Raw genomic sequence first — 288358 nt, 5'->3', positions numbered from 1 at the left:
AGCGCATTTTGTCAATACGCTCCACCCGAAAATGCCGTCCGCGCGACCACGCTGCACTATATATTTTGTACTGCACATTGAAACACTCAAATTAGATGTAGCAAGCAAATTTAGATACGACACATTCTAAACCCCTCATTACCTTTGGACTACATCCCCTCGAGAACTCCCACTCCTCCATTGAGACCTTTGTCCCTTCGCTGGATGCTGCGGTCAAGGCTCCATGCAACCATCGTGTTGACATAAACCGCGGCATCTCCTCCATGCCTTCGGGATCTCGAATCGGTCGGTGACGCGTACTGCGTCGGAATTCGGCTCGTGCTTCCTCTCGATCTTGCCTTGCAATCTGGTACTTGGCGAGCCAATTCTCCATGGAGGCATGGTGCAACATACAAAAGCGATTCACCTTCTCTTCCATTGAGGCATCCATTCTTTTTTCTACCCCATTTCCAACCACCACATCTCCAGTCAGCCTGTCATCGTCCTTCAGCGTCCATAGCATTTCATTGTCTGGTTCCACCGTTGGTAGCCATTGTGAGATATGCACTAACGCCTCTGACACTAGCCAACCTTCCGCCATGCTACCTTCCGAACGAGCTCGTTGTCGCACAAAGCCTTTTAGGGTTTTCATGAAGCGCTCCAGGAAGAACATCCATCGCGTATGGACAGGTCCAGCAATCTCCACTTCATCCACAAGATGCACAAGAAGGTGAACTTGTATCGTGAGCATGCTAGTGGGCAGGTATTTCTCAAAGAGACAGACCGTCTCAACTGCTCCCCGCCTTGCAGATTCAATAGAGGACGTCTTAATCTCTTTCTGTGAGATCCATTGCACCAAAGTCGACAGCTTGTAAATGGCCCCGCGAATTTCTGGAGTTAGGCATCCCGCGATCGCGATCGGTAGGACAAACTGCCAAAAATGAGAAAGCATTAAGAATAATGGTCACTTTTCAAATTTCAAAATGTCCATGCTAATTAAAATCCATTCTGTTCACAAACCTGACATATCTTATGCCAATCATGGGATTTTAGCCCAAAAATCTGGTCATCTTTAGAAAATGTGGACCTGAGAGAACGCATCATACCCGTCGGAGTGCGGATAGACTTGATTACTTGCTTCACAATGCGCTCTTCTTTGGTAGACAAAACCCAGGGAGCGCGAGGAAGATGCACTCCCCCTTCAGCACTCGACTGCGGCCAAAGCGCCTCCATCTTACCTACCTCCTTTAAATCCATTCGTGCCCCTGTAGTGTCTCTCTTTCCTGTGATGTGGTCCCATAGCAAGCTGCCCACATTTTTGAAAATATGCATGGGATCCAACAAGTGGTTGACCTGTAAGTGGGTCCAGTATGGCAACTCGTAGAAAACTGAGAACCGCCGCATTCCATTTGGATGTGAATCCGGGTTTACTATTTTCAGCTCGTACCAGCTTGCAGCGTTCATACGTGCTGGAGGTCGTCCAAGAAAACCTTCCCTGATATCATGATCCTCCGGCAAGAAAGCGGCGTGTCCTTGGTATACCATCTTCTTCATGGTTCGTGACCTTCGGGAGTCTAACTGTGGCCCACACAATGGACATGCATGATAACCTGAGGTAACGAGACCTGCAAGGCGATCCACGACCTAGTGAATACTTGATTGAATGAAATAAAATATAGATATTACCGGTGAGAACAATTCGGTCTGCTCACCTGAGCACTCTCCCAATCCCGGAAAGTCATGCATCGTCCACATGAGAATGGCTCGAATGTTGGCTGACTGCCGACCATCGCGCCTGCTCATATCTTGCACCGTGACCCCCTCCTCCCACAAAATCTTAAGCTCATCGACTAATGGACAAAGATACACGTCCATATTTTTTACTTTGTAGCGGCCCGGGACGAGCAAGCTAAGGATGAGATGTCCTTTCTTCGTAGAAAGCCATGGAGGAATGTTGTAGTTGACAAGCACTATAGGCCACACACTGTAAGAAGTCGAGCGCAGACCGAATGGGTTCACACCATCCATGGCGAGACCGAGCCGAAGATTCCTTGGCTCTCGCGCAAAGCCTGGGAAGGTAGAGTCAATGTGGCTCCATGCGCGCGAATCTGCTGATATTCGTTGAACTCCATCCGTGGACCTATTCTGCACATGCCACGTTGTCAAGCTTGCCATGGCAGACGTGCGAAACATGTGGTTTATGCAGGGGATGAGCGGAAAGTGTCTGAGGACTTTTTGAGGGATGGTTTGCCCTTGCAAGTCCTGTCGATACCTATGAGCACCACACTTTGGGCATGTCTCCATACTCTCGTATTCATCTTGAAACAATATGCAGTCGTTGATACATGCATGGATGTTATTGTAGTCCATGCCAAGCTTCCATAAAACATGTCGCGCATCATCATGAGACTCAGGCATGGTGTTTGCAGGTGGCAATATATGATATTTCAATAACCTGAAAAAATCATAAAACACCTTGAAAAATCTATCCATGTTTGCAATAATACTGTTTTTTAAAAAAAACAATGAAGTCTGTGTGCAAGGTACCTGAATAACTCAGTCACACTCGTATCGCTCCAACCGTATTTTGCTTGCACACTTAAGAGTGCAAGCAATGTCTTCAACCGAGATACTCGGCACCCATCATATAATGGTATGGATGCTTCCTCTCTGAGCGGGTCAGATGTCTCAACATCCATGGGAATCAATGCATCGATCATTGCCTCCATCTCAGGCTCCAAGATTGTAGGCAAGTCGGGAAGGTTGTCTGTCTCCTCTGGCATTGACGGTATAGATGGGCCTTGCGAGTGGTCGATTGGCTCCTGCAATCCATCCATCGCACATCCACAAACTCTTCTAATTGGCCGCAAAGGGTGCACTCCCCCTTGGGTCGAGACATCACCCCCCTGGATACAAAATTTACCAACAAGACCCAATCTTATTGTGTATGGGTTTCAATTAGCTTGAGAGTACAATGCATGAAAAATGCTAACTTCAAATTACCGTTTGCTGAAAGTCTACAATCGCCTGATCAATGATCTCAGATTGAAACTCGCCAAATCGTCGTACGTGTTCTAACGACAATCGGCGTTTTCGTCTAATTGCCAACTTGCATTGAGAGCAAGGACATGGGACACGCTGATTAAGATACGACTCGCGGTCTTGAACAATAGAACCTTCTTCGTTTGCCATCTTATCTACATTACAGCAAACAAGGTTTAAATGGATAGCTTTATGGAGATGTACGTCAAGTTGCAAGTTGACCATAAACCTTGCATTGTATATAGTAGTCGAGAGATTTTCCGATGTTATATCTCGGCCTTGTATCATGCTCAACGATTTGTTTGTCCCGGTAGATAATTTTTTGTTATGTCTCGGCTTTGAGTATAAGTAATCCATTTTAAAATTAATGCGCGCCATCTATGAAATTTTATAACTATAGTAATAAAATTTATTTCAATCAATTCTACTCATAGTCATAAGACCTGAGAGAAATTATCCTATACTCAATTTAAGGGTTTCTTTTTCTATAACAATAATTTTGGGTTCATTTTGATGAAGTACGTGGCCGTATGCAAAGCACATTGCATACCATTATCAATACGTATATTATCTTAAATTTTCTTCCCTTCCCTCTCCCTCTCTTTCTCTCCCTCTCCCTCTCTTCCTCTCTTTCTCTCACCCTCACCCTCTCCCTCTCCCTCTCGTTCTCTTTCTCTCCCTCTCTCATTTCCTCCCTCCCCCTCCCTCTCCCTCTCCCTCCCTCTCCCTCTCCCTCTCCCTCCCTCATTTCCTTCCCCTCCCCCTCCCTCTCCCTCTTCCTCTCCCTCTCCCTCTCTTTCTCTTTTTTTCCCTCTCCCTCTCTATCTCTCTTTCTCTCTCATTTCCTAAACAAGCAAAAAATAAAGTGATTTAAACATCCTCCAAGCAAAAGGGAGAGGGAGAGATACAATGCACTCTCCCTCTCTTTCTCTTTCTATCCCTCTCTCATTTCCTTTCCCTTCCTCTCCCTCTCACTCTCTTTCTCTCTCATTTCCTCTCCTAAACAAGTATCTCTTGCCTCACACAAGGCATGGGGGAGATTGAACCCAATTTGTCTCTTGCCTCTTGTCGTGCATGCTTTTACATTGTTTTTTGTGCAAAAAGGTAGAGTTCATTGTTCTTGGGGACCTTCAGGGATTCACTACGTGAGCTATCTGCGACCGATCTGCGCACCAGTGGTATCAAAGTGGAGCAGAGATCAAGAGCTTCCAATCGCTACCAATCTCGGGCGAAGGCGGAGCTCCAGGAACAAACGGGCTCTACAGTCAATCTCATCGCGAACCGTCGATACAGGTAGACTTCTGGCGATCAAGAACCCCTGTTTCCACTGTCAGATCGCGAAGGACCAGGCTGTGTAGGCGGAGGACCACGCATCCATCTCCTTCATCAAGTCCTCAAAAACCAGAGCTAAGTTTCAATTACAAGCTTAAAAGCTTTAAAAAAATCAAAAGTCTTAAAGCTTAGTTAAGCTTTAATAAAGCTTAACCCACGAAAAATCGTTTTGGCGGCGTCAGTATAAACTCGCCACAATTGAATCCGTCGCCAACATACTCGGATACACGAAAATCAAATTTGGCTTGGTAAGCCATAAGTCCCATAAGCTTAAGACTCTAAGCTTCTGTAAGTCACACAGGATAATCAAGTTCAGCAACTCCAGGTCTCGCACTTTTGAAGCCAAGTTCAGCAAGTCAATTGACATCAAGTTCTGCAAGTTCTGCAAGTCGGCCTAAGTTCAGCAAGTCAACAACTCTGCAAGTCTGCTAAGTCTGCAACTCTGCAAGTCAGACTAAATCAGAACTTACTAGTGCTTAAAACTCCTAGAAGACTTGTTCGTATGCAAAAACTCTGAACTGGAAAGTTGTTCGCAGCAAGCTTTTCTACCTATCTACAAGTTCGTTGAAGTACTTTCACCAAACGGAGATATAAATATTGCAAAATTTCTGAAAATTGAAGAAGAAATACCCAAAAATACATAGCCTTGTAACCCCGAATTTGAGCTACGCTCATCCCGCTAACCTGATTTTGAGTGAGAAAGGTTTGTTGAGTTTTACAGGATGACTACCCCACATATGGATGATCCTATGACTGAAGACGACCTACCTGAGCCTACCATGGAATAAAAGCTGGATCTAATCATGCTACAATTGGAAAAAGAGCGAAGGGCTAGGCAAGCATTGCAAGCGCAATTGACAAAACTACAAAGAGCGTCCACCGATAAAGAAGAACCTCAAGCTGAAGATTTGATTCGCCGTACCATCGACGCCACTCTTGAAGCACAAACCATTCGCAAGGAATCCACGATAAGTAAACGAAGTTTCAAGTTTCGCACTTTCAATGACATAAGAGAAGGAAAGACTGTTTTATCTTTCATTAGCCAGTTTGATGACTATTTCCATGAGGAAACTTATCCCGAAAAAGATAAAATCAAGTGTGTTACTAATCATCTGATAGACAGAGCATCACTTTGGTGGACCGTAGTCCGCAAGAGCATAGAATGTCCTACTACTTGGGAAGATTTCAAGAAGAAGTTCATGCAAAATTTCCTTCCACCGCAATTTCATAAGAAGGCTATCAAGCAATGGGATTTACTTCAACAGCGAGATCGTGAGCCTATTCCAGAGTATACAGAGTGTTTTTGGAATGCACTCCTACAGTTACGCATGCTTGAAGACGTACCAGAGACGACACATAAGCGGTGGTATATGTCTGGACTTCTTGGACATTACTACGCTGAAGTGAACATGTTCAAGCCTGCTACCCTTGAAGATGCCATCTCCTTAGCTCACGACACTGAAGATAAGTTACGCGGAAGAGACAGACGACCACAGCAATTCCAAGCCAACGGTGTCAAAGAGATCGTGCAAGGGCTGCAGAACACGGGGTTCAAGGTACAGCAAGAAATAAAGACTAACAAGAATATCTCAAATATTGGAAGTCAAAGTTCACTATATTCCTTGTCATAATCATAGAGTTACATCAAAGAAACTGAACAAACCCATGTTCTAGATATGCTGTCATGAACAGTTTTGGTATTTCAACAAGTGATCCTCTCTTTGGTAACCAAAGATCCTTATATTTTATTTCAATTTCCACTCATCCTTAGGTTTTTAAACAGTTTAGAGTGTTCTGTAAGCAAGCTGGACAGAATGGTTCTCCTTCTACAAGCTCTGGTTCATCCACATCAACAATTGCAGCAGCATGTTTAAAATTACAGTCGAGCATCTTCAGCATGTAACATGACTTTTTTCACTACCAGTTACTCTGATACATGTATTCAACTCCAACCTCAGTACAATAGAAAAAAAAATGTCCAATCAACCTTACAGCTGCAACAATAGTGGCAAAGATGCCTTCACTGACAAACGGGCAAATCAGCACAACACCATCATCTCAACTTATTTGCAAAACACAATGGACAAGGATGTTTATGTAAACAACGTGCCATTCTGCTGTCTCAGCTGCTGATCATCAGATGCATGGCACTGCTGCAGAAAGTTCTTGTAGAATGAAGAAGAGTAAAACAAAGCTGCAGCAGTCGTACCCAAGGTTTCAGTTAAAAACACCCAAAACACCTTCTGCTGCCTTTGTGACTGCATCATCCCTGTGTTCATCTGCAGCAATGCTTTCAATGAACTGCAAAATATGGCCCGCATATGGTAACATCAGCTCCAGCATTGTGTTCTTGAATCCTTGGGAAATTCCTGAATAAGCTTCCAACATTCCATTTCGCAACTGATTGTAGTAATCAATGGGCTCATCATCTTGATTGAAGATAAGGCACACATATGTAGTTAGTTTGAGAGCCACGGACATGCTAGGACATATGGCTATACCCTAGGTGGAGGCCATGGATACAGCTTGCTGAACACTTCAGAGGACATGGATGATAACAAGCGCTAGACAGCTGCTAAAGACTCACCAGACTCTGAGGATGCTCGTACAGGAGCTGCCCCAGCACTGTTACTTTGAGAAACATTCTCATTGATCCCAAAATGCTTTCTTTGTTTTTCCCAACAGCAGCAGTTGTACACCCTAGGCAATCAAGCTCGATAGAAGCTTCAGGATGCTTGTAAAGTAGGACAATCTTGAAAGGCGACTTATTCTCAAATTTGGCCTCCAGTAACTTCTCAAGAGGGTCAATTAATGAGCACTTCAAAGCGTCTTTTAATGGCACAACATGATTACTAGCATGTCTCCCATGCAGCCAGTCCTCCGACCCATACTTTTTATGAAGATACTGCCACAATGCGTGTTCATGAATCAACACAACTCCTGGAATTGTGACCTCGACGGAAAATGTGCTGAAGTCGTGGCCCTCACGTTTAACAGCTTGTACAATCAGAGCTTTTGTTGAAATGGTTGCATCAATTTTCCCTGCAGCTTCGTCTCCAGTTTCAGGATCATCGATCGTTTCGAGAATCCCAAGGCAGACAATACATGGACTTTTCGAAGACACTGCTAAGTTCTGCGTGGCAGGCGCAAGCTGAAAGCGACTGATGGAGCCACAGAAGACGTTCTTTGCATCAGAAGATCCCAAAAAAACGGCAGACACAACGCGGGCAGACCCCGATGCACCGCAGGTCATCTACAGGCCTTGAATGGTCATCATCAACATATGAAGTTCCAATAGTTGCTCTATGTGTTGTGGATGACTGACAGCAGTGTCGTATCCTTTTTTCCACACCTGCAATGCTTCTTGAGTCTTTCCTAATCCAAACAGAGCATGACCTTTCTGGATAAATGCTCGAAAAGCTGTAGGAGAAAGCTTTAATGCTTTGTCACAATCCTTTATTGCATGCTTGTGCAAGTCCAGCTTATTGTGACAAAATGCTCGATTGCATAGCAGGTTGACAGAATCGGGCTGCTGAGAGAGTAAAGTTGTGAGGATTTTGATGGCCTTCGACCACTCCTTTACGATGCAAGCCCACGCGAGCTGCTGCTGCGGGGAATTGGAAGAAGACGACGTCCCCGCAGAAAACCATGGCGGACGACAAAGTAAGCGTATCATGCGTGCTTGTGTAAAGGCTCTCGTCTCTCCCTCCAATCCAGGCGCAGCCCGCCATTTTTGCCTTTTCAAAAATATACCCCTATCTCCCCAGAATAGGCTAGCTTTTTCTGCTGCAGGAATAGCTGCCTCTGCACTATTTCACCTAACTTTTTACCCCCTTTTAGCTATAGCGTACCTCTTCAGACTTTAGTTCATCCTTAAGTTCAGGTAATAAATGAGGCTCATGAACATCCAAATCTTAGATGCTGATTTGCCTTGAAAGCAAACTTGATGTCCATCATATGTTCTCCAACAATCCATTGCTCTAGCCTTAAGAGCTTTCATTACTAGTTGCAACTGTTTTGCTGAGTACTTTGATGCCTTCAAAATAATGCCACCTGTCCTATCACATTTATGACCCCCATACATGTACCAATAGGCAAGAGTGCGTGGCGTCAACCACCTAATAATAATCCCGGTAATTTCTCTCGGTGCTCCATTGTAAGTTTCAGCTTTTCCTTTTCTGACATAAGTTTATTTACACCAATCATGGATTGTATGTGGACCTTGACATTAGAATCCACAAGGCATCCTCTTGCTAGCCAACCACATTTAGCATACATATCAATTAATGCAATGCCCACATCCACATTTGTCTTCAATAGCCCTATCTTACCAATCTCAGCATGTATTCCTTAGCCCTTGTTTATAGCTCCAGCCATGCCACAAGCTTTTAAGGTGCAGACAATTGTGATACTATCCAAAGAGATACCCTCCTCATGCATTTGTTTGAATAATTGTAATGTCTTGTCTCCTTGATCCTGCCTGAAGCAACCCTTCATGCTCGCCACTATACTCATACGCAGAAAATAAATGTAATCACAACAACTAAATATGTACAAAGTACCAAATCCCATGCACAACTTTTGGGTGGTTTACACACCTCGAATGCGCAGCAATACGACAACGGTAATTATGGATCTAAACAATTCAATTCCAACTTTAGAAGGTTTAATCCAGGTCGTTTCTCATCACCATCTTTCCGCAAGAATTGGCCTAAACCACCTGCATTACCATCCACTGTCAATCCAAATCCAAAGCCTATTCCACAAGCAAATCTAAATGTACCCAGACTTCCAGCCATAACAAATAATGTAACCAAAGCCAAGCCAATAGTATGCTACAAGTGTCACCAGCCAGGGCATCTCGCAGCAAATTGTCATTCAAAGAAGCCACTAGCACATATCAACTACCTTGGAGCCATGGATGAAGACGAGCATGAGGATATGCCGGATTTCACTGAAGATGAGGATGATCCTACTACTACTTCCGACACTTTACCAGGTATGCCTACTCCACATTCATTGTTAACTATGAAATGTATGGTGCATGGAAAAGAAAGAACTATCTTGCATGATGACGGTAGTACCCATGATTTTATTTCAGCAAAATTGGTAAAGGAATTGAAATTACATACTGTACCTACGCATTATCGCATAAAAGCTGCATTTTTAGGCACTAGGTACAATGGCACACAAGAAGTACAAGATTTAGAAATTCAAATTGGTCCATATATTGAAAGAAGAAATTTCTTAGTTGTCCCATTACAGTCAAGCGACATTATTTTAGGAATGCCATGGAGACACCAGCATAATCCAAATATAGATTATTCCACACACACAACGAATATTAATTTTCAAGGAAAATCTATTACATTATATGGTATGCATGCATCTCATATTTTTCCACTGCTTTCGCATACTCAAGCAAAACGTGCACTACGCAAGAATACTAAATCATATCTCATTTGGGTGAATGAACTGCACGCAAAGGAAAATCATATGCACCCTAGGCATGAGGAATTTCTTGCATATTTTAAGGATTGTTTTGCAGAAGACCTACCACCAGGTTTACCACCATCACGTCCAGAAGACCATAAGATTGATCTAGTACCTGGCACACAACCACCTTGCAAAGCACCATGTAGGCACAATTAAATAGAGCAAAAAGAAATCCAGAGTCAAGTTGAAGAATTACTAAATAGAGGCTTAATTCGACCTAGCAGTTCCCCATTCGGTGCACCTGTACTCTTAGTCAAGAAAAAGAATAATGCCTATCGTATGTGTATTGACTACCGAGCATTAAATAAGATCACTGTTAAGAATAGGTATCCTATACCTAGAGTTGATGACCTTATGGACAAACTGCAAGGATCTTATATATTTAGTAAAATTGACCTTAAGTCTGGATATCATCAGGTGAGGCTAGATAGATCCGACATATTTAAGACTGCATTCAGGACATAGTTTGGCCATTACGAATTCTTAGTCATGCCATTCGGATTAACTAATGCACCTGCTACTTTCAGTAGAATGATGAACCGTATTTTTTTGAAATATCAATATTGTGTGATTGTTTTCTTTGATGATATTTTGGTGTTTAGTCAAAGTGAAAAAGAGCATTATGAACATTTATCATTAGTTTTTCAATTACTGAAAGAAAATCAATTGTTTGCAAATCCCGACAAGAGTGAATTCTTTAAGACGGAAATAGAATATTTAGGTCATGTTGTATCAAAAGAAGGAATTAAAGTTGATCCTAAGAAAATTGATGCAATATTGCATTGGCCTGTTCCTAAAAATGTACATGAATTACGCTCATTCCTTGGTCTTGCTAGTTTCTATAGGAAGTTTGTACGTAATTTCTCATTACTTGCTTTACCATTAACAAAACTTCTTAAGAAAGGAATTGTTTATCAATGGACTGAAACTCAGCAGAAATCCTTTGACTTACTTAAACGTGCATTAACTAATGCCCCTGTTCTACAATTGCCTGACTTTAATAGACCATTCTTTCTAGTTGTGACCGATGCTAGCGGATCAGGAATAGGAGCCGTATTAATGCAAGACAACCATCCAATAGCATATTCTAGTTCTAAGCTGAAACCCTCTGAGCTCAAATATTCCACTTATGACAAAGAACTATTAGCAGTTGTACAAGCATTAAAACAATGGAAGCATTATTTAATGGGTTCAGAATTCATGATAAAGACCGACCAGCAAAGCATTAGACATCTACTTAGCCAACCCCAAATTTCTGACCGTCATATCAAATGGGCTTCCTTTATTCAAAGTTTTCATCCTATCATTCAATACGAACCTGGAAAAGAAAATGTAGTTGCTCATGCATTGAGTAGAAGACCTGCAATTCATAATATATCTATCATATCTTTTAATTCTTTGATTGTTATGAAAGACACATATCACCAGGATATTACTTTTCATTCTGATTGGCAAAAATTAGTTCAAAATAATTTCATTCCTATTGATTCATTATCATATAATGATGGATTTATGTTTTTTGAAAAGAGACTGTGTTACTATTCCATTCTGATCTTTTATTTTGAATGAAATTCATTGTCCCCCATATCAAGGTCATAGAGGTATCATATCTACATTACGCATGTTAACTGAAGATTTTTATTGGTCGCATTTGAATGCAGATGTATCTAATTTCGTTTCTGAATGTTTAATTTGTCAAAGAATAAAGAGACATCATGGTAAACAGTATGGGTTATTAATGCCTTTGTCTATTCCATCTAAACCTTGGGAACATATATCTATGGATTTCATTACTGGTTTACCAAATACTAAATCTAACCATGACATGATTTGGACAATTGTAGATAGATTTAGTAAGCAAGCATATTTCATTGCATGTAAGAAAACTTTAATAGCATCACAAGCAGCACAGTTATTTTTGAAAACTGTTTTTACTAACCATGGATTGCCGAAAGTGATTATTTCAGATCGTGATTCTAGATTTTGTAATAATTTTTGGATTACACTGTTTGCAAATCTAGGCTCAAAGATTGATTTCTCATCTGCATTTCATCCAGAAACAAATGCACAAACAGAAGCCACAAATAGCACCATTTTAGATCTTTTACGTGCATATACTATCTCTAAACCTCAGACATGGGATACTCATTTACATTTATTACAGTTTGCATACAACAATACACCGCACACATCTACAAAGAAAGCACCTTTTGAAGTCATTTATGGATATAGATTATCTACACCTGTTGCATCTTTGTCTAATAGAATTCAGAGTGCTGATGATATCGCTACTATGCACAACAGTATTTTTGATAAAGTTAAGGATATGATTGCTAAAGCCCAACAATCATATACCAAACAAGCCAACAAGAAAAGACAAGCCATGAATTTCAAAGTTGATGATTATGTTTGGCTTAGAATAGAAAAGTGTAGACTACAAAGTGTAGATAGACACCCAGTTGTAAAATTAGCTCCTAGATTCTATGGACCATTTAGAATCATTCATAAGATTAATGACAATGCCTTCAAGTTAGAATTGCCATCTCATTGGAAAATTCATAATACATTTCACATTAGTTTATTGAGACCATTTAGAGGCCAATTACCTATCCACCCTGTTTATGAAAACCCACCTTTACTAGAAGAAGAAACTGAAATACTTGAACCAGAAGCCATCATAGACACTGACTACATGACCACTAGAACTGGCCGAAGGTATTCTAGATATCTAGTAAAATTTAAGAACCATCCTGTAGAGGAAGCACAATGGATGCACGCTAGAGACTTAAATGCTTTCCCCACTCTGTTAGCTCCACATTGAGCTTATAGCAATTGAGGTCAATTGCTATCCCACCCCGGGGGTATGATGCCAGGAGGCATATTCCACGGTGGATTCCGTGAGGTTTTACGGTGGATTCCGTAAACTTAGATGACCGGGGCTCATACACAAAGAGGATTCTTTGTGCGAGAAGTTGATGGGGACGCCTGTCCTTTTTGGGCGTTTCATTAATTTAGTGTGTACATGGGTGATTCCATAGCGGGTGATTCCGCAAAATGCATATTAAATTAATAAACGTTTATGAGTTTAGAGTGCGCACTCGTAATAAATTAAGGTTAGGATTTATTTCTAACCAGTTGATTTATTTATGTAGCTGAAGACTGCTAGGTATTCACTTGTATGAAAAACATAAAAATCCTAAAAGAAGAGATGTGCTAAATAGAAACTACTTCTTGATCAGGCTATAGGAGTCCTCGCCTAGGAGGAGCTCCTAGTTGTGTTGTCCTTAGTTAGGTAGGTAGTTCAGACCACCACTTAGGGCAACCTCTTTGACAGTTCTTTTTAGTTTGGCTGTGTTGGAGCAGTTTGTTAGTGACTACCTTCGGATCTTTTATCAGATTATGCTAGGCCTACTCCTTGTGGATGTCATGCCTTGGTTTTGTCAGGGGGTAGGGTGAGCATTGTGCTGTGATTTAAGTGTTGAGATATCGAGCTCCATTGGTGATACGCCAGGGTGACCGTTGTGTATTTATGTCACCGACTTGTCAGTTTGCAGACGCGGTTGGTACACCGCCCATGAATAATAGCTACATGATAGCTATCCTTATCTACTCTAGTTCGTGGCTCAGTTAGTATGCCACCTTAGTCAGTTGAGTTTGGTTTGAGACCCATATATAGGGTTCTTCTATTTCTTTGTACTAGAGTTTTTTTGGCTTACACAACTAAGAAAAGGAAAACTGTTTTCAGCCTCCACCCTTGTGTGTAGTCCCCCATTGTGCAAGCAAGAAAGCTTCAAGTGAGACTCCTTCCTTCTCTCCCACAATCTTGACATTAAGTTTATGTCTATTTTGTATCAGCTTGATGCTTCCTTTGGTTGTTTTTGTGCAGATTTGGTGTGGGATTCGACGGGCTGAGTCACCCTATCCTTTGGTCGCCAATGAGAGCGGAATTTTGGTGCCAAGAAGTGCTTAAAAATAGCTAAAAATTACGAATATCAAGGGAAAAATATTCAACGTTGGAGGCGGTGGCTCGATCTAGGACGATTTTAAGCGCCAAAGTGCTTTAAAGGTGCCCGATCGACACTTGTTGATTTTTCATAATTTTTTAGACAGTCCTGCGGGTTGACACAAGTTACCGGTCAATGCGGGATGCCAAGCTGGATGCCCATGATTTTTTAGAGCTCAATTCCGAGTCCGGACGGGGAAATGGCCAAGAAACCGGTCAAGATGCGAAGAGGTAGACAAAAGTTTGGCCAAATGAGTGGTGACCTTTGGGCATTGGACAACTTATGCCACATGAAATGTGGCATGCAAATCATGGAGAGAGAGAGGATGAAGCAACGTGAGAAACATGCACCGATTTTTGCCCCCAAATGTTGATCAATGGAGCATGGCTGCTGCACACAACCCATATCAATGATTATGGGGCTTCAATCCCCCCTAGATGCTGACTCTATCGTCGTGCTTCGCTCCTCCATTGATGGTCTCTGTGAAGAATTCTGATTTCATTCTTTCTCTCTCCTCCCTCTCTCTCCCCTAAAGGCAGATTCATGTGGTGAAGAGGAAGAAGAAGAATTGATGATGGATGCTTGTCCAATGAAGACCGGATTGCTCCATGGTGTAAGAAGATTGAAGATTGCTTATTGTGGACTGTCATGAGCATTAATGGTGGCTGGAAATTAGTCCCGAGATGTGGCAAATAAAAACCCGCAACCCGCAAAGAACGGTAATCTCATTTTTACAAAGGAAAATTGTGTTTTTATGCAATTTGCTTCATGAATACTTGTTTCCATGAGATGATTATGCATTATAATGTTGTTTGCAATGTCTTTCAACTGTTTACGCTCAGAAAATCAGAAAATCATAAGTGTTGTGGATGAAATCAATAGTGTAAAACCCGTAAAACATGCAAAATATGGAAAAATTGGGTGTTTTTGAGATATCAATGGAAAATATAATAAGACACACCAACTAAACTTGTGTTTTTGCTGCAAATGAACCTAAGGGACACAGCCCACAACTCATTTTGAATTTTCAGTCATTTAATACTGTAAAAAATACAAGAAAAATAGGAAAAATGGAGAAAAATAGGGGAAAATAGATTTTGAGTGCCGAAAATTAAGGAAAAATAAGATTCATGTTTGTGGATGTATGGGGGGTCTGAAGTATGAGGTTTAGCCTTAGTTCAGCCCTACCTTTATGTTTTAGTGAGTTTTATGGCTTTTTATGCAACAAAAATGTGGAAAATGAACCCTAAACCTATGCACGATGCACAACCTAAACGAGTGAGGGGGTGGAGTGTATGAAAAGTATTTAAATGTTGAATGAAATGATGAAAAGATTGCTGGTTTTTTATGCACACCATTTAGGTTGGTTGATAATTAAAAATTAAGGACCTAGTAGCACGAGGGTTTCTCGGTGCTAGGTTCATGCAATGCAGCATACGAGTGATAGTTAAAATCATTGAAAGAAATGTCTTCCACTTGTGCACCAATGCTGATTTTCTTAATTGTTTGAGCACATGGACATTCACAATTTGCATGAAGCATGAAATTTAAAAGGTATCAGACAATATCTCCTGGATGCATGGCAATTGCTTTCTAGAGATATGACCAACGTTGAGTGAGTAAGGTTGTCCAAGCTGTAGGCTAGGCATTGGGTCTAAGGGGAAAGTAAAGTGAGGAAGCATGGTATATATCCTAGAAATATGCGAATCATAAAAGAGAGAAGTTTGTGTTTGTATGTTATATATGTTTAGCGATGCATCGAGGGGCCAATCCCCAAGGTGTAGGAGAGTTGCAGTGAGGTAGCGGCAATCAGTCGTTGGAGGATCTCCTATGTTTGTACTTCGTGCTATTTGGCAATGTGCTAGGGACTCCCTCTGAGGAGTGTTAATTGGGTTAGAGTTGGACTACGAGACATGATACAAACGCAAGATGTTTAGGAAGATGATGTATGTGTCATCCACGCTCCTTGCCGCGAGGCCGTGGGGTTGTTGAGCGCATGATAGAGGTCCGGCTAGTGCATGAGCGAGTGCCGGCCCATTTCAAGTCCCATCACAAAGAAAGATATTATGCTACTTGTCATTTTTGTTGATGATTTGATTATGACAGGTGATAGTGATGAAGATATCCTTCAGGTGAAAATGCTATTGAAGTAGAAGTTTGAGATGAAGGATTTGGGAGAGCTGCGTTATTTCTTAGGCATTGCGGTGATTAGATCACCAAGTGGGATACGGCTCTTGCAAAGGCAGTATGGATTGGACATGTAGTCCAAATATGGGATGATAGGCTGTAAGCCTATTTCAGTTCCTTTGGAGTAGAATGTGAAGCTGAGCGCGCTGTCGTATTGCTGCGCATTCGAGGTGTAAAAACCACCCAAAAGTTGTGCATGAGATTTGTTACTTTGTACATACTTAGTTGTTATGCTTGCTCTTTCATTCTATGCCGAAGATGGAGAAGAATAAGGTTTTTGATGGGTTGGAAACTCGAGATGCAATCTCATGGGCTACACTTATTTCAAGATATGCCGAATATGGGCTTTGTGAGGAAATACTAAAATAATTCCAAGAGATGCAAGTCGAAGTATATTGGTAGATATGTTTGCCAAATGTGAGAGCATGCTTGATGTTTAGCACACCTCAGAATGGTGCAATACAACTAGTAGGAGCATCAAGTCAGGCTTGATTGTGAGTGTCACTGTATCACAGTGGACTTGGGCAGCTACTATTTTGCAAAGCTCTAATGTTACATGGGAGTATGTTGTCAATGGCCCTTTGTGGTATGCGAGTGAGACGACAATTCAGGTGCTCCTTTTTGGAGTATTTGCCATTGAAATCAAATGGAAGGCATCATCAGTACGTACAATTGGTGAGATTGAGTGTGTGAGGTGGGTTCTTTTTGGTGCACATTGTTGTTGTTGGTGTTTGTTTTGCCCACTTCACCAAGATGGATACGCATAGTGGTAGCATGATTCGACTTCTCAGGCAACAGAGAAAGTGAGGGTGAATTTCAATTTGGCAACTATTCTAAAGAAGTGGAGGACCTTCGTTCTGTGGTAGCTCATTACCATGATGTACATAAAATAGTAAATGCTACCGGTTAAATTAAAAGGAGGGAAATCCGAAAAGGGAGGCAAGCTTCAAAAATGAAGATGAGAAAGCTAATCAGAGGGGCATTAAGCCAAGAAAAGGAGGAAGATAAAAAGAAAAGGAAAAAAGCAACGGAGAGGGATGACGACGACGGAAGGGTCGAATTGGGAGGAAGATGACAACGCAGATGTCCGTGAAGAGGAAGAGCTCTGAAGAGGATTGACGGAGGCTAGCGGAAGAAGTGGCTATGACGAAAGCGCAGAGCAGAAGATGAAGAAGAAAGTGACAAAGTTGCAGTGACAACGAAGAAGAGCTCTGAAGAAAATGTAGAAGGTGATGAAGCAGAGAGACAACGCAGAAGGTCACGACGAGGATGACGTTGCTGTGATGACGGAGGAAGTCTAGAGGGAGATGACAGTAGGAACGTGATGAAGACTGTAAGCATGACGAAAAAGAAGAGAACGAGGCAAAGGAGCTGAAGTCAAAGAGGAGGTCAACAACACAAATTGGTGAGATTGCGATGAAGCATCGGCGAGCTCTGCTGAAGGCGAAGGAAATCGACGGACAAAAACGGCGATCTAGGAGGCTGCTTGGAGAGGGGAGGGGCAACAAAGCTACTGAACGAAGGACGGGCTAACATAAGTTCGTTGACGGATGCTGCTCTGAATGGGGTGACGAAGGCGTGGACGAGAATACGTTTTGGTGATCACCTTCTCTGAGAAGACGAAGCTTCCTTAGGAGTCGACATAAAGCTGCGATAACAAAAAGGCTCTTCAAGAAGAGCGGATGAAGACAAAAGGGAGCATTATTCTCATGACCTATGTTACAACTAGTCGAGCGTTGAGAATCAGAGAAAGCGGGAGCTTCAAATGGATGCACATCCATGACAGATCCGAATATGCCATTTATCCTCGCTTCTCTGAATGGCAAAAGAAACCGTTGCCAGCATCTCTACGTTTAGATACTCAGAGCCTCTCCTTTGATTTCAACAGATATGTCGCCATAGTCTTGAAGAAAATAGAGCCTCTCCTTTGATGTCAACAGCCGCCATAATACTCTTGAAGAAATGATGAAATTCTTGGCATAAAGGAAGTGATCTTTTGGCCAAGATTTCTCGTAAGAAGCAGCACCTGGCTTTCTCGCAATCGGTATGTCACCATAATCTTGACGATACGATGAAATTGATGGCATGAAGGAAGACTTTTGGCCAAGAAATCTTGTATTCTGATTTATAACATAAAGTGGTTTTCTTGCGAGGCTTTTGGTTGCTCCGTCTTGTTACTTGTATTTGAACCAAAAATTGTAATACACTTAAACCCTGGCATCATATTTGTCTTGATTATTTGTTTCGCTTGATCTTTCATCTTGAAATTTCTCAAGAACCTCTGTGGTTGTGAGTTTGCTTTCGCAAACCCTTCGACAGCGCAGATGCAGGTGAGCTTCTTGAAGACCCTACTATGTGCAGACGCATAGTAGGAAGTTTGATTTATATGACTATTACCAGGCCAAATTTGAGCTATGTTGTTGGATTGGTAAGTCAGTTTATGCAGGCTCCAAGGAAACCGCATTTGGATGCGGCTAGACGCATACTCTGGTATGTGAAGTCCACATTGTAGTATGGACTATTTTATGAGACTAGGGTTCAAATACAGTTGCATGGATACACTAATGCTAATTGGCCTGGTAGTATTTCTGATAGACGATCTACCAGTGGATATGTGTTCTCTTTTGGGAGTGCTGCAGTCACTTGGAGCAGCAAGAAACAGCTTACAGTTGCCTTGTCGAGCACAGAGGCTGAGTACAGGGGTACAGCAATGCCTGCATGTGAGGTAGCTTGGTTGCATAAGCTACTTTATGATATGCATCAGCCTACAGATGGGCCAATTGTCATTTATTGTGACAACATGAGCAGTATACACTTGGCAAACAACCCACTCTATCATGCTAGAACAAAGAACATTGAGGTGCATTATCACTATGTGCGGGAGAGGGTTTTACTAGGTCTTATTGATCTAATTTATGTCAGCACAGAGGATCAAGTAACTGACATATTCACAAAGGCGTTGGGCATAGAGAAGCTGTGCAAGTTCAGAGACCTGCTTGGTGTGCAGGAATTGGGATTGAGCTCGAGGGGGAGTGTTGAGATATCGAGCTCCACTCATGATATGCTAGGGTGACCATTGTGCATTTATGTCACCGACTTGTTAGCTGCAGATGCGGTTGGTACACTGCCCATGAATAATAGCTAGATGACAGCTATCCTTATCTACTCTAGTTCGTGGCTCAGTTAGTATGCCACCTTAGTTAGTTGAGTTTAGTTTGAGACCCATATTGATGCCAGGAGGCATATTCCATGGTGGATTCCGTGAGGTTTTACGGTGGATTCCGTAAACTTAGATGACCGGGGCTCATACGCAAAGAGGATTCTTTGTGCGAGAAGTTGATGGGGACGCTGTCCTTTTCGGGCGTTTCATTAATTTAGTGTGTACATGGGTGATTCCATAGCGGGTGATTCCGCAAAATGCATATTAAATTAATAAACGTTTATGAGTTTAGAGTGCGCACTCGTAATAAATTAAGGTTAGGATTTATTTCTAACCAGTTGATTTATTTATGTAGCTGAAGACTGCTAGGTATTCACTTTTGTCGGTTTAATTGTGTTATTTTACTAGCGATTGTGAATGCTTCAGTTGATGTGTAGAGATAGCAGCAGTGGCGGAGGAAAGCATTGGAGTCTAGCAGATTTTCTGATCTTTGGACTATATTTTGATAGGCGCCACGCCTATATTTTGATTATGTCTATAGAGACATCGACTATTTATTATTATTTTGTATGCGCTTATGCACCTGGATATGTTATTTTTATTTGGACATTGAGATCGGACGCAGGTAGCTCACGTAGTGAATTCCCAAAGGTCCCCAAGAACAAAATACTCTACTTTTTAGCACAAAGACCAATGTAAAAGCAAGCACGACATGAGACAAGAGACAAATTGGGTTGAATCTCCCCCATGCCTTGTGTGAGCGCTTCACAAAGCATGTATTTAATGTATATTTCCAATCTTTTTGCTAAAAAATAGCCCAATTACAAAAAATATGACAAGCTTTTAGCTTTTGAGTTGCTTTCTACCAAAAATAGGAAAATAAAGCTAATGGACGGTGCCCATAGTGTCTGGCACGCCCAATCTCAATGTCCAAATAAAAATAACATATCCAGGCGCATAAGCGCATACAAAATAATAATAAATAGTCGATGTCTCTATAGACATAATCAAAATATAGGCGTGGCGCCTATCAAAATATAGTCCAAAGATCAAAAAATCCGCTAGACTCCAATGCTTTCCTCCGCCACTGCTGCTATCTCTACACATCAACTGAAGCATTCACAATCGTTAGTAAAATAACACAATTAAACCGACAAAAGTGAATACCTAGCAGTCTTCAGCTACATAAATAAATCAACTGGTTAGAAATAAATCCTAACCTTAATTTATTACGAGTGCGCACTCTAAACTCATAAACGTTTATTAATTTAATATGCATTTTGCGGAATCACCCGATGATGCCAGGAGGCATATTCCACGGTGGATTCCGTGAGGTTTTACGGTGGATTCCGTAAACTTAGATGACCGGGGCTCATACGCAAAGAGGATTCTTTGTGCGAGAAGTTGATGGGGACGCCTGTCCTTTTCGGGCGTTTCATTAATTTAGTGTGCATTTTGCGGAATCACCCGCTATGGAATCACCCATGTACACACTAAATTAATGAAACGCCCGAAAAGGACAGGCGTCCCCATCAACTTCTCGCACAAAGAATCCTCTTTGCGTATGAGCCCCGGTCATCTAAGTTTACGGAATCCACCGTAAAACCTCACGGAATCCACCGTGGAATATGCCTCCTGGCATCATGCTTTCCCCACTCTGTTAGCTCCACATTGAGCTAATAGCAATTGAGGTCAATTGCTATCCCACCCCGGGGGTATGATGCCAGGAGGCATATTCCACGGTGGATTCTGTGAGGTTTTACGGTGGATTCCGTAAACTTAGATGACCGGGGCTCATACGCAAAGAGGATTCTTTGTGCGAGAAGTTGATGGGGACGCCTGTCCTTTTCGGGCGTTTCATTAATTTAGTGTGTACATGGGTGATTCCATAGCGGGTGATTCCGCAAAATGCATATTAAATTAATAAACGTTTATGAGTTTAGAGTGCGCACTCGTAATAAATTAAGGTTAGGATTTATTTCTAACCAGTTGATTTATTTATGTAGCTGAAGACTGCTAGGTATTCACTTTTGTCGGTTTAATTGTGTTATTTTACTAACGATTGTGAATGCTTCAGTTGATGTGTAGAGATAGCAGCAGTGGCGGAGGAAAGCATTGGAGTCTAGCGGATTTTCTGATCTTTGGACTATATTTTGATAGGCGCCACGCCTATATTTTGATTATGTCTATAGAGACATCGACTATTTATTATTATTTTGTATGCGCTTATGCGCCTGGATATGTTATTTTTATTTGGACATTGAGATTGGGCGTGCCAGACACTATGGGCACCGTCCATTAGCTTTATTTTCCTATTTTTGGTAGAAAGCAACTCAAAAGCTAAAAGCTTGTCATATTTTTTGTAATTGGGCTATTTTTGAGCAAAAAGATTGGAAATATACATTAAATACATGCTTTGTGAAGCGCTCACACAAGGCATGGGGGAGATTCAACCCAATTTGTCTCTTGTCTCATGTCGTGCTTGCTTTTACATTAGTCTTTGTGCTAAAAAGTAGAGTATTTTGTTCTTGGGGACCTTTGGGAATTCACTACGTGAGCTACCTGCGTCCGATCTGCGCACCACATATATAGGGTTCTTCTATTTCTCTATACTAGAGTTCTTTTGGCTTACACAACTAAGAAGAGGAAAACTATTTTCAGCCTCCACCTTTTTGTGTATACCCCCATTGTGTAAGTGAGAAAGCTATAAGTGAGACTCCTTCCTTCTCTCCCACAATCTTGACATCTCTATTCCATCTACTAGAGAGAGTGAGCATTTTTCTCTCCACAAGGCAGGAAGAATCATCCGCAAGGCCTACATTATTGAATCCGACAATATCCATCATCATCATTGAGAGTCTTACACCATATTACTGTCATGCTCTTCTTCTTCTTCTATGAATCATATTTCCATCATGGCCCGAAAGAAAAAAAATTCAAAAGTAAAAATTGCGAATGACCCTACTAATATGGATGCAACAATTGAAGTTGCAAGTATGTGAGTTATTAATGGAATCACGGGTGCGAATAACAACCATTTATCAATCACGATACCACATGTTTTTCTAAAAAAGTTCTATCCAAATTCAATAGAAATAAGATAAGTCTCTTGAGAAATACTAACTTAAGGCCAAGAAGCTTGGTTACAAGAACTGGGAAGTTAGAGACCCCAAAATCTAGATTCCCTAGTTAAATTCCAAGGGGAAGATTTCATTATGTGAAAATCAAGTGTCGATTGCTACTAGAATAAAGCATCACTTGAAAGTTGCATGATTGATTGAAGTCATAACTACTTGCAGACATCAATCTTGTTTGTGATCTTCTAGATTAGATCCTAATTGAATTAAGAATTGGAATAGATAAGAACTAAGGAGCACTATACCTCCCCCAAGGATAGGTGTTGAATCCCCATACTAAGAGGGGATGTTTTTACCACTGCGGAAGCATGGACCGACTCCGATGGTGAGAGGTCTCCCAACAGGGATCGTATTAAGTAGGAGGTGGATAGGGTGCCAGAGGGGCTCTTATTAGTAAATCCCTTTTTGTACCTAGGAACTACTACTGGTCTCTTGTATGGCCCGAGTTCTACTTGGGACACCTATAACGCTAGCTATAGGTGGATTTGATCTTGGTGGTATATAGATGCGCCAGATGAGGCAGCACATGAAATTGTAAATTTTCTCCTATATGGGCGGGAGAACACACATTATTGAATATAATCAAAGTATTTTTTTAATTTTGATTGTATATACGTGAGTAAATTACATAAATGAACGACTATGCATAAATGGATTTTAATTAATGAAGATTTTTTTTATATGTTTCACGTAATGTGGTAGGTAATTAGATAACTAAGAACTTGCATAGAGGGAAGCGGGTGGATGAATTCCTGACAAATCCATCCCTATGGCAGGGTGGTCTCGGTTAGCCGAGAGGTTTCCAAAAAAAAAAACGCTAGAAAGAAATTCTATGAATGGATGATTCGTTGACTTACTTAGGGTTTTGTCTCAGAACCTGAAGTGTAAATTATCTTAGGGGAAAGGTATAGGAGTTGTGCAGTGCACTGTGAAGGATTTCATAAATCCTTAATCTGCTACTGGAAAAAAGCATTGTACTCCATGAACAAAGGGTAAAGGTAGTTGCTCCTTTCAGACAAGAAACCTGTTGAAGGACACCTCCGGATGTGAGATAGTTGTGGATATGGTACTGTTAGATCAATTCGGAACCTTCAGGTCCAGTCCTCCATGGGTAACGATAGGATGCTTCCCCTACCGAGTAGACCTAGGGTTAACCAAATGGAAAAAATTGGATCATTTTGATTCGAGTATAGATGGTGACGACTGGAAGGTAAACTCTGGGAGACATTTAAAACGTTATCCATCAAGAGATCAAGGTGGGTACGCTACAAGTGGTATCAGAGAAAAAAGAAATTTCAAAAAAAAAACTTGGTAGTGTAGCCTGAGATATGAGTTGTTTTTCTTGGCCAAGGTAAAAATTTCGAGGTTGAAGCTGAAATATGGATCGAGTCCATGGAAGGTTATTTCATTGCTATTGGAATTACCCTAGATAATCAAGCAATGATCGACAAGTTAAAGGAAAAAGGAGAAGTCCAACTTTGGTGAAACAATGATATAAAGACTAAAAAATCTCCGAAGTGTTTGTTAGTTGGGATGTATTAAAGGATGTAGTGCAAGACCGGCAACATACCGCACACAAAAGATAAATGAATTCTTTGTTCTAAAGAAACTTGGAATGACACTGGAAGCCTATTACTCGAAGTTTGTAATACTTCTTAAGTATCCATAGTCTATGGACATTGTGCAACAAGTATCTAAGTTTTGCCACGGATTGGATGATCCCCTAAACACACGGCTTAAAGCAATGTGTCCATCTCACCTCCAAGATGCATTGATAAGAGCAAGACCGATTGTACAAGAGCTCCAATCCAAACCAAGAAACAATAAGCCTTGGAATAATAAGTTCCAAAATGGAAATATAACTAGGGGCTATGCAAAAAGAGCCCAAGGTCAATTCAAATATGCTAATAGAAAGAAGACTAAGATGTCAGTGGTGGAGAACTTTAATGGTGGTAATAAGGATACTTTGAGATGCTATTATTGTAATAAACCAAGACACATCCAAAGGGGACGCCCAAAACTCGGATAGAATGAACGCCAAACCAAGTTCTGTAACATTCAGAGCTAGGAGACAACCACCTCTAGAGGAAGAGTTGCCGATGAACCCTCAAGGAAGTAGAAGATGATAAAGGTCCCACCTTAGAAACCGACATGGAGAGAGTGAGAATTCATGCCTCTCTCAAGAAGAAGGGACCAAACCGACAATTCTGAGTGATTCAAACACCATCAACCTATAATGGTAAACCCTTTAAAAATTTGATTGATTGTGGAAGCACACATTCATTCATATCACCAAGGTGTACTAGAAAACTAGGCATAGACACAATGCATGCACCTGGGTTGATAGTTGAGTTAGCTTATAGAAAAGAAGTTTCCTCAACACAACAGACAAGTAAGGTGGAGTTTAGTCTGGGTGGAAATCAGACCAACATGAAATTCAAAGTGATGAACCTAGGAACCTATGAGTGCTTGTTAGGAATGGATTGGTTAATTCTCAATGACGCTCATATTCATTGTGAAAAGGCCCAAGTCACATTCTTGAATCTTGTAGGGCAACAAGTGACAACACAAGGAGAAGTAGGAAAACTGAAGATTCAATTAGCGAAAGATTCTCGAATTGCTAAAGGTTTAAGAAAAGACTCGCCTGTATACCTAATCAAATAAGACTGAACAGGATAAAGAAGCCGAAGATGAACCATCATGGCTTAGGGAACATGCTGACGTATTTCCTAAAGAATTAATTAAACTTCCACCACAAAGAGAAGTCAACCACAAAATCAAGCTAGTACCAGGAGCTGCACCATTTGCAAAATGACCATATCCAATGTCCATTCTGGAAGCCATAGAACTAAAGGAACATCTCTTAGATTAGGGATACATTAGACCCAGTAACTCACCGTGGGGAGCTTTGATGTTATTTCAAAAAAAGAAGGATGGAACTCTCCATCTCTACATTGATTATTGAGGGCTAAATTAGGTAACAACAAAAAACAAAGTATCTGATTCCAAGGATCGACAAAATTCTTGATTGACTACAAGGAGCAAAGATTTTCTCCAAGATTGATCTCAGATCAAGGTATTACTAGATCATAATAAAGTAAGAAGATATCCCAAAAATCGCTTCACAATTGTGAGACAATACATTCTCACAAGCTGTATGCTAAGAAGAAGAAGCGTGCATTCTTCAAGAAGTAAATCGAACATTTAGGGTTTATAGTTTTAACAGAGGGAATTTCAATAGATAGCCAAGGTCAAGGATGTACAAGACTGGCTACCACTTTAAGAAAATTTTGTAGCTTTTTGGGTTTAACATGATGGTATTGGGTCTTTATCAAGAATTATGCCTTGATTGCTGCACTCCTCACCGACCTCTCAAGAAGTAGGTTGCCATTAAATGGACCCAAGTTGAACAGTCTAGCTTTGACACACTCAAGCTAAGTTTAGACACAATCCCAACCCTCAAACTACCTGATCTTAACAAAGAATTCAAAGTGGTGATTAATGCAAGCTCTCTTGCTTTGGGATGTGTACTCATGCAGGAATGACGTCTAGTAGCATATTCCTCTAGAAAATTGAAGACTCACGAGAGAAATTATGCTAGTCATGACTTGGAATTACTTGAAATTATCCATGCTCTTAAGTTATGGAGACATTATCTACTCGGGAAGAAATTCTCACTAGTAACTAACCATAAAACTCTTAAATGGATCTTCAATCAACCAAGTCTAAATATGAGGCAACGTTGATGGATCGAAGTCTTGCAGGAGTATGATTTTGAGATCAAATATAGATTGAGCAAAAAAAAAAGTAATTTCAAATGCTTTAAGACGAAAATCATTTCTCAATGCACTTATCTCAGAATAACCTCTTAGACCTCAAACGCTAACTATAATGATATCAATGCCTAGCAATCCTATCATTGAGCTAGCCAAGGAGAAGGCGAATAATGATTCCAAATATCCACAAATGCTAAAAGAAATTCAGAGTAAAGAACAAAATTCTAAGTTTAAGACAAAGTATCTTAACTTCTTTGTTGACAAAGGGCTTGTCTACTTTAGAACAAGATTATGTATTCCTTCAAGTCAAGATCTTAAGAAGAAGATACTATGGAAAGCTCATGATTCCCCATTTTCAGGACACCCCAGCTATGCCAAAACTCTCAATGCAGTTAGAAAAGCTATCATTGGAAAAAACTCAAAAGTGACATACTTAAATATGTAATCGAATGCTTAAGTTACTGACGAATAATAGCTAAATGAGTTATCTAAGACAAAAGATGGATAAAAATAATGTGATTTATCTAATAAGAATAATGTGATAAGAATAATAGCTGAATGTGTTATCTAATACATGATTTATTTTGAAGGGAGTAAGTCATATAAGACCAAAGATGGATAAAAATAATGTGATTTACGAAAATATCACTCAGAGACATATCTTTCAAAGTCACTGGGCCAAAAGAAATATCTTTCCAATGCTTGAGTAGTGGGTAGATGCCCCTATGTCTAGCATATGGAGATGCATGCGCTTCATCCATTACCTTGTGTTGCAATGATAATGCTACACAAATTGCTTGATGATGATACAAATAACTATCTCGAATCGAGTAAGGTGTAATCGATTGACGTGAGTTAAGCTGATCCCATATGGTTGAGAAGTCGGAATCGGTTGCAGACATTTTGGGTAAATCCATGAACTCATTATGGTAAATATTTGCGATTGCATTCATTCGAGGTCACCGTGATAGAGCATCTGCTACCACATTCTTAGTTCTAGATGTGTGAAGGATTTGAAAATGAAATACATATAAGAAATTTTCCCAAACACATATGTTTCTCTGAGAGCTTCTTCTGAGTGAGGAGGTATATTCCTAGACTTTGGTGATCTATTTTTAATAACAAAATCTGCACCAAGTAAATAGTGTTTCCATATGTGAAGAGCATGCACCACTACCATAAGCTCTTTCTCATATACTGGAGCATGTGACTCATGGTCCTTGAGGCGTCGGCTCTCAAATGCTCTTGCATGATGCTCTTGGTTAAGCACAACTCCAATGCAATCCCTAGAAGCATCGCAATGAAATTCAAAAGGTTTTTGAAGATCCAAAACTATGAGAAATGGTTCTTGAGTCAAAAGAAACTTAATTCTTTCAAAGGCTTGTAGTTGCCTTGATCCTTAGCAAAAAGGCATTCGGTTCTTAGTACGGTCATGTAGAGGAGATGCAACATATACAAAACCTCATATGAACCTCCTATAGTATAAACATAGGCCCAAGAAACTTCTAACTTCATGTATAGAAGTAGGTGTAGGCCATTCAACAATGGCTCAAATCTTCTCAGGATCCATTCTCACCAAATTGTGAGAAACAATATGGTCTAAGTAATGAATTTCCGAAATGACCTGTAGTCTATGCTTGAGAAGCTCTTGAAAAACAATAGATATATGTTTTCTATGCTCTTCTTCAGATGTGAATATATTAGAATGTCATCAAAGAAGACACCTGTGAACTTTGAGTGAGGTCTGAAAATTCTCTCCATCATTTGATTGAATGTGGCGGGTGCATTAGTCAAGACAAATGGCATGACTAAGAACTCGTATAGTCCAAATGTCATACAAAAAGCTGTCTTATGAACATCTTCAGGTGCTATCCGTATTTGGTGATAGCCTCTCTTGAGATCAATGCGACTAAAGATACTAGTCCCTTGCAATTTATCCAAGATATCATATATCCTTGGGATAGGAAAACGATTCTTGATTGTGATCTTGTTCAAAGATATGTATTCTATGCACATACGGAAAGAACCGTCTTTCTTTTGAACAAGTAAACTAGAGAGCAGTATGGAGAAGAGCTAGGTTGAGCTAACCCTTTTTCCAACAATTCATTTACTTTTGTTAGGATCTCCTCTTGCTGACTTGCACTTACTTTGTAAGGTGGTTTTGAATTGCCTGGGATAAGATCAATTGTGTGATCTTCCGAGTGCGTAGGAGGTAACTCTCATGGGAGTAAATCACTAAAAAAATATTCATATTGTTCAACAAAATCATATCTAGCTTGATCAATTAAAGAGAGGGGTTCTTTTAAAGTCTGAGACTTAGAAGCATTAGTTTGTATTGTGTTCATTAGAGGCACCAAGTGCCCTTGAATCATTAGTTTCTTTTGACTCTCACAAAATCATGTACGCAGAAATAGCTTTCTTCATTTCTTTAGAAATGCTAACATGACTAACCATTGGCACATGCCAATCTCCAGCATCAGCAATGCATACTATGTTCCGACCCTTGAATTGAAATGCAAGGGTCTTCTTAACAAAATCGAGAAGAGGTCTAATCTTGTAATGCCAAGGCATGCCTAAGATAACATCATAGTTACCTATTAGTGTAAGTAGAAAATATTCTTGGTCGCGGTAATCCCCAATTCTAAGATTTAACTTCCCTTGAATAGGAGTAGAATTGGTTGTAAGTCCTTTAAATGTTGAACCTAATCCAATTGGTGTTCCCAATCAATCCAGTGGAATTTGTATATGTGGACCCTGGATCATAGAGTTTCAAAACTCATTGATTGTTGAGTGTCCCCCAACCCTTTAAGATTTGTTGTTTCTTCTCATTTGAATGAGTGTTAGCTTGCACATCCAGAACAAAATTTGAGGATGGCAGAGGAGGATCTTTAACCACCTTTTCTTCCTTCCTTTTGTGAGGACAATCAGGCTTCATATGCCCTAACTCACCACAAAGAAAGCACCTTCCTTCCTCTTTGTACTTTTGTATCTCAGAGGGTGAGAGATACTTGCGCTTCTTCTTATTACCCTCTAGATTTGAATATTGGTCATGGGTAAAGGTAGGTCTTCTTCGATTAGTCATGTCTCTTGGTTGATCATAGAGCTAATCTTGTCTAGCTCTATAAGAACTCATCTTCAACTTTCGAGATGTACCAGGTGTATGCAAACTTTCAACTATGATGGCAGACTCCATCATGCGAAATAAGGTTTCATGTGGATACACCTTTATGGTTCTATGTAAATGAGGGAGTAGACCAGCTTCAAACTTCCTTTTCTTCTCTTCATCACTGATCTCCATGAAAGGAGTAACCTTGAGAAGAGTAGACCAAAACTTGTCCACATAACTAGTGACCTTTTCATGCTATTTTTAGCCTAGCCAATCCCACTCCTTCTTGACATCATCAAGATCAGGAGGCAAGAACTGAGGAGAAAAATTCTTCTTGAACTTTTCCCAAGTCATATGTTTCCTTTCCTCCAAAATGAGAGTCAACCACCAATTGCTAGCAGTGTCTTTCAAGTGCATGCCTACATGCCTTAGCTTGGACTTTTCTGAGAAATTACCATAAGAAAAAGTAACTTCAAATTGCCTAACAAAGGCTAAGGCCTTAGCAGGATCTCTCTTACCGGAGTAAGAGTCAAACTTTATATCCTTATCCCCAAACTTGAAAGTCTTAGTCTTCTTAAGATTTCTCTTCTTATGAGTCCTCTTTGTCCGTTTTGTAGATTGCACGAGACTTAGAACCAAGAGAGTAGAAACTAGAAGATGATGAGGAGGAGGAGGAACTTGAGTAAACAGGGGAGTAGTTGGTTGCTGAGGGAGATGACTCCCTCCTTATCCGCCTCACTCAAGGTGAGGTCTTTTTACTCTTCTTGATCGGAGAATCCTTCTTCCTTTTAGGAAGCTTCTCAGCAATTGGATGCTTTGCATCTTTACCATCAATTGGTGCAATGGTGTTTCCTCTAGTATCACCATCTTTTGGAGGATTCGGTTCTTCATAAGTAGCTTCTTCCCTTGCCATTAAGTTGTCAATCAATTGACGTACTTCAGGAATATCCAACAAGCTACAATACTCTGTCAATTGAGCCTGTAATTGCTCACTTGTAGGTGCTTCATTAGTTGCCATCTTTACCTTCTTCTTGCAAGGATCGCCTTTACTTTGGGAAAAGCAAAGAGACCTTCTATGATACTACTGTTATAAAATCTAAGATACACGCTTGACTTTCTTATATAATTAAAATATATATGGTGAATATTATGTTGGCATATAAGGCAGCTTGTAAGACCACATCCCCTACATACCAAGCCAGATCTACATCATCTGCAATTAACAGATCACCTCGTAGATACATATAAGACATCAACATTGTATCCAAAGTCACAGAATCTTCAAAGACCATACTGAAAACTTTTGTTAGCAAATCAAAAGACCAGGCTCCACTCCAACCATCCTCTGGAAGAGGTAGATCCATCGTTAATATAGAAGGCCAACTTCTACAACTGATAGTGAACAAAAAAGGAATGGTCGAGAGGAACATACTCCTGAAATTTCTCAAATGTAAACCATAACAAATCCATCTGGACTACAATCTTTCCACTTTAGCTTGAAACAATCGACATAATGTGGCATGTCGTTGGAGAACTGCCAAGTCTGCAGGGGTCAAAGAAGGAACGGGATGTATAATAGGGCTCTGTGAAGAAGAATATGACTAGACCAATTGCTTGTTAAGAATGATCTTAGTCTGTTGCTCCATTTGGGTACAAAGATCAGAGAAGCATTCATGAGAAGAAGCTAGCTCAACATTTACCTTTTTCAACTTTTCTTTGGTCTGTTGGACTTCATCATAGCAAAAGGAATAAAGCTGCTAGATATATGCAGGTGACTGAGAGCTCAATAGAACGATGAGAACATCTTGACATAGGAAGGGAATTGCATCTCCAACTACCAAGTGTTGTAGTGAAGGGATGGAAATCTCTAGAGTACCCTCACGATGGGCTCCAAAAAGATTCGGCATTGTGAGAAAAGTTGGTATGTGACTACTAGATTGATTAGGAACGAAGACTGGAGGAGAAGCTGGTGCTGATTCAACCACTTGTTTTAAGCATTTCCTTTGAACTACCACAGAAGAGATAGGATCGAGATCCTCAATGGCAACACCAGAGTGTTCAATAGGGGGAGGAGCTTCTGGTTGATCAACTATCAATGTGGGAACTTCCTTCGAAGGGGCGGCATATGCCAAAAAGATAGAAAGGTAGGAACCAAATGTAACATTAGTTACATTACCCCTTGTGGCTCTGACAAAGTGTCGATCCATTTTAGACAGAAGGTATGAACTCCAATCAATCGTTATGCCTTTCAACACCATTCTGGAATATGTAAACAACTCCTTTGAAAGGTAATTAGAGGGTGTCTTGGTAGGCATAAACCTGACCTGAAGGAATAGACATAGCTGCTTCCACACAAGATTGGAGATCATGGAGACACTGATGCTAGAAGTGGTAAGAACCTTCTTAGGATCCAACATATCCTGTGTTTGATTTTGCAACAATTTAAGGATATTCTCATTTGAGAACAGTTGTCTAGCAGTAGGAAAAGAGTCTCCCCGATAGGGTAACGATAGAGCCTTGCCTAAACTTTTAGGCATTAATTGGACAACGATTCCTCTGACAGGACCAGACCTCTTATTGTAATGAGTGCTAATGAGTGTGATGAGCTTGGCTAAGCATGCTTTGCTAATAAGTTTGGACTCCAGCAATAAAGAATAATCATGAGATACCAATGGGACGTACTGGACTGGAGGAGGAGCTTGAAGCACCATTCAGATAGATTACATACACCACACACATAGACAATCACAGTGAATGCTTGCAAAACAACAGAATATTGATCAAAAAAAGATCGACCAGAATAAGCACACACAGACATGGTTGACCAATTGACCACCCCAAATTATCCACATCCTAGAAAAAATTTAGCATGACCACTATACATATGTGATCGAAAGCTTCATGCTATGCAAGACGTACAAACACCTTGAATCCTCGTATCATGAAAAAAATAAAACTACAGACCGCACCTCTAATCATATCATACAATCAAACCATAATACATCAATAACCCACTCATGACATAACTAGAACTTCTAGAAGAAATGACAGCTCGAAAGACTGCATATATCCATCGCACGAAGCGCATTTATTGAAATGGGAAAAAAGTGCAGTAAAGGGAATGATTTTAGTGAAGGGTTTATTTTAATAAGTTATTAAAAATGGGTGGAATTTTATTACGTTGTAAACCTTAATAAGAAAACATCGATTCCTTCTTAAAATGTTAATTACAAATTATTAGGGTGAAACGGTGCTTTAAATAAAACCCAAACTTAGATACCCAGACTCAAGTCTCTAAATGCATATTCATTGATTAAAAATTAAATGTGTGTTTAGCACTTTTTGTGTAGAGGGTGCACTTGTGACTAGGGTTCATTTTTAATAAACTTAGATGTGTCTGTAGAGCATGAAGTGTGTGTTAAGTGAACGGCAGGTTCATTTTATTTGTTTAGAAAAATATGTGTTTGACGCGAGTGCGCATAGAAAAGTGAGTGATTAAAGTTCATTTTAACAATTAACCATGGTTAAGGGATGATCCAAAATAAATAAAGTAGGAAATATAAATACTTAGCAGGGGTGTGTTTGCAAGAGACCAAGGGTGCACAGATGGATCCCAAAATGCAATGAGTCCAACAAAAAAGCAAAAGCCACTACTGAAAAAAAATGAAACACCTTGTTTTAAAAAAAAGAAATATCAAGGCAAGGTAAGTGGGGTAACCCTTGGTTTAGTTAATTCCAATTAGTGTTCGGATGTTGTTATTATTTTTATTGTGATTTATGTATTTTTTTCTCGTTGTTTGTGTTTTTTTAATTTTTTATGTTTGATTTATTATGATTTTTTTAAAACAAATTTAATAACTGGCTTTCGTCAATCAACCCTAAGTGAGAACTAAACCATCAAGCTTCAACAATGGATATGTATTTTCGAGTATTTTTTCAGCCTATTTTTGAAATTTAAAATGAAATTTCTATGAATTTAGGTAAAATTTTAACATTTTGGTCTTACAATAATAGGGTGATCATGTGTCAAGGCATTTTTAGCTTATAAAATATTCCAAAAGTAGTCAAATGCATTGATGGATTTTTTGGTGATTTTTTTGAATTTAATTCTGATTTTTATGGATTTTACTGAATTTTTCTCAATTTTCAATAAGTTTTGAAGGATTTTACGGGTTGTTAATTTTTTCAATTAATTCTCTACATGGTAACCCGCAAAATAAACTAGAAATTTTACCAATTTGATAAGGAAAATTTCCGCTTTGTTTTTGGTTTTTAATTAAATTTTTATGATTTTTTAATGAATGTTTTAAGGGTTTTAAGTGTTATTTTCCAGTGTTAAGAGGGTTTTTAAAAATAAAAAGGAGGTACCCAGGCTCTGTGTGATTAGCAGCTTGTTCTCGGATGGCACACACCACCGCACACGAATAAGACCAGATGCGCGTCCTCGTTTGTGAACACGTACTAACAACTCCCAGACACGATACGAGCACACTAGTGATATGCAACAACACCCTCACAAACACCCGCAAATAGGGTGGTGGGACGAGGGGATGGTCTAGACTCATTGGTGGCATGGAAATGGAGGTATTGTCGTCAGTAGGGTGGCGGCACTTTTCAACGGGTTGTGGCAGGAGAATGGGGGACTAAGAGGGCTCTACGGGTTTCTACGAAGGAACGAGTCTCCGGGTTTCAACAAGGGAACGTGCCTATGGGTTCAACGGGGGAAGGGAACGGGGGCCAAGGGTTTTTTTTTTTTTAAAGGAGGGGTGGGGTTTTGGGCGGGCAAGGGGGTTGGGTAGGAGGGGTGGGCATGCAGGTGAATGGGAGGGGTAGGGTGGTGGAGACAGTGGGCGGGGGCAGAGCCACGGTGGGTGAAGGTGATGGCAGGCGGGGGGTAGGAAGGGACGGGTAAGGGGGTGGGTAGGAGGGTGGCGGTGGTGGTGGCGGTGGCGATGGGAGGGACAGCGGGTGGGGGGGCAGGAAGAGACGGGTAGGGGGGTTGGGTAGGAGGGTGGGGGAGGGGAAGTAGATGAAAGAAAAGGGGGAGAAGGAGGAAGAGGCAAAGGAAGAATAATAATAATTAGAAAAAAAACGAGAGAAGGAAGAAGTAGGGAGAAGAAGGAGAGGAAGAAGAAGAAGAAGGAGGAGGAGAAGGAGGAGGAGGAGGAGGAGGAAGAAGAAGAAGAAAAAAAAAAAGGAAGAGGAGGAAGAAGAAGAGGAAGAAGCAGGGAGCAGAAGGAGAGGAATAATAATAATAATAATAATAAAATAAGAAATAGGAGATCAGGGAGAGAGAAAGAGAGGGAGAGAGAGAAGGAAAGAAAGAGAGAGAGAGGGGAGAAGAGGAGGGGAGGGAAAACCATCGAGAGGAGGGGGGGTTTAAATTGTGGGTTTGTGTTTTAAATGAAAAAAAAGGAAAAAGTTTGAAGATAAATAAATTTAAAAAAACAAGAAACCCCCCCTCGTCTCGTGCATAAGCATGGGACGAGGTACAAAAATTTGCAGTGGTGGGAAGCAACGTGGGCGGGACGGCACCACAGGTGCGAGATAACGCAACAGACACGTCGTCAGGATTAAAAATCGAAAAAACAGGTAGTCACGTGTGACACAACAGGCACGGCAAGCGCAAATTAGCCAAAAATTTTATAAAACCCAAACCATGCACCAGAACGAAAGCTGGGAAAAAGGAAAAGTGTGTCAAAATTCGAGGGGGAGACAGTGGAAGAAGGCAACGGGATGTCCACGAACAATTTAGGGCGTTCTCATTTAAAAAGCACAAAAATTAGGCTCGAAAACACCTATGAAAAATAATATCAAAAAATCCATGGACCAAAATGAAACACAAAAAAGAAGAAGAAAAAATGTGCAAAAAGGTAGGGTAGACATGCCTATCATGGTAGAACACAGTTCTGATGAAAATAAGATCCGTTCACATGGAAAAACCCCAAAAATTGTACCTGAAAAGAGATTCAGAAATTAATATTGAAGGATCCGTGCACCGGAATGGAGGGAGGTCAAAAGGAAAAATATCAAACATAGATGATCTTCAGGGTTATCATATCAAATCTTAGTTCGGATGGGGTTAGGAGACGTTCACATGGAAAAAACAAGAAAATGGAGCTCGAAAATACTTATAAAAATTAATAACAAAAATTTAGAGGGTGAAACAAGGTGGAGGAAAAAGGAGAATTGGGCAAGAAGGGTGGCCAGACAAGGCTATCTAGTCATAACTGAATTCGGGAGAGAATAAGGGAGGTTCACATGGAAAAAGATAAAAAACATACGTGAAAAAGACACGAAGCCATGCAAAACTGAATAACAGACAAACCGTACGTTCGAATGATAGGCGAGGAAAAGGAAAAATGTCCAGGGGAAGGTGTAGGATAGGGCTGGTATATCTGATCAGCATTTCAAAATAATAAAGGATCGTTCACATGAAAAAACATCCAATTGGCAGGCAGTGCTTCAAAAATTAATAATGCAAAAACAAAAAGCCAGAACAGGGGGATGTAAAAGGGAAAAGGAAGCTACGCAAAGGGATGAACATGACTATAAGGTTGGATCAAGAGTGTGGTGAATGTAGGGGGCGATCACATAGAAAAGGAAAAAATTAGCGCAATAAAAGCAACTGCAAGGGAAATGACCTCGATGACAGGGGGTACGAGGGTGGGTGGGTGGGGAAGGGACCCCATCAAGGAAAAACTAGTACGAGGTAGACACACATGATTGGGTAATGATAGATGTAGGGGGTATGCACATCCGACGCGCAGGGATGTGTCCCCACACTTAAGACCTTACCGGTTAGAGTAGATTGATTGACACAGCCTAGGACTTGTCAACTGACTAGACGCTAACATCCCCACACTTAAGACATAACATGCACTTGCAAACAGAAAGGTTTGGTTAGGAAAACTTGGTCCATTTTAGATATAGTTGAACAAAACAGTCGGTGTTGATGCAGGAAGATCGAAGCCATCGTCGGGCGGTAAGAGGGACCTGGGCTCACCACAGAACACATCCAGCATGGCAGGGACGATGCAGCAACACCTAGGGAGGCAACTTTATTGGTAGAGTCCTTTGATTCAAGTGTTGATGATGAAAAATAGAACACTCAACTCACATGCACACAAGAGGATGATAGAATAGTCACTCACCCCATGACGCACATCGCTCAATGAATAAGCATGAAATCCCATAACTCACACTCGATATAGAATGGATAAAGGAGAAAATGATTGGAAGGAAGTATGCTAGTGTGCACAATTGATGGTGCATTTATGCATTCCACCCATCTAGCATAGGTGCAAGCAAGAAGGCTAGGGAGCCTTATCATGTAGTGTACAGAATAGGGTGGTATGGCTTGTGATGGTGGCAGAGACCCATCCCGTGGGTGTATAGGAAAATGAGAACATACCTTACTCCAATGTCATAACGTCCCTCAATTCACACCTCTCAATGATTTTTTGAGGACACACCAGTCACACTCAACCCCCCTCTGATTGACACTCTGTTGGAGAATATAGGAGGGTAGCCTATTCCTTACACCCTTTGATGTAAGCCGTATAGTCATTTATGTAGAATTTTTGTATGCCTTGTGCGCATTTGATGGTGCAACTGTGCATCCCGCCTTGTGTTGGCATACAGTGTGAGAAAGAAGGCCAGGGAGCCTTATAGTGTAGTGCACAATAATAGATTGTGCTTTGTGCATTGAGAGGCCCAACCTATGCATACAACCTTCCATTCACACATCACACCTCTCATTTGAATTGAAGGGAAAGGACTGGTTACTCACCCCACCCTTTGTCTCACACTCATTGATAGATACGGAGGGTAGACCATACTCGCATCCCCATCCGGTTAGGATGAAAGCTCGCAGCACTCAAGGGGTTATCAATGAAGATCTCTTTGCATATTATTATCATCAGGGTGTTGAAGATAAGGCGTACCCAGGGAGGCAACCAACACGTCTAGTACTTCAATTATCTGTATGAAAGATGGTCAATTAAAGAGGGTTATATGGATTGATGAAATCACAGGAACAGCACACCAAGGGGGGTTGCTTGAAATTGTATCTGAAGAAGTTCTACTAGTGAGTCAGCTATCATGAACTGCGGGGTATTACCACCTTTTCCACAACCATCTTCTCGCCCAAGGGTGTTCTTGGAACGAGGCTTGCTATGACAGGGGATTCCTTCTTTTTCTCCCATAATAGTTTGTTTGTGTGTTTTTTCTTCTTTTTTTCTTTTTTTATTTTCTTTTAATAAAGAGAATGGTAGAAATACCATGTGGCAGGACAATCCTCATCACCACTATTGGATCAGACAAGAGGGGAACATAGTAAGGATGGGAGGTGTTTGGGAGGGATAGCAGAATGAGACTGCCACATGTGGAAGATCATAAGGGCTATTAGGAGCACAAAGAGAAGGACAATGCGATGCCCAAAAGGGAAAGGATGGGTCGACTATGATTTTCAAGATCCCTAGGGAGGAAAGTACTTCTTTAGATGATAGCCATTGATCAGAAAGGGATCCTTAGAAGCATCGACGGCTTGTACTTGGACATAACCATTAGGATTGACATTAAGGACCTTATAGGGACCCATCCAGCATTGTTGAAGCTTGCCAAATCAAGAATCATAAACCAAGACAAGATCACCTTCTTTGAACTTCTTGTGCTTGATGAAGCTGTCATGATAGGCCTTGTGTCGTGCTTGAGTGATTTCCATACACTGCACGGCCATCTACCGAATCTCATCCAAAAATTCCAAATGCAGTAGGCGGCACTGGATAGACTCATCATCTCAGAGGCCTTCTTTAACTGCCACTCACAAAGAGGGCAACTCCAAGTCAACAGGGAAGACAGCTTCTGTGCCATACACCAACTGGAAAGGAGTTTGTCTTGTAGCTACCTTATAAGAGGTTATGTATGCCCAGAGGGCCTCTATAAGTCAATCATGTCAAGAATCGCATGATGGGGGGACTTGCTTGAGCTTTTGTGCGAACCACACACTGTATACACAAGAGGAAGCTCACTCAAAAACACAAGAAGAGAGATGGAGGCCAAAACGTTTTCTTGCTAAATTATTCATCTTCTTCCACACACTATACAATGTGCACAAATTATAGATAAGATACAACATAAAGGAAGGTGACCTACTAAGTCAAACAGTGTCTAGCCAACTAATCGACTGGTGCTATGTCTTGGCCAGCTATAGGTAGATGTAACAAAATAAATATAAATAAGTAATAAGTCAGTGGCCATGTGATTATCATAATGACCACCAACATGCTAAGTGTAGATGTGCGGACCCATCGAGCCAAGTGGTCCATCATCAATGTCCGCATGTGTTGAGATTGCCATCTCAACACTCCCCCTCAAGCTCAACTCTATCTTTGCAACTCCAAGTTAGTTTTGAAACTTTCGAAGCTTCTCTGCACGCAATGCCTTTATGAAAATGTCAGCTATCTGATCCTGTGTGCTGATATATACCAAGTCAATCTCTCCTGCAAGTACCTTCTCTTGCACAAAGTGGTAGTGCACCTCAATGTGTTTTGTCCTAGCATGGAACATTGGATTCCTAGCTAGTTGTATGCTGCTTATGTTGTCACAATCAATGACAACTGACCATCTCTCTGCACGTCCAAATCACCTAATAACTTTTGCACCTATACCACCTCACATGCTGCCATAGCAGCACCTCTGTACTCAGCCTTTGTACTCAATAAAGTAACTGTAGGTTGCTTTTTGCTGCTCCATGTAACTGCTGCACTACCAAGTGAAAACATGAATCTACTTGTAGATCTTTTATCTAGCATGCTACCAGCCCAATCTGCATCTGTGTATCCAAAGACATGTATGTCCTTACTTGCCTCATAAAAAAGTCCATAATGTAAAGTGGAGTTCACATACCTCAATATACGTCTAACTACATCCAAATGAGGCTTTCTAGGCATCTGCATAAACTGACTAACGAGACCAATAGCATAGCTCAAGTCTGGCCTTGTGATAGTCATGTAAATCAAACTCCTAACTATCCTCTTGAATATAGTAGGGTCTTCTATCTCATCCCCAACATCAGCACTCAACCTCACATTTTTCTCCAATGGTACTGAAAGAGGCTTACATGCTGTCATACCATACTTGGATAATATATCCAAGCCATACTGCCTTTGGGATAGCCATATACCATCATCACATCTGATCACCTCAATACCAAGAAAGTATCTCAGCGCACCCAAATCTTTCATCTCAAACTTCTTCTTCAAGAAGTCCATAACTTCAACAATCCGAGTGTCACTGTCACCTATAATAATCAAGTCATCCACATAGATGACTATGATGACCAAAGCTGCATCTTCCTTTTGTCACATAAAGTGAGTGATCAACATCAGAAATACAAAATCCAATATTGACAAGATACTCTCCAATCTTGTCAGACCATGCTCTAGGTGCTTGCTTTAGCCCATAGAGCATCTTCTTTAACCTGCACACATATGTAGGATGCTCTAAATCCTCATGACCTATTGGCTGCTCCATATACACTTCTTCTTGCAATTCATCATGCAAGAAGGCATTCTTAACATCCATTTGCTGCAAAATCCAACCTTTGGCTGCTGCCAAGGCAATCACACGCCTAACAGTTGCCATCCTAGCAACTAGATTGAATGTCTCTTCATAATCTATGCCATATGTTTGAGCATAGCCTTTTGCAACCAGCCTAGCCTTATACCTACTCACTAAACCATTTGCATTATGCTTGACTTTTTAAATCCACTTACAGCCAATATCTTTCTTACCCTTAGGTAAGGGTACCAAATCCCAAGTCTTATTGGCTTCTAATGCAGCCATCTCTTCATCCATTGCTGCATCCCAATGAGCATGACCAACATCATCCTCAAAACAAGTGGGCTCAACATCCTCAACTAGTTTCACCATATAAGCATAATGGTGAGTTGCATAACCTTCAAAACCAAATATTTTAACAAGATATCTGACCTTTCTAGATCTGCGTACCACCAGATCACTCAATGGATCCTTTACATTACTATGAGCTCTCTGTACACCTGGCCTCCTGATTGAAGGAATGCAAAGCTCATCATCCAAACTCTCTGAACCACTAGAATCTCCATCAAATCCCAAATGACTGGTAGATGCATCATTACCATCCAGCATTTTCTTCTTTCCTTTGTCCTTCCCTACAACACTTATAGATCCACCTGAAGGTGTGGGGCTACTCCTTAGTCTCCCAGACCAAGGGCTCACTATAGGTGTAGCACCAGATGATGTTTTTGGTCCACTAAGACTCCGTGATTCTTGTTTATCTTTTTGCACATAGCTATCCTAATCATTATCATCATCCAAAACATCACCAGCAGGTGTATACCAACTTCCCATCTCATCAAAGATAACATCCCTGCTCACTCTAGACTCACCTGTGACAAAGTTATAACAGCGATACCCTTTCTTCTCTAAAGAGTATCCAATAAAAATACATTTTTCTACCTTTAGATCAAGCTTCTTCTGTAGCTCATCTGGCATATGAATGTATGCAACACAGCCAAATACCTTCAAGTGCGATACATCAAGCTTCTTGCCAGTAAAGCATTCTTCAGGAGTCATCCCATGAACTGTAGCTGTGGGAGTTTTGTTCATAATGTAAACAGCAGTATGGATAGCCTTAGACCGAGATAGCCTCAAACCAAAACTGTTTGAGCATATTCTTTTCAGCCATTAATGCCCGTGCAACTTCTGCAATATGCGTTTTCTTTCTTTGTGCAACACCATTTTGCTATGGGTTATGCTTGCAAAATAAGTTGCCTCTTTATCCCATGAGTTCTCAAGAAGCCACTGAACTCATTAGAGATGTACTCTCCCCCTCCATGTGATCTCAAGTAGTTTACTTTTAAGCATGTTTCTGTTTCAACAGCTGCCTTAAATGATTTGAAGTGCTCAAACACATCACTTTTTTCTTTCATGAAGTATACCCATAACTTCCTTGAACAGTCATCAATAATGTGACAAAGTATTTGCTGCCACCAAGAGATACATTTTGTGTAGGCCCCCAAACATATGTATGCACTACATCAACTATTTTTCTACTCACTTCTCTATCATGCGAGAAGGGTTGTCTTACCTGCTTACCAAACTGGCATGCTTCACAGACTTTATGCAATTCTGCAACTCTAAATGAAGGCAACCTTGTAACCAATCCTCTAGATTGCATTAATTTCATCCTTTGCACATTTGCATGTCCAATACGTTTATGCCATATTTCAATATCTGGAACTACTCCTTTTCCTTTAGCATACATAGCAGCATCCATTGCAAGAATTCCAGCATTTAAAGTGAACATTCCACCAACTATACTTACTTTTGCGACCAACCTACACTTATAATTAAAGTCTTCTACAAAACAACCTTTTGCATTGAATCGGACCTGCAAACCCTGCTCTACCATTTGGCCAACAGACACTAGATTCTTTGTAATTGAAGGCACATGTAATACATCTGTCAAACTCTTTGTCTGACCATCATCCAAGGACAAGGGAACCTTTCCAATGTGTGAAATTGGGTGGCATGAATCATCACCCGTCTATATATAACCTGGATTTTGTAAGTCTTGCATATCTCCAAATCATTCAACATGACTGGTCATATGATTAGATGCACTTGAATTGACATACCATACATCATCATGTGTCCCCTTTCATGTAACTACATTCATCATATGCTACATAACAAATATACGCTCATTTTTTTCTTCATTCTATTGTGAAGACAATGCATAGTTTCCTTGCTGCAATTTACCACTGCGAATATCATCCTTCTTAGCATAACAGTTGGTTGCAATATGTCTTGTTTTGTCACAATAATGGCAAGTAATAGCAGAATTTCCAGAGCCTCTGTTCTGCCATCTACCTCTTCCTCTAGAGCTCCCCCTGCCTCTAAAGTTTCCTTTGCCTCTAGAAACTTGCATTTCACCAAACTCTTGATTGAACTTGTTTTGTTGGTTATCGCCAACATTTCCCATACCACGGCCTCTCGAAGAGGATCTACCACGTCCCCTTCCTAAACTCGAGTAAAATGCTTGGACCTGTTCACCATTTCTTTCAAATGAATCACCATTCATATTGATCTCTTCAGTAACCATGAGAGAGATCAGCTCATCAAAATCTAGAAATGGCTTCCGTACATATACTGAAGTAACAAATGATTTCCATGCCTTCTCATTGTTAAGGCCACTCATAGTGGATGAAACCAAATCATCATCATCCGGTATTGCATCGATTGATGCTAAAGCATTTGCAATGCTCCTGACCTTCAACACATACTCATTGACTGATATTTTTTCTTTCTTCAAGGCATTCAACTCTTGCTTGAGTTGAATCTTTCGTGCCGTTGTATTTACTAAAAACATGCTCTCAAAAATTGTCTAAGCTGCATGTGAAGTTTCTGCATTCCTAATATGTCCCAGCATAGTATTATCAATGACTGCAGATAGTGAGTATATCATCTTTTTGTCTTTTTCATTCCACTCTTTCCATGCTTTTAACTTATCTGTAGTTGGAGGGATACCCAGCTCTGGCTCCTTTTCTTCACCTGAGACAAACTCATAAAGGCCCTTTCCATGAGGAAGTTTGACACACGGAACTTCCATGAATGGTAGTTGTTCTTGTCGAGGTTCTCAATAATGGGATTTTCACTATTCTCTACCATTATCACAAACAAGGATACAACACAGCAAGCTAGTCTTCTGCAATCTTTCACAACACGTACACAGCAATACACCAAGCAACCTTTTTCACTGATTGCTCAATAGTATATGTAATCTACAACCTGTTTGAAGATAAACCTTATGTCTGCTTCCTGCAAACACCTCAAAAATTACAGATTCACAATCTGTAACCTGTGCACCCACTTTCGGTCAATACAGCCGAAATCACAATGTACCTTGAAACTGCTATCCGCAACCTTGCGGCTCTAAAACGAGGCCTGAAACGGCCTCAGACTCCCAAAATAATTGCGGAAAAGCCCAAAAGGGCTGAATCTACAAAATATACAGTGATCTACTCGCACACCAAATCTCATAGCAATCTGAGATTTTTGCTCGACCTGCTTCCGATGCCTCCATTGGCACTATCCAAGAGAGAGAGTGGAAGAATGGGAGAGCTTCTTACCCATTTCTTGCTTGCTCAAACCTTTCTTCTTCTCCTTTGCTTCAGCCTTCAAAATCAGCCTCTCTTAGTGGCATGGCTCTGATACCATGTCAAGAATCGCGTGGTGGGGGGACTTGCTTGAGCTGTTGCGTCAAACATACACTGTGTATACACAAGAGGAAGCTCACTCAAGAACACAAGAAGAGAGATAGAGGCCAAAACGTTTTCTTACTAGTTTCTTCTTCTTCTTCTGTACACTATACAATGTACACAAAGTATATATAAGATACAACATAAAGGAAAGTGGCCTACTAAGTCAAACAATGCATAACCAACTACACTAATCGATTGGTGCTATATCTTTGCTAGCGGTAGGTAGGTGTAACAAACTAAATATAATAAGTGATAAGTCAATGGCCACGTGAGTATCATAATGACCACCAATGTGCTAAGTGTAGATGTGCAGACCCATCTAGCCAAGCGTCCCATCATCAATGTCCTCACATGTTGAGCTTTCCATCTCAACAAATCATCCCAACTGCGACTATGTGCGGCAATCGTCCTTGTTAGGATCGAGCAAAGGATGTGATTAGTGGCTTCAACTTGACCGTTGGCTCTAGGGTAACAAGGGATGGACTTGCAATGGCGGATCTTATACAGTTGTGTCAACTCTTCCATAATCTTGTTAAGGAAGGGCATACCTCTATCACTTACAAGCTCTAGGGGACTACCAAAGCGGGTGATGATATTCTCGTACATAACAAGGATATGGTATTTCCATCATCTCGCTTCAAAGCTTTAGCTTCACAGCACTTGGGGACATAATCCGTACATACCAGGATGTATCTGTTTTGCTTCCATCTGGTGGGTGGATCAATGGGACCCATGAAATCAATCCCCCACTTCTCAAATGGTTTTAGGGGAAGGATAGGTTGCAGTGGCATGGCACTGGTCTTGGTGGGTTTTCCCATTTGCTAACAAGCATCACATCTCTTGCAGTAATCATAGGTATCCTTGTGTGGGGTTAGCCACCAGTATCCTATGAGTAGAGCCTTTCTGGCTGTCACTTCTCCTGCAAAGTTTCTACCACATGGTTTGTCATGGCATGATTTCAATATTATGTCGATTTTGTCTCGTGCAATACATCTTCGCAACACTTCTTTTCTTTTCTTGTAGAGTGCATCGTCTAGTAAGGTATAGGGGGTCGATTCCAACAGAAGCTTCTTCTTCTCATGGCTCAAGATGCCAAAGAGATACTGTTGAGTTGCCAGGAGGTTGGCTATGTCCATGTACCATGGGGTAAATGTTTTGAACAGAATCAAGAAAGCATCAGGAAGTTCTGGATCATCCTGTTTCTCTTCTATAGTTTAAGGGATCTGTGTGACAGATGATCGGCTAGGACATGGGAATGGCCAGACTTAGTGATCACTTCAAAATTGAACTCTTGAAACAGGAGCAATCATCACATCATTCATCCTTTCACATCTACTTTGTTCATCAAGAAGGAGAGGGCTTCATGGTCCACATAGAACTTGAAATGCATCGATAGTAGATAGTGTCGAAATTTCTCCAAAGCAAACACCATTGCTAAACACTCAAAATTTGTCATTATATAGTTCTGCTCTCTTTTACTGACCTTTCAGCTTGCATAATTTATTAGTTGATTCAACTTGGAAGAGCCTTTTGGCATAAGACACTGCCTAACCCTTCAACCAATGCATCTGTGTGAAGATGGAACTCCTTTGTCCAGTCAGGAGGTTGTAGGATGGGTGCTCTGATGAGGCACTATTTTAGGGTATTGAGGGCTTCTTTGCAATCATTAGTCCAAAGGAAATCCTCATCTTTCCTTAGGAGATTGTGTAGAAGAGGGGCTGCTTTGGTTGAAAAATGTGAGATAAATCTTCTGTAGTAGACCACATGGCCAAGAAATCTTCTCAATTGCTTGAGATTTGTTGGTGCTATCAAGGTGGAAATCTTCTCAATCTTCGCTGAGTCTATTGCAATCCCTTGTGTAGAGATAATATGGCCCATAAGAACTCCTAATGAGATGCCAAGGACACATTTGTCGGGGTTGAGAGAAATCTCGTACTCTCGGCATTTGTCAAAACATTGCTCTAGGTGTCCCCAACGCTCATGGATTAGGCTATAGACATAGACATCATCGAGATACACCTCAATGAAATCATGCATATAGTATTGGAAGGTAGCCATCACTACTCATTGGAAGGTATCATGAGCATTACAAAGCCCAAATGCATCACTTTGTAAGCATAGGTTCCCCATTCTGTCGTGAAGGTTATTTTGGATTGGTCCTCTTCTGCAATTTGGACTTGGTTGTATCCACTGAATCCATCCAAGAGGGAATAGAGCTCATGGCCTGCCACTGTGTCCAGCAGTTGGTCTGTGAGTGGGATAAAGAAATGGTCCTTCTTTGTCTTGGAGTTCAACTTTTGAAAGTCCAAACATATTCGAAGTTTTCCATTCTTCTTGGGTACGACCACAATGGGAAAAACCCATTCATTGTTAGCCATGGGATAAGTGAACTCTGCTTCAAGGAGCTTTAATAATTCAGCCTTCACTAGAGCTAAATAATTGGGATTCATACGCCTCTGTCTTTGCCCCACATTTTCGGCATCTGGTTCAAGGTCAATGTGATGTTGACAGATTGTAGGGTCAATCCCCTTCAAGTTTTTATATGACCAAGCAAACACGTCTAAGTTCTCCTTTAGTAGGTCTCACAAAACCACTAGTTCTTCTTCTGGAAGATTTAGAACCACTTTCAGGTGATGTTCAGTATCGTAAACTGCCTTTCACCTTCCACTTCATGGATAAAAGTCCCACGGACTGCTTCTAGATAGAGGTCTGGCTCCTTTAAGGGAGTAGTGTCATTGTTTGATGTTCCACTAGAACTAATATCCTCCTTCTGAATAGATAACTCATTTGTATAGTGAGATTGTCGAAAGGATATCAGAGCTTTGTTTGTTTCTATGTGAGTGGTGAGTTCTTCTAGACTTAGGGATTCATCTTCAGATGATGTGTCCAGGAATGTCGCATAACACGGACCTTCTATAAGCCGTGGCTCTGATGGCTTTGGCTTCTGTTTTGACAAGGGGCATCATCATCATATTTTCTCTAGAATGAATGGTCAGGGCAATAGGAGCCATTGGTGAACTTAATTTTTATATATTTGATCCATTGCTTATGAAGATTCTGCATGCTTTATGATCCATTGGTCAACCCAAATGGAACCATGGTTATTACATCCAACACCCTGAGATCCTCGGCCTCTAATGTCTCTATAAGGACATCAACAAGATCTTCCACTATCAAAAGAACTTCTTCAACTGCACTTTCATAACCTGCTTCTTTTTCTTCCACGTCATTTTCATTCTCTTCCTCTGGAGGCTCTGTAGGCTGTTTTTGTAGAGGCTGTGTAGGAGAAGAACATGTTCTCTATCTTTGTGTCAGCTTTTGTCTCTACCTGTGTCTCTGCTTTTGTCTCTGCTTCTGACTTGGTCTCTAACTCTGCGATTGCCATGTAACAGGGAGAATAGTACATCCATGCTTCTATTTCACTGCTAGAGGTGATTTCAAAAGTCAATTCAGGTTGAGGCATGAGGTATTCTCCCATGGACAAAGACTTTGTTTCCTTTGGTAGTTGGCTTATAGTGCCCACTCTAAGGGACTGTGTCTCTATTTTCTTGGGAAAGATATGTTTAATAGCCTCTTCATCTCCTGATGTACCATTTGTTACTTCATTGGAGGTGTCTATTATGACTTCAATGGATGTGGATCCATTGCCTTTTTGAGATCCATACAACTTCAGTACCACTTTATTGGGTCCTCTACCTATGATTAGGGTTCCTTTGAACTAGTCCGTCCTTTCTCTTGCTTCAAAATGCCAAGGTCTTTCCAACAGGAGAGGGTATGAGGCCCCGTAAGAATTTGGTTTGACCATCAAATATGTCAGTCAATAGTCTCTTCCTGCAAGGGTTGTTTTTACGTATGGGAGAATACCCAACGATTTGATTCTGCTTTGATCTGCCATTCTAATAAGCCACTGTGTAGGTTTCATACCTTGTAAGCCTAGATCCTTCATTGTGACATCTTTCATGATGTTACTGATGAGCCTCCATCTATCAGTGCATCAGCAATAAAGCATCCTTCAATCCATACGCCAATCTCTAGGGTTCCATGATAGGAAGGCGTTGGCTACATCTACTTCCTTCACGAGTTCTGAGGCTCTATTGGTCTTGGTTGCTATTGGAGGAGCAATCTTTAATCCACGTATTTGAGTCAATATGCTTTTGAACCTTTTTCAACAATTGGGAGATAGCATTAAAAACTATCAGAATGTTAGGTTTGTTTTAAAGGTGTCTAGGTCTTTGACCAAATCATATACTTTGATAGGGTCCATAGGCTTTTCCAATTGACTAGGAAATGGAGCCACACCCACTTTTATCTTCACTTTTTCTTCTAGGAGTGGCAACATTTGTGCTTCTTCTTCATGTGGAGGGACTTCCGCATCCTCTATTTCCTAGACCTCTAGTCCTATCTATAACGTGTCCACTCATCCACCAGTGGGACACGTCTTAGTAGCCCATCGCGAAGAGAGTCTAGAAAGCGCCACCTGGCACTTGCAAGGAATGTCACTGGGTTTGCGATCTAGGTCTTTATGAGTCTGTCTCGACGAGCAAAAGTGTCCCCGACCATTCCCATTTAGGATCAACGTGAAGTCAGGGTTTCTTTCCTATTAGCAAAGTCTCTAGGAAGTAGCTAGCATCGATCTCCAGATGAACCACTTTGCGTAGGAACAACAGAGTCGAAGTAGATTTATGCTGCACTTGGTTCATGGAGAATGGGAAATAAGAGGGATGCGAAGCTCAACCTCTCTGCCCATAAGGCATAGTCCCATTCCGCTTCCCTAAAACATCATAAATCGCGATTCTAACTCTACCGACTCTAGGTCTTCACAGTATTATTATTTTGTCTTTTGAGAAAAGTTCCCAGCTAACCGGGACCACCCTTTCGTAGGACAGACCCATGTTGTGTCCACCGCACTTTTCTCAGGTTGCTTAGTTATCTAATTACCTACCACATTATGTTTGACATGCAAAAGTAGCTTTCTTAATTAATGAATTTAAACACAAGTTCCTTCACGTAACTTAGGCATTGACACAAAATAATGTCAAGCAAGTTCATTTTTCAAATATCTAATCTTTATTTATCATAGTTCTGGAATACATCAAGTATCATGCCCAAAGGCTATCCCAACAATCAAGTATCATGCCCGGAATACATCAAATATCATGCCCGAAGGCTATCCTAGCAATCAACAGGTTTGTTGCTCCAAGTTTCCGCCCGTAGACTAGTACACGGGCCTCGAGATCCCATCTCGAGTCACGTCAGCCTCTTGTGCGGGATCCAAAGGCAAGGAATTTATAGCCAGAGCCTCCCCTAGCACCCAAGCGTCCTCCCACTCCAAGCAGCACCCACGGAGAGTTCATGGTAGGTTCGGTCCATATACCTGGTACGGCTAACAACCCCCTTGGATAGGGTCAAGAAGACAGTTGGAGGTAACTGAACCTGCCTCTCCCTCTAGGCTTTTAACCTAAAGCATTAAGTGTTTTGCCTTGAATTAGTTTCTTGAGCAAAGAAGTTCAAACAATGTACCTAAGTGTACAATCACGATCATTTCAGAGGTCGTTTGTATGACCAACTGCTAAGGTGTAATTCCTTATTCCCGAATGCTCCCAGCATTCGATCTTGGATCGTTCACGACTTGGCAAGATTCAAAGGGCTTGGCAAGCTAGGTTGTTTTTTTTCCCTTTATCTTTGGGTTAGGATTTGTACCCTACCGATCCTAATTATCCTTACCTTAGGTCTCCTTGTAAAATAGTTCATGGACAACCCCGTCATCCTGGGTTGGTCAACTTGCTAGTTATCTCCTAGATCCCTTGTAGTACCTATGTACCTTTATCTTTGATCTTAATTGATCAAGATTTTCTATCCCCTTGACCATGGTTGGTCAAGATGGTTCTATTTAGAACAATCCTACTCCGTCTTAAGTATAATCTTCTTAAGCCCTCTTAATAATACTCACAGGCACTTAAGCTGTTACCTATCCCTCTTGAAGTTAGCAAGGACTTTGACATGTGACTCATGGATCTTAGTCCCATTTTGTAGATTACAAACAACGTTGAATTTTCGCAATAACTTTAATGCACGCAACGTAATGCCAAGCCTTCATTTCAATGCTTACAATTTTGATATAAACCATATGATATTTTATGCCACACATGCGAAGGTACTTTCTATGCATGCAATCTTAACATTATCCTCTATGTAATTATTTACATGATCTATAACCTTCTTGAATGATCTAACTTTATGTGATCATTGTATGAGTCTATCTGCACTTTCATCTTTTCTACAAATTATTACATGTACCTTAGAATCCTTCTTGCGATACGCATATGCACTTTGTTTCTTTCAATGTCATCTGAAATGCATTTTAAGCAAGAACTTGTGCAAGGAGCAATGCACTTTATGCAAGAATTTATGCAATAATTTTTGGTAATTTACAATGCAATTTCTAATCAATTCCACCTATTATGATGACATCTTATGACGAAAATTATCTTGCTTGTTACATACATCACAACTAAGTTCATACCTAGGAAATTATCAAACATGCTATTAATGTGATGCATGTGAATATGATTTTCACTGTGATAATTGTAACCTATGATTTAATGATAAAGCAACCTCAGTTTGGAGTGAAGCCGTGATTCTAGTGGTATTGATGCCTAATGAACCATTCGCGGTTGCGGTGCCACCTTGTTTCGAACCTCCATCCACACTTGCAAGGTTTCCAGCCATCTTTCTAGAACTACGCTTCGGGGCCATACTCGAAGACGTGTGTACGAGTGATAGAGTTCTCACACTCTCCTATGCAAAATTCTCACCGCCTCTCCTTGAGTGGAGAAAATATAATGAAGGGGAGTGTATTTTCACAAATTCTTCTTCCTCTTCGTCTCCTCTCTCTCTCTCTCTCTTCTTCTTCTTCTTCTTCTCTTCTTCTCCTTCTCTCTCACTCTTCTTCTTCTTCTTCTTCTTCTCTCTCTCTCTCTTCTTCTTCTTCTTCTTCTTCTCTCTTCTCTCTTCTCTCTTCTTCTTCTTCTTCTTCTTCTTCTTCTTCTTCTTCTTCTTCTTCTTCTCACTCTTCTTCTTCTTCTTCTCTTCTTCTCCTTCTCTCTCTCCCTCTTCTTCTTCTTCTTCTTCTTCTTCTTCTCTTCTTCTCCTTCTCTCTCTCCCTCTTCTTCTTCTTCTTCTTCTTCTTCTTCTTCTCTCTCTCTCTCTCTATTCGCCTCTCTTCTCTCTCTCTCTCTCTCTCCCCCTCAGTAATGATCACGGGGGCGGGGGGCGGTTCAGCAGACGAGGGGAGGGGGCTGCCTTTTGTAGAGGGGGAGAAGGAGGTGGCTTATGGGGGGGGGAGATGGCTGCCACCCCTCCCACCTAGGGGGCTGCATGCCCCCCTCTCTATCTTTACTCACACACACTCTCTCTCTCCCCGCCATGCAGTCGGTAGGGGGAGAGAGGGAGGGAGTAAAAATTTTTGAATTGATTTTTAAAAATGTTAAGGGAAGGGGGGTTCGCATGGGCACGGGGGCACGGGGGATATTACACTGCCTTTGCTTCTATCTCTATAACTCTCAGTGGCTTTGTAGTGTTTTGTACTTCCTTATTTTTTATTGCATTGTTCTGCTTTTCCTGAGGGAGGTTGAACTTCACAGTCTTGGCAGAAGGAACATTCTCTTTTGGAACTACAGGTTCTCCTTTTTTTGCTCGCATTATTGCTGCCACTTCCAATTTCACCAAATTGGAAGTAGGTTCTTGGGTCTTTTGTTAGATATCACAAGTAGATTTCACAGGGGTTGGACTTGGACAATCTTTTACAGTGTGGCCTTCTCCTTTGCATTGACTGCATAAGGGCTTATAATCCATAGGTCTTCTAGGGTTTGGACAATTGGGTGAGATATGACTCTTTTCTCCACATCTGTAACATTCCACCTCTGATCTCTGACCACCACCAGATTGTCGTCCTAAAAAACTTTGAGAGGGAAACCTCCTTGGACCGAAATTAGGACTAAACTCCCTAGGCTTTGGTCCAATGTCTTGTGTTGTCATTTTGGATTCCAGCAAATTGAATCTTGCATCTTCATCTTTCTTTCTTTGTTCGTGCATCTCTTTTAGAGAGTATATATCCTATGTATGGTTCTTCCTCAAACAATATGAATAGAATGATCTAGGAATGGTTGGTTTTTGGGTACATTCAATGGCTAGATGTCCCACTTGATGGCACTTTCTGCACCATGTATTAGAATGCATCACATCTCTCCAAGAGTGTATATATTAGCGGTATTCACCTTCAACATCTCTACCTGCTCTATAATCACATCCATTGGCTCTTTCTTGATACTTGTGATTGAATTGGATAGATAGTCCTTTAAATTTTCACCTCCTGAAGTACTTGTTGTAGGGTTTTTGGAAGCTTCTCTGATTACTACATACACTGGCAGGGTTGATCCAGGAGGTTCTGTGTTCTGGTTCTGATTTAGAGCTTGTGTTAAGACTTGGGGTTGTTGATTCTAGTGGGTAGGATTCCACTATTATTGAGTTGCCATTGAAGGAACTATTTGAGGCCACTGCTATTGTGGTTGAATCACCATTTGAGGCATTGTCATTTGCGGCCACTATGGAATAGGCGCATTGTACTATGGCATTGTTTGCATCTAGGGGTAGGGGTAGGAAACTATCCCTGGAACTACATTTGGTGGGTATACCATTTTTGGCATAGGAGGAGGTAAAACTCCTCTTCCCGAGGTTATTGACAACCTTGCTTCAACTTCATCATACAATCTTGCGCCTTCCACTGCAGGTTGCAGATTGATTGGCCTTCTCAATTCCATGATGTTGAGATGACAAGCTCAACACATGCGGACATTAATGGTGGACCGCCTGGTTAGATGGGTTCACACGTCTACACTTAGCACGTCGGTGGTCATTATGACTCTCACATGGCCACTGACTCATTACTTATTATATTCAGGTTGTTACACCTATTTATAACTGGCATACTTATAGCACCAGTCGACTAGTATAGTCAGTTATGCATTGTTTGACTTAGTAGGCCACTTTCCTTTATGTTGTATCTTATCTATACTTTGTGTACATTGTAAATTGAGTGGAAGAAGAAAAAGAAACCAGCAAGAAAACGTTTTGGCCTCCATCTCTCTTCTTGTCTCTTAAGGAGCTTTTCCCTATGCATTCTGTGTGTGTTCGATGCAGCATCTTGAGCAAGTCCCCCCACCACGCGATTCATGACATGGTATCAGAGCTGCACCACTGATTGAGGTTGATTTTTAAGGCTAAATCAAAGGAGAGGAGCCAAGGATTCGAGAAAGCAAGCAACGGGTAAGAAGCTCTTCCATTCTCTACTTCTTCTCTTGGACAGTGCTTGTGGAGGCACCGGAAGCAGGGCAGAGCAAAAATCTCAGATTGTAGTGAGATTTGGTGTGCATGAAGAGCGTTGTGTATTTTGAAAAAAACCACTTTAGAGTTTTTTCCTCTGCTATTTTGGCTATCCGAGGTCATTTCAGGCCCCGTTTTAGACTCGCAAGGTTGCGGAGATCAGTTCGAGGTATCCTGCAATTTCAGCTATGTCTATCGTATACAGGTGCACAGGTTACAAATCTCAGATCTGTAAGTTCAAAGGTGTTTACCAATGAATAAACACAAGGTTTATTTGCAAATTGGTTGTATATTACATGTATTGTTCAGTAGACAGTGAAAAAGGTTGTCTGGTGTATTGCTATGCACTACAGGTCGAGGGTTGCAGAAGATTTGCTTGCTGTTTGGTATTAGTTTTGTGATAATGGCAGAGAATAGTGGAAACCCTATCATTGAGAAGCTCGACAAGAACAATTACCCTTCATGGAAGTTATATATCATGAGCTTCCTTATTGGAAAATGCCTCTATGAGTTTGTTTTAGGTGAAGAAAAGGAGCCGGAGGTGAGTGATCCTCCAACTGCAAAAGAGACAAAGGCACGGAAGGAATGGAATGCAAAAGACAAAAAGGTCATGTATTGGCTATCTGCAATAATGGAAAATAATATGCTGGGACTTATTAGAAATGCAAAGAATTCATATGCAGCTTGGACCATACTTGAAAGTATGTTTTCCGTAAATACAAAGGCATGAAAGATTCAAGTCAAGCAAGAGTTGAATACATTGAAGAAAGGGAAAATGTCTATCAACGAGTATGCATTGAGGTAAGGAGCATTGCAGATGCCTTGGCAGTGATTGATGCAATGCCTGATAATGATGATTTGGGATCGTCTACCTTGGGTAGACTTAACAATGAAAAGGCTTGGAAGTCTTTTGTAACTTTTGTATATGTCAAAAAGCCATTTCCAGATTTTGATGAGTTGGTCTCCCTTATGATCACTGAAGAGATCAACATGCAGAGTGAGACATCTGAAAAAAATGGTGAACAAGTCCAAGCTTTCTACTCCAGTTCAGGAAGGGGACATGGCAGGTTCTCTTCAAGAGGCCGTGGTACAGGACGTGGTAGTGACAACCAGCAAAAGAGATTGAATCAATAATTGGGCGATATGCAAGTTTCAGGAGGTTTGGTAATTTTAGAGGCAGGGGGAGCTTTAGAGGAAGAGGTGGATGGCAGAACAGAGATTCTAACAACTCTGGTATTGTGTGTCATTACTGTGGAAAAAGAGGTCATATTACAACCCAATGTTATGCTAAGAAAGATGGTATTCATAGTGGTAAGTTGCAGCAAGGAAACTATGAATTGTCTTCACGACAGAATGAATACAAAAATGAACGTTTGTTTGTTATGCAACATATACCGAATGCTATTAGAGGAAAGGGAACACATGATGATGTTTGGTATGTTGATTCACGTGCATCCAATCATATGACCAGCCATGCAGAATGGTTTGGAGAGATGTAGGAGTTGAAAAATACAGGTTATGTGCAGACGGGTGATGATTCATGCCACCCAATTTCACAGATTGGAAAAGTTCCCTTGTCCTTGCATGATGGTAAGACAAAGAGTCTTTCAGATGTATTACATATGTCATCTATTACAAAGAACTTGGTGTCAGTTGGTTAGATGGTAGAAGAAGGGCTACAAGTCAGATTTAATGCAAAAGGCTACTTTGTAGAAGACTTCAATGACAAGTGCAGGTTAGTTGCAAAGGGAAGTAGAGTTGGACGTATGTTTACTTTGGATGCTGGAATTCCTACTATGAATGCTGCTATGTATGCTAAAGGAAAAGGTGTCGTTGTAGATATTGAAATTTGGCACAAACGCATTGGACATGCAAATGTACAAAGGCTGAAATTAATGCAGTCCAAAGGGTTGGTTACATGTTTGCCTACATTTAGAATTGCAAAATTTCATAAGTTATGCGAAGCATGTTAGTTTGGTAAGCAGGCAAGACAACCCTTTTCACATGACAGAGATGTAAGCAAAAATATCCTTGATGTTGTGCATACAGATATTTGCGGGCCTACACAAAATGTATCTCTTGGAGCCAGTTCATACTTTGTCACATTCATTGATGATTGTTCTAGAAAGCTGTGGGTATATTTTATGAAGGAAAAGAGTGAAGCATTTGAGCACTTTAAAACTTTCAAGGCTACAGTTGAAAGAGAAACATGCTTGAAAGTAAAGTGCCTGAGGTTAGATGGAGGGGGAGAGTACCTCTCGAATGAGTTTAATGATTTTCTGAGGTCTCATGGGATAAAGAGACAGTTCACATGCAGGTATACCCCACAACAAAATGGGGTTGCAGAAAGGAAAAACAGACATATTGCACAAGTTGCAAGCGCCTTGATGGCTGAAAAGAATATGCCTAAGCATTTTTGGTCTGAGGCTATTCATACTGCTGTTTATATTATGAACAAAACTCCCACAGTTGCAATTCATGGTATGACCCCCGAAGAATGTTTTACAAGTAAGAATCCTGATGTCTCGCACTTAAAAGTATTTGGCTATATTGCATATGTTTATGTGCCAGATGAGTTGAGGAAGAAACTGGATCCAAAGGCTAAAAAGTGTGTCTTTCTTGGTTTTTTTTAGAGCAAAAAGGGTATCGTTGTTATAACCCTGTCACATGTAAGTTCAGAGTGAGCAGGGATGTCATCTTTGATGAAATGAGTAGTTGGTATGCATCTAGTGGTGATGCATTGGATGATGATGATGATGATGATGACACTCATGTGTAGGCTAAAAAGCAAGAATCATGGAATCTTAGTGGACCAAAGACATCATCTAGTAGTCCTTGGTCTGGGATACTAAGGAGTAGCTCTACATCTTCAGGTGCATCTAGTAGCACTATAGGTAAAGAAAAAAGAAAGAATAAAGTGTCAGATGGCATTGATGCAGTTCTTGATGGAGACTCCATTGGCTCAGAGAGCTTGGATGATGAGCTTGGTATTCCTTCTATCAGGACACCAGGTGTATAGAGAGCTCATAGTAATGTAAAGGCTCCATTGAGTGATCCGGTGGTATGCAGATCTAGCAGGGTCAAATACCCTGTTAAAAGATTTGGTTTTGAAGGTTATGCAGCTCACCATTATGCTTATATGGTGAAACTAGTTGAGGATGTTGGGCCCACTTGTTTTGAGGATGTTGTTGGTCATACTCATTGGGATGTAGAAATGGATGAGGAGATGGTGGCATTAGAGGCCAATAAGACTTGGGATTTAGTATCAATTCCGAAGGGCAAGAAAGCTATTGGATGTAAGTGGGTTTATAATATTAAGAACAATGCATATGGTTCTATTAGTAGGTACAAGGCTAGGCTGGTTGCAAAAGGCTATGCCCAGACATATGTCATAGATTATGAAAAACCTTCAGTCCAGTTGCTAGGATGACAATTGTTAGATGTGTGATTACTTTGGCAACAGCCAAAGGTTCGAGGTTGTAGCAAATGGATGTGAAGAATGCCTTCTTGCATGGTGATTTGCATGAACAAGTGTATATGGATTAGCTAGTAGGTTATGAAGATTTAGAGCATCCCACGTATGTGTGCAGGTTCAAGAAGGCGCTATATGGGCTCAAGAAAGCACCTAGAGCATGGCCTGACAAGATTAGAGAGTATCTTGTCAATATTGGCTTTTATGTTTCTGATACTAATCACTCACTTTATGTGAGAAAGGGAGATGCAAATTTGGTCATCATAGTCATCTATGTGGATGACTTGATTATTACAGGTGATAGTAATAGTGGGATTGTTGAAGTCAAGGATTTTTTGAAGAAGAAGTTTGAGATGAAGGATTTAGGTGAGCTAAAATACTTCCTTGGCATTGAGGTGATCAGATGTGATGATGGTATATGGCTATCCCAAAGATAGTATGGCTTGGATATGTTGTCCAAGTATGGTATGAGAGCATGCAAACCATTTTCAGTCCCATTGGAGCAGAATGTAAAGTTGAGTGTTGATGTTGAAAGACCCTACTATGTTCAGGAGGATAGTGGGGAGTTTGATCTACATGACCATTACAAGGCCAGACTTGAGCTACACTATTGGTCTTGTGAGTTAGTTTATGTAAGTACCTAGAAAGCCACATTTGGATGCAGTCAGATATGTGAAGTCCACATTACATTATGGACTTTTCTATGAGGCAAGTACAGATGTACAGGTGTTTGGATACATATATGCAGATTGGACTAGTAGTATGTCTGATAGAAGATCTACCAGTGGATACATGTTCTCTCTTGGTAGTGCAGCAGTTACTTGGAGCAGCAAAAAGAAATCTACAGTTGCTTTGTCGAGTACACAGGCTAAGTATAGAGGTGCTGTCGTTGCAGCATGTGAGGTAGTATGGCTACAAAAGTTATTGGCTGATTTAGATGTGCAGGTGGAAGGTTCAGTTGCCATTTATTGTAACAACATGAGCAGTAAACAATTGGCTAGAAACCCTGTATTCCATGCCAGGACAAAACATATTGAGGTACACTACCACTTTGTGAGAGAGAGGGTACTAGCAGGTGATATTGACTTGGTGTATGTCAACACACAGGATCAGATAGCTGACATCTTCACGAAGGCATTCGGTAAAAAGAAGCTTCAAAAGTTTCGAAGCTTACTTAGAGTTGCAGAGATGTAGTTGAGCTTGAGGGGGAGTGTTGAGATGACAATCTCAACACATGCGGACATTAATGATGGACCACCTAGTTAGATGGGTCCACACGTCTACACTTAACACGTCAGTGGTCATTATGACTCTCACATAGCCATTGACTCATTACTTATTATATTCAGGTTGTTATACCTATTTACAGCTGGCATACTTATAGCGCCAGTCTTCTAGTGTAGTCGGTTATGCATTGTTTGACTTATTAGGCCACTTTCCTTTATGTTGTATCTTATCTATACTTTGTGTACATTGTAAAGTGAGTGGAATAAGAAGAAGAAACTAGTAAGAAAATGTTTTGGCCTCCATCTCTCTTCTTGTCTCTTGAGTGAGCTTCTCCTTGTGCATTTTGTGTGTTCGGCGCATCATCTTGAGCAAGTCCCCCCACCACGCAAGAGCAAGTCCCCCCACCACGCAATTCATGACACATGAACTTGCAAACTTCTGGTTGTAGGCCTCTAAAGGAACAATCCTTTCTAGATGCCATCATCCAAATGATGATTGGTCCATCCCTTCAGGATGGATTCCATTCACAAGACATAAGCTTCTACTCTTTCTCCAGAGGATTGACTTAGGTTCATGAAATCCTCTCGCATCCGCTCTTCAAAACCTTCATGCCTGAATTTAGTGAGGAAAGCCAACTTTATCTCATCCCATGTGAAAACGTTCCTGATGCTTGTATCTCATACCATTGAAATATTGTGCCCTTGAAAGTGGCGGGGAAGATTGCTAACGAATGCTCAGGGGTTCTGGCATTGTTAGCCACACATGCTACCATAAATTCTGCTACATGAAGATTAGGGTCTTCATTGTACTCTTCTTTAAAAATTGGCAATGGGACTATATTTGTTGGCCTTTCATCAATATTTCTAGGACAAATTTGACTAGGAAGGGGACCTTGAGTCGCCATGGGGACTTCTATAAATAGTGTTTTTAAGGCATCAAAGTAGGCTTCTGCTGCAAGCTCATTCTCAGCCTTGATTCTTTCCTTCTCTCTTCTCACGTACCTCTGGACTCAATCTAGCACTTGCCTCTTGATTACGTTATTCATTAATGGGTTGGCTCCAACGAGTTGGTCTATACTCAATAAAATAAAATCAAAGAGGCTTCAGTCTCTAGAGGATTCTTTGGCCAACATTTCTTCTACTTCCTTCTTTTCAACATCTTTGAATTCAACTTTCAAACCACTACAGAGGGGGAGATATTCCGTTCTGAAAGTATCAAAACTCATTCTTCTTAGGATCATTATTGTACCATCACCATAATAATGTCACAAGGGATTCAGTAGTAATAATAAGGATACGTCACTTGCATGCAATAAATATATGAAAATACCCCTTATCTACCCCCTATTTATGGGACCTTACCTTATAAAATGTACCTTCCTTCCCTTAAATAACCCCCTCCCTTACACTCACGTCGTACCATACGATAAACCCTAGTGGACCCCTCGGGAATAATGCCATCCTCTGATGGTTTCAGCAGTGTATGTTGTAAGGAACACTCTGTCTACCAACTTCGAGTGGGTTGCTAATTGGACAAACAGAAGATTATCTGAACACCAAGCATTCCACGTATCTTGCTATTGAGCATCCACGAACATATTCCAACTCTTTTCATTCATGTTTTCGTGAACCTCCACTGACCACGACTCCTGAAGCTTCTTCACGATCTCCCACTTGATGATGTCTGGAAATTTCTCAATGAATATCAAATCTTCCATGGATGGTCATTTTATTTGTTTTTGCACTTCATTTTGTTCCCAAACAATTTTCCACCAAGATACACGTCTTTATTACTTCAACAGGAAGAGGAAAAAGTCCACCACATAGAGCTTGCATCATGATGGTAATATGTTTCCGCCATTGTGGGATGAACTTCTTGTAGAAAGTGGCTTTGGCAATAAGAATCTCCAAATCTTCAATGGAAGAAGAAACTTTGCAAGCATCCATTGAATTATTCTCTTCTTGGCAATGCTATTTCCTTCATTTTCAGCCTCTTCTTATGCTTGTTGATGGAAAATTTCCCTGGCTGCCCCAAGAAAAACACCAAGGAAAAAGAGTTTCTACTACAAGAAAATCTATTTTATAACATCAACAAGCTTTTGTTTCATTCTTTTGAGAACCACAACAAGGAAAATAATAAATCTTCACTCAACATCATAGTAAATATCTCTTACCGATTTGATAGAATCAACCATAATCTTCAATATCTTCATAGAATCCATCAATACAAAAAATAAAGACACCACTTTTTAATGGAAATAATCATATAGTAGTCATCTTCATTGTCTTCATAGTTCTCTCTCACAATCTCTCATAGATAGATACATTATTTTGATAGAATTGGCTATCTTTGACTCTCTCTTTCTCTCTCAATCAATAGTACATCATCTCCTTAATACGATACTCAATAATGGCTCTCAATAATCCTTCTTAGGTCGTGGATGCACCTCCCAAGAGGCACGGGAGGTATGAAAGGGCACCAGAGCCACTACAATGTCTCTTCATAGCTCACTACTCTCACTTCACTTCAGTCTTCTCTTCAGTCTTCAACAGCTGCTTCTTCCATTTGTTTTAGCTATTTTGAAATTAGATTCATCCTTTCCAAAAGTTAGAAAACTTTCCCAAAGTCACACATATATTCCAGAGAACATTGATAGAAGATCTACAGAACCAAACACAAACAGAACAAGAAGAGAAGCTCATTAGAAGGTCTACAAAGTGTTACAAAAGGTCATCAGAGAACATCAGAACCTCATAACTCATACTAAAACCATCCCAAACTATAAAAAACTATTCAATAAGCTTTCAAAAGACCTCAAACTTCATTAATCATCAATCCATACTTCATATAGAAGAAAATCAAAACAAAACAAAAGCTAAACAGAAGGTATTACAACCAATCAGAACGTCAACAAAACCTATAAGAACATTACAGAGCCTTATATCTCTACTAATAATCATCATGAACTTCTAAAACATAATAAATATAATCCAAAAACACTTTCAAACGCTTCCAAATCAACTAATCATCACTCAAAATCCATCAAAAATCAACCATTTAGTTCTCAAAAACAACAAAAATCAACAAAAAATCTAGTCATTTTAGCATTCAACAAATATCACACTTTTATGAAGAAATAAATGAATATAAATAGCAAAAAAATAGAGAATTTTAGGTTTTTGCACAGAAAATGAGAGAAAATCAAGGTTTATGTCTTTGAATACATGACATGGTTGTAGCATGAGGGATAAGACTTATTTTAGCTATGTCCTCATGTTAAAATTCATTTTTGTTGCTTTTTAAAAGAAAAACACATAAAAGACCACTCTTTACACCTATCAACGATGCAAAACCTAAACGGTAGGGGAGAAGAGGGGATTTTATGCTGATTAGTTGTGTTGAAAATATATGAGATCTTGGTCTATTTGGTTGTGCATACCATATAAGACATTTATAAATCAAGTTAAAAGGGGGTTAAGCCGCATGAGAAGGCTCGAGGATAGCCCTTAGCAATGAAGCATGAGGTGTAGACTTAAATCATGGAAATGTATGTTTGTTTCACCACACAATGCTGATTTATAAAATATTTAAGCACTATGGCATTCAGAGTTGCATTGACCATATCACATGGTAACTCCGAGATGCATTGCAATTGGTTTCTGATATACATGGCCCACGCCGAGTCGTGAGGCACCTAAACTGTAGGTCTAGGCGTTTGGGTTCCTTAGGAAATTATCAAGTGAGGAAATTTCTATCTCCTAGATCGTTTAAAACAAGAGTGAAGCTTGTTACGTCTGTGTTATTTGTGTTAGTGGTGCATCAAGGGGCCAATCCTGTTGGTGTAAGAGAGCTACAACGGGGTCACAACATTCAGCCAAGAGGTTGCCTCCTCTCTGTTTGTTTTACATGGTATATTATACCAAGATGTATGGGATCTCTCTCTGAGGAGTAAGGAAGGGCAATCATTGGACTATATTCCATTACAAATGCAATATCTCTAGTAGTGATTCGGGTAGTGTACCCTCGGACGCTCCTAACCGTGAGGCCGTGTGGGATTGTCTTGAGAGTGTTAGAGGCTCGGCTAGTGCCTATAGCCAATGTCGGGCCCATTTTAGGTCCTGACATGGTCAAAAATAGCTCTCTTATTCTTCTTCTTCTTCTTCTAGATTTTGCTTGTGCTTGAGACATAGAGTATGAGGGAGTGAGTGAGTGAAGGTGAGGGACCATGGTGGATATGCCCTCCATCTTCTTCTTCTCTTGTTTTCTTTTATCTCATCTTGTACACAAGAATGGATCTTGGAGCTTGGAGCTTGAGGATTGAGCTTGCTTGAGCTTACACCTTGGATCATGGAGCTACCAGAGAGCTCATGGAAGGAGGCAACTCAATTGGTTATGAAGGTAAGCTCACTACACTCATAGGTGTGAGAGTGCACACGACTATGTGAGAGGTAGTCATTGCACTTGCCTTGAAACACTTGAAAAAATAAGTGGTTCGTTGGTTTTGATGGTCAAGAGAGAGCTCCCACATTTTGGTTCTATTTATCGATACAAATAGATTCAAGCTTTGAGTGCTTGTGTACTTGGAATCGAGCATTGACGTAGGGTTTGCCCCAAACCGATGCTTGAGATAGGTAGGAAGCAAGGGAGTTGAGGGTATTAAATCTCTTTTGCAAGTAATTTTTTTGGTTTTTAAGATTTAGGTGAGTAGATTAGATTAGCTTAAGTCTTTGTTTGTGATTTCAATACATTTGTGGAGGAAAAACTCAAGAAAAATAGGGAAACAAACATTAGGGTTACTACTATAAAATAGGGTAAAACATGGAGAAAAAGGGGATTCAATGCATTAAGAGAGGAAAGAGAGAGAGGGAGGAGTGGAAGACTAAAGGAGAAGGAATTTAAAAGGCAAAAAGAGCAAGGGGGAGATCATTTCTACAATTGGGGTTTTAGAGAGAGAGAGAGAGAGAGAGAGAGAGAGAGCTAGATAGGTTAGGGGGCAAGAAGAGCTTTGATTTGTGTGATTGAGTGCATTTAGAGGCTACAAGTTAGTTATTGTGATTGCTTACACCTTTTTGGTTGATTCAGGAGCTTGCTAGGGATTAGGAGGAAGCATCAAGAGTGTTGCTTGGAATTTCATCAAGTCTATACACGTTTTTGCCATCGTAGTCAGGTAGTCCGGTTCTTGGAATCCCGGTTCCTAGAATCGGTCCATCCGACTATCAAAAGTTGTCTGATTTTCATATTTGGATACATCAGATCATCCAATCAGATAAAACATTTGGCCAACCAAAAATCAAATAAGTGATTTGACCATCCAATTTGAACAAATCAAACTTGGATAGTCCAAAATTAGAGATAGAAATTAGACCAGACTTATGGTTCTGGGGATCATACTGAAACTTGAAAATTGAATAGAAGAATTTAGCATTAATTTTGGTAGTTTCTGGCCTTTCTAGACCCTGTAGGGGCCAAACCATAGCTGTAGGACACCCTAGTAGATCCTAGGAGAGTGGATAGGGCAATTGAGTTGACTGACTCTAGGGTTGAGACTTGATAGTCTAGGAGCAACAGCGATCACTGACCATACCCCAATAGAGGTCCATAGAGATCCAACAATTCACAACTTGAATCCACTATCCCCTTTGGACCATGCATCAACCATGTAGCAAGAACTAGACTAAACCATTATGAGTGATTGCCACTTGTACGGGAGAGCTCTAACTAGGAAAAATTGATTGAAGGGAGTGTGATCTACATTATTTATGATTGGAATCACACACACTCCATCACATAAATACTTGAAGTGCACAAAGAAATATAGAAAGCCTGATATGGCACAAGTCCACTCCATCGCTTGCATGTCTAGTTCAAGTGACATTGCAAATTGATTTGTATAAGAAGGAACACATTAACGGGGTCCAAGTGAGGAACGAAACCGCTAATAGAAGTAAAACCCAAGAATTTGAATACAACCTCAGAACTAGAACCTAAAGCAAATAAGTGAGAGCTGATACAATTAGGGATGCAGCTTTAGCTGATCTGATCAATCTAATTGACACCCTAGTTGCTCAGGAAATCATTGACATGTCAAGAGATAGCACCAATCCTGCGTATGATGAGCTTGACTTGGGAAAATTCAGAGTTGGCATTAAGAAAATGGTAAATCAGTACATCCTACGAACCAAAATGGTGCATCATGGTAGACCATTGAGGATATCATAGTCGATCTCGAGGAAGAGAGAAGATTGGCAAGAATAGCACTGCAAACTATGATGCCCATACAACCAAGAGCAATGATCTCAAAAGTTAAGAAAAGATAGAGAAATGCATGAGGTCTAGCACATCATCTTGGCTCTCACCAATAAAACTAGGGCAGGACCAAATGTTGAGAGAAAGAGAGCACTAGAGTCCAATCTTACACTAAGCGATCTTCTCACGAAGTGACTCTTAGACAATACAACTACAGAGTAGGGCGGAGCAGCGCTAGCAACTATGTTGCTAGTAGGACTAGTAATCACACCAAACTCTAAGAGCTAGACCAAAATACATGTGGTTGCTTAGCAGGTTGACAAGTATCAGTTTGATAATGATCCCTATAGCTTTCTGGAGCAATTTGAGCAAGTATGCGAGGTGGATGGCCTCACAAACCTTGCTTAACGAGCATAAGCTTTTGGACTTTGCCTAGGAGACAAAGGAGGGACATAGTTGACTAGTCTAGATAATGCCAAATGTGATCCTTTTAATAACCTCAAGAGTCTCTCCATCAAGAGGTTACCAAAGTGGAATACTCCAACAACCTCATCGTCAGGTTGATGAATGTTAGCCAAAAGGATAAGGAGGATATCTGAGATTTCTTCACCCATGTGTGGAGTCTCTTTAAGAGGATCCCAATGATAGAATGACTTAACAAAGAAGTAGTCTCTCCACTGTATTTATAAATGGAATCTGAAGTAAAGAGATCTACAAGGCCTTGGTGAGCAACCTGAACTTACAAATGGATGTGCTAGCTAGGGTCTTTGAAGAAGCCATATGCATGGATGAAGTGCTCAAGGAGAGAAGCTCTAGAACCATGACATGAGATGGCACTGCCTCTAGATCCTCAAAAGAGCCATGACCATTAGCAAGAGATCTAGCCAGAGTATACAAGACAAAGGAAAGGGTGTCCTCTAGAGCTCGAGGAGTTGGTAAACATGAAACTAGAGTTGAGTAAGTTTCAAGAGATGATGAGAAGGCCCACATGACCTCACATGCAATGCGTGCATTGTGGAGGAAATCATCTCCTTATCAAGTGCTTGGATCATAGGTCAAGACCATGTACTAATTGCAGTAGGTTTAGCCACAACACTGTAATGTAGAAAAATTTCCCATGTATCTAAGATACCATTACAGCCATGAAATGGCTGACATATGTAAATATACCCTATAATTAGAGGATTAGGGTTAGCTAGGTTAGGCTAGGGTTAAGTATGGAGATGTAACATGTGAAGCATCTTTTTGCCATTTTTCAAACAATACATGTTTTGAGGTTCCTTCCTCCCACCAACTAAGAGGGTGCATGCTCTTAGCCACCAAGATATGGGATGCATACCATGTCCCACCTTGACATGAGGTGAGTATTCATGTTGCAGCTTACATCTATGATTCTCAGTCTTCCATGGCAATATTATTTCAAGCTTAGCTACCTTGGCTATGGCTACCTTGAAAACATGGTGTATTTCTTGTATTTCATTGCTAACATGGTGTATTTCATGAATTTTCAATTATTTGATTTGTTGTGAGAACTCGTTTATTACATTGGTATGAGAGCCTTTCTTTGATCCAATGAAGGATTTAATTCCATGATTTTCATAATTATGATCCAAGGCATGATTTAATTCCATCATTTTCATGATTATGATTTGGATGGGAAGGTCATTTTCATGGAAGGTCTAGTTGCAAGCATTATGTGTAACTAGAGTTGGAGACACAATTACATGGTTTGGTTTCTTCTTGATAGTGACTAGGCAGGTTGTACTACTTCAAACTGTGGTTATTTTAGTGCTTCTTGACAGAGATATGGGAGCAAGATGGAGGTTTATAGCTACTTTAGTAGGTCGTCATCATATTTTGTCTTAGTTTGAAGGACATTTGTTAAAAGAAGAGCTAGGGAGATTAAAGGGGATCAAAGTTACCTGTACTTTTTGAAAATACGGTTCATTTTCTTCTTCCTCATCTCTCTCAAGATTTTCTATGAGCTTCAATGGTGGATTTTGATTCTAATCTCTCTCTCTAAACTCCCAGTGCTACAAAGTTCACTCTAACTTGATGCTATAAGGATCAAGAAGCCTAATGATTACCAATATGGTCAGTGTTCAACATGTTCATACTGCAGGCCTTCCTTCTTTCATAGATTTGCAAGTCTGTGCTAAAAATGTAGAGTCAAAACTTATATGGCTTCATTAGTCTCTTCATCTTTCTTTTATTCATATTATGGAGGGTAAAAGAGGTGCATAAAGCTATAAGGTGTAGTTGTCAATGGTGGCAAGTGAGGAGCCAGTTTATCCAAAAGAATGTATCATATGCGTTGTAGCGGAATCAACCGCTTCAATAAGCAAAGCACACTTCTATTGAGAGTGGACATACAACAATGGGCTACATTTCAAAATAGTACAGCTCCTCATTCTTCCTGTGTTGAGCATCAATTGCTTTTCTCTGAGACACCTACATCAAGAACCTTCTGAGAGAATATTTCCTTTGGGAAAACACTAGCATTGATGCTTCCTTTTGGAGAGGACGACAGTTCCAAAACTTTGAACTCATTGGTTAGAGCTTTGGTATGCACACAAAGAAGCAAGAAGCTCCAAGTTGTCCACCAGATCTTCCTAGGAATCTTGAATAGCTACCAAGCTCTCATCAAAGGACACCTACTTGCTTTTCAACTCGTTGAACTTGGTTTCCAAGCTGTGAATCTCACCTCTCTGATAGTGTGGTTGCTGCGCAAGCTTATGATTCTCATTTGAGGGTCTCCCATGAATGGTAATGGTGGGTGCAAACACGGGGTAGGGCATCATCCATCTACCTCTCAAAGGAGTCAACCACAGGCAGATCCACATCTATTGGAATCAGTTTGCAGAAGCCTCCATAAATACTTCAGCACTTGAAGGCCCTGAGTGCATCGGACTCTCATCACAGCCTCTAAGCCCTGTGATCTTATCAAATTCTATCACAGATCATTGTATAATTTTAGTTGAGTTGGAAGTGAGCTTAGTAAAACTAGAGAGGATCTGCCCTCCTTCGCCTTCATTTAAGCAAGTCGATCTTGTTCTTGACGTCTCATTTGCCACTATTGGTGAAAGACTCCAAGAGCCTGTAGGGGTGATTGAATCTCAAACGGTTCGCATCTTCTTCTAGTTTTCTGAAGATCAACATTTGTTTGTCCATTTATCTGCATTGTCCTCCTCCTCTTCATGTGACACTCAATTCTAGCAATTCAAGGATCATGAGCTTGGACTCTTTGTGATTTTTGCATCCTTTTCAACCTGGCAGCTATGGCGCAATAGGGTTATTTTCTGTTAGAGACAGGGAAAGATTGCAATCCTTCTGTAGAAATCCCATTTTGTAGCTTTGCAAGAATTGTCTTGGCAATCTTTTCATAGACATCGGCTCCTGCACTCTGTGGGCATGTCATTCTGCAAGCATAGTTTCAAGTGAGGTGAGAGCTAGGGCTAAGCAAGCCGCTATGGAGAGGGCCAATGTAGAGGCTTGAGAGAGGGTGACTAAAAGGGCAGCAGTTGAAGCATAGGAAGACGTCAGCTAATGTGTCTCTCCTGACTACCGAAGAAGGCATCTTTACTTGGTGATACACACCTAGGAGGAGAAGACTTTGATAACCGCATGGTAAATCATTATGTTCAAGAATTCAAGAGAAAAGACAACAAAAAGGGGTCATTACAGGCAATATCAGAGCCCTGCAGAGGTTGAGAACAGCCTGTGAAAGGCTATGAGAAATGTTCATGCTATAAATGGACTTGAGTACAATATGTCTTGTTATATGTCTTGGATAGGGAGGATTTCTTTCATCGCAAGAAGCATCGGCAGACAAATGGTATTCCCATCTTCATAGCAGCACTCTACACAGCTCTTATCTTGCACGACGACGGCATTAGCATCATGGCTAAGAAGATTGCAACATTAGTGACGGTTGTTAATGGTCAAGTGGAATCTTACTGGCCTGCATTGTTTGCCAAGTTTCCTAAGAAAAGAAAAAAAAGTATCAGTCATTGGGCATGATCGCCATGATGGAATACTATCTACTCAAGCAGATGGATCGGACATGAGCAATTGATTTGGAAAACTTGACCTTATTGCAATAAAACCAGTGTGACAACTCTGATCCAATGGTAAATATATGAAGAATTTCCAACAAGATGAATTGATGCTCACTAAACCTGTGGCAGCAACATCAGACATCCATGGAAAGATGTATTGCTTTGCATAGGTCACCTTGAGAACTCTCAAAAGCAAACAATTTGGCTGCCAAATTTTTTCCCATGCCTTCAATCACCTAAAAGGCTTGCATATTTTGAATCCTTCCATCAAGATGAGCCTGTTGACAACCCCATTGGCTTGCCATTAGTCCAGATTTTACGCTTATTCATCTCGATATTTGCATTGTTGTTCTTGATTATCTTGATTATGTGGACAGCAAGAAGATGGAGCTATGGGTTCTTAATCATTTGGTAAAGAGTAAACGAAGCGATGACTTGCTAAGGATCTTAAGCAATCTCTGCTTCAAGCAGTCACAAAGGCTTGGACTCTACTGTGAGTTAGTGCATCCTGTGCTATCCTCAGATTTTGAACTATAGCAAATTGCCTTACTAAGGAACAAGTGGAGAGCTTAAGGAAGCTCTAAGAAATGCCTACTCAATCTTATCATGATACCTGATGTTGGATTGATGTCCAATGCTGTAAATAGGCAAGTTTCAAAGGGGAGTATGTGCAAACTTGATTGCACAAATATTGGCTTTGTTTGACTGTTTGGGGTCCACTAGTAGTGGTAATAGAATTATCCTGATGCACTAGATCATGAGCATCAGCTTGAACTCTCACTGTGTCAGACATGACATGCTATGCCAGATCATGAGTATCAACTCAAACTGTCACTATGTTAGACATGACATGCTTTTCGTGTGCAAGTGAATGCCTTATCCAAAGATCTCATACTCAGATTTGTTGTTGGTGTTGAATGTGCATATTCCTTTACTGTAAAAAAATCATGTTTGAAAGTGGTCTGAAGAGCTTAATGAAGCTCTATGAAAGGTTACTTAAGCTTCAGACAAGTTGTTTAGCAACAGGTACAACCATATACACAATAGCCTCCTGCTTATTCACAATAGTCTTTACAATATTCTCATTAAGGTTCAATACAATAGTAGCAAGTTGCAATGCTTGGTGTACAGTAGGCAGAAGTAGCAAATGATACCTCATTCTGCTGTTGTACAATAGAAAAGTGTTCCTACAATTGATCAGTGGTATCAACAACAATATCAAGAGTATTATCAATGGTATGAACAATATCAACAACAGTATGAACAAATGCAAATTCAATAGCAGTATGCTTTCCAGCAACAAATGCCAGGTGATCGATACCATTGTTTGGACTACACTGAAGATTATGAAGAATATGCAAGGTATCATGAGTACAATGAGCATTGGTATGACCAACAACATGCATACGATAGTGATGAGAACTCCATTGAATTGCAGCATGCAAGTGAAAGTCATAATATTTTTGGACAACAACAACATGTTGATCATTATGTTTATGATCAGCTTCAAAAGTGAGAACACCCTTGCATTTATTTTGGACACACTTCTATGAATGGGAATCAAGTGGAAAGGCCACAAGGAATTGAGAAAGGTTTCAACACTTTTGATATGCATTCAAATGGATAGTCATATATGAATGGGCAGCAACATGTATATGATCATGATCTTGGATATGATCAGCATTATGCTAGTGAACATGGGCAGCATGTTGATCAGTACCTCTATGATGATCAGCCATCCCATATTCAATATTATGATGATGATCAACTATTTCTTGGGCATCATTATTATGTTAGAAGAAGAAGAAGGAGAAGGAGGAGGAGGAGAAGGAGGAAGAAGAAGAAGAAGAAAAAAAAAAAGAAAAGAAGAGGAAGAAGCAAGGAGAAGAAGGAGAGGAAGAAGAATAAGAATAAGAAATAGGAGATCGAGGAGAGAAAAAGAGAGGGAGAGAGAGAAGGAAAGAAGGAGAGAGAGAGGGGAGAAGAGGAGGGGAGGGAAAGCCGACGAGGGGGGGGGGGGAGGGGGTTTAAATTGTGGGTTTGTGTTTTAAATGAAAAAAAAGAAAAAAGTTTGAAGATAAATAAATTTAAAAAAACAAGGAAGCCCCCATCATCCTGTGCATAAGTGCGGGGCGAGGTAAAAAAATTTGCAGGTGGTGGGAAGCAATGTGGACGGGACGGTGCCACAGGTGTGAGATGATGCGATGGACACGTCGTCAAGATTAAAAATTGAAAAAAGAGGTAGTCACGCGGAACGCAAGAGGCACAAGAGGCGCAAATTAGCTGAAAATTTTATAAAATCCAAACTGTGCACCGGAACAAAATGTGGGAAAAAAGGGAACGTGTGTCAAAAGTCAAGGGGGAGATAGTGGAAGAAGGCAACGGGGTTTCCATGAACAATTCAGGGCGTTCTCATTGAAAAAACACAAAAATTAGGCTCAGAAACACCTACGAAAACTAATATCGGAAAGTCCATGGACCGAAATGAAATGCAAAAAAAATAAAAAATGTGCAAAAAGATAGACCAGATAGGCCTATCACGGAAGAACACAGTTTCGATAAAGATAAGATCCATTCACATGGAAAAAACCCAAAAATCATACCTGAAAAGAGATTCGAAAATGAATATTGAAGGATCCGTGCACTGGAATGGAGGGAAGTCAAAAGGAAAAATATGAGACAAAGATGATATTCAGGGTTGTCACATCAAATCTTAGTTCGGATGGGGTTAGAAGGCATTCACATGGGAAAAAACAAGAAAATGGAGCTAAAAAATACTAATAAAAATTAATAACAAAAAATCCAAAGGGTGAAATAGGGTTGAGGAAAAAGGAAAATTGGGCAATAAGGGTGGTCGGACAAGGCTATCTAGTCAAAATTAGATTCAGAAGAGAATAGGGCAGGTTCACATGGAAAAAGATTAAAAACATATGTGAAAAAGATACGAAGCCACACAAAAATGAGTAACGGACAAACCGTATGTCCGAATGACAGGCGGGGAAAAGAAAAAATGTCCAGGGGAAGGTGTAAGACAGGGATGCCATATCAGATCAGTGTTCTGAAACAACAAAGGATCGTTCACATGGAAAAACATCCAATTGGTGGGAAGTGCTTCAAAAATTAATAATGCAAAAATAGTAAGCCGGAACAGGGAGATGTAAAAAGGAAAAGGATGCTAGGCAAAGGGACGAACATGACTATAAGGTTGGCTTGGGAGTGTGGTTAATGTAGGGGGTGATCACATAGAAAAGGAAAAAAATAGCACAATAAAAGCAATTGCAAGGGAAACGGCCTCGACGACAAGGGGTATAAGGGTGGGTGAAGGGACTCCATCAGGGCAGAACTAGTACGGGGTAGACACGCATGATTGGGTAATGACAGATATAGGGGGTATGCACATCAGACGCACAAAGGCGCATCCCCACACTTAAGACCTTACCGGTTAGAGTAGATTGATTGACATGGCCTAGGACTTGTCAACCGACTGGACGCTAACATCCCCACACTTAAGGCATAACATGCACTTGCAAACAAAAAGGTCGGGCTAGGAACACTTGGTCCATTTTAGATATGGTTGAAGGGAACCGTTGGTGTTGATGCAGGAAGATCAAAGCCATCGTCGAGTGGTAGGAGGGACCTAGGCGCGGCACAGAACATGTCCAGCATGGTGGGGACCATGCAACAACACCTAGGGAGTAAACTTTATCAGTAGAGTCCTTCGATTCAAGTGTTGATGATGAAGAATAGAACACTCAGCTCATAGGCACGCAGGAGGATGATAGAATACTCGCTCTCCCCACGATGCACATCGCTCAATGAATTAGCATCAAATCCCATAACTCACACTCGGTATAGAATGGAACAATGAGAAAATGATTGGGAGGAAGTATGATAGTGTGCACAATTGATGGTGCATTTGTGCATTCCACCCATCTAGCATAGGTGCAAGTAGGAAGGCCAGGGAGCCTTATCGTGTAGTGTACAAAACAAGGTGGTATGGCTTGTGATGGTGGTAGAGACCCATCCCCTAAGTGTATAGGAGAACGAGAATGTACCTTACTCCAATGTCGTAAAACCCCTCAATTCACACCTCTCAATGATTGTTTTGAGGACACACCAATCACACTCAACCCCCCTTTGATTGATACTCTGTTAGAGAATATAGGAGGGTAGCCTATTCCTTACACCCATTGATCTAAGCCGCACATTCACTTGTGTAGAATTTTTGTATGCCTTGTGCGCATTTGATGGTGCAACTGTGCATCCTGCCCTGTGCCGACATACGGTGCGAGAAGGAAGGCCAGGGAGCCTTATAGTGCAATGCACAGTAATAGATCATGCTTTGTGCTTTGAGAGTCCCAACCTGTGCATGCAACCCTCCATTCACACATCACACCTCTCATTTGAATTGAAGGGAAAGGACTGGTCACTCACTCCACTCTCTGTCTCACACTCATTGATAGATACAAAGGGTAGACCATACTCATATCCCCATCCGGTTAGGATGAAAGCTCACAGTACTCAAGGGGTTATCGACGAAGATCTCTTTGCCTATTATTGTAATCAGGGTGTTGAAGATAAGGCGTACCCAGGGAGGCAACCAACATGTCTAGTACTTCAATGATTTGTATGAAAGATGGTCAGTTAAAGAGGGTCATCAAATGGATTGATGAAGTCACAGGGACACTGCACCAAGGGAGGTGGCTTGAAATTATATCTGAAGAAGTTCTACTGGTGAGTCAGCTATCCTAAACTATGGGGTATTACTACCTTTTCCACAGCCAGCTTCTCGCCCAGGGTGTTTACCACATTTTCTTGGAACGAGGCTTGCTATGGCAGGGAATTGCTTCCTTTTCTCCCATAATAGTTTGTTTGTGTGTTTTTTTCTTTTTTTTTCTTTTTTTTTCTTTTAATAAAGAGAATGGTAGAAAAACCATGTGGCAAGACCATCCTCATCACCACTACTGGATGAGACAAGAGGGGAACATAGTAAGGATGGGAGGTGTTTGGGAGGGACTAACAGAATGAGACTGCCGCATGAGGAAGATCATAAGGGCTATCAGGAGCACAAAGAGAAGGACAATGCGATGCCCAAAAGGGAAAGGGTGGTTCCACTATGATTTTCAAGATCCGTGAGGGAAGTATTTCTTTAGGCAATAGCCATTGATTAGAAAGGGATCCTTAGAAGCGTTGATGGCTTGTACTTAGACATAACCATTAGGATTGATAGTAAGGACTTTATAGGGACCTATCCAGCTTTGTTGAAGCTTGCCAGGAAACTTGTCAAATCAATAATTATAAACCAAGATAGGATCACCTTCTTTGAACTCCTTGTGCTTGATGAAACTGTCATGATAGGCCTTGTGTCACACTTGAGTGGTTTCCATACACTGCAGGGCTATCCGCTGAATTTGATCCAAACATTCCAAATGCAGCAAGCAGCACTGGAGAGACTCATCATCTCCGAGGCGTTCTGTAATTGCCACTCACAAAGAGGGCAACTTCAGCTCAATAGGGAAGATGACGTATGTGCCATACACCAACTGGAAAGGAGTTTGTCTTGTAGCTACCTTATAAGAGGTTTTGTATGCCCAGAGGGCCTCTATAAGTCAATCATCCCAATCGTGATGATGTGCGGCAATCGTCTTTGATAGGATTAAGCAGAGGATGTGATTGATGACTTCAACTTGATCGTTGGTTCAAGGGTAACAGGGAGTGGACTTGCGATGGCGAATCTTATACAGTTCTGTCAACTCTTCCATAATCTTGTTAAGGAAGTGCATACCTCTATCACTTACAAGCTCTAGGGGACTACCAAAATGGGTAATGATATTCTCATACATGAACAGGGCTATGGTATTGCCATCATCTCGCTTCAAAGCTTTAGCTTCACACAACTTGGGGACATAATCCGTACACACCAGGATGTATTTGTTTTTCTTTCATCTGGTGGGCAGATCAATGGGACCCATAAAATAAATTCCCCACTTCTCAAATAGTTTTAGGGGAAGGATAGGTTGCAGTGGCATGGCACTCGTCTTGGTGGGTTTTCCCATTCGCTGACAAGCATCACATCTCTTGCAGTAGTCATAGGTATCCTTGTGGAGGGTCGGCCACCAGTATCCTATGAGCAGAGCCTTTCTGGCTATCACTTCTCCTTCAAAGTGTCTACCACATGGTTTGTCATGACATGCTTTCAATAGTATATCGATTTCGTCTCCTGCAACACATCTTCGCAACACTTTATCTTTTCCTTTTTTGTACAATGCACCGTCTAGCAAGGTATAAGGGGCTGATTCCAACAGAAGCTTCTTCTTCTCACAGCTTGAGATGGCAGAGAGATATTATTGAGTTTCCAGGAGGTTGGCTATGTCTATGTACCATGGGATAACTGTTTCGACTAGAAACAAGGAAGCATCAGGAAGGTGTGGATCATCATATTTCTATTCTACATTTTGAGGGATCTGTGACAGATGATCGGCTAGGACATGGGAACAGTAAGTATTAGTGACCACTTCAAAATCGAACTCCTGAAATAGGAGCAACCATCTCATCATTCATCCTTTCACATCTGCTTTGTTCATCAGGAAGGACAGGGCTTCATGGTCCATGTAGAACTTGAAATGCATCGACAGTAGATAGTGTCGAAACTTCTCCAAAGCAAATACCATTGCTAGACACTCAAGCTCTGTCACTATATAGTTCCATTCTATATTAGTGACCTTTCGGCTTGCATAATATATTAGTTGGTTTAACTTGGAAGAGCCCTTTTGGCATAAGACACCGCCTAGCCCTTCGACCAATTCATCTATGTGAACATGGAACTCCTTTTTCTAGTCAGGAGGTTGTAGGATGGGTGCTTTGATGAGGCACTATTTTAGGGTATTGAGGGCTTCTTTGCAATCATCAGCCCAAAGGAAATCTACATCTTTCCTTAGGAGCTTGTGCAGAGGGGCTACCTTGGTTGCAAAATGTGAAATAAATCTTCTATAGTAGCCCACATGGCCAAGAAATCCTCTCAATTTCTTGAGGTTTGTTGGTGCTGTCAAGGCAGCAATCTTCTCAATCTTTGCCGGGTCTGTTGCAATCCCTTGTGCAGAGATAATATTGCCTAGAAGAACTCCTGATGAGATGACAAAGACACATTTTTTAAGGTTGAGAAAAATACCATACTAGCCCAAACGACATCACTCTGTAAGCATAGGTTCTCGATTCTATGGTGAAGGTTATTTTGGATTGGTCCTCTTCTGCAATTTGAACTTAGTTATATCCATTGAATCCATCCAAGAGGGAATAGAGCTCATGGCCTGCCACTGTGTCCAACAATTGGTCTGTGAATGGGATAGGGAAATGATCCTTCTTTGTCTTGGAGTTTAGCTTCCAAAAGTCCACACATATTCAAAGCTTTCTGTTCTTCTTGCGTACAAACACAATGAGCAAAACCCATTCATTGTTAGCCATGGGATAAATGAACTCTGCTTTAAGGAGCTTCAATAATTCAACCTTCACCAGAGCCAAATAATTGGGATTCATACACCTCTGTCTCTCCCTCACAGGTTTGGATCTAGTTCAAGGTCAATCTGATGTTGACAGATTGTAGGGTCAATCGCCTTTAGGTCTTTGTACGACCAAGCAAACAAGTCTAAGTTCTCCTTTAGTAGGTCTCACAAACCACTAGTTCTTCTTTTGGAATATTTAGACCCACTTTTAGGTGGCGTTCAGTATCGTCAACATCCAAGAATGTCAACTGCCTTTCACCTTCCACTTCGTGGATAAAAGTTCCACGGATTGCTTGTGGATAGAGGTCTGACTCCTTCAAGGGAGTAGTGTCACCATTTGATGTTCCACTAGAACCAGTGTCCTCCTTTTGAATAGATAACTCATTTGTCTGGTGTTCAGTATCGTCAACATCCAAGAACGTCAACTTCCTTTCACCTTCCACTTCGTGGATAAAAGTTCCACGGATTGCTTCTGGATAGAGGTCTGACTCCTTCAATGGAGTAGTGTCATCATTTGATGTTCCACTAGAACCAGTGTCCTCCTTCTGAATAGATAACTCATTTGTCTGGTGAGATTACTAGAAGGGTATCACTGCTTTGTTTGTTTCTATGTGAGTGGTGAGTTCTTCTGGACTTAGGGATTCATCTTTAGAGGATGTGTCCAAGAATGTCACATAGCATAGACCTTCTATTAGCCGTGGATCTGATGTCTTTGGCTTCTGTTGACAAGGGGCATCATCATCATCTTTTCTCTAGAATTAATGGTCAGGGCAATAGGAGCCATTGGTGAACTTAATTTTTATATCTTTGATCCATTGCTTATGCAGATTCTGCATGCTTTGTGATCTATTGGTCAACCCAAATGGAACCATGGTTATTCCATCTAATACCTCGAGATCCTTGGCCTCTAAGGTCTCTGTAGGAACATCAACAAGATCGTCCACTATCAGAGGAATTTCTTCAACTCCACTTTCATAAAATGCTTCTTTTTCTTCCGCATCATTTTCATTCTCTTCCTGTGGAGGCTCTATCCCCGTTTTTTTAGAGGCTCTATAGGAGAAGAATAGGTTCTCCGTCTCTATGTCTGCTTCTGTCTCTACCTCTATCTCTACTTTTGTCTCTGCTTTTGACTTGGTCTATGACTCTACAATTGCCATTTAACAAGCAGAACAATACGTCCATGCTTCTATTTCACTATCAAAGGTCATTTCAAAAGTCAATTTGGGTTGAGGCAGGAGGTATTCTCCCATGGACAAAGACTTTGCTTCCTTCGATAGTTGGCTTATAGTGCTCACTGTTAGGGACTGTGCCTCTATTTTCTTGGGAAAGATATGTTTAATAGCCTCTTCGTCTCCTGATGTACCACTTGTTACTTCATTGGAGGAGTCTGTTATGACTTTAATGGATGTGGATCCATTGCATTTTTGCAATGCATACAACTGCAATACTACTTTATTGGGTCGTCTGCCTAGCTTTAGGGTTCCTTTGAACGAGTCCGGTCCTTGCTCTTGCTTCAAAAAGCCAAGGTATTCCCAACATCAGAGGGTATGTGATGGGATCTGAAATGGGCCCCGGCACTGGCTATAGCACTAGCCAGACCTCATGCTCATAACAAACAAACACACCCTCTCGGCCTCGCGGACCAGGAGCGTCAATCTAATGCTAAAGGACAAACTGCCCTAAAGCCTAATCTATGCGTTTATAGCTTCATTGTTTCGTATTCCAATGTTTCCCTGTCTAATAAACTCCACAAAGGGAGAACCCATACAGATTGGCAATGCCACGATTACATACATGGAGGCAACCTCTCGGTAGAAACACCGCAGCCCCACTGTAGCTCTCCTACATCGTAGGGATTAGCCCCTTGATGCGCTGCTCAACATATAAAACAATCGAACACAAACTCCTCTCTTTTATATTTCTAATCCAGGAGATATACCATGGGTCCTTACTTAACAGTCCCTTAGGAAACCGACCCTTTATACCACGGCAAATGATAACCTTACACTCTCAATCGTGGGTCAAATTCCTAAGAAAAAAATTGCCATACAGTCCAGGAGCTTTTTTGTTGATACCATGAACTATGCATAGTGCATAATGTGAATAATTAGTGCACAAACAGAAGAAAATCAGCATTGTGCATCGTGCGAAATAATTCTTTTCATGATTTCCATGCTAGCATTTATGTAATGAGAATAGACACCGAGCTTACGCTCATGCTGGCTTTCTCGTTATTTTAAAACAACCTCCTATAGGCATGATACAACACATAAAACAGATTTTAATTTGTATTTTCACACTCAACCTCCCCTCTCACCCTACCGTTTAATGTTTTGCATTCATTGATAGGTGAAAGAGTCGTTTTATGTGTATTTCCTTACAAAGAAAGTGATAAACATGAACGGAAACATAGAAACAAGGGTAAATTGAGGCCAACCTCATGCTCTACCTTCATTATACATTGCACAAACACACATGTATTTTTTTGGATTTTTCCTTTTACCGTTTCCTAATTTTCTCCCATTTAAAACCCAATTTTCACCATTTTTTGGTATTTTTCCTCTATTTTCTTCAATAAAAAATGACCAAAAATTAGGATTGATTGTGGGCTTTGGCCCTTAGGTTCCTTGACAGCAAAATTTTAGGTTTTGTAGGTATTATGTCTTATATTTCCCATTTATTTTGCAAAAACCCTATTTTGCCCCTTAAACGCGTGTTTTATGGGTTTTATACCATTAATTTCAGCCATATCACTTATGATTTTTGATTTTCGGATTATAAAATATTGAAAATCATGGAAAACAACATCATAATGCATAATCTGCCCATGGGAACAAAGTTTCATCAATCAAATAACATAAAAACTCATTTTTCTTCATAAAAATTGAATTACCGCTTAGGCTTCATGTCTCGGGATCTCGGTTTTCGTGCGAGACTATGGGTCAGCCCACATTCAATGTCCAACATCTTCACAATTAGCAATCTTCATATCTACATTGACCCGGAAGCAATCCGGTTCCAATCGGACAAGCTTTCCTTCATCATTTTTTATTTTCCTCTTGCACACAAGAGCAGCCCCTTAGGGGAGAGAGAGGGAGGAGAGAGAAAGACTAGATTTCCATCTCTTCATTCAGGCCACCATTTCTCGGGCAAAGACAAGCGAAATGATCAGCAGGGATGGAGAAGATCGGGGATATCATCGATTGGGTAGGTTGTTTGTAGGCAACAATCACCATCTCCATGGCATGAAGCGCAAAAATCAGGCGCAGACAGGGGTCATTTTCTTCATCCTCTCTCTCTCCATGATTTTTTGCAAAGTTTCATGTTGCATAAAATTTTAGGGGGCTCCCGAAAGGCACAACCCATTTGGCCCAAAGTTTGGCCACCCTTTCAAATCTTGACTGATTCTTGGCACCTTCCTCGTCTAGCATCCGAATCGAGCTCTGAAAAATCTTGGGCGTCCAGCTTGACATTCCGCATTGACTGGAAACTCCTGACAACCCACATGGCAATCTGAAAAAGTATCAAAAATCTGCAAATTCGCTCGGGCGCCTTTTAAAATTCATATTTCACTTGGTGCTTAGAATCGTCCTAGCTGGAGCGGCCACCTTCGATGTTGAATATTCTTCCCCTAAATTTTGAATTTTTTGGTAGACGGGATAGGGTGACTCAACCCGTCGAATCCCACAACAGATCTGCACAAAACAACCAAAGGAAGCATCAAGTTGATACCAAATAGATATATACCAAAACACAACACAATGCTCACCCTACCCCTTAACAAAACTAAGGCATGAAAACCACAAGGAGTAGGCCTAGCATAATCTGATGGAAGGTCTGAAGCTAGTCACTAACCAACTGCTCCAACATGGTGAAACTAAAAAGAACTATCAAAGAGGTCGCCCTAAGTGGTGGTCTGAACTACCTACCTAGCTAAGGACAACACAACCAGGAGCTCCTACTAGGCGAGGACTCCTATAGCTTGATCAAGAAGTATTTTCTTTCAGCACATTTCTTCTTTGAGGTGTTTTATTTTTCCATACTCGAGCATGTAAAAAGGAGGGAGCTGAGCGTAGTGACCCAAGGAGAATAGGGCATCGGATTTAGGTCCTGTCTCGGTGCCCAAGAACCTACCAAGCCCTCGCAAGGCGACACTTAATCCTTTTCTGACGCTTAGTTTTATTTTCGCTCCAACCTTCCTTATTTTGTGCTCGTTTCCAGTAAGATGCTACCCCTAGGAAGACAAGGCATCAGCCCCGGGTTTGACTCGTCCCCAGGAACCTACGAGGCCTTCACAAGGCGATGATCAACTGCTTATAAATTTTCCTTTCTTTTCTTTTCTATTTTTATAAGGGTTAGAATCACTTTTTACACACCTTTGTATATATTTATTTCCTTTAACATATTCAAGGTTTTTTCTCTCTATCATCATTATTTTTCCTTCTGGTAGGTTTCTCTAATTGCCTCACAACTAACAAGAACTCTTAGAATGGCTGCCTAGCAGGCTAGCAGAACAGGGTCACTAGAACTCCCTTCTAAAGCAAGTCTTTTGATGCCTGCCAATGTCTTTATAGGAGGCAACGACTACTCAGACCTCCCTCAGATATACCTAACCTAAACTTGGGACTTCATGCCTTAGACGCCGGTCCCCAACAAGAAAAGAAAATCCCCTACAGGAACACAAACACATATAGCATAAAAACACGGTACTCATAAAGGAGAAATATCACCTGGATAGGTCCACGAGAAGCTTCCGCGCAACAAAGTCTCCTTCCAAGCTCTTCTTCGAACCTGTCTAGCACAAGGCTAAAACAAGAAACCATTAACCACACCTGTACTAAACAGACAACTGGCCCTCTTGGCCTAACGAGATAAAATAGAATAGCACCTACACATCCCTCCCTAAAACAGCACAGATATACGAGAATATGCTCCTTTCCAAGGAGGAGAAACAGGCTCACAGCCCTAAACTAAATGCATAAGGTTATGACCCATCCCTCTTGCATATATAGCAAGAGGTGCACGCATAACATGTTGTCTAATCAGCCTATGGGTCCAGGATAACAACGGTAGATTGGTCTCGGCTACTCTTTGCATCACCCATATCAACCATCGTCTGCCATATATTGCATGCTCTGATAACATTCCCCACAAGCCACCGGGTCCTGTCTCATTATTGATAGCAATATCCAAACTAGGACCACAATTAAAGAAAAGGTCTTCTTCATAAGCAAGATTTTCCAATGAATCCACAAACTGATTCCAATGATGTGGAATCAACTAAAAAGACACTCTCTCAAACTCCTCAGGTAGGGTCATCGCAGTTCAATGATACATACAAAGGATGGGATTCTGCACTATGTATGTCCCATCTAGCTGATTCAAAATCAATTGGGAATCCCCTTTTACTAACAACCGATAGATACCACCTTGCTTGGCAATATGTAGTCCCATAATCAAGGCTTTATACTCCGCCATATTGTTAGTGAATCCAACCCCGAGATAAGTAGCTAACTTCATCCTAACTCTATGTCGAGGATCTCAGATTACTACTCCAACACTCCCTTTTTTATTAGGGCCCCTTGATGCTCTGTCAAAATATAATGTGTACGTGCACAATGGGTTTACATAGCCTGCCATCACGAACTCCTCTATTCATAACTATGATAGTCAAAGTTTAGCATGTTTAGAGGATGAACTGACGGCTCCATCCCACCTTCATTGAACTCAACAGGGATACTTGTCAACAATCGTAAGCAGTGATGGAAAAAGACTTTGATCTCCCACACAAAAGTCCCGTCTTCTTGCTCAATCACTTTGTATCCTTTGCTCCACCAGATAAGTTTCCCTTGATGGTATCTCTGCTCCAGATATGGGTGCTCCAAAATAAGGAATTAACCGCCCCATCAACCGGCTTTAAGCTCTTTTGCAGGTCTCAAATCATCCCCAGCATGGACTTGCAATGCATTTCTCTATATTAGCATACTTAGAAATAATAAGGTTTAATCTTTTTAAGATTAACCTTATTTTTAAACTCTATTCCCTGCAGATCAGCTAGTAGAGCCATAGATCTATTTTTCCCTATCCTGACAATCTTGTAGGGGCCATCCTATCTAGGTTCCAGCTTCCCTGGAAAGAGCTCCCTACACGCATCCTAATATAAAACTAATTGCCATTTTTTAAAGGTATACTTCTTTGCTTTCAAGTCGTGCAATTGCTTCATCCAACGTTTAGCTACCTCCTGGTGTAACAAGCTCTGTAATTTCAGTTCATCTAGGCGGCCTATGGTCGTGAAACGTTCAAAAAGTGCATCCTCATCTCCCAAAGTGTGGTTAATTGCAAACCGTATGGTTGGCAACTCGATCTCAAGGGGTAACACACACTCTTTCCCATAAACTAATTTAAATGGAGTATGGCCGGTAGCTCACTTGAACGTTGTATTGTACGCCCATACTGCTACATATAACTTACTGTCCCAGTCTCATTTCTTCTCAAAGACTATTTTAGACACGATACCCACAAGCTGCTTATTAGTACTTTTGACTTGCCCGTTTGCTTGCAGATTATAAGGGGTCATTTTATTGTGCTTGATTTGTGAAGCTTCAGTCAAGCTTTTGATCACTTTATTCAAAAAGTGGGTTCCACGGTCTGACACTAATTCCTTCGATGGACCGAAACGGCAGATAATTTGCTCTAAAAGGAAACTTGTAGTCTCTTTTGCATTGTCCTGCCTCGTCGCTCGCACTTCTGACCATTTTGTGAAATAATCAGTTTTTGCTACTGTAATGTATCTCTTCTGAGTAGTAGATGATGGGGTGATATGACCCACAAAGTCAATGCCTCACTTCTCAAATGGAAGGATAGCCATGATAGGCTTAAGTGGCCATTTCCTATTCTCTATACTGTCATGTCTTTGACATGTATCACATCTCTTAACATACTCAAAAGAATCTTGGAAGATGGATGGCCACCAATATCTAGCTCTTAAAGCTTTCTGTGCCATCAACTGTCCCGCGAAGTGCCCTCCACATGCAAAGTCATGGCTTTCCTCCAAGATGAAAGGAACCTCATCACGCATCACACATCGACGATAGAAATCATCAACACCCTGCCAATATAGTGTTCCTGTGATCAAGGAAAACTTCAAAGCTTGTTGTCTAATTTTCCTCTTTTTTGATTTTGATAAACCAGCTCCAGTCTCTCCTATTGATAGATAATGCGTAATAGCAGCATACCAAGTTGGGATAGAAGCTGTATCAATTTTAAACATTTCTTCAATATCACTTCCTTCAGCCAAAGTCTCTTTTGGCTCCCCAAAATCCACAAGGCATTCCACAATCCCCTGCAACCTCGGTGGCTTACTCTTAATCTCATAATCAAACTCCTCCAAAGTGATTAACCACTTTGCCAAACGATCAGGCGGTTGTAGCTTGTTCATAAGCAATCTAAAACCTTCTGCCTTCGTATAGAATACTACCTTCTCATAGAGGATGTAGTGCCTGAATTTTTTAGTCCCAAAGACCATCCCAAGGCACATCTTCCCCATGTAGGTGTAGTTGATCTCTGATATGCCGGATTTTCGACTAGCAAAAGCTATTGGATGATACGAGTTTTCCTCCCAGATTCAGACTAAACAACATTTGACACTATGCATGGTGGCTGCTGAAAATATATAAAACACCTTGCCTCTTTTAGGTGCTTTTAAAACTTGTGCTTTTACCAGCTCCTCTTTCACATCCTCGAAAGCTACCTTACAAAGGTCGCTCCATTCAAATAGACAGCTAAAGGATAATAAATTTGTTAATGGCAACGTCCTTTCTGCCAAGGCATTTATAAACCTCTGATAGTACCCTATCGATGACAGAAAGCTATGGACCTCTTTCGGAGTGCATGGTGGACTCATAGCAACTATAACCTTGATTTGTTCAGGGTCAGTCTATTCCTACTAAACTAACCACATGGCCTAGCAATAGCCCATAAGGCACTCCAAAAACACACTTTCGTGGGTTAAGAGTGATACAAAATTGTCTACAGCGCTCAAAGCACTTCCTTAAAATAATCAACATCCTTTCCCTTACAGTGGCTGCCCCCAGGTCATCAATAAATACTTTCAACTCATCGGAGGAGATGTCACCAAAGATATTGTCTACTATTCATTGCCATGATCCAAGTGCATTGCACAATCCAAAGGCCATCACATGGTATGCAAAAGTACCAAAGACACTAATAAAAGTTGTTTTCAACTTGTCCTCTTCTGCAATTGCCATCTGGTTGTATCCCACAAAGCAATCCATGAAAGAATATATTTCCCTATTTGCTAATTGATCCAAAATCTGGTCAATAAAAGGCAACGGGTAGTAATCCTTAACCATCTGTTTATTCAGCTCTCTAAAATCTACACATAGTCAGATCCGGTTGTTTTTCTTCTTCCTGATAACAACTGGTCAACACCATTCCGTATGCAACACAAGGAAGATTAAACCAGCTTTCCTTAATTTCTATAACTCCTCAAATAGCCCGTCCCTCAACTCAAAAGGCATACGCCTTACCTTCTGATGCACAGGACGACTACCTTCTTTTATAAGAATAGTATGAACAGTTGGGCTGGGAGGAATGCCTCTCAACTCATCATAACTCCAAGCAAAGATGTTGCGCAATTCTTGAATCAAGGACACATAGTCCTCCCTTTCTGTTGAACTCAGCATGGAACCTAATTTAATTGGCCACGAATCATTCAGCGTGCCAAGGTCCAACTCAGTGTGCCAAGGTCCAAATCTCCTAATTAGACTTTATAAATGGTATGACTAATTTTTAGCCCCTTAAGGAGTCGATGTAATGGTACCCATAAAAAAAGTAAAGTGGATACCATTACCATAATCATGGATATGCTATCATTCCAATATATGTTATCTTTCTCTTTCTCTCCCTCTCCCTCCCTCTCTTTTTCTTTCTCTCGTATTTCCTCTCCCTCTCACAATATATCTTAACACTCTCCAAAAGCAAAAGGCAGAGGGAGAGAGAGAATGCACTCTCCCTCCCTCTCCCTCTCCCTCTCCCTCTCTTTCTCCCCCTCTCCCTCTCTCATTTCCTTCTCCTCCCTCTCCCTCTCTTTCTCTCCCTCTCTCTCCCTCTCCCTCTCTTTCTCTCTTTCTCTCTCATTTCCTCTCCTAAACAAGCAAAAAAGAAAGTGATTCAAACATTAAACAATCAAAAGGGAGAGGGAGAGAGAGAATGCACTCTCCCTCCCTCTCCCTCTCCATCTCCCTCTCTTTCTCTTTCTCTTTCTCTTTCTCTCCCTCTCTCATTTCCTTCCCCTCCCTCTCCCTCTCCCTCTCTTTCTCTCCCTCTCTTTCTCTCTTTCTCTCTCATTTCCTCTCCTAAACAAGCAAAAAATAAAGTGATTAAAACATTAAACAAGCAAAAGGGAGAGGGAGAGAGAGAATGCACTCTCCCTCCCTCTCCCTCTCTCTCTCTCTCTTTCTCTTTCTCTCCCTCTCTCATTTCCTCCCCCTCCCTCTCCCTCTCCCTCTCCCTCTCTTTCTCTTTCTCTCCCTCTCTCTCCCTCTCCCTCTCTTTCTCTCTCATTTCCTCTCCTAAATAAGCAAAAGAGAAAGTGATTTAAACATTAAACAAGCAAAAGAAAGAGAGAGGAAGACTCACCAATGAGATATGGCAAGCGTGGGGAGGCTCCTCTTTGCAATGAAGGCTCCTCCTCTCCTTCGCGAACAACGGCGGCGGCGGCGGCGACGGTGGTGGCAAGTCTTCTTCCTCTCCTTCTCTCACAATGGTTGCTCTCTCCCTCACTCTCGATCTCAAAACTCACAAGCCGCAAACGCGAAATGAAAACCACGCTCGGTTTCACCGCTTTTTTCCCCTGTGGAGCATCGCTATTTGCCTCGCTATTTGCATCGCTATTTGTGTCGCATTTGTGACGCAAATAACGACGCTATTAGCGATGCCAATAGCGATGCCGCTATCCACCGTCGCTAATCGGCATCGCTACTAGCTCAAATCCTTGTAGTGGAAGTGAGACAAATTTAAAGTAGTATGCGTCAAGAGTGAGTCCAAACTGTTTTATCTCGTAGAACTCATTCATTTTCTGTGTGCAATACGCAGGTGGTATCTTCCCTGCATGGCTTTCTTCAGCTTCTCCCAGGTAACAAATCCTTTTGTGATCCCTTGATCTCTACACCATTGCTTCCACCAAAGCCTAGCTTCACCGGTGAGCTTTAGCTTGGCGAGCATAGCCTGATTGGCGGGTGCGGTACCGGCTGCTTCAAAGTAATCCTCCATGGATTCAATCCAAATTTCAGCATCTGCTTGGACGGACCTGCCTCTCCCGTCAAATTCGGGCGACTTAATCTGCTTGAGAAGAAACTTCTTCTCCTGGATTATAGCAGTACTTGATGTAGGAGGCAAATTGGGAATCTGTACCTGGGGTTGTGCGTGGATAAAGGTTACTTAACGTTATTACTCGTTAAACATTATGATTTATATTTCATCTTCATTTTCGCTATCAACCAAGCAATCAAACCACTTAACTTCTTATCAATTCTCATCGACAAAACAGACATTGATAAAAAGAAGTCTTATTGCATTTTATATGGGCATAGCCCTTTCAGAATACAACATTTCTAGGGACGATAGATCAACTGTTTACATTTAGTTTAAGGAGAATAACGTTGTATTACATTTATCTACAGGAATTGGATAGTAGTATGGTTTCGGGTCATGGATCTTCAAGAATCGGTAAGTTATTAGAAGATCATGGTATCCTTTTCTTTGGAACCCATTCTTCTCATGGAGCCCCAACACTTTAATTGTGTCGGCAGGGATTACTGTTGAGATATCGAGCTCCACTCGTGATACGCCAGGGTGACCGTTGTATATTTATGTCACCGACTTGTCAGTTGCAGACGCGGTTGGTACACCGCCCATGAATAATAGCTACATGATAGCTATCCTTATCTATTCTAGTTCGTGGCTCAGTTAGTATGCCACCTTAGTTAGTTGAGTTTGGTTGAGACCCATATATAGGGTTCTTCTATTTCTTTGTACTTGAGTTCTTTTGGCTTACACAACTAAGAAGAGGAAAACTGTTTTCAGCCTCCACCCTTGTGTGTCTTCCCCCATTGTGCAAGCAAGAAAGCTTCAAGCGAGACTCCTTCCTTCTCTCCCACAATCTTGACATGGTATCAGAGCCTTGTTCGTGGTAAGGAGCTCAAGAAAGCAAGCCAAGCTCGCGGTGGTCTGGTAAGAGGAGCAGTGTTGCTTTCATTTCCTGTTTTGGGAGCAGATCTCTGCAGGTAGCACAGCCGGAAATTGCAGGAGTGCATTGTCTCAGGTTGAGACGCCCTTCGCGGTGAAGCAAGAGGGCAGTATATGCTGCAGGAGAGGGCTTTAGCAAGAGGGCAGTATATGCGACCTTGTTTTTTTTATTTGAGGCCATTTCGGGGCCTGTTTTGCAGACGAAAGTTTTCTGCACGCACTCAAGAAAAGGCTCAGTTTTATGCTGTGCGACCACTGTTCTACAGGTCGGTGAAAAGTTACTGTAGAAATTGCATCGTATGCTTGTGCGCAGAGACATTGGGAGTTTCAGAATCATCCTTGGTTCCTGTTTATGCAAAATCGTCACTAGGAAGTGACTGTGTGGTCAAATACCACTTTCGCTAGTTTTGCAGATTTGCCCTTGTGAGGGTGAAGCTGTGTTTTTTGCAGTGACAGAATTTCTTGCAGTATTCTGTAATGGCGTCTGATTCTCTTTCACAGATTGTCACTGAAAAGCTTGACAAGAACAACTTCCAGGCATGGAAGTTTAGAATGACGAATTTCCTTATGGGAAAAGGATATTGGGAATTTGTTGCAGGAAATGAAGAAGAACCAGTTCTTCCTGATGTTCCCAATCAACAACAAATGCAGGCATTCAAAGCATGGCATGAGAGAGCCAGGAAAGTTATGTACTGGCTGTCTATCAGCATTTCAGACTCTATGATTGTGCATATTCAGGATGCAAGTACGCCAAAGGAGGCATGGGATACTCTGTCAAAGATGTATAGCACAAATACGCAAGTCAGGAAAATGCAGCTCAAGCAAGAGTTGCACAATGTGCAAAGAGAAAATATGAGCATCAATGACTACCACATGAAGGTGAAGAAGATTGCAGATGCACTTGCTTCCATTGGGTCGCCAGTGGAAGATGATGATTTAGTTTCCGTGACCTTGAATGGTCTAGGAAAGGATTATGCACAGTTTCGAACATCCATTTCCATTCGTGAAAGATTTCCTGACTTTGAGGAGTTAATTGCTCTTCTGATTTCTGAGGAGCAGAGAAATGGTGGTGCATCTTCTTCAGGAGGAACTTCAAAAGAAGCTGTCTTCTACTCAAATGCTGGAAGAGGTAGAGGCAGAGGTAGAGGAGGCCGATTTGGAGGCCGTGGCAGAAATCAGAATATGCAGCAAACTCAAGAAAACCAGTCCTATGGAGGAGGACGTGGTAACTCTAGAGGCAGGGGGAGCCAAAGAGGTCGTGGTGGATGGCAAAGAGGCCAAAATGCAAACAGAAATGTTGAATGCTACTACTGTGGTAAAATGGGTCATATGGCTAAAGACTGCTATAAAAAGCAGAATGACATCATGAATGGAAAACTGCAACAAGGAAATTATGCATCCTCTAGTAGACAGGGTGATGACAGAAATGAGCATTTGTTCATGCTACAGCACATGAACAATTCTGTGACAAGTGCAGAAGAAAGCAATGATGTATGGTATGTTGACTCAGGTGCATCAAACCACATGACAGGTCATGCAGAATGGATGGAGGATGCAAGGAAAATGAAAAAACCAGGATTTGTGGAGACTGGTGATGATACTGCACATCCTATTGTGCAGATTGGAAAAATTCCATTGTCTATGCAGGATGGGAAAAAGAAATACCTGTCCGATGTATTTCATGTCCCGAATATCACCAAGAATCTGGTTTCTGTTGGTCAAATGGTTGAACAGGGCTTGCAGGTCAGATTTAATCCTCATGGATGCTTTGTTGAGGATATGAAAAATAAAGGTCGCTTGATAGCAAAAGGAAAGAAGAAGGGCAGAATGTTTACATTGGATGCAGACATGTCTGAATTGAGTGCAGCAATGTTTGCACATGGGACCGGTGTAGTTGCAGATATTGATATCTGGCATAAACGCATTGGTCATGTTAATGTACAGCGACTTAAATCAATGCAGGCCCAAAATATTGTTGCAGGATTGCCCAAATTCAAGGTTGCAGAAATGCATAAGGTATGTGAAGCCTGTCAGTTTGGAAAACAGGCAAGGAAACCATTTCCTAGACATGTTCAAGAGAGTAAGAAGCCATTGGAATTAATCCACTCTGATGTGTGGACTACTAAAGCTGCATCTCTTGGAGGCTGTCATTATTTTGTCAGTTTTATTGATGACTATAGCAGAAAAGTTTGGGTGTATTTTATGAAAAAGAAAAGTGAAGTTTTTGGGCATTTCAAAACTCTTAAAGCTATGGTTGAAAAAGAAACAGGCTTGCAGATAAAATGCCTAAGGTCAGATGGAGGGGGAGAGTACCTCTCAAATGAGTTTGCAAAGTTCTTGCAGGAGCATGGCATAAAGCAGCAATATTCATGCAGTTATACCCCACAACAAAATGGAATTGCAGAAAGGAAAAACAGGCATATTGGAGAGGTATCTCGTGCCATGCTCAATGAAAAAGACTTGCCAGATTTTTATTGGGCTGAAGCAGTTGCTACAGCAGTCTACATAATGAACAGGACGCCCACTGCAGCAATACATGGAATGACTCCAGAGGAGAGGTATACTGGTAGGAAACCAGATATTTCTCATTTGAAAATTTTTGGTTGCATTGCCTATGTACATGTGCCAGATGAGCTGAGATCCAAGTTGGATCCAAAAGCTGAGAAGTGCATCTTTATTGGTTACTCTCTGCAGCAAAAAGGGTATAGATGCTATAACCCTTCTACTCGTAAGTTTACAGTGAGCAGAGATGTTGTTTTTGATGAGATGAGTAGCTGGTATAAACCAGTAAATGTGATTGATGATGAAGATGCACAAAATGGTAATGCTACACAGAATTCACAGCAGCAGTCACAAAATATTAGTGGACCTGGAGCGTCCTCTAGCAGTGGTTCACATTCTTCGCCATGGACAGGCAGATTGAGATCAGGAGAATCTTCTCAAAGCAATGCAGATAGTGGTATGCAGGTATCACGAAAAGGAAAAGAGAAGGTTGATCAGCCCATGTTTGATGTGAATGCAGGTCACTCTTATGTGGATGGTGAATCCAGTGGCTCAGAACATAGCATTGATGATGAGTTGGGTATTCCTTCTATTGTTACACCTGGAGTAAGGAAGACCAGGGATGTTTTGAGAGCACCTGGGAGTGAACCTACTTTGCGCAGGTCTACAAGAGCTAGGTATCCTGTGGATAGGCTGAAATATGATGGATTTACAGCCATTCACTATGCATATATGGTCAAAGTGATACAGGAACCAGAACCCACATCTTTTGAGCAAGCCATGGGAAAAGAAAAATGGGAGAAAGCCATGGATGAAGAAATGGATGCCTTGGAAGCAAATGCTACATGGGAGTTAGTACCTTTGCCTAAAGGTAAGAATGCAATTGGCTGTAAGTGGGTTTATAAGGTGAAGCACAATGCTGATGGTTCTGTGAACAGATACAAGGCAAGATTAGTAGTCAAGGGGTATGCACAAACATATGGCATTGACTATGAAGAAACATTTAGTCCGGTTGCAAGGATGGCAACCGTAAGAGCAGTCATTGCTATGGCTGCATCAAAGGGATGGTCTTTACATCAGATGGATGTAAAGAATGCCTTCTTGCATGGTGATTTGCAAGAAGAGGTCTATATGGAGCAGCCACCAGGTTATGTGCATGCTGTTCATCCTGAGTTTGTTTGCAGGTTGAAGAAAGCCTTGTATGGCTTGAAGCAAGCACCTAGAGCATGGTCTGACAAGATAGGACAGTATCTTGTCACTATTGGCTTTCAGATTTCCAAGGCAGATTTCTCACTTTATGTGAGAAAAACAAAGAAAGGTATTATGTTGCTTGTCATTTATGTTGATGATTTGATTATGACAGGTGACAGTGATGAAGATATCCTTCATGTGAAAATGCTATTGAAGCAGAAGTTTGAGATGAAGGATTTGGGAGAGCTGCGTTATTTCTTGGGCATTGAGGTGATTAGATCACCAAGTGGGATACAGCTCTTGCAGAGGCAGTATGGATTGGACATGCTGTCCAAATATGGGATGACAGGTTGTAAGCCTATTTCAGTTCCTTTGGAGCAAAATGTGAAGCTGAGCACAGATGCAGGTGAGCTTCTAGAAGACCCTACTATGTATAGACGCATAGTAGGAAGTTTGATTTATATGACTATTACCAGGCCAGATTTGAGCTATGCTGTTGGATTGGTAAGTCAGTTTATGCAGGCTCCAAGGAAACCACATTTGGATGCGGCTAGACGCATACTTAGGTATGTGAAGTCCACATTGCAGTATGGACTATTTTATGAGATTGGGGTTCAGATACAGTTGCATGGATACACTGATGCTGATTGGGCTGGTAGTATTTCTGATAGACGATCTACCAGTGGATATGTATTCTCTTTTGGGAGTGCTGCAGTCACTTGGAGCAGCAAGAAACAGCCTACAGTTGCCTTGTCGAGCACAGAGGCTGAGTACAGGGGTGCAGCAATGGCTGCATGTGAGGTAGCTTGGTTGCATAAGCTACTTTATGATATGCATCAGTCTACAGATGGGCCAGTTGTCATTTATTGTGACAACATGAGTAGTATACACTTGGCAAATAACCCAGTCTATCATGCTAGAACAAAGCACATTGAGGTGCATTATCACTATGTGCGAGAGAGGGTTTTACTAGGTCTTATTGATCTAGTTTATGTCAGCACAGAGGATCAGGTAGCTGACATATTCACGAAGGCATTGGGCGCAGAGAAGCTGCGCAAGTTCAGAGACCTGCTTGGTGTGCAGGAATTGGGATTGAGCTCGAGGGGGAGTGTTGAGATATCGAGCTCCACTCGTGATACGCCAGGGTGACCGTTGTATATTTATGTCACCGACTTGTCAGTTGCAGACGCGGTTGGTACACCGCCCATGAATAATAGCTACATGATAGCTATCCTTATCTATTCTAGTTCGTGGCTCAGTTAGTATGCCACCTTAGTTAGTTGAGTTTGGTTGAGACCCATATATAGGGTTCTTCTATTTCTTTGTACTTGAGTTCTTTTGGCTTACACAACTAAGAAGAGGAAAACTGTTTTCAGCCTCCACCCTTGTGTGTCTTCCCCCATTGTGCAAGCAAGAAAGCTTCAAGCGAGACTCCTTCCTTCTCTCCCACAATCTTGACAATTACACGGGTCACTTCCTCATATACATATGAGTTCAGTTCAACCCTCCGACCTCGAATATGTAAATTTGAGTTTACGTGAGTCTCCACAAAAATGAATAGCTTCACGACTTTTAGGTCTTCCAACCACTTGATCCTCTTTAGGTTGCTTTGAAGGTATGCAAACTGGTGGGCAGCTATATAGTAGATTCCTAAGGCACCCGTCCATCTTCGTTCCATGTACAAAGGCGATGGATTATAAATACACTTTAGGATGTTCATCATCTCAACCCTTTATTGATAATCTGGGGAATGCATTATAGTCATAAACATGACACAGAACACTAAGAACCTTTTCCATGCTTCATAATTCTGCAAGACAGTATTGAACATCAACATTTGCTTTACTTCATCTTATTAAGATTTCATAAAAATAAATCATTTGTTAGTTCTCTCTGATACCAATTGTAATGTGTCCACCTGTTTTCTTCAGGACATGTCTTAGCAATCCATCGGAAAGGATGTCTAGAAAGCTCCACCCAGCATTCCCATGGAATGTTACGGGGTGTGCGATGTAGGACTTTTCCCATCTGCCATGTAGAAGAAGTATTCTGGCCGTTTCCACTTAGGGCTGACCTGAATCAGGGTTTTTTCTATTGGTCATTTCCTAAATGGCAACTAGCATCCAACCCGAGCGAACTATTTTATGCAGAAATTCTAGGTCCGAAGCAGATTCACGTTGCACTTGGTTCAAGGAGAATGGAAAACGAGAGGGATGCAAGGCTCGACCTCATAGTCTCATTCCATTCCCCTAAAACAACGTAAATCGGGATTATTGTAACTTAGATTTAGGTCAATGCTCTTGCTGTTTGTGTTCTTTGAATGATCTTATTGTTGTCCATCATGATTGAGAAAAGTTCCTAGCCAACTAGGACCACCCATCCGTAGGACGGACCCATGGCCACATCCACCGCACTTTTCTTAGGTTGTTTTAGTTATTTAATTATCTAACACATGTAGTTGTACATGTATCAATCAGCTTCCTTAATTAGCCTGTTGGGCACTGGTTCCTTCACGTAATCATAGCACTTGACATAGAAAAGCAATGTTAAACAAGTTCCTTTTCAACAGGTTATCATATTTATCTTTGAAATACATAAAGTCTAGCCTGTAGGCTTCGCCTGAAGGCTATCCAACAATCCACAGGGATTACTAATCCAATATTTTGCCCATAGACTAGTATGCGGGCCTCAAGATCCAATCCCGAGTCATGTTGACCTCTTGTGCAGGGCTCAGAAGGTGAGGGATTTACAGCCAGAGCCCCCTCTGGCACCGAAGTGTCCTCCTGCTCTAAGTAGCGCTCAACGGGGAGACCTCTCGTGGCAGGTTTGGTCCACCTTCTTGGCACGGTTAACAACCCCCTTGGTTAGGGTCAGGCAAGCAATCGGGGGAAACTAAATCTGCCTCTCCCTTCAGACCTTCAACCTGAAGCATTTAGATATCTTTTCATCCTTTAATTCTTTGAGCAAACAAAGAAAAATAGTGCTCTTAAACTGTTACAAGCACAATCATTTCCATTGGTCGTTATTTGGCCAACTGCTAAGGGGCGAATCCTTCTTTTTGAATGCCTCCAACACTCGATCCAGGATCGATTGAGACTTGGAAAGATCCCCAAGGGTTTGTTTGTTTACTGGTGCTTTGCTTTCAAGCAACTTATCTAATCCCCGTATCTTGGTCACTTTACCCAATGAAATTACTATATCAAGATGATTAATCATCCTCTTGCAAGATAACTGGCGTAAGAATCTGCCAATCTCATTCCGAGGGATTGGCCATTCACTTGTGATCAAATCACCAGATCATACGACTCTCCAACTTTTTACCAAGTGTCGCACCAAATTTAGGGGACTATTCTACCCATTTGGAGTCTTAACAATCCGTTTCTGATTGCATTAGGCCAACATTGTCGGTCCTAGGGTTCCAAGTTCAAACCGAGTTTCATCTTTTTAGCGAGAGATTCTTAGGGTAAAAACCCTAGATCATTTCTCGCAAGTATGTCCTCCTGTCCCTACATTCTGTGAATGTGGGCAAGTCTTTAGGGTATTGGAGTTTCAGCTTTGGCAATAAGAGCGACTAGGTCGCATCCTCAACGTGTTAAATCCTAGTTAATTCTTTGGGATATATTGCATTGAATTAGCCCTTCCTAAATGAGTCTCTCGCGATTTTTTAGGTGTTTTAGGTTTAAACCAATTTAACTTGTTTATTCTTGAAGATAATTACGCTACCATTTCCGCAACCACATGATTCATTGCCTACGTATAAGTTGATTTACAAACCCTAACTTTTCAGTTTAAGATCAAAGCATAGGTTAAGTTATAACATAATTCCAATTGATAATCCTATAACATGCAAACAAGATTCATGCTACTAGGCTTTAGGATTTTATGTTTAAACATGTAGCCTTTTTCTACTTTCATTTCCGAATGAATTTGTCATATGCAGAACTTACAAAACCTTTCATTGATTTGAGTTTTTTAGGCCACTTTCCTAGACTTAAATCTTCTTTATGCAGCCCTAGCAATTTCCTACGATTGCTAGTAACTTTCCTTTAAGAATCATTTTGAAAAAGATGTTCAATAATGTGATATGCGGTTTATTTCTTCCATGCTTAATCGAAGTGTACTATTATAATTCCGTTTTGTAAAAATGGACATTAATTAATCTAAATTCATTTCTTTGCAATGCATAAAAACCACTTGCTAGAAATGCATAGGAATCTTATGCTCACCTTATTTTGTTCGTTTTATTGAAAATAAAATACCAATGACCGAATCCCTCAATTGTGATCTATTAGCCAAAGTATTTTGAATCGAAAAAACATGCATCCTTATTCCTCAAATGATCCATGCATACTTGAAATATTACGACGTTAATCAAAATTAGGAAGAAAAAACCTGGACTTGTGGTGAAAGGTCCACATGGATGTTAGGAGACGATCCTCCTACGGTTGCTCCTTGTGCCTTCTTAGGGGCCATCACGAATTCGGCCTTTCCACCTTGGACATAGATTTATGATGTTGGCTGATCTTCTTCAAACGAGAACTCCCTTTTAACTGCTTGCACCGTCTTTCGGAGTCGGCTTTAAAAGGCTTTATAGGATACCTCCTTAAACTTCTAGAAAGAAGGGGTGTAAAAGATTTGCTTTGTGAAGGCATGGGAATTTTTAAAAGATCCCGGGTTAACAAGAAGCCGCTTGCGAGGCAATAGGGAAGTGCCACGGGAAGAGTTTTATAACTCAGACTAGTGGACTTTGTGGGGAACCCAAGGGGGAAAGAAGGGCTTAACTCCAAGGTTAGATGAGTTTGTAAAGGGCCTTAGGTGAAATGAAAAAGGGGAAAAAAAAGGCGTTTGTGAAGGCCAATAAAAGGGGTTCTAAGGGACCCCAAGATTAAGATAAACCTTTGAGGGACTTTATAATATAAAAAAGGCTTAAAGGATCCTAAAGCAATATGTGGGGGGGAAAAACCCATGGGGAGGTTTTAAATCCCAGGGAGGGTGGAAAAGAGGTTATAAAACCCTTCAAGAGGAAGGCTTAATAAAGCCACGGGAAGAGGAGGCTTTGGATCCCGGGGGGAAAAAAGGGTTATTAAACCCACATGAAGGGCCTTCAAGGACGCCCACAAGAAGGGGGCTTCCAAGGAGGCTTTAGAAGCTTCCTAAGAAGCTTCTGAAGTTTTTGCAAATCATGAAAGCCCCACGTGAATGGAGGATTCGTTGGCGAGACAGAGAAAGCGTTCTGCATGATAGCAACTGGCAATCTTCAGCATCTCAACGGCAGCGTCAGCAAGGTGTCGGCTCCTTTCTCCCAGCTCACCGCAATGCAGCATTGCGCTGTGTCAACTCCTTTCTACAGCAGTGATTAGGCAGTCTGATGGCTTCCTCTCCCTTTCTACTCTCCTCCCTCATGCTTTTATAGCTGAGGCAAGGGGATCCTCCCTCCCCCACGCGGCATCCGGCATGGTTTTGTCCCCTCCATGGCATCCAACGAGGATGCTTAGTCATCTCGCCTTCCCTCTGTAAAATATTACACGGTGCAGTGAACAGAATCTGAGAAAGAGATAGAGAGTACACAATAGATAAGAGGAGAATCAATAAATTCTTTAACTTCAAACAACTGATACAAAGATGGCTCTATCCACCCGTGCGCTTCCACTATGTGAAGCTTAGATGGCGATCTAGACAGAAGATAGGTGAAGAGCTTAAGGCTAGCTGGAACAACAACTCTGACTGGATGAAAGATAAGTGAGAGATGGCTGCGAAGGGGTTTAGATTTTATAGCCCGCGAAGGTCGTTAGGTCGGCCTGCTCACTAGACCTACCATATGAGCCTCCACTAGTCGGCCAGGGAATATTCCAGGGAATATTCCCTTTACCATCGGGCCGGGGGCGCTGCTCTTGGACCCCCGCTAGGGGGGCCGCTGGCCCCCTTGGGACCCCCCAGCCAGGGGCCGCTTCCGCAGCCCGCGGACCCCACAATAGGGGCCCCTTTTAACTCCCTTACACCGCAACTCGATGCAATGCGCCTCGAGTTGCTACCAGCTTAACCACTCCGTCTAGCCCAAAGATTAGACCCACAACAGTCACCTTTTTGCCATCCAGTCACATAGACCTCATCTGATATACAAGTCAGGACTCAACCAATGTCCGGGCTCACATTTGGCTTCTCCTCATAATGGGGGCCTTACAACTTTGAGCACCATGGATCATTGGTGGCACCTAATGAGTGTGGGGCATTGATCATACCTAACACCCCCCCTCAATGTCCACCCATAGGTGAACTATCTCCTCGGCCCAATGCCGAGTCTCTGAAGATGAACTTGAAGTAGATCCTTCGTAAGTGCTTTGGTGAAGATATCTGCTCCATTCTCCTCTGTTGGACAGTAGACCAATTCCACTATCCCATCCTCCATCAAATCACGCACATAGTGATACTGGATCTCTATATGTTTGGTGCGTGCATGAAACACTGGATTTTTGGCAATGGCGATGAAACTCTGATTGTCACATCTCAGCACAGTTGGTTCTTCATCCTGCACTCCCATATGCCATAGAATCCTTCTCAACCATACGGGCTCACATGCAGCAAAACAAGCTACCTTGTACTCTACTTCGGTAGAAGACAATGCCTGTTGGTTGCTTCTTACTAATCCAAGAGAAAATTCCTGGAATCAATGTCTCCTGCCCAATCTGAGTTATAGTTCCCCACAAGAGAAGTTCCAAAACTGTATGTGATACCATAGTCAAGAGTTTTCTTCAAGTATCTGAGCACCCGCATCCCAGCCTTCAAATGACTCTCATGAGGTTTGTTTGAGAACCTGCTCAAAACACCAACAGCAAAACTGATATCTGGTCTGGTGTTACACAAGTAGATCAGACTGCCGACCAACCTCCTATATCTCCCAATGTCTGCTAGTGCTGATGTATCCTCGACAGATAACTTTGCATTCACCTCCATAGGTGTAGCTATCTCCTTGCACTCGGTCATGCCAAATGCCTTCAAGATCTCCCATGCATACTTCTTCTGAGAGATGAAGATCTTTCCTAGCTCTTGCCAGACTTCAATCCCCAAACAATAGTGTAGCAAGCCCAAGTCTGTCATTTCAAACTCAGAACTCAAAGCCTTTCGAGTTTGGTTGATCATATCTTCATAGTCACCTGTAATAAGAAGGTCGTCCACATATAGGACAATCACTACACACTTTTTACCATCCCTGTAAACATACAAGTTAGCATCTGAGGCAACTCTTTTGAAGTTTAGGTTTAAAAAGAACCTATCTATCCGCTGGTACCATGCTCTAGGGGCTTGTTTCAGCCCATACAATGCCTTCTTCAGTTTACACACTTTGTTCTCAGAATGGGGGGCCTCAAACCCTGGTGGCTGAGCCATGTACACCTCCTCCTTGAGGTCACCATTTAAGAACACTGACTTAACATCCATTTGGTACATTGGCCACTTCTTGTGGGCAGCCACTGCAAGTACCATGTGAATAGTGGTCATTCTGGTAGTTGGGGAAAATGACTCTTGAAAATCAAATCCTTCAACTTGTGAAAATCCTTGGGCAACCATTCTAGCTTTGTACTTTTCTAAGGTACCATCAGCCTTGTACTTTACCTTCCAGATCCACTTGGTGCCAATAACCTTCCGCTTTGCTGGTCGATCCACTAGCTCCCAAGTAGCATTCTTCATTATGCTGTCATACTCTGCCTGCATAGCAGCCTTCCATGATGGATCTGCAAGTGCTTCTTTTAAGTCAGTTGGCTCCTTTACTTCTCTCATAATCTCAACCATCAAGGCCATATTGACTATGTGAGCAGAAGCCCTCCTTTGCTCCTCTATTCTCTGAGACCTCCTTGGTCCGTTTGCCTTCTCCTCAACAGATGCAGGCATAGGATTATTGTGGTCATAGAGCTGCTTCACCGAGCACGGCAATGGCTTTTCCGGTGGGGTGATGTCTGGTTGGTGAACTTTTTCCTCATCATCTGAAGATGATGCTTCCTCCTCCTTAAGGATAGGGATAGCTCTCGGGACAGGCTCATAGTGGACTACTTCTTCGCTTGATGATAAAGTGGAAGAACTTGCCTTCTCCTCCTCCACTGTATGCGGCTCCTCCTTGAACACCACATCACGGCTTGCGATGATCTTCTTTGCCTCTTGGTCATATAATTTGTAAGCCTTCTGCTCATCACTATAACCCAAGAAGATACATTTTCTGCTTTTTGGTTGTAACTTGTTTCTCTTCTCATCTGGAGCATGTGCATAACATTCACATCCAAAAATTCTGAAATGTGAGACAGATGGTTTCTTACCAGTATAAGCCTCATGAGGTGTTTTTCCCTTGAGAGCCTTTGTATAGCTCCGATTTAGAATGTAGACTGTAGTATTAACAGCTTTATCCCAAAGCAATCCCTTGCCCTTTAGCATGCATCTTGGCATCTCCACAATGGTGCGATTCCTGCGTTCCACAACACTGTTCTGCTGAGGTGTGTGAGGCGTCGTCAATTGATGCTTGATCCCTTTGCTCTTGCAAAACCCGTCAAACTCCTTTGAGTTGAACTCACCACCACCATCTGTTCTAAATTTCTTTACACTTTTCCCTATTTCATTCTCAACAAGTATTAGCCATTCTTTAAACTTACCAAAAGCTTGAGCCTTATCACGAAGGAAGTACACCCACATCTTCCTACTGTAGTCGTCGACAATCAACATAAAATAAGAAGATACCCCCAAGGCGTGTGTAGGCATCTTACCACACAAGTCAGCATGCATCGACTCTAGAGGAGCGTGTGCTCTATTCTTGCTTTCTTGTGGAAATGCCTTTCTCTGTTGCTTGCCCATCATAAAAGCTTCACATGGTTCCTTCAATTTAGTTATTGTAGGTAGGTGAGCAACCATACCTTGCTTTTGCATCTCCTTCAATACTACAAATCCGATGTGTCCAAACCTTTCGTGCCAAAGCTTACTTGTGCCCACTCCAGCGGTGGCTGTAAGAGCACTTAGCTCATACAGGTTGTTTCTTCTTTCTCCTTTGCCAACAATTGTGCCAACACTATCAATAATTTCTGCACCTGTCTTCTTGAACTTCACTTCATGACCAAGATCAGTTATGGCAGCAACTAATAAGAGATTTCTCCTGATTTCGGGAACATACAATACATTTGAAAGCTTTTTGACTTCACCATTTGCAGCAACAAAAGAAATAGTACATGTGCCCGCAGCAGGGCATTTAGCATCATTTCCAACTGTCATAGTGATGGATTCTTGTAGAGGCTGCATAGAACTGTATAGACCTTTCTTGTTGGTCATGTGATGGGAGGCCCCACTATCCAACACCCATGAGCCAGTGGTAGATTCTTCTTGCGCCGAGGAGCACACTTCCTCAATGATCGCCATGAATAATTCCAAATCTGGTTCAGCCGTATTGGCTGTCTCTTTCCCTTTACTTTTAAGGGTACCATTCTTTTCATCTGCCTTCTTGACACGACAATCTGCAATTACATGTCCTTTCTTCTTGCAGTAGAAGCACTCTCCTTGAAACTTCTTCTTGCCGCTCTTCTTCTTTTTGTCACCATTATTTTTGGGGGAGGAAACACCTTTGCCTTTTGCATTGGCAGATAATGCAGCATCTCCATTGTTGCTTCCTTCTCTGGCTTTCAGCCTCAACTCCTCCTCCATTAATAATGCACAAAACTCCTCAAAAGTCAAAGCTTGAGGTCTCACCTGAGTATTAAGGGCAGTTACTAGTCCATCAAACTTTTGTGGACAAATCCGAAGACACCTCCGAGCTAGCTCTTCGCTAGTCTTTTGTATCCCAGCGCTAGCCATCTGGTCGCGCAGATTCTTAATTTGAGTGATGAATGCTTCAACCGTCTCTCCTTCAGCAAACTTCTCCGCTACTAGTTGATTCTCCAAGTTTTGAATCCTTGTTTGGTTTCGTGTTTCATACTGACTCCTTAGTACGTTCCAAGCCTCTGACACTTTGGTTGTATGCTGAATTAGAGTCAAAACACTGTCAGAATAGCTTGTAACTAAGGCAGACAATGCATTTGCATTCCTTCGTTTCCAAGCTCGTAGAAGTTTTGCATTCGGAGGAATCATCACACTAGGATTTGATGGGTCGGGGGTAGGCTATGGTTCTGCGTAAGTCCCCAACACAGTCTCCAAAAGCTCATAAGAATCAAGGATAGTTGTAATTTTGAACTTCCACAAGGTGTAGTTTGTACCATCTAACTTGCCTTTGCTGAAGGTTGGTGGACGAATCCTCAGTGTTTGAATAGCCGGTACAGCAACACCACCTCCTGCACCGCTTCCGGAAGTTGACATAGTTTCTCTTTGCTGTTGAAGCCTATGCCTCTTGCACGCTCTCGGATCTCTAGAGCCCCTTAGGCTCTGATATCATGTAAAATATTACACGGCGCAGCGAACAGAATCTGACAAAGAGATAGAGAGTATACAACAGATAAGAGGAGAATTAGTAAATTCTATAACTTCAAACAACTGATACAAAGATGGCTCTGTCCACCCGTGCGCTTCCACTGTGTGAAGCTTAGATGGCAATCTAGACAAAAGATAGGTGAAGAGCTTAAGGCTAGCTAGAACAACAACTCTGACTGGGTGAAAGATAAGTGAGAGATGGCTGCGAAGGGTTTTGACTTTTATAGCCTGCGAAGGTCATTAGGTCGGCCTGCTGACCCGACCTACCATATGAGCCTCCACTAGTCGGCCAGGGAATATTCCCTTTACCATCGGGCCGGGGGCGCTGCCCCTGGACCCCCGCAAGGGGGGCCGCTGGCCCCCCTAGGACCAGCCAGGGGGGCCCCTTTTAACTCCCTTACACCACAACTCGATGGAATGCGCCTCGAGTTGCTACCAGGTTAACCACTCCATCTAACCCAAAGATTAGACCCACAACAGTCACCTTTTTTGCCATCCGATCACATAGACCTCACCTGATATACAAGTCAAGACTCAACCAATGTCGGGGCTCACATTTGGCTTCTCCTCATAATGGGGGCCTTACAAATTTGAGCACCATGGATCATTGGTAGCACCTAATGAGGGTGGGGCATTGATCATATCTAACACCCTCCATCTCCCCCAGCACGACAGTCGGCTGGGGGAATCAAAAAAAAATCCATAATACTAACAATTAATCTTTTGGATTTTGTTTGTAAGAGGAGGTTCTCATGAGGGGTGCAGTTTAGAGATTGGAATTGTTACATTATGGAATTGAATATTGCCAATAAAAGTGGTATTTTGTGGTTGTAGTAAAAGGGGATTCCCCGCTGATCTTAAATCAACTAAATGAGACATACACAATCTAGAATCCTATCCTTTGCATGCACCGTCAAACTGCTATGACCCTACTTGATGAATTTGAGTGTGTCTCTCTTCAGCTAATCCCACGCTCTTGGAATCTGTTTGCCGATTCATTAGCCGATTTTGCTTATGAAGAGGATTGCTTCTTCAAATGTGATCCTAGTCCAAATGTTGCTATTGATAATGAGACATGATCTAGTCACTTGTGGGAAATTTTATCAAACCATGCGTTATATGGAAGGAGATTGTTGATATGGGTAATGCGAAGAATGGCCAAGACCCATCTATCACTATTATCTTGGACCCATAGGTTGATCAAATGACATGTTATGCGTACGCCTCTTGCTATAGATGCAGGAGGGATGGGTCACAATTTGATGCATTTAGTTTAGGACAGGAGTCCTATTTCCTCCTTGGACTAGAGCATCTGGTTGCCTATTTATAAAATTTTCTAGGGAGGGATCTATATGAGTTGGTTTGCTTGATTTCATTAGGCCATGAGGGCCACTTACTTTTGCAATGGCATGATTTATTTCATTAGGCCAAGAGGGCCAATTAGTTTGTAGTAAAATGTGCTATTTCTTTAGGCCAAGAGGGCAATATGTGTGTTTGGTGCATGTACGTTTAATGGTTTCTATTTTAGTGATTGCATCATACAAGTTGACGAAGTCACTGGAGGGAGCCTTTGCTGCAGAGGAGCTTCTGGTAGCCATTCCAGGTGGTTTCATCCCCTTTGCGACTCTTTTCCTATTTCCCTTAACTAATTAATGATATATGTGTATGTGAGGGTTAATTTATTTTTGTATGTTGGGGATTGGCAATCAAGGCATGAAGTCCCATGCTTAGATTAGGTATATCTGTGGGAGGTATGAGCAATTGTTGCGTCTTGCAAAGGCATTGTCAGGCACTGAAAGACCTATTTTAGAAGGAAGTTCTGGTGACCCTATTCTGTTGACCTGCTAGGCAGCCATTCTAGGAGTTCCTATTGATGCCATTTAAATTAGAGAAGCCTAACCTTAAATATCATGAGATGAACAAGTTGTGAAGCTATAAAAAAATACATATACGGAGGCATGTAAAAAGGGTATCTAACCCCTATCAAAATGAAAAAGGATACTTGTTCATTGCCTTGTGAAAGCCCGGTAGGTTCCTTCGGAAGAGTCAGAAAACCCAGGGCTGATTCCTTGTCTTCCTGGGGGTGGCATCTAGTTGAAAACTAAGATTCAAGGATGGTTGTGTAGCGAAAATAAAAGTGAGCATTGGAAAAGGATTAAGTATCACATTGCGAGGGCTTGGTAGGTTCTTGGGTAGTGAGACAAGACTGAGGCCGATGCCCTATTCTCCTTAGGTCACTACGCTCATCTCCCTCCTTTTTACATGCCTGAGTATGGAAACATAAAGGCCTAAAAGGAAAAATGTGCTAAAAGAAAATATTTCTTGATCAGGGTATAGGACTCCTCGCCTAGTAGGAGCTCTTGGTTGAGTTGTCCTTAGTTAGGATGATAGTTTACACCACTACTTAGGGCATCCTCTTTGATAGTTCTTTTTGGCTTGGTTGTGTTGGAGCAATCAGTTAGTGACTCACTTTTGGTCTCTCTGTCAGATTATGCTAGACCTACTCCTTGTGGATTTCATGCCTTGGTTTTGACAACGGGTAGGGTGAGAGCTATGGTGTGTTTTATTGAGTATTTTTTTGTATCAGCTTGATGCTCCTTTTGGTTGTGTATGTGCAAATTTGTTTGTGGGATTTGACAGGCTAAGTCGCCCTATCCCATGGTCGTCGATGAGCGGTGGATTTTGGGCCCAGAAAAGTGCTCAAAAATTGCCAAGAATTTCATTTTTGAAGGGAAAAATAAACTCCATTAAAGGCGACATATGCAATTGGGTTGATTTTAAGCATTAGGAGAAATATGGACTCTCTTTTTTGCCCCTTAAGGGGTTTCTCTCACCTCTCTCTCTCTAAAAAGAGATTCCAAAATAATATTATAAAAAGAGATCTTCTACAATCAAGCAAATCTCGTTTTTGTGTTTTCAATAGATTTCGCCTATTATTTTATTCCCAAACTGCAGGATAAGGTCACTTTTTCTCAAAATCCTCATAACTAGAAAAATACAATTCTATTTTTTCTAAAAATGCAGCCAATCATTCTTTAATGCCCTCTTTACTGCCCTCATGACTTTTCAATCATTCTCATTCTTGCTTCTTAAAAGGGCGGAAGTTAAAAAACGATATAAAATGACGTACACATCATATTTTAAGATTATTTTTTACCCAGAGACACCTTTTTGACTCGAGAGTTTCCTTGTAAATTTTCATCTTTTTTGGACAAGTATATACCTATTTCTGGGCATTTTTTCATTCCCTCAGAAATCTCTAGTTTTGTCCCAAATTTTGTGCATTCTTCTCTTTCCCTCCAGAATATGGTTTCTTGCATACGAGTTCTTCTGAAGTAGCATTGAGGAGTAGTTTTGATACCATTTGTTGAAATCAAAGAATCTCTATCTACAACACACTCTACCCTGCTACAAGCCATCTTCCTCTTCAGAAATATGCAGTAAGAAATCTCCGTCTTCAACAGTCTATACTACAAGCAATCCAGTGATAATGGAGGTATCTTTATTTTTTAAATCTTTGTGATGTTATTATTCTTCACAGTTGTTGTTCAGTCCTTAAGCATCAATTCATAGAGAGAGAGAGAGGGGGAGAGAGAGAGAGAGAGAGGAGGGGAGAAGGGGGGGACAGAGAGGACTGTGTGAGATGAACAAAGAAAATAAGTGATAGAGTGACAGATAGTAAATTAGGGTAGAAGATAAGATGATGTTATTGTTTTCCACTAGCCAAGCTTCAGTATGAATGTGTTTAGGGTTTCCTTGATGAATTTTTGTTGAGAGAGAGAGAGAGAGAGAAAGAGAGAGAGAGAGAGAGAGAGAGAGAGAGAGAGAGAGAGAGAGAGAGAGAGAGAGAGAATATTTTGGATAGAATAGAAGATAAGATTTGATGCTAATTAGAGGTAGATTAAAAGCCAAGATTACAGGCTGATTAGGGGTTGATTAGGGTCTATCAAGACTGAAAGCAAGAGAAAGAGACAAGAACCAACTGGGTTTTAAAAAAAACACAGATATAGTGAATCAAAGGGGTGTAGTTCTGCGATTTGAATGTTAATCCAAGTTAACATTTGCATACTTTTTTTTTTGCAGAATGCAGGTGCAGGATGTACCAAGAGAAAGAGAGATATTCACTTTCAATTGGAGGATGAATATGCACCAATGTTCAAAAGAACTGTGGAAAGAGATGATGCAATAAGATGCAAGATGCAACAAGAAAGAAATGCAGGGAAAAAAAATGTGGACCTTTGGGTTGATGGGTGCATTTATCCACCCGATCCACTCACTCGAAGGCCACCACAATTTGAAGGGCTTACATCATTTGTAAAGTTTGCTTGTGAAGGCAATGAAGGATTGTATGGATACACATGCAGACTTGTCACACAAGGATTAGCAGGGGCTCATCAAACCTTGACAAATATGCAGACAAGATTACAAGGGAATATGCAGTCTTTGATGGAAAAGGATAGATTATTGGCTGAGAAGGATAGAGAGAACCAGAACCTACAACAAGCAATGTCTGTCATTGAAGATGCTATGCATGCTACACACGTGCAGAATATGGAGTTACACTCTAAAGTCAATGACTTGGAGAAGGAGAATCGAAACATAGAGAGGAAGCTCACAAAAACTTTGGAGATTGGGCCCACTTTAAAAACCAAAGAGGCACGTCGGTGCATCCGATCCGTTAAACCAATTGGCCAATTAGCCAAAGGAAGTGGACAATATCATAGATGGATATATGCTCAATCTACTACAATGAGAAATATGTTTCCTCATGCAGAGAATGATACTATTGCCAAAGACCTTAGCAAGAATATGGTAAAAAATGCATTGGAAAATCGTAAATTCAGGGACATTGTGGATGGTGTTGCTAGTGAACGTCTTAGGGATGTGAGCAACTTGTTTACTGCTACAGATGCTCAGGGATTATGTGACAAGGTGGGAATGAGTTCTGAGTCATATAGTATGCTCTATCAACAATTGGATACAGGTTTTAAGCAAGTCTTCAATACTAAGCGAGTAATGCCTTTGCCAAAACCATTTCACGTGAAGAAGGCTCGAAAACAACTAAATGAGAAAGTTTTAGAACTAATTGGTGAGCCTACGCATCTGGAACACACACACATATTGAAGTATGGTTCCAAAGAAGTTGCCTTTGTATTGAATGCATCCAAAAACTTTGTATTGGATATATGTAGGGTTCAGATTGCTATGGTCAAGTTTTACAATATGTCTATGGAAGAATGTAGAGGCAAGCTTAAGTTTGTCCTCAAACTTGATGAGAGTGAGATTATCAAGGGGCAAAGACTTGAGCGTGTGAGTATAACACTTATGAATCGAGCATTGGATCCCAACATCGATGAAAAACATCCTTTATACTTCAATGTACAATCGGAGAATGAAATATGGTGGCTTGCAGCATTTGAAGTACCAAAGGAGGACCATGAAGTACTTAAAGTTTTTTTTAACCTCACTAATATACCCAGTGTTATTCAAAAGCAAAATAATGGAGCAGTTTTACACGTTGAGGGGTTTGGGGACTATCAAGTTGAATGGCATCTTGCAGGTGATTTAAAAACATTGAAGTGTATGTTTGGTTTATCAGATGCAACAAATGCAAAATTTTCGTGCATATACTGCATGCAAACTAGGAAGAAAGGGAAAGATGGAAAGAAAGAATGGCTTGCCAAGGCAGGACAACAGGGTACTCCGACACGTGATCAGAAAGTCATGAGAAATGGAATGCTAATTCCAGTGGATCCAAACTGGCGCCCTATTTTGGAAATACCACTAACAAGGGTTCACTTTTGCACATTGCATTGTTTGGTTAGAATAATTGAGAAGCTAGTATATGAATATATATGCTTTGCATACAAGATGCAGCCCGTATCAGAATCTGATGCTACATGCAAGAAGGTAGAACAAGTCCTCTCTGAAGTTGGATTGCACGGAGGCCAAGTAGAAATAAAAAAGGACGAGAAAAAATCAGGGAAGAGTGGAAATGTTCCTTGTAAACCATGCTTTGGCAGACCCAAGGCTAGGAAGTTTTTATCTCCACCTCGAGATGAGGAAGGCAATATACTAGTAAAACAACCAGAGAAGTACGAAGCATGGAAAAAGTTGCACCTTGCTGTTTCAGATTGGAGCAATGGGGGATGAACGAGGATTGCGAAGGCAGAAGTGTGGATACACCTAGATAGATTAGCAGCTCTCTTACAGAAGTTGGGGTTTATGGATGGTGATGCCAATGCATTTAAAGAGACAGCTGCTAAATTTCATAATTCCATGGTGGAGGCATGGACTACAAATAGCATAACACACTACATGGTCAGTATTATCACCATTGCAAAAAAAAATCATCATTTCGAATTACTTTGTGTTTCTAATCTCTTTTCTTGTGCAGCATATACTTGAAGCACATGGTCCATACTTTGCAGATCAAGGAAGTTTGGCAATATGGTCAACTCAAGGCATGGAAAGATCTCACTGGCAAGCTCGCTGTGCTTTTCAAAAGGCAATTGATCATGGAGGTGGCATCAATGATTTCAATTCTATGAGGCAATTATTCCAATGGTGGTATAGGAGACTAGAGATAAGATACGAGGAAAAAGAAAATAAGTCCAAAACATCTCAAGCAGAATCTATAAGTAGGGCAATATATGAAGTGAGAAAAGCAAGATATGAAAACAGCACAGCTAGACAATGGCATGCAGAATGGTTGGCAACCCAAGAGAGAGATGGCAAAAAATGGAGACCTAGATAAAGATAATAATTTTGATGCATTTAGAGTCCACAAGAGAGCACAAGTCCCAAGGATATGACACATCAATACTCATATCTCTAACATGAGATGTCTTATAAAATTTCTTTAAAATTTCAAAGGTTTGTCACTATATTTTTCAAAGTCGATTTCGAACTTTGTTTTTTAATTATGAAAAGTTGATTTTGAAATCCTAAGACAAAGATATGAAAATTCTAAACATTGGAACATTCATTGGCCTAGAGAGAGAGGGGGGGCATGAGGGGGGTGTCAGGAGATAGAGAGAGGTAGGGATGGGGTGGAGAAATGAAATGAAATGATAAATTTAAAATTCATCTACACCACAGTAAGTTTGAAAGTTTCGTATTTAAGTCGTCTCTCCTTTCATTTTTTCCCATTGCTCTCCACTCTACCCTCCATCTTTCTATCCTTCATCATCACAGCCATGGCACGTTCCAAGCTTCCTATCAAAAAGGTGCCTGCGAGAGCAAGAGCTCAACACTCTTCCGAATCTGGTGAGCGTACTGTGAGTGACAAAGATCCCCTGGTGACCGATAACGGTGGCCCTAATGCAGCCAATAATGGTGGCGCTACTGTGGCCAACAATGGTGGCCCTAGTATGGTCAATAATGATGGTTCGCCATTGTCCAGAAATGGTGGTCCACATGCTCCAGCTGCTCCACCTCCCACTACTACTCCAGCTCGTAATACACGCCCTCCAACAAATAAAAAGCGAAGATGGAGACCAGGCACAGCTGCGCTACACGAGATAAGGAAATTCCAGAAGAGTGCCGACTTAATTATTCCTAAGGCACCATTCTCCAGGTTGGTGCGAGAAATACTGCAAGATCTACAGTCAGGGCATCATCACAAGTTCTTTTCAAGGAACCAGGCAAGGAATGTGGGGCGATGGTCAAGCCAAACCTTGCTTGCTCTCCAAGAAGCAGTTGAAAGCTACTTGATTGATCTAATGAGTGATGGTCAACTTTTAGCCATTCATGCCCGACATATCACTATTAAGCCCATAGATCTGGTTCTTGTTCGCAAGATCCGCAATAACAAGGATGCATTTAATCTTAATGTCAACAATATGCTTTGAGAAGCTACCTTGTAATTGGATCTATGTTTTTAGCTCAGGTTTGGTTGTAGATTGTAAGGAGCTTAGTTTTGGGTTATCTTTCCAGTAGACCTTCAAGTATTTGATAGTAGTGGCCTGCAAAATGGAGCTAAATTTTCCCTAGCTCTAGTTGTACTTGGTGCGATGCACTATCTACCGTGTATTTCATAGTTTCGCAATGCTAAATCCAATATGTGATATTCTATTTTCACCACGTTTCGCATTGTGTGAATGTTCAAGTTTCCAATTTTGTAAGTAGTTTTGTTGAGGATAAATTCAATGTGCAACCATGTACACGTCGGTGATCAGTTGTACATGGGCCGATGCACTATATCCTTACTATATTTAGTGGTTTGGCAACAGTATATCCGATGCGATATTCCATTTTACCCATGATTTATTTTTTGTCAATTTTTAAGTTTCCAATGTTTCACATTGCGAGGTTGACAACACATTTAATCTGCAGTTGCGCACACTCATTATCAATACATTTAATCTACAGTTGCGAGGTTGACAATACATTATCAGTGCAGTATAATGCAGTTAACACATTTTCAAAAAAAGATTGAATCGTCAAATTTATAAATCGGAATCTGGTGAAACTTCACCCTCATGCTGGGCATTAGAAAAACTCATTTATATTAAAAATTTGGCCCCATCATAAGCCTCTGGGTCACCTGTCCGGAGGCTCGCGTCTCAGGGCCCTAGACGCGAGCCTCCGGACAGGTGATCCAGAGGCTTTTGTTGGGGCCAAAAAAATTTTGGGTGGTTGATGTGTCATTGAGGAGCCTACAGGTAAAATTTCATGTGAATCGGAGCACTGGTGATATTTTTCCTAAGCGTGGATTCATTAATTGAAATTTTAGGGTTTTTGAAAAGTTTGGCTATAAGTTTAAAGTTTCACCTCATTTTACACATTTCACTTTTGAGTTCTGAGTTCTCTCTCCTAGAAGACATGGTACGCACCAAGCAAGCGGCCCGAAGAAACCCCCCTAGAAATTCCATACGGCAGCCATGTCCTCCAGCTCCACCACCACCACCACCACGCCAGCATCGCAAGCGTCGATGGAAGCCAGGCACAGTGGCTCTTCGCGAGATCCGCCACTACCAAAAGACCACTCACATCCTGATACCGAAGGCTCCATTCCAGAAGTTGGTGCGGGAGATCATGGAGGGCATACTGATCATGAACAATAGGAACCAATTTCCAGATACATCACGTGAGAAACAACCGGATCGCTGGACTGCCCAGGCCCTCCTCACACTACAAGAAGCTGTTGAAGCCTACCTCATTGACTTATTTGGAGACTTAGTCTATGCAACGGTGCATGCAAGGAGGGTCACTATCACCGACAGGGATCTGCGGATAGTTAGGTTCTTTCGGTGATGGAAAGATAGGGATAGAGGTGTACAAACTCAAAAGCACATGGAATGTAGCTTCTGAAGACATTTTGTAAAGCCTTGGTTGTAATGGACCCCATGTAAAATTGTTATTAATACAAATACAAAGTTTTTGGCGCATCTTATTTTTGTTTAGTCACTTGATATTTATTTTATTTACATCATTGAGTTATCGTTACATGCATTCGAACAAATACATGTTGCACACGAATTCGATAAAGCACTATGTATTAAATTTAGGGTATGAATCGTGTTACGTATAAATTCCACAAATAAACATAACACTCAAGTAAAAAAAAACAGTAAATGACATGTATCACAAACTACATTGCACGCGAATCCAACAAACATCAGTTTTCATTACTTGAAGAGAAGATTACAAAGTACAGTACATCAATGATGCGATATCAGTAGGCAATAAGTACATCTATTCTCTCCTAGGCTTCTTGGAGCTAGGCTCCCCATGGTCAGAGCTATTCTTGATCATAGGCAACAATACATTTTGCCCCAATAGTTCCTGTCTAATGACAGTGGGGTCTTCAACACCGGCAACCATGCCACGGGCCACCATGGAAAAAAGTGGGCTAGACCTAGTACTCGTGAATAAGTAGAGAAGCTTCGAACGTCGAAGCAACACTACTTTCTCCAGGCTGGAGTTGGTCGGGATGGTCTTGAAGGGCCCAGCCTTTGTTAGTGCCCTCAACTTCAAGAAGTTCTCTGCAAAAGCAAGGGAGCATGTCTTATGAAATACAATAATGTCATTGACAAGCTGCCCAACGTACTCCTTCAATGCCGAGTCTTGCACCCTTCCTTGGCTACCAGATCGGCCACCTTGCCTAGATGAAAACTCATCTATATAGACAATCTCCTGCAACACACAAGTTCAGTATCAGACTCACTATGCATGGAGTGTGCTGAAGATATATAAATCATATTCATATGAAACTTAACCAGTAGGGCCTCTAGGGCATCGGGAGCACACACATGTGTTTTTGTCGGGATCGGGCCCCTAGATGTGCCCTGGCCGGAGGCTCGCGTCTGGGGGCCTGAATCTGCGGAGGCTCGCGTCTGGGGTCCTGAATCTGCAGATTCAGGCCCCCAGACGCGAGCCTCCGGCCAGGGCACATCTGGGGGCCCGATCCCGACAAAAACACATGTGTGTGCTCCCGATGCCCTAGAGGCCCTACTGGTTAAGTTTCATATGAAACCGAGAACATTACCTTCTCTGCATCATCTATCTGCTGCTGTAATGGAGCATCCAGGTCTGCTCCTGCCACTGGGCTGCCCTCGTCTCTCTCCTGGGTAGGCACTGCATAGTCGGGTTGAGGACTAAAAAGGCTTTCCTGCAACCGCTCGAACTCCTCATCAGAGATCTGATACTGTGGTGCCGCATCCTCAATCTGCTCCTGGATGCTCACAATGGCAGAGATGTCATCGATGCCCGTGCCATCATAACGAGCCACCTCATCAACATGTGGTGGGGCATCCTGTAAATCAAAATCTATGAAATCACTAGGTGCATCACGCACCATGATACAGTATAGTTCTTCTTCCCTAAGCTCCAACAACTCTAGCACATCCTGCATGAGTAGATATTCCACCCCCTCGATGGTGATAGCATGGAGAGAAGAGAGGGGTGGGTCTTCGCTCGTGGGCATCTCATCAGGGCAGGGAGGTGGGTGCACAATGACCAAGCTTTGTGCTACCTCAACACTCAAATAGAGAGTGATCTCCTCAGGCTCCCTCTCAAAGTACTCTAATAGTGGCCGAGAGGGTGCGTCGATGTCCTCGTCACTATCCTCTTGCACCTCAGTGCACATAACATATATGGCAAAGGCGGCATCCCTCTCAATGAGATCCATCGTGACGTGGTCCTGTGACGAGGTGGGCAGTGCTCTAGCGTGGAGATGTTGCCCCACATGCACCAGGGCTCGACTTATCACCTTTGCATGGCTGGATCCGACACACAAACTATACAAAAAATCCATCGGAACCCACCTGAGAGTGGAGTCGGGAATAGAGCAAGTGAGAGGGTTCACTGCATCACAAAACGATGCTAGTATACTAGAGTCAGGGTCTACAGCGGAAAGCGAGCTCTCTAGACTCAAGGTCACACAAAACCTAGGGTATATCTGGTCCCCTATGTGCGCGTAGCATGTGGAACTGATCCATGCGGCGAAGGCGGGAGTGGTAGCCATGGCACACAAAGAGAGAAGGAATGAGAGCACAAGTGTAGGGAAGTGGAGAATGAAAGTGAAAATGAGTTTGGAGTTATAGCTTTTATGTGTCTAGGGTTTTAAATAAAGGTTTTTTATAAAGTTATTAACTCTAAAGTTTCAAATTAAAACTCTTACCTTAGTTTCTTTATTTCAGTACTTTAAAGTCACTGTTAAAATTACTCATACAGACAAACGCTTCGTTCTACATTATTATATCCTCGAATATGTTTGGGTCACTGAGTATATTCAAGTCTAACGAGAGAAAATATATAATTTTTTAAAGAAAATAAATCTAAAAGGCCTTGAAATTCCCTTTGGATCCAATTTAATATTAAAATGTAAGAAACGAGCAGCAGAGATGCGCTACAATATATCATTGTGCAAAGACAATATTCTCTAGATTATAGACCTCTAACCTGCAATTTAATTATGATTTTTAACTGCACGATTGAGTAATTACAGTATGTATTATCGCACACTTAGATCACAGTAAACTAAAATTTAAAGTACTCAGAAGTTCAAAAAAGGTATGTATTCGCTCTTTATAAAGTTTTTTTACAAGGATTCCACTATCTCAAGGATATGTGGAGAAGCACATTGTTTACATGTCATGGATTGCTCACTACGAGTCCTGACTTTTCTATTATCTAACTTGAAATAGAAGTTGTAGAGGGGCTCACTGGACATTAATTGGATTTCTTGTCTCAGAAAATAAATGGGCCAATGACTCTCTGCACTGACTACGAAAGGATTATGACCACTCCACAAGATTACCACATCTACGAGCGCTGTATGTGTGTCATCTCGGATATCTTGATCCAAGCTGATCCACTCCCCTCGCAAAAGTCACCATCTTCTATATCGAAAGCGAACGCACAGAGTTTGTCGAGCAATGAAATACCTGTAATAAAAACAAAAATAATGGTAAGTGATCAATGCGACTAACATAACAATTCATCTAAGCGAGACCTATGTCAATTAAATCAAGGTATGCAAAGTAGTAAAAAAGTTTTACCTGAATGTAATATCAGATTGGTTGACCCTGCACTCAATCGTCTCATCAAAATGTGTTCTTTTGACTTCCCAAGGCTCACCCAATAGCTGACTCATCCATTCCTTGGATGGACACTTGCATTGATAAGTAATCTTTGTTTTCTTCAAAACATCACATGAACCAAACAAATGTGCAAACAATGAGAATGGAATAAACCAATTAAGATGCACATATTTGGAGCCTGTGGTGGGTTTCATAGCACTATTGATGTCAGATTTTAACTTTGACTTGCAAGCTCTTGACAACTCCAAGCTACCAATGAACCATTCACCACTAGACATGGCGGCAATGGGACATGCTGCAATCTCTGGCTTTCTACCACATACAATGAATTATAAAAAAAGATATTTTGAGTGGCAAGTTGACTTGTAGAGGTATTATCATAGATCAAAGAACCTATCTCTTCATGCCAAACATGTATCTTGCCGGTTAAACATTCCACATTCTGCCATTCATGCAAAGTCGATGGATATAGAGCTATCAATCAAACAAGACTGAATTAGAATACTGCAAAGACTTTTAAAAACAACTCTGATACAAAAGAATAATCAATGATAAAATTTAACAACTTACTGTTTTGTTTATAATTTGCAATGTTGTTCTCGTCGTGTACAGAGATTTGTTTATGCGTATAAACATGTTGAATCAACACTTCTGTTACTGCACTTGTGCCATTAAACACTTTTCTAAACTCTAGAATTCTACCTTTCCAATGTTTGCTAGGGTTTGCAACATCCTTGCGCTTGACCTTGAAACTCCCTCGAGTACTTGGGTGCATCAAAATCCAATCCAACTTATAATACTTATCACAAATCCAATTACCGCCATTATCTTTCCTGTTGAAGACCTCCACTGCAAGTATGCTACTGATATTTTTCCTCCATGAAGACATTTGTAACAACCAAATACAAAAGTTACCTATCAACATGTGTATAATTTCCAAATATTCTCTCCAAATGAAATTAAATTTAAATGGATCAATTTAAAAAAGAAACATTGTACCTATAATTTCTTTCACAAAGATCCCTAGATATGTTGAACAAGAAGTTGACTTATAGCAAGACCATTGTTCCTTCACTAACAGATTCCTGTAGTACAAAAACAAAAGAAATATTGGGTCAATGCATACATATAACTTATATAGGCTTTGTCCAAATGCGTTGAAATTTAACCATGGAACAGTAGTAAAAAATGGCAATATACCTGTGGCTTTCTCTGCAAAAAATCCCAAAGATGTTGTAGAAGTTGAGTTCTTAATAAATCATTGTTCTTCACCCTCGGAGATTCTTGGAGTAAAAAAACAAAGGAAAGCTCAGTATGCATGTAACTTGTATACATTTTGTCTAAACGAGATAAAATTTAACAGTGGAGCAACAAAAAAACAAGACAATATACCTGTAACTTTGTTTATAGAGAAACCCTAAGATGTTGAAGAAGAAGTTGAGTGTTCAAAATCCCAAAGATGTTGTAGAAGTTGAGTTCTTAATAAATCATTGTTCTTCACTCTCGGAGATTCTTGGAGTAAAAAAACAAAGGAAAGCTCAGTATGCATGTAACTTGTATACATTTTGTCTAAACGAGATAAAATTTAACAGTGGAGCAAAAAAAAAACAAGACAATATACCTATAACTTTGTTTACAGAGAAACCCTAAGATGTTGAAGAAGAAGTTGAGTATTCAAAATATCACTATTATTGACTGTAAGAGACTCCTAGAGCATCAAAACAAAAGAAATTACATGTCAGAGAATGCACATAACTTGCACAGGTTTTCTCCAAACGAGATAAAACTTTACCATAGAACATCTATGGAAGAGAAAAATATACCTGTAGAGTTTTGTGAAGAGAATCTTAGGGCTTTAGTAAAACAAGCTCTGCTCTCATAAAACACATGAAACTCTCTCTGTGCTTGTGCAAAGCAAATGAATTTTACAGGGTTACAGACAGGGCAAGAAACAGTGAGGCTGTAAAATTTCATCAGGAAAGAAGAAGCGGGGAAAGAGATATGACAAATTTGAGTTCCACCTAAAAAAGAGGGGGAAACTGAAAAGGGGAGAAAAGAAAAGTCAAACATAAAAAATAAGAAAATGAAAATTCGAGGCACAAACTTCCAAGAAGTGACAGCTTTGTACTCCCCTTTTCCCTTATTTTATTGCTGAGGGAAGATTTGGTCCAAGATATGGCTAGAAGATTCATGTTACATGAATCTGGAATCCCAGCTCTCTCATTGGTTAGGCCTATATTTGTTTATTCACTCCTTAAGGGGCAAAAAAGAGAGTCCATATTTCTCCTAATGCAACAACTAGCCGTCGGCTTCCCAAAGTGCTTTAAAGGCCCACCATCTAGCGGTTGCAGATTTTTTAAAAAAAATTTGACTGCCCAATTGGTTCTCAAGAGGTGCTAGGCAGTAGGGGACCTCGAGATGGACATGCCATAATTTTTGGGAGTCGAATCGAAGGCCGGTGGGAGTGCTTGAGGGCTAAGACCAAAAGAAGGCAAGTGTAAAGGGCCTTTTGGGTGAAACAAGGTGCCTTTTGGTAGCACCCCCACCAATTTTTTCATGGAGGACAAGGAGGGCGTTCTTTCATGATCATGTGAGGAAAGAAAATGGACTCCATTGCTGCATGTCACCGATTTCATGAGGGGGGGGAAGAGGGCAATTGTCACTTCAATATAACCCATAAATTGATTGCATCAACGATTTGCTGCTCTTCTTTGCTCTCCATCGCCACCCTTTGCTCCTCCAATGGCTACCTAGATTGAAAGATCCTGTTTTATATTTCTCTCTCCTCCCTCTCTCTCCCCTAAGAGGCAATTCATGTGGAAGAAGCCCGATTGGTGAATGCTCTTGTCTGATAGTGTACTGGATTGCTTCCAAATCAAGTGGGGCTGAAGATGGATGAGTGGAGAATGATTGATCATCAATGTTGGATTTTTTTGCAATCTTGAGTTAGATTTTAAAAACCTGCAACACGTGTATAAGTGGTATGCCTCATTTTTACAAAGGAATTTTACTTCTTTTTTATGTTTAATGGTCTAAATGAAACTCATATGGAACCAAAAATTAATTGGATCTTGTTTACATAATGATTGATGGCTCTGTATAAAAGAAATGAAGAAATATAATAATAAATGGTTGCAATAATTAAATTACAACCCGAAAAGCGCATTTTTAGTGTAAAAATGAAGATTTTGTTGGTTTCGAGTGAGAAAAAGAGATGGGCATGGGATAAAACTCTAATAAAAACCATTTTTTGCTATCATAATCATTCACTGATCATAGATTGGAAAATAACCTATTTTTATGCACAAATAAATAGAGAAAAATAGCTAAAATGTGGAAAAATAGGATTTTTGCATTATTAAAATCTAAAAAATTTGGATTCATGATTGTGGTTGTATGAAAAAGTTGAGGCATGAAGTTAGCCTTTCGTTTGACTTTATTTATGTGTCATAGTTCATGGGTTTTTTCACTTTATGAGAAAAATACATACAAAATGAGGCATCATACCTATGCAACACAACACAACATAAATGTCAGAGGGAAAGGGTGAGGTTAAGAGATTAAGAGGGCTGAGAAGGTGTGAATATTTGAAATATTTGACTGTGCATTCCATTTAGAATTGCGATCTTTTAGTTTAAAGGACTAGTAGCACGAGAAATCAGTGCTAGTCTCCATACATCGAAGTATACGTTTAGTGAAGATCATGAAAGGGCTGTTTTTAGACATCAAAAAATGCTGATTTGATAAATATTGTTTGTGCACTAGGATTGTATGCACTATGCATGATGCATGATGTGATATCAGTCTTGGACTACATAGCCATTCTCTTCTTAGGACATGACTTATACGTGGAGTGAAAAGGAGCCTAAGCTGTAGGCCAGTTGTATGGTTTCCTTGGGACTGTTTGGTAAGGATCTATATACTCCTAGATCGTACAAAGAAAGAAAATAGTGGAGTTTGTGCATTACATTTTATATATTAGGCAACGCATCTTAGGGCCAATCCCCTTGATGTAGGAGAGCTGCAATGGAGCTGTGAGAGTCTGCCAAGAGGTGCTTTCCTATGTTTGTGCTACGAGGTATTATGCCTATATCTTATGGGATATTCCTTTGAGGAGTAGGGGAAGGAGGCTGTTGGATTGGTCTTATTACAAACGCACGATCAATTTCATGGTTTAGTGTAGTGTGATCCTTAGATTCTTCTGGTCACGAGGCCATGTGGGGTGTCTTGTGTATCATAGAGGTCCAACTAATGGTAGAGACCTAGTGTTGGGTCCGTTTTAGATCCCGAAATCGAGTTTAGGGTCTCGAAATACTTTAGCACAGACAAATGGGGGTCATGGGATGCTCATGACTCCTCCTAATGGGAAAGGAAGCATAATTCCAAATATGTCCATGTTGCACCTCCTCCTACTGTGACCATGCCTATGACTAGTCGATATTAGAAGCTCAACTATAAATTCTACCGTTGTTCTATGGAATCAACAGCCAATCCCTAATCAAGTGGTTAGGCAAATGGAATGATAGATAGATGATTACAGCTATGAGTCAAGTTCCTCGAATGTCCTTGGCAAAAGCACTATTCTAGTATGATGTGAGGTGCCTCCTCCAACAGACTCAGAGGAGTCCCCTTAAAAGTCGACTGAAATTCATATTCATGTACATCACCATCCCGTCTCTCCATGGGAATCCTTGGACTTAGTTGAACATGGGAATCTCAATTCTACTTCATAAAGAAAGCATGAACAAGTCACCCCTAACAACAATCTAACTCCCACCTAAGAAAGACCACTTTGTAATTAATCAAACGCAGGAGTGAGGTTAACACTGTATTTGGTTCAAAGAGAGTGAGAAATAAAGGAGAGTGTAGGTGGATCCCCCTACCCATAAGATTAAACATAGTAACTAATCCTACTGATATTGGGAGGGTCATGATTTAATCACCTCTATCTAGTGTCAAAAATTTACACGACTTATCGGGTCCACCCAGCCATTGGCATCCAATCGTGAGGATCGAAGCCTACCACTTTGCTCAATGGGGTTTGCTTAGTTTTGTAATTACCAAAGCATACTATCACAATGTTTGGACATACAAAATTAGTGTCCTTTTATTACTTGATTAAAATAGGCCTGTTAACTCAATCTTCAACACATAACAAACAATTCAAAAAATTAAATACTTTATTTCATAATAACAACTAGAATCATCACTCTGTAGAGTGGTACAAAACCATCTTTTCACATAAAGACACCATCTCGCCTAGGGTAGGACCTTCCAATCCCTCGAGATTGGGTTGTATGTGATCCCACTCCATTCACGGTCAACAAGGCATTTACTGGCTCAAAGCCCCTCCAAGCTTCCCTGAGCCTCCAGAGCCTTCCTACATAACAGGGGCACTTACCACTCAACCCTTTGCCCTCTAAGGTACTTGAGTGATCAAAAACCAAAAACAACTATCTCCCTCGGGAGCATAGGACCCCCACCATAGGTAAGTTATTCCACACTGTGCAGAGTGTTAAGGAGCATTGGTTTGGGGACCCCAATGTCTCGAACCACCATAATCCTCAACTCATCCACTTGCGTAAGCACGAAATCATAAGAACCATAATTCATCATTCACAAATCCAAAAGTACTCATAACCATAAGACATTTTAACATAGTTGTCAATGTGATGCACGGAATCTATCCCCTCCATCAATTTTTGTGTTCCTTCCTAAAAATCAATTGATATTACTAACATGTTTTTATAAATTTAAGTACATTTTAACTTATCGTAATCTATGTAATAGACTATCTTATCCCTCATTAGGAAATTTTAGAATTAATAGCTTAAAAAGTAATCCTTCTTTTATGTACTAAACCTGATTATCTTTGTTTAGTCATCCATCATGATTACAGTTTATGGCCCCATCCTCAATTTTTTGTGGGATGGCAAGTTCTTTGGTTGAATGGGTTTGGGGTTAACCTCCACTTGCACTTCAATATCATGTTGAGTTCCCTCTAGATCGGGCACTTCTTCGTGTTGGGGAGCTCTCTAAGCATGACCTCACTGAGCATCTTGACGTCTCTTGGGAGCCATGGAAGAAGCTGATGGATTTGAGCTATGCTCCTGCATAGGTGTGGAGAGAGAGAGAGAGAGAGAGAGAGAGAGAGAGAGAGAGAGAGAGAGAGAGGTTGGGCTCGTTGTAGTGGAGCTTCGTCGTCTCAACCAGCATAAAGATTTTTGCATGGGTCATTGTTGTGTTTGTCTGTGGTCCTGGCATGACACTCTACCCCTATTTATATAGTAACGTAGGGGGAGTTTAAAAATGACATTTTCTTTTTAGCATTTTTTATGACATCATCAATAATAAATAGGGAATGGCGACCAAGGCATATACCTTGGCATACTTGGCAATGGGCTACAAAGGCTTCGTTTGGCGCCATTGGCTGTGCATGAGAAGCTCCCACTAGCTTTGAGGAAAATCTTCCCAAGAGGTCACCCATCTTGGCAATGTCATTGCCCAAGTGCAGTTAATTGCCAAGTGACTATCCACTAGGCTAGTTCTTTTTGTTGTTCTATACTATAAACATAGTTGTAATAAGCTAGTCTTGGGAGAGTTTTCCAAGTCTTTCTTCCATGAACTGGCATATAATACCTTATTAATAATAACAATTATCTTCATAAGAAGATCTAGTTTCATAAAAATAATTTTAAAAATGTGCAGTATAAATCAATTTTCTTTGAAATGTATATGCACATTAAAATAAACTAATTAATGAGGACATTATATATGATTAGAGAACAATATAGACAAAAAGCCATTGATGTTAATTACCTTAAGAAGTAGCAGAATCTAATAGGGAGTCAACGCCTTGAAGAGGGCGGTCCCTCAAGATTCAGTTGTAAGTGGTGTGGTGGTCAACATTTCCCTAGGAATTGTCCAAACGTTAAGTGTGACATATGTGGGAAGCCCAGCCATTTAGCTAGTACCTGTTGGAGTAAGATTATCTCTCTTTAGTAAGGAAGTAAATAGCTAGATCTAGTTAATCATCAAGCGTAACGGAATAATTTCCAACAAGATGAAGGACCGAAGAAAATATTACAAAGAGGGAAAGCTATGGTAGAGGAACTGCCTAGTGGCAATGGAGTTAGCCTTATAGAAGCTATTTTCATCTATGGCATTGAAGCTTCTAATCAATAGGTTATTAGGAGAAGTCAAAAGTCTAAAGAAGTCGACAAAGCCAAGGCAAAACCTATCGGGGACCCTAAGCAAGATGATAAGGGGATGCAAGCCTTAATTCCTAATATGGAAAATGGAACTCTCAAGGCCATAGATAGTAAAACAAACCCCTAAGGAGTCACCAAAGAAGAAGGCAAAAGCCAATAAAGACGCACCAAAGCTAGTTCAAAGACCAAAAGAGAGAATGTTCTAGTGAGAAAAGCGAGCTCTTGCTAGCTATCATGAATTTGATTTAACAAGTTCTCTTTGCAAAGTTAAAACAGACATAAATCTTCTAGAGTTCATTAACTTGTCTCTAGGAATGCGCAAGGAATTTAAGAAGATCCTACATAGTGGATATATCATTGAGCCCTTGGGAATAGCACTAGTAGGAGATGATTGGTTTGAGCATGCTAAAAAGCATTGTCCGAGGGTAGCAGCATATGTGGATGGAATATTAGTGAACCATGATATTGTGGATAGAGAATCCTCTCTCAACATTATGAGTTTGGAATCAATGGAGAGAGTGGGATTAGAAATAAAAAAAGATGCCTCCATGATCCTCTGAATGATCCTCTGAATGGCTGATGACAGTTTAAGACATCCTAAAGGATGCATTAGTAAAGTCCATGTGATAGTTTCCAATGTAGAATGCATTCTAGAATTAGGGTCATTAGTTTTGCAGGGTGACCTAGCTATCAAGTATTTCTAGGCATGCCATGTATCTTACAAGTAGACTGTCAAGTTGATATACCCGTTGGTCGACTGATTTTTGGTCGATGTGCTAGACATATAGTAGTAGGTACTTATCTTGAATCTCGTCAGAGTGAGAGTTCATATATCTTCATTAGAGTTTGATATGCTAGATGCTCCATCTATTAGTGAGACATCATCAAGTGACAAATCCAATGAGGGGTCCACTCTAGAGGATATCTACCAAGTGACATTGATTGAGCCAATAGAGACTCAAGAGAGGATAAGGGATGTGGATGTAATTGAGCTTGACCTTGGTATGATGAATGATCCACTACGGCCAATTAAATTAGGGTCTATGCTCAATTCGGAGGAAAGAAAGGCCCTATGTGTCCTTGATTCAACAATTTCGTGATATCTTTGCTTGGAGTTATGATGAACTGAGAGGCATTCCTCCCAACCTAGCTGTTCATATGATTCCTTTGAAGCAAGATAGCCACCCTTGTGCAACAGAAAGTAAGGCGTATGCCTTTCAAATTAAGGGATGGGATATTTGAAGAATTGACAAAGCTACAAAAGGCTGGCCTGATATTTCCAGTTCAACATACAGAATGGTGTTCATTGGTTGTTATCAATAAGAAAAAGAACAATCAGATTTGGCTTTGCATAGATTTTAGAGCGCCTAATAAGCAAACGATTAAGGATTACTACCCGTTGCCTAATTTCATTGATCAAATTTGTAATATTTATGCTGAAAATTATTACGTGCGCGCATGAGTCCCGGGCAAATGTCAATACCAGCATTGTATACTCTCCATGGGCCAATTGAGATTTAGGACTATAGTTTGATAAAAACCCGCATTCTTCATAAGAACCTCCTCTTGGGAGGAGATCAAGATGAAATTGTTATATTTATGGAAAATTTGTTTAAATTATCCCCTCGTCCCCTAGCCGATGGTCGTGCTGGAGGAGAGGGAGAGAGGTGCTAATGATTAAGCTCCTCGCTAGAGCTCGCCAAAGGCTAATGCCATGCAGCTAGGCCCCGTGGAGGGAGGGAGGTACCTCTCCCTCTGCCTATAAAAACCATGTCTATGGGAAGGGAGAGGGAGGAGCTGAGCGTAATGCTGAAACTGAGAAGGAGAGAGGGGATCACGACTGCAGAGTGAGGAGGCTATGATAATTGGGACGCTACCGTGAGAGAGAGGGAGTGGAGCCGCCAACTGTTGCATCAGCACCGCCGCCTCAAGCTGAGCACGCCATCAAAAACCGTCCCAAATCGCTGATGCATTCCACCTCTTGTTCGCCATCAATTCTTCAAAGTCATCTCCTCTTTCCCCACGTGGTTATTGAGACCACATAAGCTTCCAAGAAGCTTCTTGGAAGCTTCTAAGGGGAGGGATCTAAGCCCCCCTTCTTGTGGGCTTTCTTAAGCCTTCCTCTAGACGGTTTTTATAACCCCTTTTCCCCCAGGATTTAACCCCTTCACAGGCGATCTATACACCCCCTTCTTCCCTTTTTTTCAAATCCACTAAGTCCATTTAAAACCCCCTTTTCGATGGGATTCATCCAAGCCCATTTACCCCGAATATTAAGCCCCTTTTTCCCCCTTTTTTATCCCACTAAAATCCTATAAGTTCAACTTGCCTTGGGTTTAAAGTAAACCTTCCCGTGGAAATCCTTACTTCTGGGTTTCAAAACCCTTTTCCCATCGGTCCTACAAAGCGGGTTTTTTTCAAAACCAGAGTTTAAGCCCTTGCATCCCACAAAGTCATTTTTTGACAATTGTAAAGTCCTAATCGTGAAATCATTCCCTACTTTGAGGAGGCAGCTTTAAGGCCTTCTAAAGCTCAATTTTGAAAGATGGTGGAATCGATCAAGGAAGTCGAATCATAAAGCGAGTTTTGTGTGCAAAGGAGACGGCCCAAGAACACAAATTTGCGTCCAAGGTGAAAAGGCCGAATTCACGATGGCCCCTAAGAAGGCACAAGGCGCAACCCCAGGAGGATCATCTCCTAACATCCATGTGGACATTTTACTGAATCCACAAGTCCAGGTTTTTCTTCCTCATTTTGATTTAGGTCGTAATATTTCAAATTGTGCATGGATCATTTATGAAATTAGGATGCATTTTTTCAATTGAAATACTTTGGCTAAAAAACTTGCGATCAAAGAATCGGTCAATTGTATTTTCAAATAAGCAAATGAAAAAAAGAGTATAAGATCTCTATGCATTCCTAGCAAGTGATATTTATGCATTACAAAGTAACAAATTTAGATCAACTAAAGATCATCTTTATAAAGTCAAAATTATTATTGTACACTTCGATTAGGCATGGAAAGAATAAATTGCATGTCACATTATTAGGCATCTTTCCTTCTAAATGATTCATTAAAAGAAGGCTGCTAATAATCCGTAGGAATTTGCAAGGCATGGGAAATGGTTCTTGAACTGCATGAAGTAGATTAAACTCTAGTCAATTGGCTTAAATCTCAATCAACTACATAAATAGTTGCGAGAGGTTGTGTGATGTCCATTCAGTGTACGAATATCTCACTTAGAAAAGAAGTTAGAAAAAGCTGCATGGTTCACATAAAACCCTAAAGTTTAGTAGCATGAATCTTGAATGCATGATAAAAAAGGATCAATTGGAATTATGCCATAACTTAACATATGCTTTGATCTTAACCAAAAAAGTTAGGGTTTGTAAATCTACTCATACTTAGGCAATGAATCATGTGGTTACGAAAATGGTATTGTAAATATCTTCAAGAATAGACAAGTAAATTGGTTTAACCTAAACACCTAAATCGTGAGGGACTCGTTTAGGAATGGTTAAATCGATAAAATATATCCCAAGTGCTAACTGGGATTTAGCACATTGAGGGCATGATCTAATTGCTCTTATTGTCAAATCTGAAACCCTTATATCCTAAAGACTTGCCCACATTCATGGAATCTAGGGACACTAGGACGTACTTGCGAGAGACGATCTAGGGTTTTTACCCTAAGGATCGCTTTCTAAAAGAATGAAACTCGATTTGGATTTGGACCTTTAGGACCGACAATGTCGGCCTAGTGCAAACAAGAGCGGATTGTTATGATGACACCCTAACCCTGTTCCTTATCTAATCATGAACCATGATTAGAAAACACCGTTTGATGGGTAAAATAGTCCCATAGATTAGGTGCGACACTCGTGCAACAAGTTGCAGAGTCGCATGATCTTGTGATTTGATCACAAGGGAATGGCCAAATTCCTCGGAATGAGATTGGCATATTCTTACGCAAGTTCATATTGCAAGAGGATGAATAATCTTCCTGATAGAGTACCTTTCTTGGGTAAAGTGACCAAGATACGGGGATTAGATATTTGCTTGGAAGCAAAAGACCAATCAGTAAATTGAAATAACATATTTACTGCTAATAGAACTTAAGGTAGTGGTTAAGTTGGGTTAATAGGGTACGGCCCTAACCCAAGGGTATAAGGGTTAACAACCAAACCCTTGGGAATCTTGCCAAGTCACAAATTGATCCCAGATCGAATGCTGGATGCATTCGGAAAGAAGGATTCACTCCTTAGCAGTTGGCCAAAAATAACGACCACTGGAAATGATTGTGCTTGTAACAGTTTAGAAAGCACAGTTTGCTTTGTTTGCTCAAAGAATTAAAGGATGAAAAGATATCTAATGCTTTAGGTTGAAGGTTTGAAGGGAGAGGCAGCTTCAATTACCGCAGACATTCTGCCTGACCCTAACCAAGGGGGTTATTATCCGTACCGGAAAGGTGGACCAAACCCGCCGTGAGAGGTCTCTCCGTTGAGCGCTACCTAGAGCAGGAGGACTCTTGGGTGCTAGGGGGGCCTCTGGCCGTAAATCCCTCACCTTTTGGGCCCTGCACAAGAGGCCAATGTGACTTGAGATTGGATCTCGAGGCCCGCATACTAGTCTACAACCGGAATCTTGGATTAGTAATCCCTCTGGATTGCTGGATATCCTTCAGGCGGATTATGGATAAGCCTACGGGCTAGACTTTATAAACGTATTTCAAAGATAAATATGATAACCTGTTGAAAAGAAACTTGTTTGACACTATTTTTCTATGTCAAGTGGCTGTGATTACATGAAGGAACCAGTGCTGCCTAACAGGCTAATTAAGGAAGCTGTTTGATTCATGTTCAACTAAAATGTAGTAGGTAATTAGATAACTAAAACTACTCAAGGAAAGTGCAGTGGATGTGGCCATGGGTCCGTCCTACGGATGGGTGGTCCCGATTGGCTGGGAACTTTTCTCAATCATGATGGATCATTTCAAAGGACACGAACTGTAAGGGCACTGACCTAGAGTCTAAGTTATAATAATTCTAATTTACGCTGTTTTAGGGGAACAGAATGGGACTATGCCTTATGGCAAGGAGATCGAGCCTTGCATCCCTCTCATTTCCCATTCTCCTTGAACCAAGTGCAACGTGAATCCGCTTCGGTCCTAGCATTTTTACGTAAAGAAGTTCGCTTGGGGTTCGATGCTAAAAGCTGATTAAGAAATGGCCATTAGGGGAAACCATGATTTAGGTCGGTCCTAAGTGGGAACGGCCAGAATACTTCTGCTACGTGGCAGACGCGGAAAGTCCTAGATCGCAAATCTCGTAACATTCCATGGGAGTGCCGGGCAGATCTTTCTAAACATCCTTTCCGATGGACTACTAAGATGTGTTCTGAAGAGAATAGGTGGACACGTTACAAAATTTTGGATTAGTTAGCGGGTAGAGAAATCTATTCGTTTGTGGATTGCTTTCCTAGATATAACCCGATGGATATTGCGGAGGAAGACAAATTGAAAATGACATTTATGACTGTCTTCCATACCTTTACATATCATGTGATGGCCTTTGGTCTATGCAATGCACCTGGATCTTGGCAACAAACAGTAGATAAGACCTTTGGTGATATCTCCCTAGAGGAGTTAAAAGTCTTTATTGATGATCTGAGGGGGCATCCACCACAAGGGAGCAACTCTAAGAAAAAATTTTGAGCACTATAGACAGTTTGGCACTATTATTAACCCTAGGAAGTGCCTATTTGGAGTTTCATATGCGTTGTTACTTGGCCATGTGGTTAGTTCAACTATAGTACGATTGACCCTCAAAATATAAAGGTCATTGTCTTTATGAGCCCACTGCGTACTCCAAAAGAGGTACACATATTTCTATCATCATCAGTGGGATACTATCACAGATTTTTCAATTCGCTGGTGGAAAAATCATTGCCATTGATGAATCTCCTATCTTGTCATTTTGAGTGGAATGAAGCTTGTCAAGTATCCTTTGAGGATGTATGTAGGAATTAGCAAAAGTACAAACTTAAAAGCACCCAGAAGAGGTGAAGTTTTCTATATATTTTCGGTAGCCACAATGCATAGTATCAGCTATTTAGCTCAAATTCGGGAGGAGAAATGGTATCATTAAATTGCCTTTGCTAGTAGCAAATTGGGGATATCTGAGGTTAATTATACATACATGGAGAAATTGTTCCTTGCAATGGTCTTTGCGACGAAGCAATTTAGGTATTATATTCTCTATGAGAAGGTAGTACTCTTTATGAAGGCAAAATGACTCACATTGTTGCTAAATAAGTTGCAGTCGTCTGATCATTTAGCAAAGTGGTTAATCACTTTGCAGGATTTTGATTGTGAGATTAGGAGCAAGCCACCTAAGCTGCAGTGGATTGTAGAATGTCTTGTGGATTTCAGGGAGTGAAGGGAAATTCCAACTGAAGAAAGTGATCTTGAAGGTGTATTTAAAATCAATATAGCTTCCTTCCCTTCCTGGTATGCGGCAATAACTCATTATTTATCTACAAGAGGATTTGGAGCTACTTTATCAAAGTCTAAAAAGAGAAAGATCAAGCAATAAGCATTGTGTTTTTCAATTGTAGCAAGTGTCTTGTATCAAAGAGGAGTAGATGATATCTAACTTCCTTTTGTAGTACCCAATGAGTTACCATTTATTCATGAGTGCCATGGTTCAGTATGTGGGGGACATTTTGATGGCCAGCTTACCGCCCCAAAAGCTCTCCATGTTGGATATTGGTGGCCATTGATTTTCCAAGATGCTTTTAGTTATCTTAAGCACTGTGATGTTTGTCAAAGACACAACACAAGAGAAAATTGTTGGCGACCTCTAAATCCCATTTTGGTTACATTACCCTTTGAAAAATAAGGTATTGATTTTGTGGGATCAATACACCCTTCATCAACTACGCAGAAGTGGTATATCATTGTAGCATTATACTACTTTACAAAGTGGTTTGAAGCTAAAGCAAGGATGAAGGACAATGCTAAGGAGACGGCCAGTTTCATTATGGAGCAAATTGTTTGCCGTTTCCATCCACCAAAGGAGATTGTGTCTGATCGAGGAAAACACTTCTTGAACAAGGTTATAGTGGCCCTGACTAAAGCTTTGAAGATCAAGAACAATAAGATTATCCTGTATAATCCCCAAGCAAATGGTTAGGTTGAGAGTACAAATAAACAACTGGTGGGAATCTTATCCAAGATAGTATCAAAAAGTAAGCGCAACTAGGAATCAAAATTATATATGGTAGTGTGGGCTTACAGCATTACATTCAAGAGAGCCACGGGCCACACCTCCTTCAAGCTAGTGTATGGGGAGGAGTGCATTTTGCCATTAGAAATATAGCTTCCAACTATGTGTTTTGCCCTCAATCATTCTACGGGAGAGGAAGAAGTGTTATCAGAATAGTATACTTCTCTAGAACATCTCAATGAGATTCGATTGCAAGCTTTATTACATCAAGAAGTAGGAAAAAGGAGAATGAAAACCCTTCATGATCTTTGAGCTAAGAAGTACAAATTTGCGAAAGGTTAGTTAGTGTTTTACTATGATGCTCAAAGGGAGCTCTTTTCAGGAAAATTATAACCCAAATGGGATGAACTATACAAGATTGTACGTTTGGGAAAGAATCACTTGACGGCCCTTCTAGCAAATTTGCAGGGGGTAGAGTTTAAGACTAAAGTTAACTTGAATAAGCTCAAGCCTTACTATGTGTAAGGGCTAACGTTGGGCTTGGTGCCTATGCAGGTCTTTCAGGATTCAGCTTTAACGTGCAATAGGTATCAAGATGAGTGGATGGGATGCATCATTCCCTATCTGGAGCATCCATACCTTGAACATCATTACCACCAATATCGAGTGATCTGGTGGAACAAAGGGTATTAGGTTACTGAGTAGCAAGATGGATCCTTTATATGGGAATTTAAGGTCTACTGCCACCATTGTCAACGACTTCTGATTAGCATTCCTATCGATTTTAGCAAAGAAGGATGGATTGTGCCTTTTATACATCCTCTCACTCAGCTTGATTTTGATTATCATAAGTATAAGTGAGCTGATTATTATGGCAGGGCCTATTAATGAAGCTTGGGTTTATATTTTGTATTTTGATGGAGCTTCTAGAGGGCCCACGCAAGTGTTGGTCTGGTCATTAAAGATCCCCGATGTAGGGTTGTCATGAAGACGGGAGTCTATTTAGGACCCTCTTTTACTAATAATATGGTAGAATACAAGGCCTTGGTCATGGGGCTGAATGTAACCCGATGTGGTCATATCCACTAATTATTGGTTAAAGGTGACTTGCAGTAAGTAATCAATCAGCTAAATGAGACCTATATTATGTAGGATCCCATTTTACGGATGTACCATTGTGCAGCCTTAGATGTGTTGCATATCTTTGAGATGGTGACTTGTCAGTTAGTTCCTCGACAATGGAATCGATTTGTGTATTCCCTAGCTAACAACACCATATTGGGGAATATGGAAATTTCCCATAAGTTTGGGACACGTGGTCAAATCTTTGGATTTGTCATAACTTTAAGACTATAACTCCAAATCAAGCGTTCTATAGCTCAATAGATTCGATTTTGCAAGCTCTTTCTAATGATAGGTCACATCATATGGTTTTGAGAAACTCATGGCCATATTATCCGGGTGCCACCTTTTTAGTTTTCAAAAAATGGAAATCAATGGGAGATTCTCAAACTCACTAATATTGTGTTTAACTATGCTTTTGTAGAAGATGTCTTTTTCAATTGTGGTCTAGGGGAGCCTTTACAACTACCTTCTAACATTAGCCTTGGACTACTTTGGGATCTTCTTGCTGACACGCCATATTTTGGCTGCCGATTGCATTACGAGAAATATTGACTCTCTTTTTTTCCCCTTAAGGGGTTTCTCTCACCTCTCTCTCTTTAAAAAGAGATTCCAAAATAATATCAAAATAAGAGATCTTCTACAATCAAGGAAATCTCGTATTTGTATTTTCAATAGATTTCACCTATTATTTTATTCTCAAATTGTAGGATAAGGTCACTTTTTCTCAAAATCTTCATAAGTGAAAAAATACGATTCTATTTTTTGTAAAAACGGAGCCAATCATTAATATATGACTCTTTAATGCCCTCATGACTTTTCAACATGAAAATATATTAGAATCATTCTCTTTCTTACTTCTTAAAAGGGAAAAAGTTAAAAAACAATATAAAATGACATACACATCATATTTTAAGATTATTTTTTACCCAAATATACCTTTTTGACTCAAGAGTTTTCTTGTAATTTTTTATTGTTTTTGGACAAGTATATGCCCATTTCTGGGCATTTCTTCATTCCCTCTCAAAGCTCTAGTTTTGTCCAAAATTTAGTGTACTCTTATCCTTCCCTCCAAAATATGGTTTCTTGCATACGAATTCTTTTGAAGCAATACTCAATACTATCTACAACACTCTCTACCCTACTACAAGCAATCTCAGGAGTGGTTTTGATAGCATTTGCTGAAATCAAATAATCTCTATCTACAACACTCTCTACCCTGCTACAAGCAATCTCCCTCCTCAGTACTGTGCTATAAGATATCTTCCTCTTCAACACTCTATACTGCAAGCAATCAAGTGATAATGGAGGTATCTTTATTTTTTTAATCTCTGTGATGTTATTATTCTTCATAGTTGTTGTTTAATCCTTAAGTGTCAATTCATAGAGGGAGAGATGGGGATAGAGAGAAAGAGAGAGAGAGAGGGAGGGAGGGAAAGAGGGAGAAGGGAGGGGGGAAGAGAGAGGACCGTGCGAGATGAACTAGGAAAATAAGTGATAGAGTGATAGAGAGTAAATTAGGATAGAAGATAAGATGATGTTATTGTTTTCCACTAGCCGAGCTTCTGTATAAACGTGTTTAAATATATTTGATCAATTCTGAGAGAGAGAGAGAGAGAGAGAGAGAGAGAGAGAGAGAGAGAGAGAGAATATCTTGGATAGAATAGAAGATAAGATTGAATACTGATAAGAGGTAGATTAAAAGCTAAGATTATAGAGAGATTAGGGGTTGATTAGGGTCTATCATGCACTACAACAGAAACGAGACATAGATACACATGTTAGACGCGCAAAGTCGGCCCATCTATCATTGCGTCTATATGTGCGTGTAAATAGACATAAATTTTGCGTCTATATATCCACATAAATAGACACCAATATAGACGCGCCTCAAGACACGCAATTATTTAACCATTTGAAATTGATTCTTGAGTATGCACATGTGCGCATGATAAAAACCATAGAATTAAGAATACACATTGAATCATTGAATAAAAAAACCAGAGTTAATAATTATTTTTGCATTGCTCTCTAATGAATGGCAGTTCCTCCAATTGACAAGCTTGATATAAGTAATTAGCAGCAAGCGATAGAAACCTTATTATACAATTAGTAGCAAGCATTGCAATATGTATCTCGTAATTTCTCTACTTGAAGATGATAAAAAAATACTTCCTTTTTATTATGAAAAAATCAATTTAGCTTTAAACTTGACTAATGATTCTTGAGTATGCACGTGTGCGCATGATAAAAACCATAGAATTAAGAATACACATTGAATCATTAAGAAAATTAAGTATGTTACAGTGAATGATCCATCTCATCTTCAATGAGATGAGCCCTTACTAAACTATCTACTTCTAGATCTATGTTACCAAGAGGTAACGAAATAAATAAGTCTATCCCACTATCAGATGTGTTGCTATATTGCTCAATAACTTCATCAATATCATCGACAATCACATTATTGTCTTCTTCTGCGTTTCCTTGAGCATCCTCACAAGGTTCATCTTGTACTATATCAGCATATCATCCATTATGGTGTTATCTTGTACATCATCATTAATTTTTGGATTGTCATCTGCTATCTCCATGTCGGTAATATTACCATATATTGGTTTTGAACGATTAGATATAGGGATGACATACCACCATCGGTTATTGTTTACCATTGGATGATACACAACCTGTATTTGAAAAACAAAAGCAAGAAACTTAAATACATATTATATTGTGTATATGTATCACATGTATACATATTAAAAAATTAGCTTTTACATATATACCTGCTCTCATTGTTGAGGTAGTACTAATGTGTCATTCTTGTTTTAGTGAAATTTTGTAGAGTCAATGATTACAAAACCACTTGGATGACGGTTGATTGTGCAATGCTCACCATTTGTTACCACTTCTTTAAACCACTTCACATCCAATACATATATAAAGAATCATTTGAAGTCAAGCTTCAGAATATCTTGGATCAAGCCACAATAACCTTCCATGGTACCATTGGCATCCTCGAAGTGAGCAAGGACACCACAATCTTGGGTATTTCTCTTTTCATCTATATGTTGAGTTCGAAGATGTTTACCCTCACATCAAATAGCATTGAATAATGTGCACTAGTAGTAAAAGATAAAAGATCAAACATGTCAATTATTTATATAAAATATACCATATAGAAACAAATTAATTGATAGTATGTCTCACCTTTGATAAGCAACCTCGTGCGTATTCCCACTCTTCTTGAGATATACTAATTTCCTCCTCTTTTTCCATTCTCTCCATTTTCTCATGTAACCAATCCATATCAATATGACATGGGAGCGCATTTAGATGATCTGGAAATGAGACATTACGTCCATATCTGGTGCGAAATGCTTGTCTTTTGCTTTTTCTTCTTGCCCTTGCTTCATTATATAGTGTCACCCATTTGCTCATTACATCACTATTGAGCACACAAAAACTATTTAACTTACGAAGTTCTTCTTTTGTTAGCACTTTACTCATTCCTTTTCCTTGAGGTATTATAGAGGTCATCCTCAAGTCTTGATCATCTTTCCATAGTCATGGTTGAGACGGGTCCACTTCAGCAAGATATTCAGAGATATAAACAAGGGATGATTGCACTAACCAACCCTCAACCATGCTTCCCTCAGGCTGTGCTTTTTGTCTCACAAAATCTTTTAAGGTTTTCATGAAGCGCTCAAGAAAAAACATCCACCTTGCATGAACTGCCCACAAAGTGCGATCTCATCAATCAAATGTACGAGTAAATGTAATTGAGCAATCAAAATGGATCGAGGAAAAATTTCCTCCACCAAACAAACCACCTCAACAGATAATACTCGAGCATCTTGCAATGTGTTTGGATCAATTTCCTTCGAGCTCACGTATCTATCAGTATGTATTTGAGAATTGTTTATTTTTGTGTAGAAATTCAAAGATATATAATGAAAAAATACAATGTATACACACCTCACAAGCTCTCCCATCTTGTAAATGATATCACATACATCTTTGGATACACAATGGGATATGCTAGTAGGAAGTACGAACTAAATGTAAACAATATTCATAGATCAAATGATTAGTTGAGGAAATAGTCATCATACCCCAAAGTTTACACATAGTTACTCCACTAATTACTATATTCATGGTTAAAGATACCCTACTTGAATAATTTTGTACCAATCGTGGAACTTCAAACCAGATAGTTGCTCCACACCTCTTTTCTTTTTCTTTATGAAGGCTTCCTTGAGACATCTCATACATCCTGTGGGTGTTCGAAAGCTACATATTTGTTCCTTCACTATTTTTTCCTCGTTCTTTGACAACATCCGAGGTGCATGGGGTAGCTCAATCTTTCCTCTGGGTCAAATGTGTGGCCAGGCTCGTCTCATGCGACCAATGTTACGTAAATCCTCCCTTGCATTGACTGAATCACGAGCCCCTATCAAGTGATCCCATAATGTAGATACAACATTTTTGAATATGTGCATGGGGTCCAACAGGTGATTGAATCCAGTACGGAAGATGAAAACATATAGAGAACCTAACAAACAAACAATATATTATGTAAACAATTCATCATGCTAAATACTTTAAAGTCAATCGAGAGAAATGCACTTCTTACCGAGTGGAGGGTGGCTGTCGGCATTAATCCATCTCTCCTTCCAATCTCGAATGGTTAGAGATTGTGGAGTCATTCCATTAGTAGGGAGAACATATTTGGGATGGTCAATAGAAAGAAATCGATGATGACTATCGTGGATAACCTTCTTTAAACGTGCCAGCCTAGAGGAAACTAGAGAAGGACCGCAAATAGGACATGTATGATATCCTGATGTGGTTAAACCTGAACAAACAAGTGAATTAATAAAATGCAATTGATTCAAGTCTTGAATTTCAAATATAGAGTTATATACATGTACTTGAACACTCTCCGTATCCTGGAAAGTCATGCATGGTCCACAATAGCATGGCCTTTAATGTGAAATCTCTAGAGGATGTAGATGCGATTGTATCTTGCACCTCAATACATTCCCATAACATTTATAACTCTTCAATCAAAGGCTCTAAGTAAATTTTCATGGTTTTTACCTTGTGCTTTTCAAGAATCAGAAGGGACAACATTACATGTCCCTTTTTAATTGCCATGGATGGAGGAATATTATAGTTCACCAATACCACTGGCCATACACATGTATGATGCGCTTTTGATGCCAAATGGATTGATTCCATCCATACCTAAACCAAATCTCAAATTTCTTGGCTCTTCTTTGAAAACGGGCCACAAATTATCTATATGTTGCGATGCCGGTGTGTCTGTAGGGATCCTCCATTTTCCATCACTTGAACGATGACTAGCATGCCATGACATGAGCTTTCCAATAGACTTACACTTGAACATAAGTTTTATACATGGAACAATCAGAAAATATCACAAAACCTTACGAGGCACATCCATCAACTTCATCTCCACTTCGTATCTTGATTTGTCACAAACAGGACACTCTTGTGCAAACTCATGAATCCCTTGAAATAAGACACAATCATTGACACATGCATGGATCTTAACATAATCGAGGCCTCCCAAATATGTCAAGTAATGTCTTGCTTGCTCTCTCTTAGTTGGCAATTTGTTTCCTTTTGGAAGCATTTGTGATAATAACCTACATGTATTTTTAAAAGTGAGTTAAAAAACCACCAACATATATTTTTGTCTGATTTCAAAATAGAACAATTAATATTATGATTCATAAGCGAAACTGAATTGATACCTATTTCAATAATGCATCCAAAGTGGCATTACTCCAGCAAGTTAAGTATCTCGAGGGATGCATGAAGAACGGAGTACGTATAACCTTCATACAATGGAGTAGATGATGCTATGTATAGTGGATCATCTGGCTTTGTAGAGTGATCTTCTCCCTGAACCGGTTGCGAAAATAGATGGTGTACCATGTTGTCCAAAATCTCATCCTCTATGACTTGATGGGGCATTTCATGAGGGCTACTATCATGGTTGTGAGTCTCCACTCTTCTTGAAGACTCTGCCTCCTCGTGTGGATGTTTTGCAGCCTCTCGATGCACAGGAAGGAGCTTCTGAGGATGTGGCACCGCATCCTGCTCAACCACAAAAGGGAGTTTCATGTACATTGATATATATTGAGTAACATAGACTAGCAATCTTAGTGTTTAAAAAAAACAATGAATACCGGTGTTTTTTCTCGGTCCCATTCTTCATACAAGTTGAGGTGTGACATTGCAATTCGATGTGCTCAAAAAATACACCCTCGACAATGATCACACATGCATTTAATTTTTCATCGTAGCCATGCATCTCGATTATGAAGACGTAATATTTCATCCTCACTTGAGGATGTGCTCATTGACTCATCAGTATGCACCGCACTAGGTGATGACGACGACATGATTAAACCTAATTCATGACAACATCAAAATATTTGTCATTCATATGTTTACATAAAAACTTCAAGCTGGCGTATTAATTATTCTAAGATCTCAATTTTAAATACACAAAACTCATCATAAATACATTAAAACTTATGATAAGAATTCACTATCAAAACCTACCTTAAAAACAAAAAATTATGATAAAACCTAAATGCACGTCTATATCTGCGTTTACCTACGCATCTAAATTAGGATCTATTTGTGCATCTACATTTGCATCTATATGCGCATTTACGTAAACTTAGACGCGCATATACATGCCAAAATAGACGCACACGTCAAAATTCAAAACATACTTAAATCATTTCTTTTCAAATCTGTGCCTTTTCTTTCCTGCATTTTTTGTGGTTCTAAAGCTCGATTTTAGCCGACATGCAGTCTCTTCATGCCTCACCTCCTCATGACTCACCTCTTCTTTCATTTCAAACACATAAGAAGGGGAAAAGGAAAGCCAAGGAGAGGAAGGAAGAGAGAACAAGAGGAAGAAGAAGCAGCAAGCAAGCATCAAGGGAGAGTAACTTACCAAGGAGAGGAAGAAGGAGAAGGAAGAAGCGCCACCACCCGCCACACCAAACACCCAAGGTGAGTCCTCTCTCTCTCTCTCTCTCTCTCTCTCTCTCTCTCTCTCTCTCTCTCTTTCTCTCTCTCTCTCTTTGTGTATTAGGATTTCTGATTGCATTTCGTAAATCATGAATGGCGGTGTCGGACTGAAATCAGCCCACTAAGCGCGTCTGCCAGCGTGTCCACATTTCAAGGCAGACACAGGGATAGACACGAAGAAAATTTTTCTCTCATTGTGTCTAAGGTCGCGTCTCAGAGCATGTGTATTCTACGTCGGAGACGCGAGAATACACGCGCTATGCACAAAGGCTTTGACTTCAAAGTCGCATCTCCAAGCGCATGTACTCTGCAGTCTACACGCGATGATACATGCGCGCGCCAGAAGCATTGTCCTAGAAACTGCATCTGACAGTGCGTCTATACTACATCTCAAATGGGAATATAGACGTGCTCTGGACAAAGGGTTGACTTTAGGGACGCGTCTGAGAGCGCGTCTATCCTGCAATTTAGATGCGGTTATACACGTACCAGCGCCAGCTCTGATAAAAAACAATTTTCATTGCCTAAACAATATATTTTTGCAATGATGAATGTGACCAATCCCATGTTTGTGTTTATCAGTTTTCTTGTTTATGAGAAGCATTAGCACTTAAGTTTTATTCTCAATGTCTAAAGAAAGCTAGATTATTAGCACTTTCAAGTGCCATGAGCATCCATGTATTTTTTCTATGTGTGAGCATCAAAAGCCTTCTCTTACATAATGATTCTAGGCTCACTGAATGATTTTTCATAATTAATGTTGGATTGGATCAAGGATTATGGCTCTTTGAAAATGTTTAGGTGTGGATGAAGGTAATATATGATTTTTTGTATGCAGAAAAAAAATTCTTTTTCCTATGTTTTTTTTGTAGATGTCACATCCTGGTTCATCTAGCAATGACCCGGATTTGGATCACATGAATGATACATTGGCCTTGTTTAGCAGGGGGGTCAATGCATTTTTTGGAGGTTTTCCTAGTACGGAAGACTTCATGGGAGAGATGACCAGACACCTTGGCCGCTCTCCCACAACAGACGAGGTGTTCAGCGTCATGTCTAGAATGCCTTTGACGTCTTTGCCTAGTACTACTTTCCAAACTCCAATTGCAGGTACTCCACGTGCAACACCTGTACATGCATCGGCTGAAGCACAAGCGCCAGCCGACGCACGTGCATCTGCAGAAGCACGTGCATCTACAGAAGCACGTGCATCTAGTGAGGCAGAGGGTAGTCGACAGAGAGGGAGGAGGGAGAGTCGAGGGGGAGGACGAGGCTTGTGTGGGGGTTTCGAGGTGGCAAGCGATCACCCTCACCAATAGATCACATAGAGGAGCCAGTATGCCAGTACTATAAAGTTACAGATACTAGTGGCATCTTCCATGATGATGAAGGAAGGGATGTAATGGCATACATGAGGAGTGTCATGCATGCGACGTATAATGATTGTTTCGTCTACTTCAAAAATCAGAAAAGCGGCTTGTGGCAGGAGAGGTGTTGAGGGCAGTCCATAGGAGGTACCCAAATCTTGAGGGTCAGCGATTCTCGGATGATTAGGGACGCACAAAAGTGAGGGATTTGCCTCACAACAAAAGATCCCACCTCATGACACGCGCCAGGGACTCACTGCAGAGGCAGGAGGAGGGGCGTGGAGCCTATAGCCAACCACCTATGTGCCACCGCATAGAGTGGAAGAAAGCCAAGAAGAAAGTAGCAGAGAAAGTGAAGAGTCGCCAGCACGCTGTCAAAAAGTTTACTGTTCATCATATAAATCATGGGATTCTTATCAACATAGAAGAACTTCACCAAGAGTTGAATGAGGAATTTGCATACAAAATTCAGACGTTGTTACCCAATAACCAACTTAATTACATAAGTTCTTTTGTATTTAGCATATAATTTTCAGTTATACCATGTATATTGATGGAAAATAAGTCTATGGGAACCTACAACTTGGTCAACTAGAAGTAATTGATAGTGTGCGGGATAAATCACATTGATTTAGGTGCAAAAATATGGTCAAAACTCAAGAAAATTGCCAAAAGTTGCCAAAAGTCCACTAGGTTCACAAGGGACCTGAAGTAATAGACTAAAGTGACCAGCAAGTGACCTGAGTAGGTCAAAAAGTGACCTAGGCCTGAGCAGGGAGGAGCCCACCATTTTTGGCGCAAAATGCAAGCTACACAGCCTGAGCACAATTGGAGAAAGCTGAAGCTATGGTGCATACTTTGGAGCATGCAAATTGGAGATCAACAGGACCAGAAGCTGAAGATGTAAACACGGTGAGAGCTCCACTTATCTGTGCATTTGGCCTAACAAAAATGCATGTTATAACAGCCTATAAAAGGGGGAAATCTGAGAGAAAGGGATTCAGCCTGCTCTTATGCACGACTTCTCTCATTTTGTCTACCTCATTCTTGGTCCAATGAAGCCCGACTTGTACCCAAGTACTTGAATGACTTTGGGGCAAGCAAAGGGTGAGTATTTTGAAGGTGTATGGGCTGTTATGGGCTGAAATAACCAGTCATAAACAGGGCAGTCCACTGTTCTTGTCCATTTTTAGGAGCAAACAAGAGATTTATGTGGTTGTAATAGAAGGAAATGACCTCTTTTCATCAGGACTTTGTTCATTAATGATTAGAAGAGCTTCTTCATGAGTTTATACACTCATTTTGAGCTTGATTATGGGATGGAATTTTCTTTTTTAAAACAGGGCTGAAGCTAAAATTATGCTCCTTCAATGCATTTCATGTACCATTGGCCCAAATCTTGAATGTATTTAAAGTCTGTCAACATAATACTTGTCCCAAAGAGTTGAAATCCGTCTATGTACTTGAAATAAAAGCCATTAGAACTTGCATTTGATATTCATATTTGGATTGAGAATCTAAAAATATCCTTTATGTTATGATGTATGTATCCAGAGGCATTTAATGTAATCAAGATAGAGTTATTTCTTCCGTTCATGTATGTTAAATACATAGAGAAAAAGCTTGAATTCTTCTTCCATATCTAAATCATTTCTAAATCCCAGATCTTATTAAACCCCAATCTATTTCTACTTCCTGAACTTTCAATCCCATACTCCTCTTCTGCACTAAGCCCCAGTGGTAGACCTTCAGCCCTTAACACGACAACTGTTGAGATATCGAGCTCCACTCGTGATACGCTAGGGTGACCGTTGTGTATTTATGTCACCGACTTGTCAGTTGCAGACGTGGTTGGTACACCGCCCATGAATAATAGCTACATGACAGCTATCCTTATCTACTCTAGTTCGGGGCTCAGCTAGTATGCCACCTTAGTTAGTTGAATTTGGTTTAAGACCCATATATAGGTTTCTTCTATTTCTTTGTATGAGAGTTCTTTTTTTGGCTTACACAACTAAGAAGAGGAAAACTGTTTTCAGCCTTCACCTCTGTGTGTATTCTCCCATTGTGCAAGCAAGAAAGCTACAAGTGAGACTCCTTCCTTCTCTCCCACAATCTTGACATGGTATCAGAGCCTTGTTCGTGGTAAGGAGCTCAAGAAAGCAAGCCAAGCTCGCGGTGTTCTGGTAAGAGGAGTAGTGTTGCTTTCATTTTCTGTTTTGGGAGCAAATCTCTGTAGGTAGCACAACCGAAAAGTGCAGGAGTGCATTGTCTTAGGTTGAGACGCCCTTCGCGGTGAAGCAAGTGGGCAGTATATGCTGCAGGTAAGGGCTTTAGCCCTTGGCGACCTTGTTTTTTTTATTTGAGGCCATTTCGGGGCCTGTTTTGGAGGCGGAAGTTTTCTGCACGCACTCAGGAAAAGGCCATGTTTTATGCTGTGCGACCAATGTTCTACAGGTCGGTGAAAAGTTACTGTAGAAATTGCATCGTATGCTTGTGCGCAGAGACATTGGGAGTTTCAAAATCATCCTTGGTTCCTGTTTATGCAAAATCGTCACTAGGAAGTGAATGTGTGGTCAAATACCACTTTCGCCAGTTTTGCAGATTTGCCTTTGTGAGGCTGAAGCTGTGTTCTTTGCAGTGACAGAATTTTTTGCAATGTTCTGTAATGGCATCTGATTCTCTCTCACAGATTGTCACTGAAAAGCTTGACAAGAACAACTTCCAAGCATGGAAGTTTAGAATGACGAATTTTCTTATGGGAAAAGGATATTGGGAATTTGTTGCAGAAAATGAAGAAGAACCACTTCTTCCTGATGTTCCCAATCAACAGCAAATGCAGGCATTTAAAGCATGGCATGAGAGAGCAAGGAAAGTTATGTACTGGCTGTCTATCAGCATTTCAGACTCTATGATTGTGCATATTCAAGATGCAAGTACGCCAAAAGAGGCATGGGATACTTTGTCAAAAATGTATAGCACAAATACGCAAGCCAGGAAAATGCAACTCAAGCAAGAGTTGCACAATGTGCAAAGAGAAAGTATGAGCATCAATGACTACCACATGAAGGTGAAGAAGATTGCAGATGCACTTGCTTCCATTGGGTCGCCAGTGGAAGATGATGATTTAGTCTCAGTGACCTTGAATGGTCTAGGAAAGGATTATGCACAGTTCCGAACATCCATTTCCGTCCGTGAAAGATTTCCTGATTTTGAGGAGTTGATTGCTCTTCTACTTTCTGAGAAGCAGAGAAATGGTGGTGCATCTTCTTCAGGAGGAACTTCAAAAGAAGATGTCTTCTACTCAAATGCTAGAAGAGGTAGAGGCAGAGGTAGAGGAGGCCGATATGGAGGCCGTGGTAGAAATCAGAATATGCAGCAAACTCAAGAAAACCAGTCCTATGGAGGAGGACGTGGTAACTCTAGAGGAGGCAGGGGGAGCCAAAGAGGTCGTGGTGGATGGCAAAGAGGCCAAAATGCAAACAACAATGTTGAATGCTACTACTGTAGTAAAATGGGTCATATGGCTAAAGACTGCTAGAAAAAGCAAAATGACATCATGAATGGAAAACTACAACAAGGGAATTATGCATCTTCTAGTAGACAGGGTGATGACAGAAATGAGCATTTGTTTATGGTGCAGCACATGAATAATTCTGTGACAAGTGCAGAAGAAAGCAATGATGTATGGTATGTTGACTCAAGTGCATAAAACCACATGACAAGTCATGCAGAATGGATGGAGGATGCAAGAAAAATGGAAAAACCAGGATTTGTGGAGACTGGTGATGATACTACACATCCTACTGTGCAGATTGGAAAAATTCCTTTGTCTATGCAGGATGGGAAAAAGAAATATATGTCTGATGTATTTCATGTCCCGAATATCACCAAGAATCTGGTTTCTGTTGGTCAAATGGTTGAGCAGGGCTTGCAGGTCAGATTTAATCCTCATGGATGCTTTGTTGAGGATATGAAAAGTAAAGATCGCTTGATAGCAAAAGGAAAGAAGAAGGGCAGAATGTTTACATTGGATGCAGACATGTCTGAATTGAGTGCAGCAATGTTTGCACATGGGACCGGTGTAGTTGCAGATATTGATATCTGGCATAAACGCATTGGTCATGTTAATGTACAACGACTTAAATCAATGCAGGCCCAAAATATTATTGCAGGTTTGCCTAAATTCAAGGTTGCAGAAATGCATAAGGTATGTGAAGCCTGTCAGTTTGGAAAACAGGCAAGGAAACCATTTCCTAGACATGTTCAAGAGAGTGAGAAGCCATTGGAATTAATCCACTCTGATGTGTGGACTACTAAAGCTGCATCTCTTGGGGGCTGTCATTATTTTGTCACTTTTATTGATGACTATAGCAGAAAAGTTTGGGTGTATTTTATGAAAAAGAAAAGTGAAGTTTTTGGGCATTTCAAAACCCTTAAAGCTATGGTTGAAAAAGAAACAGGCCTGCAAATAAAATGCCTAAGGTCAGATGGAGGGGGAGAGTACCTCTCAAATGAGTTTGCAAGGTTCCTACAGGAGCATGGCATAAAGCAACAATATTCATACAGTCATATCCCACAATAAAATGGAATTGCAGAAAGGAAAAACAGGCATATTGGAGAGGTATCTCGTGCCATGCTCAATGAAAAAGACTTGCCAAATTTTTATTGGGCTAAAGCAGTTGCTACAGCTGTCTACATAATGAACAGGACTCCCACTGTAGCAATACATGGAATGACTCCAAAGGAGAGGTATACTGGTAGGAAACCAGATATTTCTCATTTGAAAATTTTTGGTTGCATTGTCTATGTACATGTGCCAGATGAGTTGAGATCCAAGTTGGATCCAAAAGCTGAGAAGTGCATCTTTATTGGTTACTCTCTACAGCAAAAAGGGTATAGATGCTATAACCCTTCTACTCGTAAGTTTACAGTGAGCAGAGATGTTGTTTTCGATGAGATGAGTAGCTGGTATAAACCAGTAAATGTGATTGATGATGTAGATGCATAAAATGGTAATGCTGCACAGAATTCACATCAGCAGTCACAAAATATTAGTGGACCTGGAGCGTCCTCTAGTAGTGGTTCACATTCTTCGCCATGGACAGGCAGATTGAGATCAGGAGAATCTTCTCAAAGTAATGCAGATAGTGGTATGCAGGTATCACAAAAAGGAAAAGAGAAGGTTGATCAGCCCATGTTTGATGTGAATGCAGGTCACTCTTATGTGGATGGTGAATCCAGTGGCTCAGAACAGAGCATTGATGATGAGTTGGGTATTCCTTCTATTGTTACACCTGGAATAAGGAAGACCATGGATGTTTTGAGAGCACCTGGGAGTGAACCTACTTTGCACAGGTCTAGAGAGCTAGGTATCTTGTGGATAGACTGAAATATGATGGATTTACAGCCATTCACTATGCATATATGGTCAAAGTGATACAGGAACCAGAACCCAGTTTTTTTGAGCAAGCCATGGGAAAAGAAAAATGGGAGAAAGCCATGGATGAAGAAATGGATGCCTTGGAAGCAAATGCTACATGGGAATTGGTACCTTTGCCTAAAGGTAAAAATGCAATTGGCTATAAGTGGGTTTATAAGGTAAAGCACAATGCAGATGGTTCTGTGAACAGATACAAGGCAAGATTAGTAGTCAAGGGGTATGCACAAACATATGGCATTGACTATGAAGAAACATTCAGTCCGGTTGCAAGGATGGCAACCGTAAGAGCAGTCATTGCTATGGCTGCATCAAAGGGATGGTCTTTACATCAAATGGATGTAAAGAATGCCTTCTTGCATGGTGATTTGCAAGAAGAGATCTATATGGAGCAGCCACCAGGTTATGTGTATGCTGCTCATCCTGAGTTTGTTTGCAGGTTGAAGAAAGCCTTGTATGGCTTGAAGCAAGCACCTAGAGCATGGTCTGACAAGATAGGACAGTATCTTGTCACTATTGGCTTTCAGATTTCCAAGGTAGATTTCTCACTTTATGTGAGAAAAACAGAGAAAGGTATTATGCTACTTGTCATTTATGTTGATGATTTGATTATGACAGGTGACAATGATGAAGATATCCTTCATGTGAAAATGCTATTGAAGCAGAAGTTTGAGATGAAGGATTTGGGAGAGCTGCGTTATTTCTTGGGCATTGAGGTGATTAGATCACCAAGTGGGATACAGCTCTTGCAGAGGCAGTATGGATTGGACATGCTGTCCAAATATGGGATGACAGGCTGTAAGCCTATTTCAGTTCCTTTGGAGCAGAATGTGAAGCTGAGCACAGATGCAGGTGAGCTTCTAGAAGACCCTACTATGTACAGACGCATAGTAGGAAGTTTGATTTATATGACTATTACTAGGCCAGATTTGAGCTATGCTGTTGGATTGGTAAGTCAGTTTATGCAGGCTCCAAGGAAACCACATTTGGATGCGGCTAGACGCATACTCAGGTATGTGAAGTCCACATTGCACTATGGACTATTTTATGAGACTGGGGTTCAGATACAGTTGCATGGATACACTGATGCTGATTGGGCTGGTAGTATTTCTGATAGATGATCTACCAGTGGATATGTGTTCTCTTTTGGGAGTGCTGCAGTCACTTGGAGCAGCAAGAAACAGCCTACAGTTGCCTTGTCGAGCACAGAGGCTGAGTACAGGGGTGCAGCAATGGCTGCATGTGAGGTAGCTTGGTTGCATAAGCTACTTTATGATATGCATCAGTCTACAGATGGGCCAGTTGTCATTTATTGTGACAACATGAGTAGTATACACTTGGCAAATAACCCAGTCTATCATGCTAGAACAAAGCACATTGAGGTGCATTATCACTATGTGCGAGAGAGGGTTTTACTAGGTCTTATTGATCTAGTTTATGTCAACACAGAGGATCAGGTAGCTGACATATTCATGAAGGCATTGGGTGCAGAGAAGCTGCGCAAGTTCAGAGACCTGCTTGGTGTGCAGGAATTGGGATTGAGCTCGAGGGGGAGTGTTGAGATATCGAGCTCCACTCGTGATACGCTAGGGTGACCGTTGTGTATTTATGTCACCGACTTGTCAGTTGCAGATGCGGTTGGTACACCGCCCATGAATAATAGCTACATGACAGCTATCCTTATCTACTCTAGTTCGGGGCTCAGTTAGTATGCCACCTTAGTTAGTTGAATTTGGTTTAAGACCCATATATAGGGTTCTTCTATTTCTTTGTATGAGAGTTCTTTTTTTGGCTTACACAACTAAGAAGAGGAAAACTGTTTTCAGCCTCCACCTCTTTATATAATTTGATTTCTAGTTTATTAAAATTTATATTTCTTTCAATTCTTTATATAATTTATTCTAATACATTGTGTCTCATAATTGTTTGTATATATCATGATTGTTTTGCAGACTACTATAGTTGGTAGGATACCTACTCCTAGAGAGGTAGGTTACCATCGAGGCCATAACCGCGCAGCCACATGGCTTCACTTCTATGAGGAGGGTCTCATCACTGAGGACCAATACAACTAGGCTATGAAGGATTCAACAGCCAGAGGAGGTATGTTTTTCTTACTTTCCTAATAAAAGTATATCTAATTATAAATTTTTCTCCACCATGTCTACGTAAGCAACCTTGATCTTTTGTGTGTGTAGGCGAGCTCGGATGTGGAGCATAGTGAGGAGGGGGATAGCAACACTAGTAGCCATGGTGGTGCTAGCAAAGATGTTTCTTCTTCAGATTCGTAGAGGAGCACCATACCTCCTCTATGGCCTTGTTTTCTTGTATATGTATTATCCATCTTTAAGCCTACTGCTTGCGGCCACGCTTTAGGTCGCAAGCACTTAAACTCCCCATGTAAATGCTTTTGATCTATAATGAATACATGGACTTTTATTTTCAATTCTCGTGCTTTTAGATCCATTGTCTTTTTCCCAAATGCACAATCTGATGTATGGGAAGGGGAAAAAAAAAACCAAAGAGCAAAGCAACCACATGCTCTCTGTTTTTTTTTTTCAATTCTATTTTGCGCGTCTATCCGTGCGTCTAAATTGCAGAAAACACGCGTTTATAAGTGCGTCTAAAATGCAGAGTACACGCGCTCATACACGCGCTAGATAATTGAAATTTAAAAACGAAATTAAATATCTTTTTTTAAAAGGAGTTTTTTTGTTTTCTGTTCACGTCTATGAGTGCTTGTAAAAGTGTCTCTACGGGCATGTCTATATGCCCGTCTAATTTGCCAGATAGACGCGCTAGTAGACGCACATAATAAATTAAATAAATAACAATTTTGGTTTTTTTATGCGCTTGTATTCACGCGTGTATATGTGCATCTATTGCGCATCTATTTTTGCGTGTAAATTCCTTTATACATGCGATTATAGATGCAAAGCTGCAGACGCACAAATAGACGGGCGGATAGACACGCCCGTAAGATTTTCTCTATATTCAAAAATTGCATCTAAAAGTGCATCTAAGAGGCCTTTTTGTTGTAGTGATGAGTGAAATCAAGAGAAAAAGACAAGATCCAACTGGGTAAAGAAAAACACATATATAGTGAATCAAAGAGGTGTAATTGTGTGATTTGAGCCTATCCAGAATTAGTTGCATGCTGCTGGATTGATGCTGACCTACTCCTCCTAGATATTTAGACGTTCTTGCTATTAATCAAAAAATTGGCATCGACTCCTTAGCTTACTATTAATCAATGGGGTGTAATTGTGTAATGTTAAAATTGGCATATATTTTTATTTACAAGATGCAGGTGCAAGACGTATCAAGAGAAAGAGAGATATTCACTTTCAATTAGAGGATGAATATGCACCAATGTTCAAAAGAACTGCAAAAAGGGATGATGCAATAAGATATTAGGATGCAACAAGCAAAAAATGTAGGGAAAAAAAACATGGACCTTTGGGTTTGTAATATTTCCGCATGAAATATTAGTCGATCCTAAATCCCACACACCCCGCGCAATAAGGCACCCCAAAGTAATCTTCCACATTGTAAAATGTTGGCAGTTAAGTGCTTACCCCACGCACACGTTAATAAACTGTAGCCGTGTTGTGCAAAAGAGGCCAAGGCTAAAAACCCGTAGGCCGCACGGGAACACCTCTTCAAAAGGGAAAAAGGGGATAATGGTTAAAATTGTGGCAATTTTTTTAATTAATAACCCCCTCCCCCTCAGTCGATGCATGGCGGGGAGAGGGAGTGAGGGAAGAGCATGAGTTATGTGGAGAAGAGAGGAGCATGGGAGGAGAGTATGCTACTAGCCATACGTGTGGCTATCTTCCCCCCCCCCCCCCCCCCCCCCCCCCCCGCACCCCCCCGCCCCTCCCCTCTACCTATAAGACCTCCCCCCTCTCAAGCTTGAGGGGAGGAGAGAGAGAAGAAGCATGGAAGCTACCGCCCTATCCCTGTGGATGCCACCATGCTGCGCCACGCCACCTTCGTCCTCACCACCATCGTCATCATCGTCATCTTTCTCCCTTTCCAATCATTCCCACCCCCCCCCCCCAAGTCATTCTGTCATGATCAAGAAGCATAGAAGCTTCCAAATAGAAGCTTCTAAATTAGGCTTCCATAAGCCTGGTTCCCCCATGTGTCCCCGATCTTTTTAAAACTGCAATTGTAAGGACGTGTCATGCGCGAAGGAGAAGATACTGAGCAGAAAGGGCTTTGTAACGCCTAAAAGACCCAAGAGGAAGTTGTTGAACCGGGATCTGATTCATCAATGGCTCCCAAGAAAATGGCGAGAGGTGCACACGCGGGAGCCTCCAACCCAAGTTCACGCGTGCTGCGAGTCCTTATGCCCAGGTTCCAAATTGTATTCTCGTATGAAAGGGATGCGTTAAGCACTATGGTTTTTAGGAAAATTTAAATGCATTTATTCATTCATTTCACAAATTTTAGTGCATGTCGATTAATCAAAATTGCTCGCACTCCCAGTAGTTGCAAACTTCTTGAATATATAATGCATAAATTGAAGAGGATATCATGCTAAGAAGAATAGAGTTTATGTCGCATGTAGCACTTATGACTTAAAGAATCGCAATGCATGGAAAGGAAACTATGAACTTTGCCAGTTGCATGCGAGGATGCTTGCATTTTAAGTTAGGTTAAGTGCTAAAGGACACTCATGCATGGAGATCTCTTGTCAAATTATGAATGCATCTTCATCGAAAATATTAAAGCTTTGATTTCATGGCGTCAATGTAGGTCTTTATAGAAGTTAACTCTGAATTGTCAATCATTATAGTTTAGTAAGGAAAAGTAAGGATCATTGTATAGCTGCATAGAAGGAAAAAGTCTATGAATCGCATAAACGCATGGAATATTGTATCTTGAAATTATTTACATCTTTTTAAGAAAAGTATTTGCATCTCTAAGGAGAGATCACCTCTTGTCGCAAGACAATTAGATTGATTTAGATAAATTGCTTGTAATGGCCTAACCTACATGGCATTCATAAAAGCATAAATAGTTAGTACAACAAACACCTCAAAGTGCTAGGTAGGGTTTAGTTACGTTAAAATTTTTTCCTAGCATCACACTTGGGATGCCAAGTCAAGACTTCCAATCCCAAAGATCCTACCCACATTCACAGAATGTTAGGATTAGCTGAACGTCTATGCAAGAACGACCTAGGGTTTTACCCTAATGACCAATTAGCCAAAGACTAAACCTCTACATGGATTTAGAAACCCTAGGGCTAAACGTTGTTGGCCTAGTAAGGTTAGGGTTGGGCTGGGTCAAGAAGACTCCAAAACCCTACTTGACCAAAGTATTCCTGACCAAGGAATACCATGTGATGGGAGAAATAATCCCACAAGTTAGGTGCGACATTGGTCTCATGCAACAAGTTGCAACGTCGCATGATTTTATGTTAAATCACAAAATAGTATTTGCCACTCCTTAGAACAAGGCTTGGCAGGTTCTAAGTACAAGTCTAATTGCAAGAGGATGAGTAGTCATCCTGCTACATCACCCTTCCTTGGGCTGATTTGCCAAGTTAGGGGAGTTATGTATTGCCTAGCAAGAAACTGAACAAACAAGATAGGACAACGGGGTTGTCCAAGATTTATTGACCAATATAAGGAAACCTAAGGTATTTGTTAATTTGGGTTAACAGGGTATAAACCATAGCCCAAGGATAGAAGGGTAAACAAGTAACAAAACCCTTGGGGATCTTGCCAAGTTGCAATCGATCCCGGATCAAATGCTGGATGCATTCGGAGAGAAGGATTCACAGCTTAGTAGTTGGCCAAACAAAGGACCACTGGATTGATTGCGTTTGTACAGTTAGGAGCACTTTTTGTACTTCTTTGCTCAATGAAATAAAGATGGAAAATAATTAATGCTTCAAGTTGAAAGCCTGGAGTAAGAGACAGCATTAGTTTACCCCGACTATCTGTCTGACCATATCCAAGGGCATTGTTAGCCGCACTGGGTACATGGACCAAACCCGCCACAAGAGGTCTCTCCGTGGGTTCTACTTGGAGCAGGAGGACGCTTGGGTGCCAGGGGGGCTCTGGCCATAAATCCTTTGCCTCCGAGTCCTGCACAAGAGGTCGACGTGACTCGAGATTGGATCTCAACCGCATACTAGTCTACGGGCGGAAACTTGGAATAGTGATCCCTGAGGATTGCTAGAATTGCCTTCAGGAGGATTATGGAATAACCTTCGGGCTTGATTATATGATGTATTCCAAAGACTGATAAATAAGATCAAATGTTGAATCCTTGTTTGACATTGTTTTTCTATGTCAGTTCCTAAGTTACGTGAAGGAACCAGTGATTAATTGGCTAATTAAGGAAGCTGTTTCTGCATGTCAAACTAAATGTGGTAGGTAATTATATAACTAAAGAAACCTGAGGAAAGTGCGGTGGATGTGACCATGGGTCCATCATATGGAAGGGTGGTCCTGGTTGGTCGATAACTTTTCTCGAAGGAAATTGACAACAGAGAACGATGACCGAGAATGTAGGATACTAGAGTCCCGATTTATGCTATTTTAGGGGAACAGAATGGGACTATGCCTTATGGGCAGAGAGGTTGAGCTTCCTATCCCTCTTGTTTCCCATTCTCCTTTAGCCAAGTGTAGTATAAATCTGCTTCGACCGTGATGTTTCTGCATAAAGTAGTTCATTGTCTGGGGTTCGACGCTAGCTACTTTCTAGGAACTTGAACATTAGGAAAACCTTGATTCGGGTCAATCCTAAGTGGGAACGGCCAGAATGCTTCCACTTCATGGCAGACTCGAGAAGACCTAGATCGCAAACCCCGTGACATTCGGTGGGAGTGCTGGGCGGTGCTTTCTGGACTCTCTTCTCAATGGGCTGCTAAGATGTGTCCTACAAGTGGACAAGTGGACACGTTATAGTTGGTATTAGAGCGAACCAAAGATATTTAACTATTTACAAGGAAACTTAATGAGGAGAAGTAGAGAAAATGTTGCTGTTAAGAACATTTCCTTACTTACTTATCGATGCTGGCCTGTAGAGTCGCAAAGCATGGAACAAATTCTTGGTGTTCCAGGTTATGTTTATCACTGCGATGCGTGCTTCGGATTACCCCGCTAAAGGCTAGGAATGATGAATATCCTAGACCGCATCTACAATCCTTCACCCCTGTACGTGGAACGGAGATGGACGGGTGATTCAGGAATTTATTACATAGCTACCCATCGACTTGGGTACCTTCGGACCAACTTGAAGGACATCGTGGATGGAGGACTTAAAGATCGTGAAGCTGTTCATCTTTGTTAGGGCTCACACAAACGCAACCCTACATGTCAGCGCGGATGAAAGGCCAAGCAAGAGAAGTATGTGTACGAGGAAGTGACTCGAGTAATCCCTGCCAACAGAATCAAGGTGTTGGGACATTATGAGAAGAATGGGTATCAAAGGAAAGGATACCCTAAGCTTCCTATGACCTATCGATTCTTGAAAAATCATGACCCTACTCCATACTATTACTCAGTTCCCGTAGCTGAATGTAACACAATCATATTCTCCCCGAATTAATATATCAGCTTGTTCCATTTTTCCAAAAACAATTGTACTCAGAAAGGGCTATGCCGATATGAATGAAATGAATTTTTTTTTTCAATGACTGTCTTGGCTGTAAGTATTGGTAACGGAGTAAGAAAGGGCGAAGTAAGGCTTTGGGGGAAACAATGGTGCAAGGACCAAGGGATCTCGAAAGGGTCCATTACTTGGGAGAAGCTTAAAAGAGCTATGTGAGGGAGATATCTACCACCTGCCTACCACCCGTAGAAGATGAACGAGTTCTATGAACTGAAGCAACTTGGTCTATCCCTTGATGTATGCTATTCAAAATCCGTCTCTCTTTTGAAGTATGCATCACAAATGGATATGACACAACAGGTGTCAAAGTTTTGTGTTGGATTAAACCCACCCATAAACACCCGCCTGGAATCAATGCGGCCAACAGATCTACAGGATGTGCTCATTCGAGCTGCACATATAATATAGGAGGTGCAGACCAAGCCAAGAAATAACAAGAATTGGTGTTACAAGAATCAGAACAAAGGAGTGTATAGGTCTCAAGCCAAGAGAGTGCTAGGCCAAAATCAGGCACAAAGGAAGAAAACTAGGGCAAACGCTGCTAATAATTTCATTCCTACCCAGGGTAATGGCCGCAATCTCCATTGCTTCCATTGCAACGAGCCTAGTAATTTCAAAAGGAAATGTTCCAAGCTTAATGGAGGACAATGTCAAGGGCTATCCCAAGGAACCGTCCGAGGCCAAGGAGCCACCGTCAGGGCCAGAGGAAGAACCTCCAGTGTTGCCAACAAGGAGCTGTGTGACGAAGAAGACCCAACCATGGAAGCCAACTTTGAGAGGGAAGCAATTCATGCCGCTCTTCACAAGAAAGGCCCGAATCGCCAATTCTTGGTGATTCAAACACCATCGGATTATCAAGGTAAAAGCTTCAAAACTGGTGCACAGATCGGATGCTGTATGCTCGCGTAGGGAACGCCGGAAGGTCCCTAAGAACAAAAGAACTCTACTTTTTGCACAAAAATCAAGGTAGAAAGCATGCACGACATGAACAAGAGACCAATTGCGTGCAATCTCCGCCCATGCCTTGTGTGTGTCAAGATTGTGGGAGAGAAGGAAGGAGTCTCACTTGTAGCTTTCTTGCTTGCACAATGGGGGAATACACACAAAGGTGGAGGCTGACAATAGTTTTCCTCTTCTTAGTTCTGTAAGCCAAAAAGAACTCAAGTACATAGAAATAGAAGAACCCTATATATGGGTCTCAAACCAAACTCAACTAACTAAGGTGGCATACTAACTGAGCCATGAACTAGAGTAGATAAGGATAGCTGTCATCTAGCTATTATTCATGGGCGGTGTACCAACCGCATCTGCAACTGACGAGTCGGTGACATAAACGCACAACAGTCACCCTGGCATATCACGAGTGGAGCTCGATATCTCAACAGTGTGAGCACTCCACAAAGCATGTATTTTATGTATTAATCATCTTCAAGATCAAATAATAGCCCAAATTACAAAATAGCACGCTTTTGGCTTTTGAGTTTGCTTTAGCACAAAATAGAAATAAAGCTAATGGGTGGGCGTCCAAAGAGTCACGCATACCTAATACAATGTCCAAATACAAATATCATAATCCCGCGCCCATGTGCATACAAAATAATAAATAAATATCCAATGCCTTAATAAATAGGCGCGGCAAAATATAGGCGCCATGCCTAAGGTATGCGCCCATCAAAATATAAGTGATAACTCGAATACACACTATCCTCCAATGCTTTCCTCCGCCACTACTGCTATCTCTACACATCAATTGAAGCATTCACAATCGTTAGTAAAATAATACAATTAAACCAACAAAAGTGAATACCTAGCAGTCTTCAACTACATAAATAAATCAACTGGTTAGAAATCAATCCTAATCTTAATTTATCACGAGTGTGCACTCTAAACTCATAAACGTTTATTAATTTAATATGCATTTTGTGGAATCACCCGCTATGGAATCACCCATGTACACACTAAATTAATGAAATGCCCAAAAAGGATAGGCGTCCCCATCAACTTCTCACACAAAGAATCCACTTTGTGTATGAGAACCGGTCAACAAAGTTTACGGAATCCACCGTAAAACCTCACGGAATCCACCGTGAAATATGCCTCTTGGCATCATACCCCGAGGGTGGGATAGCAATTGTCCTCAATTGCTATTAGCTCAATGTGGAGCTAACAAAGTGGGGAAAGCATTTAAGTCTCTAGCATGCATCCATTGGGCTTCCTCAAAAGGATGGTTTTTAAACTTGACCAAATATCTAGAATATCTATGGCCAGTTCTAGTGGTCATAAAGTCAGTATCTATGATAGCTTCAGACTTAAGGATTTCAGTCTCTTCATCTAGCAAAGGTGGGTTTTCATAAACAGGGTATACAAGTAATTGGCCTCTAAAGGGTCGTAATAAACTAATGTGAAATGTGTTCTGAATTTTCCAGTGAGGTGGTAGTTCTAACTTGAATGCATTGTCATTGATTTTGTGAATGATCTTAAATGGTCCATAGAATCTAGGTGCTAATTTCACAACTGGGTGTTTTTCTAAACTTTTTAATCTATGTTTCTCTATTCTTAACCAAACATAGTCATCAACTTTGATATTCATGGAATGTCTTTTCTTATTGGCTTGTTTTGTATATGATTGCTGGGCTTTGGCAATCATGTCTTTAACTTCATCAAAAATAGTAGCATGCATGTTAGCAATATCATTAGTACTCTAAATTCTATTTGATAAAGATGCAACAGGTGTAGACAATCTATAACCAAAAATCACTTCAAACGGTGCTTTCTTTGTAGCTGTGTGTGGTGTATTACTATATACAAACTGCAATAAATGCAAATGTGTATCCCATGTCTGTGGTTTAGAAATAGTGTAAGCACGTAAAAGATCTAAAGTAGTACTGTTAGTGGCTTTTGTTTGTCCATTAGTTTCAGGATGAAATGAATCTTTGTTCCTAGGTTAGCAAAAAAAGTAATCCAAAAGTTGTTATAAAATCTAGAATCACGGTCAGAAATAATAACTTTTGGTAATTCATGATTAGTGAAAACAGTTTTCATTAGGACCAAAAATGTTTCAAAAATGGCACTTGTAAGAAAATGATTAAGTTACTAATTAGTTGAGGTTTTAAAATAATGAACCCTCCAAATTTGACCATTCAGATGTGATTAATGAGAGAATTTATTATTCATTTAAGAGGTTAGCCATTAAATGCCTAAGGACGTTAACTCATGTCAGAGGTCACTTTTTGGCCATTATTCTTTCCTTTTGAATATTTTACTATCATGTTTCCCACCAAAATCACGCTTCCTTTTTCGTCTGCATTCATTTGAATCATCGTTCTCTCCTCTTCACTTTGTTTCTTAGTTCTTAAAGCAGATTTTACTCTATCGTAAAATTTCTCACCAAAATCACGTCCGGTTCTTACCAGCAACGTGCATTGGTCTCCCTTCGTCTCTCTTTGTCTCCTTTCACAAAATCTTGAGAAGGTGATCAACAATCAAAAGAGTCTCTACATAGAGGATCAATATCACTTACTTGCCGATTGAGCTATATGTTGAGATATCGAGCTCCACTCGTGATACGCCAGGGTGACCGTTGTGTATTTATGTCACCGACTTGTCAGTTGCAGACGCGGTTGGTACACCGCCCATGAATAATAGCTACATGATAGCTATCCTTATCTACTCTAGTTCGTGGCTCAGTTAGTGTCAAGATTGTGGGAGAGAAGGAAGGAGTCTCGCTTGAAGCTTTCTTGCTTGCACAATGGGGGAAGACACACAAGGGTGGAGGCTAAAAAACAGTTTTCCTCTTCTTAGTTGTGTAAGCCAAAAGAACTCAAGTACAAAGAAATAGAAGAACCCTATATATGGGTCTCAAACCAAACTCAACTAACTAAGGTGGCATACTAACTGAGCCACGAACTAGAGTAGATAAGGATAGCTATCATGTAGCTATTATTCATGGGCGGTGTACCAACCGCGTCTGCAACTGACAAGTCGGTGACATAAATATACAACGGTCACCCTGGCGTATCACGAGTGGAGCTCGATATCTCAACACTCCCCCTCGAGCTCAATCCCAATTCCTGCACACCAAGCAGGTCTCTGAACTTGCGCAGCTTCTCTGCGCCCAATGCCTTCGTAAATATGTCAGCTACCTGATCTTCTGTGCTGACATAAACTAGATCAATAAGACCTAGTAAAACCCTCTCTCGCACATAGTGATAATGCACCTCAATGTGCTTTGTTCTAGCATGATAGACTGGGTTATTTGCCAAGTGTATACTACTCATGTTGTCACAATAAATGACAACTGGCCCATCTGTAGACTGATGCATATCATAACGTAGCTTATGCAACCAAGCTACCTCACATGCAGCCATTGCTGCACCCCTGTACTCAGCCTCTGTGCTCGACAAGGCAACTGTAGGCTGTTTCTTGCTGCTCCAAGTGACTGCAGCACTCCCAAAAGAGAACACATATCCACTGGTAGATCGTCTATCAGAAATACTACCAGCCCAATCAGCATCAGTGTATCCATGCAGCTGTATCTGAACCCCAGTCTCATAAAATAGTCCATACTGCAATGTGGACTTCACATACCTGAGTATGCGTCTAGCCGCATCCAAATGTGGTTTCCTTGGAGCCTGCATAAACTGACTTACCAATCCAACAGCATAGCTCAAATCTGGCCTGGTAATAGTCATATAAATCAAGCTTCCTACTATGCGTCTGTACATAGTAGGGTCTTCTAGAAGCTCACCTACATCTGCGCTCAGCTTCACATTCTGCTCCAAAGGAACTGAAATAGGCTTACAGCCTGTCATCCCATATTTGGACAGCATGTCCAATCCATACTGCCTCTGCAAGAGCTGTATCCCACTTGGTGACCTAATCACCTCAATGCCCAAGAAATAACGCAGCTCTCCCAAATCCTTCATCTCAAACTTCTGCTTCAATAGCATTTTCACATGAAGGATATCTTCATCACTGTCACCTGTCATAATCAAATCATCAACATAAATGACAAGTAGCATAATACCTTTCTCTGTTTTTCTCACATAAAGTGAGAAATCTGCCTTGGAAATCTGAAAGCCAATAGTGACAAGATACTGTCCTATCTTGTCAGACCATGCTCTAGGTGCTTGCTTCAAGCCATACAAAGCTTTCTTCAACTTGCAAACAAACTCAGGATGAACAGCATGCACATAACCTGGTGGCTGCTCCATATAGACCTCTTCTTGCAAATCACCATGCAAGAAGGCATTCTTTACATCCATCTGATGTAAAGACCATCCCTTTGATGCAGCCATAGCAATGACTGCTCTTACGGTTGCCATCCTTGCAACCGGACTGAATGTTTCTTCATAGTCAATGCCATATGTTTGTGCATACCCCTTGACTACTAATCTTGCCTTGTATCTGTTCACAGAACCATCTGCATTGTGCTTCACCTTATAAACCCACTTACAGCCAATTGCATTTTTACCTTTAGGCAAAGGTACCAACTCCCATGTAGCATTTGCTTCCAAGGCATCCATTTCTTCATCCATGGCTTTCTCCCATTTTTCTTTTCCCATGGCTTGCTCAAAAGATGTGGGTTCTGGTTCCTGTATCACTTTGACCATATATGCATAGTGAATGGCTGTAAATCCATCATATTTCAGCCTATCCACAGGATACCTAGCTCTTGTAGACCTACGCAAAGTAGGTTCACTCCCAGGTGCTCTCAAAACATCCCTGGTCTTCCTTACTCCAGGTGTAACAATAGAAGGAATACCCAACTCATCATCAATGCTCTGTTCTGAGCCACTGGATTCACCATCCACATAAGAGTGACCTGCATTCACATCAAACATGGGCTGATCAACCTTCTCTTTTCCTTTTCGTGATACCTGCATACCACTATCTGCATTGCTTTGAGAAGATTCTCCTGATCTCAATCTGCCTGTCCATGGCGAAGAATGTGAACCACTGCTAGAGGACGCTCCAGGTCCACTAATATTTTGTGACTGCTGCTGTGAATTCTGTGTAGCATTACCATTTTGTGCATCTTCATCATCAATCACATTTACTGGTCTATACCAGCTACTCATCTCATCAAAAACAACATCTCTGCTCACTGTAAACTTACGAGTAGAAGGGTTATAGCATCTATACCCTTTTTGCTGCAGAGAGTAACCAATAAAGACGCACTTCTCAGCTTTTGGATCCAACTTGGATCTCAGCTCATCTGGCACATGTACATAGGCAATGCAACCAAAAATTTTCAAATGAGAAATATCTGGTTTCCTACCAGTATACCTCTCCTCTGGAGTCATTCCATGTATTGCTGCAGTGGGAGTCCTGTTCATTATGTAGACTGCTGTAGCAACTGCTTCAGCCCAATAATAATCTGGCAAGTCTTTTTCATTGAGCATAGCACGAGATACCTCTCCAATATGCCTGTTTTTCCTTTCTGCAATTCGATTTTGTTGTGGGGTATAACTGCATGAATATTGCTGCTTTATGCCATGCTCCTGCAAGAACTTTGCAAACTCAGTTGAGAGGTACTCTCCCCCTCCATCTGACCTCAGGCATTTTATTTGCAGACCTGTTTCTTTTTCAGCCATAGCTTTAAGGGTTTTGAAATGCCCAAAAACTTCACTTTTCTTTTTCATAAAATACACCCAAACTTTCCTGCTATAGTCATCAATAAAAGTGACAAAATAATGACAGCCTCCAAGAGATGCAGATTTAGTAGTCCACACATCAGAGTGGATTAATTCCAATGGCTTCTCACTCTCTTGAACATGTCTAGGAAATGGTTTCCTTGCCTGTTTTCCAAACTGACAGGCTTCACATACCTTATGCATTTCTGCAACCTTGAATTTGGGCAATCCTGCAACAATATTTTGGGCCTGCATTGATTTAAGTCGCTGTACATTAACATGACCAATGCGTTTATGCCAGATATCAATATCTGCAACTACACCGGTCCCATGTGCAAACATTGCTGCACTCAATTCAGACATGTCTGCATCCAATGTAAACATTCTGCCCTTCTTCTTTCCTTTTGCTATCAAGCGACCTTTATTTTTCATATCCTCAACAAAGCATCCATGAGGATTAAATCTGACCTGCAAGCCCTGTTCAACCATTTGACCAACTGAAACCAGATTCTTGGTGATATTCGGGACATGAAATACATCGGACAGGTATTTCTTTTTCCCATCCTGCATAGACAAAGGAATTTTTCCAATCTGCACAATAGGATGTGCAGTATCATCACCAGTCTCCACAAATCCTGGTTTTTCCATTTTCCTTGCATCCTCCATCCATTCTGCATGACCTGTCATGTGGTTTGATGCACCTGAGTCAACATACCATACATCATTGCTTTCTTCTGCACTTGTCACAGAATTGTTCATGTGCTGCACCATGAACAAATGCTCATTTCTGTCATCACCCTGTCTGTTAGAAGATGCATAATTCCCTTGTTGCAGTTTTCCATTCATGATGTCATTCTGCTTTTTATAGCAGTCTTTAGCCATATGACCCATTTTACCACAATAGTAGCATTCAACATTACTGTTTGCATTTTGACCTCTTTGCCATCCACCACGACCTCTTTGGCTCCCCCTGCCTCTAGAGTTACCACGTCCTCCTCCACAGGACTGGTTTTCTTGAGTTTGCTGCATATTCTGATTTCTACCACGGCCTCCAAATCGGCCTCCTCTACCTCTGCCTCTACCTCTTCCAGCATTTGAGTAGAAGACAGCTTCTTTTGAAGTTCCTCCTGAAGAAGATGCACCACCATTTCTCTGCTCCTCAGAAATTAGAAGAGCAATCAACTCCTCAAAATCAGGAAATCTTTCACGAACTGAAATGGATGTCCGAAACTGTGCATAATCCTTTCCTAGACCATTCAAGGTCACAGAAACTAAATCATCATCTTCCACTGGCGACCCAATGGAAGCAAGTGCATCTGCAATCTTCTTCACCTTCATGTGGTAGTCGTTGATGCTCATATTTTCTCTTTGCACATTGTGCAACTCTTGCTTGAGCTGCATTTTCCTGGCTTGCGTATTTGTGCTATACATTTTTGACAAAGTATCCCATGCCTCCTTTGGCGTACTTGCATCCTGAATATGCACAATCATAGAGTCTGAAATGCTGATAGACAGCCAATACATAACTTTCCTAGCTCTCTCATGCCATGTTTTAAATGCCTGCATTTGTTGTTGATTGGGAACATCAGGAAGAACTGGTTCTTCTTCATTTCCTGCAACAAATTCCCAATATCCTTTTCCCATAAGGAAATTCGTCATTCTAAACTTCCATGCCTGGAAGTTGTTCTTGTCAAGCTTTTCAGTGACAATCTGTGAAAGAGAATCAGACGCCATTACAGAATACTGCAAGAAATTCTGTCACTGCAAAAAACACAGCTTCACCCTCACAAGGGCAAATCTGCAAAACTGGCGAAAGTGGTATTTGACCACACAGTCACTTCCTAGTGACGATTTTGCATAAACAGGAACCAAGGATGATTCTGAAACTCCCAATGTCTCTGCGCACAAGCATACGATGCAATTTCTACAGTAACTTTTCACCGACCTGTAGAACAGTGGTCGCACAGCATAAAACTGAGCCTTTTCCTGAGTGCGTGCAGAAAACTTCCGTCTGCAAAACAGGCCCCGAAATGGCCTCAAATAAAAAAAACAAGGTCGCCGAGGGCTAAAGCGCTCTCCCGCAGCATATACTGCCCTCTTGCTTCACCGCGAAGGGCGTCTCAACCTGAGACAATGCACTCCTGCAATTTCCGGCTGTGCTACCTGCAGAGATCTGCTCCCAAAACAGGAAATGAAAGCAACACTGCTCCTCTTACCAGACCACCGCGAGCTTGGCTTGCTTTCTTGAGCTCCTTACCACGAACAAGGCTCTGATACCATGTCAAGATTGTGGGAGAGAAGGAAGGAGTCTCGCTTGAAGCTTTCTTGCTTGCACAATGGGGGAAGACACACAAGGGTGGAGGCTGAAAAACAGTTTTCCTCTTCTTAGTTGTGTAAGCCAAAAGAACTCAAGTACAAAGAAATAGAAGAACCCTATATATGGGTCTCAAACCAAACTCAACTAACTAAGGTGGCATACTAACTGAGCCACGAACTAGAGTAGATAAGGATAGCTATCATGTAGCTATTATTCATGGGCGGTGTACCAACCGCGTCTGCAACTGACAAGTCGGTGACATAAATATACAACGGTCACCCTGGCGTATCACGAGTGGAGCTCGATATCTCAACAGTTAGTATGTCACCTTAGTTAGTTGAGTTTGGTTTGAGACCCATATATAGGGTTCTTCTATTTCTTTGTACTTGAGTTCTTTTGGCTTACACAACTAAGAAGAGGAAAACTGTTTTCAGCCTCCACCCTTGTGTGTCTTCCCCCATTGTGCAAGCAAGAAAGCTTCAAGCGAGACTCCTTCCTTCTCTCCCACAATCTTGACACTATAGAGATATGGTCCTCCATGGACCTAAGACGAGATCATCTCGTTAGTTTTCAGCAGACCCAACTAGGTTGGATTATCCAAGCTGCATCTTTACTTCAACCCCTAAGATATCCATTCTGTAAGATTTTATTTCAACTAAATCCAAGCTTTTTCTTTCAATCTCTTCAATTTGATTCATAAGAAAATGGGTAAAAGAGTCCCATGGTGTTGATGCAAATTGGTAGGGATAGATATACTAAGGATAATCCTTAAGCTAATAGAATAGAAAGTGAAAATTTTCACTTTGATCTTGACACTTGAAAATAGAATATCTTCATTATACAGTGTTGTAATATCAACTTTTTAGCAAGGACTAATTGATAAGTCAAGGATAATATATTATAATTAGAAGAAAGGAAGTACTTTGATTTCTGGGAGATAAAAATATTTACCTAGTAATAGATTAAAAATGTTTATTATTCAATTTTGTCTCTTAAAATATAAAAAAATTAAACAAGTAATAGATAAAAGTATTAGTGATATTGTGTATCATATCAACTTTAAGACTAAGATGATTTTATGTGTGCAGGATGCTTCGAATAATATGAAGGATACAACTTCTTACTTGATATTAGCTCTTGGGAGTATTTTTCTCATCATACTCTCAACTGTGATTAGCACTATGGGGTTTCAAGTTTCAATATCTTCAATTGTGATTCTTATTAGCACAATCAAATTTCAATACCTAAATGGTGGCTTGATGTCATGGGATGATACTACTCATGATATCATATCCTAGCAAATCTCTTAAGATCTCTTCCCTTGATTTGTAAGAAGAAATAGAAAGGACTTGACTCTATTTCTTTCTCTCAAAACTCTAATTCTAATGTAGACTGATTTTATAATTGAAAGCATCACTACATTATTGATGCTTTATCCTTGTATATCTTTTTTCAAATGTAATATATCTCAATTTCACAAAAAAAAAGACCATCAAAATAATCAGTCTGCATTTCACAAAAAAAACTTCATAAGTTTATTAGGGTCTGAAAAAAAAATAGAAAATTTTTAAGATTTTTTTGAGCTCATTTGCTATTTTAAAGATATTTTAAAGCAAAAAATGACCAAAAAAAGACCCAAAAAATCACAAAAAAACCACCCAAAAATAGCATAGCTGATACAGCGCAAAATGGGGTATCCGAGCAAATCACAAAAAAAACCACCCAAAAATAGCATAGCCGATACGGCACGAAAATGGGTATCCGAGACAGCTCGGATACCCATTTTTGTGCCGTATCGGCTATGCTATTTTTGGGTGGTGCTCGGATGCCCATTTTCGTACCATATCGGCTATGCTATTTTTGGGTGTTTTTTAGTGTTTTTTTTGTCTTTTTTAGGTCATTTTTTTCTTTAAAATATTTTTAAAATAGCAAACGAGCTCAAAAAAATTCAAAAATTTTTCCATAAGTTTATTAGGCTTTGAAAAATTTTCAATATTTTTAAAGATATTTTTGAGCTCATTTGCTATTTTAAAAATATTTTTAAGCAAAAAAATGGCCTAAAAAAGACCCAAAAAATTTACAAAAAACCACCCAAAAATAGCATAGCCGATACGACTCAAATACCCATTTTCGCACCATATCGGCTATGCTATTTTTGGGTGGTTTTTTGTGATTTTTTGGGTCTTTTTTAGGCCTTTTTTGCTTTAAAATATTTTTAAAATAGCAAACGAGCTCAAAAATATGTTTAAAAATTTCTTAAAAAAATTCAGAGCCTAATAAACTTATGGAAATTTTTTTGAATTTTTTTGATGGGTCTAAGGTCTCACAAAAAATAAGTCACTACAAGGGGGTATACTTTGCACGCGCATGTTTACTCCTTCACGATACGGAGCGACGAGGACCCCTACGGAGATTTTGTTGTGCCACTCTCGCACCATGTCAAGTCATCCACGATACGCAGCAAAAAGTATAGTACCAAACATTATGTTTTTTGCCACACTCGCGCCATATGAGCTGCTTCACGATACGACGCGAATATGACCTTGCAAAAATTTGGCTTTACTACTCTCGTGTCATATCAACTTATCCTCATATGGTTGACTTTATGACTTTATGAATTATCCTTACATTGTTGCTGCTCATGCTCATAAGATCACTCTAATGAATAAAGATTTTAATATGATTAGCAGAATAAAGCACCGAGGATGATGGTTGCAAGAGAAAAATCGATGTACTTGGACCTATTAATTATAAGAGAATGGGTGAGGTGTATGGGCAAATGGTTATCAATGTTTCTTGCACTTCTGAGGAAGAGGACTATCTTAGCATATCTTATGAGGACAAGTCCATGCTAGTTGTAAAAAGGATATTTAATTGTTAGATTCTGTAGTTTATTATTGCATAACGTAAGGCATTTTGACTCTAAAAAATTTTAGTATACAGAATAATTGTATTATTGATTGCAAATAACACTCCTTTATTTTTGCTATTAGCTTTAGGACATTGATTACATCTCTTAGCCAATAAATCTCTAAAATTATGTGTATTGTTGATCCACTGTTATCAATGGAATTTTTTTCGAGATTTGGTTCAAATATAGCAATGTCTTTCAAAGCTTTTGATTCCATCACAACTACCATAATTTTTTTTATTACATCGAATACACTCACTAGAGAAATTATCCTCATGAACTCTCTAAGTGGTATCCATGGCCAAGGAAGAATGTGGGTTGAATGGAATACTGCTTGCTTTTTGGTTAATTATTTATTTTATTTGATTGTCTATTTTAGTTACATGTTTCCATTTGCAGTGCTGGCAGGCTCTTGACTACCTTCTTGGACACCATATATGAGGATATTGTTGATCCTAGAAAACCATATAACTCTCTCTAACAAGAAGTACCATTGCAAAGTCACAAAGTCATACATATACTTGAGGAAAAAGAGTGCTTTTCAAATGTCTGCAAGACAATAGATTCAAAGATACTCAAGATAGATGGAGTGAATGTAAGTCTCTTTCATACTGTTGGTTTTTTTAAGGACCCTTTTTTACCAACTTGTTACATTTTTTCTCGTAGTGCTAAGATTACCCTAACTCATATATGCAATGGATAAGGGAGCAATGTATTGAGTTGATTTTGGATAGGGTAATCACACTAGTTGATTCCGATTCCCCTCCACAAAGCCACAAAACATGCATAATAAAAGAACCCATAATCTGATCAGCATAGATAATGTCTGTGAACACCTTATGAATCGCATGGAAGGTTCCACTTAAGCTTTCCATAGGTTGCCATTCCATACTTGTTGATAGAAATATATCTACAACCAAGAATTCGTTATTAGTAATTGCTTAAATGAAAAAAAAAATGTTATCAACTCAAGTCTTACAATGTGTTTGCTGTGAAACATACTCGTTTGGAGGCAAGTGGATATCCTTTGCCATGTAAACATGTTGCAGTTTGATAAACCACCCTTCATGCATAATTTTGAAAGAAATGATACGTCCCTTCCAGTGATGTTTAATATCCTCTCTTTTTTTCTTTTCACCTTGTGAGAGTCCTTGCAAGAGGGCAGCATGGCAACCTAATCATTTATACTAAAGATCTTTGGCTCCCAATTTTCATCAACTCTGTGGCTATAGACAGTGCAAGAGTTTACTAAACGAGAAGAGCGCCTTCTGGATGCCATACTTAAATTAAATTTGCAGAGAAAGAAGCTCATCGAGAAAGATGAATGAACTAAAAAGTAGAGAAAGAAGCTCACTGAGAAAGGTGAATGAACTAAAAAGGAATATTAAGAAGACTAATGAAAATATATTGGGCGCCCAAAAGTTTTCGACTTTCAAAAAAATCATCATTAACTTCACAGCAACTTTATTATGTCATTTGTCAGATTTTATAAGTAAATAAGGACTTCGGGACTACCAAAACATGTCAGACATTGGAGATTTTGGCTAAAAAGAAGGAGAGAATCACGAAGTGGACTCTACTATCTCCAAAAAAGAGGAGACAAGAATACCATATTCTTGTACACGTGGCAAACTCTCTTTGGCCCTTTTCTTAATCCCGTGATTAACAAAAGTGCATTTTTTGAAGCGTTTTCGGCCCTAATGCAAAAACAATTGTGCTGCCTGAGATGCTGTTAAAGTTTTCTTGCATGGAATGAAATATGCATGTTTGCTAAACCTGTCTAGTATAGTCCAAATCATATCATGGTTAGCTTTAGTATTAGGTAAACCAGTAATAAAATCCATAGAAATATGTTCCCATGGTCTTGATGGAATAGATAAAGGCATAAGTAATCCATACTGCTTACCATGATGTCTCTTAACTCTTTGACAAACCAAACATTCAGAAACAAAGTTAGATACATTAGTGTCCATTTGTGGTGAATAAAAATCTTCAGTCAATGTATGTAAAGTAGATATGATACTTCTATGACCTTGATATGGAGGACAATGAATCTCATTCAAAACAAAAGATCTAAATGATACTGTAACACATAATCTATTTTCATAAAACATGAATCCATCATTGTAAGACAGTGAATCAATAGGAATCTAGTTATTTCCAACTTATTTACTCCAATCAGCATGAAAAGTAATGTCTTGATGATAAGTATATTTCATAGGGGTTAGAGAATCAAATGATATAACAGAGATATTATGAATGGTGGGTCTTCTACTTAATGCATCAGCCACTACATTTTCTTTACCTCGTTGATATTGGATAAGGGGATGAAAACTCTGAATAAAAGCTGTCCATTTGATATGTCTATTTGGGGTTGACTAAGGAGATGTCTAATACTTTGTTGGTCAGTCTTAATCAAAATTCAGAACCCATTAAGTAATATTTCCATTGTCTTAAAGCTTGTACAACAGCTAATAATTCTTTATCATATGTGGAATATTTAAGTTCAGATGGTTTCAGTTTACAGCTAGAATAGGTTATGGGATGATTATCTTGCATAATTACGGCTCCTATTCCAGATCCACTAGCATTAGTAACTACTAAAAAGAATGATCTATTAAAATCAGGTAGTTGTAATACAGGAGCATGGGTTAATGCATGTTTCAATAAATCAAAAGATTTCTGTTGATTATCAGACCAATGATAAACAATACCTTTCTTTAAAAGTTTAGTCAAAGGCAAAGCAAGTAATGAAAAATTTTGCACAAATTTCCTGTAAAAACAAGCAAGACCTAGAAAAGAACATAACTCATGCACATTTTTAGGTAGAGGCTAGTTCAATATTGCTTCTATCTTCTTAGGGTCAACCTTAATAGCTTTTGATGACACAATATGACCTAAATATTCAATTTCTGTTTGAAAGAACTCACTCTTTTCCGGATTAGCATACAATTGATTATCTTTCAACAACTTGAAAACCAAAAACAAATGTTCATAATGCTCTTTCTCATTTTTACTAAATACCAAGATATCATCAAAGAATACGATAACACAATGCTGATATTTCAAAAATATGTGGTTCATCATTCTACTAAATGTAGCAGGTGCGTTAGTCAATCCAAAAGGCATCACTAGAAATTCATAATGACCAAATTGTGTTCTAAATGAAGTCTTGAATATGTCAAATTTATCTAATCTCACCTAATGATAACCAGATTTAGGATCTATTTTACTAAATATGGCATAACCTTGTAATTTATCCATAAGATCATCGACCCTAGGAATTGGATATCTATTCTTTACAGTAATCTTATTTAGGGCACGATAATCAATGCACATACGATAAGTATTCTTCTTCTTCTTTACCAACAAAAAAGGTGCACCAAATGGAGAACTACTAGGTCTAATTAATCCTTTGTTTAATGATTTCTCAACTTGATTTTGAATTTCTTTCTGCTCTATCTGGTTATGCCTATATGGTGCTTTATAGGGTGGTTGTGTACCAGGAATTAAATCTATTTTGTGGTCTTCAGGACGTGAAGGAGGTAATCCAGGTGGTAGATCTTCAACAAAACAATCTTTAAATTGTGCAAGGAATTCTTTATGCCTAGGGTGCATATGTTTTTCTTTAGCTTGCAGTTCATTCACCCAAATTAAATGAGATTTACTACTTTTGCGTAATGCACGTTTAGCTTGAGTATGAGTAAGCAGTGGGAAAGCATTAGATGCATGCATACCATACAATGTAATGTGTTTTCCTTGAAAATGAATTTTAATTGAATGTGTGAAATAATCTATGCTAGGATTATGCTGATGACGCCAAGGCATATCTAGGATAATATCACTAGATTGTAATGGTACAACTAGAAAATTCATTATTTCAGTATATTCACCAATTTGAATTTCTAAATCATGCACTTCTTATGTTCCATTATACATTGTGCCTAAGAATGCTGCGTTAATGCGATAATACGTAGGAACAGTTTGTAATTTCAATTCTTTCACTAAGTTTCCAGAAATAAAATCATGTGTACTACCATTATCATGCAAAATAATCTTTTCTTTTCCATGCACTAAACATTTCATTGTCAACAAAGAATGTGGAGTTGGCATACCTAGTAAAGTATCCGAAGGAGTAGTAATGTCGTTCTCATCTTCCGTAAAGTCAAGCATTTCCTCATGTTTTTCATCTTCCAGTGCTCCAAGATAGTTGATATGGATAGGTGGCTTCTTCGATTGGCAATTGGTTGCTTAGATGTCCAGGTTGATGGCATTTGTAACACACTATAGGTTTGGCTTTAGATACATTGTTTGCAATGGCAGGAAGTCTAGGAATATTAGAATTTGGCTGTGACGATGGCTTAGGATTTTGATTGGTATTTGATGGCAAAGCAGGTGGTTTTGTCCAAGACTTACGGAAAGATGATGAAGGAAATCGACTTTGATTGAATCTTCTAAAATTTGAATTGAATTGCTTAAAACCATAGTTACCATTTGTTTGAAATTGTTGTGGACGTTTGTCTCTTCCTCGAATTTTGTCTTCAGTGTCATGAGCTAAAGAAATTGCATATTCAAGAGTTGCTGGCTTGAACATATTGACTTCTGCGTAGTAATGCTTGATTAATCCAGACATATACTTGCGCTTATGAGTTGCTTCAGGTACGTCTTCAAGCATGCGTAGTTAGAGTAAGGCATTCCAAAAGCTTTCGGTGTACTGAGAAATAGGCTCACGATCTCTTTGTTGAAGAAGGTCCCATTGCTTTATGGCTTTTTTATGGAATTGTGGAGGAAGGAAATTCTACATAAACTTCTTCTTGAAACTCTCCCAGGTAGTGGGACAATCTATGCTCTTATGAACCACGGTCCACCAAAGAGATGCTCTATCCACTAAATGATTAGTGATACACTTGATTTTATCTTTTTCAGCGTATGTTTCCTCATGAAAGTAATCATCAAACTGACTGATGAATGCAAGAACAGTCTTTCCATCTTGAGTTCCATTGAAAGTATGGAATTTGAAATTTCTTTTACTTATCTTTGTTTCTTTGCGGATGGATTGAGCTTCGAGAGTCGCATCGATGGTTCGTCAGATAAGATATTCAGGTTGTGGTTCCTTTTTGTCGATAGTCGATCTTTGTAAATTGGCCAATTGAACTTGCAAGGCTTGCCGAGCTCTTCGTTCTTCATCCAACTGCATCATAATTAAATCCAACTTTTGTTCCACCGTAGGTTCAGGTAGATCGCCTTCAGCCATTAAATCATCCATATTTTGTTCCGTCATCCTGTAAAAATTCAAAAGACCTCACACTCTCAAAATCCAATTAGCGGGATGAGCGTAGCTCAAAGTCGGGTGTACAAGGCTTATAGATTATTTTTTTGTTTGGCTTTCACGGTCTTCGACTTTTGCGGTTGCGGGATTTGAAATCTTTATAAAATCTGCATATGTCCTTCTGCGTGTGCTGAAACTCGTTCAGCAAGTCTATGTATGCGAATAGAGTCTTCCAGGGAACAACTTTGCAATTCGGTGCTTCTGCGCAGGAACAGTCCTTATGGGAGTTTTTCACACAAGTCAGTTCTGACTTCTGGTGACTTGCTGGACTTACAGAGTTGCAAAACTTATGAAACTTGAGCAACTTGAAGTTTGTTGTGACTTAAGACTTTCTTGACTAAGCTTTAAGCTTAGTCTAACTGAAAACGACGAATTTTAGGGGGGCGTTTTTTTTACACCGAATTTCACGGGATGCTGCCGCCCTGCCACCGTTTTGACGATTTCTAATGCTAAGCTTTTTAAAAGCTTAGTTTTTAGGCTTTTAAGCTTTAAACTTTGAAGATGAAAGATAAAGCTTATCTCTATTTGTCTGAGAAGAAACGACTTGAGTAGGGAGATGTTGATGTGGTCCTCCGCCGTTACAAGCCGGTCCTTCGCGATGAGAGGCTGTAAACAGAGGTTCTTGACCGCCAGGAATCCACCCGTATCGACCGTTCGTGATGAGACTGACCATAGATATCGATCGTTCCAGGAGCTCCGCCTTCGCACAAGATGGGTGTGATTGGAAGCTCTCAATCTCAGCTTTGCTCTGATACCACTAGTGCACAGATCGGATGTTGTATGCTCGCGTAGTGAACGTCGGAAGGTCCCCAAGAACAAAAGAACTCTACTTTTTGCACAAAACTCAAGGTAGAAAGCATGCATGACATGAACAAGAGACCAATTGGGTGCAATCTCCCCCCATGCCTTGTGTGAGCACTCCACAAAGCATGTGTTTTATGTATTAATCATCTTCAAGCTCAAATAATAGCCCAAATTACGAAATAGCACGCTTTTGGCTTTTGAGTTTGCTTTAGTACAAAATAGAAATAGGGTTAGGCATACCCAATACAATGTCCAAATACAAATATCATAATTGTGCGTCCATGTGCATACAAAATAATAAATAAATATCCCACGCCTTAATAAATAAGTGCGACAAAATATAGGCGCCATGCCTAAGGTATGCGCCCATCAAAATATAAGTGATAACTCGAATACATGCTATCCTCCAATGCTTTTCTCCGCCACTGCTACTATCTCTACACATCAGCTGAAGCATTCACAATCTTAGTAAAATAATACAATTAAACCAACAAAAGTGAATACCTGGCAGTCTTCAACTACATAAATAAATCAACTGGTTAGAAATCAATCCTAACCTTAATTTATCACGATTACACACTCTAAACTCATAAACGTTTATTAATTTAATATGCATTTTGTAGAATCACCCGCTATGGAATCACCCATGTACACACTAAATTAATGAAACGCCCGAAAAGGATAGGCGTCCCCATCAACTTCTCGCAGAAAGAATCCACTTTGCGTATGAGCCCCGGTCAACAAATTTTACCGAATCCACCGTAAAACCTCATGGAATCCACCACGGCACAGAATCCACCATGAAATATGCCTCCTGCATCAAGAACCTTGAACGATTGTGGCTGTACACATTCCTTCATTTCACCAATTTGTGCAAGAAGATTAGGAATATCCACAAAAGATGCACCCACCTTACTTGTGGAATTAGCAAATGGTAGTGAGGTCAATTGTACTAGGCAAAGTGCTAAGGTGAAATTCCTGCTTGGTAGAAAGTGGACTTTGGTCAGATTCAAGGTTATGAACCTAGGTGTCCACGAGTGTTTGCTTGGAATGGATTGGCTTAAACCTAATGATGCCCACATTCACTATGGAAAGGGCCAAGTTTCCTTTTGAAATTTTGAAGGGGAATTCGTCACACCTCAAGGAGAGGCTGGGAAGCCAAAAATTCAATTGGCCAAAGCATCTCTGATAATAAAAGGAGTTAGAAAGGACTACCTGCCTATTTGATTAAGCTAAATAAGCTAGATCAAAATCAGGAGTCTAGTGAAGAACCTTCATGGCTAAAGGAGTACGCAGACGTACTTCTTGAAGAGCTGACAAACTTCCTCCTCAAGGGAAGTCGATCACGAAATCAAGTTAGTGCTAGGAGCTGCATCAATTGCAAAGAGACCATATAGAATGTCCATCCCGGAAGTGATTGAGCTGAAGGAGCAATCAAGCAACTGTTAGATCAAGGCTACATCCGTCCTAGCAGTTCACCATGGGGAGCTCTAGTGCTATTCTAGAAGAAGAAGGATGGAACACTTCGGTTATGCATTGACTACAGAGGGTTGAAACAATCAACCATTAAGAACAAATACCCCATTCCAAGAATAGATGAACTTCTTGACCATCTTCAAGGTGCAAAGATCTTCTCTAAGATTGATCTCAGGTCTAGATATTATTAGATAAGGATCAAGGAAGAAGATATCCCAAAGACGGCATTCAGTACAAGATATGGGCACTTTGAGTTCCTGATCATGTCATTCCTGCTGACAAATGCACTTGCTACCTTCAACAGGTTAATGCAGGATATCTTTAGGCCCTATCTTGATGATTTCCTACTCGTCTTCTTTGATGATACCCTCATCTACTCCAAATAGGCAGAAGATCATTAACCCCAGCTTTGCATTGTTCTTGAAATAATGAGGGAACACAAGCTTTATGCCAAGAAGAAGAAGTGTGCATTTTTCAAGCAATAGATTGAATATTTGGGATTCATTGTATCAGCGGAAGGAATTTAGTCAGAGATGTTTTGGAGTGGCCAACACCAACAACTGTCAAAGAAATACACAGTTTTCTTGGATTGATAGGATGGTATAGGGTCTTTATCAAAAACTATGCTTTGATTGCGGCGCCGCTGACTGATCTACTGAAGAAGCAAGCATCAATTGTATTGTCATCTGCTAAACAGACTAGCTTTGATAAACTAAAGCAAGGATTTTGAAGTGATAACTTTCGGATCTTAGTAAGGAGTTTGAAGTGATAACTGTTGCTAGTACACTTGCCTTAGGATGTATGCTTATGCAAGAGGGTCATCCTGTAGCATACTCTTCAAGGAAACTAAAGAGCCATGAGAGGAGTTATGCTACCCACAATCTGGAACCGTTAGCTGTCATCCATGCTCTCAAGCTTTGGAGACACTACTTGCTGGGTAACAAGTTTACCCTAGTGATGGATCATAAAAGTCTCAAATGGATCTTTACCCAGAATGAGCTCAGCATGAGACAATGTCAATGGATTGAAGTGCTGGAGGAATATGACTTTGAAATCAAATACCGGCCTGGAAAGGAGAATGTAGTTGCCGATGCACTCAGTCGCAAGGCATTTCTAAACTCTCTGATTTTGCAAGATCCATCAACAGCCAGATCTCTAGCTACAAAGGTATCCATGCCAAACAACCCAATTCTTGAGCTAGATAAAGAAGAGGCATGCCATGATCCAACCTATCAGAAATTGCTAAGGGAGATCCCCATCAAGGATCAAGACCCAAATCTATAGGAAAAGTATCAAGAATTCTCTATCAATAGTGGACTTGTCTACTACAGAACAAGATTATGTATACCGGCAAGCCAATCACTCAAGCAGAAGTTACTTTGGGAAGCCCATGACACCCCTTTTTCAAGACATCTTGGCTATGCCAAGACCCTCAATGCAGTCAGAAAGAGCTATTATTGGGAGAGGCTTAAAGGTGACATTCTCAAATATGTCACGGAATGTTTGTCTTGTCAACCAATTAAGGCCGAACATGTCAAAATGCCAGGGAAATTGCAACCACTTGACATTCCCCAAATGAAATGGGAATTCATTAGTATGGACTTTGTTGTTGGCCTGCCCCAAGTTGTTGTTGAGTTTGCCTACAATGCTTCCTACCAACAAAGCATTCAGATGACCCCTTTTCAAGCATTGTATGGGCATGACTGTCGTAGTCCTTTAAACTTTTCAGATCCAACCATATTTCCGCATGAAATATTAGTCAACACTAAGCCCCGCACACCCCGTGCAATAAGGCACCCCAAAGTAATCTCCCACATCGTAAAATGTTGGCAGTTAAGTGCTTACCCCGCATGCACGTTAATAAACTCCAACCACATTGTGCAAAAGAGGCCAAAGCTAAAAACCCGTAGGCCACATGGGAACACCTCTTCAAAAGGGAAAAAGGAGATAATAGTCAAAATTTTGGCAAATTTTTTCTCTAACAACCCCTTCCCTCTCAGCTGATGCATGGCGGGGAGAGGGAGTGAGGGAAGTGCATGAGTTATGTGGAGAAGAGAGGAGCATGGGAGGGGAGCATGCCACTAGCCACATGTGTGGCTATCTCCCCCCCCTACCTATAAGACCTCCCCCCTCTCAAGCTTGAGGAGAGGAGAGAGAGGAGAAGCGTGGAAGCTGCCTGTGGACATCGCCACGCTGCACCACGCCACCTCCGTCCTCACCACCATCATCATCCTCGTCTTCTTCATCATCATCTTCCTCCCTTTCCAATCATTTCCACCCCCCCACGTCATTCTGTCATGATCAAGAAGCATAGAAGCTTCTAAATTAGGCTTCCATAAGCCTGGTTCGCCCATGTGTCCTCGGTCTCTTTAAAACTGCAATTGTAAGGCCGTGTCGTGTGTGAAGGAGAAGATACCGGGCAAAAAGGGCTTCGTAACGCGTAAAAGACCCAAGAGAAAGTTGTTGATTCATCAATGGCTCCCAAGAAAATGGCGAGAGCTGCACATGCGGGAGCCTCCAACCCATGTTCACGTGTGGACAACGCTGCGAGTCCTCATGCCCAGGCTCCAAATTGTATTCTCGTATGAAAGGGATGCATTAAGCACGATGGTTTTTAGGAAAATTTAAATACATTGATTCATTTGTTTCACAAATTTTAGTGCATGCCGATTGAAATTGCTCGCACTCTCGTCAACAAGGGTAGCTGCAATCTTCTTGAATGTATAATGCATAAATTAGAAGAGGATATCGTGCTAAGAAGGATAGAGTTTATGTCACATGTAGCACTTATGACTTAAATTCATGGATGTGATTCGTATAGAGGATAATCTTAGATGCCATTAAATGTTGTCCAAAGAATCGCAATGCATGGAAAGGAAACTATGAACTTTGCCAATTGCATGTGAGGATGCTTGCATTTTAAGTCGGGTTAAGTGCTAAAGGACGCTCATGCATGGAGATCTCTTGTCAAATTATGAATGCATCTTCATCGAAAATATTAAAGCTTTGATTTCATGGTGTCAATGTAGGTCTTTATACAAGTTAACTCTGAATTGTCAATCATTATAGTTTAGGTAAGGAAAAGTAACGATCATTGTATAGCTGCATAGAAGGAAAAAGTCTATGAATCGCATAATTGCATGGAATGTCATATCTTGAAATTATTTAACATTTTTTAAGAAAAGTATTTTCATCTCTAAGGAGAGATCACCTCTTGTCTCAAAACAATTAGATTGATTTAGGTAAATCGCTTGTAATGGCCTTACCTATATGGGATTCATAAAAGCATAAACAGTTAGTACAACAAACACCTCAAAGTGCTAGGTAGGGTTTAGTTACGTTAAATTTTTTTTCCTAGCATCGCACTTGGGATGCCATGTCAAGAATTCAAATCCCAAAGATCCTACCCACATTCATAGAATGTTAGTTAGGGTTAGTTGAGCGCCCATGCAAGAACGACCTAGGGTTTTACCCTAAGGACCAATTAGCCAAAGACTAGACCTCCATATGGATTTAGAAACCCTAGGGCCAAACGTTGTCAGCCTAGTAAGGTTAGGGTTGGGCCGGGTCAAGAAGACTCCCAAACCCTACTTCTTGACCAAAGTATTCTTGACCAAGGAATACCGTGTGATGGGAGAAATAATCCCACAAGCTAGGTGCGACACTGGTCTTGTGCAACAAGTTGCAATGTCACATGATTTTTTGTTAAATCACAAAAAAGTATTTGCCACTCCTTAGAAAAAGGCTTGGCAGGTTCTAAGTACAAGTCTAATTGCAAGAGGATGAGTAGTCATCCTACTACATTACCCTTCCTTGGGCTGATTTGCCAAGTTAGAGGACTTATGTATTGCCTATTGACCAAACAAGATAGGACAACGGGGTTGTCCAAGATTTATTGACCAATATAAGAAAAGCTAAGGTATTTGTTAATTTGGGTTAACAGGGTATAAACCCTAGCCCAAGGATAGAAGGGTAAACAAGTAACAAAACCCTTGGGGAACTTGCCAAGTTGCAATCGATCCCGGATCGAATGTTGGAAGCATTCGGAGAGAAGGATTCACACCTTAGCAGTTGGCCAAACAAACGACCACTGGATTGATTGCATTTGTACAGTTAGGAGCACTGTTTGTACTTCTTTGCTCAATGAACTAAAGATGGAAAATAATTAATGCTTAAGGTTGAAAGCCTGGAGGGAGAGGCAACATCAGTTACCCTCGACTGTCTGCCTAACCCTATCCAAGGGGGTTGTTAGCCGCACTAGGTACGTGGACCGAACCCGCCGCGAGAGGTCTCTCCATGGGTGCTACTTGGAGCAGGAGGACACTTGGGTGCCAGGGGGGGCTCTGGCCATAAATCCCTTGCCTCCGGGTCCCACACAAGAGGCCAACTTTATTCGAGATTGGATCTCAAGGCCCGCATACTAGTCCACGGGCGGAAACTTGGAATAGTGATCCCTCAGGACTACTGGAATTGCCTTTGGGCGGATTATGGAATAGCCTTCGGGCTGGATTATATGATGTATTCCAAAGATTGATAAATAATATCAAATGTTGAATCCTTGTTTGGCATTGTTTTTTTATGTCAGTGCCTAAGTTACGTGAAGGAACTAGTGATTAATTGGCTAATTAAGGAAGCTATTTCTATGTGTGAAACTAAATGTGGTAGGTAATTAGATAACTAAGGCAACCCTGAGCAAAGTTCGGTGGATGTGACCATGGGTCCATCCTACGGAAGGGTGGTCCTGGTTGGCCAGGAACTTTTCTCGAAGAAAATTGACAGCAAAGAACGATGACCTGGAATCCAGGTTACTAGAGTCCCGATTTATGCTGTTTTAGGGGAACGGAATGGGACTATGCCTTATGGTCAAAGAGATTGAGCTTCGCATCCCTCTCGTTTTCCATTCTCCTTGAACCAAATGTAGTATAAATCCTCTTTGACCCTGATGTTTCTATGTAAAGTAGTTTCATCTGGGGTTCAACGCTAGCTACTTTCTAGGAACTTGACCATTAGAAAAACCCTGATTTAGGCTGATTTAGGTTGATCCTAAGTGGGAATGGCTCGAATGCTTCCACTTCGTGGCAAACTCGGAAAGACCTAGATCGCAAACCCCGTGACATTCCGTGGGAGTGCCGAGCGGCGCTTTCTGGACTCTCTTTCTAATGTGCTGCTAAGACGTGTCCTACAAGTGGACATGTGGACACGTTAGAGGGATGGGTGCATTTATCCACCCGATCCAGTCACTCAAAGGCCACCACAATTTGAAGGGCTTACATCATTTGTAAAGTTCATTTATGAAGGCAATGAAGGATTGTATGGATACACATGTAGACTTGTCACATAAGGATTAGCAGGGATTCATCAAGCCTTGACAAATATGCAGACAAGATTACAAGGGAATATACAAATTTTTATGGAAAATGATAGATTATTGGCTAAGAAGGATAGGGAGAACTAGAGCCGATAACAAGCAATGTCTATCATTGAAGATGCTATGCAAGCTACACACGTGCAAAATATGGAGTTACAGTCTAAAGTTATGAACTTGGAGAAGGAGAATCGAAACATAAAGAGAAAGCTCACAAAAAGTTTGGAGATTTGGCACACTTTAAAAATCAAACAAGAACATCGGTGCATCTGATTAGTTAAACCAATTCACCAATTAACCAAAGGAAGTGGACAATATCATAGACATATATATGCTCAATTTGCTACAATGAGAAATATGTTCCCTCGTGCAGAGAATGATACTATTTTTAAAGTCCTTAGCAAGGATATGGTCAAAAATGCATTGGAAAATTGTAAATTCAGGGACATTGTAGATGGTGTCTCAAGTGAACATCTTAGGGATGTAAACAACTTGTTTACTACTATAGATACTCAGGGATTATGTGACAAGGTGGGAATGAGTTTTGAGTCTTATAGTATGCTCTATCAACAATTGGATACAGGATTTAAGCAAGTATTGAAAACTAGGCGAGTAATGCCTCTGCCAAAACCATTTCACATGAAGAAGGACCGAAAACAACTAAATGAGAAAGTTTTAGAACTAATTGGTGAGCCAACACATTTGGAAAATACACACATATTGAAGTATGGTTCCAAAGAAGTTGCATTTGTATTGAATGCATCCAATAACTTTGTATTGGATATATGTAGGGTTCAGATTGCTATGGCCAAGCTCTACAATATGTCTATGGAAGAATGTAGAGGCAAGCATAAGTTTTTCCTCAAACTTGATGAGAGTGAGGTTATTAAGGGGCAAAAACTTGAACGTGTGAGTATAAAACTTATGAATCGAGCATTGGATCCCAACATCAATTAAAACCATCCTTTATACTTCAATGTATAGTCAGAGAATGAAATATAGTGGATTGCAACATTTGAAGTACCAAAGAAGGACCATGAAGGACTTAAAGTTTTTTTAAACCTCACTAATATACCCAATGTTATTCAACAGCAAAATAATGGAGCAATTTTACACATCGAGGGGTTTGGGGACTATCAAGTTGAATGTCATCTTGCAGATGATTTAAAAACATTGAAGTGTATGTTTGGTTTATCAAATTCAGCAAATGCAAAATTTTCGTGCATATACTGCATGCAAACTAGGAAGAAAGGGAAAGATGGAAAGATTTAATGGTTTGCCAAGGCAAGACAACAAGGTGCTCCAACAAGTGATCAAAAAGTCATGAGAAATGGAATGCTAGTTCTAGTGGATCCAAACTGGTGCCCTATTTTGGAAATATCACTAACAAGGGTTCACTTTTGCCCATTGCATTGTTTGGTTAGAATAATTGAGAAGCTAGTATATGAATATATATGCTTTGCATACAAGATGCAGCTTGTGTCAGAAGCTGATGCTACATGCAAGAAGGTAGAACAAGTCCTCTCTCAAGTTGGATTGCACGGGGGCCAAGTAGAAATAAAAAAGGACAATAAAAATTCAGAAAAAAGAGGAAATATCCCTTGTAAACCATGATTTGGCGGACCCAAGGCTAGGAAGTTTACATCTCCACCTTAAGATGAGGAAGACAATATACTTGTAAAACAACGAGAGAAGTATGAAGCATGGAAAAAGTTGCACCTTGTTGTTCCAGATTGGAGCAATGGGGGATGAATGAGGATTGCTAAGGTAGAAGTGTGGATACACCTAGATAAATTAGTAGCTCTCTTATAAAAGTTGAGGTTTAGGGATGGTGATGCCAATACATTTAAAGAGAAAGTTGCTAAATTTTATAAGTTCATAGTGGAGGCATGGACTACAAATAGTATAACATACTACATGGTTAGTATTGTCACCATTACAAAAAAATATCATCATTTGGAATTATTTTGTGTTTCTAATATCTCTTCTTGTGCAGCATATACTTGAAGCACATGGTCCATACTTTGCAAATCAAGGAAGTTTGGCAGTATGGTCAACTCAAGGCATGGAACGATCTCATTCGCAAGCTCACAGTGCTTTTCATAAGGCAATTGATCATGGAGGTGGCATCAATGATTCCAATTCTATGAGGCAATTATTACAATGGTGGTATAGGAGACTAGATATACGATACGAGGAAAAAGAAAAGAAGTCCAAAGCCTCTCAAGAAGAATTTATAAGTAGGGAAATATATGAAGTGAGAAAAGCATGATATGAGGACAACACAGCTAGAAAACGCCACACAGAATGGTTGGCAACCCAAAAGAAAGATGGAAAGAAATGGAGAACTAGATAAACATAATACTTTTGATGCATTTAGAGTCCACGAGAGAGCATAGGTACCCAGGATATGACACATCAATAGTCCTATCTTTAACATGAGATGCCTTGCAAATTTTATTTAAAATTTCAAAGGTTTATCACTATGTTTTTCAAAGTCGATTTTGAATTATGCTTTTTAAATTTAAAGTTCATTTACACTGCAATAAGTTTAAAAGTTTCATACTTAAGTCAAGTCTCTCCTTTCATTTTTTCCCATTACTCTTCACTCTACCCTTCACCTTTCTATCCTTCATTATCAAAACCATGGCACGTTCCAAGCTTCCTATCAAGAAGGCGCATGCAGGAGCAAGAGCTCAACACTCTTCTCAATCTAGTGAGCGTACTGTGAGTGACAAAGGTCCCTTGGTGATTGACAACGGTGGCCCTACTATAGCTAATAATGGTGGTGCTACTATGTCCAACAATGGTGGCCCTAGTGTGGTCAATAATGATGGTTTGCCACTATCCAAAAATGGTGGTACACGTGCTCCAGTTTCTCCTCCTCCCACTATTGCTCCATCTGGTAATACATGTCCTCCAACACATAAGAAGTGAAGATGGAGACCAGGCACAGTTGCACTACGTGAGATAAGGAAATTCCAAAAGAGTGCCAACTTGATTATTCCTAAGGCACCATTCTCTAGGTTGGTGCAAGAAATACTGCAAGATCTGCAGTTAGGGCATCATCACAAGTTCTTTTCAAGGAATTAGGCAAGGAATGTGGGGCGATGGTCAAGCCAAGCCTTGCTTGCTCTCCAAGAAGCAACTGAAAGTTACTTGATTGATCTAATGCGTAATTCTCAAGTTTTAGCCATTCATGCTAGACATATCACTATTAAGCCCATAGATATGGTTCTTATTCGTAGGATCCACAACAACAAGGATGCATTTAATCTTAAAGTCAACAATATGCTTTGAGAAGCTACCTTGTAATTGGATCTATGTTTTTAGGTCAAGTTTAGTTGTAGATTGTAAGGAGCTTAGTTTTGGTTTATCTTTCCAGTAGACCTTCAAGTATTTCATAGTAGTGGTCCACAAAATGGAGCTAAATTTTGCCTAGCTCTAGTTGTACTTCGTGCAATGCACTATCTACCATGTATTTTATGGTTTCATAATGCCAAATCTGATATTTGTTATTCTATTTTACCATGATTTGCATTGTGCATATTTTCAAGTTTCTAATTTTGAAAGTACTTTTGTTAAGGATAAATTCAATGTGCAATCACGCACACATCAGTGATCAGTTGTACATGGGACGATGCACTATATCTTTACTGTATTTAGCGATTTGGCAACACTATATCTGATATGCGTGTAACGTGTCCCTCTATCCACTTGTAGGACACGTCTTAGTAGCCCATCGCGAAGTGAGTCTAGAAAGCACCACCCGACACTCCCAAGGAATGACACGGGGTTTGTGATCTAGGTCTTCCCAAGTCTGCCATGAAGCAGAAGCATTCTGGCCGTTCCCACTTAGGACCCGACTTGAATCAAGGTTTTCCTAATGGTCAAGTTCCTAGAATGGTAGCTAGTGTCGAGCCCCAATAGACGAGATACTTTACGCAGAAACATCAAGGTCAAAGGGGATTTATACTACACTTGGTTCAAGGAGAATGGAAAACGAGAGGGATGCGAAGCTCGACCTCTCTACCCGTAAGGCATAGTCCCATTCCGTTCCCCTAAAACAGCATAAATTGGGACTCTGGCTCTAGATTCTAGGTCATTGTTACCTCGTTGTCAATTCCTTTGAGAAAAGTTCCCGGCCAACTAGGACCACCCTTCCGTAGGATGGACATAGGGTCACATCCACCGCACTTTCCTCGGGTTGCTTTAGTTATCTAATTACCTACCACATTTAGTTTGACAAGCAAAAACAGCTTCCTTAATTAACCAATTAATCACTGGTTCCTTCACATAACTTAAGCACTGACAGAGAAAAAAAATTTCAAGCAAGTTCCTTTTCAACATTTGATCTTTATTTATCAGTCTTTGGAATACATCAATATCCAGCCCGAAGGCTATTCCAGCAATCCTCAGGGATTGCTATTCCAAGTTCCACCCGTTAACTAGTATGTGGGCCTCGAGATCCCATCTTGAGTCACGTCAGCCTCTTATGCAGGATCCGGAGGCACCCAAGTGTCCTCCTGCTCCAAGTAGCACCCACGAAGAGACCTCTCGCAGCGGGTTCAGTCCACGTACCCGGCACGGCTAACAACCCCCTTCGATAGGGTCAAGTAGACAGTCGGAGGCACAAACCGTTAACTAGTATGTGGTACGTGGCACCCAAGTGTCCTCCTGCTCCAAGTAGCACCCACGAAGAGACCTCTCGCAGCGGGTTCAGTCCACGTACCCGGCACGGCTAACAACCCCCTTCGATAGGGTCAAGTAGACAGTCGGAGGTAACTGGTACTGCCTCTCCCTCCAGTCTTTCAACCTAAAGCATTAGTTTTTTTTATGGCATTATTTCCTTGAGCAAAGAAGTACAAACAATGCTCCTAAGTGTACAATCACGAGCATTCTAGTGGTCGTTTGTACGGCCAACTACTAAGGTACAATTCCTTCTCTCCGAATACATCCAACATTCGAGATCCGGGATCAATCGCAATTCGGCAAGATCCTAAGGGTTTCATAAACTGAGTTGTTTGTTTACCGTTTTTTCCTTGGGTTGGGGTTTATACACTGTTGACCCAAATTGTCAATACCTTAGGTTTCCTAACTTGGTTGTTAACTGCTTTCTTGGCAAATTCGTAACTCCCCTAACTTGGCAAATCAGCCCCAAGGAAGGGTGATGTAGCAGGATGACTACTCATCCTCTAGAAAATTATACTTGTACCTAGAACTCGCCAACCTTGTTCTAAGGAGTGGCAATACTATTTTGATTTAGGCACAAAACCATGTGACGTTGCAACTTGTTGCACAAGATAAGTGTCACACCTAACTTGTGGGATTATTTCTCCCATCACAGGGTATTCCTTGGTCAAGAATACCTTTAACCAAGATATAGGGTTTGGGAGTCCTATTAACCCAATCCAACCCTAACCCTACTAGGCCGATAATGCTTTGGCCCTAGGGATCCTAAATTCATACAGAGGTTCAGTATTTGGTCAATTGATCCTTAGGTTGAGAACCCTAGATCATTCTTGCATGGGCGTTTAGATAAACCTAACATTTTCGAGAATGTGGGTGGGATCTTTGGGATCGAAAGTCTTAAATCGGCATCCCAAGTGTGATACTAGGCGTAACTTAACCCTATCTAGCACTTTGAGGTAATCGTCATATGCAATCTAGTCGTACCTTTATGATTTTTATGTGAGCTACTCAACTATACGCAAATTACTTAGTTGATTTAACTAACCCACAATTAGAGACGATCATCCCTTTTAAATATGCAAATACTTTCTTCTAAATTAGCAAGTACTTTTTCCTAAAATATGAAAGTAACTGCAAGATGAATGTGATGTATCATTCCATGCAAATATGTGATTTCAAGACCATAGACCCTTTCCTTCTATGTAGCTATAAGATCTACAATGATCCTTTCTTTTCCTTGCCCTAAATGGTATTAGTTGACATTCAGAACTACTCCTTGTAAATCCCATGTATATGCATCAAATTCAAGGCTTTAGTCTTTTAATGAAAAATGCATCCTTTCCCAATTTTGAACTTTGTTAAAAGAGCTTCTATGCATGGATGCATCATTCTTTTTGTTAGAAATCAAGCTCACCATTAGTGTGTCTTTATCTATGACCGACATCTATGACAGCTAGAGTGTGCAGCTATCTACATGTGACTACATTAAATAAGTCAGGTTAGTAGTCAGCTACTAACCCGACTAGAGTTAGTCTATCTAGTCTACACTTACACTAGGTCACTTTATCTTTGTATTGTGTGCTTTTCAGTTTTAGAGTGTGAAACATGAAGAAGTGATTTTGAGAGCTTGAAGGCTCGTGGATATGGTGTTTTCCCTGTCTCTCTCTCCTCTTTAAACATGGTATCAGAGCCTTGCCAGGTTGAGCTCTCTAGAGCAGGAGGGAGTCAAGAAGACTTGAAGCAGCTGAAGAACAATGTTTTTTGAAAACAAAACAGGCTACCATTACTCTGTCAAGGTATGCATTTGCACATTTTGGACTCTATGCTTTATCACAGTGGTTGAGGCCTTTCTGGGAGCCTTGGTGGGAATCTTTGAGCATATGTAAGTGCTCATTGAGTCTCATGATGAGGAGGACTAGTTGTCAACCAGATCTCGAAATCAGTGTGAACTGCGCCTGCTGAGCTGGGTGGACTGCAACCTGTCAAACTTCAATGGGGCACTTGGACAAGACTCATAGGGCATGTATGCTCACTCTTGAAGGTATTTGAAGTGTACAAGAGGTAAATGCTTGTGTGGGAGCTCTGTTATGAGTTGGAGTAACAGACACTGATGTGTAATCAGTTCTGAACTACTGTAAACATGAATGGACAGCATGCATTCAGTCATTATTGACATACAGGAGCCTTGTACTACACTCAGAAGGCATATTTGGAGCACAAGAATGTGTCAAAGCATGTATACATTGGATCAAATGTCTTGGAGCTGAGATTTCTTGCTCAAAAAGTTTGAGATTTGAAAATCATTGATAGGATGAAAACTATCATACACAGTCAATGACAAGCATTGTGTATTACTGAAGCAATACAAGTCATCTTGGGGGTTCCATCATTTATATGAACTGACCTATACATGTTGAATGTATGGAGGATTGAAGCAAGCAATGAGCATCATTGAAAACTGAATTTTGAAGCTAAAGTAAATGCAATCACACTGTCTTGGTTAATTACAAACAGTTCATGAAGTTTATGCCATTGGTCATTGAAGACAGGTTGTCTATGCCTACTCAGATGCTCATGTATTGAACTTGCCACTACAAAGTAAATGTATGACATGATTGGAAGACATTTTGGAGCTGCTTGGAGCTTGTTATGCTGAATTTTGATTGACTACAACCTGAAATTAAATTTGTTGACACTTGTATGTGCTGGTTATGAGCTGTTCTGTGCCTGTATGCTCATGTCTTGACTGCCAAATGTACTAGTAGCTACCTGGGAGATTTTGAAACATGTATGACATGATTACCACTCAGTTTTGGACTTGAAATTGCTGTTGGTTACTCATAGTTTACAGTTTTTAGACTGCATGTATGTACCCTGGCAGTGAGGTTAAAAAAGCTTAAGCTAAAGCAAACACATAGCTTTTGTATTGAAGTTATACCTACAGTTGAGACCACTTGTTTGTGGGTTGTTTTGGGGTGTCAGTAGGCTAAAATACCCTATTTTTTTATACAATTTAGTGCAGAAAACTATCATAAACTCTTACGGACTGAACTTGGTGTCATACTTATTGGTCTGCAGGGAGCGAGGCACTTGATAGATAGTCTATTGCATCATGGATAATGCTCATGGGACTGACAATATCACTCAGATAGTTGGAGAGAAGTTGGACAACAAGAACTTTGCATTATGGAAATTCAGAATGAAAAACTTTCTGGTTGGCAGAGGTTATTGGGATCTATGTACAGGAGATGAGGCTGCTCCTGAGTTGCCTGCACACAATCCAACAAATGAACAGAAAAGAGCTTATAGGCTATGGAATGAAAGAGCATGCAAGGTGCTGCATTGGTTTTTTTAATGTATATCCAATGCTATCATAATTCAAATCACTGGATGTGAGACTCCGAAGGATGCTTGGGATATACTGATGAAAAATTATGGAACCATGACACATGCAAGGAAGATCCAGTTGAAACAACAATTCAACAACATGTCTAGGAATGGCAAGAGCATCCAGGTGTATACCATGGAGATTAAGACCATAGCTGATCAACTTGCTACCATTGGCTCAAGTGTATCAGAAGATGATATGATTGCTGTTGCCTTGAATGGCTTAGGCAAAGAGTACAAAGCTTTTGACACTTCCATTTCTGTCAGAGAAGAGCTCCCTAGCTGGGAAGAGCTAGTTGCCTTGTTGCTGCATGAGGAAGTCAAACTTGGTTTGAATACAGGTTCCAGTGCATCTCAAAGTAGAGTCATTGTGTTATACTTTAGCCAGCGTGGCAGAGGATCTAGAGGTCATGGTTCATTTAAAGGTCGTGATGACACTCGTAATGCTTATGGACAGCAGCAGTAGTAGAGTAATTGGCATGGTGCAAATACACAAGGCCAGCATGGATCTGGCGGGTTTAGAGGCAGGGGGAGATCACCCCAAGGTAAAGGTGGTGGATTTCTTTCATGGCAGTCATTTGATTAGTCCAATAGGGACAAGGATTTCCATTATTGTGGCCGGTATGGGCATATTGCAAAGGATTGTTACAAGAAGCAGGGATATATGAAGGAAAAGGGCAGACAACATGGGCACTATGCATCTTCCAGTGGTGCTCATGATGAGCCAGTTGATAGACTCTTTGCCATGCAACATGTATCCAGAAATACATCGAGACATGATAGAGATGACAGATGGTACATTGACTCTGGAGCATCAAACCACATGACACCGCATGGAGAGTGGTTTGATGAGATGGTTGCAGGTACACATGGTCATGTATGTACTGGGGATGACACCCAACATGACATAAAGCATAAAGGGATTGTTCCTCTTATGCCTGATGGCAAGAGAAAGGCTTGCATGATTTATTACATGTACCAACCATAACAAAGAATCTGTTGTCTGTGGGTCAAATGGCAAAACAGAATTTGCAAGTGAGGTCTAACAAAGATGGGTGTTTCATTGAGGAGTATGCAAATGGCTGCAAGTTAATTGCCAAGGGCAGAAGGGATGGTAGGATGTTTACATTGGATGTGACCATTCCGGGTCTTAAGGCAGCCATGTTTGCTCATGATGAGAGTTCCATTCGGGATGTAGAGATTTGGCACAAGCGGATTGGACATGTCAATGTACAAAAGTTGAAATTAGTGCAGCAGAAGGAAGTAGTACTTGGATTACCTAAATTCAAGTATAATGATTTTGGTCATGTATGCCCTACATGTCAGTTTGGGAAGCAGGCACGGTTTCCTTTCATGAGACATGTAAAAAACAGCACTAGGCCTTTACAGTTGGTGCACTCTGATGTCTGGGGTTCTTCACATAATGCTTCTTTTGGCGGTGCACGGTATTATGTCTCATTCATTAATGATTTTAGCAGGTACACTTGGCTTTATATTTTGAAGCATAAGGATGATGTGTGTGATGCATTCAAAGACTTCAAGAAGCATGCTGAAAATGAATTGGGCTGTTACATATCATGCTTGAGATCAGATGGAGGAGGTGAATATGTTTCAAATTACTTTGACAGGTATCTTGCTAAATATGGGATCAGAAGACAACTCACATGTAGTTATACATTGCAGCAAAACGGTGTTGTAGAGAGGAAAAATAGGGCTTTTATGGAGTCAGCTAGAGCTATGCTGAATGAAAAATGTTTGCCAAATGGTTATTGGGCTAAAGCAGTAATGACTGTAGTCTATGTGCTGAATTGAACCCCTACAGTAGGGATTCATGATGTCACTCCATATGAACGGCTGTATGGTCATGAACCTGATATTTCGCACTTGAAGGTATTTGGCAGCATTGCATATGTGCATATACCGGATGAGAAGAGGAAGAAATTGGATCCTAAGGCAGTGAAAAGTGTGTTTATAGGATATGCACAGGAACAGAAAGCTTATAAGTGTTATGCACCTTCTTCTCATGAGACACTCATAAGCAGAGATGTGGTATTTGATGAGTTAGCATCCTGGTATGGGAATCCTGTTGCAGTGCCTACTGATGGCTCACCCAGTATGAGTCATGCTGAAAATACTCCTGTAGAGAGTACTTCCATGATGGTAGACAGGTGATGTATCATCTACAGTGAGTCCTTGGATAGGACGATTGCAAAGTCGCACTACTGCATCCATTGACACGGATATGTGAGTGAGGGGGAGAACAGACAAGGGAAAAGAAAAGTTTTTGAAGATGTAATAGGTCCACTCACTACAAGTTATGATTCATGTAGTAGTGACAGCTTAGACAGTGAATTGGGGATTCCATCTCTTATGACGCCAGGTGCTAGGCAGAGCCGTTATGTGCCGCCTCATGAGAGGCAAGCTCACAGTGAACCACAACTCAGGAGATTAGAGAGGGTCAGATGACCTGTTGATAGATATACTTACACTGGATATTCAGCCCGTCATTATGCTTATATGACGAAAGTAACAGGTTTTAGAGAACCAAATAAGTTTGATGAGGCAGTTGTAGATGAGAATTGGCGTGCTGCTATGGATGAGGAATATTCAGGTTTGGCTGAAAATGATACATGGGATTTGGTACAGTTGCCTGAGGGCAAAACACCTATTGGATGCAAGTGGGTGTATAAGGTCAAATGTAAATCGGATGGATCATTGGAAAGATATAAGGCCAGGCTGGTTGCAAAAGGGTAGAGTACCACAAATCATGGGATGTTTTATGCATATGGAAAACTCCTTGACTTGATGGGGTACACTGATGTTGATTGGGTTGGTTGCATGTATGACAGGAAGTCAACCAACGGCTATGCATTTGGATTGGGTAGTAGCATGATCAATTGGCAGAGTAAGAAACGGCCTACAGTTGCATTGTCCAGTATGGAAGGAGAGTATTGTGGTGCGGCCTTAGCGGCCTGTGAAGCTAAGTGGTTATAGAAGTTGCTGAATGACTTGTGAGTACACGTGGATAGCAAAGTCAAGCTGTACTATGAAAATTTGAGCAGTGTCATGTTAGCAAGCAATCCTGTTTATCATGCAAAATCGAAACACATTGAGGTTCACTACCATTTCATAAGAGAAATGGTTTTAGCAGATCAGATTGACTTAGAGCATGTGAAGACTGAAGACCAGGTAGCAGACATCTTTACCAAATCACTTGGTAAAGATAAGTTCATTCACTTTAGATAGCTACTTGGAGTGATGCAGATGATTTGAGTTCTGTTTTGAGCTTGAGGGGGAGTGTTAGAAATCAAGCTCACCATCTGTGTGTATTTATCTATGACCGACATCTATGACAGCTAGAGTGTGCAGCTATCTACATGTGACTACATTAAATAAGTCGGGTTAGTACTCAGTTAGTGACCTGGTCTGTCTAGTCTACACTTACACTAGGTCACTTTATCTTTGTATTGTGTGCTTTTCAGTTTTAGAGTGTGGAACATGAAGAAGTGATTTTGAGAGCCTGAAGGCTCATGGATATGGTGTTTTCCCTGTCTCTCTCTCCTCTTTAAATACTTTTGTGACCAGATGCTAATGAATACATGGTTGATTTAATCCTTCTTCTACCACTTATCGCAACCTAAATTGTAACTAATGATTGCATGAAAATTGCATAACATCAAGTTCTTAAATCTTTTCCTTTGGGAGATGCATAATTTTGTATTTTAACGTAAGCATCATACGTTTAGAATTGCAACTTGACCACGGAAGTGCAAACAATTGCAAATGCACGACGTGCAACTAAATTTTGTAAATCAGGCAAGCAAAATAAAATTTCCAATGTATTTAAACTTGCCTACGAGAAATTAGACATGCCTAGTGCATCCTTTTCATGTAGGAAATTTATCTCAACCTAGGCTTTAAGAACTAGGAAGTTGTCAAGTTGCGTACTCGGGGTGGAAGCTCCCGCGTGTGCTCCTCTCGCCTTTTTCTTAGGAGCCATTTATGCACTGAATTTTGTCGCAGAAACTCTGCCTTGGTTTACTCATGCATTTCAAAGTCTCTCAGTCTGAGATCTCCCCTTTCGTGCAGGACAGAGGCCTTGCGATCACAGTTTTAAGGAACCCGGGAAGGCACGGGTGAATAAGGCCTAGGAAAACCTTAATGGAAGCTTCTAATAGAAGCTTCTAAGATTCTGTCCATAGGTTGATGACGTGGAGAGAGAAAATGATTGGAAAGATGATGAAGATGGAGGTGAAGATGACGACGATGATGATTATGATGTTGATAATGATGGGGAAGGTGGAGGCAGAAGTAGCCTGGTGATGGCGGCAGGCTCCCGAGTGACGTGGCAGCGTGGCGGGCAGCACGATCTCCATGGCGGGCAGCAATAGCACGGTCCAGTCCTCCTCCTCTCTCCTCTTCAAGCTTGGGGAGGGGGGGTCATATATAGTGTGGAAGAGGGGTAGCCACATAAGTGGCGGGCATCATGTTCCCCTCCCCATGCTCCTCCACCGCTCAAGCTCCTTCTAATACTCATACTCACTCTCCCCCTCCCCGCCATGCAACGATTGAAGGGGAGGGGAGTTTTAATTTAAAAAAATTGCCAAAAATTTATCAATTATCTCTTTTTCCCCCTTGAAGGGGTTTTCGCGTGTAGGCCTACAGTGGCTCACGGTTTTCAAGCCATAGTCTCTTATGCTCAACGCGGGCTAGAGTTCATTGATGGACACAGAGGAAGCACTTAGCCATCAACTTTTATCATTGTGGGAGATTAATTTGGGTTGCTTTTTGTGTGGGGTGTGAGGGGTCTAGGGTCATTTAATATTTCATTATGGAAATATTAAATTCTCTCCCCCTTAGAGGAATCGAGATGTCCTCCTCTCATGAAGATCTGGGGGTATTGTTGGTTGAGAGTACTTTCATCCATCCAAGTGGCATCCTCTTTGGGATAATCTTTCCACTAGATGAGGTATTCTCTCAAGGTCTTGGATCTCAAATGCCTCTCCCTAACATCTAAGATCCTGTCAAGCCGTAGCTCAAGGACTCCTTGGCTAGGCATTACAACTTGTTGATCATCAAGCACATGACTAGGGTTAGGCACATACTTTTTCAATAGACTGATATGGAATACATTATGAACCTTTAGGTTTTCAGGGATTTGAAGTCTATAACCATTGGGCCCTAGGCACTTGAGAATCTTGTAGGGTCCACAATACCTTGGATTTAGCTTTTTGCATTCACCCAAGGATAGGGAACCCTTCTTTGGACGTATGCGAACGAAGACCATATCATCTTCAACGAAGGATCTGTCTTGATGTTTCAGGTCCACGTAAGCCTTCTTTCTGTCCTTGATGGCTTGGATGTCTTGTCTTATTGACTTGATTTCATCATCCATGTCTTCCAGCATCTGCTTTGAAGCTTCAACCCTCAAGGTTGGATTCGAAAAGTTTAAAGGAGTTTGACAATCATGCCCATACAATGCTTGAAAAGGGGTCATTTGAATGATTTGTTGGTAGGAAGCATATCTTCAATGACTTGGTTGACTCGTTCTGTTTGACGATCACTTTAGGGATGATAAGGTGTACTGAAATAGAGTTGAGTCCGAATGGCCTCGAAGATAGCCCTTCAGAAGTGTGATGTGAAGAGAGAGTCACGATCACTAATGATTCTTTTGGGTAACCCATGTAGTTTGAAAATCTCCTTTATGAATAACCTTGTGATGTTTGAGGCTTTATAGTTTGTCTTAACAGGGATAAGATGTGCAACCTTGGTTTTGCATATCCACCACGACCATAATGGAGTTGTATCCTCCCTGAACTTGGGGCAGGCCAATAACAAAGTCCATACTAATGAATTCCCATTTCATTTGGGGAATGTCAAGTGGTTGCAATTTCCCTGGCATTTTGACACGTTCGGCCTTAATGCGTTGACAAGACAAACATTCCGTGACATATTTGAGAACATCACCTTTGAGCCTATTCCAATGATAGCTCTTCCTGAGTGCATTAAGGGTCTTGGCGTAGCCAGGATGTCCTGAGAAAGGGGAGTCATGGGCTTCCCAAAGTATCTTCTGCTTGAGTGATTGGCTTGCCAGTATACATAATCTCATCCTATAGTAGACAAGTCCATTATTGATAGAGAATTCTTGATACTTTGTTTTTCGCTTTGGGTCTTGATCTTTGATGGGGGATCTCCCTTAGCAATTTCTGATAGGTTGGGTCATGGCATGCCTCTTCTCTAGCTAGCTCAAGAATTGGGTTGTTTGGGATGGATACCTTTGTGGCTAGAGATCTTGCTATTGATGGATCTTGCAAAATCAGGGAATTCAGAAATGCCTTACGACTGAGTGCATCGGCAACTACGTTCTCCTTTCCGGGCCGGTATTTGATTTCAAAGTCATATTCTTCCAGCACTTCAATCCATCAGTGTTGCCTCATATTGAGTTCATTCTAGGTGAAAATCCATTTAAGACTTTTGTGATCCATCACTAAGGTAAATTTATTACCCAGCAAGTAGTGTCTCCAAAGTTTAAGAGCATGGATGCAGCCAACAGCTCCAGATCGTGAGTGGCATAGTTCCTTTCATGGCTCTTTAGTTTCCTTGAAGAGTATGCTACAGGATTACCTTCTTACGTAAGCACACATTCTAAGGCAAGGGCGCTAGCATTAGTTATCACTTCAAACTTCTTACTAAGATCTGGAAGTTTCAGGATGGGTGTTGATACCAAGCTTTGCTTTAATTTATCAAAGCTGGACTTTTCAGCAGGTGACAATACAATTGATACTTGCTTCTTTAGTAGATCAGCCAAATGTGCTGCAATCAAGGCATAGTTTTTTATAAAGACCCTGTACCATCTTGTCAATCCAAGAAAACCACGTATTTCTTTGACAGAAGTTGGTGTTGGCCACTCCAGAATGTCTCTGACCTTGGCCGGGATCTACTAAAATTCCTTCCGTTGATACAATGAATCCCAGATATTCAATCTATCGCTTGAAAAATGCGCACTTCTTCTTCTTGGCATAAAGCTTGTATGCTTTCATTGTTTCAAGAACAATGTGAAGATAGGGTTCATGATCTTGTTCATGTTTGGATTAGACTAGGGTATCGTCAAAGAAGACGAGTACGAATTTATCAAAATAGGGCCTAAAGATATCCTGCATTAGCTTGTCGAAGGTAGCAGGGGCATTTGTCAGTCGGAACGACATGACTAGGAATTCAAAGTGTCCATACCTTGTGCTGAATACAGTCTTTGGGATATCTTCTTCCTTGATCCTTATCTGATAATATCCAGACCTGAGATCAATCTTAGAGAAGATCTTCACACCTTGAAGACAGTCAAAAAGTTCATCTATTCTTGGAATGGGGTATTTGTTCTTAATGGTTGATTGATTCAACCCTCTATAGTCAATGCATAGCCGAAGCATTCCATCTTTCTTCTTCTGGAATAGCACTTGAGCTCCCCATGGTGAACTGCTAGGACGGATGTAGCCTTGGTCTAATAGTTGCTTAAGTTGCTCCTTCAACTCAATCGCTTCCGAGATGGACATCCTATATGGTCTCTTTGTGATTGGTGCAACTCCTGGCACTAGCTTGATTTCGTGATCGACTTCCCTTTGAGGAGGAAATTCTATCAACTCTTCAGGAAATACATTTGCGTATTCCTTTAACCATAAAGGTTCTTCCCTACATTCCTGATTATGATCTAGCTTATTTAGTTTAATCAAATAGACAGATAGGCCTTTTCTAACTCCTTTCATGATCCGTGTTGCTTTGGCCAGTTGAATTTTTGTCTTGCTAGCCTCTCCTTGAGTTGTAACTAGTTCCCCTTCACAATTTTGAAAGGAGACTTGACCCTTTCCATAGTGAATATGGGCGTCATTGGGTATTATCCAATCTATACGGAGCAAACATTGGTGGAAACCTAGGTTCATTACCCTAAATCTGACTGAAGTCGACTTTCCTCCCAGTAGGAATTTCACCTTAGCAATTTTCTTGGTACAAGAGACCTCACAACCATTTTCTAATTCCACAAGTAAGGTAGGTGCATCTTTTGTCGCTATTCCTAATCTTCTTACATAGACTGGTGAAATGAAGGAATGAGTACTGCCACAATCAATCAATGTTTTGAAGCTTTTACCTTGGTAATCCGAAGGGGTTTGAAACACCGAGAATTGGCGATTTGGGCCTTTCTTGTGAAGGGTGGCATGAACCATTGCCCTCTCAATGTCAGCTTCCATGGTTGGGTCTTCTTTGTCACCCAACTCCTTGTTGGCAACACTGGTGGTTCTCCCTTTGGCCTTGGTGGATCCTTGGCCATGGGTGGCTCCTTGCAATGACCCTTGACATTGTCCTCTGCTAAGCTTGGGACACTGCCTTTTAAAGTGACCGGGCTCGTTGCAATGAAAGCAACGGAGATTGCGACCATTACCTTGTTCGCCCTAGCCTTCTTCCTTTGTCCTTGGTTTTGGCCCTACACTCTCTTGGCCTGAGACTTATACATTTCCTTGTTCTGATCCCTGTAAGACCAAGTCCTATTATTCCTTGGCTTGGTCATCTAGCCCATCCGGAAGTGAGTCTAGAAAGCACCGCCCGGCACTCCCAAGGAATGACACGGGGTTTGCGATCTAGGTCTTCCTGAGTGTGCCATGAAGCAGAAGCATTCCGGTCGTTCCCACTTAGGACCGACCTGAATTAGGGTTTTCCTAATGGTCAAGTTTCTAGAATGGTAGCTAGAATCAAGCCCTAGATGAACTACTTTACGCAAAAACATCAGGGTCGAAGCGGATTTATATTGCACTTGGTTCAAGGAGAATGGAAAACAAGAGGAATGCGAAGCTCGACCTCTCTGGCCATAAGGCATAGTCCCATTCCGTTCCCCTAAAACAACATAAATCGGGACTCTAGCTCTAGATTCTAGGTCATTGTTACCTCATTGTCAATTCCTTTGAGAAAAGTTCCCGGCCAACCGGGACCTCCCTTCCGTAGAAGGGACCCAGAGTCACGTCCACCACACTTTCCTCGGGTTTCTTTAGTTATCTAATTACCTACCACATTCAATTTGACAAGCAAAAACAACTTCCTTAATTAACCAATTAATCACTGGTTCCTTCAGGTAACCTAAGCACTGACAGAGAAAAACAACGTCAAGCAAGTTCCTTTTCAACATTTGATCTTTATTTATCAGTGGAATACATCAATATCCAGCCTGAAGGCTATTCCAGCAATCCTTAGGGATCGCTATTCCAAGTTCTGCCCATTAACTAGTATGCAGACCTCAAGATCCCATCTCGAGTCACATCGGCCTCTTGTGCAGGATTCGGAGGCAAGGGATTTACGGCCAGAGCCCCCATTGGCACCCAAGCGTCCTCGTGCTCCAAGTAGCACCCATGAAGAGAGCTCTCGCGGCGAGTTTGGTCCACGTACCTGGCACGGCTAGAAAACCCCTTGGATAGGGTCAAGTAGATAGTCGGAGGTAACTAGTACTACCTCTCCCTCCAGGCTTTCAACCTGAAGCATTAGTTCTTTTTTCGGCATTAGTTCCTTGAGCAAAGAAGTAAAAATAGTGCTCCTAAGTGTACAATCATGAGCATTCTAGTGGTCCTTTGTACGGCTAATTGCTAAGGTATAATTCCTTCTCTCCGAATACATCCAGCATTCGATCCGGGATCAATCATGACTTGGCAAGATTCCAAGGGTTTCATAAGTTGAGTTGCTTGTTTACCCTTTTTTCCTTGGGATAGGGTTTATACCCTGTTGACCCAAATTTTTAATACCTTAGGTTTCCTTATATTAAGGCCAATAAATCCTGGGCAACCTCGTTGCCCTAACTTGGTTGGTTAACTGCTTTCTTTGCAAATTCCTAACTCCCCTAACTTGGCAAATCAGCCCCAAGGAAGGGTGATGTAGCAGTATGACTACTCATCCTCTAAAAAATTAGACTTGTACTTAGAACTCGCCAACCTTGTTCTAAGGAGTGGCAATACTATTTTGATCTAGGCACAAAACCATGTGACGTTGCAACTTGTTGCACGAGATAAATGTCGCACCTAACTTGTGGGATTATTTCTCCCATCACACGGTATTCCTTGGTCAAGAATACCTTTGACCAAGATATAGGGTTTGGGAGTCCTATTGACTCAATCCAACCCTAACCCTACTAGGTCAATAATGCTTTGGCCTTAGGGATCCTAGATTCATACGGAGGTTTAGTATTTGGTCAATTGATCCTTAGGGTGAGAATAGTAGATCATTCTTGCATGGGCATTTAGATAACCTTAACATTTTCGAGAATGTGGGTAGGATCTTTGGAATCGAAAGTCTTAAATTAGCATCCCAAGTGCGATACTAGGCGTAACTTAACCCTACTTAGTACTTTGAGGTGATCATCATATGCAATCTAATCGTACCTTTATGATTTTCATGTGAGCTACTCAACTACATGCGAATTACTTAGTTGATTTAACTAACCCACGATTAGAGATGATCATCCCTTTTAAAGATGCAAATACTTTCTTCTAAATTAGCAAGTACTTTTACCTAAAAGATGCAAGTAATTGCAAGATGAATGTGATGTATCATTCCATGCAAATATGCGATTTCAAGACCATAGACCCTTTCCTTCAGCTATAAGATCTATAATGATCCTTTCTTTGCCTTGCCCTAAATGGTATTAGTTGACATTCAAAACTACTCCTTGTAAATCCCACGTATATGCATCAAATTCAAGGCTTTAGTCTTTTAATGAAAAATGCATCCTTTCCCAATTTCAAACTTTGATAAAAGAGCTTCTATGCATGGATGTATCATTCTTTTGTGACCAGATGCTAATGAATACATGGTTGATTTAATCCTTCTTCTACCACTTATCGCAACCTAAATTGTAACTAATGATTGCATGTGAATTGCATAACATCAAGTTCTTGAATCTTTTCCTTTGGGAGATGCACAATTTTGTATTTTAACTTAAGCATCATACGTTTAGAATTGCAACTTGACCACAGAAGTGCAAGCAATTGAAAATGCATGACTTGCAACTAAATTTTGCAAAATAATTTTACCAATGTATTTAAACTTGCCTATGAGAAATTAGGCATGCTTAGTGCATCCTTTTCATGTAGGAAATTTATCGCAACCTAGGCAGTAAGAATCGGGACGTTTTCCACTCGTGTACTCAGGGTGGAAGCTCCTATGTGTGCTCCTCTCACCTTTTTCTTAGGAGCCATTTATGTAGTGAATTTCATCGCAGCAACTCCCCCTTGATTTACTCACGTGTTTTGACGTCTCTCAGTCAAAGGTCTCCTCTTTTGCACATGACACAGGCCTTGCGGTCGCGGTTTTAAGGAACCCAGGAAGGCACGGGTGAATAAGGCCTATGGAAACCTTAATGGAAGCTTCTAAGCTTTTGTCTCCACAGGGTGATACGTGGAGAGAGAAAATGATTGGGAAGATGATGAGGATGGAGGTGAAGATGACGACGATGATGATTATGATGTTGATAATGATGGGAAAGGTGGAGGCGACAACAGCGTGGCAATGGCGGCAGGCTCCCAGGCAGTGTGGCAGTGTGGAAGTGTGGTAGTGTGGCGGGCAGCACGATCTCCACGGCGGGCAACAGCAGCACGGTCCAGTCCTCCTCTCTTCTCTTCAAGCTTGGGGAGGGGCGGGTCATATATAGTGTGGAAGGGGGGAGGTAGCCACACAAGTGGTGGGCAGCATGTTCCCCTCCCCATGCTCCTCCAGCACTCAAGCTCCTTTTAATACACATACTCACTCTCCCCCTCCCCGCCATGCAATGGCTGAAGGGGAGGGGAGTTTTAATTTAAAAAATTTGCCAAAAATTTATGCATTATCTCTTTTTCCCCCTTGAAGCGGTGTTCCCGTGTAGGCCTACGGTGGCAACACATTTAGTATACAGTTGTGTACACTCAGTGCAGTACTGAGTTTTTCTGTTATCAGTGAAGTATAATCCAGTTAATGCATTTTCAAAAAATGATTGAACCGTCAATTTTATAAATCAAAATCTAGTGAAACTTCACCCACATGTCAGGCATCATAAAAACTCATGGATATTTAAAAATTGGCCCCATCAAAAGTCACTAGGGCACGTGTCCAAAGGCTAGCGTCACGGCCCCAAATGCCAGCCTACGAACAGGTGTCCTAGAGACTTTTGATGAGGCCTTTTTTTTTTTGGTAGTTGATGTACCCTAGAGAAGTCCACATGTAAAATTTCACATCAGTTAGATCACTGGTCATATTTTTCCAAATCCTGGATACATGAATTCATATTTAAGGGTTTTTTGAAAGTTCTGCTATAAGTTTAAAGTTTCACCTCATTTTACACATTTCACTTTTGAGTTTTGGGTTTTCTCTCCTAGAAGACATGGCATGCACCAAGCAAGCGGCCCGAAGTCACCCCCTAGAAATCCTATGCAGAGGCCACCTCCCCCACCTCCACCACCACCACCACGCCAACATCGCAAGCGTTGATGGAAGCCAGGCACAGCTAGAAATCCTATGCAGAGGCCACCTCCCCCACCTCCACCACCACCAGCACGCCAGCATCGCAAGCGTCGATGGAAGCCAGGCACAGTGGCTCTTCATGAGATCCACCATTACGAGAAGACCACACACCTCCTGATACCAAAGGCTCCATTCCAGAAGCTAGTGTGTGAGATTATGGACGGTATACTCATTAAGAATAGCAGGAGGCACTTCCCAGATGGAAAACACTTGCAACAACCCAATCACTGGACTGCCCAAGCCCTCCTTGCACTACAAGAAGCTACCAAAGCTTATGTCATCAACTTGTTCGAAGACTTGGTCTATGCAGTAGTACATGCAAGGAGAGTCACCGTCACCAATAGGGATTTGTGGATAGTGAGGTTCTTCCGACGATGGAAGGATAGTCCTCACGGAGATCAACAACGATAGGGGTGTACTACCAAAATATATATTGAATATAGCTTTCAAACAGATTTTGTAAAACCCTGGTTGTAATGGATCCCATGTAAAATGTTATGAATATGAATACAATTGTTTTGTCGCGTCTTATTTTTGTTTATTCACTTGTAATTTGTTTTATTTATGTCTTTGAGTTATCGTTACATCCGTTCGAACGAATACATATTGCGCACGAACTCAATAAAGCATTACATATTAAATTTAGGGTATGAATCGTGTTGCATATAAATCTAATAAATAAACATAATATTCAAGTAAAAAACAATAATAAACAACACGTATAATACACTACATTGCACGCAAATCCAACAAATATTGATTTTCATTACTTCAAGAGAAGATTACAAATTACATTACATTAGCGATGAGATATCATTTGGCACTAAGTATATCTACTCTCTCCTAGGCTTCTTTGAGATAGACTCCCCATGGTTAGAGCTATTCTTCATCATAGGCAGCAATAGATTTTGCCCTAGTAGTTCCTGCCTAATGACATTGGGGTCTTCAACACCAGCAACCATGCCACAGGCCACCATGGAAAAAAGTGGCCTAGACCTAGTACTAGAGAACAAGTAGAGGAGCTTCGAACATCGAAGCAACACTACTTTCTCCAAGCTAGAGTTTGTTGGGATGGTCTAAAAGGGGCCAGCCTTTGTTAGTGCCCTCAACTTCAAGAAGTTCTTAGAAAAAGTCGGAGAGCATGTCTTATGGAATACAAAAATGTCACTCACAAGCTGGCCGATATACTCCTTCAATGCCGAGTCCTGCACCCTTCCTTGGCTACTAGATGGGCCACCTTGTCTAGATGAAAATTCATCTATATAGACAATGTCCTACATCACACAAGTTTAGTGTCAAACTCACTATGCATGGAGTGTGGTAAAGATATATACATCGAATTTTCATCAAAATTTACGAGTAGGGCCCCTAGGGCATCGTGAGTGTGCATATCAAATTTTTTTGGGATCGGGCCCCCAGAGCTGCCCTGGCCAGAGGCTTGCATCTGGGAGACTAAATTTGTGCCCCCAAATGCGAGCCTCTGACCAGGGCAGCTCTGGGGGCCTGATCTTGGAAAAATTTGATGTGCATACTCCCGATTCCCTAAGGGGTATGCACATCAAATTTTATTGGGATCGGGCCCCCAGAACTGCCCCAGGGGGTATGCAGATTCAGGCCCCCATATGTGAGCCTTCGGTCGCCAGGTTAGCTCTGGGGGCCTGATCTCGGCAAAATTTGATGTGCATACTTGCAATGCCCTAGAGGCCCAACAGGTAAATTTTGACACAAATTTGATAACATTAATCCAATAACATTACCTTCTCTGCATCATCTATCTGTTGTTGTAATGGAGCATCCATGTCTGCTCTTGCAGCTAGGCCATCCTTGTCTCTCTCTTGGGAAGGTATTACGTAGTTGGGTTGAGGTCCAAAAATACTTTCTTGCAACCGCTCAAACTCCTCATGTGAGATCTCATACTCTGGCGTTGCATTCTCAATGTGCTCTTGGATGCTCACAATGGTAGAGATTTCATCGACACTCGTGCCATCATATCGAGCCACCTCATCAACATGTGCTGGTGCAACTTGTATATCAAAATCTATAAAATCATCAAGTGCATCATGCACCATGATACAATATAGCTCTTCTTCCCTTAGCTCCAAAATTTCTAGTACATCCTACATAAGTAAATATTCCACCCCCTCGATGATGATAGCATGGAGAGAAGCGAGGGGTGGCTCATCACTTGTCGGCATCTCAACAGGGCAAGGAGGTGGGTGCACAATGGCTAAGCTTTGTGTTGCCTCTACTCTTGGATCAAGTGTGATCTCTTCAGGCTCCCTCTCGAAATACTATAGCTATGGTCAAGAGGGTGTATCGATGTCTTTCTCACTGTCCTGTTGCACTTTAATAGTGCACAAAACATATATGGCAAATGTTGCATTGCGCTTGATGAGATCCATTGTGGCATGGTCTTGGGATGAGGTGGGCACTGCTCTGGCACAAGGGCTTGATTTATTACCTTTGCATGGCTTGATCCAGCACATAAACTATTAGGAAATCTATGGGAACCCATCTGAGAGCAGAGTTCGGAATAGAGCAGGTGAGAGGGTTTGCCGCATCACAAAACGATGTTAGTATACTAGAGGTAGGGTCTACGACGGAAAGGGATCTCTCTAGACTCAAGGTCGCACAAAACCTAGGGTATATCTGGTCTCCTATGTCTACGTAGCATGTGGAACTAATCCATGCAGCAAAGGCGGGAGTGGTAGCCATGGCACACAAAGAGAGAAGGGAGGAGAACACAAGTGTAGGGAAGTAGAGAATGAAAGTGAAAATGAGTTTGGAGTTATAGCTTTTATGTATCTAGGGTTTTAAATAAAGGTTCTTTTTTAACACTAAAGTTTCAAATTAAAACTCTTACCTTAGTTTTTTTATTTCAATACTTTAAAGTAACCGTTAAAATTACTCATACAGACAAATGCTTCGTTCTACATTATTATATCCTCGAATATACTTGGATCACTGAGTATATGCAAGTCAAACTACAGAAAATATAGAAAATTTTTAAGAAAAGAAATATGAAAGACCTTCAAAATCCATTGGATCCAATTTAATATTTAAATTTAAGAAATAAGTAGAAGAGATGAGCTATAATATATCATTATGCAAAGACAATATTGCATAGATTATAGAACTCTAGCCTGCAATTTAATTATGATTTTAACCAACATGATTGACTAATTACAGTATGTATTATCACACTCTTGGATCATAGTAAACTAAGATTATCTAAATTGAAAGTACTCAAAAGTTTTAAAAAAGTTTATATTCATTCTTTATGTATAAAAATTTACAAGGATTCCACTATCTCAAGGATATGTGGAGAAGCACATTGTTTCCATGTCATGGATTGCTCACTACGAATCCTAACATTTCTATTATCTAACTTGAAATAGAAGTTGTAGAGGGGCTCATTGGACGTTAATTGGATTTCTTGTCTCAAAAAAGAAATGGGCCAATGGCTCTCTACACTGACCACAAAAGGATTATGACCATTTCACAAGATAGCCACATCTATGAGAGCTGTATGTGTCTCATCTCGGATATCTTGATCCAAGTTGATCCACTCCCCTTGCAAGATTCACCATCTTCTATATCGAAAGCAAATGCACAGAGTTTGTCTAGCGATGAAATACCTATAACAAAAACAAAAATAATGGTAGGTAAATGCGAATAACACAACAATTCATATAAGAAAGACCTATGCCAATCAAATCAAGGCATTCAAAGTAGTAAAAAAGATTAACCTAAATGTGAGATCAGATTGGTTGACCCTACATTCAATCGTCTCATCAAAATGTGTTATTTTGACTTGCCAAGACTCACCCAATAGCTAACTCATCCAGTCCTCGGATGGACACTTGCATTGATAAGTAATCTTTGTTTTCTTCAGAACATCACATGAACCAAACAAATGTGCAAACAATGAGAATGGAATAAACCAACTAAGATGCACATCTTTGGAGCCTTTGGTGGGTTTCATAGCATTATTGATGTTAGATTTTATCTTGGGTTTCATAGCACAAATGTGCAAACAATGAGAATGGAATAAAACAACTAAGATGCACATCTTTGGAGCCTTTGGTGGGTTTCATAGCACTATTGATGTCAGATTTTATCTTGGACTTTTGAGTTGCAAGTTGACTTCAGAGTTATTATCATAGATCAAAGAACCTATGTCTTCATGCCAAACATGTATCTTGCTGCTTAAACATTCCACATTCTACCATTGATGCAAAATTGATGGATATAGAGTTGTCAGTAAAACAAAGTTGAATTAGAACACTACAAAGATTTTTAAAAACAACTCTGATGCAAAAGAATAGACAATGATAAAATTTAAAAACTTACTAGTTTTGTGAAGAAAATCTTAGGGCTTTGGTAGAACAAGTTCCGCTCTCATAAAATGTGTGAAACTCACTCTGTGTTTGTATAGAGGAAATGAAATTTCATAAGGTTATAGATAGGAAAGCAACAATGAGGCCATAAGATTTCATCAGGAAAGAAGAAGTGGGGAAAGAGACATGATAAATTTGAGATCCACCTAAGAAAGAGGGGGAAACTGAAAAGGGGAGAAATGAAAGTCAAACATAAAAAATTAAGAAAATGAAAATTCGAGTCACAAACTTTTAGGAAGGTTCAACATTGTATTCCCCATGTTTCCCCTTATTTTATTGCTGAGGGAAGATTTGGGCCAAGATATCGCTAGAAGATTCATGTTACATGAATCTGAAATCCCACCTCTCTCATTAGTTAGGCCTATATTTCTTTATTCACTCCTTAAGGGGCAAAAAAGAGAGTCCATATTTCTCCTAATGTTAGTTTGGGTTATGAGTCAGGTAGCAAGTGAGCACCTTCCTACTTTGTCATGGATGCATAGGATTGTGTATCGTCATATTCATCGGACACCCCTTTCTATTTATGCAAGGGGTTAGCTAATAACTTGATGCACTTAGTGTAGGGCCTAAGAAGCCTTATCTTTGGTTGGTTTTGTGCTTTAGTAGAGTAATGTTATGACCAAGGGATTGTTTCAATGGTATTCTATGTTGAATGATAGTAAAATGTTTTATTTCATAAGGCCACAAGGGCTATCTCTGTCAAGTTCTAATGTTTTACTTCATTAAGCCAAGAGGGCCGATTCTGTTGATTGTAAAATGATATATCTAGACTTTGGGCCAAAAGGGCCATATGTCTATTTGGTGTAGATACATTTAATGGTTTTATGATTTAGTCATTGCATTACACAGGTTCGACAAAGTTCTTGGAGGGAGCCTTTGCTATGTAGGAGCTTCTTGTGGCCATTCCATGTGGTATCATCGCCTTTCCGAGTTGTTCCCTTAAGCTGATAATGTTATATGTGTATGTGGGGGTTATTTTCTTTTCGTTTGTGGGGATCAGCAATCAAGGCATGAAGTCCTAGGGTTTGGTTAGGTATATCTGGGGGAGATTGGAGTAGTTGCCTACCTCTTGTTAGGACATTGTTAGGCATTAAAGACCTGTGATAAAGAGGGTAATCCTTGTGGCCCTGTCCTTTCTGTTTGCTAGGAAATTACCCTAGGAGTCTGTGCTAGTGTGAGATGGTTAGAGAAGCCTGCCAAAATAGCAAAGAAGAGGAAAATTTGAATATATTTGCAAGATAAAATTACACAAGTGTGTAAAAAGGGATTCTAACTCCTCAATAAGAAAAGGAAAAGAAAAAGAAAGGAAATTCCTTCAAGCAATTGATTATCACCTTGCGGAGGCCTGGTAGGTTCCTAGGGACAAGTTAGTAGGAGAAAGAAAAGGATTAAGTGTCACCTTGCGAGAGCTTGGTAGGTTCTTGGATACCAAGTCAGGATGACCTGAGACCACTACCATGTTCTCCTTGGGTCACTCTATGCTTAGCTCCCTCCTTTTTATATGCCCGAGTATAGAAACTTTGGGAAGAAAATGTGCTATAAGAAGAAAAGTTTGATGACCAGGCTATAGGAGTCCTTACCTAGTAGGAGGTCCTTGTCTAGTTGTCCTAAGCTAGGTAGGTAGTTCAGACCACCACTAGCATGACCTCTTTGATAGGCTTTTTAACCAGTCCCTATTAGAGTAGTTGGTAAAAAAATCGCTCTGAGTTTTTTTTAGATTATGCTGGATCTATCCCTTGTGGATTTTCATGCCTTGATTCTGTTAGGGGGTAGGGTGAGAGTTGTTCTTATGATTTGTTGATTATATTTTTTGTGGCAGCTTGATGCTTTCTTTGGTATTTGTTTGTGTAGATCAGTTTGGATAATTTGATGAGCTGAGTAACCCTATCCCATTTTCGCCAATGAGAGCATATTTTAAAGCCTTGTAAAGTGGGAAAAAGAAGTGAATATGTGTAAATTTTAGGCGGGAATTTAAAGCAATGGAAGTAGAACCTAAAGATCCAACAGTTTTAGAGACCAAGGAAGACATAAATGCAAAACTTTGGCCGTTGCGGTGGTTGTGGTTGTTTAGTAATTATTTTGATTGCGGAATTGAAAAGAGATAGGCTTTCTGGCTGTTCGGGATGCCATGTTGGTCAAGTAGGATTTTTCAGAACTTAGTTCAGGCGGACAAGATGCGAGTAACTGGGCAATTCAAAGGTGGCAAATGACCAACCAAATGGAAAAGATTGGCTATGGGCCTTTGGGGGCCCAATGGCCCCCAAAAGTTTTTTATTTGTGGGAGGGGACATTTTTTCAAACGGCAGTAGCATGCAACAAATATGCCCCTCCATGGCGACATTTTTTAGAGGGGGGTTATGGCAAGCTACAAAGTAGCCATGCAACAAAGATTGGAAATTAACATCTTCCAATTTTCACTCTCCCATGCCGATCTCCATTTGCACAATGGTTGCATGATGGTGAAGATACAATTCTAGTCTTTCTCTCTCCTCCCTCCTCTCTGCTGTTGAGGGTTTCATATGCATGAATCCATGGAATAAAGGGGAGGAATTGGATGCGATAGACTAATGGAATAATGGTCTTGGGGGCAGAGGAGATCATAAATCAGAGTTGCAGAGAGTGTCAATGGCAAAAAATAAGCATCAACGGTCTCCCAACCATTAAATATGCGTCTCCAAAACCGAGTTTCTATGTGTAAGCACTTATTTTATTTATTTTATGAAATATGTTTGATGTTTTTTTTAAAAATGGATTCTTTTGATTGAAAATGCTAAACTTTAACAAAAATCTTGAAGAAAACCAAAAAATTTAGTTGTTTAATAATTTACATCAAAACCTGCAGTTATGTGATTTTTATGAAAATGATAAAATTTGGGGTTCATATGGAATGGAAATGAATAAAAAATCAATATTCTATAATTTTGATCAGTCCCAACCCATAAATTAAAAATATCAAATTTTTTAGTCAAATAAATGAATAAAAATAGTGAAAAATGAGAAATTTTGGTTTTTTCGCTAGAAAATTAGGAAAAAATATGATTTATATCCGTGAGTATATGGCATGGCTATAGCATGAGGGATAAGCCTCAGTTTAGATATTTCTTTATGCTAAATTCCATTTTTATCGCTTTTTACAAGAAAAACACATCGAAAAACCACTCTTTATTCCTATCAACGATGCATAACCTAAATGGTAGGGGGAAAGAGGGGTTTTGATGCTAATTAGTTATTGCGAACATATGAAATTTTTTGAGATATTTGCAATCACACCTACTTCAATCTCTTTAGATGGAGCGGTAAGGGCTCAAGACAAGAATCGCATAAGCACAGTAGGAGGATGTGCTGCCTAGACTTTCCTCTAAACCATTGTACTTGATTACCATTTTCATATGAGATGAACATTGTCATGTTGCTCCTCAGTATAGTATACATGATGATTGTCATTTTCTCTTGAGTCAAGGTTCTTGGTTTCTATTATGTCAGTATCTTCACGTGTCTAGTCAAGGTCTATCTATGAGCCACCATAGACGCCATGCTCTAGATCCCATGTTTTTACATGGTATCAGAGTGTAGTTGAGCATGGCTTAGCATGTTTAAGCTCACTTCTCTACTTCTACAGGTCTTCTCTCACTTCTCTTAGCTCAAGTCCAACTTGGCTTGAAGTGCATGAATTGTCAAGATTGTGGGAGAGAAGGAAGGAGTCTCACTTGTAGCTTTCTTGCTTGCACAATGGGGGAAGACACACAAGGGTGGAGGCTGAAAACAGTTTTCCTCCTCTTAGTTGTGTAAGCCAAAAGAACTCAAGTACAAAGAAATAGAAGAACCCTAGATATGGGTCTCAAACCAAACTCAACTAACTAAGGTGGCATACTAACTGAGCCACGAACTAGAGTAGATAAGGATAGCTATCATGTAGCTATTATTCAGGGGCGGTGTACCAACCACATCTGCAACTGACAAGTCAGTGACATAAATACACAACGGTCACCCTGGCGTATCACGAGTGGAGCTCGATATCTCAACATGAACTCATTTTACACCTCCATCTTCACTTTGCCTCTTGTCTGCCATAGCCCCAGACAGTACTTAGCTCACTTGGAGCTTCCTGATCTACTCCTAGAGCCCATATCTCTTCACGCTTACTTCTAGGGAAATGCTTCTGAATTCAAGGCATAGCTTTCCATCACAAGAATGCCTCAGATTGTTCACTTTGGAGCATGCCATTGACGTTTTCTGAGATTGCTTTCCTGATCATATTGCTGCATGTGGCCGTACGCTTCAAACTCTGTCAACACGCAACACCTTAACCTGTGACTATAGGGATGCTTTAGCCCTTTGTATAGGCCTACTCCCCACCCAATATTGGTCGGAATGTCTGTGTGTCTGCGTTGCTATTGTCACTTTTCTCAGATGGGTCTGAAACCCTAACTTAATCCTCCATAGCCAAAAGTCCTCAAGCTCAAAATCACCTTATTTTCTCTCTCCTACTAGTCAAGCCAAGGCATTATCATTTAAATCCATTTACTCTCTGAAGATTCAAGCAAGTACACACATCAAATCATTGAGGAAGGGAGATCATGGTGACTTCTTGCAAGATTGAAACATAGTATCATAGTGTCTCCTAACACTTATTTAGTGACTCTTGTCACTTATATTAGCTTTGCCTCACATTAGGTCTGATATTTTTGGGATGCTCCAACATCAAATCAAGGAGGGGAATACAACCTTGAAGATCAGTTCTTGAAGTCTCATTAAATATTTGAAGATCTCTCAAGCATCTGGCTCCACAAGTATCTCTTGATACTAGTCACTTAGTGCTTTTTTGGGCACTTGTGCTTGTTAGCACATTCAAGATCAGTTCTTCTGCTTCTGAAATCTGAGAATTTTGAAGCTAATTTGCTGTTGTTGCCACAAATCCAACATGGGCTAGGACTCTCTGAAATTTTGCTTTAAGGGGGTCGAGTTTCACACTTAGCACACCCGCATCAAGCTTATCCTAATGAAGAAGGGTCTTTGGGCCATCACAAGTGGCAAAGAAAGGAAGCCTTGTGATGCGGACTTGGCTATCACTTGGCAAAAGAATGATGATAAGGCTCAACCCATTATCAAATTGGAGTTAGATGATGGCTATATCCACCATGTGGATAGCTGTGATACTTCACATGACACATGGAAGAGACTTGACACTTTGTTTGGTGCACAGTCTAAGTCATCAAAGTATGGTCTCTTGATTGAATTTTTCAGACTTGACATGAAGTCCAACACATCACTTGCCACACATCTAAATTACATGGAAGGACTTCTAACCCAGCTTACAGGAATCAACATTAAAATGGAAGAAGATGTTTGCATTGGTGTTCTGCATAAAAGTTTGCCCCCTGAATATAATAATGTAGTAACAACTCTAATCGATATGCCAAACCCTAATCTTGTTGATATCCAAGTATCACTGTTAGAGGAGGAAAATAAGCTAAAAACTAAGGAAGAACCAAGCACCTTTAGAGATGAACAAGTATTATATGTTGGCAACATGTACAAAGGCAAGAAGGATCAACTTTTCTGTGATTTTTGCAAAAGGACAAGACACACCAAGATTTTATACCACGCCAAAAAAAGGTCCCAAAAGTCATTTCTTGTTATAGTTAAAGAAGAAGAAGACCATGAAGCAAAAGAAGAAGAAGAAGAAGAAGACCACTAGGAGAAGGACAAACCTCATTAGTCCTTCTATTCTGATAGAAATTTTTAGCCTTCTATTGCCTAGCCCTAATGCTTCTTACATAAGCTTATAGACTCCTCATGTAGCCTTGTACTACAACCTCTCTACACTTTATGAGGCCCTTGTTACAACCTCTAGATGTCCACCATGTTTGTGGTACCCACAGTTAGCCCTTTTTGCAATAGCCTCTGGTGTTTTGCCATGTTTATGGTGTGCCCACACTTTGCAGGTGTTGCTTTCACTAAAGTCTCTACACACATTGTACTTCTGGTTGTGATTGAGGAGGGGTGTTGAGATATTTGCAATCACACCTACTTTAGTCTCTTTAGATGGAGCAGTGAGGGCTCAAGACAAGAATCCCATAAGCAGGGGATGTTCTAGAATTTCCTATAAAGCATTGTACTTCGTTGCCATTTTCATATGAGATGAATAAAATGTCATTGTCATGTTGATTCTTAGTATAGTATACATGATGATTGTCATTTTCTCTTGAGTCAAGGTTCTTGGTTTCTATCATGTCAATATCTTCATGTTTCTAGTCAAGGCCTATGAGCCACCATAGTTGCCATGCTCTAGATCTTGTGTTTTTACAAAATTTTGATCTATTTGTTGTGCATATCATATAGGCGGTTATAAAACTTTAACATGGGTTAAACAACATGAGGATGTTCGAGGCTAACCCTTAGCAACAAAGCATGATGTATAGATTGAAATCATTAAAAGAAATGTTTGTCGCACTCCACAATGCTAACTTATAAAATGTTTGAGCATGATGGCATTCGCAGTTGCATTGCGTATATCACATGGTAATTTCTAAATGCATTGCAATTGATTTCTTATACACATGACCCACGCTAAGTTGTGGGCACCTAGGCTATAGGTTTAGGTGTTTGGGTTCCTTGAAAATTTGTTAAGTGAGGAAATATATTATCTCCTAGATTGTTTTAAATAAGAGTGGAGTTTGCGACACCTGTGTTTTTTGTGTTAGGGGATCCCCCCAATGTAGGAGAGTTGTAGTGGGGCCACGAAATTCAGCCAAAGGGGTGCCTCCTTTTGTTTATGATTACGAGGTATTTTATACCAATCTATGTGTAGGAACTCCCTCTGAGGAGTGTGGGGTTTAATCATTGGACTACAATTCGAAACAAACGCAATTCATGATAGCAGTTAGGGTAGTGTATCCCCCTTAGACGCTCTTGGCCGCGAGGCCGAGGGGGTGTGGTTTCTTGCATGTAGAGAGGCCCGAGCAGTGCTTGTAGCTAGTGTCAGGCCCATTTTAGGTCCCAAGAAAAGAGAGCACAATTTGATAAATGTTATGCTTTAGTATTTTTCAATACATGTAAAGGTGTATCCTATTCTAAGGATCTTTAACATGAATCAAGTCAAAGTACACCTAGCTCTAAGCACATGGCTTGACAAGATTCCAACTATAGTGTGTCAAGAATTGCATAGTGGGGGGACTTGCTTGAGCTGCAACGCCAAACACACACAATACACACAAGAGGAAGCTCACCAAGAACACAAGAAGAGAGATGGAGGACAAAACGTTTTTTTGCTAGTTTCTTATTCTTCTTCCACACACTATACAATGTACACAAAGTATAGATAAGATACAACAAAAAGGAAAGTGGCCTACTAAGTCAAACAGTGCATAATCGACTATACTAATCGAGTGGCGCTATGCCTTTGCTAGCTCTATAGGTAGGTGTAACAATTTAAATATAATAAGTGAAAAGTCAGTGGCCATGTGAGTATCATAATGACCACCAACGTGCTAAGTGTAGATGTGCGGACCCATCTAGCTAGGTGGTCCATCATCAATGTCTGCACATGTTAGGCTTGCCATCTCAACACTCCCCCTCAAGCTCAACTCTATCTCTGCAACTCCAAGTAAGCTTTAAAACTTTCGAAGCTTCTGTGCACCCAATGCCTTTGTGAAACTGTCAGCTATTTGATCCTGTGTACTGACATATACCAAGTCAATCTCTCCTGCAAGTACCTTCTCTCTCACAAAGTGGTAGTGCACCTCAATGTGTTTTGTCCTAGCATGGAACACTAGATTTCTAGCTAGCTATATGCTGCTCATGTTGTCACAATGAATGACAAATGGAACATCTCCCTGCACGTCCAAATCACCTAATAACTTTTGCAGTCATACCACCTCACATACTGCCATAGCAGCACCTCTATACTGAGCCTATGTACTTGATAAAGCAACTATAGGTTTCTTTTTGCTGCTCCATGTAACTGCTGCACTACCAAGGGAAAACATGAATCCACTTGTAGATCTTCTATCTGACATGCAACTATCCCAATTTGCATCTGGGTGTTCAAAGACCTGTATGTCCTTACCTGTCTCATAAAAAAATCTGTAATGTAAAGTGGACTTCACATACCTCAATATATGTCTAACTGCATCCAAATGAGGCTTTCTAGGCATCTGCATAAATTGACTGACAAGGCCAACATCATAGCTCAAGTCTGGCCTTGTAATAGTCATGTAAATCAAACTCCCTACTATCCTCTTGAACATAGTAAGGTCTTCTATCTCATCCCCAATGTTAGCACTCAACTTCACATTTTGCTCCAATGGTACTGAAAGAGGCTTGCATGCTGTCATACCATACTTGGATAACATATCCAAGCCATACTGTCTTTGGGATAGCCATATACCATCATCACATCTGATCACCTCAATACCAAGAAAGTATCTTAGCTCACCCAAATCTTTCATCTCAAACTTCTTCTTCAAGAAGTCCTTAACTTTAGCAATCCCATTGTCACTGTCACCTGTAATAATCAAGTCATCCACATAGATGACTATGATGACCAAACCTACATCTCCCTTTCTCACATAAAGTGAGTGATCAACATCAAAAATACAAAATCCAATATTGACAATATACTCTCCAATCTTGTCAGACCATGCTCTGATGCTTGCTTGAGCCCATAGAGTGCCTTCTTTAACCTGCACACATATGTGGGATGCTCTAAATCCTCATAACTTGCCGGCTGCTCCATATATACTTCTTCTTGCAATTCACCATGCAAGAAGGCATTCTTAACATCCATTTGCTGCAAACTCCAACCTTCGGCTACTGCCAAGGCAATCATACACCTAATAGTTGCCATTAGCAACTGGACTGAATGTCTCTTCATAATCTATGCCATATGTTTGAGCATAGCCACTAGCCTAGCCTTATACCTGCTAATTGAACCATATGCATTATGCTTGACTTTGTAAACCCACTTACAGCCAATAGCTTTCTTACCCTTAGCTAAGGGTACCAAATCCCAAGTCTTATTGGCTTCTAGTGCAGCCATCTCCTCATCCATTACTGCATCCCAATGAGCATAACCAACAACATCCTCAAAACAAGTGGGTTCAATATCCTCAACTAGTTTCACCATATAAGCATAATGGTAAGCTTCATAACCTTCAAAACCAAATCTTTTAACTGGGTATCTGACCCTACTAGATCTACATGCCACTGGATCACTCAATGGAGCCTCTACATTATTATGAGCTCTCTGTACACCTAGTGTCCTGACTGAAGGAATACCAAGCTCATCATCCAAGCTCTTCGAACCACTAGAATCTCCATCCAATCCCAAATGACTGATAGACGTATCATTACCATCCAGCACTTTCTTCTTTCCTTTTTTCTTCCCTTCAACACTTATAGATCCACCTGAAGATGTGGGGCTACTCCTTAGTCTCCCAGACCAAGGGCTCGCTGTAGGTGTAGTACTAGATGATGTTTTTGGTCCACTAAGACTATGTGATTCTTGTTTATCTTTCTGCACATAGCTGTCTTGATCATTATCATCATCCAAAACATCACCAGTAGGTGTTTACCAACTTCCCATCTCATCAAAGATAACATCCCTACTCACTCTGAACTCACTTGTGATAGGGTTAAAATAGTAATACCCTTTCTGCTCTAAAGAGTATCCAATAAAAATACATTTTTCTGCCTTTGGATCAAGCTTCTTCGTAGCTCATCAGGCACATGAACATATGAAGCATAGCCAAATACCTTCAAGTGTGATACATCAGGCTTCTTGCCAGTAAAGCATTCTTTAGGAGTCATCCCATGAACGGCAGCTGTGGGAGTTCTGTTCATAATGTAAATAGTAGTATGGATAGCCTCAGACCAAAATTGTTTGGGCATATTCTTTTCAGCCATTAATGCCTGTGCAACTTCTGCAATATGCCTGTTTTTTCTTTTTGCAACACCATTTTGATGTGGGGTATACCTGCAAGTAAATTGCCTCTTTATCCCATGAGTCCTCAAGAAGCCACTGAACTCATTAGAGAGGTACTCTCCCCCTCCATCTGATCTCAAGCACTTTACTTTTAAGCATGTTTCCATTTCAATAGCTGCCTTAAAAGATTTGAAGTGCTCAAATACATCACTTTTTTCCTTCATGAAGTATATCCATAACTTGCTTGAACAATCATCAATAAATGTGACAAAGTATTTGCTGCCACCAAGAGATATATTCTTTATAGGCCCCCAAACATCTGTATGCACTACATCAATTATTTTTCTACTCACTTCTCTATCATGCGAGAAGGGTTGTCTTGCCTGCTTACCAAATTGGCATGCTTCACAAAATTTATGCAATTCTGCAACTCTAAAAGAAGGCAATCCTGTAACCAATCCTCTAGACTGCATTAATTTTAGTCTTTGCACATTTGCATGTCCAATACGTTTATGCCATATTTCAATATCTAAAACTACTCCTTTTCCTTTAGCATACATAGCAGCATCCATTGTAGGAATTCTAGTATCTAAAGTGAACATTCTGCCAACTCTACTTCCTTTTGCGACCAACCTGCACTTATCATTAAAGTCTTCTACAAAACAATGATGAGTGTTGAAATGACTTGTTTTTTGGCTGATTTTTGTTGTTTTTGAGAGCTGAATGGTTGATTTTATGAGATGATTGATGGATTTGGAAGTGGTTTGAGAGTGTTTTGGATGGTAATGATTGTGTTTTGGAAGATCATGATGTTTGTTGGTGGTTTTGTGATGTTCTGACAGGTTCTGATTGGTTTTGTATACCTTCTGTTTTGCTCTGTTTTGTTCTGATTATCTTCTGTAAGGAGGGATGGAGTATTGATTGATGAAGATTGAGATATTGAGAAAGTTTATTGAATAGTTTGTGAGAGTTTGGAATGGTTTGAGAATGAGTTATGTAAGTTTTGATGACCTTCTGTAACCTTCTGTAGGTCTTCTGTAGAGCTTCTGCTTCTGTTCTGTTTCTGTTCTGTTCTGTACTGTAGCTGTTCTGGAACTGTTCTGTAGACTGTTCTGTATGCTTCTGTAAGTGTTCTGTGGAATGTATGTGTGACTTTGGGAAAGTTTTCTAGCCTTGGAAAGAGGTGAATACAAGTGCAAAAGAGCTGAAAGAAGTGGAAGAAGTAGCTGCCAAAGACTCAAGTGAAGACTAGAGTGAAGTGACAGTAGTGAGCTATGAAAGGACACTGTAGTGGCTCTGGTGACTCTTCATATCAGACATACCTCTTGGGAGGGGTATCCACGACCTAAGAGTGATTATTGAGAGTGATTTTGAGAGATTGTAGTGAGGATATGATGTATTATTGATGGAGAGAGAGAGAGAGAGTCTGAGATAGCTAATTCTATTCAAACAGAGTGATTGTATATGAGAGATTGAGAGAGAAGACTATGAAGATATTGAAGATGAATACTATATGATGTATTTCCATTCAAAGATGGTGTATTCCTTTGCTTTCTTTGTTCTATTGATGGATTTTGTGAAGATATTGAAGAATATGGTTGATTCTATCAAAACCGTGGGAGGTCTACATGATGCTGCATAAAGATTTGTTGTGCCTGGCGTTCTTTTCTTCATTGTGATCATATGAAACATGATAAACAAGCTTGTTGATGTTACAAGATAGATTTTCTTGCAAGAGAATTCCCTTTTCCTTGGTGTTCCTCTTGGGGCTCCAAACAACCTTTTGCATTGAATTGGACCTACAACCCTTGCTCTACCATTTGGCCAACAGATACTAGATTCTTTGTAATTGATGGCACATGTAATACATCTGTCAGACTCTTTGTCTGGCCATCATACAAGGAGAAGGGAACCTTTCCAATGTGTGAAATTGGGTGGCATGAATCATCACCTGTCTGCACATAACCTAGGTTTTGTAAGTCCTACATCTCTCCAAACCATTCAACATGACTGGTCATATGATTAGATGCCATTGAATCGATATACCATACATCATCATGTGTCCCGTTTCCTGTAACTGCATTCATCATATGCTGGATAACAAACAGACGCTCATTTTTGTCTTCATTCTGTCGTGAAGACGATGCGTAGTTTCCTTGCTGCAATTTACCACTGTGAATATCATCCTTCTTTGCATAGCAATGGGCTGCAATATGGCCTTTTTTGCCACAATAATGGCAAATAATAGCAGAATTTCCAGAATCTCTATTCTGCCATCCACCTCTTCCTCTAGAGCTCCCCTTGCCTCTAAAGTTTCCTCTGCCTCCAAAAACCTACATTTCACCAAACTGTTGATTGAACCTGTTTTGCTAGTTATCGCGAGCACATCCCATACCATGACCTCTTGAAGAGGATCTACCATGTCCCCTTCCTGAACTTGAGTAAAATTCTTGGACCTGTTCACCATTTCTTTCAGACAAATCTCCCTGCATATTGATCTCTTGAGTAATTATGAGAGAGATCAACTCATCAAAATTTGGAAATGGCTTCCGTACACATACTAAAGTAACAAATGACTTTCATGCCTTCTCATTGTTAAGGCCACTCAAAGTGGATGAAACTAAATCATCATCATCTGGCATTGCATCAATCGCTGCTAAAGCATCTGCAATGCTCCTCACCTTCAACACATACTCATTAACAGACATTTTTCATTTGTTCAAGGCATTCAACTCTTGCTTGAGTCAAATCTTTCGTGTCTTTGTATTTATTGAAAACATGCTCTCAAAAATTGTCCAAGCTGCATGTGAAGTTTCGACATTCCTGATATGTCCCAACATAGTATTATCAATGACTGCAGATAGCCAGTACGTCACCTTTTTGTATTTTGCATTTCATTCGTTCCAAGATTTTAACTCATCTGCAGTCAGAGGGATACCCAGCTTTGGCTCCTTTTCTTCACCTGAGACAAACTCATAAAGACCCTTTCCAATAAGGAAGTTCGTCACACGGAACTTCCATGAAGGGTAGTTGTTCTTGTCGAGCTTCTCAATAATCGAATTTCCACTATTCTCTACCATTATCACAAACAAGGATACAACACAGCAAGCTAGTCTTCTGCAATGCTCACAACACGTGCACAGCAATACACCAAGCAACCTCTTTCACTGATTGCTCAATAGTACATGTAATTTGCAACCTATTTGCAGATAAACCTTATGTTTACTTCCTGAAAACACCTCAAAAATTACAAATTTGCAATTTATAACCTACGCACCCACTTTCGGTCAATACAACTGAAATCATAGTGTACCCTCAAACTACTATCCACAACCTTACGGCTCTAAAACAGGGCCAAAAACAGCCTCAGATGCCAAAAATAACTGCAAAATATACAGTGATCTGCTCGCACACCAAATCTCATAGAGCAATCTGAGATTTTTGCTCAACCCTGCTTCCGATGCCTCCAGAGGCACTATCCAAGAGAGAGAGTGGAATAATGGGAGAGCTTCTTACCCGTTGCTTGCTTACTCGAACCTTACTTCTTCTCCTTCACTTCAGCCTTTGAAATTAGCCTCTCTCAGTGGCGCAACTGTGATACCATGTCAAGAATTGCGTGGTGGGGGGACTTCCTTGAGCTGTAGTGCCAAACACACAGTACACACAAGAGGAAACTCACTCAAGAACACAAGAAGAGAGAGGGAGGCCAAACCGTTTTCTTGCTAGTTTCTTCTTCTTCTTCCACACACTATACAATGTACACACTATACAATGTACACAATAGTCACATTATACTCAAGTGAATGAGTTTATTAAAAAACTTAATAGATTCATGATTCTAAACTATTACATAAATTGGTATACAAGGTGGAGGGCACAATCTTGCTTTTTATATATCAAAGTGCATCTTATAGAGTTGAAAAGATGTAATCATATTGATGTGCATAACATATTAATATGCAAAAAACATAGGTAAGTTAAAAATCACTTTGTATCATGTTTTTATAATGAGGAGGTTGATATATGTATTATATGTACAAATTCTTACATGAAGAGGTTCAATTTTTTGGCCTCATGTTTCTGAAAGAAAAAAATAAAGGTAAACTGTGTCCCACTAAGCCCACTAGCTACCCATAAAATTATAATTGACCATTTCTATTGAGAAGGTTGAAAAATAGAGTGAGGGACAAACTTAAAATTCTCAAAGTCAAAAGCATAGAGTTTTAAACTATTCTTTACTAAATTTAATTTAATGCCATTGGGAAAACTTAAAATTCTCAAAGTCTATTCTTCAACCTGAATGCATGCCATGACGGATGTTTCCATAGCCAAGCATGGGCACAAAATCTAATTACTAAGTGGAAAAAAGAGACTACAATCTTAGCTAAAACACGGGCACAAAATCTAATTAATAAGAGTAGAATACTCTTCAACTTGAACACTTGATAAGGTGGATGTCTACATGCCTAAGTTAAGGTCTCAAAATTCTATTGAATACTCGTAATCTGTAATATTCCAACTCGTGAATATTGATTTCCCGCACACTGCATAAACCTCGTGCAAAGGTTATCTTTCATATTGGAATTGCCGGCAGTGTAATCTGTAACCTGCACGCGAGAAATTGAGACCTCCGCATTGGCAAAGCAAGCCCGAGGGTTCAAATCTGCAAATGACACGTAAACACCCTCTTGGGAGGGGCAAAATGGATATTATTAAAGCAAATTTTTTTATATTTATCCCTTTCCCCCAGCCGATGCACGGCTAGAGGAGAGGGAGTGTGGGGGGATGGGCTTAGTGGAGTTGTGGGCTGCATGAGGAGGGGGGAAGCCATGCAGTGGCCACGTGGTGGAGCTCTCCTCTCCCCCCCCTTGGCCTATAAACCCCCCTCCCCAGGGGGTAAGGGGAGGGGGAAGCAGAGGACGCCATGTTGAGGTCGTGGAGAGAGAGAGGAAAGGCTGCGTGAAGGAAGAAGAGTCTGAGAATACCGCCGTGCTTCATGATTTGAAGGAGAGGAACGGAGAGAGAAGAAGAACTATGCTACTGCCATCGCCGTGCTGAGGAGGGAAGAGAGGCCAGACGTGCTGGGAGAAAGCCGCCGTGAGGACGCCTAGATCTGCTGCCGCTGCTATCACCAACCGCTGCCAGGCCATCGATACAGCTGCTGCCACGCCCAACCGTCAAACCGCCACCATTACATCACAAACCCCCTAGCTGTCAATGCTAATTTTCCCTCTCCTCAACCCTTACCTTTAATCCACGTGGTTCCTAGGGGAAGCAAAGCTTCCTAGAAGCTTTTGGAAGCTTCTAAAGTACAAGGCTTAAGGCCTTGTGCACACGGGTTCCACCTCGGGGGTTAAAAACCTTCCCTTAAAGCCCATTTCCACAGCTTCTAAGGGATAAGGCTTTGGCCTTGTTCCTGCGGCCTTCTCAGGTTTAAGACCGAGCTCATTAAGCTCTATTCCCGTAGCTTCCTCGAAAAACTCCAATTCTTGTAAGTCCTTGTAAAGCCTCCATTTTCACAGCTCCATCCATAAGATCCCCATTTCCGCAAACAAAGCTCAAATCCCATAAGCACAAATCCCATAAGCCCAAATCCCTTAAGCCCAATTCTCACAAGCCCTGGCCTTTTAAAGATCCGAAGTTCGGTGAAGGTATCTCTTGTGTATGAGGGAGAAGGGCAAGATCTTGAGGCTGCTTACCAAGGCTGAGGAGATTCACGGATCACGTAGGGGCAAAGGCTAACCGGAAGTCCATAATTGTGTAAGGGCAAAGGCAAACCGGAAGTCCGTAATCACGCCTACGATGGCCCCCAAGAAGTCGCAAGGCGCGCCTGCGGGAGGTTCTTCTCCTAGCATTCACGTGGACATCTCCCCGAACCCACAAACCCAGGTTTTTACTATTGTGATTCCATACAAAAGTAATGCATTAAGCATGATAACTTCATGGATTAGGAAGCACCCGTGCATGTTCAAATTCACCTAGCCTAGTTAAATGCAATTGGGAAAATTGGTATTTTCAATGCTATAAACGCAAATTGTCTATCCATCTTACGACCTTAATAGTATGTTGCCTTGTCGTGCTTTTCAAAGTGACGAGCCTAGAACACCTGTTGCCTATCATTATAAGGTTGGAATTGTTAAAGTGCACCGTTGACTAGACATGGAAAGATTAAGCGTATGTTGCATTTTTAGGCAACATCTTTCTTGTAATGAGTCATGAGGAAAAGTTAACACCCATAAGATGTTATCCGAAAAGAAATAGAAGAGCACGAAATTAATCTTATGGACTTGCAAGTGGCATGTAAAATGGAAAAAGTTAACACTAGCTTTAGTTTTGTATGAACTTCATTAACTTCATTGTAGCTAGGAGAAAGTTGCGTGTTGCATAGTCGTCATGCAAAAATTTCATTCATCAGGAGCCGTATTTAGGAAAGGTTGCATGGTTTAACAAAGCATGAGATTCTAAAGTGTAGATAACAAGGTAGTAGGCATGATTATTCGATGTAAGTCCTAGTAGGTCCTAGGAAAGTTAGTATCCACATTATCATGTATTTTTACTTTACCAAGGAAAGATATAGTTATTGTGAACTATGTGATGCGTAGAAGCAATGAATTGCATGTTTACATGTATTGTGGTAGTTGCAACTATTTTTCTCCTTTAGATCTAGTTTATTATCTCTAGGAAAGGTTCATCCTTGTCGCAAGACAAGTATATTGAATTGTCTAAATCACCTAACCCACAAGGGATTCATATAGGCATGATTCAGTCGATATGACAAATATCCCAAGTGCTAACTAGGGTTTAGCGCGTTAAGGATTCGACCTAGTTTTACACTTGTTGCCAAGTCAAAACCCTCAAACCCAAAGATCATACCCACATTCACGAAATGTTGAGTCAATTGGACGGGCTTGCAAGAAACGATCTAGGGTTTCTACCCTAAGGATCACTCGTTCAAATGATGAAACTCGAATTGAGTTGGAACCCCTAGGACCAAACGTTGTCGATCTAGTGTAATTAGGAATGGGTTGGGTAAAAAGACACCCTAAACCCTACTTCTCGTCTGAAGATAATTCCGATACCAGAAAACGCCGTTCAATGGGTGAAATGATCCCATGGAATAGATGCGACACTTGTGCAATAAGTTGCAACGTTGCATAGACTTGTTGTTTGTTCACAAGAGAGTTTTGCCATTTCTTGAAATAAGGTTGGTAAGTTCTTGCGCAAGTTTAACTTGCAAGAGAATGAGTAGTCATCCTGTTACATCACCTGTCTTGGGGATCTTGCCAAGTCGCAATTAATCCCGAATCGAACGCTGGATGCATTCGGAAAGAAGGATTTCACTCCTTGACAGTTGGCCAAATAAACGACCACTGGAATTGATTGTGCTTGTAACAGTTTAGAAAGCATTGTTTGCATTGTTTGCTCAAAGAACTAAAGGATGAAATGATATCTAATGCTTCAGGTTGAAGGCCTGAAGGGAGAGGCAGCTTCAGTTACCCCCTACTGCCTGCCTCACCCTAACCAAGGGGGTTGTTGACCGTGCCGGGAACATGGACCGAACCCGCCGCGAGAGGTCTTTCCGTTGAGCTCTACTTGGAGCAGGAGGACGCTTGGGTGCCGGGGGGGCTCTGGCTGTAAATCCCTCGCCTTCCGGGTCCTGCACAAGAGGCTAACGTGACTCGGGATTGGATCTCGAGGCCCGCATACTAGTCTACGGGCAGAAGCTTGGAATAGTGATCCTTAGCGGATTACTGAATAGCCTTCGGGCAGATTATGGACAAGCCTACGGGCGGAACTCCTTGTATTTCAAAGATAAAATTATGAAATGATAATAAAGAATTTGGCTGATATTGTTTTTCTATGTCATGTGATAAGATTACGTGAAGGAACCAGTGCTTAACAGGAGTAATTAAAGAAGCTGATTGCTATATGTCAAATTAATGTGTTATATAATTACATAACTAAAACAAACTGAGGAAAGTGCGGAGGATGGGCCATGGGTCCGTCCTACGGTTGGGTGGTCCTGGTTAGCCGGGAACTTTTCTCAAAAATCTCGAAGAACAGCGGGATGATCATCATTATCAAAACGAATAATGAGAGCGATGACCTAGAGTTACGTCTTACCCGATTTACGGAATGGGACTATGCCTATTGGTAGAGAGGTTGAGTTTTGCATCCCTCTCGTTTCCCATTCTCCTTGAACCAAGTGCAGCGTGAATTCGCTTCGAACCTGGCGTTTCTGCATAAAGTAGTTCGCTTGGGTCTGACGCTAGTTGCTGCTAGCTAATGACCAAACAGGAAAACCCAAATTCTGGTCGATCCTAAGTGGGAAATGGCCAGGATACTTCCGCTACGTGGCAGACACGGGAAGACCTAGATTGCAAAACGCGTAACATTCCATGGGAGTGCCGGGTGGAGTTTTCTTGACACCCTTTTCGATGGACTGCTAAGACGTGTCCTGGATGATTCTAGTGGACACGTTACAGTTGGTATCAGAGCTGACCAACAACGGAATTGTTTTTATGAGATCTCAATAAAATGAAGTAAAGAAATTGTTGCTGTCCAAACATTTCCTCATCTTCAATACTGTCTTGCAGAACTATGAAGCATGGAACAAGTTTTTGGTGTTCCGGGTCATGTTTATGACTGCAATGCATTCTCCGCATTATAGACAAAGAGTTGGAATGATGAACATCCTGGAGCAGATTTATAATCCATCACCTTTATATATAGAACGAAGATGGACTAGGTCTTCAGGAATCTACTACATAGCTGCCCACCGGTTCGCTTATCTATAGACCAACCTGAAGAGGATCAAGTGGTTGGAAGACTTGAAAGTCGTGAAGCTGTTCATTTTTGTGGAAGCTCACGTAAATTCGACTTTGCATATTCAAGGTCGGAGGGTTGAATTGAACTCATATGTATATGAGGAAGTAACCCGTGTAATCCCAGCTGACAGGATTAAGGTGTTGGGCCGCCATGAGAAGTATGGATTCCAGCGGAAAGGATATCCTGAACTTCCAATGAATTATCAATTCCTAAAGATCCATGACCCAAAACCCTACTATTACACAGTTCCTGTAGACAAATGTAATACAACGTTGTTCTCCCCAAATTGAATGTAATGATTGGATTATCATCACACGAGATGTTATATAAGGCTACGCCCATGTAAATATAAATAAGGACTTCATTTATCAATATCCGACTGTGCATCAGAGTTGTTAAAAAGTTAAGTAGCTTCATGATTTACGAGATAGCTGATCTAAAGATAAGCTAACGTCAATTATCATGTAATAACGTTAAGAAAACTTTTATCCAGGCACAACCCCAGGTACAGGTTCCAAATTCGCCCCCTACATCAAGTACTGCTGTGATCCAGGAGAAGAAGTTCCTCCTCAAGCAGATAAAGCCACCTGAGTTTGACGGGAGAGGTAGATTCGTCCAGTCTGATGCTGAAATTTGGATTGAATCTATGGAGGATTACTTTGAAGCAGCTGGTATTGCGCCTACCAATCAGGCCATGCTCGCCAAATTAAAACTCACCGGCGAAGCTAGACTATGGTGGAAACAATGGTGCAGGGATCAAGGGACTTCAGAGGGGTCCGTCACCTGGGAGAAGTTAAAGAAAGTTGTGCAGGGGAGATATTTGCCACCTGCATATCGTACACAAAATATGAATGAATTCTACGAGCTAAAACAACTAGGACTCACCCTTGACGCATACTACTCTAAATTTGTCTCACTCTTAAAGTATGCGCCACAGATGGACATGACGCAGCAGGTGTCCAAATTTTGCGCAGGCTTAAATCCACCCGTAAATACCCGTCTCGAATCTATGCGTCCGTCAGATCTTAAGGATGCACTCATTCGAGCGGCACCTATAATTCAGGAAGTGCAAGCTAGACCAAGGGGTAACAAAAATTGGTCCTATAGCGACCCGAACAGAAGAACATTTAGACCCCAAGTGAAGAGAGTCCAAGGTCACAATCAGGGACAAAGGAAGAAAGCAAGAACAAATAACGTCAACAACTTTGTTCCTACTCAAAGTAATGGCCGAAACCTCCGATGTTTCCACTGCAACGAACTCGGTCACTTCAAAAGGCAATGTCCCAAGCTCAGCGAGGGACATCGTCAAGGTGTAGGCCGCGGTCAAGGAGCCGCCACCCGTGGAAGAGAAAGAACTGCCTGCATTACCAATAGGCAAAGATGCGAAGCAGAAGAAGAGGAAGATCCGACTATGGAGGCAAAATTTGAAAGAGCGACAGTCCATGCCGCTTTACACAAGAAGGGGCCGAATCGTCAGTTCTCGGTGATTCAAACATCGTCGGACTATCAAGGTAAAGGTTTCAAAACCTTGATTGATTGTGGCAGTACACATTCCTTTATCTCACCAGCATGTGCAAAAAGATTAGGAATAGCCACAGTAGAAGCACCTACCTTACTTGTGGAATTGGCAAACGGTCATGAGGTAACTTGTACCAGGCAAACTGCTAAGGAAGAATTCTTTCTGGGAGGAAAGAAAACCTCAGTCAAATTCAAAGTCATGAATTTAGGTATCCATGAGTGTCTACTCGGGATGGATTGGCTTAAGCCTAATGACGCCCACATCCACTATGGAAAGGGTCAAGTTTCCTTTTGAAACTCTGAAAGGGAGTTTGTTACAACTCAAGGTGAGGCAGGAGTGCCAAGAATCCAGTTAGCCAAAGTATCGCGGATCATAAAAGGAGTTAGAAAAGGATTACATGTTTACCTGATCAAACTCAACAAGTTAGATCAAAAGCAAGAGTCTCATGAGGGACCCTCTTGGCTAAAGGAATACGCTGACGTATTCCCTGAGGAATTGACTGAAATTCCGCCTCCAAGAGAAGTTGATCATGAGATAAGGCTAATGCCTAGAGCTACGCCAATTGCAAAGAGACCTTATAGAATGTCCATACCGGAAGCTATTGAGTTGAAGGAACAACTCAAGCAACTGTTAGATCAGGGTTACGTCCAGCCTAGCAACTCACCATGGGGAGCTCCAGTACTATTCTAGAAAAAGAAAGATGGGACACTTCAACTATGTATTGATTACCGTGGTTTGAATCAATCAACAGTCAAGAACAAGTATCCTATTCCTAGAATAGATGAACTTCTGGATCGCCTTCAAGGTGCAAAGATCTTCTCCAAAATTGATCTCAGATCAGGTTACTATCAAATAAGGATCAAGGAAGAAGATATTCCAAAAACGGCCTTCAATACAAGATATGGGCACTTTGAGTTCTTGGTTATGTCATTCGGGCTTACAAATGCACCTGCCACCTTCAATAGATTAATGCAGGATATTTTTAGACCATATCTTGATGATTTCGTGCTTGTCTTCTTCGATGACACTTTAGTCTATTCTAAACAGGAAGAAGATCATGAACCTCAACTACGGATTGTTCTTGAGACAATGAGGTCTCATAAGCTGTATGCTAAAATGAAGAAGTGTGCATTCTTCAAGGGTCAGATTGAATATCTAGGATTCATAGTATCATCAGAAGGAATATCAGTAGATCCAGCCAAAGTCAGGGATGTGCTTGAATGGCCAATACCAATATCCATTAAAGAAATACGTAGCTTTCTTGGCTTGACAGGATGGTATAGGGTCTTTATCAAAAACTATGCTTTGATTGCAGCACCTCTTACAGACTTACTAAAGAAGCAAACTTCTATTACATGGTCAACTCCCGAACAAAATAGCTTCGACCAATTGAAGCAATGTTTGGTATCAGCACCTATTCTAAAACTTCCTGACCTCAATAAGGAGTTCGAGGTAGTAACTGATGCCAGCATTCTTGCCTTGGGGTGTGTACTTATGCAGGAAGGTCATCCAGTAGCATACTCTTCAAGGAAATTAAAGAGTCATGAAAAGAATTATGCCACGTATGATCTGGAATTATTAGCTATCATCCATGCTTTAAAGCTTTGGAGACACTACCTGTTGGGTAACAAGTTTACTCTAGTAACCGATCATAAGAGTCTCAAATGGATTTTTACCCAGAATGAGCTCAACATGAGGCAACGGCGGTGGATTGAAGTACTGGAGGAGTATGATTTTGAAATCAAGTACCGACCAGGGAAAGAGAATGTAGTTGCCGATGCACTCAATCGCAAGGCATTCCTAAATTTCCTAATCTTGCAGAATCCATCAACGGCCAGATCTCTGGCTACAAAGGTATCTATGCCAAGCAACCCTATACTCGAACTAGCTAGAGAGGAAGCATGCCATGATTTGGCCTACCAAACAATGATAAAAGAAATATCTACCAAGGATCAGAATCTGAAGTTATAGGCCAAGTAACAAGAATTTTCCATTGATAATGGACTTGTCTACTACAGAACAAGGCTGCGTATACCAACAAGCCAGTCACTTAGCAGAAGATATTATGGGAAGCTCATGATTCCCCTTTCGCAGGACATCCTGGCTATGCAAAAACTCTTAATGCAGTTAGGAAGAGCTACCATTGGGAGAGGCTCAAAGGTGACGTTCTTAAATATGTCACTGAATGTTTGTCTTGCCAACGTATCAAGGCTGAACATGTCATGATGCCAGGAAAATTGCAACCACTTGACATTCCCCAAATGAAATGGGAATTCATCAGTATGGATTTTGTTGTGGGCTTACCCCAAGTCCAAGGAGGATACAATTCCATTATGGTTGTAGTTGACATGCTTACTAAGGTTGCACACCTGATTCCAGTAAAGACAAACTATAAAGCCTCCGACATTGCAAGATTGTTTATCAAGGAGATATTCAAGCTACATGGGTTACCTAGAAGAATCATTAGCGATCGAGATTCTCTCTTCACTTCACACTTCTGGAGAGCTATCTTTGAAGCTATTGGGACTCAACTCTGTTTTAGCACCGCCTACCATCCCCAAACGGATGGACAAACAGAGCGAGTGAATCAAATCATTGAGGATATGCTTAGGGCTTACTGAATCAAATCATTGAGAATTTGCCTACAATGCTTCTTACCAGCAGAGCATTCAAATGACCCCTTTCCAGGCATTGTATAGTCATGATTGTCAAAGTCCCCTAAACTTTTCTGATCCAACCCTAAGAGTTGAAGCTTCAAGACAAATGTTGGAGGACATGGATGACCAAATAAGGTCAATTAGACAAGACATACAAGCAGCCAAGGATAGACAAAAGGCATATGCAGATTTGAAACATCAAGAGAGGATCTTCGGAGAAGGAGACATGGTCTTCATTCGTGTATGCCCTAAAAGGAGTTCTCTATCTCTAGGAGAATGCAAGAAGCTAAGTCCAAGGTATTGTGGGCCGTATAAAATCCTCAAATGCCTGGGACCCAATGCTTATAAATTGCAACTTCCTGATAACCTAAAAGTTCACAATGTATTCCATATTAGTCTCTTAAAAAAATATGTACCCAACCCTAATCATGTACTTGATGACCAACAAATTGTAATGCCTAGTCAAGGAGTCCTTGAACTAAGACCGGATAAGATTTTAGATGTTAGGGAGAGACAGTTAAGATCTAGAACCTTGAAAGAATGCCTCGTCCAGTGGAAAGATTATCCCGAAGAGGATGCTACCTGGATAGATGAAAGCTCTCTCAACCATCAATATCCCCAGTTTATCTCAAGATGAGGACATCTCGATTCTTCTAAGGGGGGGAGAATGTAATATTCCCACTCGTGAATATTGATTTCCCGCACACTGCGTAAATCTCGTGCAAAGGTTATCTTTCATATTGGAATTGCCGGCAGTGTAATCTGTAACCTGCACGCGAGAAATCGAGACCTCCGCATTGGCAAAGCAAGCCTGAGGGTTCAAATCCACAAATCACACGTAAACACCCTCTTGGGAGGGGCAAAATGGATATTATTAAAGCAAATTTTTTTATATTTATCCCTTTCCCCCAGCCGATGCACGGCTAGAGGAGAGGGAGTGTGGGGGGATGGGCTTAGTGGAGTTGTGGGCTGCATGAGGAGGGGGGAAGCCATGCAGTGGCCACGTGGTGGAGCTCTCCTCTCCCCCCCCTTGGCCTATAAACCCCCCTCCCCAGGGGGTAAGGGGAGGGGGAAGCAGAGGACGCCATGTTGAGGTCGTGGAGAGAGAGAGGAAAGGCTGCGTGAAGGAAGAAGAGTCTGAGAATACCGCCGTGCTTCATGATTTGAAGGAGAGGAACGGAGAGAGAAGAAGAACTATGCTACTGCCATCGCCGTGCTGAGGAGGGAAGAGAGGCCAGACGTGCTGGGAGAAAGCCGCCGTGAGGACGCCTAGATCTGCTGCTGCTGCTATCACCAACCGCTGCCAGGCCATCGATACAGCTGCTGCCACGCCCAACCGTCAAACCGCCACCATTACATCACAAACCCCCTAGCTGTCAATGCTAATTTTCCCTCTCCTCAACCCTTACCTTTAATCCACGTGGTTCCTAGGGGAACCAAAAGCTTCCTAGAAGCTTTTGGAAGCTTCTAAAGTACAAGGCTTAAGGCCTTGTGCACACGGGTTCCACCTCGGGGGTTAAAAACCTTCCCTTAAAGCCCATTTCCACAGCTTCTAAGGGATAAGGCTTTGGCCTTGTTCCTGCGGCCTTCTCAGGTTTAAGACCGAGCTCATTAAGCTCTATTCCCGTAGCTTCCTCGTAAAACTCCAATTCTCGTAAGTCCTTGTAAAGCCTCCATTTTCACAGCTCCATCCATAAGAGCCCCATTTCCGCAAACAAAGCTCAAATCCCATAAGCCCAAATCCCTTAAGCCCAATTCTCACAAGCCCTGGCCTTTTAAAGATCCGAAGTTCGGTGAAGGTATCTCTTGTGTACGAGGGAGAAGGGCAAGATCTTGAGGCTGCTTACCAAGGCTGAGGAGATTCACGGATCACGTAGGGGCAAAGGCTAACCGGAAGTCCATAATTGTGTAAGGGCAAAGGCAAACCGGAAGTCCGTAATCACGCCTACGATGGCCCCCAAGAAGTCGCAAGGCGCGCCTGCGGGAGGTTCTTCTCCTAGCATTCACGTGGACATCTCCCCGAACCCACAAACCCAGGTTTTTACTATTGTGATTCCATACAAAAGTAATGCATTAAGCATGATAACTTCATGGATTAGGAAGCACCCGTGCATGTTCAAATTCACCTAGCCTAGTTAAATGCAATTGGGAAAATTGGTATTTTCAATGCTATAAACGCAAATTGTCTATCCATCTTACGACCTTAATAGTATGTTGCCTTGTCGTGCTTTTCAAAGTGACGAGCCTAGAACACCTGTTGCCTATCATTATAAGGTTGGAATTGTTAAAGTGCACCGTTGACTAGACATGGAAAGATTAAGCGTATGTTGCATTTTTAGGCAACATCTTTCTTGTAATGAGTCATGAGGAAAAGTTAACACCCATAAGATGTTATCCGAAAAGAAATAGAAGAGCACGAAATTAATCTTATGGACTTGCAAGTGGCATGTAAAATGGAAAAAGTTAACACTAGCTTTAGTTTTGTATGAACTTCATTAACTTCATTGTAGCTAGGAGAAAGTTGCGTGTTGCATAGTCGTCATGCAAAAATTTCATTCATCAGGAGCCGTATTTAGGAAAGGTTGCATGGTTTAACAAAGCATGAGATTCTAAAGTGTAGATAACAAGGTAGTAGGCATGATTATTCGATGTAAGTCCTAGTAGGTCCTAGGAAAGTTAGTATCCACATTATCATGTATTTTTACTTTACCAAGGAAAGATATAGTTATTGTGAACTATGTGATGCGTAGAAGCAATGAATTGCATGTTTACATGTATTGTGGTAGTTGCAACTATTTTTCTCCTTTAGATCTAGTTTATTATCTCTAGGAAAGGTTCATCCTTGTCGCAAGACAAGTATATTGAATTGTCTAAATCACCTAACCCACAAGGGATTCATATAGGCATGATTCAGACGATATGACAAATATCCCAAGTGCTAACTAGGGTTTAGCGCGTTAAGGATTCGACCTAGTTTTACACTTGTTGCCAAGTCAAAACCCTCAAACCCAAAGATCATACCCACATTCACGAAATGTTGAGTCAATTGGACGGGCTTGCAAGAAACGATCTAGCGTTTCTACCCTAAGGATCACTCGTTCAAATGATGAAACTCGAATTGAGTTGGAACCCCTAGGACCAAACGTTGTCGATCTAGTGTAATTAGGAATGGGTTGGGTAAAAAGACACCTAAACCCTGCTTCTCGTCTGAAGATAATTCCGATACCAGAAAACGCCATTCAATGGGTGAAATGATCCCATGGAATAGATGCGACACTTGTGCAATAAGTTGCAACGTTGCATAGACTTGTTGTTTGTTCACAAGAGAGTTTTGCCATTTCTTGAAATAAGGTTGGTAAATTCTTGCACAAGTTTAACTTGCAAGAGAATGAGTAGTCATCCTGTTACATCAGCTGTCTTGGGGATCTTGCCAAGTCATAATTAATCCCGGATCGAACGCTGGATGCATTCGGAAAGAAGGATTCACTCCTTGACAGTTGGCCAAATAAACGACCACTGGAATTGATTGTGCTTGTAACAGTTTAGAAAGCACTGTTTGCATTGTTTGCTCAAAGAACTAAAGGATGAAATGATATCTAATGCTTCAGGTTGAAGGCCTGAAGGGAGAGGCAGCTTCAGTTACCCCCGACTGCCTGCCTCACCCTAACCAAGGGGGTTGTTGACCGCGCCGGGAACGTGGACCGAACCCACCGCGAGAGGTCTTTCCGTTGAGCTCTACTTGGAGCAGGAGGACGCTTGGGTGCCAGGGGGGGCTCTGGCTGTAAATCCCTCGCCTTCCGGGTCCTGCACAAGAGGCTAACGTGACTCGGGATTGGATCTCGAGGCCCGCATACTAGTCTACGGGCAGAAGCTTGGAATAGTGATCCCTAGTGGATTACTGGATAGCCTTCGGGCAGATTATGGACAAGCCTACGGGCGGAACTCCTTGTATTTCAAAGATAAAATGATGAAATGATAATAAAGAATTTGGCTGATATTGTTTTTCTATGTCATGTGATAAGATTACGTGAAGGAACCAGTGCTTAACAGGAGTAATTAAAGAAGCTGATTGCTATATGTCAAATTAATGTGTTAGATAATTACATAACTAAAACAAACTGAGGAAAGTGCGGAGGATGGGCCATGGGTCCGTCCTACGGTTGGGTGGTCCTGGTTAGCCGGGAACTTTTCTCAAAAATCTCGAAGAACAGCGGGATGATCATCATTATCAAAACGAATAATGAGAGCGATGACCTAGAGTTACGTCTTACCCGATTTACGGAATGGGACTATGCCTATTGGTAGAGAGGTTGAGTTTTGCATCCCTCTCGTTTCCCATTCTCCTTGAACCAAGTGCAGCGTGAATCCGCTTCGGACCTGGCGTTTCTGCGCAAAGTAGTTCGCTTGGGTCTGACGCTAGTTGCTGCTAGCTAATGACCAAACAGGAAAACCCAAATTCCGGTCGATCCTAAGTGGGAAACGGCCAGGATACTTCCACTACGTGGCAGACACGGGAAGACCTAGATTGCAAAACCCATAACATTCCATGGGAGTGCCGGGCGGAGTTTTCTAGACACCCTTTCCGATGGACTGCTAAGATGTGTCCTGGATGATTCTAGTGGACACGTTACATAATCCAAGGGGGACACAAAAGCCAAAACCATTGACATTAAGGTCCCATAAGCTCATTGTAACTTATTATTAACCATAAAACGCAATCCTCTATCCTATCAAGATTCTAGCAAATACAAGTTTAAGCTAAATTTTATGGAAAAAAACAATGAATGATCCTAAAATTTGACACCTTCAAATTTGTCCAATCTTCTTGGTTGCATGGCAAGTCCCTCCTCATATATTGAGAATGATAAATAGCAAAAAGATTTCCATAATGACTCAAAGGCTAGGCCAAGTGACAAAAAAGGGTTACAAATAGCCAAGTGACAGAAAGGGGTTAAATAAATCTAATTAGAATTGGACATGTTGGGAATGAGACTTTCCCCATTTTACCTAAAACACTCTATTGCCAAGAAGCTCCAATGTCAATTCAATTATGAGTGCGTACATGCTTATCTTCAGCTCCGTGAGACCAAAGAGTACAAAATCCCTCTCAAATCTTCAAGAAATGGTGAAAATATACTTACTCTTGTGAATCTTCAATAGCTAGGGATTGGAAGAAGCTTAAAGACAAGGAATGATTCAATCTCTATAGGATTAAGCAAGAGAATGCTTTTGGGAGCTTAAAGGATTGAAAGCCCCATGGAATATTGAAGAAATTCAATTTTGTCCTGAGTATTCAATAAGAAGAGGAGAGAGAATCCATGGCTGATCTTGAAGCTTAAAGAATTCTTAAAAGTTTATCACCAATCTGTGGAAGAAGCTTCAAGAAGTATCCAAGGGCAATGATCAACCACTAGGGATGAGATCCAGACTATAGGAGATGAGCAATAAGTAGCCCAAAATTCATAACGCATTTTACACTCATAATGTTGTCCTAAAGCCATGGTTAAACTTCTCCACTAATGAGAAATACACTGGTCCAAATGCTCTAGATAAAGTGAAGAACGAAATGGTTTGCTCAGTTGATGAAGATCCTGACAAAGATGAAATATCTCAACAAGATTTGAGCTATGAAAGCTTGAGATTGGCTAGAGAGAAGAGAGAACCTCTTGATTAGCATAAAAAATTCTCATTTAATCCTTTCCAAATCTTTATAAATCCCACTTATACTAAGAACCTCCAAAATGGATGTCCTCTTTACCATGAGCTGCTAAAATATCAAAGAACTCACCATTTCTTCTTCAAATCTTCTTCAAGAGCTCTAAAATTGGTGAAGGCACACTGTAAGGAACCTGAACTAGTCACAATTTAAATGTACAAATTCATATACCCAAATCTTGAATCCGATTACTCAAATTGGTGCTAGTAACTAGATCTAGACTTGCAAAGAATCAAATTCAAGGCTTTGATACCATTGTAAAGAAGCTAATTCCCACAGCAAGTTATAATATTGGAAATAAAAGAAATACACTAAAATGCCAAGAAATCCATAGCCAAGGTAGCTAGATTGCCATGAATCATGTTACCACTTGAATAAAAATGTTGAGAATCGTTCATGAGAGGCTACCACATGATATCCTCCTCATGCTATGGAGGGGTATGAAATCCACCCCAATGCCATGGTGGCCAAAGATTATGCACCCTCAATGGATGGTGTGAGGTGGGTTTAGGTTTTAGTATTTAGGATTTAGTGTTTAGGGTTTAAGGTTTACAATTTCAAGTTTAGGGATTTGGGATTTGGGTTTCAAGTTTAGGGTTTAGGGGCTTAGAGTTCAATGGGTGGTCCTTTGCAAAGTGGATACCTTATGTGCCAAGGTAACATGTGACAGAAAAAGTCCCAAACTTGACTTGCAAGACAATCTCAAAGCTATTAGTATATTTAGGGGAAGAGAAGTGAAAGTAGGTTTTAGTATTTAGGATTTAGTGTTTAGGGTTTGGTTTAGGGTTTAAGGTTTACAGTTTCGGGTTTAGGGATTTGGGATTTGGGTTTCAAGTTTAGGGTTTAGGGGTTTAGAGTTCAATGGGTGGTCCTTTGCAAAGTGGATACCTTATGTGCCAAGATAACATGTGAGAGAAAAAGTCCAAAACTTGACTTGCAAGACAATCTCAAAGCTATTAGTATATTTAGGGGAAGAGAAGTGAAAGTAGGTTTGACTAAAACTATTGGATGGCAAATAAGGGTGCTGAAAAGAAGGATCTTTCTTAAAAGGCCATTTGATTAATGCAAAAGTACTATGGCTAATTCATGTATACCAAGTTAATAAAATACATCATAACAAGATATAACTAAAATGGGTTTTTCATGATACCATACCGCCATTGTAGTATGAGCTAATGAATGCGGTTCATAAATCAATGCCACATCAGCAAGAGTAGTGACTTTTTGTAGCAAGTCAATTTGTAAGTAGGTAACCAACGGGGAACAAAATCTAGAATTTGATTTCAAAGGAGTGGTAAGGAAATCCAATGTGGTAGGGAATGCATACTAGAAGTGTTTATCATAATAGTAATGCAATCGAAATCCATTGATAGGCTTTAATAGTAGCTTACCTTGTAAATCAATCAAATACAAGGAGTTAGTGCACCGGAATCATGAAAGTCCAAGAAAAAACTACTCTATCAAAATTTAAGTTTGCCCAAAAAGCTTGCCCATTTGAGTCTTAAAGACCAAGACGAGTTAGTATTTCTAAAAAAGTGGTTTCTTGGATAATCCACTTGGTGCTTTTGCTAAGCTTAGATCTTGGATAAAGTGTAGGTACTACAAAACTGGTCTTCTGCTAGTTGTGCAATGGCTTCCATCTAAAATGAAAGAGATTCCTTTGATCTTGTACTATGTGTTGTAAACTTGGTACTACATAGTCCATGTGTGTAATGGCTTCTAGACCAAATGCTAATTTGTATGGAGTCATGCCAATAGTGGAATTGAAGGAACTCTAAGAGCCCCATACTATTGTGCAGAGCTTAGTATCCCAATATATTTTGTTTTGATTTGCCAAGTTGGTTAAAATTTTACATAGGATCATGCTAGTTTATTCCTCTAAGCCACTGGCTTGCAGGTAATAAGGACAAGACTTTTTATGTACAATGAGAAAAAACAAGGTGATCTTTTTGATGACCTTATGTATAAAGTGCATACCTCTATGAATGACAAATTCAATAGGAGTTCTATACTTGGTGAAGATAGACTAGAATAGACATTTAGCAACTAATTCAGTGGTGTTGTTTGTAGAGCCCATGCTTCTACCCATTTTGTGCAATAATTAGTTGCAGTCACATGACCAATAAATTTGAGATTGCATTTCTAAAAGGGCTCCAAAGGTAGGATTGGTTGGAGTGGCAAGTGATCTTTGGTGCTAGGCTGACCAAGCTTTTGGAAAAAATTGCAGTGCTAGACCCACTTGTGGACATCACCAGGCATGGTCGACCACCTCAAGTCAGCTTGATGGATTTTGTAAGTTGTTACTTCAGCAATGAAGTGGTTGCCCAAGAATCCCTTAATGAGATTCCTCTAGGAAAATAGGCTACCCCATTGGGAGTGCCACTCTTTGTAGCACTCTAGAGAGGGTGTGGTAATACAAATGGCCCATAATGGCCTCAAAATGCTAGCTTTAGAGATCCAATCATTCCTATTGATCTTTCTAGACATAGGAAAGACGCACTCTAGCCTCCAGGAAGGCCACTATTTCTTCATACCATGACCATAAAAGGTTCAATGGCTCAAGCTTTGGTGTATCCATTGCTGCTACAAATAATTGTGCATCAAAGAGGTCATCTTTTACAATAGTTGGAGGTTCTCCCAAATCAAGGTGAGATAGAAAGTTTGCAATGACTTGCTAGGTTTCACGGTAATGTATTACTATGTACTCAAACTTTTCTAGCATAAGGATCCATTTGGCCAGTTGCCCAATGACATTTTTTTACTTAACCAAATAGACTAAAGTTGAATGATCCACATGAGAAATGAAATGTACCCAAGCAAGTAATGCTAAGAACTTGATGGAATAGGTTTCTATATTGGAGAATCTTCTACTTGCATAAAACACTAAACGGAGCCATCCTTTGGCATCTTTCTACATCATCACACTGCTTATAGCCATATTAGTGGCATCAACAAATACATAAAGGTTTTCACCCAATCCAGTGGAATCACGATTAGGGCTCTAGAAAGAAATATCTTGAGGTAATGAAATTCTAAGTTAGCCTCTATATTCCACTAATAGACAGGTTTGGCCACATGTGCCATTTTATTCAACGGATAGCCAAGTATACCAAAAGTCACAAGTGGTTGCCATGCCATTGGATTTGGCCCAAGAATCTGAGTAGTAGCATGGATGGTGAATCCATTATTATGGCTTGCATAATTATTGCCACCTTGGTGGGGTCAATAAAAATGTTGACTTGAGAAATAATATGGCCTAGTAAAATGCTTCCTCTAACAACAAACACACATTTTAGATCACTCAAACTTAAACTTACCTCACTACAGTGTGTGAGATAGAGCCAGAGGTGCATCAAATGGAGCATTGATTTTCCAAATACACTAAAATCATCCAAAAAGCCTCTCATAAAATTAGTTAGATAAGGCCCAAATATCTCTTGCATGACTTTCTAAAAAGAGGTTAGAGTGTTCTTAAGACCAAATCACATACCATACAAACATACACTCCCCATGCTCTGTGATTAAAGCTTTTTTTTGGATTAATCTTTTAGGGAAAGTTGAACTTGATTTTATTAGCTAAAACCATTGAGAAAAGAGTGCATCTCATAGACAACCATTTCATCCAAGATAGTATCCAAATAGATGGTTTCTGAAATCTTTCCCAAAAATACAACATCCTAAACATATATGATGAACCTCCAACCTACAAAACTTCTAAGATATCTGAATTTCATGACTAGAACTAATGTAACCAAAAAATCTCCTTAGCTTGATTTTGATTATCTACTTAATGTAATACAAAATTCCGGTTAGCCCTATTGCAAGCCATGAATAATAAGAGAGTCTCAAATTTTTGCAAGATTGTGTACTTCATATTAACCTTATGCTAAAATTTTAAAATTCATGGATTTACGTATAAAAATTATTAAGGAGAGGTGAATATTGTAAGCATACAAGATGTACAACTAATCTTGCAAATGTGGATAAACCTAGGGTATTACATCTTTCATACCTACGCTTACCCCAAATGAAGTGCAAGAGAAGAAAAATTCCCTCAAAGAAATCAAACTCCTGAGTTTGATGGCAAAGGAAAGGATGTTGAGTTTGAAGTAGAAATTTGGATTGAATCTATGGAGAATTACTTCACATCGATACTACCCCTCATAATCAAGAAATGATATCTAAACTAAAGTTGATGAGTGAAGCTCGACTTTTTCAAAAAAATGGTGCAAAAACAAAGGGGTTGTGGAAGCAACCATTACTTGGAAAAAACTGAAGGAAGTTGTGCGTGGCCAGTACCTCCCACTAGCATACTATACACTAAAAATAAATGAAATCTTTAGCTTGAAGCAATCTAGATTAAGTTTGAAAGCCTACTATTCTATATTTGTATCCCTTCTAAAGTATGTCCCACTCATGGACATCACCCAGTAGGTGTTAAAGTTTTATTACAGGCTAAAACCTCCATCGGATACTCATCTCAAAGAAATGTGCCCTTTCGACTTACAAAACACATTAATATGAGCAAATCCCATTATACAGAAACTTCAATCAACATCCATAAGTGGCATATTTTGGGAACTAAGTTCTCCATACAAAGGACCATCAGGATTCATTAACAGGATCCAAGGGAAATACTAGACCAATCAAAGGAAGAAGGCCAAGACAAGTGCAATTGGAAGCTTCATAATAAGAGTCACCAAATTAAGGAAGTGCTAAGATATTTCCATTGTAACAAACCCAACCACTTGAAAAGACTAGAAGATTGGGAAATTAGGAGCTTATGAGTGCTTACTAGGAATGGATTGGGTGACCCCCAATGATGCTCATATTCATTGCAAAAAGGGTCAAATCATATTCTTGAATCAAGAAGGAGAGTTAGTACCACTTAGGGAGAAGCTGCAAACCCTAGACCAACTAGCAAAATCTTCTCGGATAATGAAGGGACTAAGAAAAGGATTGCTTATCTACCTAATCAAACATAGTAGAGACAAAACTTCCTTCACCAAGCGAAGCTTATCATGAGATTAAACAAACAATAGGAGCTATGCTAGTAGCAAAGACAAACTATCATATGTTCATTCCATAAGCCATTGAATTGAAAGAACAACTCAAGAAACTTTTGGACCAAGGATACATAAGACCAAGTAATTCACCATGGGGATCCTCTGTGTGCTATTCTAAAAGGAGGAGGATAGAAACCTTAGTATCAGATCGACTATTGTGGGTTAAACTAGGTGAAGATTTAAAAAAATATCCAATTCCAAGGATATAAGAAGTAAGACTAGGCTATTATCAAAGAAGAAGATATTTAAAAAATTGCACTTAACACAAAGTATGACCATTAAAAACTCATTGTGATGTCTTTTGAATTAAGCAATGCACCTGCAACCTTTAACAAAGGTTTATACAAGACATCTTTTGGCCCCATATTAATGACTTTGTTATTGTATTCTTCGATGGCATCTTGACCTACTCTAAGAGGGATGAAGACCTAGGAAGTTCACTATATGTATACCCTCTATATCACATGTGTTCAATGCCTATTTATAAATATCCTTATCTATGAAATTTTCAATAAAACATATCCATTTTCTATTCAATTTGTAAGTAACCCCTTATATAGTACCCTTTCGTATATAAAAAATGTGTAAAAATGGTATTTTAAAAATCCTTATATTGAACCCACGTGATACATACATATATTTATAGATGGACTTCCTCCATATGAAGATCATGAATCAAAACTCTCAGTTGTCCTTGAAACAATGAGAATGCACAAGCTTTATGCCAAGAAGAACAAATGTGCCTTCTTTAAGAGATAGATAGAGTACCTTGAATTTATAGTCTCTAACAAACTGATTGTTGTGACCACCTTGCCAAAATTACACAAATACAAGAATGGGCATCCCCAATGACAATTAAGAAAGTCTGATGTTTTCTAGACTTGATAGGATGGTACAAGTTTTTTTATCAAGGACTATGCATTGATTGCCACACCCTTGACTGATTTACTCAAGAAGCAAAGTGCCATTATAAGGGCTCCCATTGAACAATATAGCTTTGAAAAGCTTAAATAGAGTTTGATCACACCTTCTAATCTCAAACTACTCGACTTGAACCAAGAATTTGAAGTTGTCACTAATAAAAGCTCTCTTGTCTTAGGTTGTATTCTTATGCAAGAAGGCCATCCAATAGCCTATTCTTCTAGGAAGTTGAAGATTCATGAGAAGAACTATGCTACTCATTATTTGGAGCTACTTGCTATAATTCGTGCTCTCAAATTATGGAGACATTTTTTTCTTGGCACAAAGTTTACCTTTCACTCCATAAGAGTCTCAAATGGATCTTTACTAAACCAGACCCAAAAAAGAGGCAATGACCATGGATTGAAGAGTTTTAGGAGTATGACTTCAAGATTAAGTAGAAGCTAGGAAAGAAAAATGCCATTGTGGATGCCCTAATACACAAAGATTTTCTCAATACCCTTATCTCTAAAGAACCCTAACAATGCAAGATATCTAATAGCCATGGTGTCAATGTCTAGTAATCCAATCATATAAATGGCTAAGGAGAAAGTAGGAGCCCAAGGTATCAACATATGATACAAGAAGTCCTATCCAAGGAGATAAACCTTGAGTTCAAGTTCAAGCATTTGAAATTCTCAATAGAAGGAGGACTTGTCTACTTCAAGACAAGGTTTTGCATCCCAAGAAGTCGAGATCTCAAAAAGAAGATACTTTTGGAAGCCCATGATTCTACTTTCTCAAGACACCTAGGCTATGTAAAGACTCTCAAAACTATAAGAAGAAGCTTTCATTGAAAAAATATCAAAGGATATATGTTTAAATATGTCACTAAATGCCTAAGTTTCCAATGGGTAAAGTTTGAGTGCATTAACGAGCTACAAAAACTCCAACTGTTTGACATCTTGCAAATGAAGTGGGAATTTATCAACATGGACTTTGTAGTTGGATTACCTTGTGTCCAAGGAAGATTCAACTCAATCCTAGTCATTGTAGATATGCTAACTAATGTTGCCCACCTAATGCCAATTAAAACCAACCACAAGGCTTTAAATATTGCAAGGATCTTTGTGAAGGAAATCTTTAGGCTGCATGGATTATCTGATTATCAATTATCACAATTCTCTCTTCAATTCTCACTTTTGGAAGAGTTTTTTAGAGGCCATTGGTACCCACAACATCACCTATCATCCTCAAACTGATTGGAAAATTGAACAAGTGAGCAAATTCATCAAATACATAGTTAGATCTTACAGTTGTAGGGAGCCTAAGCAGTGGTTACAAAACCTACCTTTTGTGGACTTTTCTTACAATGCATCCTATCATCAAAGCATCCAAATGATCACATTCTAAGATTTTTAACAAGAATGCTTAACCATACTAAACTTTTCTAACCCTATCCTAAAAGTAGAAGCTTCCAAGAAGATGTTGGAAGAGATGGATGAACAAGTAAAGGCTATCATACAAGATATCCGGCCCTATCCAAAGCAATCGATGAAGACCAAGTACTTATGGCATCACGACAATTCTTTTTTCAAATTTTTATTCTTAGCAACTCATTTTCACATCAATAGGAAGCCCTTCTATATCTTTTAGACACTATTGTGCACATGGCTTTTTAGATTCTTTCTGGCACTAATCTATTATCTCACTAAAAGATTATTATACCTAGTCTCAAAATGATCAACCACTTCCTTTTGAAGAGGCTTATGATGGCCTTGTCACCAAAGTGTAATCACATTTTTCAATTACTCATGTAAATTATATCCCTCCCAATTGTAAATTAAGGATTGCAAACATGAGGAGGCATGTGTTGTCACTAGCTTGTGTCAAGAATCCACTTAAATCTAGTGGAAATGAAGATGACATTCCCAATGGAAGAGTGCCTCTGAAACAAGGTAGTAACATCAATCATGACTTTGAATGCTATTGGATTTGTTTAATACTTTCTACCCTTCAATTTTCATATATCTTAGACAACCCTTCTTATATGGTTTGTAGCATGGAATTTGTGAACAATAATTTGTAAAACTAAATATTATTAAGAATTTAAGAGCTCCAAATGTTCAAGCTCAATTAGCTTCACACATTTTTAAGCTACACTCATGCATGTATAGATCACATAGAGTTTTGAGCATTTGCGTATGTCTTATGCATGTCTTTATTGCATGCAAAGACAAGCTTGTAAGTATTGTACAAACACAAACTTATAAGTGTTATGCCAATGTTTTAATATACACAATTTCAAAACACAAGCTTGTAACTATTGTACCAATGTATGGTTATACAAGTGTGTGTATGTGTGCCTCATGTGTGCTTAGTTATAGATGTTTCTAGTGCATCTTAGCATGCATAGATGAATGCACAATTTTGCTCAATATTTTGTTGTGTTTTATTCCTAGAATGATCATGTTATATCTGACATTGCATTTGGAAGCTATGCAACTATTTGAAACAAAAATGGGTTAGCACTCTAGTTTTGGAAATTGGAAGTTGTTTCCTTTGAATGAAAAAGTTGCTTGGGCTTTGGAGATTATGTCTCAAGCATGCCACTGGCTAGTTGTTGGTAAAGCACCTCTAATGACCATTTTGAGAATGGTGGTGGTTCTTTTTTTGGTGTTACGCTTGTTGTGCTAGCTTATTTGACAATATGGAGGAAGGAGAGGTTCTCCCAAATTCCTTGACAGAGGTTGGCATCTTTAATGCCACCGCAAATCAAGAGGAGCAAAAAGATGGGGGCACTCATGGAAATCATTTGTATGACATGTTTATCTTGGAGGACCAAAAAACTAGGCCATATTTGAGTTGCAAGGAATTGGGAACTCCTGAAGATGAAAAGATGATGGACTACTTGGATGGTACATGAGAAGTATAGAAGATGGTGATGCTCCATTTAGTTGAGTGAATTCAATTATGAAAATTATCACACCACTAATTTTGCAAAGAAAATAGGTGGATGGTTCCCTTAGTTAGGTGAGTTAAGCCTACTATACTTTAAATCCATGTATACTTCGTGTAAACTTATTCATTGTATGCATCCTTATTTGATGCTTCTTGTTAGAGGCATAACCTTAGGGGTTATCTATTATTATTCAGTACTTAGTTTGAGCCTTAGGAAGTATTAGATATGAAAAGGCATTAGTTGGATGTACTCTTTTGGGAAGAGTCGTGTGTCTTTTTGGATATGACTACTCGTGTAGAGTAGGAACTAATGTAATGGAAGAGCGCTGTTGATGTATGCAAAGTTATGAAGCAATACAGTTTTTTACTCGACTTTACCTGTGTTGATTTTGTTCCATGTGTTGTCTTATGAAGTATCTTAATCAAATGATGAACACAACTGTGATGTACATTGAATATAAAGTAGTTTGCTGCGAACAGAAGTCATGTTTGTGAAGTCAGATCGTCGGTATTCAGAAACTGATTTCAATTACTTGTTATAGATCATCTGTTTTCGTTGAACATAATAAGGGAGGAAATTAGCCCTTAACACTTGGCGATCCTGCGAATCTTCATTGGGTGATAGGCGGAGATATAGAGAATGAACCGCACCAGTACAGGAATTCAGTTTCAGAAAACATGTGGCAATGGGAACCTGGCTTGAGGAATTCAAGCACTGGACCACTGAGGAAGAGGAGTTTGAAGAATTTGCCCAAGCCCTGTTGCAAGAATTCAAGTACTGGAAAACAGAGCAAGAGGAGATTGAATTGTATAATCAGGTATTTCTGAAAGTTAATTTTCCTGAATTGCCTGGAGACCTTGTCAGAAAAGTTAAAGGGCTGGTGTGGAAGGCAAAATTCAAACATTTTAAGTTGTTCTCTACGGAGTCTCTGGAAATATCCTGGGAAAGGTTTTGGGGAGAACAGTGCTTATGCAGATTTCACCATTCATATGACTTGAGGAATGCACCTAGAAAGTGCAAGGGGCCTTGGTCTAAAGTCTATGGGTGTGTCTGCCCACTGCTGTGAGTATTGTTTACCTTGGAAATGAAGACAGATAAGTCTGAAGATGTGTAGTGTATGTCTGCTGAAAGATACAGAGGTGAGGGGTTTGGAACTTATTATACCAGGTTACAGGCCAAATTAGAACAGGAAGAGAAGCAAAAACAGAAGGAGCATCAAAGGTCAAAATAGTGGAAGTCAGGTTGATACCCTGGATTTGGGTTATCTGAGTGATCAGGAAGCCCAGATAGAACAGGCAGGTCCAAGTCAGGTATCAGGGACTGAAGAGGCTTCCCACCAACATGAGGTTCAGGAGGGACCATTTACCCCAGGGGCAGAAGAGAGAGATAGAAATAGATTTGTGGGTGCATTGGCACTAACACAGATTCAGAGACAGTCTAGGAGAAAGTTAGCATTTCATCCATTGGCTAAAGCAATTGTCAGAAAACAGACTGTAGCAGCAGTAGTACCAGGAACAATGGCACAACCTCTTAACCCAGCAAATCTCAGAGTTAAATTTTCCACATTCAAGGGTGAATCCAAGAAGGAAGACCCTGATGCCCATGTAGCTCAATTTAGCACAAAATGGGAGGCAAGTGGACTAGGAGTATTGTATGGGGATGATGTGAAGAAGCAACAGTTTGCTGCCACATTGGAGGGTAAGGCCATGAACTGGTTCATATAGTATGGTGCAGCACATTTTCCTTACACACAAGCTTTGCAGATAGCTTTTCTGTCAAGATTCAAGAGGTGGAAGACTCCAACTAATATCCTGAAAAAACTGAAAACAATGAAACAAAAGAGGCTCCTGGTGGAGGATTATGCACAGCAATTCCTGGACTTGAATGGGAAGCTGGCACCAGCAGAGAGACCTACTAATGAAATGTTAGGGGAATATTTATGTAATGGTTTGAGAGACACTCTTAGAACTGCAGTAGCAAGTATAGACATCCCTGGGGGAGCAGGAGGCTTCAATGAATTGGTGATAGCTGCCAGAAGAGCAGAGAAAAGATTGGGAAGTGTTAAATACAAAAAGAAGAAGAAACAGGACAGTGATTCAAACTCAGATACAGAGTCAGATTCAGATTCAGAGACTGACTCAGACATAGATTCAGAAGATGAGGATTCTGACTCAGATTCAGAGGGTTCTGATACTGAGGACATGAAGACTAAAAGTAGAAAAAAGAAGAGGAAGCACAAACATACAGGCATGAGCAAAACAAGGAAGGATAAGAATGGTAATGGTAAGTCCAGATCCATGGTGCAAAATTTGAGCAAGCAGATTGCTGCAACATTGAAGAGTATGGGAATCTCTACTTCCACTAAAAAGGAGAGACCCTATTGCAACACTTGTCAGAAACAGGGACATACAAATGTAAACTGTTGGTATAATCCTAATAATAGGTCAAATCCTAGACCATCAGCACAGAGAGCTAATGGACGAGCTGCCAATGCTGTGGAACTAGACAGGAACAGAGGAGGGGAAGGCCCCAGAAGTTTTCAAGGAAGGAACAATTGGGTGCCACCCAACCAGCAAGGACCTGAAGATCCATGTATCTACTGTGATCAGACATGACATAGGCAAGGTCCAAATTGCCCTCTATGATGCAAGCATAGGGAAGAAAGGGGGATACCCATTATCAGATACAATAATCAGAGACAGCCTGCAGAAGTGCAACAGAATAGACCTCCACAGGCCAATGTTGTGATTGTGGAAGATTCAAAGCAAAGTTCTGAAGATAGGTGGCAAGAGAATCAGAAAACTGGGCATGTTTATTTCAGAATCATTGTGATTGTTCTAACTGTATGCAGATGGAAGGTGTTCCTGAAAAGGCAGCACCAGTTTTGGTAGTCACCAGATCAGGGGCACAGTATGTTGTCGACCCTGTTGTCTCTCATAAGGAGATGAAAAACCCTCATTTTTGGGATACACAAAAACAAGTCAGACAGGAATGTCTGAATCTGATTCAGAAAAAGCAAAAAAAGGAGAGTATTGATTTGAAAGGTCAGAAGGCAGGCAAGCAGATGGATATTCAGGAGGAGATTGTGCAACAGGAAGCCAAGGAGGCTCAAATAACAGCAGAAGTCCTGAAGAATACCACAATCACTATGGATCAGATATTGAGTCTAGTGCCTGAATTTAAAAGACATGCGCTTAAAAGCCTTGCTGAGGAGGATGACCAGGCTGATGAGCCTGATGTATGTCAAGTTGAAGCTGAGGATGTGGACTATAAAGTTCCTAAAATCACTGTGACTTATCAAAATCAGGAAATACAGGGAGCACTTTTGGATGGAGGGTCAGGTGTGAATATTTTACCTGAGTTCTTGTATATAAATCTTAATCCCCCTCAATTAGAAGAAGCTCCATTTCAATTGAAGATGGCTGATCAGAGAAGGATCCAACCTCTTGGAATACTCAGGAATCAACAAATCACAATTTCAGGTTTGACCTTTCCTGTAAATTTTGTAGTGCTCAAGATGGATGAAGGGGATAGTCCCTATCCAATTCTGTTGGGAAGGCCTTGGTTCAAGCAGGCTAAAGTGAAACAGGATTGGGGTGCTGCAAGGGTAACAATCAAGAAGGAAAAGAAGAGAATTCATCTGAATATGGTACCTAGTGTTGTTTTGGCAAAAGACACTAGAGCTTTGTATGCACAGGGTATAAACATGGTTGGAGAAGTAGAGGATGATGAAGAGGATGCTTTTCTCAAAGTGAATGAATCAATTGTACCTGTGTTTGACATTGATGTTGTCAGAATTTTGGAAAACTTGAAGGAACAGAGGAAATCTACAGTTTCTGAAAAATAGGTTCAAATTAAACAGGAAGCCCCTAAAGTGGAGGAAGTTTTGAATAAACAACTGTCTGAGGAGGAAGAGAAGATGCATATTCAGCAGATCTTACAGGCAGAGAAAGCTTTTGAGGAACAAATGGCCAAAACAGCTAGGGTACAAGAAGATGACCTACAGGATCTGAATCTGGGTTCTGAATAGGAGCCTAAGATGGTAAAAGTCAGTGTCCATGCACAGGGACAATTTAAAACAGATTTAGGCAAATTACTCAAGGAGTTCAAGGATATTTTTGCCTGGACTTATACTGATATGAAGGGTGTAGATCCAAGCTTTTGTATGCACAGGATTAATTTGAAAAAGGATCCTGTTCGTGTTATCTCCCAAAGGTACAAGATGAATCCTAATTATGCCAAAGTTGTCAAGGAGGAACTGGACAAGTTATTGAAAGTGGGGTTTATCTATCCTGTGGAGAAAGTTACTTGGTTGTCACCAATAGTTGTGGTACCTAAGAAGAATGGCAAACTCAAGATCTGTATTGATTACAGGAAACTCAATGCAGCAACTGTAACATATCCATTTCCTTTACCATTTCAGGACACATTGCTGGATGCTGTTGTAGGACATCAAATGTATAGTTTTCTGGATGGTTTTAGTGGCTACAATCAGATACTTATGGCTGTGGAAGATAGGGAGAAAACAACATTTGTGACAGAATGGGGTATTTATGCAAGTAATGTCATGGTCTTTGGGTTGAAGAATGCTCCTCCCACATTTCAGAAATGGGTTCATGAGGTTTTTGCTCCATATTTGACAACTTTTATGAGGGTATTTTTGGATGACTTTAGTGTTTTTGGAAAGACAGAAGATCATCTAAAACATCTCAGATTGTGCTTTGAAAGATGCAAAATGGCCAGGTTGAGCTTGAATCCTGCCAAATGTGCATTTGCAGTTAAAAGGGGTATTTTACTGGGCCATATCATTTTAGAAGAAGGAATGCAAGTGGATCCTAAAAAGGTGGCAGCAATTCAGAAGGCTAAAGCACCAACTAATTTGAAGGAGTTAAGCAGATTTGTGGGACAGATTAAGTGGCATAGTAGGTTTTTGAAATACTTATCTCATGTCTGTGTTCCATTAACTAAGCTAACAAAGAAGGATATTCAGTTTGTTTGGTCAAAAGAACAGGAGAAAGCATTCAGATTACTCAAAAAGATGTTACAGGTGGCTCCTATTATGCAACCTCCTAATTGGAGTCTACCATTCCATGTCTTTGGAGATGCTTGTGATATAGCTGTAGGAGCAGTGCTCATGCAGGAGAAACAGAAAGGTTGGTTTAGACCAGTCTATTATGCCTCCAAAGCGATGACAGGAGCAGAGAGAAATTATTCTGTGACTGAAAGAGAATGTTTGGGTGTAATATTTGCATTAAGAAATTTCAGACACTATCTTTTGGGTAATCCTATTGTTATTCATGTGGATCACCAAGCCCTCATTTATTTGGTGAACAAGCCTGAACCAACTGGTAGATTGGCAAGATGGATTTTGTTGCTACAAGAGTTTGATTATACTATTGTTCATAGGCCAGGCAGAGAACATCTGGTTGCTGATTATTTGAGCAGGTTGGAGACAGGAGAACCTCCAGAAGGAATTTCAGATGATTTACCTAATGCTGATCTGTTTCAGATTCAGGCAACTGGATCAGAGGACTGGTATGATCAAATGTTGAATTATCTTACAGAGGGAGTGTTTCCTAAAGGGATGACATCAGATTACAGAAGGAAGATGGTACTTAGAAGCAGCACTTTTTCTGTCATTGGAGGGTATCTTTATAAGAAGGGAGTGGATCAGATTCTCAAAGGATGTGTTCCTAATAGTCAGCAAACTGCAGTGTTGGCTGAGGCACATACAAGAGATGCTGGAGGACATTTCTCAGGTGAAATAACCAGCAGAAAAATATTTCAGAGTGGTCTATGGTGGCCTACAGTTATTAAGGATTCACATTTTTTGCCAAGACTTGTGAGAAGTGTCAGAGGGATGGTTACCCTAAAAACAAGGATAGGATGATTCAAAACCCTGTCTTGCCATTAGGCCCATTTGAGAAGTGGGGTTTGGATTTCATGGGTCCATTTAAGCTAGCTGCACAAAACACAGGAAACAGGTATATTTTGGTTGCAATAGATTACTATACTAAATGGGTGGAAGTTGTGGCTCTGAAGGATAACAAGGCCAGGAGTGTAGCCTCCTTCTTGTACAACAATATTATGACAAGATTTGGGTGTCCCATTGAACTGGTTTCAGATCAGGGAGTTCATTTCCTGAATAAGGTGATTAGAGTACTGACTGAAACTCATATGATTAGTCACAAGATGTCTTCTATATATCATCCACAGGCAAATGGGTTAGCTGAAAGTACTAATAAGATCTTGGTCAAGATCTTGAAGAGGACAGTTGCAGAAAACAGGGAGGATTGGGATCTGAAACTCAATTCAGCACTTTGGGCTTTCAGAACAGCTTTTAAAGTCAGTATAGGGCTTACACCATTCAGATTGGTTTATGGAAAGGAAGCTGTAGTGCCAATGGAGTTCATTGTGCCATCTTTAAGAGTGGCTGTGCAACACAGATTGACACAGGATGAGTCATTGCAACACAGATTAAACCAGTTGTTGACTTTGGATGAAGATAGGTTTCATAGTGCTTATGTGGCAATAGTGATTCAGAATAGGAGGTCAGCATGGTTGTATCAATATCTGAAGAAGAAAAAATTGAAAAAAGGGGATTTAGTTCTGATGTACAATTCCAAATTGGGCAAGCATCCTGGTAAACTTAAACTCAGATATGTGGGACCTTATGTTATTTTTCAAGATATTGGTCAGGGCACCTTTATTTTATCCGATTTGGAGGGAACTCTGCTTAAAAACCCTGTTAATGGTTTCGAGTTGAAGAAATTCTTGCCAAGTGTGTTTCACGACACTAGAGATGTGCAATGTGACTTGGTGGGAGCGATCTCATGTTCTCATTTTGAAGGACAGTATTATTATTCTATTGTTGAAACCGACTGGGGTGACAAGGGCATTATAAGGAGAATAAGAGATGATGGCAAATGTCAAGTCTTCACACGTGCTGAGGTGGGTTTTCAAAAGTTTGGCGCATGCAAACGGCTGTTCGAACTTGAGCTTACTCGCGCACAAAGGATTCATTTGCTACTCCTGGAGCTTGATGTTCTCCTGGAGGTTTTCTATGTTGTTCTGCTATACTTCTACTTTGTTCTCAGTGCTTGTTTGCGAGTTCTTTTCTTTCCAAAGCTTCCCGCTATGAGGAGAAAACTTAGTTCACCAGAGAAGATGGCTGATGAGCCAGTCCGACGTTCTGCTCATGGTAAGGAGAAATTACCACAGGCTGATGTAAATGACTTAGATGCTAGGGAGGAAGATCTTACCAATTATGAAATGAAACCGCGCGCCGCGAGAGATTTGGCCTTGAATTTGATGTATCCTTTACAGGATTTTCAGATTCAGATGAATATTGAGCAGGAAGATAATGTTTCATGGCTAGAGCAGATGAAGCTAACTGAGTATTCTAGATTGCCATGGGAGAAGTATGAACAGAACATTTATGCACCCACTCAGTTGGCCTGTTTGCAGTCCGCTGATGTACCTTCCTGTCATAAGGAAGTGACCCCTGAGTTTTTAGCCAAAGTTTTTAAGTTGCCTATGGAAGGAGAAACAGAATGGAGCAAAGCATCAGATGAGCAAATGGTTGCTGAGTTTGGAGTTGCAGAAGGAAGCAGGAACTAGGTTAAGAATAAAAACCGAAGAATTCAGCTGACATGGTTCATGGAGAGGATCTTACTTCTAGTGAAATTCAACTACATGAGCAAAGATACATTTGGTTTACTGGTAGCTGCAGAATCAGGCATTATGTTCAATTGGGCACATATCATGTACAACAGATTAGTTATGGAAGTACATGGTACAGACAAAAGAAAGCAATCTGGTACTAGCAAAATTCCAGCCATTCTGGGAATGATTTTTGAGGGGTCCAAAGTGGATTCTTTTTAGCTAGCATTGTCATGTTCTGGTTTGGGTAAAAACAGAAAGACAGGGGGTAGTAGAAGAACTTCTATCTCTACTTCTGTGCTTGATGAGTCAGAACCACCAACCAAGAAGATAAAGACAAAGACAACAGTTGAAAGTCAAAAGCATGATCATAAAATAGAATCTGTGGATCAGGGGAGTGAAGCTCAGATTCAGACTGAAGAAACAGGTGAATGGGGGACAGATTTGAAAAGTCAGTTGTTGCAGAAAAGACCTGTTAGCAGGCAAGGCCAAGTACAGGGGATTCCTGTGAAGAAAATATCAATCAGATTGGGCAAAAAGCAGAAAGAGGAGCAAAATGTACAGCCTGAAACTGACTTAGTGAAGAAATCAGATGTTTTGATGGGGAAAAAGAAAATTGAAGACTTGGACATTTCAGTAAATGTGGATAAGAAGGATCAGGAGAATTTCACAGCTTCATTGGCTGTTAAATCACTACAGTAACTTATTGTGTTCATTGAAAAACGGCAAGTTCATATTCACAACTTGAATCAAACTGTTCAGATGTTGAAGGATTCAAATACAGTATTGGTGTCTGTGATGCAAGATGAAAGAGCCAAAACTGTGAACTTTGATGTGTTGTCACAAAAAGTTGAAGAATTAGGAGAGTTTTTCAGAAGTCAGATTATTGAAAAAGAAGAGACCATTGTAATGATGAACAGGGAGTTGTCAGAAGCAGAAATCAAAGCAAATACAGTGAGGGAATGGATAAAAGATCTGAAGTTAACCTTTGATAATGAGCTTACTGAATTGTCAAAAGATAACACAAGGTTAATGGCAGAATGTGGTGTGCTGAAGGACAGACTAAAGGTATTGGAGGATGTGGAGAATCAATTAAAAGGTTCAGTTGATTTAGATGAAGTTGATGTAGATGCAGTATTCTTGAGAGGAAATTATTTGAATCATTTGGTCAATGAAGTATTGGAAAATGGAGATATGGTTTGGAACTCTATAGAGAAAAGGATGGAAGGGGTAATGCAGAAACCTTATAGCATGATTCAGATTAAGGATGAGTCAGAAACAGAAGCTAATTTGAATATGTTAAATAAGGAATTGTTGAGTACAGTGGAAATGCAAAAACATACCCTGACAATTCAAAAATTGGATTCATAAATTTTGGAAGAATAGATTAAAGCTTTGAAAGTTTAGAGAAGAAAGGCAATTTTGTTTCAGAAGAAATCTGATGAGGCAGAAAGTAGTCAATCTGACTATGAGGAAAAATTTAAAGCATTGATTCAGTTTGTTAGTAAACACAGAAGTGTTTTTAGAGGGAGAACTGATGTGTCAGAATTAGGGGAGTGGAAGAATATTCACCAATGGTTATTGAATTTTTCTGATGAGAAGAATTTTTCAGACACTTTGGAGCCCGAGGAAGTGAAGAAAGATAGTGAGGAAGTAATTCAGGAAGAAAATCTGATTCAGGAAAGATGGGCAATTATTCCTGTTGGAGATGTCTACAATGTACCAATACAATAGGAGGTTGTTTTTACAAATGTGCAGGATGAAAATGTGGATTTCTCCATAGAGGAAGCACAGATGATGGAAAATACACCAAAAGCAAACTAGTACTGAAAAGTGATCAGAATTTGAAAACAGGAGATCAAGGGATGTTGTGGGCTCATGTCCACTATTTTGGGAAAATAGTATCCACCGGGTGTGCCAGTGTTAGAGGCATAACCTTAGGGGTTATCTATTATTATTCAGTACTTAGTTTGAGCCTTAGGAATTATTAGATATGAAAATGCATCAGTTGGATGTACTCCTTTGGGAAGAGTCGTGTGCCTTTTTGGATATGACTACTCGTGTAGAGTAGGAACTAATGTAATGGAAGAGCGCTGTTGATGTATGCAGACTTATGAAGCAATACAGTTTTTTACTCAACTTTACCTGTGTTGATTCTATTCCTTGTGTTGTGTTATGAAGTATCTGAATCAAATGATGAACACAATTGTGATGTACATTGAATATAAAGTAGTTTGCTACGAACAGAAGTCATGTTTGTGAAGTCAGATAGTCAGTATTCAGAAACAGATTTCAATTACTTGTTATGGATCATCTGTTTCCGTTGAACATAATAAGGGAGGAAATTAGCCCTTAACACTTCTTTCTAACATGTGTTTTTGCAAGGGACCCACCCTTTTCATCCTTCGATAAGATTTCATCTTCTAAATCTGTATGCTTGATTCATGGGGAAATTGTAGCCACATTCCTCAAGAGCCTTTTATTATTGAGTTCTTAATTCTTGGACATGACTATGAAGCCTATTTCTACTTTTTTTTTGATTTGATAATATAGGAGAATTTCTTAAGCTGTATAGTGGCTATCCTTCAAAGAACTAGTTTGTTGTAGCAAGGATAGAGTTTGGGATGTCTTCCATCACCTCTATGAGTGAGGTGTTAATGTATGGTTCATCTTTTGTAATGAGAAAATAATGTATGCTTGGAGCAAGTGCTTGAGGGACAAAACATCATTATCAAAGGCACTATGGATGCTTTTCAAATCAATGCTTTAATATAGGATAAGGAAAATGAATACACATGAAGATAAAATTTGCTTAGTTGACCAAGCCAAGTGAAATCTATCATGTCTCACAACTTCATGATGTTTGTGTGTTCACGATGCTATCATGTGCTATAGCTAAGGGTTATGCATATCACATATGACACATCTAAGCGAATGATATGTTTCTAATTGTGGCAAAGATGTGTCTCTCTTGATATATGCCACAATTTTTACACTCCTTTTTTTCCCCATGCATGCTTCTGCTATGGGTGAGCACCATGATTGACTACTAGAGTTATGCATGGTGTGGAGTGTGACAACAACTAGGCTTAGTCATTTGTGTGGAGCTTTGGGAATATTACTACTTGGAAATGTAAGGGCTTTGTTTGTCTAGTGCAAACACTTCATGGAGAGTAAGTTCCATTGTTTAAAGACTGGGATGCATGTCAATGAGCTGCACTTCCATAGACATTGGAAGCTATGTTTATTGTATTATTTATTTGCATTTTCATGTGATTACTCTTGTAGTTTCTCATTGCTATCAATCCCCCACAAGTAGCAAACACTTAGATGAGTTGACTAATAAAGGAAGGTATATTATCAAGTTTATTGATCTATGTATGGACTTGTTTTGCTACATTTAGGTCTTTCTTCTCTACACATTCGTATAGAAGAATGTCAATAACAATTCTAGAAGCATGGATCCCTTTTGGTCTAGAATGTTAAGGAAAAAGGAGCCTAAATCACCAGCTTCTTTTTCCAAATTATGTGTAGGTCCATAACAACCAAAAAGAACCTAAAATGCTACCAATTATGGCAATCAAAGAACCTCTTGATAAATAGCATAGATGTGGCAAGGAGAACCTTCCTTAAGTAATATTTTTACTGTAGCACCACATATGCATTTTGGAGCTCTTTAACAAATAGGAGGAATTTCTACCAAGCAAATGTAGCATTGAACTAGTTTTTGCAACAACATCCTTACATGATGTTGGCAGTAGCACGTGCACAAATTTGTTATCGTTCAACAACATATGGGAGGATTTTGTATCAACCAAAGATAGGATTGAACCAGAAATATCCTTATGTGAATGTTGCATGTATAACATACACACTTTGGCATTCTTCAATGGAGGGGAGGACTTTCTATCAAGCAAAGGTAGCATTGAATTGGAAACTTCCTTATGCGATATCTACCTTTAACTTTTCCTTGTGTGATCTTTTCCTATACAAAATGCATGCTTTGGCATTCTTCAACAAATTGGAGGAAAACATAACACTGAGTTGGTAATAATTTTTTTCCTTATATGATGTTTTCATGTAGCAATTTCCTTATGTGATCTTTTACTATACAAAATGCACACTTCAAATTATTTATTAGATGGGGGGAAATGTAACAGTGAACTAGTCATCAATGTCCTTATGTGACTGGCACGTGGGACATGAGATGAAGAGATAGGCAAACATCCATGGCGTTGTTTCAAATCCATATAGCCTTTGATTAAACCCTCCTAAGTCCTCACAGGATCCAAGATTTTTGTTTAAAAGCTAGTAGTAACATTCACAACATCTAAATGCAAAGCTTGTCTTAAACTTTTCCTCCTAAACTATTAACTATTCCTCACATGAATTATCTCACTCAAAGCATACCATACCCTCAAAATGATCAACCAATTCCTTTTGAAGAGGTTTATGATGGCCATGTCACTAAATTGCAATCACATTTGTCAATTACTCATGAAAATTATATCCCTCCATATTCTAAAGCAAGGATTGCAAACATGAGAAAGTAAGTTCTTTCACCACTTTGTGTCAAGAATCCCTTAAAAATTGGTGGAAATGAATATGTCTTTCCCAATGGAAGAGTGTCTTCGAAGCATGGTAGTTGTAGCAATCATGACTTTGGATGATGTATTCAAACTACTAGCTCCTATTACTTTTTAATGTATCCTCAAATATAAAATAATTTGAGCATATAAAGTCATCCTAGTTACAATGTATGTTTGAGATATCCTTAATTATTCATTTTTAGATAGTTTGACAAAGCACAACTTAAAGAAGATAGGATGTGCTTCCCTCTTAATGTCTTGTCTTTGTATGGTTTTAGATTGGTCATCAAATAATTTGTACCTTGTAGTTTTTACTTTGTGTCAGTGTCCTAGGCTTGCTTGGCACAAAAAAATACAAGATTTGCCTTATGCCTACACTAATAAGCATGTTGTCTAGATCCTAGGTCCTTGTGGCTTCACACTAGGTAAACACCATGGTTAGTGTAGCTAACTTAAGTGGTTTATAGCTTGTTCTTTCTACTTTTTGTCAATGTCCTAGGCTTGCTTGGAACAGAAAGATATAATTCTTTCCTTTTGCGTGCACTAAGTATGATGTTTGGGTCCCACATCCTCATGGCTTGGCACTGAAGGGACACCATGACTAGTATAGTCATGCTTCTAACTTAAGTGGTTTGTAGCTTGTGCTTTCCACTTTGTATCAGTGTTCCAAGCATTCTTGGCACACAAAGATACCAGTTTTTCCTTATGCATGTACTAAGCATGGTGTGTGGGTTCCATGTCCTCAGGGCTCGACATTAAAGGGAAACCATGATTAGTGTAGTCATGTGTCTAACTTTAGTGGTTTGTAGCTTGTGGTTTCCATTTTGCATTGGTGTCCCAGGATTTCTTAGCAAACAAAGATATAAGGGTTTTCTTATGCCTATACTAAGTATGGTGTTTGGGTCCCACATCCTCATGGCTTGGCAATGAAGGGACACCATGATTAGTGTAGTCATGCATTTGACTAAAGTGGTTTGTAGCTTGTGCTTTCTGCTTTGTGTCAATGTTCGAGGCCTACTTAGTACATAAAGATATAAGGCATGCCTTATGCCTACACTAAGCACAGTGTTTGCATCCCACATCCTTGTGGCTTGGCATTGAAGGGAAACCATGATTATTGTAGTCATGAATTTGACTTTAGTAGCTTGTAGCTTGTGCTTTCCACTTTGCGTTGATATCCTAGGCTCCCTTGGAAAATACTAGGCTTTTCTTATGCTAGCACCAAGCATGGAGTTTGGGTTCCATGTCCTTCTTTCTTACCATTGAAGGGATACCATATCTACTATAGTGATGCATTTGACTTAAGTGGTTTGCAGGTTAATCACATATTCAAGAATTCGGGAATTTTCATAAAGTTTGGGAATTCCTAATGTGATTAATATTTGAACACATGGTCAAATATTATCCACATACTTGAAGGTGAAATTTTTCCTAGATACTATATAAGCCATTCCCCCAAGTCCGACTCTCAAATATGGGACTAAAATTTAGCCAGATGGTCAAATTTTTACTCCTTATTTAAAAGTGGAACATAGGAGATTCCCAAATTCTCTAATATGGTATTGTTTGTACTTTCTATTTTTTGAAAATTAAAATAATGCTACACACATTGAGCCAATTATTTATATATATGTATACATATATTGTAAACCAAATACATATTCTTATATTTAAATAGGATGCAAAATATCATATCTAAAAAATTAGATATGTGATATAATTTTTTGATACATCATACTAATCTAAAAAGTGGGGTCATATGACTCTTGCACAAGTTGTAGATAGGGGGTTTTGTAGGATTCTTTATTCATAGGTGACATGCCTCCATTACAAAGAGTGAACTCCTTAGGAATAGGATGTGTTGTATTGTCACATATTTCAATAAAACCTAGCATTTTAGGAATTTTCATTTCTATAAATTATTGTCCATGTGAGTTTTTTCACAAGCAATGATCGAAGATAATCCTCTCACACAACCCGAAAACAAAATGAGGAGTGTTGATTGACTTTATCTAACTACTACATTAAATAAGACAATTCAAAAGTTGATGATCAAAACACCAGTAAAATGAAAAGTTATGCCTCTTTAGCCTCAAATTCACTAAAAAACATAGCCGATGTAGAGCATCTAAGACCTTGAACAATGTTCGGAATGACAACTTTGAAAAAATAATTGCATTAAGTCTTCATACCTTTTTTGAGTTGTGATAATGCATCGAGCTTTAAGCATCAATTTTTGTGAGAGCTCAAAAAATACACACTTAACTTTGAAGACTTGAAAGTGACCCACCTCTCATCTCTCTTAAGAAGCAAGTAAAAACTCAAGAGAAAGGTCCCCTTGTTTCTAACTCTTTCCTCTTTTATAGTTTTTTCTCCCTTATACATGATATCAAAAGCCTAAAGTTTTTATCATTCCTTTGTGTTTTGGATAAAAATGTTTTTATCTTCTCATCTAAAGCTCTCTTTTGATGCATTTATCAAATGGTGACCTTCACATTGAGCACTACCTATCGCTATTCATACCTTGATCCTATCCTTTTAGCATAGCTTGACCCCTGCCTTAACTCATGGATGGATCGGATCTTTATCCACTATCATCCATACATAGTATCACCTCTGAAATACTTTTGCACTAAATCTTGAACCTTCTATTTGCCAATACTATCATCCTCTTTTCTCTCTAAACTATAGAGTTCAACTTGTAGTATGTAACATCAAGATGTCATTTCTCATTATTGTCTATTTGTGTGTATCTTGAATGTGAGGCTAAAGCAAATGTGCTCTCAAATGAGAACTCCTAGCTACCATGACTAACTCTTGCTCTAAGCTCCCCCCTTTACCTGACAAATCAAATGAGTCAAACTATGATGCCAAGTATGCTCCCCTTTCCCTATCGTTACTCTGCCCAATCCAGGGTAGCAAGGAAAAAGTGCCCCTGTCACTCTACTCCTTCTCACTCTCACTCTGCATCAAGATCCATGGCCAAGTTCAAACTTTTCACCCTACTACAGATGTCCCACACTCCAAATTCTCACAGACCGGTCACCTAGGAAACAAACAATAGTAGCCAAGTGTCCCCTTCCCAATAGTATGGACAAGTAGATTTCCACAAAGGAGCCTATCACTACTATGAACAAGGAAGATATGTCTCTGCAACCCTTGGCCTTGGACTTCTTTGACTTCTCTGAGCTGGCATTAGTTCCATTGACTAGAGTGAGAGCTCATGGTGGAACACTACTAAGTGCTAGAGAAATACAAGGCCAGAGTAGAGGAGAGGATTCAAGTACCATTGTAACGTGTCTACCTATCCACTTGTAGGACACATCTTAGCAACCCATTGGGAAGAGAGTCTAGAAAGCACCACCTGGCACTCCACGGAATGTCACAGGGTTTGCGATCTAGGTCTTCTCGAGTCTACCATGAAGCAGAAGCATTCCAACCATTCCCACTTAGGATCAACCTGAATCAGTGTTTCCCTAATGGTCAAGTTCCTCGGAGGTAACTAGCAGACAAACTACTTTATGCAGAAACATCAGGGTCAAAGTGGATTTATACTACACTTGGATCAAGGAGAATGGGAAATGAGAGGGATGTGAAGCTCGACCTCTCTGTCCGTAAGGCATAGTCCCATTCCATTCCCCTAAAACAGTATAAATCGGGATTCTAGCTCTCTAGATTCTAGGTCATGTTGCCTTGCTATGAATTCCATTGAGAAAATTTCCTGGCCAATTGGGACCACCCTTCCATAGGACGGAACTATGGTCACATCCACCGCACTTTTCTCAAGTTGCTTTAGTTATCTAATTACCTACCACATTTAGTTTTGACAAGAAAAAACAACTTCCTTAATTAGCCATTTATTTACTGGTTCCTTCACGTAACTTAGGCATTTAACATAGAAAAACAATGTCAAACAAGTTCCTTTTCAACATTTGATATTTATTTATAAGTATTTGGAATTCATCATATATTCTAGCCTGAAGGCTATACCATAATCCACCCGAAGGCAATTCTAGCAATCCTCAAGGATTGCTATTCCAATTTTTCACCCGTAGACTAGTATGCGGGCCTTGAGATCCAATCTCGAGTCATGTCGGCCTCTTGTGCAGGGTCCGGAGGCAAGGGATTTACGGCCAGAGCCCCCCCTGGCACCCAAGTGTTCTCCTGCTCCAAGTAGCACCCACGGAGAGACCTCTCACGGCAGGTTCGGTCCACGTATTCGGCGCGGCTAACAACCCCCTTGGATAGGGTTAGGCAGACAGTTGAGGGTAACTGATGTTGCCTCTCTCTCCAGGCTTTTAACCTCAGGCATTAGTTATTTTCTAGCATTAGTTCATTGAGCAAAGAAGTACAAACAATGCTCCTAAGTATACAATCACAATCATTCCAGTGGTCATTTGTATGGCCAACTGCTAAGGTATAATTCCTTCTCTCTGAATACATCCAGCATTCGATCCAGGATCAATCGCGACTTGGCAAGATCCCAAGGGTTTCGTAAGCCTAGTTGCTTATTTACCCTTTTATCATTAGGTTAGGGTTTATACCCTATTAACCCAAATTAGCAAATACCTTAGGTATCCTTACATTAGGGTCAATAAATCTTGGACAACCCTGTTGTCCTCACTTGATTTGGTCAATTTCTGCTAGGCAATTCATAGTTTTCCCTAACTTGGCAAATCAGCCTCAAAGAAGGGTGATGTAGTAGGATGTGTACTCATCCTCTAGAAAACTAGACTTGTACTTAGAACTCACCAACCTTGTTCTAAGGATTGGCAATACCATTTTGTGATCTAGACACAAAACCATGCGACGTTGCAACTTCTTGCACAAGATAGGTGTCACACCTAACTTGTGGGATTATTTCTCCCATCATCTGGTATTCCTTGGTCAAGAATACCTTGGTCAAGATGTAGGGTTTGCGAGTCCTCTTGACCCAATCCAACCCTAACCCTACTAGGTCGATGACACTCTGGCCCTAGGGTTCCTAAATCCATATGGAGGTCTAGTATTTGGCTAATTGATCCTTAGGGTAAGAACCCTAGGTCATTCTTGCATGGGCGTTTAACTAACCCTAACATTCCATGAATGTGGGTAGGACCTTTGAGGTCAAAAATATTAAGTCGGTTTGCCGAGTGCGATACTAGGCAGAATTTTATCACGGCTTAGCTCTACCTAGCACATTGAGGTGATCATCATTTCAGTTACACCATTACAAGTGATCTACATAATTGATCTAATTTTCTTGCGACAATACTTTTTCTAAATGATATAAATAATTGCAAGATATAACATTCCATGCAAATATGCGATTCATAGAATTTTCCCTTCTATGCAACTATAAGTTCTACAATGATCGCTACTTTCCTTGTCTAAACTATAATGATTGGCAATTCAGTGCTAACTCGTATAAACCCTACGTTGATTTACATCAAGAACTATGCCTATAAACCCTTCATTTAATGCATTGAATTCAAGCTTTAGTATGAATATGCATTCTTTCCTAAATATAAACTTCGATTAAAGAACTCCATGCATGAGCGAATGCCATGAGACCATTAATTATTTAACCCGTCGTTTAGCACTTAACCGACCTGAAATGTAACCATCCTCACATGCAATTTGCAAGTTCATAATTCCTTTTCATGCATTTGCGATGATTTGGACATCATTCAATAGGTGTCTAAGATTATCCTCTATATGAACCATGACCATGAATTTAATTCATAAGTGCATCATGCGACATAAGCTCTATCCTTCTTAGCATGATATCATCTTCTAAGTTATGCATTAAATGTTCAAAAAAATTGCAACTACCCTTGTCCACGGGAGTGAGAGAAATTCCAATATTCGACATACACTCAACTTTGTAAATCGAATAAATAACTTCCCTATGAAAATCAAACATGCCTAATGCATCCTTTCTTGTGGAATTAATTTTTAAGAGCCCTGGGCATTGAGGTTCAGGGTGTTGTCCACACGTGAACTTGGGGTGGAAGCTCCCACATGTGCACCTCACATCTTTTTCTTGGGAGCCATTGGCGAATTAAATCTCATTTCAGCAACTTTCTCTTGGGTCTCTTACGCGTTACGAATCCTCCCTAACTGAGATCTTCTCCTCCGCACAGGACACGGCCTTTGTAGACTTGGTTTTAAGACCCCGGGGGAGCCATAGGTGAATAGGGCCTATGGGAAGCTTTTATAGAAGCTTCCAAAGAAGCTCCCAAGCCTTTGGAATAACCAGAGATGATGTGGAGAGAGAAGAAGATGAGGACGATGAAAATGATGATGATGATGAGGATGGTGTTGATGGTGGGAGTGATGATGATGATGACGATGGCAAGGAGGTGGCGCAGCAAGTGATGATTGCGGCAGCTCCCACTCGACGTGGCGATGTCTTCCATGGTAGCAACAACAGCAGGTTACCTTCCCTCCCTCCCCCCAAGCTTCAAGGGGGAGGTCTTTATAGGCTAAGGTAGGGGGGGTTAGCCTCCAAGTGTTGGGTTGCATGCCACCTCCCCATGCCCTCCACCACTCCACACAAGTCATGCTCTTCTCACACTCCCTCTCCCTGCCATGCATCGGTTGAGGGGGTTATTATAAAAGAAAATTGGTAAAATTTAACCATTATCCCTTTTTTTCCCTTGAAAGGGGTGGTTTTTAGCCACAGTCCTCCATACATGACGTGGGCTTGGTGTTTATTGAAGCACGCGGGGTAAGCACTTAACCAAGGGTCTTTTGTCACGGGGAGATTATTTTAAACTGATTTTTGCATGGATTACGGGTCTTCAATATTTCATAGTGGAAATATTACATTCTCTCCCCCTTAGAGGAATCGAGATGTGCTCATCTCGAGAAGAGCTGGGGGTATTGTTGGTTGAGAGTACTTTCATCCATCTAGGTGGCATCCTCTTCCGAATAATCTTTCCATCCATCCAGGTGGCATCCTCTTTGGAATAATCTTTCCACTGGATGAGGTATTCTCTCAAGATCCTAGATCTCAAATGCCTCTCCCTAACATCTAAGATCCTGTTAGGCCATAGCTCGACTCCTTGGCTAGGCATTACAACTTGTTGATCATCAAGCATGTGACTAGGGTTAGGTACATACTTTTTCAATAGGCTGATATAGAATACATTATGAAATTTTAGGTTCTCAGGGAGTTGCAGTCTGTAAGCATTAGGTCCTAGGCACTTGAGAATCTTGTAGGATCCACAATACCTTGGAATTAGCTTTTTGCATTCACCCAAGGATAGGAAACTCTTCTTTGGGCGTACGCGAATGAAGACCATATCACCTTCAACGAAGGATCTATCTTGCCATTTTAGGTCCGCATAAGCCTTTTGTGTGTCCTTGGCAGCTTGGATTTCCTGTCTTATTGACTTGATTTGGTCATCCATGTCTTCCAGCATCTGCCTTGAAGCTTCAACCCTCAAGGTTGGATCTCAAAAGTTTAAAGGAGCGCGACAATCCTGCCTATACAATGCTTGAAAAGGGGTCATCTGTATGCTTTGTTGGTAGAAAGCATTGTAGACAAACTCAACCAGTGGCAAATAGTGAATCCACTTTTCGGGTTTGCGGCAACAGTGTGCCCTAAGCATATCTTCAATGACTTGGTTGACTCGTTCTGTTTGACCATCAGTTTGGGGATGATAAGCTATACTGAAATAGAGTTAAGTCCCAATGGCCTCAAAGATGGCCCTCCAGAAGTGTGATGTGAAGAGAGAGTCACGATCACTAATGATTTTTCTGGGTAACCCATGTAATTTGAATATCTCCTTGATGAATAACCTTGCAATGTCTGAGGCTTTATAGTTTGTCTTAATAGGGATAAGATGTGCAACCTTGGTGAGCATATCTACCACAACCATAATGGAGTTGAATCCTCCCTGAAATTGGGGCACGCCAATAACAAAGTCCATGCTGATGAATTCCCATTTCATTTAGGGAATGTCAAGTGGTTGCACTTTCCCTGGCATTTTGACATGTTCGTCCTTAATGCGTTGACAAGACAAACATTCCGTGACATATTTGAGAACATCACCTTTGAGCCTATCCTAATAATAGCTCTTTCTGACTGCATTGAGGGTCTTGGCATAGCCAGCATGTCCAGAAAAAGGGGAGTCATGGGCTTCCCAAAGTATCTTCTGCTTGACTGATTGGCTTGTTGGTATACATAATCTCGTTCTATAGTAGACAAGTCCACTATTGATAGAGAATTCTTGATACTTTGTTTGTAGCTTCGGGTCTTGATCTTTGATGGGGATCTCCCTTAGCAATTTCTGATAGATTGGGTTATGGCATGCCTCTTCTCTAGCTAGCTCAAGAATTGGGTTGTTTGGCATGGATACCTTTGTGGCTAGAGATCTAGCTATTGATGGATCTTGCAAAATCAGAGAATTCAAAAATGCATTGCGAGACTGAGTGCATCGGCGACTACATTCTCCTTTCTAGGCCAGTATTTGATCTCAAAATCATATTCCTCCAGCACTTCAATCCATCGATGTTGTCTCATATTGAGCTCATTCTAGGTAAAAATCCATTTAAGACTTTTATGATCCGTCACTAGGGTGAACTTGTTACCCAGCAAGTAGTGTCTCCAAAGCTTGAGAGCATGGTGACATCTAACAGCTCCAGATTGTGGGTAGCATAATTCCTCTCATGGCTCTTCAGTTTCCTTGAAGAGTATGCTATAGGATGACCTTCTTCCATAAGCACACATCCTAAGGCAAGTGCGCTAGCATCAGTTATCACTTCAAACTCCTTACTAAGGTCCGGAAGTTTCAGGATGGGTGCTGATACCAAGCTTTGCTTTAGTTTGTCAAAGCTGGATTGTTCAGCAGGTGACCATACAATTGTTACTTGTTTTTTTAGTAGATCAGTCTCAGAGGTGCTACAATCAAGGCATAGTTTTTTATAAAGACCCTATACCATCCTGTCAATCCAAGAAAACTACATATTTCTTTAACAGAAGTTGGTGTTCGCAACTCCAAAACGTCTCTGACCTTGGCCAGATATAGTAAAATTCCTTCAGCTGATACAATGAATCACAAATATTCAATCTGTTGCTTGAAGAATGCACACTTCTCCTTCTTGGCATAAAGCTTGTGTGCTCTCAATGTTTCAAGAACAATGCAAAGTTGGGGTTCATGATCTTCTTCCTGCTTGGAGTAGACTAGGGTATCGTCAAAGAAGATGAGTACGAAGTTATCAAGATAGGGCCTAAAGATATCCTGCATTAACCTATTGAAGGTAGCAGGTGCATTTGTCAGCCTGAATGACATGATCATGAACTCAAAGTGTCCATATCTTGTGTTGAATGCCATCTTCGGGATATCTTCTTCCTTGAGTTGTGACTAGTTCCCCTTCAAATTTTTGGAAGGAGACTTCGCCCTTTCCATAGTGGATGTGGGCGTCATTAGGTATTAGCCAATCCATTCCAAGCAAGCATTCATGGACACCTAGGTTCATTACCTTGAATCTGACCAAAGTCGACTTTCCACCCAATAGGAATTTCACCTTAGCAATTTGCTTGGTACAAGTGACCTCACGACCATTTGCTAATTTCACAAGTAGGGTAGGTGTATCTTTTATGGCTATTCTTAATCTTTTTGCACAGACTAGTGAAATGAAGGAATGAGTACTGCCACAATCAATTAAGGTTTTGAAGCTTTTACCTTGATAATCCGATGGTGTTTGAATCACTAAGAACTGGCGATTCGGGTCTTTCTTGTGAAGAGTGGCATGGATCGTTTCCCTCTCAATGTCTGCTTCCATGGATGGGTTTTCTTCATCACACAGCTCGTTGTTGCCAACACTAGAGGTTCTCCCTCTGGCCATGACGGCGGATCCTTGATGGTTCCTTGGGATGGCCCTTGGCATTGTCCTCCACTAAGCTTGGGACATTGCCTTTTAAAGTGACCGGGTTCGTTGCAATGGAAGCAACGGAGATTGTGGCCGTTACCTTGGGTAGGAATGAGATTATTGACAGTGTTGATCCTAGCTTTCTTCCTTTGTCCTTGACTTTGTCCCTGCGTTCTCTTAGCTTGAGGCCTATACACTCCCTTGTTCTGGTCCTTGTATCACCAAGTCCTGTTATTCCTCAGCTTGTTCTGCACCTCCTATATTATTGGTGCTGCCTGAATGAGCGCATCTTGTAGATCTATTGGGCGCACTAATTCCAAGCGGGTGTTTATAGGTGGGTTTAATCCAGCACAAAACTTTGACACATGTTGTGTCATATCCATTTGTGGCACGTACTTCAAAAGAGAGAAGAAATTTGAATAGTATACATCAAGGGATAGACCAAGCTACTTCAGTTCATAGAATTCATTCATCTTCTGTGTGCAATAGGCAGGTGGTAGATATCTTCCTTGCACAGCTCTTTTAAGCTTCTCCCAAGTGACTGACCCTTCCGAGATCCCTTGGTCTCTACACCATTTCTTCCACCAATTTCTTGCTTTGCCAGTAAGCTTCAATTTGACGAGCATAGCCTGTTTAGTGGGTGCACTTCCTGCTGCTTCGAAGTAATTCTCCATGGATTCAATCCAGATCTTGGCATCAGTTTGGACAGTCCTTCCCTTACCATCAAATTCAGGTGGTTTGATCTGCTTGAAAATGAAGTTCTTCTCTTGGATTACGACTGTACTTGGTGTGGGGGTCTGACTAGGAATCTGCACTTGAGGTTGTGCATGGGCATTAAAATTCCTTACCTTAAAAACTTGCTAAGCGTTTCTCACATTACATTTCATGCCCAGTTCAGCTTTTAGCCAAGTGACCTAATCACTTAACTCCTTTATCAACACTTACAGCCAAGACAGTCGTTGATTAAAAAAAAGTCTATCTCATTCATATGGGCATAGCCCTTTCGAGTACAATTATTTGGGAAGGTAGAACAAGCTGATTGGCACATCAGTTTGGAGAGAATAAGATTGTGTTACATTCAGTTATGGGAACTAAGTAATAATATGGATTGGGGTCATGGATTTTAAGGAATCGATAGGTCATAGGAAGCTTGGGGTATTCCTTCCTTTGATACCCATTCTTCTCATAACGTCCCAACACCTTGATTCTGTCGGCAGGGATTACTCAAGTCACGTCCTCATACACATACTTGTTTATGCTTGACCTTTCGACCATCGACATGTAGGGTTACGTTTGCATGAGCTTCAACAAAGATGAACAGCTTCACGATCTTTAAGTCCTCCATCCACTTGATTCTCTTCAAGTTGGTTTGAAGGTACGCAAGTCAATGGGCAGCTATGTAATAAATTCTTGAATCACCTATCCATCTCTGCTCCATGTACAGGGGTGAAGGATTGTAGATACAGTCTAGGATATTCATCATACCAGCTAGCCTCCGTCGATAATCCAAAGCATGCATCGTGGTCATGAACATAACTTGGAACACCAAGAATTTGTTCCATGCTTCATGACTCTACAGGCCAACATCGATAAGTAAGTAAGGAAATGTTCTTAACAGTAACATTTTCTCTACTTCTCATTAAGTTTTCTCGTAAATATTAGATCCTTTATTGGTTTGCTCTGATACCAACTGTAATGTGTCTACTTGTCCACTTGTAGGACACATCTTAGCAGCCCATCGAGAAGAGAGTCCAGAAAGCGTCGCCCGGCACTCCCATGGAATGTCACGGGTTTCGCGATCTAGGTCTTCCCGAGTCTGCCACAAAGCGGAAGCATTCTAGCCGTTCCCACTTAGGATCAACTTGAATCACGGTTTCCCTAATGGTCGAGTTCCTCGGAGATAACTAGCGTTAAACCCCACACGAACTACTTTACGTAGAAACATCAGGGTCGAAGTGGATTTATACTGCACTTGGTTCAAGGAGAATGGGAAATGAGAGGGATGTGAATCTTGACCTCTCTGCCTATAAGGCATAGTGCCATTCTGTTCCCCTAAAACAGTGTAAATCGGGATTCTAGCTCTCTAGATTCTAGGTCATGCTGCCTTGTTGTCAATTCCGTTGAGAAAAGTTTCCGGCCAACCGGGACCACCCTTCCGTATAGACGGACCATGGTCACATCCACCATACTTTCCTCAAGTTGCTTTAGTTATCTAATTACCTTCCACATTTCATTTTGACAAGCAAAAACAGCTTCCTTAATTAGCCACTTATTCACTGGTCCCTTCACATAACTTAGGCATTGACATAGAAAAACAATGTCAAGCAAGTTTCTTTTCAACATTTGATCTTTATTTATTAGTCTTTGGAATACATCATATATTCCAGCCCAAAGGCTATATCATAATCCACCCAAAGGCAATTCCAGCAATCCTCAGGGATCGCTATTCCAAGTTTTCGCCTGAAGACTAGTATGCGGGCCTCGAGATCCAATCTCGAGTCACGTCGGCCTCTTGTGCAAGGTCCGGAGGCAAGGGATTTATGGCCAAAGCCCCCTAGCACCCAAGCGTCCTCTTGCTCCAAGTAGCACCCACGGAGAGACCTCTCGTGGCAGGTTTGGTCCACGTACCCGACGCAGCTTACAACCCCCTTGGATAGGGTCAGGCAGACAATCGGGGGTAACTGGTGCTGCCTCTCCCTCCAAGCCTTTAACCTGAGGCATTAGTTGTTTTCTAGCATTAGTTCATTGAGAAAAGAAGTACAAACACAGCTCTAAGTATACAATCACAATCATTCCAGTGGTCGTTTGTATGGCCAACTACTAAGGTATAATTCCTTCTCTCTGAATACATCCAGCATTCAATCCGGGATCAATCACGACTTGGCAAGATCCCAAGGGTTTTATAAGCCTAGTTGCTTATTTACCCTTTTATAATTAGGTTAGGATTTATACCATGTTAATCCAAATTAGCAAATACCTTAGGTATCCTTACATTAAGGTAAATAAATCCTGGACAACCCTGTTGTCCTCACTTGATTAGGTCAATTTCTGCTAGGCAATTCATAGTTTTCCCTAACTTGGCAAATCAGCCTCAAAGAAGGGTGATGTAGCAGGATGTCTACTCATCCTCTAGAAAATTAGACTTGTACTTAGAACTCGCCAACCTTGTTCTAAGGAGTGGGAATACCATTTTGTGATCTAGACACAAAACCATGCAATGTTGCAACTTGTTGCTTGAGATAGGTGTCACACCTAACTTGTGGGATTATTTCTTCCATCATCTGGTATTCCTTGGTCAAGAATACCTTGGTCAAGATGTAGGGTTTGCGAGTCCTCTTGACCTAATCCAACCCTAACCTTACTAGGCCGATGACGCTTTGGCCCTAGGGTTCCTAAATCCATATGGAGGTCTAGTATTTGGCTAATTGATCGTTAGGGTAAGAACCCTAGGTCATTCTTGCATGGGCGTTTAACTAACCCTAACATTCCATGAATGTGGGTAGGACCTTTGAGGTTGGAAATATTAAGTTGGTTTCCTGAGCGATAATAGGTAGAATTTTATCGCGGCTTAGCTCTACCTAGCGCATTAAGGTGATCATCATTTGAGTTACACCATTACAAGCAATTTACCTAATTGATCTAATTGTCTTACAACAATACTTTTCCTAAATGATGTAAATAATTGCAAGATATAACATTCCATGCAAATATGCGATTCATAGACTTTTCCCTTCTATGCAGCTATAAGTTCTACAATGATCGTTACTTTCCTTTCCTAAACTATAATGATTGGCAATTCAGTGCTAACTCGTATAAACCCTACGTTGATTTACATCAAGAACTATGCCTATAAACCGGGTTTAATGCATTGAATTCAAGCTTTAGTATGAAAATGCATCCTTTCCTAAATACAAACTTTGATTAAAGAACTCCATGCATGAGCGAATGCCATGAGACCATTAATGATTTAACCCATCCTTTAGCACTTAACCGACCTAAAATGTAGCCATCCTTACATGCAATTTGCAAGTTCATAATTCCTTTCCATGCATTTGCGACGATTTGGACATCATTCAATGGGCGTGTAACATTATCCTCTATATGAGCCACGACCATGAATTTAATTCATAAGTGCATCATGTGACATAAGCTCTATCCTTCTTAGCATGATATCATCTTCTAAGTTATGCATTAAACATTCAAGAAGATTGCAACTACCCTTGTCCACGGGAGTGCGAGAAATTCCAATATTTGACATGCACTCAACTTTGTAAATCAAATGAATAACTTCCCTATGAAAATTAAACATGCCTAATGCATCCTTTCAGGTGGAATTAATTTTTAAGAACCTGGGCATTGAGGTTCGGGGTGTTGTCCACACGTGAACTCGAGGTGGAATCTCCCACTGTGCACCTCACGTCTTTTGCTTGGGAGCCATTGGCAAATTAAATCTCGGTTCAGCAACTTCCTCTTGGGTCTCTTATGCGTTACGAATTCTCCCTGACTGAGATCTTCTCCTCTGCGCAGGACACGGCCTTTGCAGACTTGGTTTTAAAACCCCAGGGGAGCCACGGGTGAATAGGGCCTATGGAAAGCTTTTATAGAAGCTTCCAAGCCTCTGGAGGAACTAGAGATGACATGGAGAGAGAAGAAGATGAGGATGACGAAAATGACGATGATGATGAGGATGGTGTTGATGGTGGGAGTGATGATGATGATGACAATGGCAGGGACGTGGTGTAGCAGGCAATGATGGTGGCAGCTCCCAGGTGACATGGCGGTGTCTTCCACGGCAACAACATCAGCACGTTACCTTCCCTCCCTCCCCCCAAGCTTCAAGGGGGAGGTTTTTATAGGCTAAGGTAGGGGGGTGTAGCCTCCAAGTGTCAAGCTGCATGCCACCTCCCCATGCCCTCCACCACTCCACACAAGTCATGCTCTTCTCACACTCCCTCTCCCCGCCATGTATCGACTGAGGGGGAGGGGGTTATTATATTTTTTTTTCTAAAATTTAACCATTATCCCTTTTTTTTCCCTTGAAAGGGGTGTTCTAGTGGGAGCTATGGGTTTTTAGCCACAGTCTTCCATACACGACATGGGCTTGGTGTTGATTGAAGCACGTGGGGTAAGCACTTGACCAAGGGTCTTTTTTCACTGGGAGATTATTTTAAAATGCTTTTTGCATGGATTACAGGTCTTCAATATTTCATAGCGGAAATATTACAACCATAACAAGTGGCGTTGGACCTAAACTAAGACTTGAAGGTGAAATCCAACCTTCTTTGGTGGCACATCCCAAAGGAATAGTGGGTTAGAGTAGCCTAGGATATAAAGAGGGTTGGTATTCCTTGTGAATGGACCCATGCCTTGCACAAAAGCGCCATAAGAGTACCCACCTCTAGTCCAAAGCCAAAATCAAGAAGGAACCCAATAGGGATCAGGGAGGAGAATTTTCAAATCTTGATGATCCAAGTAAGGATTAGGGAAACGGAGATCCTAATCTTGATGATCCACTCTTTGAAGATCCCTCCATGCCCACCTCCAACATCATGAAGTTAGTCATTATTAACCAACTCTAAGCTCATCTTCCCAAAGCCCTCTCCGTCAAGAAATGAAACTTTAACTATGCCCTCTTAAGTGTCAATTCCAAGCATAAACATGAACTTGAAGGAGTCCAAGCATACCTTGTTTGGTTTATATTTGAGTGTGACTAGTTGCAATAGAAAATTTAGCTCACATCCATCAACTTGGAATGACTACCACATGAAGGTGAAGAAGATTGCAGATGTACTTGCTTCCATTGAGTCACCAGTGGAAGATGATGATTTAGTTTCTGTGACTTTGAATGGTCTAGGAAAGGATTATGCACAGTCCGAACATCGATTTCCGTCCGTGAAAGATTTTTTGATTTTGAGGAGTTGATTGCTCTTCTACTTTCTGAGGAGCAGAGAAATGGTGGTGCATCTTCTTCAGGATGATTTTCAAAAGAAGTTGTCTTCTACTCAAATGCTAGAAGAGGTAGAGGCAGAGGTAGAGGAGGCTGATCTGGAGGCCGTGGTAGAAATCAAAATATACAACAAACTCAAGAAAACCAGTCCTATGGAGGAGGACGTGGTAACTCTAGAGGCAGGGGGAGCCAAAGAGGTTGTGGTGGATGGCAAAGAGGCCAAAATGCAAACAGCAATGTTGAATGCTACTACTCTGGTAAAATGGGTCATATGACTAAAGATTGCTATAAAAAGCAGAATGACATCATGAATGGAAAATTGCAACAAGGGAATTATGCATCTTCTAGTAGACAGGGTGATGATAGAAATGAGCATTTGTTCATGGTGCAGCACATGACCAATTCTGTGACAAGTGCAGAAGAAAGTAACGATGTGTGGTATGTTGACTCAGGTGCATCAAACCACATGACAGGTCATGCAGAATGGATGCATGATGCAAGGAAAATGGAAAAACCAAGATTTGTGGAGAATGGTGATGATACTACACATCCTATTGTGCAGATTGGAAAAATTCATTTGTCTATGCAGGATGGGAAAAAGAAATACATGTCGGATGTATTTCATGTCCCGAATATCACCAAGAACCTGGTTTTTGTTGGTCAAATGGTTGAGCAGGGCTTGCAAGTCAGATTTAATTCTCATGGATGCTTTGTTGAGGATATGAAAAATAAAGGTCACTTGATAGCAAAAGGATAGAAGAAGGGCAGAATGTTTACGTTGGATGTAGACATGCCTGAATTGAGTGCAGCAATGTTTGCACATGGGACCGGTGTAGTTGGAGATATTGATATCTGGCATAAATGCATTGATCATGTTAATGTACAACGACTTAAATCAATGCAAGCCCAAAATATTGTTGCAGGATTGCCTAAATTCAAGGTTATAGAAATGCATAAGGTATGTGAAGCCTGTCAATTTGGAAAACAGGCAAGGAAACCATTTTCTAGACATGTTCAAGAGAGTAAGAAGCCATTGGAATTAATCCACTCTGATGTGTGGACTACTAAAGCTGCATCTATTGGAGGCTGTCATTATTTTGTCACTTTTATTGATGACTATAGCAGAAAAGTTTGGGTGTATTTTATGAAAAATAAAAGTGAAGTGTTTGGGCATTTCAAAACTCTTAAAGCTATGGTTGAAAAAGAAACTGGGCTGCAAATAAATGCCCAAGGTTAGATGGAGGGGGAGAGTACCTCTCAAATGAGTTTGCAAGGTTCCTGCAGGAGCATGGCATAAAGCAGCAATATTCATGCAATCATACCCCACAACAAAATGGAATTGTAGAAAGGAAAAACAAGCATATTGGAGAGGTATCTCGTGCCATGCTCAACGAAAAAGACTTGCGAGATTTTTACTGGGCCGAAGCAGTTGCTACAACAGTCTACATAATGAACAGGACTCCCACTGCAGCAATACATGGGATGACTCCATAGGAGAGGTATACTATTAGGAAACCATATATTTCTCATTTGAATATTTTTGGTTGCATTGCCTATGTTCATGTGCCAGATGAGTTGAGATCCAAGTTGGATCCAAAAGCTGAGAAGTGCATCTTTATTGGTTACTCTCTGCAGCAAAAAGGGTATAGATATTATAACCCTTCTACTCGTAAGTTTACAGTGAGCAAAGATGTTGTTTTTGATGAGATGAGTAGCTGGTATAGACCAGTAAATGTGATTGATGATGTAGATGCACAAAATGGTAATGTTGCACAGAATTCACAGCAGCAGTCACAAAATATTAGTGGACCTGGAGTGTCCTCTAGCAGTGGTTCACATTCTTTGCCACAGATAAGAAGATTGAGATCACGAGAATCTCCTCAAAACAATGTAGATAGTGATATGTAGGTTTCATGAAAAGGAAAAGAGAAGGTAGATTAGCCCATGTTTGATGTGAATGCAGGTCACTCTTATGTGGATGGTGAATCTAGTGGCTCGGAATAGAGAATTGATGATGAGTTGGGTATTCCTTCTATTGTTACACCTAGAGTAAGGAAGACCAGGGATGTTTTGAGAGCACCTGGGAGTGAACCTACTTTGCGCAGGTCTACCAGATGGTCAAAGTGATACAGGGACCAGAATCCACTTCTTTTGAGCAAGACATGGGAAAAGAAAAATGGGAGAAAGCCATGGATGCCTTGGAAGCAAATGCTACATGGGAATTGGTACCTTTGCCTAAAGATAAGAATGCAATTGGTTGTAAGTGGGTTTATAAGGTGAAGCACAATGCAGATGGTTCTGTGAATAGATACAAGGCAAGATTAGTAGTCAAGGGGTATGCACAAACATATGGCATTGATTATGAAGAAACATTCACTCCGGTTGCAAGGATGGCAACCGTAAGAGCAATCATTGCTATGGCTGCATCAAAGGGATGGTCTTTACATCAGATGGATGTAAAGAATGCCTTCTTGCATGGTGATTTGCAAGAAGAGGTCTATATGGAGCAGCCACCAGGTTATGTGCATGCTGTTCATCCTGAGTTTGTTTGCAGGTTGAAAAAAGCCTTGTATGGCTTGAAGCAAGCACCTAGAGCATGGTCTGACAAGATAGAACGTATCTTGTCACTATTGGCTTTCAGATTTCCAAGGTAGATTTCTCACTTTATGTGAGAAAAACAGAGTGAGAGCAGAATTTTGGTGTCGAGAAATGCTTAAAAATAGCTAAAAATCATGAATATCAACGGAAAAATATTCAACGTCGAAGGCGGCAGCTCGATCTAGGACGATTTTAAGCGCCAAAGTGCTTTAAATGCGCCCGAGCGACACTCATTGATTTTTTATAATTTTTTAGACAATTGTGTGGGTTGACACGAGTTACCGGTCAATGCGGGATGCCAAGCCAGACGCCCAGGATTTTTCAGAGCTCAATTCCAAGTCCGGACGGGGAAATGGCCAAGAAACCGATCAAGATGCGAAGAGGTGTGAACAAAAGTTTGGCCAAATCAGTGGTGACCTTTGGGCATTCGACAACTTATGCCACATGAAATGTGGCATGCAAATCGTGGAGAGAGAGAGGATGAAGCAATGTGAGGAACAGGCGCCGATTTTTGCGGCCAAATGTTGATCAATGGAGCATGGCTGCTGCACACAACCCACATCAATGATTATGGGGCTTCAATCCCCCCTGGATGCTGACTCTATCGCCATGCTTCGCTTCTCCATTGACAGTCTCTGTGAAGAATTTTGATTTCAGTCTTTCTCTCTCCTCCCTCTCTCTCCCCTAAAGGCAGATTCATGTGGTGAAGAGGAAGAAGAAAAATGGATGATGGATGCTTGTCCAATGAAGACCGGATTGCTCCATGGTGTAAGAAGATTGAAGATTGCTTATTGTGGACTGTCATGAGCATTAATGGTGGCTGGAAATCAATCCCGAGATATGGCAAATAAAAACCTGCAACCCGCAAAGAACGGTAATCTCATTTTTACAAAGGAAAATGGTGTTTTTATGCAATTTGCTTCATGAATACTTGTTCCCATGAGATGATTGTGCATTATAGTATTTTTTTGCAATGTCTTTCAACTGTTTACACTCAGAAAATCAGAAAATCATAAGTGTTGTGGATGAAATTAATAGTGTAAAACCCGTAAAACACGCAAAATATGGAAAAATTGGGTGTTTTTGAGATATCAATGGAAAATATAATAAGACACACCAACTAAACTTGTGTTTTTGCTGCAAATGAACCTAAGGGCCACAACCCACAACTCATTTTGAATTTTCAGTCATTTAATATTGTAAAAAATACAAGAAAATAGAGAAAATGGGAAAAAATAGGGGAAAAATAGATTTTGAGTGCCGAAAATTAAAGAAAAATAAGACTCATGTTTGTGGATGTATGGGGGGTCTGAAGTATGAGTTTTAGCCTCAGTTCAGCCCTATCTTTATGTTTTAGTGAGTTTTATGGCTTTTTATGCAACAAAAATGTGAAAAATGAACCCTAAACCTATGCACGATGCACAACCTAAATGGGTGAGGGGGTGGTGTATGAAAAGTGTTTAAATGCCGAATGAAATGATGAAAAGCTTGCTAGTTTTTTATGCATACCATTTAGGTTGGTTGATAATTAAAAATTAAGGACCTAGTAGCACGAGGGTTTCTTGGTGCTAGGTTCATGCAACGCAGCATACGAGTGATAGTTAAAATCATTGAAAGAAATTTCTTCCACTTGTGCATCAATGCTGATTTTCTTAATTGTTTGAGCACATGGACATTCACAATCTGCATGAAGCATGAAATTTAAAAGGTATCAGACAATATCTCCTAGATGCATGGCAATTGCTTTCTAGAGATATGACCAACGTTGAGTGAGTAAGGTTGTCCAAGCTGTAGGCTAGGCATTGGGTCTAAGGGGAAAGTAAAGTGAGGAAGCATGGTATATCTCCTAGAAATACGCGAATCATAAAAGAGAGAAGTTTGTGTTCGTATGTTATATATGTTTAGCGACGCATCGAGGGGCCAATCCCCAAGGTGTAGGAGAGTCGTAGTGAGGTAGCGGCAGTCAGTCGTGGGAGGACCTCCTATGTTTGTACTTCGTGCTATTTGGCAATGTGCTAGGGACTCCCTCTAAGGAGTGTTAATTGGGTTAGAGTTGGACTATGAGACGTGATACAAACGCAAGATGTTTAGGAAGATGATGTATGTGTCATCCATACTCCTGGCTGCGAGGCCGTGGGGCTGTTGAGCGCATGATAGAGGTCCGGCTAGTGCATGAGCCAGTGCCACCTTAGTTAGTTCGTGGCTCAGTTAGTATGCCACCTTAGTTAGTTGAGTTTGGTTTGAGACCCATATATAGGGTTTTTGTATTTCTCTGTACCAGAGTTCTTTTGGCTTACACAACTAAGAAGAGGAAAACTATTTTCAGCCTCAACCTTTGTGTGTATTCCCCCATTGTGTAAGTGAGAAAGCTATAAGTGAGACTCCTTCCTTCTCTCCCACAATCTTGACATCTCTATTCCATCTACTAGAGAGAGTGAAGCATTTTTCTCTCCACAAGGCAGGAAGAATCATCTGCAAGGCCTACATTATTGAATCCCGCAATATCCATCATCATCATTGAGAGTCTTACACCGTATTACTGGCGTGCTCTTCTTCTTCTTCTATGAATCATATTTCCATCATGGCCCGAAAGAAAAAGAATTCAAAAGCGAAAATCGTGAATGACCCTACTAATGTGGATGCAACAATTGAAGTTGCAAGTACGTGAGTTATTAATGGAATCACGGGTGCGGATAACAACCATTTATCAATCACGATACCGCATGTTTTTCTAAAAAAGTTCTATCCAAATTCAATAGAAATAAGATAAGTCTCTTGAGAAATACTAACTTAAGGCCAAGAAGCTTGGTTACAAGAACTGGGAAGTTAGAGACCCCAAAATCTAGATTCCCTAGTTAAATTTCAAGGGGAAGATTTCATTATGTGAAAATCAAGTGTTGATTGCTACTAGAATAAAGCATCACTTGAAAGTTGCATGATTGATTGAAGTCATAACTGCTTTGCAGACATCAATCTTGTTTGTGATCTTCTAGATTAGATCCTGATTGAATTAAGAACTGGAATAGATAAGAACTAAGGAGCACTATACCTCCCCCAAGGATAGGTGCTGAATCCCCATACTAAGAGGGGATGTTTTTACCACTACAGAAGCATGGACCGGCTCCAATGGTGAGAGGTCTCCCAATAGGGATCGTATTAAGTAGGAGGTGGATAGGGTGCTAGAGGGGCTCTTATTAGTAAATCCCTTTTTGTACCTAGGAACTACTACTAGTCTCTTGTATGGCCCGAGTTCTACTTGGGACACCTATAACGCTAGCTATAGGTGGATTTGATCTTGGTGGTGTATAGATGCGCCAAATGAGGCAGCACATGAAATTGTAAATTTTCTCCTATATGGGCAGGAGAACACACATTATTGAATATAATCAAAGTATTTTTTTTATTTTTATTGTATATCCGTGAGTAAATTACATAAATGAATGATTGTGCATAAAGGGATTTTAATTAATGAAGTTGTTTTTATATGTTTCACGTAATGTGGTAGGTAATTAGATAACTAAGAACTTGCATAGAGGGAAGCGGGTGGATGAATTCCTGACAAATCCATCCCTATGGCAGGGTGGTCTCGGTTAGCCGAGAGGTTTCCAAAAAAAAAAACGCTAGAAAGAAATTCTATGAATGGATGATTTGCTAACTTACTTAGGGTTTTGTCTCAGAACCTGAAGTGTAAATTATCTTAGGGGAAAGGTACGACAGTTGTGCAATGCACTGTGAAGGATTTCATAAATCCTTAATCTGCTACTGGAAAAAAGCATTGTACTCCATGAACCAAGGGTAAAGGTAGTTGCTCCTTTCGGACAAGAGGCCTGTCGAAGCACACCTCCGGATGTGAGATAGTTGTTGATATGGTATTGTTAGATCAATTCGGAACCTTTAGGTCCGGTCCTCCATGGGTAACAATAGGATGCTTCCCCTACCGAGTAGACCTAGGGTTAACCAAATGGAAAAAATCCGATCATTTTGATTAGAGTATAGATGGTGTGACTGGAAGGTAGACTCTGGGAGACATCTAAAACGTTATCCATCAAGAGATCAAGGTGGGTACACTACAAGTGGTATTAGAGCAAAAAGAAATAAAAAAAAAACTTGGTAGTGTAGCCTGAGATATGAGTTGTTTTTCTTGGCCAAGGTAAAAATTTCGAGGTTGAAGCTGAAATATGGATCGAATCCATGGAAGGTTATTTCATTGCTATTGGAATCACCCTAGATAATCAAGCAATGATCGACAAGTTAAAGGAAAAAGGAGAAGTCCAACTTTGGTGAAACAATGATATAAAGACTAAAAAATCTCCAAAATGTTTATTAGTTGGGATGTATTAAAGGATGTAGTGCAAGACCGGCAACATACCGCACACAAAAGATAAATGAATTCTTTGTTCTAAAGAAACTTGGAATGACACTGGAAGCCTATTACTCGAAGTTTGTAATACTTCTTAAGTATCCATCGTCTATGGACATTGTGCAGCAAGTATCTAAGTTTTGCCATGGATTGGATGATCCCCTAAACACACGGCTTAAAGCAATGTGTCCATCTCACCTCCAAGATGCATTGATAAGAGCAAGACCGATTGTACAGGAGCTCCAATCCAAACCAAGAAACAATAAACCTTGGAATAATAAGTTCCAAAATGGAAATATAACTAGGGGCTATGCAAAAAGAGCCCAAGGTCAATTCAAATCTACTAATAGCAAGAAGACTAAGATGTCAGCGGTGGAGAACTTTAATGGTGGTAATAAGGATACTTTGAGGTGCTATTATTGTAATAAACCAAGCCACATCCAAAGGGGATGCCCAAAACTCGGATAGAATGAACGCCAAAGCAAGTTCTGTAACATTCAGAGCTAGCAAACAGCCACCACTAGAGGAAGAGTTGCCGATGAACCCTTAAGGAAGTAGAAGATGATAAAGGTCCCACCTTAGAAACCGACATGGAGAGAGTGAGAATTCATGCCTCTCTCAAGAAGAAGGGACCAAAGTGACAATTCTGAGTGATTCAAACACCATCAACCTATAACAGTAAACCCTTTAAAAATTTGATTGATTGTGGAAGCACACATTCATTCATATCACCAAGGTGTACTAGAAAACTAGGCATAGACACAATGCATGCACCTGGGTTGATAGTTGAGTTAGCTAATAGAAAAGAAGTTTCCTCAACACAACAGACAAGTAAGGTGGAGTTTAGTCTGGGTGGAAATCAGACCAACATGAAATTCAGAGTGATGAACTTAGGAACCTATGAGTGCTTGTTAGGAATGGACTGGTTAACTCTCAATGACGCTCATATTCATTGTGAAAAGGCCCAAGTCACATTTTTGAATCTTGTAGGGCAACAAGTGACAACACAAGGAGAAGTAGGAAAACTGAAGATTCAATTAGTGAAAGATTCTCGAATTGCTAAATGTTTAAGAAAAGACTCACCTGTATACCTAATCAAATAAGACTGAGCAGGATAAAGAAGCCAAAGATGAGCCGTCATGGCTTAGGGAACATGCTGACGTATTTCCTAAAGAATTAATTAAACTTCCACCACAGAGAGAAGTCAACCACGAAATCAAGCTAGTACCAGGAGCTGCACTATTTGCAAAATGACCATATCCAATGTCCATTCTGGAAGCCATAGAACTGAAGGAACATCTCTTAGATTAGGGATACATTAGACCCACTAACTCACCGTGGGGAGCTTTGATGTTATTTCAAAAAAAGAAGGATGGGACTCTCCATCTTTGCATTGATTATTGAGGGCTAAATTAGGTAACAATAAAAAATAAGTATCTGATTCCAAGGATCGACAAAATTCTTGATTGACTACAAGGAGCAAAGATTTTCTCCAAGATTGATCTCAGATCAAGGTATTACTAGATCATAATAAAGTAAGAAGATATCCCAAAAATCGCTTTTAGCACAAGGTACGATCATTACGAGTTTATCGTAATGTCATTTGGATTAACCAACGCCCCTGCTACCTTCAATAGATTAATGCAAGATATATTCAAACCTTATCTTGATGATTTCATCCTTGTATTCTTTGATGACATCCTAACATATTCTAGGGATGAAGGAAGTCATGAGTCACAACTGTGAGACAATATAGTCTCACAAGCTGTATGCTAAGAAGAAGAAGTGTGCATTCTTCAAGAAGTAAATCGAACATTTAGGGCTTATAGTTTCAACAGAGGGAATTTCAATAGATAGCCAAGGTCAAGGATATACAAGACTGGCCGCCTTCAACCACTTTAAGAAAATTTTGTAGCTTTTTGGGTTTAACATGATGGTATTGGGTCTTTATCAAGAATTATGCCTTGATTGCTACACTCCTCACCGACCTCTCAAGAAGTAGGTTGCCATTAAATGGACCCAAGTTGAACAGTCTAGCTTTGACACACTCAAGCTAAGTTTAGACACAACCCCAACCCTCAAACTACATGATCTTAACAAAGAATTCAAAGTGGTGATTAATGCGAGCTCTCTTGCTTTGGGATGTGTACTCATGCAAGAATGATGTCCAGTAGCATATTCCTCAAGAAAATTGAAGACTCACGAGAGAAATTATGCTAGTCATGACTTGCAATTACTTGAAATTATCCATGCTCTTAAGTTATGGAGACATTATCTACTCGGGAAGAAATTCTCACTAGTAACTAACCATAAAACTCTTAAATGGATCTTCACTCAACCAAGTCTAAATATAAGGCAACGTCGATGGATCGAAGTCTTGCAGGAGTAAGATTTTGAGATCAAATATAGACTGAGCAAAAAAAAAAGTAATTTCAAATGCTTTAAGACGAAAATCATTTCTCAATGCACTTATCTCAGAATAACCTCTTAGAGCTCAAACGCTAACTATAATGATATCAATGCCTAGCAATCCTATCATTGAGCTAGCCAAGGAGAAGGCGAATAATGATTCCAAATATCCACAAATGCTAAACGAAATTCGGAATAAAGAACAAAATTCTAAGTTTAAGACAAAGGATCTTAACTTCTTTGTTGACAAAGGGCTTGTCTACTTTAGAACAAGATTATGTATTCCTTCAAGTCAAGATCTTAAGAAGAAGATACTATGGGAAGCTCATGATTCCCCATATTCAGGACACCCCGGCTATGCCAATACTCTCAATGCAGTTAGAAAAGCTATCATTGGAAAAAACTCAAAAGTGACATACTTAAATACGTAATCGAATGCTTAAGTTACTGACGAATAATAGCTAAATGAGTTATCTAAGACAAAAGATGGATAAAAATAATGTGATTTATCTAATAAGAATAATGTGATAAGAATAATAGCTGAATGAGTTATCTAATACGTGATTTATTTTGAAGGGAGTAAGTCATATAAGACCAAAGATGGATAAAAATAATGTGATTTACGAAAATCTTTATTTTCACCTTTTTTTGATGGATTTTCGCAATTTTTCCCACTCTACATTTTGGACCAGATGCATTTTGATTGTTTTGAGTACCCAAAAAGCTATATTTGGAGTTCATACGACGAAGTTACGATCCAAACAAGTTGCAGGGTAGAAAAAAATGAAAATAGTGAAAAAAAAAAACTTTAAAGCTAAGCGTTAAAAGAAAGTGTTCTCTCTTTGTCATCAATGATATCATCACAAATCACTAAAAAAGCAATCTCCTCTCTTCTATCCCCCCTTGCAAAACTATAAATTGAGGGCTTGGGCATGACTAGAGGAGTGACAAGAGATGAGGATAACATGTTGATCGAGAAGGAGGAGACTCTATTCCACAAGATGAAGAGGCATCATTCCATTCACTCCAAGGAAGGGGATACGTTGAAGATCTCTCATCCTCTTCCACTGTGATTCGAGAAGAGAAGGCACTAAAGAACTCTATCCTATTCTACCATACCTCTACTCCCATCTCTATTCCGCCTACTAGAGAGAGTGAAGCATTTTTCTCTCCACGAGATAAGAAGAATCATCCACAAGGCCTACATCTTTGAATCTCACAATATCCATCATCATCATTGAGAGTATTATACCCTTGCCAATTGGTATTACTGTCATGTTCTTGTTCTTCTTCTATGAATCATATTTCTGTCATGGCGTAAAATAAAAAGAATTCAGAAGGGAAAATCCCAAATGACCCTACTAATGTGGAAGCAACAATTGAAGTTGCAAGCACGTGAGTGACTAATGGAGTCAGGGGTGAGGATAACACCCCTTTATCAATCGCAATACCACAGGTTTTTCTAAAAAAGTTCTATCCAAATTCAATAGAAATAAGATAAGTATCTTGAGAAATACTGACTTAAGGCCAAGAAACTTGGTTACAAGAACTGGGAATTTAGAGACCCCAAAATCTAGATGCCCCTAGTTAAATTCAAAAGGAAAAGATTTCATTATGTGAAACTCAAGTGTCGATTGCTACTAGAATTAAGTATCACTTGAAAGTTGCATGATTGATTAAAGTCATAATTGCTTGTAGACATCAATTTTGTTTGTTGTATTCTAGATTAGATCTTGATTGAATTGAGAATTGGAATAGATAAGAACTGAGGAGCCCTATACCTCCCCCAAGGATAGGTGTTGAATCCCCATACTAAGAGGGGATGTTTTTACCACCGCGGAAGCATGGACCGGCTCCAATGGCGAGAGGTCTCCCAGCAGGGATTGTATTAAGTAGGAGGTGGATAGGGTGCCAAGGGGGCTCTTGCTAGTAAATCCCTTTTTGCACCTAGGAACTACTTAGTCCCTTGTATGGCCCGAGTTCTACTTGGGACACTTATGATGCTAGCTATAGGTGGATTTGATCTTGGTGATGTGCAGATGCGCTGGATGAGGCAACATGTGAAATCGTAATTTTTCTCCAATATGGGTGGGAGAACACACATTATGGAATATAATCAAAGAATTTGTTTTATTTTGATTGTATGTCCATGAGTAAATTACATAAACAAACATTTGTGCATAAAGGGATTTTAATTAATGAAGCTGTTTTTATATGTTTTACGCAATATGATAGGTAATTAGATAAATAAGAACTTCCATAGAGGAAAGCGGGTGGATGGATTCCCGACGAATCTAGTCCTATGGCAGGGTGGTCTTGATTAGCCAAGAGGTTTTCCTAAAAACAAATGCTAGAAAGAAACTCTAGGAAAGACCAATTTGTTGACTTATTTAGGGTTTGGTCTCCGAACCTAAACTGTAAATTATCTTAGGGGAAAGGTGCAGCGACTGTACCAGAGCATTGCAAAGGATTTCATAAATCCTTAGTCTGCTTACTAGAAAAAAGTGTTGTACTTCATGAACCAAGGGTAATGGCACTCGCTCCTTCTGGACAAGAAGCCTCTCGAAGGACACCTCCGGATGTGAGTAAGTTGTTGATAGGTTGCTATTAGGTCAATTAGGAACCTTCAGGTTGGTCCTCCATGGGTAACAGTAGGATGCTTCCCCTACAGGGTAGATCTAGGGTTAACCAGCCAGGGAAAAAATCCGATCATTCTGGTTAGAGTACAGATCGCAATGGCTAGAAGGTAAACTCTGGGCGATTACTAAAACGTTATCCGTCAAGAGATCAAAAGGCAGGTACATTAAAAGTGGGGCTAATTAGAAACCTACAAGAGAAAATATTGGTCGATGGGGCAGCTTATTCCTTACTTGGAACACCCATACTTGGAGCAGCGATATCATCAAGGAAATCTTATTTGGTGGAGAAAAGGATATAAAGTGATTGAGCAAGAGGACAGATCGTTTGTCTAGGAAATCAAAGTCTTCTATCATCAGTACTTGCAAATATTGACAAGAATCCCTATTATATTCAATGAATAAGGTGGAAAGGAAGTATAGGGGTAGTCATTAGAGGTCCCCGACGTAGAGTTGTGATGAAATTAGCTATTTATCTCAAGGTTGGCTTTACCAATAACATGGTGGAATACAAAGATTTAATCATGGGCCTGAATATTGCTAAGAAGGGCGGTATGTGTTATAAAATCCAAGATACATGCTCGACTTTCTTATATACTTAAAATACATATGGCAAATATTATGTTGGCACAGATCACGGAGAATAGATGAGAGAAAAGAAAGATGTAGAGAGAGAGGTAGAGAAATTGGCAACACACTAGGGACTAGAAGATGGGCAAATCCCCCCCCCCTTGTGGAGTTATATTATTTACAAGGAGAAAGCTCCGCCCTTACACATAAGCCAATTCTTACTTGTAGATCTTGGAAACAAAATCATGGTTCCTTGCACGGTATACAACTGGCTAACACTTGCACAACTTGGAAGTTAGCACCTTTTGACCCTTCTTGAGTCTCCTTCTCTCCTACACAATATATGTAGGGCTCTCCTCTTGGTGCTTGATTTTAGCAAAGCTTTCGTAGCACTCACACCTTCTCTTCTCCTCTTGGATCTTGATTTTGGCAGAGATTCCATAGCACTTGCACCTTCTCTTCTCCTCTTGGAACTTGATTTCAGTAGAGGTTCCGTAGCACTTGATTTCAGCAAGGCTTCCACATCACTTGCACCTTCTCTTCTCCCATCTTAGATACATGCAAAATGATGCATCCTTCACCTCTCCCTTACAACCAAGGAGAGCCTCCTCTTTTATAGGCTTTCAAGAGCTTCTCTTCTTGGAGAGAGAGTTGAGTTGATCTTCATGCAAGATGTGGTTGTTCCACTCTGCAGTGCTAATTTCGAGATATCTCTTTGTGCATTGTTTGGATGAAAAAATGTCCAACATGAAAGTTGTAGATCTTGTTGTTTCGGATAATCCAGGTGGCCCATTCTTAGAGATCGTTTTTCTATTGTGAGATATTTTAAAAATGCATTTTTCAAAAAATAACTTTTTAAATTGTACTCTTAACTTGTGTTCCACGCAACCACCTTGAGTCATAGATAAGGAGAGTTCATTAGATTGCCTTGGGCCCCAACCTTAAGACTAAATTTCAGACAAAAGCTTGTGTCATTTTAGACTTTAGAAAGAGAAAATCACTTCTCTCCTCACTTCCAGAGGATCACATCTCTCGTCTTTCTTAATGAGAGAATTCCCTCTCTCGTCTTTCTTAATGAAAGAAAAGACCTTAAACCTTGACTTGTAGGGGAGAGGATGACTCCAAATGAATGCAATGCTCATTACACACAACTAAACATTCCCAGATGTCCTTGGATGCACATATAAATAGATATACACAATGCTAATACACTTCCTCTTCTTAGAACTCAATCCATCTTCATGTATGTGTAACTCCTTGGTTCTTGTGTACACTCTTACACTTGGGAGACACTTCTTTTCCCCTTCATAACTTGTACTACATGTACCATATATCCCCATCACAGTGCTCTAATCACCCCATTAAGTGATGCACTATGAATATTGGTCTCTAAATGGTATCATGGCCATGCTAGATCATCATCAACACTCAAAGAAAAGTGAGTCATGAATTTATTAAATAGAGAATGTGTCATAAGCAATCAATTTAGTGACATCCCTTTGGCTTCTAAATAGTTGACCTCAACTGTAGAGGGGATACATAGTCCTTAAGAAGATCTGGAAAGTCTTGTAGTTCTCTCTTAGTCATAAACTAAGCATCCAATGGGGGATAATTGTTAAAATTAACCAGATACTTCCGTAATACCTTATCTGACCTTAGAGTATTGTCATGATAGTGTAAAATTCTTTCAGGCACAAGGAACTCTTCTGTTTCTTCTATGTCAGGTAAATCTTCCTTGATTGGTTCCATTGGAGGTTCTCCGATATAGGGACGTACAAAACTTATATGGAAAGTATTATGAATGTTCCAATGACTTGGTAGATCCAAACAAAAAGTCACATCGTTGATCTCATCTGTGATCTTGAAAGGGCCATAATAGCGATTAGAAAGCTTAACCACTTTACCCTTTTGAGCTTTCTGCTTCTTCAAGCGAGCCTTCTCAAACTTAAGAAGAACATACTGTCCCAGCTTGAGATCTAACTTACGAGGATGCTTATCTGCTTTGTGTTTATGCTTCTCTTGCGTCCTTTGGATAGTAGCTTTTACTTGAGTGAAAGTTGTATCAATGTCTCTAACAAACTCATATGCTGCAAAGATCTTATCCTTCGTAAGAAGAATGGGTGGTAAATGAGGCTTACTAGAGATGATCTCAAAGGGTGCCTTACCAATACTAGAGTGCACTGTATTATTGTATGCAAACTCTACTAAAGGTAAATACTTTTCCCATTCTCTTTGATTATCAGAGACATAGGATTTCAAAAGGTCCAAAAGAGTAGAACTAGCACTTTCACTTTGCCCATCCATTTGAGGATGATAAGAGGATGAAAAATTTAACTTTGTCCCAAGGTTCTCAAAGAGAGCTTGCCAAAAGAGACTGGTCATGTAGGGATCTTGATCACTTATAATGGACTTAGGCATGCCATGATGCTTGAAAATATGAGCAATGAATAGCTTAGCCATATGATCAGCTTTGATTGTCTTTCGCACAGGTATAAAGTGAGCTTGCTTACTGAATCTATCAATGATAGTCCAGATTGTATCATTGCCTACTTGTGTGTGAGGAAGCTCCATGATAAATTCCATGGCTATACTTTCCCAAGGCTCATTGGGAATAGGTAATGGATTCAATAGACCAGGTGGTTTACGCATGTCATACTTTACTTTTTGGCATATCTTGCACTCAGAGACATATCTCTCAAAGTCAGCTCTAAGACTGGGCCAAAAGAAATATATTTCCAATGCTTGAGTAGTGGGTAGAATGCCCCTATGTCTAGAATATGGAAATGCATGCGCTTCATCCATTACCTTGTGTTGTAATGATAATGCTACACAAATTGCTTGATGATGATACAAATAACTATCTCGAATCGAGTAAGGTGTAATCGATTGACGTGAGTTAAGCTGATCCCATATGGTTGAGAAGTCAGAATCGGTTGCTTACATTTTGGGTAAATCCATGAACTCATTATGGTAAATAGTTGTGATTGTATTCACTCGAGGTCGCCGTGATAGAGCATCTGCTACCACATTCTTAGTTCTAGATGTGTGAAGGATTTGAAAATGAAATACATATAAGAAATTTTCCCAAACACATATGTTTCTCTGAGAGCTTCTTCTGAGTGAGGAGGTATATTCTTAGACTTTGGTGATCTATTTTAATAACAAAATCTGCACCAAGTAAATAGTGTTTCCATACGTGAAGAGCATGCACCACTACCATAAGCTCTTTCTCATATACTGGAGCATGTAACTCATGGTCCTTGAGGCGGCTCTCAAATGCTACTACATGATGCTCTTGGTTAAGCACAGCTCCAATGCAATCCCTAAAAGCATCGCAGTGAAATTCAAAAGGTTTTTGAAGATCCAAAACTATGAGAAACGGTTCTTGAGTCCAAAGAAACTTAATTCTTTCAAAGGCTTGTAGTTGCCTTGATCCTCAGCAAAAAGGCATTCGCTTCTTAGTAAGGTCATGTAGAGGAGATGCATCATATGCAAAACCTCATATGAACCTCCTATAGTATAAACATAGGCCCAAGAAACTTCTAACTTCATGTATAGAAGTAGGTGTAGGCCATTCAACAATGGCTCAAATCTTCTCAGGATCCATTCTCACCAAATTGTGAGAAACAGTATGGTCTAAGTAATGAATTTCCGAAATGACCTGTAGTCTATGCTTGAGAAGCTCTTGAAAAACAATAGATATATGTTTTCTATGCTCTTCTTCAGAAGTGAAAATATTAGAATGTCATCAAAGAAGACACCTGTGAATTTTGAGTGAGGTCTGAAAATTCTCTCCATCATTTGATTGAATGTGGCGGGTGCATTAGTCAAGACAAATGGCATGACTAAGAACTCGTATAGTCCAAATGTCGTACGAAAAGCTGTCTTATGAACATCTTCAGGTGCTATCCGTATTTGGTGATAGCCGCTCTTGAGATCAATGCGACTAAAGATACTAGTCCCTTACAATTTATCCAAGATATCATATATCCTTGGGATAGGAAAACGATTCTTGATTGTGATCTTGTTCAAAGATATGTATTCTATGCACATACGGAAAGAACTGTCTTTCTTTTGAACAAGTAAACTAGAGAGCAGTATGGAGAAGAGCTAGGTTGAGCTAACCCTTTTTCCAACAATTCATTTACTTGTGTTAGGATCTCCTCTTGCTGACTTGCACTTACTTTGTAAGGTGGTTTTGAATTGCCTGGGATAAGATCAATTGTGTGATCTTTTAGGTGCGTAGGAGGTAACTCTCATGGGAGTAAATCACTAAAAAAATCTTCATATTGTTTAACAAAATCATATCTAGCTTGATCAATTAAAGAGAGGGGTTCTTTTAAAGTCTGAGACTTAGAAGCATTAGTTGGTATTGTGTTCATTAGAGGCACCAAGTGCCCTTGAATCATTAGTTTCTTTTGACTTTCACAAAATCATGTATGCAGAAAAAGCTTTCTTCATCTCTTTAGAAATGCTAACATGACTAACCATTGGCACATGCCAATCTCCAGCATCAGCAATGCATACTATGTTCCGACCCTTGAATTGAAATGCAAGGGTCTTCTTAACAAAATCGAGAAGAGGTCTAATCTTGTAATGCCAAGGCATGCCTAAGATAACATCATAGTTACCTATGAGTGTAAGTAGAAAATATTCTTGGTCACGGTAATCCCCAATTCTAAGATTCAACTTCCCTTGAATAGGAGTAGAATTGGTTGTAAGTCCTTTAAATGCAACTTTCGAGATGTACTAGGTGTATGCAAACTTTCAGCTATGATGGTAGACTCCATCATGCGAAATAAGGTTTCATGTGGATACACCTTTATGGTTCTATGTAAATGAGGGAGTAGACCAGCTTCAAACTTCCTTTTCTTCTCTTCATCACTGATCTCCATGAAAGGAGTAACCTTGAGAAGAGTAGACCAAAACTTGTCCACATAACTAGTGACCTTTTCATGCTATTTTTGGCCTAGCCAATCCCACTCCTTCTTGACATCATCAAGATCAGGAGGCAAGAACTGAGGAGAAAAATTCTTCTTGAACTTTTTCCAAGTCATATGTTTCCTTTCCTCCAAAATGAGAGTCAACCACCAATTGCTAGCAGTGTCATTCAAGTGCATGCCTACATGCCTTAGCTTGGACTTTTCTGAGAAATTACCATAAGAAAAAGTAACTTCAAATTGCCTAACAAAGGCTAAGGCCTTAGCAGGATCTCTCTTACCGGAATAAGAATCAAACTTTATATTCTTATCCCCAGACTTGAAAGTCTTAGTCTTCTTAAGATTGCTCCTCTTATGAGCCCTCTTTGTCCGTTTTGCAGATTGCACGAGACTTAGAACCAAGAGAGTAGAAACTAGAAGATGATGATGAGGAGGAGGAACTTGAGTAAACAGGGGAGTAGCTGGCTGCTGAGGGAGATGACTCCCTCCTTATCCGCCTCACTCAAGGTGAGGTCTTTTTACTCTTCTTGATCGGAGAATCCTTCTTCCTTTTAGGAAGCTTCTCAGCAATTGGATGCTTTGCATCTTCACCATCAATTGGTGCAATGGTGTTTCCTCTAGTATCACCATCTTTTGGAGGATTCGGTTCTTCATAAGTAGCTTCTTCCCTTGCCATTAAGTTGTCAATCAATTGACGTACTTCAGGAATATCCAACAAGCTACAATACTCTGTCAATTGAGCCTGTAATTGCTCACTTGTAGGTGCTTCATTAGTTGCCATCTTTACCTTCTTCTTGCAAGGATCGCCTTTACTTTGAGAAAAGCAAAGAGACCTTCTATGATACTACTGTTATAAAATCTAAGATACACGCTTGACTTTCTTATATACTTAAAATATATATGGCGAATATTATGTTGGCATATAAGGCAGCTTGTAAGACCACATCCCCTACATACCAAGCCAGATCTACATCATCTGCAATTAACAGATCACCTAGTAGATACATATAAGACATCAACATTGTATCCAAAGTCACAAAATATTCAAAGACCATATTGACAACTTCTATTAGCAAATCAAAAGACCAGGCTCCACTCCAACCATCCTCTGGAAGAGGTAGATCCATTGTTAATATAGAAGGCCAACTTCTACAACTGATAGTGGACTAAAAAGGAATGGTCGGGACGAACATGCTCCTGAAATTTCTCAAATGTAGACCATAACAAATCCATCTAGACTACAATCTTTCCACTTTAGCTTGAAACAACTGACATAATGTGGCCTGTTGTTGGAGAACTGCCAAGTTTGCAGGGGTCAAAGAAGGAACAGGATGTACAATAGGGCTCTGTGAAGAAGAATATGACTAGACCAGTTGCTCATTAAGAATGATCTTAGTCTATTGCTCCATTTGGGTACAAAGATCAGAGAAGCATTCATGAGAAGAAGCTAGCTCAGCATTTACTTTTTTCAACTTTTCTTTGGTCTATTGGACTTCATCATAGCAAGAGGAATAAAGCTGCTAGATATATGCAGGTGACAGAGAGCTCAATAGAACGATGAGAACAACTTGACATAGGAAGGGAATTGCATCTCCAACTACCAAGTGTTGTAGTAAAGGGATGGAAATCTCTAGAGTACCCTCACGATGGGCTCCAAAAAGATTTGGCATTGTGAGAAAAGTTGGTAGGTGACTACTAGATTGATTAGGAACGAAGAGTGGAGGAGAAGCTGGTGCTAATTCAACCACTTGTTTTAAGCATTTCCTTTAAACTACCACAGAAGAGATAGGATTAAGATCCTCAATGACAACACTAGAGTGTTCAATAGGGGGAGGAGCTTCTGGTTGATCAACTATCAATGTGGGAACTTCCTTCGAAGGGGTGGCATATGCCAAAAAGATAGAAAGGTAGGAACCAAATGTAGCATTAGTTACATTACCCCTTGTGGCTCTGACAAAGTGTTGATCCATTTTAGACAGAAGGTATGAACTCCAATCAATCGTTATGCCTTTCAACACCATTCTGGAATATGTAAACAATTCCTTTGAAAGGTAATTAGAGGGTGTCTTGGCAGGCATAAACCTGACCTGAAGGAATAGACATAGCTGCTTCCACACAAGATTGGAGATCATGGAGACATTGATGCTAGAAGTGGTAAGAACCTTCTTAGGATCCAACATATCCTGTGTTTGCTTTTGCAACAATTTAAGGATATTCTCATTTGAGAACAGTTGTCTAGCAGTAGGAAAAGAGTCTCCCCGATAGGGTAATGATAGAGCCTTGCCTAAACTTTTAGGCATCAATTGGACAATGGTTCCTCTGACAAGACCATACCTCTTATTGTAATGAGTGCTAATGAGAGTGTGATGAACTTGGCTAAGTCTGCTTTGCTAATAAGTTTGGACTCCAGCAATAAAGAATAATCATGAGATACCAATGGGACGTACTGGACTGGAGGAGGAGCTTGAAGCACCATTCAGATAGATAACACACACCACACACATAGACAATCACAGTGAATGCTTGCAAAACAACAGAATATCCATAAAAAAAAGATCGACCAGAATAAGCACACACAGACATGGTTAACCAATTGACCACCCCAAACTATCCACATCCTAGAAAAAATTTAGCATGACCACTATACATATGTGATCGAAAGCTTCATGCTATGCAAGACATACAAACACCTTGAATCCTCATATCATGAAAAAAATAAAACTACAAACCGCACCTCTAATCGTATCATACAATCAAACCATAATACATCAATAACCCACTCATGACATAACTAGAACTTCTATAAGAAATGACAGCTCGAAAGACTGCATATATCCATCACACGAAGCGCATTTATTGAAATGGGAAAAAAGTGTAGTGAGGGGAATGATTTTAGTGAAGGGTTTATTTTAATAAATTATTAAAAATGGGTGAAACTTTATTACGTTGAAAACCTTAATAAGAAAACATCGATTCCTTCTTAAAATGTTAATTACAAATTATTAGGGTGAAACGGTGCTTTAAATGAAACCCGAACTCAGATACTCATACTCAAGTCTCTAAATGCATATTCATTGATTAAAAATTAAATGTGTGTTTAGCACTTTTTGTGTAGAGAGTGCACTTGTGACTAGGGTTCATTTTTAATAAACTTAGATGTGTTTGTAGAGCATGAAGTGCGTGTTAAGTGAACAGCAGGTTCATTTTATTTGTTTAGAAAAATATGTGTTTGACGCGAGAGCGCATAGAAAAGTGAGTGATTAAAGTTCATTTTAACAATTAACCATGGTTAAAGGATGATCCAAAATAAATAAAGTAGGAAATATAAATACTTACCAGGGGTGTATTTGCAAGAGACTAAGGGCGCACGGATGGATCCCAAGATGCAATGAGTCCAACAAAAAAGCAAAAGCCACTACTGAAAAAAAATGAAACACCTTATTTTTAAAAAAAAGAAATATCAAGGCAAGGTTAGTGGGGTCACCCTTGGTTTAGTTAATTCCGATTAGTGTTTGGATGTTGTTATTATTTTTATTGTGATTTATGTAATTTTTTCTCGTTGTTTGTGTTTTTTTAAATTTTTATGTTTGATTTATTATGGTTTTTTAAAAACAAATTTAATAACTGGCTTTCGTCAATCAACCCTAAGTGAGAACTGAACCATCAAGCTTCAACAATGGATATGTATCTTCCAGTATTTTTTGAGCCTATTTTTGAAATTTAAAATGAAATTTCTATGAATTTAGGTAAAATTTTAACATTTTGGTCTTACAATAATAGGGTGATCATGTGTCAAGGCATTTTTAGCTTATAAAATATTCCAAAAGTAGTCAAATGCATTGATGGATTTTTTTGTGATTTTTTTGAATTTAATTCTGATTTTTATGGATTTTAGTGAAAGTTTCTCAATTTTCAATAAGTTTTGAAGGATTTTACAGGTTGTTAATTTTTTTCAATTAATTCTCTACATGGTAACCCACAAAATAAACTAGAAAATTTACCAATTTGATAAGGAAAATTTCCACTTTATTTTTGGTTTTTTAATTAAATTTTTATGATTTTTTAATGAATGTTTTAAGGGTTTTAAGTGTTTTTTTCCAGTGTTAAGAGGTTTTTTAAAAATAAAAAGGAGGTACCCAGGCTCCGTGTGATTAGCAGCTTGTTCTCGGACGGCACACACCACTGCACACGAATAAGACCAGATGCGCGTCCTTGTTCGTGAACACGCACTAACAACTCCCAGACACGATACGAGCACACTAGTGATGCACAACAACACCCTCACAAACACCCGCAAATAGGGTGGTGGGAGGAGGGGATGGTCTAGACTCGTTGGTGGCATGGAAATGGAGGTATTGTCGTCAATAGGGTGGTGGCGGTTTTCAACGGGTTGTGGCAGGAGAATGGGGGACTAAGAGGGCTCTACGGGTTTCTGCGAAGGAACAGGTCTCCCGGTTTCAACAGGGGAACGTGTCTAGGGGTTTACCTTGAGATCATCGGCCTCTAAGGTCTCTATAAGGATATCAACAAGATCTTCCACTATCAAAGGAACTTCTTCAACTGCACTTTCATAACCTGCTTCTTTTTCTTCCACGTCATTTTCATTCTCTTCCTCTGGAGGCTCTGTCGGCTGTTTTTGTAGAGGCTGTGTAGGAGAAGAACATGTTCTCTATCTCTGTGTCAGCTTTTGTCTCTACCTCTGTCTCTGCTTCTAACTTGGTCTCTGACTCTACGATTGGGATGTAACAGGGAGAATAGTACATCCATGCTTCTATTTCACTGCTAGAGGTGATTTCAGAAGTCAATTCAGGTTGAGGCAGGAGGTATTCTCCCATGGACAAAGACTTTGCTTCCTTTGGTAGTTGGCTTATAGTGCCCACTCTTAGGGACTGTGTCTCTATTTTCTTGGGAAAGATATGTTTAATAGCCTCTTCATCTCCTGATGTA

This window comes from Lygodium microphyllum, chromosome 14, assembly GCF_053477565.2.
Source record: "Lygodium microphyllum isolate KBCC chromosome 14, Lygodium_microphyllum_v1.1.10, whole genome shotgun sequence".
Lineage (NCBI taxonomy): Eukaryota > Viridiplantae > Streptophyta > Polypodiopsida > Schizaeales > Lygodiaceae > Lygodium > Lygodium microphyllum.
This window is presented reverse-complemented; position numbering follows the sequence as displayed.